The sequence below is a fragment of the Myotis nattereri genome (genome assembly GCF_964212035.1).
Source record: "Myotis nattereri genome assembly, chromosome: 6".
Taxonomy (NCBI): Eukaryota; Metazoa; Chordata; class Mammalia; order Chiroptera; family Vespertilionidae; genus Myotis; species Myotis nattereri.
In genome coordinates this window covers 25768901-26042897 of record NC_138081.1, presented here as the reverse complement: position 1 = coordinate 26042897, position 273997 = coordinate 25768901, and the positions used below count along the sequence as shown (strand labels likewise).

Sequence of the window (273997 nt, the reverse complement as noted above, 5' to 3'; positions counted from 1 at the left end):
ATTACTTCAACTTGGATCCTAAAATGCCAACACATTTTAAAAGGGAGATACGCCATTAAAAAGTTACACAAATTTAAATTCTATTTAAAAAATTCAATGCTGTGGGATCATAAAGAAAAGCAATGTTAATACTTCCTATTTTCTCTTTTATCCCCTCAGATTTTAAAACGATCATCTTAAAGTGAATGAACATTGAGGTTGACTTTGAAGAATAGTAGACCCACTTCACATTTTACAGGTAACTCATTAAAACACCTCGTGTCACACAATTGCCTGTATTTGTCTCATGTTTCAACCTCCTTCTACTTTCACCCAAAATAGAGGTGTGTAAATAGCTTGTAGCAGGGTCTTTGGCTCATGTCTGGCTGGAAGTTCTTTAGCATTTCGAGTTATAATTATGTGTATACACATGCCAGCTCCTAGTCCAGATTATAAACTCTGCCTATTTCTAATTGCATCTGCAACAGGGTCCAGTATAGTTGCTTATAGAGACAGGTGCTCAGCAGTTATGGCATGCATAAATGATCTGCTACCAATCCAGGAAACAAACTACTGGAATTTACATTTTCCTCACTGACAAGCTTTGATTTAGAGAATGTTTCTTTTAAATCCTTGGGAAAAGTTAATCAGAATCTAAATCTACCATGTCACTTCCTTTATACAGTCCAGTGAAACTATTCTTCTGGGTCCATAAAAGTGTCTGGGACATTTGCCAGGATATATTACTTTAAAACTTAGTTTCAGCACTTCAGAAATTGTTTTCCTTTTTTAATACTTTCTCAATAATTATGATTTCCTGCCATCAGGTAGCACCAATAATTATAGTGCCTTAAAAAAAGTGTTCTTTGTGATGCAGACTTTTGTTGTAAAAATAATTTAAAATAATCAAATAAAACTAAATAACAATAAAAAGATATGTAATTAAAGATATTTGAAGAGACAGTGGAATAATTTTGGATTGTTCACTTTCCATATTTCATCAAGTCTAAGATATCTTTGATTTTAATTGGCATAATTCTTTTATGTACCAATAAGAAGGAAAAGACATTGAAAATTACCCTTCTAGTTAAGTATCACATTCATTACTTCTATTTTTCTTTATTTGAGTATTTAAGATATAACATAGTGACTATAGTTGATAACATAACACTATTTATTATATGATTCAATTTGCTGAGTACAGAACTTGTCGTCTCACCAATTTTTAAAAAATGTATAATTTTTAAAAAGTTCTTTTATAATTATTAGACACACATATTTATAATATATTACTCTTCTCTGTTTCCATGCCTTTGTGGGTGTATAGTATCTTTTTATTCAATGCTGAATCATACCACAATCTTTCTGAGGACATTTTGTGGCAATTAGACTTAATATGAGTATTTGAAATCCTAAAAATTATTAAAATTATGACAAAATAAATAGCTATTACTAAGTTTGTACATACTTAAGCTTATTACATTGAGTATCAGAATAACCTCAATTTTAAGATGATTGATGCTGATTTCAGAGGTCATTTACCATGTGTGAACAAATTTGAACTTAGGATCAATGAAATGCAGTATCTTTAACTTTGCCTGTGGTAATTCTTCAACTTGAATTTTTAGTTGATAATCAAAAGCCCTTCTCTGAATTTTGGGTTCCCTTTCCCTCAGCACTGTCTATTTTTATAGTCCTTTTGGGATTTCTTATTTCCAACTCAATCAAAAGAGGTGTTTAATTTTCTCTCCCAGTACTGCTGAGCAACTTGAAAGAAAATTACAATACAGCCTCTACTCCTAAATATTTCTTCCAGTTCATGAGACTATAGAAGAGATAAAGAGACAGAACACTGAGCTTTGAAGTTCTATGACTAGATTCTTTCCAATCAGAGGAAGTAATTTCAATTTTGTTCTTTAAAAGAGTAAAACATGTACCCCAGCCCCCAGATCATCCTCTGTTGTAATTACATGTTACCTTTCATGTCTTAGCAGAGTTCTGAAATGAACTTGACCTCTGGGGCTTTTCTTCCTCAGCAGGTGGGGAACATGGCCACCATCTTTCTCATTTGTTTGAAGGTTTATTGGAATCTCAAAATAATTCCCATAGGAGATTCCACTTTCTTTAATCATGGATCAAATGATTCCAGTTTTAGCATCAACATCGAGCTTGGAGAAAGGTTACATATTGTTGAAAGCTCTTTCTGGGAAAGGCATTAAAAATTCAACTGAATAGCCTAAGCTGAATATCTTACACTGAAATAACTATTTTTATTCTAGTCTCCTAATGTGCTGTGTGCTCGCTCTTAGAATTTGATAGCAATTACCATTCATTCAGTTGTTTAAGGCAGAAATCAGAAACATTCAAAGACTTGCCTCATCAAAGCCTCCATTCTGTCTTTAATTATTTGCCTGTCTTTCTTTGTTATGGACTGAATATTTATGTCCCCTCAAAATTCATAAGTTGAAATTCTAACCTCCCAATGTGATGGCATCCCAAGGTGGGGCCACTGGGAGGAGATTAAGTCATGAGAGTGAAGCCCTCATGAATGGGATAAGTGCTCTTACAAAAGAGACCCCAGAGAGCTCTCCTTCCCTTTGCCACATGTGGATACAATGAGGAAACGGCCACCTGAAATGCAGAAGAGGGGCCTCACCAGACCTGATGATGCTGTCATGCTGATCTTGGACATCTACCCTCCATAACTGTAAGGGAAAAAATTTATGTTGTGTATATACCATCCAACCTATATAATTTTGTTATAGCAGCTTGAATGGACGAAGACACCTGCTCTAGACCTTAAACTATGATGCGATAGAAACTATAATTATTCCATTTATATTTGCAACTCCAGTTATGGGTGTATAGTTAATATATTAAATTAAAATGCAAATGAGAATCAACTTACTCTGTGTCTTGAGAGAGTGAACTGACTTATTAGTAGTTAAGGACTAATATTGGAGGGAAACTTGGACTTTAAGCTCCTTGATTTTAACTAGATTTTATTTTGTGCTTATTTTGTACCTTAATAGGGCAAACCCATGAGGATTCCTGGTAAGTGCTTAAGCTACTCATAGATAGAGAGGATTTTAGAATTAAAAGGAAACTCAGAGATCCGTTCAGTCTCATACCAACCCAAAGAAGGCAACTATTTTCTGAAAATTTAAAAGCCAAGAACATTGAGGCAATTGGTTCAGCACTAGAGCTGACTTAGGTTTCCTTTGTGTCTCCCCAGTTGGTGGGAAAGAGTCAAGTGTTGCTAACAGAATGTCTTTATAAATAAATTAAAAATTGTTGGACAGAACTTGCTCTCTGATAGAAAGCTAACAAAAAATATTGGCTTAAACTTTGTCTGGCAAAGTTAATATATTATGAACATTTTGACATTGAAATTCAAAGATTTTCTAAGACTAGGTTTCTTTGGAGCATAAAACGCACTTTTGAGGATATCAAAAGCTATAATAGATGAAGTGGGAGGGAAAAGTTATGGGAAGTTAAGTCTTCCATTTGTTACTTTTGACAAGCTAAACCCAAGTAATAAGAGGCAAGGCAGTATTCTAGTAAAGCATGCCTCACTGCGTATAATTGAGTTAATCTGTTCTCATCTCTAGCACATCAAGCTGCCAAGAATTTTAATAATCACGGTGCACAGGAGGATTAGGGAAGCTCTATACTCTTAAGTTGGTTAATGAAGTAAAGTGTTATGAGATATGTTTTCTCAGATGGGGAAAAAAACTAGCAGAACTGACTTTGGTTTGGATATGGTATCCATTTGCTTCTTATTTAAAAATAAATATTCTAGGAAGACTTCTTGCATTCCTCTAGACCCCCCCCCCCTTTTTTTTTCTTTGCTGGCATCAATAGTTCACTGAAAATTTCCTTATTAGTAAAAATATATGTTGGAGCAAAAGGGAGTGAGGAGTATTCTAAAATTGATGGATTCCTTTGTGTCAGATAGAAGTACTACAACAACCCGGTTAGATAGGTGATATTATTTCCATGTTAGAGATGAAGAGTCCGAAGCTCGCAAATGGTAGTATTTTGCCCGAAGTCAATTGGAAACCAGGGGACTATGTGAAAGAAGTCTGTCTCAACTTCAAGTTGACTTTCTATTCTCTTTTGTCACTTCTTACTCTGCCCCATAAAGAAAAAGTGTCCTAATTCAGATTTTGGTTTGGTGTATAGAAAATAGTATCTATAGGATATAATAACATAAAGTAAGCCTTTCTTACTATTACAAATATCATTTTCTATCACAGCAATAATTAGAAACAATATTGATCACATGAAAATTATTCTTACTATTTGCCCCAGAACTGCAAGTGTAACTGTATCCAAACTAATAGACACAATTTAAAAAGTGGTTAACCTAAGAAATAATAACATACTATTATTAAATATTTTTCAAAGATTAAATCCAGAGAAACTATATGTCAATAAATGTGAATAACTGGAAATCCCAAAGGAATACCAGTTGGATTTTAATATACTTTCTTAAGTGCTTGTACTTTACCATTACTCTATTTTGAAAAAAAAAAAGAAGAAAAGAAAAGAAAGAAAATAATTAAAAAGTGAAGAAGAAAAGTAATCTACTTTCCTTCTACCTCACCCCTACTTCTTTTTTAATCCATTGGAATAGTCATTCCACCAGCAAAAACTTCTCTCATCTTTGACGCATCAATCAGTTTCATACCTAGAGAACATATTATGTAGTTCATGTATTCATTTCATTATATAGCTCACTATCACTTGATCAGAATGGAATTTATTCTTCCTCATCTAGAACATCAAATGGTTATACTACTATGATTTAAATCCAGAGAAAGTTAATAAAAAAGTCACCAGAAAACTGACAATAAAGGTCTATAATACTTAGTGATAAATTTAAAACCATCTTTCTAAGACTGGGGACCTATTAATAATATATGCTAATCCATAATTTGCACACTTTATTCAAAATAAATACTTAGATTAAACACTTATGGAGGCTGTCCATTCTAATTGCTTTCTATTTTTAAAGTAATGTTTAAAATTATGTCCAATATAGTAGATAGTTAAGCAATTTATACAATTTGGATTTTATTCTAGTTTTAAGAGAACTCCTAAATTAAAAGTGACATATTTTCAGCCGGCATTTCTTCAGGTCAACATTCTTATCTAAATTGTAGGAAATCCTATTTTAAGGCAACAAAAAGAAATCAACCATAATAATGGCTCATGCTTAAATAATACTCATATGAATTGACATGAATATATGATAAATATTCATTTTCTCAAGACAATTGTTAACATATGGTCCCTTAATTTTTTATTTAGCAAAATAAGTTAGAAAATACCATTACACTAAGAAAAGGGATCAGAGCATAGTTTTTTTATAATTTAATTAAATATCACTCATCATTTTTAGTCTTTCACTTACACAATATAAACCTCTACACACTTCACCATAATCAATTTTAGAAAGCAGTTTAAAAAAATCTCTCCAGTATTCTAAAACTTTAGGGCTGATGCTTAAAATTATCTTCTAGATTCCATAAAAATTATTTTTTTGGTTTGTTCTTTTTATTAAACATAGCCACCAGTAAAGAGGCTTTATATTAGCTACAAATAACCACAAAAAAAGGTGAATAAAATTGCTTGTGGCTCAATAGAGATGTTATATTGTATCCTTGAAGATTTGAAAATTTGCATATGTTAAATAGAACAAAGCTGGAAATGTGTCTCCTTATAGAACTGGTTTAAATTCTAGGGTTATAGAATTCTCTCACAAAGTCTGTTTCAAATGCCCTAATTTTGTGTGGCACATAAGAATCTAAAAGTAAAAGTAGTTTGGGAAAGTTTCCAGATCACTAGCTGTAAGGAAAATAAAACCTCTGCTTTGGGCATAATCATGTCCTTTTAATCAGTACAGTAATGTAGGTATTAGAAGGGGTTAACGGTGATTACATTCTCAGCTCCAAATTTGGAACCAATTCAGAGATAGGCACAAGAGTCAGACAGAGGAGGCTAAAGTATTAGCTTTAGCCCTGGCCAGTTTGGTTCAGTTGGTTGGGTGTCATCCCACTCACCAAAGGGTTGCTGGTTCAATTCCTAGTCAGGGCTCATGCCCAGGTTGTGGGCTCCATCCCTGGTGGGGAGGCAGCCGATTGATGTTCCACTTTCACATCGATGTATCTCTCCCTCTCCCTTCTTCTTCCTCTCAAAATTGATTTAAAAATCACCTTTAGAGAAGATTAAACTGGATGAGAAGATATGGTACAGGAGTGTGGCCAACCCAAAAGAAAACATAAATCGAATGCAAATGCCTATGATGGTATTTTCAGAAATGTATCTTCCTGATGAGTTCAGCTATTTTAACCTGGTGTTTTGCCTCTAATGAATCCAGTTAGATTGTACATGAATAGCTTTCCTTCCTATAGAATGTATCTTTACATAAACAGATTTTCCTTTTTCTCTCAGAACGTATGATCACTTGTATCACTTTTTACTTTTTTTTTTTACTTTTCCTTTCCACCCTTTTTCTCTCTTAAGAAAAATAATTATTCACTTGGGACTATAAAATAAAACGCAGACAGGAAAGAAACATTCCATGAAGCCTAAACAAACATGGAAATTCGAAACCAGAGTGGCCTCTATTCAAGAAAAGAAAGAGCACCCATCCCTAGTGAGGGTGTCAGGACAGAAGTGGCTTTGTGGGGAATTTTGGAACAGATGGCAGGGAAGACTATGTGCTCACCTGACAATAGTGGCTCCTCATTTCTGGAGCGCGATCCACTCTGATCTGTTATGGAGCGGGTATCACCCTACTGTGACTATTCCTTGAGTCCCCCACCACCCATGGAAAATCAGAACAAGATTAAAATCTAGTTCTAATATTTTTTTTTTCTTTTAAGTATGATCTTCCAAATGCTACATAAACTGTGTTTCAAAAATACTGAACGGAAACAAAATACGATAACAGAAATTGTAGGTGATTTAAATTTATTGTGTAGAAAATTATTTTAAATATTTAAATAAAAATGGAAATAACATTCATTGCCTTAAAAACTATAAAAAGGCATATTCAACACAATTCAAGCATGCAATTGTATCTTTCCTATTGTCTGAGGAGAGCTCAGGGTATTTGTGCTATTGTCTGAACCCTGTCTTGCTATTGTAATAATATCAAGAATTAAAATAGGTTTCTATCCTCAGATATTTATAGAGGAGTTTTCTAACATTTCCAAATCTGCTTCTGTGTTTTGTTTTGTTTGTAATTTTTATTGGAAAAATGTGTTAAAATTGGTATTGCCTCAACATTTTACAACCCAGTGGTGTTTTTAGCATTTACTTTATTTTTTACTTTATTTTTATTGTTGATGCTATTATAGACATCCCCAATTCCTCCCTTTTGCCCGCCTCCACCCAACCCTGTTCCCCCTTCCCTCTGACCATCGCCACACTGTTGTCTGTGTCTATCAGTTATGTATATATGTTCCTTGGCTAATCCCTTTATCTTCTTTCATCCAGTCTCCCTCTCCCCCCTCTCCCATCTGATAGCTGTCAGTCTGTTCCATGTATCCATGCCTCTGTTTTTGTTTTGTTCATCAGTTTATTTTGTTCATTAGATTCCACATAAAAGTGAGATCATATGCTATTTGTCTTTCTCTGACTGGCTTATTTCACTTAGCATAATACTCTCCAAATCTATCCATGCTGTCCCAAAAGGTAAGATTTCCTTATGGCCGCATAATATTCCATAGTGTAAATGTACCACAGCTTTTTTATCCACCCATCTACTGATGGACACTTGGGCTGTTTCTGATTGTAAGTGATACTGCTATGAACATGGGATTACATATATTTTTTCAAGTTGGTATTTTGTATGTATATTCCCAGAAGTGAGATCACTGGATCAAAAGGTAGTTCCAGTTTTAATTTTTTAAGGAAAATTCATACTGTTTTCCACATGGGCTGCAGCAGTCTGCATTCCCATCAACAGTATACTAGCATTTCCTTTTCTCCACTTTCTCACCAGCACTAGTTTGTTGATTTATTGGTGGTAGCCATTCTGGATCAAATTAATCCGGAGTCCTCTGAAGTCAATGGATTTCAAGATTAAGAAGTTAATTGATTAAAGAGAATAGCTTAATTTTATATGTATTTTTAAAATAAAGCTGTTTTATTGAAATCTTAAATAATTTGTTACTTAGCTAAACTTTATGAACTGAAACAAAACACAAGTAAGTGTTTTTGTGTTGCACAGTGCAAGTACTGTAGGTGGTTATTTAAATGGTGGTCTAACAGGTGATCATTGTTGAATTACTTGCTTAAAGAATGTACAATGCCAGGGTAGTAAATATAAGTTCTGTTCAAGTGGGCAAGCATAGTAATCAGGGCAAAATTAGCTCAGAGTAAATTTCATTAGAAAGGTCCAACAGGGAGATATGTCAGGGCACAGGTAAGATGCACACATTTATTCAAATAATTAATGTGGTTACCTACATCATAAGTATTCTCATAATAATCTTAGGGTACATGTCATTTAGACTCAGAAGAAAAAATAGAATTGCTAAAATGACTTTTTTATTCTCAGGGGGCAAATTTTTATAATTTTAGAGTTTTCAGAAGAAAATCATAACAAGAGCCTCTCTGGATTTGGGCCCAGAACGGTGTACTTGTGTCCTATTCATGCCTTTATGTCCCTGCACCTGTGGGGACCTTCATTCACAGTCTCATGTTCAGAGAAGATACATCTGTCTTAAATATCTAGAGTGCCCAACTTCCTCAGTTTGTCTTGGAGTTTCCTGGGATGTTAGACTTTTAGTGCTAAAATCTAGGCAGTCTGAGCAAATCAGAGAAGTTGGTCTTTCTACTCCATTTTCAGCAGGAGATTAGCCATTTTGTCATTCACACAGAATGGACAAATAAACACTTTAGCCACTGTGCAGCCATGAAGTAGCCCTAGTGTCCAGATGGGAGACAGATATTTTTCTTTAACTCTCAGCCAGTCCCTCGGTACCAGAGGGAGGTAGGTCTGAAATCTTCAGACAACTTCTTGACACATCTCTTTGATCAAGAGGTAATTAGATCTTTCTCCACTCACAGGGAAAGGGAAAAATAAGTCATCTTGGTCACATCTCAATAATGATTTGCACTGGAGCTCAGATCAAAGACAGATATGCTGCGAGAACATAGCTGCCATGTTAGAACCAGGTGGGTGATTATCAGAAGAACAAGTTTATTTCGGGCATTTCTCCTTGGTAAAGTTTAGAAGACAAAGCTGTTGGATTATGACAGGCATAGGTAATGTAATCCACCAGTTTGGGCAACAGAGCCAATTTGTCTTTTGGACATCTTTCTGTGGAGGGATTTGTAAACCAGATATTTTTGGAATTAGTTTTACATTTGTGAATCTTTGGAGCATTGCATTTAGTTCTGTTTCAGGAAGGTAGCCTGTGTATTCTCTATGTCAAAGCTCTTTCTTCAGCAGAAATATTGAGCCAGTTGTCATGGACTTTCTGATTAATAATAACTTGGTATGTTATAGCATCTCCTTCTATTCTGACATTTGCAGTTCATTTGTTGAATGTTGGATTTGCCTGCACTCCTTCACATCTGTCAACTTCTGCTTGTTTCCCTTTAGCTCACGATTTTCCTGGGTAAACTTCTGTTGTAGGATTATATGTTGACTGATGGAGCTCCTTAAGGTCTCTACTTTGAGCTGAGGGTTTTTCCTTGACTATCCATTGGAATTTTGGCCAGTTTCAGTGAAGAGGGGGTCATAGATCACTGTCTTTATTTGTTTTTCCTATTTTCAACTAATTTTTCAGTTTGGATTGGAATAGTGTCTGTATTATCTTCAACTTTTGTTAATGTGTTTTCCAGAGAGAAGGGAGAAAGGAAGGGAAGAAGAATAGAAGAGAGGGGAGAGAGGGAAGGGGAGAAGAATGGAGAAGGGAGAGAAGTGGGAGAGGGAGAGAAGAAAAAGAACGAAGAAGGAAGGCAGTGAACGAAGATAGAAAAGTAAAACAGGAAAAAAAGAAGGAAGGGAGGGAGGAAAACAGTGTTATTATCAAATCTAGTTCCTTCTTCAAAGAATGTGAAAGCCCCTAAAGAAAGTTTGCTGGACTTTATAATTTTGGTGAAGAAATGGATATATCCAGGATGCTCTTTGGACTTCATGGACTGACTATTAATGAATTCCCATAGCATCTATGTTATGGCCTGGGTAGCTTAAAATTTACATTTTATCATATTTCTCAAGTATGACCAGGTTGCTAGTGAACTCAATTAACATACTAATTAAATAACATGTTGGCTGTTGAGCCATCTAGTTATGAAAATTACAAAACAAGGTAATTTGAAAAACAGTTTTACAATCTAATTAAAATAGATCAAGTGCCACTGTACCTCAGGTACTGTGCTAATTATAGTTGGGGAAAGAGCAATTTGAGTAAGATGTTTCAATAGGAGATATAAATGTTAAATACAACTAATTAACTATTAGGTAATATTATTCTGGAAAGGTCTTTAGGAAGATGAGTATATATAAATTATATATTCTAATTAGCATCTTGCCTAAAAATGTAATGTTTTCTTTCTCCTAGAAAGTTTAATTTGGTCTATAATTACATGCTTTTAATTATTAATTTTCTTACTATTGGCAAATTTTACTAAACTTGCTTGTATTATTCATGATTATTATTAAGGTTCACGATCTTTAAGAATAAAAATTTGAAAATGTTTAAAAATAAAACAGTTTTTAAAGTATGTAAAGCATCCTAAATATAAAAATACAGTTATTATTTTCTATCAATTTCACAATTTCAATGAGTTGAAAATAAAACTGTATTAACTTATATTTTAGCTCTTACTACAAAAAATATTTAGAAGCCTACAAGAAGTTATAAAACCTGTAAAAATGTGAATTACAGCAGAGAGGAAAAAATAATCTGTTCTATTTATCATATAAAATTGATTATTTCATTTTCATAAATCTGTATGCTTTCTTCTTCTTTGTCTTCTATCAGATACAACTTCACAGTAACGCTGTAAATCTAAAACTTGATGAAACCTAACATCTAGTTAATTATTATGTTGCACAGTTAACAAGGACAGTCACTTAAAATCTTCGGCATTTTTTCTTTAAAATGAAAGATAAAACCCCTCCAGCGTATGGAATCCTTGGATGAAATGTGATTTAAAATAAAATGGTTTCTTTGTTTACTTAATTTGACACTACTCAGCCTTAGAATAAGACTATCAACTTCTGCTTATTATAAAAGGCTTTATGGAATGAAGAATCTCTCTTCTTAGAGTGCAATTCCTGTCTGTACCTAGAGCCCTGCTTACTGAGCACAGGGATTTATCATGAGAAGCACATGATGTAGATTTCTATTTACCCTGTTCTGAGATATTTGCAAAAGGAATGATTAAGTCATCTCTTGTGGAAGATTTCTACCTTAAACATCTTTCTCTTCCTAATCAAAGATTGAAGAATCTGTGAAACTGAAATTAATGACAGTTACTAATGTGATTTGTCCAAATCCTTGGCTTCTGATGGTTGTGCTTTTGTTTTCCTGTCACTGGTTAAACTTTGAGACCTATTCCTTCTGGGTGCAAATCAGGTGTGATTAATGTGCTTGGTGAGAGTCATTTAGTAAATATATAAATCAAGTCACGTTGTTAAAAAATATATATCCATCATTTACAGGGATCAAGCTGTGGTTTCCTTTGCAATTGACCTGTGGAAATGATACAGCCCAATTGTTTCAGAGTTCCCCTCCAAACTGTTAAGGGGGCAGAGCTGACTCTTCCTTGGCACAGTGGAACTTGGAGAAATTAGGAGGGTTGGCAGTGGTTGCTATGCGGCAGTTTGGATGCTGAACTGGAGGATGACCAACAGGTGTGAACTAGTCTGCGTCTGGCATTGAATAGTTCATAACTTTAAAAGGGCAACCTTATTTTGGTGAGACTACTGAGAACTACGAATGAGAAAAACCATAAAAAATTCTTAATAAAATTCAACAATCTTAACAACATAGGACTAGTAGTCACTTTGAATATGCTAATAAAATTTATGTTTCAAATGAAACATCAGCATCCTTCTTTTCAGGTGGAATGGTTGGTGTGCGAGCCGCATTATCATCACTGTCAGGGCTATTCAGGAGTATTTGTTCATGCAATTAGACAGGTGCACAAAATGAATGACAGGAATGCAAATCTTCAGCCTTTGCCTATGTTATCATTGCATATCTGGGAAACATGAGAACATGTTTTCTAAACTGAAAAAATATTAAAAATTATTAGATAATTGAGTAAATTATTTAGAAAACAAAATATAAGAACATCCTTCATACAAATAGTAACTAGATAGAAAATATAATGGAGTAAATGATTGTCAGAATAAAAACATAATTTTCTTACAAATAAATTTAACAGTAATTATGCATTACTAATATAACGATGACTGTAAAACTCTAAGGAAGGGAATACAAAAGACTCAAATGAAAGCCAAGATAAAGAAATACTGCCTTGTTCCTTGACAAGAATATTTAGTAGTATAAAGTTAGTAAGACTCTCTTAATATATGCTCACTTAATCTTTATAATGAAGTACAAATAAAAATGAAAGGAATTATTTATTTATAAATAATAGTAAAATTTATTTGAAAATAAATTTACATATAAAAATACATAGGACAATTTCTAAGAGGGTTATAAATAAAGGTACACTAGCCCCTACCTGCTGTTAGCATTCTATATAATAAAAGCCTAAGCGACTGTTATGGTGGAATGAGCAGAATGACTGGTCTCTATGATGTGCACTGACCACTAGGGGTCAGGCACTCAATGCAGGAGGAGCGCCACTCAGCCAGAAGCCGGGCTTACTGCTGGTAGTGCAGTGGTGGTGATGGAAGTCTCTCCTGCCTCTGCAGCAGCACTAAGGAGCAGTGAGCCGAGAGGTAAGGAGAAGCGAGCAGGCGGGCAGTAAGGAGCAAGGGGTCCCAGACTGCGAGAGGGATGTCCCTGCCTGGAGGGAGCAGGCCTAGGCTGGCAGGCGGACATCCCCCAGGGGTCCTGGACTGCAAGAGGGCGCAGGCCTGGCTGAAGGAACCCCCCCTCAATGCATGAATTTCATGTACTGGGCCTCTAGTATTTTATAATGTAACAGAAGCTAAAGCTCTGTTATACTGGAATATGATTACACAGATGGATTAAGGGAAATGACCAGAGTTCAGAAATATTCAGGAGCTTGTTTCCAGATCAGAATGGATTAATGATAAGAATTAGAATGGATTCTATCACTCACTTGGTACTACTTACTATAATTCATTTTTTAAAGGTTTCATTATATTTTAATTTTCCAAATATGCTATCCTATATTATAAAAACTAATATGGAAATCCACTGAATGGCAGAATGACCAGTTGCTATACACGCACTGACCACCAGGTTGCAGATGCTCAATGCAGGAGCTGTCCCCTGGTGGTCAGTGTGCTCCCACTGGGGGAGTGACGCTCAGCCAGAAGCCAGGCTCACAGCTGGGGAGCACAGTGACAGTGGTGGGACCCTCTCCCACCTCCACGGCAGCGCTAAGGATGTCTGACTACCGGACATCCCCTGAGGGCTCCCGGACTGCGAGAGGCCTCAGGCCAGACTGAGGGATCTCCCCGCCCCCCCCCCCCCCCAGTGCACAAATCTCGTACACTGGGCCTCTAGTATTTAAATGAGCTGCAGAGTGCTTAAATGACAAATTGACTTTGAAACAATCCTGTATGACAGCAACTGGGATGGTTACTCATCATTCCACTCTTTTGGGGTGACTCTGCTAACAGGGGGCAGGTTCCATTCTATTCCAGTCTGGGTGGTTGTAAATATCCATGCAGTGACACAGAAAGTGGTTCCACTCTAGTACAGCATTATCCTATTTGTCATGAAAATCTGGGGACTGTTTTCTGTGGTTCTGTCTTGCCTTAATTTGCTGAACGCTTCTCTAGAGACTGAATATATTTCTAGTCAAGGGAGACAACATGAAAATGTAGTGAAATTGCAGTTGATTGTAGCTGCTGGTCTATTTCCTTGAGAGACCTGGTAGGAACTCTGAAGCTCAGATGCTCTCCTCCAAAAGTTCAAGATTCAGATTCAGTTCTGGAGGCCTGAAGTCCAAGATCAGGGTGGTAGCCTAGTTGGGTGAGGGATGTCTTCCAGATTGCAGACTTCTTATTGTACCCACACATGCTGGAAGGAGTTACTATCCTTATTGCAGCAGAATAAGCTGGTTCCAGGTCTGCCAAAATAGTAACATGCAAGAAGAAGCAACAACTACCATCTAGGGGAACCTGCAAGATATGTCGCTGCTACCACATACATGAAAGCACAGCATGGTCCCAATATGGTTAGTCTTAGAAAGGTATTGGTAGGAAAGATGCCAAAAAGCAAAAGGACTGGTTATGTAGCATAATAGGGATACAAATGAGTTAATCATTTCCACAGTACCTTATTATCCTTTTCCCCCCCAAAGTTTATTTAAAAATTTCCAATATTCTGTCCAAGTAGAGCTGTATCTTGCACTGTGTCCATTGGTGGGAAGGGAAGGTCTAGTTGTCTCATCAGGGTTCTGTCCTTTAGATTAGGTGATAAAGGGAAGAGCTACTACCCAGACTTCTCTTATTCTTTTATATAGATACTTTCTTCCTTTTACCAAGTCTAAATGTTTCCCTTGCTCCTTCTGTCCCTTTCACTCCTTTTTATCCTATTTAGGGCTTTTCTCTCATCATCATCAAATTTTCATGTATTTTTTAAGGAATCATAATAATTTGTCTCTTGTCTTGAGGACCAACTATTTACTTTAAAATATATCAAATTTATCTACAGGATGTATCTCTAAACCGGTGTCCTTAGTATGAGTTATATAACATCTAGGCAAAAAATGTACAGGCATAATTCTTGGTGTTTAAAATTAATTGAAAAGCACAGTATTTTTATGTCACTCGGTTTTACATCATTTGTCAATTAATCAGATTATGTGAACTGGAGCAAAGTCAGGTTCCCTGTGCTACACAAGAGCTCTGAGAAGCAGTGAGCCATGGGCATCCTGTCTACAGAGGATGAGCGATATGCTTTCAGTAGGATTTCTCCATCTTCTGCAATCACCCCCATTTCTTAAATTCTAAGTTTTAAGTTTGCTCTACTCAGTATCTTAGAGCCTTCCTCCCTCCTCTTCCAGCTAATGTATGCTCTTCTTGATTCATTTTATTTCACAGCATCGTGTCTATTTGCTCATGGATTTCCTAAGGATCTCCACTTTCTGTGGCTAGGTTTTGTACTTATTATTATTATTTTTATCAAACTTGGGTCAACTTCGAGGGAAAAGTTTCATTTGCCAAATTATTTATCTGTTTTTCAGTTCATCCCTAGATGGCAGCTCATCATTCATTCCTGGGTTTCAACAGCCTCTATCTTCAACTCTTGTTACTACAGTTTTTATCTGTGAGACCTTCATTTTCAGTTTTCTCACACCAGTGGTCTGCTAGTTGGCTGAGCTTATTTCATCTCCATCAATTTTCTTTCTCATTAGATATGTCCTCAGATTCAGAATCAGTAGCAAGCCCTGTCATCAGTAAAGTGCAATTGCTCAGACTTTAATTTCATTCATTTGGTGTGCGAGAAGTTGGATGTCAGAAACTTCTGATTTAATTAGGTTTGCTCACTGAACTCAGTATGTTGCTCAGTCCAACTGTCCACTTCCTGTTCTATGTCCTTAAGTCTGACATGTTCTTCTCAAGCATAAGGAGTTTGTACTTGATTTTCTCTTCATTTAGTTTGGCTTCATTAGGGGAACTTCCTGCCTTTGAAAATTTTACCAACTTTCTTACAAAAGTAGATGGCAGAAATAATAAATATCATAATACAATAGAACACAATATAATACTGGTTTTATTATTACCTTGTTAGAATACATTTAAAAGATCTTTAAAATATTCTAGCTTAAAAACACACACCATTTAAGTCATTATAAATAATGTTTTCAATTCGCATCTGTAATTTATATGAAATGTATTAGGTATTACCATATCACCATATATGGTTTTTACTTTAGATTCCCAACATTGTTTATTATTTAAAGTGTAAATGAGATTGTTAAAAAAAATGGCTTGGGGTTAATCTGTTATTTTTTAAAACATATTTTCATTGATTTCAGAGAGGAATGGAGAGGGAGAAAGAGAAACATCAATGATGAGAGAGTCATTGATCGACTGCCTCCTGTACACCTCACACTAGGGATCCAGTTGCAACCTGGGCATGTGTCCTCCTGGTTCATAGATCGAAGCTCAACCCCTGAACCACACAGGCTGGGCTGTTATTTCTTTATATTTTATGCCACTGATTCTCAAACTTCAGTGTTTATCAGAATCACCTGGAGGGCTTATCCCACCACAGACTGCTGCCCCTCCCCCCAGTTTCTAATCCAATAGGTCTGGTGTGAGGCCGAAGAATTTGCATTTTTAACAGCCTCCCAGGTGCCACTGATGCTGCAGGATTAAGAATCATACTGATCTCTTCTAATGTAAGGATTTTGTAAAACTTTGTATTCTTGTTTCACTTAATTTTAAATTTTTATCAATGTTCTCCATTTCTTGTTATATAAAGTCAAGAGCTATATATAAAAGCTCATTGCAACACACTCATGCACAAATAGATTCCTGACCTTCCTCATATATCCCAGTTCCTTTTCCAAAAGCAAACAGTTTCAGCTCTGAGGACTCATTACCAAAATCAGATCAGGCTGATGTTGATTAGCCAGGGCAGCCAATCGGAAGAACTTCACTACTGAAGATTCTAAGATGGTGGGTCTTCTCTGTAGCTGTCGCTCCGAGCCTTTAGGAGTTTCTTTGTCTGTAAGTGTATTATGGTCAAACCTTCCTCAGTACTTCTCAGTCCCTGGGTATCTTTCTATATTTCTGGAAGGAAGAAAACTCGATGTTTCTGATCTCAAAATTAAAATGGCCAGCTTCTTCACACGTGTCATTATCCTCTTTAGGCATTTTCATTCGAATGCCTACTTTTGTATTTATCCTCTGTTGGACTCTTTTAATTCCACAGTGGGAAATTATTCTCACTTTCTTATGCTACTGGTTCGGTTTCCTGACATCCTTTCGGTTTGTTTTATAGTCTTAAATGGGTCTCATACAGCATTCTTCTACAGCTCAGCTGTGGCCAATGAGAATTATGGGAATTGAGGAAAAAATGTGTCGGGGTTTAAACAACATCCAAAGACTTACACAGAGCTCCTTAATTCTCAGGTTTTGATTCCCAGCCACTCTGGCATCTAGCATTTTCTCCATTAACTCTACAAAATGTGGCTTGTAAGAGAAAAAGACCTTTCTGGGCTCACCTACTGGATCAGTATCAAGTGTGATTCTAAGGCGTGCACGCAGATGTTTTCCCCCTGGAGAACACTTGGATATCAGAGGTATTCTTTATACTGGTCTACAAGCTTGTTTTCATCCAGGAAGCCTTGAGGCAACAGCTTAACTCTTCCATTTCTTCTGGAGTCTAAACTGCCTGGTATACTTTAGTGTCCTTAGAATGTGTTGATTTTTCAACTCCATAAATTCCTCTGTGTTCTCATGGTCCTCTCCAAAGAATTATTTTAATCCAGGTTTTCCTGAAAGAGAAAGCTCTTTTTAATGTGTCCACTCTCACAGTAACGTAAATTTCTTTACCTCAGTATTAGTATGATACTTTTTAAAAGCTACTTTTAATTATTTTTATATAATTATTTAAAACGTTCTGTTTTTATAAAAATAAAAACCCTCTGTGAGTCTTCTTATTTTTCTATTATATGCTGATTGGTTCTGTTTGCAACTTTTCAAGCTTTTTTTTATTGATGATTATAACAGAAGGCATGTATTTCACAGGTTATGTACCCCATGGTAATTATGAATAAAAGTCAGGTTATTAGCAAAAGTTGAACAAAGGCCCTGGCTGGTTTGCCTCAGTGGATAGTGTCCCGGATTTTATTCCAGTCAAGGGCACATGCCCGGGTTTGTGGGCTTGATCCTCAGTGTAGGGCATGCAGGAGGCAGCCAATCAAATGGTTCTCTCTCATCGTTGATGTTTCTATCTCTCGCTCCCTCTCCCTTCCTCTCTGAAATCAATAAAATTATATATATTTTTAAAAAGTTGAACAAAGAAAGCATAATTAGCAATATATGTTGGCATCTGGGTGCTTACTAATAAATCACACTACTTCTCTACCACCAAAGTTCAGAATTAATTAAAAACTAAGACACAATATCCAGCAAATTCCTATCAACGTATCAGCTTATTAAAGATAAATGTAATAGGAATTAGCCCTGGCTGGTGAGGTCCAGTTGGTTGGAGCATCATCATCCAGTGCACCGAAAGGTTATAGGTTTGCTTCCTGGTCAGGGCACATACCTAGGTTGTGGGTTCAGTCCCAGGACAGGCAAGTGTGGGAGGCAACTGATGGATGTTTCTCCCTCACATTAATGTTTCTCTCTCTTTTTTTTTCTTCCCCTCTCTCCAAAATCAACAAGTCTGTCCTCAGGTTAGAATAAAAATAGTTTAATAGGAATTATGGCTAGGATCTGGGACCAAATGGATTTTCCTAATCTTTTGTTCTAAATTTAAATTACGCTCCAGAGCCAGAGTTGGATGGCTGCAGCTCCATTCCCCATGTGCCACTATAAACTTGCAGCTTGATGTAGAAAATATGTGTTTCTTGGGGGGGGGGGGGGGGAAAGCCTTATAAAAGAGGAAAAGGCCGCAGAAGGGGGAAAGTAGAGTATGCTTATTTTCTTCTCCTGAGTTCACCTGTCAAGATAAGCTGATGGGACTCCACCTGAACAGGAAAATTACTTCTATCGTCTCTAAATTTTCTGAGGCACACAGCTGTCCAATAGGCAGTAATTATGGAAAATGTATATCATAGAGGTTAGCCAGGGGTGGGCAAACTTTTTGACTCGAGGGCCACAGTGGGTTCTTAAACTGGACCAGAGGGCCGGAACAAAAGCATGGATGGAGTGTTTGTGTGAACTAATATAAATTCAAAGTAAACATCATAACATAAAAGGGTATGGTCTTTTTTTTCAATAGTTTTATTCATTTCAAACGGGCTGGATCCGGCTCGCGGGGCCGTAATTTGCCCACGGCTGGGTTAGACATAAATTCTAAAATAGACCATTTCTTAAGCATATGTTTCCCACAGCTTCAATACAATAATGTAGATGGGGATAATGCTCTGTGAAATACACATATATGATTAATAATTTAAAAAATGGTGCTCAGGTTTGTTTTTTAAAAGCAGAGGTGCTAAAGTGAAAAGAAAAATGAAAACAGCTGCCCAAAGGAACATAATTTGTTAACAGTACTTTTAAAAACCCACAAAGAAGATGGGGTCCTTATCTGAATTCTTTAGAATTAGCTTGGATATGGTAAAGCCAAAGAGGTCAGACATGTAGATGGATTAAGAGGCCCTGCAACCAATGTATTCAACTAATAACAGTTGAACTCAGGACTAATTGCACGGTTTTGAGGTTTCATCCATAATCATTATCTATAAGGCAATGAAATACTCTCATGTGAACTACTGAGTTGACAATCTGAAATAGCTCAGGTTTATAATCACACAGAATAAAGATATCCATAAGGCAGGCTCATTTTGAGGGCATTGTAGCCTTCAAGTTGGACAGATGGAGCACAGAGATCTGCCAAGAGAAAGAAGTTGACAAGCTTGGGAATATTGCCATTACCTATGAGGACAAATTTTAAAGGAGGCATTTTGGGTGTGTCTATTTCCAATAATTCTAATGAGCATACATCTATATTTTAGGGCCCTGTGGGTATTTAGGCAATATGTTCATTCACATCTTGTCTAGGTTTAATGAAGGAAGCTGAGTGCAATGGTTGCTTATTTTAAATTATATATTAATTTAATTTGAATTAAAATTAATGAATGTGGATGGATGTGGATGGATACTATGCCATGCTTGCAGGGCCTGAATAGCCCCTCCCTTCACTTGACCTGTCTGGGCAGCTTGCACACAGGCCAAGTGTGAAAAAAGAATTTTCAAGCTGGTGTTAAACACAGTCGTTATCAAGACTTAAATTATGTAATCTAACAACTAAATGTACTATATTATAAACAAAGGTAAAAAATTAATGAAACTTCAAACATTTGCCATCAATTCAATTATTTTAAATCATTTGTTAACATTTATTGAAGACTAATAGGTACTATACTTCATAAAAGTTATAGTAGATATAAAACTGAACATGGGATTGTCTCTTCAACACTTTGGGGAAACAGGCTTACAAACAAATAATTAGAATATGTATCTGTATAAAGGGTGATAACTAATACTGGGCATTAGCAACACAAAAATGCATTAGCTGCACAGGGGAAGTAATCAACTCAAGAGAACGTAGGGAAGGTTTCATAGAAATATAGAGAAAATAACTTTTTATAATACACTTCAACATGCAAATACAACCTCTAATGTGTCATGTAGGATAATTTTCAGATGATAAATTTTTGATAATGTTACTAAGCATAACATTGAATGGACAAAGACTGTTACTTAAAGACACTTTATTTCAGAGAAAAAAATAGCTGATGAGTAAAGATTTTGTTTTTATGTTTTCATTGATGTTTTTAATGATCGAAGAAGATGGCATAATGTGAAGGAAACTCACAAGAACTTGCTCCATGACATTAATGGCATGAATGTGCAAGGTCACCTCAAGGTCAAATTGGAGGATTAAGCCGATTAAATCTGTTTTCATTCTGTTCTCTATGTTTAATATTCAATAATTACACAATTATCTTATGCCAAAAAAGTGAGGCATTGGCAGGTAAATTTTCTATGTTGTGGAAACTGAAAAGATACATGAGGAGAAGGTATAAAATTCAGGTTTCTTTGTTCTAATTTATAGGCCAAGTTGCACAAATGATTGTTACTCACTAGATGGCAGAATACTAAAAGAATACTCTGGCATAGTACAGCTGGTTTCATAAATATGCTGGGTAATTTGACTTAAGGGCCTTCATGTTGCTGCAAATGTCAATGATTTATTGTTAAGTGACATTAAATATAACTGAATATTCTGAAATAGCCTCTGCCACACATGAAGGTAGTTCCTATAAATAAGTAATAGGATTTCATATTTGTAAGAGTCTTTTTTTATCATCAGTTTCCTCTGGGAGGTCCCCAAATCTTTGCCTTCTTCTGTGTTTCTTAGGATGGCTATTTCAGTATAATCTTCCTGGCTTCCTAACACATAAACCTAGGAGATATTCTTGAATTCTTCCTCTGCCTCGACCCTCTTTACTGCAATATTAAATATCACAAACAAAGGTCTGTTGATCTACTTCGACAGCTGGCCTTTCTGATATGTCCTCCCCTCTCAATAACCCCTCCTAATACATGCAAGGCCCTGCTCTAAATAAACCATCCTCATTTCTTACACCGTCTGTTATTGGTGTCTCCTGCTTGTCCTTTCTGTCCTGACTCGCGGTGTGACCAAGTGAACCTTCATTCAGCCTCAGCAGGGATTTTCCAAACATATAGTTCATCACAGCAGGGTATTTAAAAAATATTGTAGGCATTACTTTTTACTTATTGGATGAGCAAACATTTAATACAAAATTTGACAAAAACTCACCATTGTCAGGAATGTGGGGCAACAAGTACTCTTCTACATCTGTATTTATGACAGGAAATGGTGCAATAGTTTTAATATAAAAAATAAATATTTCCTTTGAACAATTCCTCTGCCATTAATTTTGTTGCAGCATTATTTGTAAGAACCAAACCTGTAATGAACCTTAATAGCAACCAATATAGAAATGGCTATGTATAGTTTGGAATGTTTATATGATAAATTACTATGCAGTTATTAATTTTTTTTTAAAATCTTTATTGTTGAGAGTATTACATATGTCCCCTTTTTCCCCCAAATGACCTCTTCTAGCCTGCCCTGCCCCTGTCCTCTCCCCAGGCCTTCACCACCCTATTGTCTGTGTCCATGGGTTATGCATAAATGCACACAAGTTCTTTTGTTGATCTCTTCCCACCCATCCACCCACCCCCACCTTCCCTCTGAGACTATGCAGTTCTTAGGAATAAAGGTGGATCAAAATAGAACTATCTTCAAGGTATATTATTAATTGAATGAATAAGGCACAGAGTAAAATGTGGCGTATGAGTCATTTGTGTTAGAATATTTATTTCATGGTTTTTTTTGCAAACATCCATACAAATGCATGTAACCGTAATAGTCTCTGTATCATAGTGGTTAGCAGCATCGATTATGGAGCCATCCATACTTGCTGTGTTCAAATTCTGACTCCACCACTTAGTAGCAGTGTGACCCTGGGCAAGTTGGTTAGTCTTTTTTAACCTCAAGTTCCTCTTTGTTAAGTGGAAATGATAATAGTAACTACTTAATAGATCTGTTTTAAGGATTAAATAGGTTAATAAATATAACTTTGGCATTTAATAAGATCTATATTAGTGTTTACTATGAATTTATACATTGGTCCAAATGTATAAATATGCATATTTTTCTGGAAATAATATGCAAGAAACATTTCTGGAAGGTGGATCTAGGGGCTGAAGGATGTCTTTGTTTTTTAATATGCTGAATAAGTAATGTTAAAAAGGAAATACCTTCTGAAATTTTTTAGTGGATTTCCATTGCTTTAGGGTTAAAATTAGTGTGTCATTCAAGATCTTTGATGATTATTGGCTCCCTGTTTGACTTCAATTTGTGACCCTTTCCTATCCTCTGTACAGAGTTTATTGGGCATTCTTTGAATCTGTTAAGTTCTTTTAGAAATTCTTTCCTCTGACAAGATGTCCTTCTCTCCTTGAGAGTTCTACGTGACCAGCCATGCTCCAATGTCACCCTTCCGGGAAGCCCTCTCTCGCACCTTTGTGCCTCTTCACCTGCGCTCTTAGCACCGTGAGTGTTCTTCTGTTACAGAGCTTATCTGCTTGGTGATCAAATACTTACCTCACCCACTTAAAGGCTGGAACTATGACTTTTTCATCTTTATATATCACGGTGACTAATTATTTGCGCAATAAATATTAAATTAATGAATAAATGAACTGTAAACAGCATTCCCTTCCCGCAACCTAGAAATTCTTCCCCAAACAGTCTGCCAGATACTGGAAAGCAAAGTCCATAGTGGGCATGTCAAATTGAGAAGATTAGACATTCATTACACGGGTGTAGGAAGGCTTAAGGAGTGAAAGGGGCATACTGAGGTATCTAAACGTCAAGAAGTTAGAGAAACAGCAGGGAATAGGTGGGTTCTGGAACCTAGGAGTTTGAGGGAAGGGCTCAACAGTGCTGATTCTTTGGAACTCTGAGGAAAGCTCTGTGCAGTTTGTAGTGGGATTCTGAAGAGGGGCATGGTCTGGTGGGTGTCTGTCAGAACTCTAAAGGTTGTGTGGCCTGGTGGGTGCTCAGACTGCTGAGGTGGAGGTGACAGGTAGGTGCTTAGGTGGTCCTGGACTATGACACAGTTGCTTAGCCGGTTCTTATACTACCAGGTTCATGCTGTGGAGCCTTGAGGGGGAGCTGGTGCTGGGAGTGCTGGAGGAAGCCGGGTGAGACAACAGTCTGAATAGTGAGAGGAAGTGGAAAACAGGAAGGCAGTTCTTTTACTCTTCAAATTCTCCTCCACTGCAGTTGTCTTCATTTTTTCCTCCACTGCAGTATTTCTTCATTGGCTGATTTTAACAGGAGGTGAGCTGGCAAAGGAGTCTGGGAAAAGTAGTTTGCAGAGTTTCAGCTCCAACATAGAGGTTGGAATTGTTGCCGAAAGACAGTAAGTAACTGGCTCCATGGTGTGATGGATTAAAGATTTTTCTACCTTTTCCAAAGTTGGATTTGTTCAAACACACTCATCATTTCCATTTTACATGTTATTCAATGTCAGCTTAGATCACCCTGTACTTCTTAGAATTTTTATTGTTATTTTCTTTTCAATTTTTATTTTAAAATGTATTTAGACTTATAGAACATTTGCAAAAATAGTACATAGATATATTACTGCCAGTAATGTATGAGTGTCCCTATTTATCCCACAGCCTTGCCAACAGGCTATGTTCTCATATTTTCAAAACTTTTCCATTATGAAATGGTGTCTCAGTGTTATTTAAATTTATATTTCTCTAATTATGAGGGAGTTTGAACATTTTTAATGTATTGAGGGTTCTCATTTTCCTAACATATTTTTAGATCTTTGTCCTTCAATTTTTCAGTTATTATAAATAGCTTGAGGTTTTTAGCCCTTTGATGCTATATATGTTGGAAATGTTTTCTACCAGTTTTTCATTTGCTTTTTGATTTTATAATGTCCTTTGCTATGAAAAGATGCTTTTCTCTTTTATGAATTTTATGTAGTCAAATTTATATTTTTTTCTCTTATTGTTTCTGGGTTAGGAGTCAACATCAGAAAACCTTTCCCTACTAGTTAAAAAGGAATTTTTTTCATGTTGTCTTCTAGTGCTTGTAAGTTCTCAGATTTAATGTTTAGATTCCTAATCTACTTGAAGCTTATTTTTTAAAAAAATATTTATTGATTTTGAGAGAGGAACATCCATTGCTGTTCCACTTATTTATGCATTCATTCATGGATTCTTGCATGTGCCCTGACCAGGGATCGAACCCACAACCTTGGAGTATTGGGACAATCCTCTAAAGCCCAGCTGAGCTATCTAGCCAGAGCTGAAGCTTATTCTTATGTGTCATCCAAGATAATGGATATAATTTTCTTTTTCCCCAAATTACTATAAGGTTGTCTCAGCACAATTTATTAACGTATCCATCTTTTCTCTGATTAAGATGCCACCTTTTTTATGTAGTGAACTTACATGCATATATTTGGATCGAATTCTGTGTTTTCTCTTTATTCCACTGGCTATTCATGTCTTCATAATCCAGGACCAAGCTGTTGTAATTACAGATGTTTTAGTGTTTGATTGGGATAGTCCATCCCCATAGTTTTTGTTTTTTCAGTGTTTCCTGAGTATTTCTGCATGTTTGTTTTTCCATATGAATTTTAGTATCAAGTTAATTCCTAAGTATGTAATCTTCCCTGTTGTTGTTATAAATAAGGGTTTCTCTATCATATATCACTATTTGGTTAGTATTTGCATATTTGAAGGCCATTAATTTTTAATGTCAATTTTATATTCTACCTTACTGAATTATTTTTGAGTTAGTTTTATGATTGATTCATAGATTATCTAAACATACTATTATATCATCTGCAAATAGAAATGATTTTACTTTTCTTTTTTAAACCATTCTTAGGCCTTTAGTTAATTTATTTTAGCTAATACCTCTAGTATGATGTAGAATAGTGTGGAGATATGAGCATACTTGTTTTAGTCCTGATCTTAGGGAAATGTCTCCACTACATTAGACACTAACAACTATAAGACTAAAATATGCATAGTATTTTACAATGTTAGAACGTTTTATATTTAGATTCTTAATCTGTTTGAAGTATCCCTCAGTTTCTATTTTTTGAGTATTTTTTTCATGAATGGGTATTGAATTTTATGAAAGGCTTTCTCAGCATCTATGGCACCAATCATTTGAATTTTACCTTAGATTTGTTAATGTGCTGTATAACATTAATGGATTTTCTAATATTGAACCACTTTTCATTCTTCGAATAAATCTACTTAGTCGTTGTGTATGATCTTAACTTCTTAGTGTGTGTTGGATTTGTTTGCTAGTATTTTACTTAGTGCTTTTGCATAAGAGATAATTTTCTAATTTTTTTACTATCTATTAGGTTTAAGTATCACTGTAATATTTGTTTCACAAAAGAAATTTGAAATTTTCCTTCCCCTTCTCTAGAATAATTTACAGACCATTGGGTTGATCTGGTCTTTGAAGCTTTGGTAGAATTCGTCTCTGAAACCATTTGAGGTCAGTCATTTTTGTGGAGTACTTCCTGGAGAAGGTTGAATAGTGGCCCCCAATGATATGTTCAATTTGTAATCCCCAGACCTTACTTGGAAAAGGACTTTTTGACTCTTCGCAGATATAATTGAAGTAAGATTTTGAGATTAGATTAGGCTCTAACTCCACTGGTGGGTGTCCTTACAAGAGTCAGAAAAGGAGAGAACACACAGACATCGGAGAAGGCCATGTGAAGATAGAGGTGAAGATAGGAGTTACACTGTCACAAGCCAGGGAATGTCAGGAGCCACCGAAGTTGGGAGAGGTGGGAAAGGATCCTTCCCTAGAACTGACATTTTGCTGACACTTTGATTTCAGATATCTGCCCTTCAGACTGTGAGAGAATAAATATAGGAGCCCTAGCAAACAAATATGGTTCCTGAATCACTTTGTTACTTTTTTAAAGAGTAGTTTTCTAAAGTATTCTAATTCCAATTGGGTCAAATTTGGTAGTCTGTATTTTTCTAGGAAATTATCCTTCTTATATAATTTTTAAAATATATTTGCACAGATGTCTGTAAGTTATTCTCTAATGATTTAAAAACTTTTTTCTTTTGTTTCAATGTGTATTTTCCCATTGACATTTCTTTTTTATCTATACTAATAAAAGGGTAATATGCTAATTAGACCAGATGTCTTCTGGACATCCTACTGGACGTCCTTACAGACAAAGCCATGGTGGCAAGGCCGAGGCAGAGGTGGTTAGGGGCAATCAGGCCGGCAGGGGAGAGCAGTTAGGGGGATCAGGCCGGCAGGCAGAGTGGTTAGGGGTGATCAGGCAGGCAGGCAGGTGAGCGGTTAGGAGTCAGTGGTACTGGATTGGGAGAGGGATGCCCGATTGCCAGTTTAGGCCCATTCCCGGTGGGATCAGGCCTAAATCAGCAGCCAGACATCCCCCAAAGGTCCCAGATTAGAGAGGGTGCAGGCCGGGCTGAGTGACTCTAGTTTATTTATATTTTTCCTTTTTTGTTCATCATCTTAGCTTGTGGTGGCTATATTTTTGTTTTCAAAAAATAGAATTTCCAATTACAAATTATGTGTACTGTTTTTCTATACCCTGACTTGTTATTTTATGCTTTTTCTTTATTATTCACTTTTTAAAAATATTTTATTTGGCTTCCTTTGTTGTTCTGTGCTTTTTTTTCTAGTTTTAAAAATGGGACATAAATTTATTTATTTTATTTTCATCTTAAAAGTGTTTAGTGCTATAAGTTTTCTCAGATCAGAGAAAAACTTATAGCACTAAACACTTTTAAGTGCTATCCCATGGGATATCACTTAATTGTAGCCCATGAATTCTGATATGTAGTGTTTTCATTGTCATTAGCATTCTTTGCATCCAAGTGTTGTTGAGGAGAAGCTTGTTACTGTTTTTGTTTTCAATTTCTGGGTGAAAAGAGCTTTGTTTGGAAATAAAATTGGCCCAAGCCCTCAGCCCTTATTCTATCAACTGTGTAATAATTTTCCTATGAGTTCTGCAGATTCTCGGAGTCCTAGAAAAGTTCTGGTCTAAGCTAAGTCAGATACATTCGGTCTGAGAAGCAATACAGATATTTGGGGAATTTCTTCTTTTGTGCCTAGAAGTAAAATATTAAGGATGAGACAACTGATTCCATTTCCCCCTTTATTTTCCACTGAATCCAAATAAGTGGACTTTTTCCATGCCCTTCTTTTCACAATCTCCCATGGTAAGATTGTTCATTTTATTTAAACCTCAAATTGACTGTGGAAAACTGTAATAGGCTAGATTTACATTACAAAAACTATCTCAGAAGCCAATTCTACACCTGTTTATTAAAACAATAAAAGTATTATTTTAGTGTTTAGAAATGAGTTGTTCAAGAACCTAAAGAATTGAAAAAAGAGTAAGAATTTTCAAAACACTTGTATGAAATTGTGTGCATTAAATTTCCTACTTGAGTAATTAAATTGTATGACTTTATGAATTAGTGAGCTTTATAAACTAGTGAGCATATTTAAATGAAACCTAAAACCATAACAGATAATCCAAGGACATGGTATGTACCCTAGGAAATTTAATTTAAACATAAATTTAAAAGGTTTAATTAAGTTATTTGAGAATATCATTTGCCTTTTCTTTGTTATGCTGATAACAGATAGTGCTGGTCTCCTTAAATAATACCTTTCCTGAGTCCCAATATACAATATAAATATTTGAATGTTGTTATAATTTATTTGAGCTTAGTTCTAAATGAAGTGAAAAACCAGAAGCTTAAATTATTAAGGTATTTATATTCAAATAACTCAAATAAATCAACATGCACTGAATTCTGATGATACCATCAGAGAACAAAGCAAGTAAAGACAGGAGCCTAGGCTTATTAAATTATCAGTATAATATTGTGGACATTGAATGGACATGGTGAATGAAATGAAAATAGTTTAAAAATCACTTTTGAAGAAGAATAAATTAGCAACACGCTGAAAGAATGCAAAATTAAAACGAGTAATTAGTATTGTCCGTTAAAAGCTCAGAGTTTAAGCTGTTAATAGTAGCCACATCTTTGACTCAGAATGGAAATTTAACAGCTTAGTAGCATTCTTAGTGCAATTTGACAATATAATTTAAACATAAAATCCGTGAAAAATGTTGAATTAATGCCCTGCTTCATAAGGCAAATTAACTATTGGATAAATATGCCAGGTTTATAATTTAAGCCATTTACTTGGGCATTAATTAAGTATAACATAGCACGTTAGTTCTTGTGTATTTTAAATAAATACTCTGAAAGAGAACGTTTAAACAAATCATCTCAAGTTTATTTGGATGGTTCATGGGATTTGGAAAATGAGAACTAAGATTTATTATACAGGATCTTTAAACCCAATTCCTGCTTTGAGTTATGTTAGTAGAACCATGTAAGTTATAGTCAGAGAAGGGTGATTTTATTTACACTTTTCCAGATGAACTAGAGAAATGAAATGGGATGAAATCTATCTCTACATAAAGAAATCATGCCCCACATTAAAATGCTTCATTTATAAAGGGTAAACTAGTAGGACTTGTAATACCTCAACCCTATTATTCACTACAAACAGGAAAGTGCAAGTCATAATCCAGGATTTTGCTTGAATAAATGGAGATTATTTTGTTAAAGGGACCATTGTGTGGCAGATGAGGAAGAAAAATGGGAAGTCCACAAGAAAGGTGCTTAAGTACATTTTTCACCTTACCACATTCAATTCTAGGAAAACAGGAAAAACGGGGGACTGAATACCAAGCAATGGGACTTTTCTTGTCAACCTTGTGGACATCTCACTTACATTTCATTAGAATGCGTTAGTGTGTTGGTGTTTGGAAAATTTTCAGTGGTTATTTTATAACTATATAACATAGTTCATGTGTGTGTGTGCGTGCGTGCGCGTGCGCTCTTATACAAATTCTTGGAGAATTATACATATTGAGATTCTTGGAGATTTTAAAAAACTGAACTATTTTCTGAACTCATGATGATTTAGTCTGCTAATACAATTCTATGGCTTGAACATTTACTAGTTCTAGGTGATTTACAGGAACATTAGGGAGTCACTCGGTTGTCCTAGAATAATTTAAGTCTAATAGATCTCAATTCTATGAAGTCAATGCTTTTCTGGACACCTATTTTTATCTAAAGTGTGGACTAAATATCTACCATACAATCATTTAGAATTTTAATATAGAATTCCATGCCTTCTGAGATCATATAACATCTCTCATTTTCTGCTCTATATAATTCATTATTCATCATCTTTTTTTTTTTCTACCTCAAAAATTATTGGAACTTCCCTAAGTTTACCCCCCAGAGAATTGGGAAAATAAGCAGAGGAGATTCATGTCTTCAACTAATATTTGAGAACCTCCTATACTGAGAAGCTACAGAATGATGCTGAAATATTGTTTTACATTCAGAAAACCTCTAGAAGGCATGTCTCAAATATTTGTGACAGAGGGAGGAATCCTATGCAAAAAAATGTTAAATTCATATCCAATCTGGCTATTTCTGCATGGGAGAAAAACAGTAATAGCGCGTTTGAAACTAAGATAAACTTACCAGATGTTCAACAAAAGACTTCTGCTCTGTTCTCCAATATTCCAATACTATAGTCTAACCAGTTCACATTAAAATATATATATATTGAAATCAATATATATATTGATTTCAGAGAGAGAGATAGAGATAGAAACATTAATGATGAGAAGAAATCATTGATTGGCTGTCTCCTATACACTCTCCACTGAGGTTCAAGCCTGCAACCTGGGCATGTGGCTTGATCCGGAATCCAACCGTGACATCTGGGTTCATAGGTCAAAGCTCAACCCCTGAGCCACACCAGCCAGGCTCATTCCATCTACACTAATAAAAGACAAACATGCAAATTGACCATACCTTTGCTATGCCTTAAGCCACGCCCACCAGCCAATCAGAGCGACTATATGCAAATTAACTCAACCAAGATGGTGGCTGGCAGCCACAGAGCTGGAGCAAGCAGAAGGCTTGGTTGCCCCAATGATGGAGGAAGCCAAGCTTCCCCGCCTGCTGCAGCAGCTCTGAGCTCCACTCATAGCAACAAAGTTTCAATTGTAGAAGGTAAATAAACCCCAGATACCTGCTTTTAGTTGGCCGTGGCCATGGAGCTGGAGCGAGCAGGAGGCTTCCCTCCCGCCCGCCCTGGCTGGCTCTGAGCTCCACTCAAAGCAACAAAGTTTCAATTATAGAAGGTAAATAAATCCCCCCCCCCCAAAAAAAAGGAGAGGCTTGGAGCTTCTGGCACTGGGGGCGGGGGGGCTTGGCCAGCCTGAAAACGGCCCTCAGCCCCTCACCCAGACTGGCCAGGCACCCTAGTGGGGACCCCACACCCTAAAGGGGGTGTGGCCAGCATGAAAACAGCCATCAGCCCCTCACCCAGGCTGGCCAAACCTCCATGGGGTGAGGGTCCCCACTGGGGGGGGAGAGCTTGACCAGCCTGAAAACACCCATCAGCCCCTCACCCAGTCTGGCCAGGCACCCCAGTGGGGACCCGCCCTGAAGTGGGTGTGACCAGCCTACAAACACCCATCTGCCCCTCACCCAGGCTGGCCAGGCACTGCAGCTTAGGTCTGCTCCCTGCTGGTAAGTGGACATCCCCTGAGGGCTGCCAGGTTGCCAGAGGGATGTCTGACTGCCAGCTTGGGCTGATCCCTCAGGGAGTGGGCCTAAGCCAGCAGGTGGACATCCTCTGAGGGGTCCCAGACTGCAAGAGGGCATAGGCTGGGCTGAAACCCCCCGAGTGCACAAATTTTTGTGCATCAGGCCTCTAGTATTTTAAATAAATATCTGTCAGCTTTTTTTGGAAAGAAAAGGAATGCTCACATTTTAATTTTTTTAGCGAAATTCAGTTTCACCATAAAATAGTTGTTTATGAATGGAATTATAGTTTATTTAATATTTCTGGCATTGTCATTGCTAACAAATTCCCCACTATATTGATAATATATCACTTGCCAAATTAATTACATATATAACCCTTCACAGCCATCTGACATAGCGAATCAGTAAGGTAACATAATAAGTTAATCCTTTTATATGCTCTTGTATTCTTAAGCTATTTTAATATTCTGGTGCCTGACAACATTTATTTGTTCATTCATCACTCACTCACTTATTCATTCATTGATTCTTTTACAGAACAGACTCCAGTGAGAATGCTTGCTCATTGTTTTCCTCTAAAATATTGTTTTATTGTAGCCTTCTGCACTTAATTTCCACCAGAGGATCTGGACTGGAGATCAATGAAAGCCAGCTTTCTACACATAGTGACAAACTGCAACATTAAAATTTTGTTTATGCTAGTATTCCTGTTTCTTTTGTATGGACTAGAGAAATGAATGAGAGGGAAGAAATGAAAGAGACTAACAGAGAGGAACCAAGAAAAGAGATGAACAAAGAGCCCTGACTGCATTCACATCCTAGGTTCCAGTTGTATCTGAGACCCAACTCTAGTCCTATTCTTAGAATTGTGAGAGATTCCCGAGCCACAATCAGGGAGCCTCTTCCTTGTAAACAATTCACTTCTAGCCAATATAATTCAATATTACCAAATGGATATTATTAGATTGCTAGTAGTTTGGGCTCAGGGGTAAGCACTGGGAAATAAAGACAAAGAAAACATGGCCAGGATCTCAAATATCTTCGATTTAACAAATGCCCCTCAAGCACAGGGAAATGCAGACAAACTTTTGCCTAAAGTAGTGATGGGTTACTTCTAATACCCAAAAAGGTCAATAGGGGTCTCTCATGATTCACTGAATCATTTTTCCCAATGACTTACTGAAGCACTAAGCTTTTATGGACCTACATATTTTATTACACTCCCCTTTCATGATCTTAGTAAGAGGTTATATTAGGCAATTGTATATGAGTAAATGGGATGGATTTGACTTTACAGTGCTGACATAGCTTTTACAATCCCTTTAGATTCTGAAGTACTTTCTTAGTAATTTAAGACATGGAGTTTCCATTTCAAATACAGGATTATCATTAGAGCACTTGTCTTAGTTGTTACCCATGGAATTGCAGTATACTTATGTTCTAGAAGCACTGTCAGACAAGAGACTCTCCCACACAAAGTACTTATTTATCAAGACTAAAGGATAAATAATTTGTAAGAAATAGAAAACAAAGATGAAAATGTTGCCTGAATTCTGTTGACAATACTGTCACTGTAAATAGGATGAATAATTTTCCTTTTTGTGTGTGTGTGGATTTCAACTAGAGCTATGTGAAATTCTTAACCACCGAAGAGTTTAGCTCTTGATCTTCACAAATATTTTGCTGATTCCTTTTTCTCAGTTAGTTCCTGTTGTCTGAAGTTGCAAGTATGCTATGGGTTCAAGGCCAGCTTAACTATATTGCCGTTCACAGATGATCAAGTGGGCAGGTGATTAAAGGAAATAAGCTATTGAGACTGGTCATGGGATGTGTCCTGGGAGAGGAGTCGGGTGAAAGAGACCTATATCTGCATTAGTCTGCTCAGACTGTCATAGTACAATGCCCAGATTGGATGGCTTATGCAACAGAAACTTATTTTCTCACAGTTCTGAGGCTAGAAGTCTGAGATCAAGGTGTTGGCAGGGTTGGTTTCTTCCGAGGCCTCTCTCCTTGGCTTTTAGATGGCCATCTTCTCTCCGTGCCTTGACATGGTCTTGCCTCTGTGCATGTCTGATGTCTATATCCTCTTCTTAAAAGGACCCTAGTCATATTGAATTAAGGCTCACCCATATAGCTTCTTTTATCTTAATTACTTCAAAATCCAGTCACATTCTGAAGTCCTGGGGTTAGAACTTCAATATATAAATGTTGGAGGAGGGTGGGGCACAAATAAGTCCATAACAGGCACTTAACTATGTTGCCATATGCAGATGATTAGCAGTTGGTGATTAAAGAAAACAGGCGAATGAGACCAGTCATGTGATGTGCTCTGGGCTAGGAATCCTGTGAACCAGACTTGCCCCGATGCTATGTTAAAAACAGAGTCGGACAACTGGACCCGTGGTTCCCCAGGCCTGGACTCAGGCTTTGAAGCTGTTTGGGAATGTTGGTTTTCTAAAATCTGTCCCTGTTTTAACTCATATTTAAAAGTTGTTTCTCAATTCTTCCACATGTAAAGAATTATTGACAAATCTAATTAATGTCATGGATTAATGTGTGTGAATTCCTCTTATTCAGTTAGTTCCCGTTGTCTGAAGCTGCATGTGTGTGTAGTTCTTAAAGTATTTCTTGGATGTTCATTAACAGGCACAGTTCAGACTTTAGCTTTAGAGAGTTTGCTATTAAAATACATGTAGGTAGCGATTGTGTTTCTTTAAGCATGGCTCCTTGGAGAATCATATTCCCTGTTAAACACCAAAAACAGCCACTTGGTAGAGGGACTGCTAACCAGCTATTATGTGATATTGCCTCGAAAAAACAAACCAACCAGGAAAACAAAATAAGAGGGCCATTTGGGATACAAGGAAATGTTTTTATGGGTCTCCACAGCATCCATGCTAGTGTGAATGCAGTGAGAGAGAAGCCCAAATCTTTGGAAAACCAACAGGTATTTTAGAAAAAAGAAAAATATTTTCTGATAGGAAGGCTGAAAAATAATTTCATACTTCTCATATGATAGACATGTTAAAGTTAAAATCAGTTTTGTTGTTAATCTACTTGTGCATATAATGTTTATTTAAATATGCATTTTTATAAAAGATTTATTTTCAGCTTTTCAATGCTTTCTAAAAAATTACTATATGCAGTATGCCATCTACATTACTATTAAAATTGTTAATGGGTGAGGCAGTTGTTGGAGTTTATGCTGCCTGAGCTACCAGTCTGTGTAAGGTGACCCTGGAAAGTTATAAAAAGTGCTTTATAATTTCCAAAATCTTTAATATTTTTGCCTGTAAAACTGTAGTTCATCAACAAGCATTTGAGGAATATAGTATTTTTGATTAACTATAGAAATTAGAGTTAAAGGCAACTTATTAATGCAATACAGATCTTACAAATTTGCTGTAAATTTGGAACATCTTCCATTTAATTAGCCATTAAGTATGGGCCTGGGAAAATTGGGTGAGACTTCTTATATTTAGAGGGAAAAATTGGTCAAGTGCCATTTCTTTTAAATAGTACCTCTTAATCATTTGTAGCAGCACAGAAAGAGACTTGAATTAAAGAGAAATTAATATGGAATTGTAGAAGTTGGACGAGCTGTTTGGAAAGACTGTCTACACTTGTTGGCTTTCTAAGAGTAATGTCTTATACCCTGACTCATATTAGGGAGGAGTGAGGGATAAGCATTCATCTGAGCACAGCTCTTGGGTAGCTCTAAATAATCACACATATACACTTAGTATATTACCTGATAGGATAATAAGAGGCCCAACCCCAGTTGCCAATTGAATACTTCATCCGTATTTCTTTGACACTCCTGACTTTAACTCCTGCCTGCTCTAAGCATAAAAAATGCTTTCATTGCTATTGCAGTTCTGTTTCCCGATTTTATGCCTGTGTGTGATTTTTTTTTATTTGGCTCATCTTATAGAATAAATATGAAATAAATACAATTTCCACTAAGAGTTGTGGAAATCAGTAATGAATAGCAATTCCACTAGTTAATTAAAAGGCATCTAGACAGTGCTGTGTAGTGGTTAGGAGTAGGGGCTGCAGAGTCAGGCTACCTAGGAGTTGGGGCTACAGAGTCAAATCGTTGCCCTACCTGTGTGATCCTGAGGAGGTTATGTCATCTCTCCTTTTCTCAGGTTTCTCCTTTGCAAAATGAATATAATAATAGTATGGCTGCCTTGTCTGGTTGTAAGAATTGAACTGATTAATACATGTAAGAAAGTTGGAGTAATTAACATATAGTTGGCGCACAATACTATAGTTTCATGTGTACAACATAGTGCTTCAACATTTATATACCTCATGATGTAATCATTGTACTAAGTCTAGCAGCCATTTGTCACCATACAGAGTTATTACAATATTATTGATTATGTTTCTGTGCTGTATATTACATCTCTGTGGCTAACTGCAGGTCTGTACTTCTTATTCACCTTGACCTTTTTCACCCATTCCACAGCCTTCTTCCTTTGGCAACCATTAGTCCTCTGTTTCTATGCGTCTTTTTTGTTTTGTTTGTCCATTTTTTTTAATTTTTATTTTTTAGATTTCACATATTCTGGTAAGGGAAATCATATGGTCTTTCTCTGTCTGACTTATTTCACTTGGTGTAGTACTCTCTAGGTCCATCCATGTTGTCGCAAATGGCAAGATTTCATTCTTTTTTATTTTTATTTTTTTGCTGAGTAATATTCCATTGTATTTATGTGTCACATTTTCTTTATCCAATTGACTATTGATTGACACCTAGCTTGCTTCCATATCTTGGCTATTGTAAATAATGCTGCAGTGAATATAGGGGTGCATATATCTTTTTAAATTAAAGTGGTTTTTTTGAAGAGGAATTGCTGAAACTTACAGTAATGTTTATCATATTGTGAGCAAGAGAAAAGCCATGGCATATAATATGCTATAATTTTTTAAAGTATTTATCTAGTTTGCCAAATAAAATGCTTATAATTAGCTATCCTAGCAGACTATTTTGTTCATATTGTAAATGTTTATGGTGTTTTTAATCTTTTCTGATGATTTGGATAAGGGCTCGCTCATGCCTGTCTCATGTTTGCAGGGACCTCTGGAAAATATTTCCAGATCTCAGTTGCTCCAGAGAAAATCCTCTATGTTCCTGGAACTTTGAATTATTCATTTTATCTTATTTCACAAATAAGGAAACAGAATCATCAGGTATATTTTTTTTCAGTAGCTGTTCTAGGTCATGTATCCAGATATAATCACAATAATATTGGCAATATTTATTACAAATATCTTTTATGGAAAAACTCAGAATTAGGCATTGTGAAAAGTACTTTACATGTTTTAACTCCTTGAATGCTCTTGGCTATCATATGAAGTAGGTACCATGATAATTCCTGTTTTTGTATTACATTGGTACTCAATATTTTTAATTGTTTGTATTTTCTACAATAAGCATATATGTTAACTTTATAAATAGAAAAAAATAAGCAAGAGGTAAATCAGTCACTCAGTAAATGACATTGGATTGAATGAAATACATGAGATCAAGTTTTTCTCTCAACCTTAAAGGAAGGAGACACGTAAGAAGTGGTGGCGAGCCTGCTTTTCCACCAGGTGTGTTTCATCACATAATTGGCACTGCAGTAAGCCCATCAAATCCCTTGTTGTAGTTCCTAACAAAAGGACAGGTACTTGTTATAAATACAATCCTAGGACAAAATATTTACTATTATCTTACCTCATTCTTTGAGCCTGTATTTCTAAGAAATGAGTTGACTTTGGGGTTTCTTGGCTTTATGATACCATAATAAATTTTATGGCTGTTAGTTAAATATTATGGGAAGAGGCCAGTGTGTTCAAAAGATAGGAAAACTGGAGAAAGAAAAATATTTACCTAAATGTAAAATAAGAAGTGTTAAGTTGATATGAAGCTGCAGAAAATTTTAGAAAAGTTAATCAAGTTTAGGGGTTGCTTTCCCCCTGGGGAGTCACATATGAAGTAGAGTGAGGTGTTCTGTCACTCTAATGTATTGTCATAGTGATAATTTAGTCTATTTTTTTTTCAATTCACTGTAGGTTAATATAAATGCTAATAAATTGAACACTACTTTGTTATTAATCATAAAGGTGGCTCTTCCTTCTTTTAAATATGCAATCTAAAAAGATTGCTTATGTCCTGCAATATGGTAGGTCATAGCTCTAGCTGGATTGGCTCAGTGGATACAGCATTGGACTGCAGACTAAAAGGTCCTGGGTTCGATTCCAGTCAAGGGCAAGTACCTAAGTTGCAGGTCCCATCCTCAGTAGGGGGTGTGCAGGTCAATGATTCTCTCTCATCATTGATGTTTCTATCTATCTTCCTTCTTCTCTGAAATCAATAAAAATAAATTAAAAAATAAATACATTTAGAGGTCATATTTAGTAGAATATATTTAGTAGAATATGGTTTGCCTTTACATATAAGACATATTTTTATGAAAATAATTGAAGACTATATAATCTATAAAATAGTTTTAAAATCTATTTGACATATTGAGAAGCAGAAAGAAAACTGGAAAATGTTAATGAAAGGTATATCCTCACAAGTTAAAAAAAGTTAATCTAATAAATACAGAAAGATAATATGGACTATTCAGGGATCCTCAAGCCTGCTAGTATCCTGTATTATTATTAGCTGATAGTTATCTTAACAATTTACTTTTACCATATATCCTTAACCTAAATAATATTCCCATATATTTTAATGCTCCCAAGTATTCAATCATATGTGTAGGTACTATGTAGAATTTACATGTATTCATCAAGTATTTCTTATGGGCTAGGAATAAAGAAGAACAAAGACAGATCATGTTTCTACTTTCATGGAGCTTGCATTCTAGTAGGTAAAATAGTATGCAGATACATACATATTTATTCTGTTAGGTAACAGGCACATTGAAGAGAAATAAAGGAGACAAGAGGGTATAGGCTGAAGGGAGGTTCATTCTATTTTATAAAGTATGGTCAGAAAATGCTTCTCTGATGGCCTACCATTTGAACAGAAACCTGAGTGAAGGGAGATGTAAACTCTGTGATATGGGGAGGAGGGCATGAAGGGCATTTCAGGCAGAGGGAACAGCATGTACGAAAACCCCAAAACGTGTCTTAAAATTAAGAAGACCCAAATGGTTGGAGAGGACTGTAGGTTAAGACAACATTGCTAGGAAGGGCTATTTATCTGGTTTTGCTGCTGCTGGCCATTAGAATCTTAACTCTACTTGTCAGATGTATTTACCCAATTCAAGTATTTGTACATAAAAATATCTAAAGAAGAGATTTACCTTAGATTTTTCAAAGACTTTTTGATATGTTTGAGAATGACTGAAGCCATATCAATATATATACATTACTAAATCATCCAAAATAATAAAAGGGTATATAGTGTGTTCTTTTTCTTCACAAGGGATTTATTATCCTTAAATATCTATATCTATATCTATATCTATATCTATATCTATATCTATATCTATATCTATATATATCTATATCTATATCTATATCTTTATCTATCTATATATCTATATCTATATTTATATCTATATCTATCTATCTATCTATCTATCCTATCTAATAAAAGAATAATATTCAAATTGACCCATGGAGATGCCACTTCCTACAATGAGTGAGCAGAAGCCCTAATTTCATCTGCTGTGCCTCAAACTGTTTGCTATTCTGAGACGAAGGTTCACTTTCATTTAAGAACATATACCAGCAGGGAAATTCCCATATTATAGGCAGAGCAAAAGGAAATCCTTGCCCCTGCTGGGAGGTGAAACTGAGGATAAAGAAAGGAAGAGTCAGGGATTGGGTCCTCAAGAATTGAGGATCCCTGTTTCCTCCTCTAGGGGGGTGGAGACTGGTGCAGGAGAATCTTGGAAAAGCACATTTGGATATACCTTGAGAAAATTCTGAAGACTATGTCTAGTATGGTTTGAGAATGTAAGGCAGGGCAGTAACTTAGAATTGGTTGAGGGTAAAACCTATGTAAATGAGATTGAGACTTAGTCTTACATCCTCATAGCCTGAGGATGGTGTTTAGGAAACCCAGAAGTTTTCTGTGTTCTGATGGCTGATGTAGAGGTGCTTAAAAGGACCATATTGGAGGAGGTGGCTGTGGAGAATGTGTGTTGGTGCTCTGGAGGAGCACTGGACTTCAGCATCTGGTACTAGCTCAGAGACCAAATGAACCAGGTAGGTTGCATATTGGCAGAGGATTCTCAGTGACTAATTGGGTTAAACTTGATTGTAGGAAAAGATAGCTTAACCCCCTATGGCCATAGGTTCTCTTGGGAGGAAAGCAGGAAGAATAAAGAAGGGAATAATTTAAAATTCAGAACTTATATAATGAAAAATGTGAGTTACTAACAACCCAAAGAGAAATTGACCCTAAAAGACCAAACTCCCTTGAAAGTATTTAAAATATTTTTTTAAAAATCTATTGAGTAGAAATGGAAACTTGAGACAGATGACATCATGTTTGGGTTTTTAAAGTATATATTTTTTGTACTTCTGAGTTATAGTGTACAAATTTCAACTCTGGGTGTAGTAGTATATTTGGCATATTATACTGTTAAAGAGGCATACAAGCTGCCATGAGCCCAAACTGATAAATGTGTTGCTTTAAAAAACCACAAAATATCCTCAAGCAAGGAGACTTACAAAGTTTCCACAACTCTAATTTTATGTCTCTGAAAATTTCCACTCCTACCCCAGTGTGGTCAAATTATGGTTCAGATTCCTCCCAGGAGCACCCCTAATGCATCTTTGCAAATCCTTGTTTCCAAAATTTAGCAGGTTCTACCTTAGCTGCCTTGCTTCTCTAGTGCCTCCCACAACTCACTTGTCCTGAATGTTGAGGTGGCCCCCTACATGTCTAGAGCCTGCCCCAACCAGTATCAATATGTCACCCACGGGCCTGCCTTTCTTTTCAAAGTATGACCTAACTTTACAAAAAGTCTACATCTAAAGACATGAGCTCATATTCCATGGTCAGTCTGGGACATCCACACTCATGTTATACATGACTACCTCCCACATTCCCCACCTTGCTTCCGAAGGCTGATAAATCATTTTCCTTAAACAGTTCTCGGGATCTCTAGGAGCATGCTCTACGTGTACATTGCTTCTGTTCCATTCTCCTTTGCCCCGCACAAACATTCTTCTGAAAGTATAGTGTCTATGGTAGCTTATACTTCTTTGGTTCAGTTATAGGGTACAGCTTGGATTGGGAGTGGTTAAGTAATCTGCTTTGTATTATTCAGAGTAAATAACATTAGCTGCTGGGACAAATCTTTGAGTTCATTTCTCATTGCAGTCTAAAGCAGGTTGAGTGACTCCCAAAAGCAATCACTCAGGAATTCCACCTCCTTCCATCAATGTGACTACACCATCTCAGAATCCTTTGGTCCTAGCTACATAGATAAGGGGAAGTGTGTTCAAGAGACATATTTGGGGTTAGGTATAAAAAGAGCATACACTGATTCCATCCACATGTGCATGGACCTTCCTTCCTTCTAAGACGTGATATAACTTTAAAGAAAGTCCATGTCTAAAGAGAGACTGGGAAATACATGGCACACAGGTGTATCTGCTAGCACTTGCCTGCTATTGTCTGTTCTCTACACACCAAAGATCAGGTGGCTTTCACCTCTGTACATACAAAGAACACGGTAATCCCATCCTCAAGAGAGACCATGTGAATTCCAGGCAGTCACTGCATCTAGCTCACAGTTTAAGACCTCAGAGCTCTGTAATGCTTTCCATCAAACCCAAATATGCTTCCTCTTGATCTTTTAATCTGCAGACTAAAATGACAAGCCATCCCTCCTTTCCCTCAATTCCTATTCCTCATATACAATAATGATCAAGGCAAGATCAACTTGGTAAACATCTTGTTGGGCAAAAGGAAGAAGACCCTGATAAGTCATTGGTCTATAGCAGCGATTTTCAACCCATGTGCTGCAAGAATTTTAAAAGCGTGTAATACCTGACTGTTTAGTTAGAGGCACTGACCTATTTTCCCTTAGATTCTCAAATAGAAAATTACAACATCCAATACAACAATAGCCTTCCAGTGTGAATGAGTCAAAATTATACTTTTTGGGGTCATATTGGCAAAAAATATAAAACATTTTTTTGCTTTGATGCAGAAATTTAGTAATTTATGTGTGCCATGACACAAAAAAGGCTGAAAATCACTGGCCTGCAGCAGAGCTGGAATCCTGTGCAGCAAGCTGTGTGAAGTCTGGCTATTTGGGGTGGTGGGGAAATACTCAGGGGGTCTCCAATTCTGTCATCTAGGTAAAAAATTTAGCTGCTATTTTTGTGCCTCTTTGCCCTCTGAAAGAATTTTTCTTAACCATTGTTCTCCTTGGCCATATCTGAAATGGTGTTGCTATCTCTATAGCCTTTAAAATCTGCCCCTTACTCTTGAAAGTTTGGAGGTTCATAGGAACTTTTAAGTCTCAATCAAGTATATCCTATCTAATAAAAGAGAAACATGGTAATTAGCATATGTCCGCTACCCTTCCCATTGGCTAATCAGCAAGATATGCAAATTAACTGACAGCCAAGATGGCGGCCAGTAGCCAGGCAGTTTGAAACTAACATGAGGCTTGCTTGCTTCAGTGACAGAAGAAACCAACGTTCCCCGCCTGCCTTGCCGGCCTCTGAGCTTGCAGTTTGAAACATTGTTACAAATATAGAAGCTAAACAAAACCCCAGAAACCTGCTTTCAGCCTGCCGGGATCTCAGAGCTGGAGTTGATACAGAGCTTCGATTATAGAACCCAAACAAACCAGATACCTGCTTTCAGCAGCAGAGGCCTCAGAGCTGGAGCCAGAGCTAAAGCTGGCCCAGAATAAAAAAGAAAAAAAAAAAAAAAGGAGCAGTTGGGAGCTTCAGTCACCTGCCAGCCTAAAAACAGCCCTCAGCCCCTCACCCAGACTGGCCAGGCACCCCAGTGGGGACCCCCACTCTGAAGGGTGTGTGACCAACTGCAAAAAGCCATCATTACTTTACCCAGGCTGGCCAGGCACCCCAGTGGGGACCCCCACCCAGATCCAGGACACCCTTCAGGGCAAACCAGCCAGCCCCCACCCATGCACCAGGCCTCTATCCTAAATAGTAAAAGCATAATATGCCTCCCAGCACCGGGATCAGCGGAGCAGCGAGGCCTCCCAGCACCAGGAACAGCGGAGCTGAGAGGCCTCCCGGCACCGGGATCAGTGTGACAGAGGGCAGCGCCCAAACCCCCTGATCACTCTAAGGCTCTGTGTGTGACAGGGGGCGGGGCCATAACCTCCCTATCCCCCTGCTCTGTTCGTGACAGTGGCAAGCGCCCCCACCCCCTGATCAGCCCTGCTCTGTACCTGATAGGGGGGAGCTTCCCAACCCCTTGATCGCCCTGCGGCTCTGTGTGTGTGACAGGGTGTGGCGCCCCAACCCCCACCCCCCCCATGGGCCCTGCTCTGTGTGTGACAGGGTAGAGCCATAACCTCCCCATCGGCCCTGCCCTGAGTGTGAGAGTGGCGGCACCCCAACCCCCCCGATCAGCCCTGCTCTGTGGGTGACAGGGGGGAGCTCCCCAACCCCCTGATGGGCCCTGCTCTGTGCGTGACAGGGGGCAGCGCCCCAACCCCCCTGATGGGCCCTGCTCTGTGAGTGACAGGGGGCAGCGCCCCAACCCCCTGATTGGCCCTGCTCTGTGCATGACAGGGGGTGGTGCCGCAAACTCCCCATCAACCCTGCCTTGAGTGTGACAGGAGGCAGTGTCCCAACCCCCCAATCAGCCCTACCCTGAGCATGACTGAGGGTGGCATCGCAACCTCCCGATCCGCCCTGCTCTGTGCATGACAGGGGCGGTGCCCCAAATCCCCAATCGGCCCTGCTCTGAGCCCGACCAGGGGCTGCACCTAGGGATTGGGCCTGCCCTCTGCCACCCGGGAGCAGGCCTAAGCCAGCAGGGCGTTATCTCCCGAGGGGTCCCAGACTGCGAGAGGGCACAGGCCGGGCTGAGGGACCCCCCCCCCCCCCCCCCCCCGCTGAGTGCACAAATTTTTCTGCACCGGGCCTCTAGTATATATATATTTCAGTCAGGACTCTTGTTTTTTTACATAATACATTTTTTTCCAAAAACTTAGTGGGCTTCTGAACTCTGCTTCTAGCCATTTCCAACCCCAAATTCCCAATTATTTTCTATACATGCTAGTAATTCCCAAGCTGATTTATTTCTTTGTTTCCTTACTCCTTTATATCTCTCAACTAAACTCACTTGAGATGATCTCAAATACTGTATGTGAGTGGGGAAGTCACACTTTTCATAGGACTGCTGCCAGATTTTATTAAAGATTAATTGGTTAAGAGTCAAAGCCTCTTTCAGTCTTCTCTCTTACTGCCTGAAGTCCAAACGCCATGGTTTTCCGGCCCTTACAGCCCCAATTCAGAGTCAGGTAGAACATTTGGAGGCATGAACCCTGAATTCATATGATTTGTTTATAGACTCAAGAAATATACGAATACAATTATTGCAGGTTGGTATGCGGGCATTTCCTTTGCTCTGAGGAAACATGCCTGAGCCATTTACAGAATTTGAAAGTGGAGGGAACACAGTGTCTTGAGGAGCACATGGCAACAATTAAAGCTCATTAGTCCCCTGAGGCACAGACTGTGGTACCAGCATCACCAGGAACTGCAGTTCACATATCTGCTGAGGGTGACTCTTCAGTTGAAACGAAGGTAAGGCCATGAGCATCTTCTCTAATAGGTTCCTTAGGCCTACGAGAATTCTTAGCAAAGAGCAGTGACATTATTCTTATGATATTTTACAAAATGGCCATCATCCTTCTCTACTTTCCAAAGTCCAAGCTCTTTGCCATGTGACTTTGTAACTCTTCTAATCAAGAGAAGATCACATTTAAAAGTCACCAAATAAAAAATGAAACAAAAAGTAATTTAGATTCTTAAGAACCTAATAATCTAAAAGTATATCTAAATTATTCGCAGACATAAATAACAAAATAGAAAATCATGAAGGGGAAAAAGGATTATAAAATAACCAGCAGACATGAAAAGAATCAGAATACCTAGAAATCAAAAATAAAAATTTCAAGTTGAAAACTTCATGAATGGGTTAAATAGCATATAAGACAGAGCTAAGGAAAGAAATGAATGAATTTGCAACTTTATTAACAGTAGATGATGCTAGCACTGAATATTATCACTATTAAAAATATTCATTACTAGAGGCCGAATGCACAAAATACGTGCAAGAGTAGGCCTTCTTTCCCCTGGCTGCCGGCACCAGCTTCCTTCTGGCAGCCGGGACCTGGGCTTCCCTCCAGCCACTGGCAGGCACCCAGGACCTGGGCTTCCCTCGCAGCCCTGGCTTTGTCCGAAAGAACGTCCGAAGGACATCTGTTCTAATTAGCATATTATGCTTTTATTATTATAGAAGATAGTAGACAAAAATATCAATCAATTTAGAAATGAAAAACATACAGGACCATTAAAGAATGCTTTTTTAAAAATTACAATTTCACTAGTATTTAGAGAAATGCAAATTAAGTAATAGCATATTTTGTTTATTAGCTTGGCAAGGATTAAAGTATGATGCTAAGGATTGGCAAGGGTGTAGGAAAATAAACTATACACACTGCTCTTAGGAGCAAAAATTGGCACAACCTTTCTTGACACTTGTTTCAAAGGGTTTAATAGGCAAACTTTTTGACTCAAAAATTTCACTTAAAATTTTTTCCCTTAGGAAAATAATTATACAGATGCACCAAGATGTTTAGTAGAAAAATGTTCATTGAAGAACTTTTTGTAATAGAAACACATTGTACCAAATATAAACAATAAAAATATAAAAAAAGATGTTTCATTAAGTAATTTTTATTGGGATGATAAATAGCAATTAATAATGATTGTGTTGATATTTATCAATGTGAAAAATGTATGTAGTATATTAAGTGAAAGAAGCAAGTTTTAGAAAAATATATGTGATGCATCTAAGAATTTCTAAATGGGAGCACAAATTTATGTGTATAGGAAAAAATCTGAAAGCAGATATATAAAAATTTAAATAGTGAATATCTATGCATGTTTGAATTCCAAGTGATTTTAAATGATTCTTTTTGGGAATCATTCTATTTTTGTAGTTTTTCTTTTATGAGAGGAACATGTTTTACCCATGTGATAATTTTTATAGAAAAAAATACAACTTGCTAATTTGAAAAGCAGAAGTAGTGACATTGTTAACTTATATTTGTTGATTCCTGACACAGTTGAAGAATTGCCTTCAGTATTTTTTTCTTTTATAATTTTACAGTCATAGGTTTCATAATTTATTATTTAATTTGTTCCTTTCTTGTAGAATTTAGGGGTTTTCATGTATTTAAATTAATAAACTTGGTTTCTCATTACAATTGCATTTAAATTACATATGACCACATATAATATATTGAGAATCTAAGTTTGTGCAAGCCTGTAGAAATTACTTTTATATACTTATCTCAAACTGCCTATCTCCCCCAACAGCTACTTTAAACCATCACAGCTCTACTCAAATCAGACTGTACCATGTCCTCTACTTACACTCAGAAGTTAATCTAACTACTTACTTCATAGATTGAAACTGTTTCAAATTCCTTCCTATCTCCTCCACTTTTCCCATTCACAGTTCCAAGGACATTTATCTGCATCTACATATAACCTTATCTCCATTGAATCATCCCTACAGTGGAAAGATTTGTCCTTCTGTCACCTCCTTGGTAATCTTTAGTCCATCAGTAATTCTCATATTCTTCTCTCTGTTGCTTCATATTTCTTTGTGTATAAGCAAGGTAAATTTCCATCTGCCTAAAATTAAAACAAAACAAATAAAACCCCTATGAAAATCCCAAACCTTTCCTTGAGCTTTTCTTAGCATAGTGACCTCAAGGATCTATGATCACATTGAGCTCTAAACATTTACTGAACCCTCAAAAAGAGTCTGCAACTATAATAGTCTCCACAGCTACATAATGAATAAGTCACATGCCTTTGAGGAGCTTACTATTGGCCTTTATGTATTTAGAACTCTGGATGTGATTGACACAATTGTCTAATTAATTAAGTAAAGATCCCAGGTCCTCTTTGAATATTCAGAAAAGATCTATGGATGTCAGTTAGCTAGGAGATGCCATTCTTCCTCTTTCCTTCACTGTCAAGATTCTGGAAAGAATAGTGTGTGATTGTCACATCTACTGTGATCAAGCTTCTACTCTCTTTCCTGAACTAAAACGACAACGGGCAGTGTTTTGTAGTCTTGTCTTTCTTGACTTCTCTGAGACAGTTGGTGCTTGGCCCCCTCTTTCCCTCCTGATAACCCCTTCCCTCCTCTACTTCAGCGTTGCTTCCCCCATCTCTCCATCTACTTTCCCCAGAGATCATTTATAGACTACCTTTCCTTTGTTTATCCTCTACTCTGTTCTCTCTTCATTCTTTCCCTGGCCTATTTTGTCTTCCTCTGCATATTCCCACATATATTTCAAAAGTATTGAAGAAAGAATGGATTAAATATTAATTTAATCCACAAACAAACCTTAAGAAAACTGAGAAAAAGAGAACTAAAGTGTCAGTTCTAAGTCCTCTTGCCCAATAAGAACTAGAAAGATGCTGAACTCACCTGGTTTTCCTAACTCCAAATCCCATGTATGTGTTCCTGTGCAATCCTTCTGAAAATAATTTTGGAACCATTCTATCCACTGTGTCCTAGGTCACAGTGGTCGGCAAACTCATTAGTCAACAGAGCCAAATATCAACAGTACAACGATTGAAATTTCTTTTGAGAGCCAAATTTTTTAAACGTAAACTATTTAGGTAGGTACATTGTTATTAACTTAATTAGGGTACTCCTAAGGCTTAGGAAGAGCCACACTCAAGGGGCCAAAAAGCCGCATGTGGATTGTGAGCCGCAGTTAGCTGACCAGGGTACCTAGGACATCGAGAATATTTAGTAGGTACTTTCATCTTCCTCTAGTAGCTCTCTATATTTTTTAAATGTGAGGTTCATTATCACCGGTAGGAATAAAATTCACCCCTGTTATGTTGACCCAAGGATAAAATTCTTTTATTATTATTAATTTTTAGAATAGTTTATTAATTTTTTTTAGAGAGAGAGGAAGGGAGAGAGAAACATCAGTGTCATAACACATCAATTGGCTGCTTCCTGCATACCCTACACCAGGGGTTGGAGCCTGCAACCCAGAAATGTGCCCTTAACCAGGAATTGAACCAGCAACCTCCTGGTGCATGGGACGATGTCCAACAAACTGAGCCATGCTGTCCAGAGTGAAGATAAAATTATTAAGACAAGGAAGAATTAGGGCACAAAACAAGTCAATAAATGTAAGAGGATTGAAATCATATTAAGCATCTTTTCCAACCACAATGGTATAAAATTAGAAATTAATAACACGAAGAAAATTTAAAAAAAATCACATATGTGATGATTAAACAATGTGCTACTGAACAACCAATGGGTCAAAGAAAGAATCAAAAGAGAAATAATGTCTATTGAGACACTCAAAAATGTAAAGATAATTTACTAACATTTTTAGGATGTAGCAAAAGCAATTCTAAGAGAAAAGTTCATGATGATAAATTCCTACCTCAAGAAACAAAAGTCTCAAATAATCTAACTTTACACACTTAGGAGCTAGCAAAAGAATAAAGAAAGCCCAGAGTTAGTAGACAGAAGGAAATAATAAAGATTAGAGCAGAAACAAATGAAATAGAGGCCAATAGTCAATAGTGACGATCAATAAAACTGAGAGTTGGTTCTTTGAAAAGATAAACAAAATTTATAAGCCCTTAGGTAGACTCACCAAGAACAAGAGAGAGAAGACTCAAATGAAATCAGAAGTAAAAGTGAAAATGTTACATCTGATACTGCAGGAATACAAAGGATCATAATAGACTACTATGAACAATTATGCACCAACAAATTGGACAACCTAGAAGAAATGGATAAATTCTTAGAAACACACACCCTACCAAAACTGAGTCATAATGAAATAGAAAATCTGGCAGACTAATTACTAGTAAGGAGATTAAATCAATAATCAAAACCCTCCCAACAAACAAGAGTCCGGGACCAGATGGCTTCACTGGTGAATTCTACAAAAATTCAAAGAATAATTAATGCCAATCCTTCTCAAACTCTTCCAAAAAATAGAAGAGGAGGAACTCTTCCAAACTCATTTTATGAAGCCAGAATTATCATCATACCAAGACCAGACAAGGATGCTGCAAGAAAAGAAAATTACAGGCCAATATGCCTGATAAACATAGATGCAATAATTATCAACAAAATGCAAAAATACATTGATCATTATACACCATGATCAAGTGGGATTCATTCCAGGAATGCAAGTTAGTTAACAACTGGAAATCAGTCAATGTTATACACCACATTAACAAAATGAAGGATAAAAAGTATATGGTAATCTCAATAGATGCAGAAAAAATCATTTGACAAAATCCAACATTCTTTTATGATGAAAACTCTCAGGAAAGTGGAATGGAGGGAAAGTACCTCAACATAATAAAGGTCCTATATGACAAGTCCGCAGCTAACATCATACTCAATGGTGAAAAACTGAAAGCCTTTTTTTCTAAGATCAGGAATAAGACAAGGATGCCTATTCTCACCATTTATATTCATCATAGAATTGGAAGTACCATCCAGAATAATTAGGCAAGATAAAGAAAGAAAAGTCATCTATATTGGAAAAGAAGAAGTAAAACTGTCACTGTTCCAGATGACACAATGTTACATATAGAAAACTCTAAAGACTCCATCAAGTATTCATTAAAACTAATACATTTAGTAAGTTGTAGAATACAAAATCAATCACAAACATCTGTTGTGTTTCTATACACTAATAATGAAGTATCAGAAAGAGAAATAAAAAGTCCACTTAAACTACATCTCAAAGAGAATAAAATATTAGAAATAAATTTAAGGAGGTTGAAACATGTTTATTGAAAACTGCAAGGCCTTACTGAAAGAAATGGAGGAAGGCACAAATAAATGAAAAGATATTCCATGCTCATGGATTAAGAGAATTAATATTGTTAATATGTCCATATTACCCAAAGCAATCTACAGATCCAATTCAATCCCTATCTGAATACAGATGTGAATGTATAAAATCTTTATATCAATACTAGAGGCCTGGTGCACGAAATTCATGCATGGGTAGGGTCCCTAGGCCTGGCTGGTGATCAGGGCCAATTGGGGCCTTCAAACTGCCTGCCAAGGCCTTCCTTCGTTCCGTGCTGCCCCCTGGTGGTCAGTGCACACCATAGCGAGCAATCGAACTCCTGGTCTCCCGGTTGAACTCCCGAGGGGACACTTTGCATATTAGCCTTTTATATATAGAGATTAAAACCTATTATATAACATTTCTACAACTTGTACATTTATATGGTTAATTTGCATGTATAGTTTTGTATGAGTTGATCTTTTGCAGCATGCTTTTGAGGCCTTAAATGGTAGGGCAGATTGCCACAGCCTTGACTGTATTTCAGCCAGTCTGTGGTGCTGCTGGTACCATGCCTCACAAAAAAAAACCCCTTTATCTAGTCTGACAGCCTGCTCTGTTCTTCTGATGCTCATGTTTGTTTTGCTGATGGACCTCCATGAAGCCCATGACTAATTAGGCCCCATAACCATCTGAATGGGCGATTCAAGCTTTGCTTCTAGTGTACTTCCTGCATGGTGGATCCAGGGTGGCCCATGTGAGGGTGAAGAGGGGGGACTACATTGAGTGTTAGATGACACTGGATTTTTTGTGTACAGGCAGGCAAGTTGGGACCGTCAGGTTGGTGATTACAGTACACAGGGCTGATTAAGACCCGTTAGGTTGGAGTGTGTGCAAGGGAAGTATAGCCCTTCCTCCCCACTCCCATCCAAGGCACTCAGCTTATTCAGGCTAGAGGGGCTGAGGGGCTTCTGCTTCTGCCCCCTGTAGAAGGGTTGAGGGAGGGAGGAGGCCTGTTCTGGTCAAGAGTGGATGGCCAGTAGGGTCCCAGTTGGGTCTTCTTATTGCCAGTTTCTGTGTGCCTGGAGATGCTCATCTGCCAGACAGATAAGCCTGGGCCCATTTGAACTCCAGTAAGTAGGCTTTGTAATATGTGTGTGGTGTGCACGTGGACACATATAAAATTTTGGGAATATAACCTGATCTATTTATATGTAATATGTAAGAAATTGGTTATTTTTCACTCTGATTTTGCAATACATTTCCAGGAAATCAAACATATGTAAATAGAGGACTTCCTAGACAAGCATAGAAAAATAAGATACCTGAAAGGATAGATAGTAAAACTGCAATAGTTTGTTTCTGAGCATGATGAGTGCTTTTTTTGCTTGATTGTTTTACTCTTTCTGGTTTTCCAAATAGAAAACAAGTCATCTTTAAGTATTCTTTTTATAGTAAGGAAACATTTCATGAATATGAAATTTTAGTCTATTTGTGCTAGGATCTGTGGCCTCTGTCTGCAATACCTAGTAATTAATTGATTTTGTAGTAGTGATCATAATTACTTAGGAAAATTAGGTCTTTAACCATTACTAAGATTTTGTTTTTGCTGATCTTCTTTAACTAGTCACTTGCTGAATTTTTGCAGGATTTGTCTTTAAAATAAAAATTTTATAGGCAAATACTTTGAGTATTGCTCAGTAAGAACACTTTACTCTATCAAACACTCAAGCTGTTGACCAAAGAATGAAATCATGATGAGATCATTCATAAAGGCAATTTGGCACTTTATAAACCATTCCACACACTATTTAAAAAACACTCTTATCGATGCCAGTGGGATAACAATGACTAATCATTTCAACATTGATATTATTATGATGCATTAAAGTCCCTATCTAATTATAATATGTCAACATTTGAGTATGATTTACAAATTCTATCTTGTCAGAGACTTTGTTGTCTTCATTTACTAGTATAAGAAAAATAAAGTTGAATGATTTACCCAAAGCCCGCATAATCATTTTAAACATCTGCAATGGAACGTTGTGCTCTATTTATTAGAGAGAATTTCCCATCAACTATGCAATTTTCAGAAAATAATCCTTATAGAATCAATTTATTTAAAAACATGCTTTGTGGTTAGTAACCATAATTTGGTTTGATTTGCACACTTCAGTTTGAATTTTGAAAATTACCAAATATTGTTCTGAAGGGTTCAGAAAAGAAAGTCAGGGTGCAGTCACATATCATATAATAGTGAGAAATAAATTTAAAACTGTTTGGAATAAAATTTCATTATAAGATATTTTTTCTCTGATTTCAATTCCACCTAAATCCGATTTCTCAAATTTTGTAGCAAGTGAGGCAGATACAGAGGAGCTTCCTCCTAGGCCTCTAACATTTGCTTCTGATTTGAGCTGTCAGTTTTGCAAACTTTCTTCTTTACAATATTTTTGTTTCTTTTGTTTTAGTCCTCTTGAAATCATGAGGGAAGGAAAACAGTGGAATATTATAATATTTTAAAATTTCGGCGTAAAGTTTGGGATACATGGAGGTCTCATTTTATTTTTGGTTTGAGTTACTTTGTGCCCTTTTAGTTTTAATAAAATGTGAATCAAGACAAAACTCTCTAGTGTATAAGCTTGTTTATTTTATTGTGCTCTGTTTAGTTATTCAAGAAAAAAGCTACAAAAGTGTAATTGTTGCCATCTGTTGTATTTGAAGTAGAATCTAGCCCAAAAGTCAAAAAAGTCATAGCAACAACTTATAAAAACAACTGCAATAATATCAACTCACTATGGTTACTGGTGAAACTTATTTTTCTCCCAAATGAAGTAAGTTTCCTTAGAGGATTATTTTAACATTTGATTTATATCATTATTAAATTTGCCTCCAAAATCATCAAAGTCTCTAATAACAATGTTATTTAACTCTGCCTGAAAGGAGATTAGCAGATTTTTTTTTTTTTTTTTTTTGGTCACTGTGGGTCAAGTCTCACCAGAATTCCCTCTTTGGAGGCTATTATTTTTAAGAACTGATTAGAATATGATTTAAAGAAAAAAAAATATGTATATATATTCCCATAGTATTAAATAGTTACTAGCAAATATAAAAAGCATGCAAATTTGGTCAAGTGTAGGATTTTCATGGCCGAGGATATTTATTCATATTATGGTAGGCCATGTTTTTTGTCTTTTTTATTTTTAAAGAAATTGTAGTTGTAAAACATTATGTGGTCTTTAAAGTAAACATGTCTTATACATGCAAGATTGCTATCTCTTGAGAGAATAAAGGCATAATATGGCATCAATTGACTTCTTTTGAAGTCTGCAGAGCTAATATTTAAAGATATTCATTGGATTTGCCAATGTACTTACTTGCTATTTTATTTTTTCAAAAGGGAACTCTAATCATTCTACCAAAGGAAAAAATGACCTTCTGTTACATGTATACACACACCTCTTGCGACCATAGATTTAATACCTCTAAATATTTTTCAAAGCAAAAGTTATCAAAATTATTGTGTACATTTAAGAACATAGCATATTTTACAGAAATTAGCATAAAACAGAGTCAAGTTATTCAATTTTTTTTTCTCTACCTCTATTTCAGGGGTGAAATAACTATCACATAAATTGAAAAAATAATTGCAATTACCAATGCTAAATTTTCATTTGTAACATAAAATTTACAATCACTATACTATACTTTTACTACCTAAGAAACATATTAATGATTTATACGTATGAAAATAAATTTAAAAGTCCTTTGAGTTTTCTCAGGATAAAATTTCATAAAACCCTATTGTTACAATTCCTACAAAAGTAAAATTTGAATGAACGTGATTTATGGTGTTGGCAGTGTTTATGTATGATGTGTGTGAGTGTTTGGTGGAGAAGAAAATGAATAGAAGAAAATGGTATCCATTTATTTAATATGTACATTGCTTACCTATTATGTATTAGGTATTGTGTGGGCTTCATAACTGAGCTTTGAGTTTATAGTTGATTACATGGGGAAAATCACATGCATTCATATCGCTGCCTGCCACCCATTACTTGTATAATCTTGATGCCAGGCCACATGAGCCTGGAAATAAATGTAGATCATATTTTTCATAACAAACATTATTTCTTTGGCTGTATTCCCCTTCACTAAAACTATTTTCCCTCGCTATTTCTGGGATTCCCTAGATGGTACGCATATGTGTTTAGAGCAGAGTGTTTTGGCTACAGTAACCACATGCCATTTTTTCTCTTCTCTTCTGAATAGATTTGGCTACACATGCTCAGAAATGTTGGTAGGCGACTTACAGGAGATACTGCATGCCATCTGAAGCTTTATTTTGTTTGTGTGTATGTGCGCACACTATTGCCCCTTTTCATGTTTGAAGGCACCAGTCTCAATTCTGCACCCTACACAGCGTTTTCCTGGGTTTGCCAAACTTGCTGTTTAACCACCCACTGAAAATTTAGCATCAAAGAGATGTCACAGCTGTAGCTGCTCGGTAAGCTGTGTGAATGCCCCTCACTGCTGGGAGAGTTGATGGTCCTCAAGCTCTGTAGCTGTGGTATGTAAAGAAAATAGGGGAAATGCTTTCTCTTTCCCTTTATGGTGTGTACATCAATGATATTCAGAATTTTAGTGAAGCAATGATTTATTTTTTTCTTGCTGATAGCTCCTTCTCTCTCTGGGGTTGAGACAAATTTGTAGGTTTAGGGAAAGAAGGCTGTACCCCAAACCCTCAATCCTCTGATAAAGAGGGGGATGTTATTGGACCAATGCTTGTTTCTCTTAAAGTTTCCCCCATAGTTTATTGCTTCTATGCAAATATGTGACTTGGATCTACCTCATCTGTCCTGAACTTGTGTAAATCCTGAAATGAGAACAATTTATATGCATAGCCAGGATTCCTGTAACTTGAGAATGAACAAACAAGGGTTTATAGGACTTCTGAGAAGGAAAAGGAAATCTTTGTCTAAGAAGATTTCATAAATTAATATTTGAGTTGATATTCTCACAGTTGAGGAGAGGAAATGGCCAGGAATGCAGAGTTAAGAAATTTCAAGTTGTACATGGGAACCAACAAAACACCCAGTCATGTGGCAAATTTTTAGCATAAAGGATTTAACATAAGGAAAGTAAAGGTTTCTGAGTGTGTATGGACTAAGCTAGTCCTCTAGGAAAACCTCCTGGGGCTTTGCAGAACTGACTCACCAGAATCTGCTCATGCTTCTTCTACACTGCTATGGGCTCTGTCAAGTTTAAGAATGCCCCAACGGCGCTGCTGTTCGGTAGATGCTGGGTACCCAGCCACCTGGAGAGGGAACAGTGAAATGATTTGTAGGAACATCTCACATTCTTACAACTTTGTTTTCCATCAGAGAAGATTAGCCTCTGATTCAGTTTTTCCATTCTAAATATTGTGCAAGGACCTCTCATCGGTGGCATCGAATTTGTTTCCAGAACTCTAGCTGAAAGATAGATGAAAAAATGTACACCATAGAATTTGGGCAAGCAATACACATCAGGGCTCTCCCCTCCCCTGCCTCAGAGCATATCGTTGGCATGTTGACTCAATCCACAGTCTCTTCCATGTTTTACTCAAGATAGGTAATATATCAATCCAAGTGTAAAATAAGATTAGACTTTAATAAGGTAAGATTAGAATTTTCATGAAAGAGTTTGTTGACAAAGCTATTTCTTTTGTTATTTTTTGTAAAGATTCTCACAAATGAAAGCACAAGACTTTATAATACTACTCTGACATTGTGTATTAAGGAAATAGAGGAAAAGTAAAGTAATAGCCAGTACTGTGAGCCTACCACATTTATTAAAACATTATTTCTCTTGTCTCTGTCCTGACCCAATTTTACAGTTTGAAACTGTCTAGATATGAAGATACCTTGTAGGTATAATATGATACAATGACTCATTTTTTTCTACCATCCAAACATCGTAGATATGATCATGTCCAGTTGAAATTAAAACTATCACTAACATATGGACCTGGAAAATATTATGCTAAATGAGATAAACCAAACTGAGAAAGACAAATATCACATGATCTCACTTATTTGGGGGAATTTAATGAACAAAATGGATTGACCAGCAAAATAAGACACGAAGCATGGAGGCATGGAACAGACTGGCAAACCTCAATGTGGAGTTGGGCAGGGGTGGGGGGTGAGAAGAGATAAACCAAAGAGCTTATATCCTTATATGCATAGCCCATGGACACAAGATAATAGGGTAGTGAAGACCTGGTGGGGAGAGGGGGGGTGGATAGGGGAGGTGGGGGTGAAAATGTAATCACATTCATTTTGATTCAAGCCCAAGTAATCCTTTTTTATTTCTTTAAAATTTCTAAATGTTTCTAAGTGCCATATGGGTATAAACAGAAGAGTTTTCTTAGCTGTTGTACAATCAAGGTTAGACCTTGTATAGGAAGACATTCTACTCTCTCTTGAACTGCATGGAAAGACATAAAGGAGAGAGAACTTTCACGAAGAATGTAATTAACAAGATCGTATGAGCTTTAATCACAGGAAGTGATTGTGATTATGTGGGATCTCTCTATTTACTGAGCACTGTAAGGGGCCTGACATTATACTAGACTAGAGGCCTGATGCACGAAATTCGTGCGAGAGCAGGCCCTTGCAGCCCTGGCTGCTTCATGGCCCTGCCCCCGCCCACTGGTCATTCTAGAAGGTCATGCTGCCGTCCGGTCCAATTAGCACATTAGCTCTTTATCATATATAGGATTCTCCAGCTCCACGGGGGACGTCACCGTTTGGAGGCGGTTCCTGTCGCCCTCTGTATTCTTTGGGTCTGAAGGTGACGGATGCAACCGCTGAAAATCGAGCTTCCCTCAGGTCGGGGCATTTTCTTATGGGTTATGTTGAGAAAGGTTTGAATAAAAGGGAAAATGGCTAATTTGTCAAGTAAAGATCTGAGGTTGTTTTAAGTCTACAGGAGAGAACTCCAACGTCAGTTGCAGGATCAGCCTAAATGACAGGCGTGCAAGCAGCCTGTGGATAGAGTCCTCCTGCTGGGCACAGCGGTGAGCAGACCCTTGTGAGGAGGGAATTTCCTCTGAAAAGCTTTATAACCAGAGATGAAGTGAGCCCCACGGGGGAAGAATCTGTAGCCAAAGGCTGTACGTGACTTTGAGGGGGCTTACTTCCCTTCTCAGCAGTGGAAGCAGGGAGGCTTTGCCTGTCAACTGCTAATATTTATTTGTTTGGCTCACTCTTGTCACCATCGTGCCAGATGGGAGAGATGGAGCTTGTTTAGATGGGCTGATTTCCCACGTTTTCCAAGTGAGAACTTTAGCCAAGAGAGGACTGATACCTCTAAAATTAACAAATTCTTGGTGACATTGGCCTTTTTTGATGCTAGTGTTATAAGAATAAGTAAAACAGACCCATTGTCAGTGCCATGAACCCCCTATAAAGTTGATTTTACTTTTCCCTGCTTTGGAAACATTTCATTAAAAAGTCTATTTGAGGAACTTTCAGATAAAAGGATTACCTGAACACTAACTTTTAGCTTCCCCTCTTACATTCTAATTGTAATGACAAAATAACTAATGACAAATTTTACAGTGATATTTTCCTAGTTGCCAGCATTAACCCTGGGTTCTCCATGATTTTGTCCATTTTACCACTGCAGGTAGTTGATTACATTAAGTCTCTGCTTTACAAATAATCTTCACTCCTCACTCCTGGCAGATTAAACATTCTTGCATGGAGCTCAAGATTATCTACATTTCGGCCCCACCCCCTTTTCCTGCCTTCCTTTTCTTCTGCACTTCAAAACAGGCCCATCTGTTTAGCTACCCAAAGTTTCTAGGGGCGCAAAGTGAATTCTCTCTTCTTCTACTTTTGTGCAAGTGCTAGGGACTCCTTTCCATACCCGCTTTCCCTTTGTGAACTCTTACTGAATATTTTTGATGGGCAGGAAAACTAGGCTACAAAACCTGTTGTGGCAACTCCTTTATCTCAGCGATTTTCAACTGCTGGACCGAGAGAATTTTTAAAACATGCAATACCTGACTATGTAGTCAGGGAGCTGATCTTTCCCCCCTTAGATTGTCAAATAAAAAAATGACAATAGCTGTCTGGTGTGAATGAATCAAAATTACACCTATTTTTCTCAGATCTGCAAAAAATCTATATTTTGTGTGCCACAGAATTTCAGTACTTAGTTTATGTGTGCCATGAGATAAAAAAGGTTGGAAATCGCTGCTTTATCTAATGGGTAAGATGATTGGTTCTCCCTATTCCAGTTCTAGCTGAAGTGCAAGGCTGAAATGAGTGACCGTTTCTGCTAAAGGAAGACCATCTATACTAATGAAAGGGTAATATGCTAATTAGACTGGACATCTTCTGGACGTCCTTCCGGACAAAGCCATGATGGCAGCAGCCAAGGCAGAGGTGGTTAGGGGCGACCAGGCCAGCAAGGGAGAGCAGTTAGTGGGCGACCAAGCCGGCAGGGGGGATCATTTAGGGGGCGATCAGGCCGGCAGGAGGGAGCAGTTAGGGCAGTGATGGCGAATTTGAGCTCGGCGTGTCAGCATTTTGAAAAACCCTAACTTAACTCTGGTGCCATGTCACATATAGAAATTTTTTGATATTTGCAACCATAGTAAAACAAAGACTTATATTTTTGATATTTATTTTATATATTTAAATGCCATTTAACAAAGAAAAATCAACCAAAAAAATGAGTTCGCATGTCATCTCTGACACATGTGTCATAAGTTTGCCATCACTGAGTTAGGGGGTGATCAGGCCGGCAGGGGAGGGCAGTTAGGGGCGATCAGGCCAGCAGGCAGAGGCAGTTCAGGGTGATCAGGCTGGCAGAGGAGCAGTTAGGGGCATTAGGCTGGCAGGCAGAGGTGGTTAGGGGTGATCAGGCAGGCAGGCAGGCGGGTGGTTAGGAGCCAGCGGTCCTGGATTGCAAGAGGGATGTCTGACTACCAGTTTATCCCCAATCCCTGCAGGATACCGGCAGTTGGACATCCCCCAAGGGGTCCTGAATTAGAGAGGGTGCAGGCTGGGCTGAAGGACCCCTCCCCCCATGCACAAATTTCGTGCACTGGGCCTCTAGTTCTGTAATAAAGAATAAGGTTTTCGTTGAAGATTCAGATCAAATGTCACCATCTCTGAAATTGTCACAAGTTCACCCTTCCATCCCGTGGCCCCAGGCGCACTCTGTCCCTACCCGTGTATTTTCCTCCCACTCATGTCAATGCCAAGGGTGAAGAGGTGACATAATCTGATTGTACCGCTCACAAATTCCATCCCGACCCTTTGGTCTGATGAAGATTCCTTCTGTGCATTTTAGTGATGCTTAAAATGATGGAAATAATTTCTAAAGTGTAACTAATGAGGAAAAACATAGACTTGAGTTCCTGAAAGAGGCAGAGACAAAAGTGAGGAAACATAAGTAGCATCATTCCCTGCTTTTTACGCTTCATATAACCAGACACGAGGAAAAATTGTTAATGATATGCTTGAGTTCCAAAAATTATTGGTGTGGCATTGGCCTCCTTTTTAGCACATGAACACACCACCACTAAGAAAGTGTTCTCTTCCAAATTTCACCCCCCTCCAAAAAAATTACAGAACAGAAAAAAAAAAAGTCTAAAGAATAGTTTAAAAGTACCCACGTTCTCATCTTGGTCATGACCTTATAGGCCTGGGTTGCACTCAGGGTCATTGACCTTCACTAGTTCATAGAGATTAATTGAGCCCAGGACTGGAAGTTTTCTAAGTGAGAAAAAAATGAATAGGTGTTTTGCATTTATAAGATGCTTAAATTTGTATTTACTTTTTACTTTTTTGTTGTTAATCTTCACTGGATAATATTTTTACATTGATTTTTAGAGATAGTGGTGGGAGGGAGGAAGGGGGAGAGTGAAAAACATCGATGTGAAAGAGACATATAGATTGGTTGCCTCCTGCGCACGCCCCAACCGGGTCAGGGATGGAACCTGAAATCTTTCTGTGCAAGGGTTGGCACTCTAACCACTGAACGCACTGGCCAGGGCTGTTTAAATTTTTTGAAATAAATTCTAAGATGTGGGAAATGATTTGTTTCAAATTTCAGTTGACACATGACTAGCTAAAGAAGAAATCATCATCCTTAGATTCCTGAATAAATTGCTTTAAAAATGTAACACTCTGAGTAAAACACTTTAATTTTATTTATCCCTCTTCCTTTTGAATTAGACATTACTAAAGTAACTTTTCCTAAAGTCAGAGGTGTTGGCATCATCCCTTCATTAATTATATTTATTTTCTCCTTCTCATTTGCTTGCTCTTCTGCTGACACATTTTTTTAACTTTTTTTGTTGACACTATTACAAATGTTCCCATTTTCCCTTCCTTCACTGAGCTCCAACCCTGCCCCCTTCCCTCTGGCCGTCGCCACACTGGAGTCTGTGTCTGTTGGTTATGCATGTATGTTCTTTGGCTAATCCCTTCACCTTTCTTCATCCAGTCTCCCCTCACTCCTCCCCTCTGACAGCTGTCAGTATGTAGTGTAGAGATACAGCTTTGTTTTGTCCTTTGGTTTTCCTTTTTATTTTTTGACATCACCTAATAAGGCCACAGATATTTTATCTTAAATACTGTTTATTTTGATTTGTGTACTTTTAAAACCTTAATATCTTTTTACAGAAAGTTGAATGCTCAAGTTTGGCTTCTATCTATTTGGGAAATAAGACTGTGTCATTCTCTGCTATCATAGGCTTTCTGAATTACTACTGATTTATTAGCAATAAATTTGAATTATTACTTGGTTTATAAGTTCCCTCTGCCATCAAAATCTCTGCTTGGCCTTTCTGGTCTAATAGACACTTGCTTGCATGTCTCTTCAAAACCCTGACCCAGCCTCCTGGGCCCCTGCTTCACTGGCCTCTTCTCAAGGATCCTCCTTTCCCATTATCTCTTTGGAACTGGACCTCTTTATCTGAACAAAGGAGTCACGTTTGTCTAAACTTTCTCTCTCTCTCTCTCTCTCTCTCTCTCTCTCTCTCTCTCTCTCTCTCTCATGTTTGGGGCCTTTGGAAATCTGAGCCTGGGGAAAAGATAAATACTCTGAACTTTCCCTTCCTCAGAATGCCTTGGCTCTACCCTTCCATAACCATTTCCCATGGATCCTTCTCCCTAGAGCTCTTTTATTCTCAAGTCCAAAGAAGAATTTATAGTCATCTGGTGAATTCCAACACAGTAATTCAATTTTTTAAATAGAAACTTTTTTACTGCTTGATATTTTGGTGAGGCTTATCTTGTTAATCAATAATATGAATTGTATTAGTAATAATGACCAGTATCAACTGATTGTTTTATGTGCCTAGTACTGAGCTAAGAAATTTATAGGCATAGCTATATTATAAATCTAGATAACAATGATCCCTTCATTTTGTCAATATTGTGTTTTATGAACCATGCTGTAGACAGTCAATAAAACATGTTTAGGACCATGGTCCTTGGATCAGAGATCTGGGTTCAATTTTGTGTCTGCCAACTAGTGCATGTATGACTTTGTATAAGTTATTAAACCTTGTTTTCTCCAACAAATATTTCTGAAAACATGTCATTTATTTTTAAGTTAATTTTCTGTTGAATTTATTGAGGTGACATTGGTTAATAAAACCATATAGGTTTCAAGTGTACAACTCTATAACACATCATCCGCACACTGCATCATGCACTCACCGCCCAAAGTAAATTTTTAAATTAATTTTAAAATTCAAAACTATTTGTTGAATGTATATACTTCAGAAACAAAGCCATATCATTAATAAAAAAGAAAAAGTTATATAGCTCATAGAGTTATTGTGAGGAATAAACTAGGTGTATACCCCCAAAACTTAGCTTAGTGCTTGGCACAATCTAATAGTCAGTAAATTATATCTCTCTCCCTTCACTCCAACACTTATTAAATTGCTAACATGTGACTTCCTTGGGCCAGAAGTAGGCCATGATCTCATTTTTAATGAATGACAACATTTTATAACGATTTCTAGGATTAAACTGGCTAGGATAAAAATAATGTAAAGTTATAATAAAATGCAATCTATCTATATCTATATCTATATATCTATATCTATATCTATGTCTATGTCTATGTCTATATCTATCTATCTCTATCTATCTATCTATCTATCTATCTATCTATCTATCTATCTATAAAAAAGGCTAATATGCAAAGTGTCCCTTTGGGAGTTCGACCAGGAGACTGGGAGTTTTATCACTCGCTATGACATATGCTGATCACCAGAGGGCGGTGAGGAACAAAGGAAGACCCTGGCCAGCAGCTGGGGAAGGGAGGCCCAGGCTGGCAGCCAGAAGGCCCTGATGAGTCCTAATTAGCTGGCCAGGCCTAGGAACCCTACCCATGCATGAATTTCGTGCACTGGGCCTCTAGTCAATTTTAAAACAACTCCTAAATTTTTATACTTTACCATTTCATTTCCCAGATAAAATCAATATTTCCCCTAGGAAATAAGTGGTTAATAATAGACCTGGTTCTGTCCTTTCAGATAAAATGTAAAGGATAAAGGCACTGAGGATGAAGTATAGCTATTGGTTAGTCCCGCTGTTTACATTTTCAGAACACAATAGAAGAGTATAATACATGCTGATTCAGAAAGATATAAGGCATCCCTAATCCATCAAGGAACAAAGATAAGGAAGCATTGCTATTTTAATTTTTTTTACTTCCTACATATAATTATCTAAGTGAGATTCAAACACTTAAGCAATTTGCTTTTCATATTTTTCTATATTTGCCCATCCAGGCTGGACCACTTGCTCCTCTGTGAATATATTTTACAAGTTGATGTTTTTGAAACTTTGCCCCTATAATACACTGTATGAGGATTTCCCCTGCCCCACCCCACCCCAGTTCTCTGCTGTCAACATTCCACCCATCTTTCAGATTTTAGGTCAAGGCCTGCAACCTCTTCTTTTCCATTTCTCCTCGGCAATCTTGATCTTGGTATTCCCACAGCAGTTAGAGCTGCATCTCTAGTATGACATTTATTTGAGTCTGTCTTTTCTTATGAGTTTTAAAAAATAGAAAATCTAAATGGTGTGTAACATTTATAGAAATCGATTTCCCCGTTGTGGTGAGTATCTTTTCCTACCTCAGTCTCTCTATGGACAGCAAAAGTCTACAGCTGTGCTTGGTTATATGATAGCAACTATGTACGTATAGCTATTCAGCACTTAAAATGTGGCTACTCTGTATTGAAATGTACTGTATGCATAAAATACAATACTGTATTTCAAAGATTTGATATAAAACATTCAAAATGTCTTAATTTTTGATGACATTGAAATGCTAATATGTTGTTCTTTAGATTCCACATGTAATTGAGATCAAGTGATATGTGTCTATCTCTGACTGGCTAATTTCGCTTAGCATAATACTCTCTAGGTCCTTGCATGTTGTCTCCAAGGGTAAGCATTCCTTCTTTTTTACAGCCACATAGTATTCCATTGTATAAATGTACCGCAGCTTTTTTCTCCACTCATCTACTGATGGGCATTTGGGCTCTTTCCAGATCTTGGCTATTTTAAATAATGCTGCTATGAACATAGGGATGCATATATTCTTGGACCAGAGGCAGATTTTAGAGAGGAGGATGGGAAGAGAGCAACCAAATAATATATATGCATAGCCCATGGACACAGACATTTATGAGGTGGAGGCATGGTGGAGGCAGGAAATAGAGGACGTCTGTAATAGAGTCAACAACAAAAAAATAGTAAAAACAGGAAAATGCTAATATATTGACTATATTGGGTTAAGTGAGTATATTATTAAAATAAATTTTACTAGGTTCATTATACATTTTTAAAGTGTGGCTACTAGAAAATTTAAAATTTCATATGTGGCTCACTGAGCTGCATTCTATTTCTACTGGAGAGTTCTGGTCTAAATTAAATGCAAGTTGAAGGCTGTTTGTCAAAAATGGGAGGGGGAAGAGAGAGCACCAATGCCGGCAGCATGGAAGCAGCTGGGCTCTTCCTTTGTGATGGCTGTGACCCTCATGCCTGAGTTCTACAGGGTGAAAAGCCAGAGCTGAAGACATTGGAGTTGTCCAATCAGAGATTTCTGGGTTGTGTGTGGAGGCTGGGGTCCTGTCACCATGGCTGCCTCAGATGGTAGCCAGATGAGGACTGTCACCGGGGCCATGGCTGTGATCCCTGGTGACTGCTATGGACGTCTTAAGTTTGGCACTGGGCCTTGGGAGGCTGGAGCAGTAATCTCATACTGTTAACACCTCTCTGTCACTCTCATTAGACTATATGATTCTTGAGAAGGTCCTGTATCTTACCATCTTCTCTTTCACACTATGTTAACCCATAATGTTTAGTACATAAAAGATACTTCAAACTATTGGCTAAATCAAATTAGAATTCATAGTTCAAAACTTTTCATGGGACTGTATTCATAGTGTTCTGTACTCACTACTACACTTTCCAGGATAATAAGCAAGCAGGACCCTTTCTTTAGCTCCCCAGTGTTTTGCAAAAGGCCTAGAATTCTATCAAAATGCACAGCTCCATGGTGTGTGTAATGTATGCTGGTGGCTCTACTATTGGTATCACTAGAGGCCCGGTGCACAAAAATTTGTGCACTCGGGTGGGTGGGGGGAGGGGAGGGGGTCCCTCAGCCTGGCCTGTGCCCTCTCACAGTCTAGGATCCCTCAGGAGATAACAATCTGCTGGCTTAGGCCTGCTCCCAGGTGACAGAGGGCAGGCCCAATCCCTAGGTGTAGCCCCTGGTCAGGCTCAGAGCAGGGCCGATTGGGGAGTTGGGAACCTTCCCCTGTCATGCACAGAGCAGGGCAGATTGGTAGGTTGTGATGCCACCCTCAGTCATGCTCAGAGTAGGGCCGATTGGGGGGTTGGGGCACCACCCCCTGTCACACTCAAGGCAGGGTCGATGGGGAGGTTGCGGTGCCACCCCCTGCCACGCACAGAGCAGGGTCAATCAGGGGGTTGGGGAGCTCCCCCCTTTCACTCACAGAGTAGGGCCGATAGGGGAGTTGGGGCACCGCCCCCTGTCACACACAGAGCAGGGCGGATCAGGGGGTTGAGGCACCGCCCTCTATCACCCACAGAGCAGGGCCGATCAGGGGGTTGGGGCACCGCCACTGTCACACTCAGGGCAGGGCCGATGGGGAGGTTATGGCTCTACCCCGTCACATACAGAGCAGGACCTGTGGGGTGGGGGGGTTGGGGCGCCGCAACCTGTAACACACAGAGCAGGGCCCGGGGGGGGCGGGGGGAGGCGGGAGTTGGGGCACTGCAGCCTGTCACACACAGAACCGCAGGGCGATCAGGGGGTTGGGGAGCTCCCCCCATCAGGCACAGAGCAGGGCTGATCAGGGGGTTGGGGCACCTTCCCCTGTCACGAACAGAGCAGGGTAGATAGGGAGGTTGTAGCCCCGCCCCCTGTAACACACAGAGCCACGGGGCGATCAGGGGGTTGGGGAGCTCCCCCCTATCAGGCACAGAGCAGGGCTGATCAGGGGGCTGGGGAGCCGCCCACTGTCACACACAGAGCAGGGCCCGTGGGGGGGGGGGTTGGGTGCCACACCCTGTCACACACAGAGAGGGCCGATCAGGGGGTTGGGGCGCTGCACCCTGTCACACACAGAGCCGCAGGGCGATCAGGGGGTTGGGGATCTCCCCCCATCAGGCACAGAGCAGGGCTGATCAGGAAGTTGGGGCGCCTCCCCCTGTCAGGAACAGAGCAGGGCCAATAGGGAGGTTGTGGCCCCGCCCCCTGTCACACACAGAGCCACAGGGCGATCAGGGGGTTTTGGCGCTGCCCCCTGTCACACTGATCCCAGTGGCAGGAGGCCTCGCGGCTCTGCTGATCCTGGTGCTGGGAGGCATATTACCCTTTTACTATATAGGATAGAGACTGGTGCATGGGTGGGGGCTGGCTGGTTTTCCCTGAAGGGTGTCCTGGATCAGGGTGGGGGTCCCCACTGGGGTACCTGGCCAGCCTGGGTGAGGGGATAATGGCTGTTTGCAGCTGGTCACACACCCTTCAGGGTGGGGGTCCCCACTGGGGTGCCTGGCCAGTCTGGGTGAGGGGCTGAGGGCTGTTTTCAGGCTGGCGGGTGATGAAAGCTCCCAACTGCTCCTTTTTTTCTTTCTTTTTTTTTAATTCTGGGCCAGCTTTAGCTCTGACTCCAGCTCTGAGGCCTCTGCTGCTGAAAGCAGGTATCTGGTTTGTTTGTGTTCTATAATTGAAACACTGTATCAACTCCAGCTCTGAGATCCAGGCTCGCTGAAAGCAGGTTTCTGGGGTTTTGTTTAGCTTCTATATTTGTAACTATGTTTCAAACTGCAGGCTCAGAGGCCGGCAAGGCAGGCGGGGAATGTTGGAGTCCTCCGTCACTGAAGCAAACAAGCCTCATGTTAGTTTCAAGCTGCCTGGCTACTGGCCGCCATCTTGGCTGGCAGTTAATTTGCATATCGCCCTGATTAGCCAATGGGAAGGGTAGCGGATGTACGCTAATTACCATGTTTCTCTTTTATTAGATAGGATTATTATTTGTGTGTACTGAATTCATTTTTAAACCTATTTTTCACAACCCTAATTAAGAAGTCTTTGTGCATGTCATGATTGACAATAATAATAACAGAGGTATTTGAATGTCTTAGTTACTGAACAGTAAATCATTTTGTCTCTGTCTTTTGTGCCTGTTCTTTTTCTGGATTCTTCTTGCACTAACACTGCTGCATTCAGAAATTTACTCGTGTTATTGAAGATCTACTGTATAAGGCTCTGTGAGAGCTAGGAGATACATAAGATATATTCTCCATCTTCAAGCTGTTTGCCATCTCATAGGGGAGTTAAACACATAACTTTAGTTCACAGTGTGTAAAAAGTGTGATAGGAGCTGTCAAAATTGACTGTCAGATTGCCCAGGAAAGAGTGATCTCTGCTACTTGAGATCAAAGCAAATAGCATTGTTGAGATGACATCTGAACTGAGTCTGAGATGGTAAGTGGAATTTGGATAAGTGGAGAAAGTGAAGAGGATATCTGTTGGCAGACACAAGGACATGAAAAATGGTATACTTATAGGAAAATGGAGTTGATTTGAACTGAGCAACAATTTAGAGGGTTTTGTTTCTCTTTGTAAAAGTAGTGTTTGCTTTATTTGTTAGGAAGTAAATGCTGAAAAAGTGTTTTGAAGGCATGTGACATGATCAAAGCAATGTTTCAGTAAGATAATGTAAATTGTTGTAGGTGACTTAAGGGAGTTTAAGTTTATTTTGGAGAGATGGTGATAGGAGAATGAAATAAACAGTTGGGGCAAACATGAAAACTGCTACTGAGAAAGAATTCACATCATTTACATAACGATTTTGATACTGGTGAAGTAGAGAATCAAGAGAAGATTATAGCCGAAACCGGTTTGGCTCAGTGGATAGAGCGTCGGCCTGTGGACTGAAGGGTCCCAGGTTCGATTCCGGTCAGGGGCATGTACCTGGGTTGCGGGCATACCCCCAGTGGGAGATGTGCAGGAGGCAGCTGATCGATGTTTCTCTCTCATCGATGTTTCTAACTCTCTATCTCTCTCTCCCTTCCTCTCTGTAAAGAATCAATAAAATATATATTTTTAAAAAAGAGAAGATTATAACCAGAGATCTGAGATTAATAAACTAACCAATGAAAAAATTATTTTTCAATTCTAAATGCAACCAACTTCCCAAACCTTTTTTTAAATTTTAATTTTACCTTTAGTAGTAAACCTCTCTCTCCTTTTCCTGTTCAGATTTTTTTGTAAAATAGTTGTCTTCATTTATTATTTCCACTAGAGGCCCGGTGCACAAAATTCATGCATGGGTAGGGCCCCTAGGCCTGGCAGGTGATCAGGGCCAATCAGGTTCCCCACCTCCCGGCTTCCCGCCTTCTCACTCCCTCAGTTCCCTGCTGCTGACGCTGGTTGCCCACCATGTTCCACACTACCCCCTGGTGGTCAGCACACATCATAATGAGCGGTCATACTCCCAGTCTCCTGGTCTAACTCCCAAGGGGACAAGTTGCATATTAGTCTTTTATTATATAGGATTATTTCACTTTCCATACACTTCAAATTCTGGTTTCTATCAAGACTACACCACCAAAATTTTTTAGGTAAAAGTCTTTGATGATCTCTCTGTGGCTTAATATTGCAGACAATTCATATTTCTTATCTTCCTTGACCTCACTGAACTATTTGAGAATGATAATTAATCCACCTTTTTTTTTTCTAGAGAAATTCATTATTTTATTTATTTTTTTTAATTAAATCTTTATTGTTCAGATTATTACATTTGTTCCTCTTTTTTCCCCCCATAACTCCCCTCCTCCCAGTTCCCGCCCCACCCTCCACCCTCACTCCCCACCCACTGTCCTCATCCATAGGTGCACGATTTTTGTCCAGTCTCTTCCTGCATCTCCCACACCCCTTTCCCCCCCAAGAATAGTCAGTCCATTCCCTTTCTATGTCCCTGATTCTATTATGATCACCAGATTATTTATTCACTTGATTCTTAGATTCACTTGTTGATAGATGCATATTTGTTGTTCATAATATGTATCTTTACCTTTTTCTTCTTCTTCCTCTTCTTAAAGGATACCTTTCAGCATTTCATATAATACTGGTTTGGTGGTGATGAACTCCTTTAGCTTTTCCTTATCTGTGAAGCTCTTTATCTGACCTTCAATTCTGAATGATAGCTTTGCTGGATAAAGTAATCTTGGTTGTAGGTTCTTGGTATTCATCACTTTGAATATTTCTTGCCACTCCCTCCTGGCCTGCAAAGTTTCTGTTGAGAAATCAGCTGACAGTCATATGGGTATTCCCTTGTAGGTAACGTGGGTTTCTTTCTCTTGCTGCTTTTAAGATTCTCTCTTTGTCTTTTGCTGTTGGCATTTTAATGATGATGTGCCTTGGTGTGGTCCTCTTTGGATTCCTTTTATTTGGGGTTCTCTGCGCTTCCTGGATCTGTAAGTCTATTTCTTTCACCAGGTGGGGGAAGTTTTCTGTCATTATTTCTTCAAATAGGTTTTCAATATCTTGCTCTCTCTCTTCTTCTGGCACCCCTATAATTCTAATGTTGGTACGCTTGAAGTTATCCCAGAGGCTCCTTACACTATCTTCGTATTTTCGGATTCTTTTTTCATTTTGGTTTTCCGGTTGGGTGTTTTTTGCTTCTTTGCATTTCAAATCTTTGACTTGATTCTTGCGCTCCTCTGGTCTGCTGTTGGGTGTCTGTATAATATTCTTTATTTCAGTCAGTGTATGCTTAATTTCTAGTTGGTTCTTTATCACAACATCGAGGGTCTCATTAGATTTCTTGAGGATCTCACTACATTTATCGGCGGTCTCACCAGTCTTTTCAAGGGCCTTACTGAGTTTATCGGCAGCTTCTAGACAGTTCTTGAGAGACCTTAAAAGTGTGCTTTTGAGCTCTATATCTTCCATTTCTGACATTTGCGTCCTGTTTCTTTGTTTCCGCATTTTTTTATCTTTTCTTGGTGCACCCCCTAGTGGTCTTTGTGGGCAGTCTTGTTGTAGTTAAGCCTTGATTGTCGGCAATACCGGGGGTGATTTGACCTCCAGGCTAACTGGCTATGAGAGTCAGCTGTGTCTTCAGTGGGAGAGCTTCTGTGCTGGATCTCTAGGGCGGTGCTAATCTAGCCTTTGCCTGAGGCTATCTGGCAAATGGCTCTGGGCAGGGCTTGGGCGGGGCGGGTCCCTGGGGATCTACAAGGCGGGCAGAACAAGCAGTTATGGCTGCTCTCAGTCCAGCCTGCAGAGGCTATGCCTCTCAGAGTCCCAGCAACCGCTGCAAACCTCGGAGAGAAAGCTGCCTTCGAGTTCCGACCGAAGCCAGACAGTCCCGCTTCTCCCGTTTGAGTCTGGGTCCCTAAAGACTGGCCCAGATCTGGAGCTCAGAGTCTGAAACTCCCTCCTGATTGAAAACAACAACCTCGCCCTCTGCCGCCAGCCCGCTCCGCGCGCGCACTTCGCACCTGAGTATTTCACTTCAGTACTGCGCCTCCTCTGAGTCTGGGTATGATATTCTCTTTCCTCCTAGTTGTAGAATTTCCACTCAGCCAGCCTTCCTGTGGTTCTGAATGATGTCCGTTCTGTCTTTTAGTTGTTTTTTTGAAGTGGTTGTTCGAGGCAGCAATCTCCAGCGTTAACCTATGCCGCCATCTTGGTTTCTCCAATCCACCTTTTTTGATTCATTCAAATATTTATTGAGCAGCTAGGGAGATAACATAGGTCTTTAAAACGTGGTCAAAGAGGTGAGATAAATGATCAAGTAGAAAGAAATGTTCACTGAATCAGTAGTCATGTAAAAGTGCTTTAGGAGATTAAGAGTGATATAGCTTCCAGCCTAGAATGGGGCATGCGTTGGTGGTTAATCAGGAAAGGGGACTGAGAAGACTTCAATCTGGATTCTTGATGATAGTCAGTAGGGATTATATTTGTCTCTCATTTTCCTCTTTCCCCATTTCTGGGGCTTAATTTACTAGTAGTGCCTTTTCTATATAATATTTGCTTGCATTTTTTGCTTTAATGTCTTTTAAAAAACTGGGTCTTTTTGGTGTTTAGGAGTTTTTTCCTGTGTCACTCTCTCTCTCTTTTTTTAAGGATTCTTTACCTTTTGATCTTGATGTTGATGGTTTTGAGTCTTTTCCATTCTGGTTTGATTTTGTGCATTTTCGGCGGGAAATGTCATATAGATTTCTTTACTGGAGCTTTTTCTTCAGTTTCCTCAACCTCAAAATCATCATCATCATTATCATCATCATCATCATCATCATCATCATCATCATATTCATTAACAGCAAGTTTTCCTTTTATCTATGGAACTTGCTACCACTTCCAGGGGCAGAACGCTTTCCAGACATACTTATGATTTTTACATCCTCCTCCACTTCATCTACGGACTCTGTGTCTTCCTCCACAACTGCTAAGTGCTGCCCACTCATATGCACAGGTTCGGAACCACATTTTAACCTTCAGACCACAAGTGGTGTTATTTCAAAGCCACAAAGGGAAATTATTGGCTGTATAGACATTTTCAAAGTTGCCTGTGTTACTTTAATTGGACTGCCTTCATAATTCATTGCCTCTACTTCAACAATGTGTAGTGCATCTTTTGCACCAGTCCTTAAACTGATCATCTGTAAAGATAATTGGTGCTTCCTGGCCTGTGTGGCTCAGTGGTTGAGCTTTGACCTATGAACCAGGAAGTCACAGTTGGGTTCCTATTGCAGGCTCAATCTCCAGTGTAGGGTGTGCAGGAGGCAGCTGATCAACGATTCTCTGTCATCATTGATGTTTCTATCTTTCTCTCCCTCTCTCTGCCTCTCTGAAATAATAATAATAATAATAATAATAATAATAATAATTAATAAAGATAATTGGTGTTCATTTTCATCATTATCCACTTTAAAGTGATAATCTGTCGGCCTGTAGTTCACAACTGAGAAGATAGTTCTGGGGCCTCAGGGGCTCATGTCCATGTCCATAGACTATTTCATGGGGTGGAGCACACACTTAGGTGAGAGAGAAGGTGGGCAGAGATAAATAACTTCTGTTTGGTGAAACAGATGCCTAGGTTGGAATTGCACTAGGGTTGATCCACCCTTTTGAACTCTCTGCTATCTTGGTTTTCTGCAACATTACTATATCGTGTGTGTGAGTGTGTGTGTGTGTGTGTGTGTGTGTGTGTGTGTTTTCTCGTACACTGTCTCTTTAAAGAACAAAGTTTCCTTAACTTGTTTCATACATATTCACATTTCTTAACCTTCTGTTTTCAGCCATTATATGTTATTATTCTATACTTGCATTTCCATAGCTTCAACCATCGTTTCTAATGGTGTGCTGTGGTTGTTTATTTGACAAGTCTTTAGTGAGCATCTATCTTTGCCAGGTATGTATTGATGCCCTAAATCACCATCTCAAGCTCACCTGTTTCTTGTGAGTGCCCAATCCCAGATACCCATCTGCCTGCTTGAGTTAATCTCATGATTGTCTCCCACACCCTGCCAAGATAGCATTCTCCATTCTGAACCCTGCTCCTATTCCTTTATTGTTTTTCTTAGTGAATGGTAATATCATTCATCCAGTTGATCCAATTAGAATCTCAGCAGCCCTGCTTGACTCTGCATTTAAATAGATGGTAGCATGAACTAATACCAATGGCCATAGACCAGATGCCTTCCTTTCATGACATGAAATTAAATAACCCCTGAGGATAAAGGGGAGAGGAAGGAAAGGAATTTTAAGCAGAAAGCATTTAAATTATAAAGAACTATTTTCTATATAATTGACTAAAGTATAATGATGGAGATTAAAAACCGAGATTAAAATAACTGTATTACAGAAGAAGAATATTACATTTCTGCTTATTTGAATTTACGGTTTAAAGTTATAACTTAATTTTGTTCAATTACAATATACTGTTCTCATTACATTTATTGGGGTGACATTGGTTACTAAAATTATATAGGTTTCATGTGTACAATTCTATGATACATCATCTGTATATTGCATTGTGTGCCCACAATCCAGAGTCAAATCTTTTACCATCACTATATATTTGTCCCCTTTATTCTTACTATCCTCCCAATGCCCCTTCTCTCTGGTATCCACCATACTGTTGTTTGTGTCTGTGAATTTTTTTTTAAATCTTTATGTTCAGATTATTACAGTTGTTCCTCTTTTTCCCCTCATAGCTCCCCTCCACCCAGTTCCCACCCAACCCTCTGCCCTTACCACCCCTCCACTGTCCTCATCCATAGGTGTACGATTTTTGTCCAGTCTCTTCCCACATCCCCACACCCCTTTTCCCTGAGAATTGTCAGTCCACTCCCTTTCTATGCCCCTGATTCTATTATACTCACCAGTTTATTCTGTTCATCAGATTTTTTATTCACTTGATTTTTAGATTCACTTGTTGATAGATATGTATATGTTGTTCATAATTTTTATCTTTACCTTTTTCTTCTTCTTCCTCTTCTAAAGAAAACCTTTCAGCATTTCATATAATACTGGTTTGGTGGTGATGAACTCCTTTAGCTTTTTCTTATCTGTGAAGCTCTTTATCTGACCTTCAATTCTGAATGATAGCTTTGCTGGGTAGACTAATCTTGGTTGTAGGTTCTTGCTATTGATCACTTTGAATATTTCTTGCCACTCCCTTCTGGCCTGCATCGTTTCTGTTGAGAAATCAGCTGAAAATCGTATGGGTACTCCCTTGTAGGTAACTAGCTGTTTTTCTCTTGCTGCTTTTAAGATTCTCTCTTTGTCTTTTGCTCTTGGCATTTTAATTATGATGTGTCTTGGTGTGGTCCTCTTTGGATTCCTTTTGTTTGGGGTTCTCTGCGCTTCCTGGATCTGTAAGTCTATTTCTTGCACCAGGTGGGGGAAGTTTTCTGTCATTATTTCTCCAAATAGGTTTTCAATATCTTGCTCTCTCTCTTCTTCTGGCACCCCCATAATTCGGATGTTGGTACCCTTGAAGTTATCCCAGAGGCTCCTTACACTATCTTCATATTTTTGAATTCTTTTTTCTTTTTCTGGTTGGGTGTTCTTTACTTCTTCGTACTTCAAATCTTTGACTTGATTCTTGCGATCCTCTAGTCTGCTGTTGGAGCTCTGTATAATATTCTTTATTTTAGTCAGTGTATGCTTAATTTATAGTTGGTTCTTTTTCATATCCTCGATGGTCTCACTAGACTTATTGAGGGTCTTACTAAATTTATCGGTGGTCTCACTAGACTTATTGAGAGTCTTACTAAATTTATCGGCGGTTTCTAGAAAATTCTTGAAAAACCTTAAAACCGTGGTTTTGAACTCGATATCCAGTAGTTTGCTTTCCTCCATTTCTGTCATTTGTGACCTATCTCTTTGTCTCCACATTTTGGTTGCTTTCCTGTGTTGATAGAGTGGTTTTCTGTGCTAGGTTTCCTATAGGGCCCAGTGGTTCAGCCTCCCCAATTACCTGAGGTGGACACTCTTGGTGCACCCCTTTGTGGGCTGTGTGCACAGTCTTGTTGTAGTTAAGCCTTGATTGTTGTAGGTAACACTGGGAGGAATTGACCTCCAGGCCAATTGGCTGTGAGATTCAGCTGTGTCTACGGTGGGAGAACTTCTGTGCTGGAGACACCCTTATGGGGCAAGACTTGCTTCAGTGGGGCTTTGGTGCTCACTGAGTCTGTCCCTTGAGTGTGTCCCTTATGGACCTGAGGAGTTGTAATCTGGATGATCCCACTCTGACCACTGGGTACACTGGCTCTTGGATCTAAGGAGGTGCTAATTTAGTCTCTGCCTGAGTCTACCTAGCAGGAGGTATGGAGAGATCTGCAGATTCCTCTTCTTTGTTTGGGATTTGGAGGTGCCCAGATGAGGCCCAGCTGTGAAGCAATGCAGTCTGCTGTGGGGCCTTGGGCCTTCTTTTGGATGATCTGGGTCTCTCTCACCCCACTGCAGTTTGTTAGGTAATTTTAGATTGCAAAGGGCCAGGTCATTCATATGCAAAAGCCTCTGCGCACAGCTTGGGTAGGGCGGGGTCTCAGGGAATCAACAGGGTGGAGCAAACAGGTGTGGCTGATCCTCAGGCCTGCCCTAAGAGGTCCAGGGTCTTAGTGGTCCACAGTAATTGCTGCAAGCACCTCTGAGAGAAAGCCGCCCTCAAGTTCTGCCTGCAGGCAGACAGTCCAGTTTCTCCCCGTATGAGTCTGGGTCCCCAGAGACTCGCCCGGAACTGGAGTCAGGGCCGTCAGGAGCTTGTGTCTTCCTCCCGATTGAAAAAGACAACTGCGTCCTCAGTTGCCAGCCCTTTCCACGCGCGCCTCTGTACCTCTGCACTTTACTTCCGTACCTCCTCTGAGTCTCAGTGTGCTTTTCTCTTTCCTTCTAGTTGTTGAATTTCCACTCAGCCAGCCTTCCTGTGGTTCTGGATGCTGTCCATTTTGTCTTTTAGTTGTATTTTTGAAGTGTTTGTGCAAGGCAGCAATTTCAGGTCTTTACCTATGCTGCCATCTTGGTTTTCTCCTGTGTCTGTGAATTTTTGTTTGTTTATTTGTCTTGTTTGTTCATTTATTCCTTTCAGTTTTATATCCCACATATAAGTGAAATCGTATGGTTCTTGACTTTTTCTGTCTGATTTATTTTGCTTAGCATGATATTCTCAAGATCCATCCAAGTTTTGCAAATGGCAATATTTTATCTTTTCCTATGGCTGAATAGTATTCCATTGTATATGTGCACCACATCTTCTTTATCTAATCATCTATCAAAAGACACATGGGTTGTTTCTGTATCTTGGCTCCTGTGAAAAATGCTACAGTGAACATAGGAGTGCATGTCTTTGCAAATAAGTGTTTTAAATTTTTCAATTAGATACCCAGAAGAGGGATTGCTGGGTCATATGGTAAATCTATTCTTAAGTTTTTTGAGGAACCTCCATACTATTTTCCATAGTGGCTGTACCAGTTTACATTCCCACCAGCAGTGAATGAGGGTTCCTTTTTCTCCACAACCTCTCCTTCATTTGTTATTACTTGTCTTGTTGATAATAGCCATTCTAAAAGGTGTGAGGTGGTATCTAATACATTTCTAAACATTTTTTAGAGATTTCTTCTAACATTTAGGAAAGGGTCTCAAAACCTATAACATGAGATACAAAACTCTTTATGCTTGCCTCTTCAGCTTTATCCCTGTATTCAATCATTCTTTCAGTCTGCCCTTAAATACACATGCTTTTTCTGAAGTCTAGGACTCTATATTTGCTCTTACATTTTCCTAGAATATTCATTACCTAGTGTCATTTGGTTAATTTCCATTAATGAGTTCATAATCATTTACAGAATATCTAACTAAGTGCCTAGCATTATCTAGCACTGAACTCCCACAGATTAAAAAGCAAAACTACCTACTTTCAAAGAGCACATTATTTTTGGAGGTTCAGCAGAAGAGATAAGTGTATTGACAGAGAAGACAATGACAGAGACACATAAATTGGTGGTGTTCCTGGAAATGAGGGGAAGGCCTTGGTAGACTTATTTGAAGAGTGCACATATGAGAGCAGCCTATGGTATTTTTCCAAGTTTTAATGACTAGGAAGTTTTTCCTGCATACCCAGAGGGAAGGAGAATCAGTGCCATGTATTCAAGAGAAGAAAAAGTTTCAGAGTGAAATAATGGGTTGACATTTTTAAATATTGAAACTGCAGTGTCAACTGCTATTGGAATACATCAGTAACATCAAGAATGGGAAAATTTATTTAATCATATAATTAGGATATCAGACTTGTAAGAAAACAATTTCAGCTAAAATGGTAAGGACAAAATCTTAATAGTAGTAATTGACAAATGCATAGTGATAAAATGATGGTAGTTTGAATAGGAGAGGTAATAATAATAATAATTTGCCAGTGATTGGCAGGTAAAACAGAGAATTTGTGTGATATTCAGACCAATGTATATTTTGAAAAACGCATATTTGTCTGATGATTGACAGTAACACTTGGTAGAAAATATCAACAAAGGAGAGTGCTGGAGGCTGATCTTGGGCAACGTAGAGTGGTATGGAATCCTTGCAAGTGTAAGGGACTGGAGAGATTTGAGGCATTTTTTTCACATGGCATAGAGGAGAAAAAGAAAATAAAAGAGGATCCAGAATCATTAATATGTAGAAAAGGAATTAATTTAAAATTCATTAAATGATCTCAATGCATTATAGAATGAACTAAACATGGGTTAGTGAGTATAGAATTGGAGTGGGAGATTGAAGTGACTAGGCTAGCTTGGAGGAGCCACTGTAAAAATATTAAATACAGAGCCAACAAGGGAGTAATAGTAATAAATGACTGGGGTATAGTGATGAGGGCCCTGCTGGTACAGCATGACTCTGGGAACCACAGCAAAGAATACAGTCAATGGAAAGGACCTGAGGAAACAGCTTGGTTAAATGGGAATGTTAAAAAGTTAAGTAGATGTGGAATTCAGCGGTCTTATGAAGGGAGGCACTGAATTAAGCAATAATGATGGGTAAGTCAGCAGTGAGTAATGGATTGAGAAATATAGTATAGGGACCAATAGTAAATATTGGAATAAAAATAAGTTTAGTAGCTGTGAGAGTAATAATAAAAAACACAGGATGAAGGCAATCATAGTTAGTGAAAAGAGAGTATCTTTGTTATTTCGAGTGTTTTTCCACACTTTCATTTCTCTAGTGGGCCATATGAAAGTCTTACCATTAGAGTCTCAGTGATTCCCAGGCTTCTAGATTTCATAAGCCCATAAAATTTCAATTTTTTTCTGACATAAAGTTGTCAGCTTTATAGTTTTTTATTTATCTTTGACAATTAAGGACAATAAAAGAAGGAACTGCTACCTTCTATCACTATGATAGGCTAACATAAAATGCATTTAAATATAAAAAAGCAGGAAAGGCAAAATCTCAGAATAATAAAAAGAAAACATTTCCCAAGAAAGCACAGCCTGCAATTATATTAATGTTCAAACTGAAATTTATATACACATGCATATGCATTGATCTATCCATCTATTTGATTGTATCATTATTACTATAACTTATTTTTAGCTCATTTTGTTATAAAAGCTTTGCCTTGGACTGAAAACTAGCAATTGGGTCCTGACAAAGTGAGTTTTCATCTGAATTTTGAAGAAATAGGTAGAACTCAAGTGTGTAGGTATATTCCAGAAGAGCATTCCAGGTGAGAAAAGCAGCAGTGTAAAAGCCAAATAGCAAGAGTGAGTATGGCCAGGCTGAGGAACTAAAAGAAGGTGAATGTGACTGAAAGGCAGAGCCTGGCATAAGTTGAAGATGCAGAATCAAGACAAAAAGGGGTTGGAGAGAGGCAGAGACAGAAGGCAAAACAGTCTGCTCATTAGCTACCTCCACCATTAGTTACTTTTTCTGACCACCCTCAGGATTTGAATGGCTAGGAGGTAGGGGGTGTGTACGTGTTTGAATAGTGTCCTCAAAAATTAATGTTTACCCAGAACCTAAGAATGCCTCTTTATTTGGAAACTAGAGGCCTGGTGCACGAAATTTGTGCACTGGGGGGTGGGATCCCTCAGCCCAGCCTGCCCCTCAGCCCAGGAGCCCTCAGTGGTTGTCCTACTGACGGCCACAGTCTGGCAGCAGAGGCTCGGAGCAGGCGTCCTGTGTGTATGTGCGTGTGTGTGTGTCTGTTGGGGGTCTTCCCCCAGCCACATTGGAGGCTCAGAGTAGGCGTTGTGTATGTGTGTGTCTGCTGGGGGCCTGCCCCCAGCCACACCATGGAGGCTTGGAGCAGGCACCCCTCTCTGTTGATCTCTCAGGCTCCTGGCCTCCACTGCATGTTGTACTCTCCCTTGAGCTGTGGCCAGGGTGGGGTGCTGCCTGCAGGCCAGGGTGGGGTGCTGCCTGCAGACCGCGCTATCCTGATCGCTGCGGAGATCCAGCAGCAGGCGCACATGGGGGCTGCCTGCAGGCCGCCCTTTCCTGCTCACCAATCGCCATGGGGTCCTGGCTGGGGGCAGGGCTTAGGTGGTGCAGGGCTTAGGCAGCACACAGGGGTCCTGGCTGGGGGCGGGGCTGCACACAGGGCCCAGATGGTGGCTCACGCTGTCCTGCCCTGCCTACAGTATGCAAATTAGCCACCATCTTTGTTGGCTAATTTGCATATTTTGCTGATTAGCCAATGGGAGGTGTAGCGAAGGTATAGTCAATTAACATCTTTGTCTATTATTAGATAGGATAAGGTCCTTGTACATGCAATTAGTTAAGGTGGAGTGTTATTGAATTAGGGTAGGCCAGAAGTCCAATATGACTGGTGTCCTTCTTAGAAGAGGAGGTAGAGACAGACACAGAGGGGCTAAGGCCTTAAGAAGAGTGAGGCACATATTAGAGTTAAACACTTACAGCCAAGGTACACCAAGGATGGCTGGCAAGTGCCAGAAAATAGAAGGGACACAAGAATCCTGCTCCCAGAGCCTGCAAAGAGAGCATGGCCCTGCTGACACCTTAATTTCAAACTGACCTCTAGTACCCCGAGCTGTGTTGAGTGTGTTGTTACTTGTTAATGGTAATTTGTTAATGGCAGCCTTAGGGAACTAAAGCTGAGAGGTAAAAGCAGCAGATGATTTCTAATGTGCACATTTTCATGTGCTTGCTTTGTATTCCCTTGGCCTACAGATGTTCAACACTGACCCCTTTCTCTTGTAAAGTACTTGTGTGGACTCTTCAGATGCATTTCCATCACCAGGGAGTTCTCATGTACTATCTTGATGTAGGTGATACTTTTTCTTGTCGTTTATTGCTCTAGGAATCCAGGGGATGCTTTTAACTTCTCTCTACTGCAGCCAGTTCACTCTTTAGATAGCTTTTGTGGACAAGGCCGTAACATGACTTAATGTACTGACTCTCCCGCATCTGTGGTCCAAATCTGGTCTATGGAAAACCCTGAGGTGCCTTTTGCTTTAATGAATTCTGGAACTACAAGCCCATCTCAACTTGGCCATCTCCCTTGACCCACCATCAGAGCCATTAGCCCAAGGTTTTTTGCCTTTAACATTTTCTAAGTGGGACTAGAACACCATCCATTGCAACTTCCAATGTTGAGGTGCACATGTCAGGTTCTCCGAGGAGACGCATCAAAACCCTTGCCATTAGGTTTGATGTTAGAGGCAGACAAAAACAAGTAGGGACTCACAACACATCAGCAGTATTCTCTACTTTTGAACCCTTTCTACTCTTAAGGTAAAGGACTTATGGGTTGCTTAATTGGTTTTTATAAATCTCCTTTGAAAATTTTTATGTTTGTCTAGCACTTCTCTTTGACATCTGCCATTTCAGGGTGTTGGTTAAAGCTTTTACCTTATCATCTTTCTACTTGGGATCAGTTGTTTAGTATTTGCTTGTTCCTTACATGTTACTTCTATGCAAGCTGAGACACTTTTCCCCCTAATATATTCCCAGTATCATCTTAAATGCCTAATTTAAGATAAAGCAATAAATATTTATTGAATGAATGAATGAAATTATAGAAGAAACATATTTCCCTGGAATTGAATTTTAAAATAAAAATTTCATGTGATACTTTAAAAGGGATATATTTAGAGATGGACAATAGTGTCAACATCAGTATTTAGAAAAGCTAATACAGTATAGTTTATTTTACACCTCGTCCTTAGATCAAGTTTTTTAAGCAGTGCATGGATGGTATGTCCATTAAAATATCTTTTCTGCATAGTTTCTCAGCCATGTTTTTTAAAATCAGAAACAGATTTTGATATTTATTTTCTTTGGTGACTAAAAAATGTTGATATCTATGAAGTTGATTGATGGCAGGTCCATATTTAGCAACTGAACTATTTGGTAATATTCTTTAGCATTCCATTATGAATGTTGAGATACTGATACCAATAATTATCCGAGATTTAAGGACATCTTACTCATGTAAGAAACTAGCCATTGATGAATGACAAATAACCACCAAACTTAGAAGCTTAAAACAACAAACATTTATTATTTCATACACTCTGTGGATCAAGAATCTGGCCCCAGCCTAAATAGATGCGTGTGGCTCAAGGTATCTCTAGAAACTGCAGTTAAGCCATTGTTTGTGGCCGTGGTATCATCTGATGGTGTGATAGGGGTGGATGGAGGGAGAGAGTTGCTTACAAACTCACTCGTGTGGCTGTTGACAGGTCTCAGAAGATCTGCTTCCAAGTTCACTTAAGTGGCTGCTAGTAGGCCTTGGGTCCTCACCTTGTGGGCCTGTCCATAGGCTGCCTGAATGTCCTCACAGGGGGACAGCTGGTGACTCAAAAGTGAGAGCCAGAGAATGAAAAAGAGAAAACACTTGAGATGAGGTGAAAGTTACCAAGTTACCACCTTTTTATAACCTAAATTATAATTAATATCCCATCATTACTGCTGTGTTTTCCCCTCTGTTGTTATACTGTGGGCCATAGGTTGTTGAAGCGATGCTGTGTTTAATTAGTTTGTGATTAATTTTTCATTTCTAGGCTTGGAGATTCTACTGCTATCCTGAAAGACAATATAGTACCACACAGGCTTTTAACTTTTAAAAGAGAATTTTATGTTTTCCACTTGGATTCTCAGGCCACATCAACTATTCTTGTTACTTCCCCAGACTTCCCCAGGTAGAGTGATTTTATCCCTCTCCTCTGTCACTCAGGAGTCACCTCATTTTTCTAGCTCTCTACATGCATCTCAGGTTTTACACATAAACTCATGTATGCCCAAGGTCATGTTCATGTTACAAATGGACACTTAATCTGCAGCCCCTAGAAAGAGGGCTCGACCTGAGTTTGATAAGCCCCTGAACAGCTAGGGAGTCACTTGACAAATCTCTGAATTTTAGATTTCTTCTTGGTTGCTGGCACCTAGGAATTTCTCTCTCTTTTCTTTATGTCCATCTATATATTTGTTTTTATTTCACTTTGATTACATATTATTTACTGTTTCTTTACTTTTATAGCTAAAGGGGCTCTTTATTAGGTTGCAGGAACTGAACTGAAAAAAAAACAGTATAATTTGTTGTACAACTATTTCTTTTATTTATCTTATTTATTAATGCTTATCTACTCTCCCACTCTTGCTTTGCTTTATTTAGTCTTGTCCCTATGCTTAGACAACCTCATAGTTTCAGGTCCTACTCTAAATGAAATATCTGTCTATATTTAGCCCTTTATTTCTCCTCCGACTCCAATTAGTCCCTATATGTGCTTAGGCACCTACTGTATCATTTCTTTGGCCCTATAATTTAAAATAGTATACATAAAACACCTAGGAGTGAGGAGGCATAAATCCTTCCAGCTGACAGAAATGCAGTTAGTACTTTGGGGAATTTGAGTGTGTCCTGCAAAATACTGTTCTGTAGGGTAGTGTTGTGGTTAGGTATAAAGAGAAGTCAGAAATGCTCGTGACAGGCCCAGGATATAAAAGTCCTTTGTGTTGTTCATTACTAGGCCATTACTTGCCATTCTTTACAAAATAAACAGGAAGAACTGTTTCCAGGTTCTAAAGTTCAAGAGTTTGGGGGCGAGCTTGCAAAATGGAAACTGAAATACTTAAAAATTAAGGATTACAACTGAGAAAAAAAATTACGATAGTTATTTTCATACCAACAGAGATAGGATCCCTATTTCTAAAATCTGAAAGTCTGTCTAAACATTTTCATTCAAAAAGGCTACGGTAAACGTCTGCAACTTTACCATTTGTGTCACCAAAAGGTGGCAGTGTTCCATTGGATTTCCTTTGGAACCCACTTTTCCAGAGCTATAATTTTCAGATGTATTCTGCCTCTCATTTACTTTTAAAACAAATACTAAGTAATATTACTATTGTCACATGTGCCAATAGATAATTATGATTGAAAAGAAAAACATTTTGGGCAATAGGAGCTTTAAAGGGTTTATTATATAGAATCCTTTGATCTGAACAGCATATATATATATATATATATATATATATATATATATATATAGATAGATAATTTTTTTTTCAAAATGAGCATATGAGTGTTTCACATCTAAGATGTTTTGTGTGTTATTAGATGATCTCTATGGGGTTCAACTCTGTCTTGAATATTGATAGAGTTATTTTATAGCACTGCAAACTGATTTATTTTCAGGTCTAACTAGTTAAGTGAAGAAAACAGTTTGGCTTTTGTGTTCATAGCAAACAATATATTTTCATCGGTATGATTAAAAATTTTCTTCAAGAAGCAAATAATGAATATTCATCGCCATTGATGAGTAGATTGAAAACATACACAAATATATCAAGCTATTAGTATTATAATGAAAGCAACTAAAATAAATAATTGAAAAGGATTCCATCCCCAATCCTAAATCTTTTCCAAAATCTTAAATGAAAGCTTACTTGAGGCAAAAATTCTCTTTTACAAGTATATCCTGGCAAGAATTGACCTAACAGCCAATTATTATAAACAAAGTCCAGGTTTCTTAATTAAAATACAAAATATTGGCTCTCCTACTTCGCCTGAAATAAGTTATGTCTTCAGGAGACTGCAATTATGGTGGCGCCTCCTAATGCCACTGATGGTCAGAGCCTGTCAGTGTTTGTATAAAACCCCATTTTTTTAAGAGCTTTGCAACAGTGCAGCGGATTGTTACTTTGTTAGCTAAGGCTTGGCATCGAAATTCTAAAACAGAAGTTCAGGAATTTTGTTTTGAGTTTGGTCTGAACACCAAAAGACTTTCATTTTCATTCTCATAAATGTGGGAAAAAGTAAACTCTTCCACTTATTATGGTTACTAGTACATATTTGGACTTGGGAATTTTATCTCTGTCCATCTCTATATGTAAATGTTATGATTGGCTATATTTGGCAAGTAATACCAAATGCAAATTAATTAACCATTCATAGCACTTTTAAAACAACTTCTAAAGAAAGCCTTTATGTATTTGAATGATAGCTATTTTCACTCGGTGAAACAAACTTTGTTTTGTAACTGATTTTATCAAAATGAATAAACATTTATTTTTCAGTTATCTGTGTTAGTGACAACGTTTTAAAATGCTTTTGGGGACTTCTTTACCACTTAACCTAAGAAAAACTTCTAGGACAGAACAGGTTTGACTAGTTTTAATTTAATCTCTCTTCTCCTTCCTTGCCACCCTATTGAAAGAACACAAATGACAGTGAAATCGTCTACCTTCGGTGAGTGAAAGGACATAAAAAGTAAAAGTCATGAACTGATTTTTATTCCTTGCACTAACACTATGCTTGCTTCTATGTAGTATTTCTCAAGTATTTCTATCATTTGAAAAAGTGAAACTGTATCTATTCAGTTCAAGAAAGCTACTGTGAAAAGCACTTTTAAAAAGATTTTTTATTGACTTTTAGAGAGAGAGGAAGGAAGAGGGAGAGAGAGAGAAACATTGATCAGGCTGCCTCCTGCCTGCCCCCAAGCAGGGATCAAGCCCACAACCACAGCATGTGCCCTGACTAGGAATCGAACTAGCAACCTCCTGGTACACAGAACAACGCTCAACCAACTGAGCCACACCAGCCAGGGAAAAAGCACATTTTTTAAAAAAAGTTCTTATTCGTAATAGTTCTTGGAAATTATAGGTTACATTGTTGTACTTGGAAATTATAGGTCACATTGGCATAAGAAAACATTTTTAGGGGATAAACATTTTGACCTTTTGTGTATTAAATTGCAGGATTCGTTTTGTTGAGCTGTGGTATCAATGCGATTGCAGTTTATAGGGCCCAATCAGTCATGACCTACATTTCTTAGACTTGGATGCTATGTTGGTAAAGTAATTTAAGACATGTCAGTACTTATTAATGTTTGTTTTATAGTTGCTATTGTTTAGCTACAGGTAGATGCTTAGTAGATATTTTTAGGTAAATTCATTCTATTGGTTAACTGAAGCAGAGCATGCTTGCACAGCTAAGCAATAGTGGAGGCAGGATTCAAATTCAGTCTGGTTCATGAACGTAGACTTATTTTTTCTATTTTCTTAATTGATTAAGGTATTACATATGTGTCCTTATCTCCCCCCTCCCTGTCCCCTCACTCATGCCCTCACCCCCCTGGTGTCTGTATCCATTGGTTAGGCTTATATGTATGCATACAAGTCCTTTGGTTGATCTCTCCCCTTTACCCCCACCCTCCCCTACCTTCCCTCTGAGGTTTGACAGTCTGATCAATGCTTCTCTCTCTCTGGATCTGTTTTTGTTCATCAGTTTCTGTTGTTCATTATATCCCACAAATGAGTGAGATCATGTGATATTTATCTTTCTCTGACTGGCTTATTTTGCTTAGCATAATGCTCCCCAGGTCCATCCATGCTTTTGCAAATGGTAAGAGTTCCTTCTTTTTTTATAGTAGCATAGTATTCCATTGTGTAGATATACCACAGTTTTTAATCCACTCATCTGCTGATGGGCACTTGGCTGTTTCCAGATCTTAACTATGGTAAATTGTGCCTATATGAACATAGGGGTACATATATCCTTTCTGATTGGTGTTTCTGTTTTCTTGGGATATATTCCTAGAAGTGGGATCACTGGGTCAAATGGGAGTTTCATTTTTAGTTTTTTGAGGAAAAGCCATACTGTTCTCCACAGTGGCTGCACCAGTCTGCATTCCCACCAGCAGTGCAGGAGGGTTCCTTTTTCTCCACATCCTCTCCAGCACTTGTCATTTGTTGATTTGTTGATGATAGCCATTCTGACAGGTGTGATATGGTACCTCATTGTCATTTTGTTTTGCATCGCTCGGATGATTAGTGATTTTGAGCATGTTTTCATATGTCTCTTGACTTTTAATCACTGTTTCATCTGGCCTCTCCAATCATAACAAGACACAGATTCATTCTTTCCCAAAATGTGCTGGTTGAAGACCAGTCCTAGGGTGTGTTGTGCAAAACAGCCATCAGCTAAGCCAACAGTTTCTTAATGACTTTATCGACAATTTGTTTGACAAATTCTGCATATTATAACCTCCCTTCATCACCACCATTTTTGTTTATTCTAAACGTACACTCACATGCTAAATGCTTTGGGCAATCTCTCTGTAAAGGTATGAAAATTGTTCAGTAAGCCTCTCAATGAACGTGTGCTGCATAATAAATGTGTCAAATGCTGTCGTAATGATTGCTTTACACTTATGAAAGAATGTTCATATATTGTGTCATTTAAGAATAACAATCCTCTAAAATAAATATTATTAATATCCCATTTTAAGGTGAAGAATTGAGGCAAAGGTGTTAAATAATCTTTCTCATGTGTAACAAAGTAGGCAGTACCGGAACCACTACTTGAATCAATTGTTCTAATACAAAACCAGTGCTGTAAATTGTGTAGTATACATGTCTCTATTTTGGAATACCACACCTTTACAGGCATGCTTATATGTTTTGGTCAATTGTTGTTCACAGTCCTTGGTCATATGTGGCTTACTTGAATCAAAGCTGAGCAAGCCATCACTTCCTCTCTTCTCACTCAGAAGCAGACTGTCTTCTTAACACTAATGGAAACCCTTGGGCTAGATACGCATGTTACATTTTCCTCATTGTGCGGTAGAGGAGCAGTTAGTTACTCAAACCTATTTTTTGCCACTGCACTGGGATAAAAATAGGAGCAGAGTTGAGATGGACTGATAAAGCAGGGAGGGGATATTACCAAGGAGAGTGATGCTTTATGTCCTTCAAGACATTAGGAGATTGTGCATAAAGATAACAGCATAAAATTCCTGGCTTTGTCTAACTTTGTCTATCTGTAGACATAACAACCTTCTTTTGAAGGATGATCTTTTCATAGTAACTTTCAAATGTTTTTCTCTCCATCAAGTGGTTAAATAGGAATACAAACATTGGGTCTCAGTTTATCATTGTGCACCAAACAATGGAAAGGCTTACAATAATCTAAATTCGATTGCGCCACGTGCCCATGACAGTAAGTTATGAAACACATTGACTATTATTAAATATTTTCTCATATATTCTCTCATTTTAATGGGTTCAGCAAACCATGGTGAGTGGTTGTTCCCCCCACACATCCCTTCCCCCCCCCCGCCCCCTCCCCCCCCCCCCCCCACACACACACTTCCCAGATAAAGAAACTTAGATTCAGAAGGGTGACCCCTTCCTGGTACTCTCAGGGGTGGGGAATGTCCCGGTCTATGGGCCATATAAGGGTCTCAAAATCATTTGGTCTAGCTCTGCCAAGGCATTAGGGGTGAGTTAATTACATGTTTGACTAAATATAGCAGACTAATTTTTAAGTTGATAATTTTTATGGCCCTTGACTGATGTTATAAATAGCCAAATGGCCCTTGGCAGAAAAAAAGGTTCCTCACCCCTGAATTCCAAAGTGACTTTTCCAAGGTCATTCGGACAGTAAGTGGCAAAGCGAGATATAAATCTAGCTTCCTGGGATCTCTGAACACATCTTAAGTGATAAGATGTAGTGAGTTCCTATTAGAAGATTTAAGCATCCAGATGGCGTTTGGATACTTCCAAAGGAAATAGCATACATATTCTAAGGCAATGGATTTTAAGCTCATGCCCTATAGTTATTAATTTTATCCTTATATATTCTGACTTGGTGCATATGAATGATTCACTGCTTCTGTTTGGTAGAGGTATAACGCCAGAATATTCTTGGCCTTATAATTGTAGAACTAACTACCCATTAGCATCTGTAGATTTAGAACAGCAAAAGCTCAGAATAATTGAACTGCTTCAGAGTTTCACAGAAATAACTTTTGCCACCTAGAGAGAGCTTGAAAGCTTGACCAGTTGTAAATGTTGGCATTTAAACCACTCTAGGAGACATTATCAAGTGGTCTTTGTATAATACTAATGAATCTTTCTCACGGATTTATATATCAACGTATGAGAAATTCCTGGATTACATTAGAAATTGCAGGCATTTTGGCTTAACTTTATTCTTTAAAAATGGTTGGAAGACAACATGCAATTAATAAGCATTATATCCAGGGAATTTTCTAGGAAAAGTCTTAAAGGACAATTTAGAAGACAGTATTGAATGATATTGCATAGTGGATAAGAGCCTCCTTATAAGAGAAATGTCTGATGCCAGGATAACATATTGAGAGTAAGTCATTATTCTAGGTGTGAACTATCATCAGGAGTTAATTTCAGTAGCTATTTAAATCATTTTCTTGTATTTGCACTGTAGTCTGTATATCTCATTAAAATACAGCTATTGTTGTTATTATTAAAAGTTGTGAATGTTTCAAAAGGATTTATGTCTGCCTTTGAAAACACTGACCTAGAGCTGGGTTGATCAGCTCCAAAATTCACATCCCTTTTTACAGAAGCAGCTTCAGAGTAAAATGCATTTATCAGATGGGGAGAATGTTATTATACTGCAATTTGATGCTATCACTGCCTTGCTAATGAACATGCAGTTATAGAAAATACAACACTTCTAGGAGGAAGAAAAAAGAACTAGAGATTAGGAGGAAGAAGGGTAGGATTACCCTGCAGGAAGAGAGGGGTGGTGAAAGGTGAGAGATAAAGAAAACAGTTACACACTTGAAAGAGAGTTCTAGATAAGAACACTAGGAGGGATAAGGCTTTTAAAAATGGAGACAGCTAGATAAAGAGTTTATTGTAAAATGGAGGAACAGGAGATACCAGGAGAATGCAAGGCTTAAGAAGAGAAAACCAATAGCTTTTAAATATAGAAAGTAACTGGGAAAGGAAGATGGAAAGGAGATCCACTTAAGAGGGAGCTTCAGAAACACATGCATGTCTGAGAAATGTGTGTGTGCACCATCCCCCCAACACACACATTCACACACATACACACATACACACAGGTCTAAAAACCAGAAAGTTAGGAAAAGTTCAGAACTGAACACATCTAGTTAGGCATGAAAGGAACCTGTAGTGTGAGTTTAGGTAACTATTTTTAAATTGAATTTTAGAGTTGTAATGGATCAGGCCTTGTGATTCACATTATAATTCAAGAAAACTACAAACAAAAGCCAAGAGGACTATGTGATAAACAGATGCCATTTTGAGTAATATATTCTTATTCATCCTGTGATACAATATCATTTTGGTTATTTAAAACAAAACCCGGCATTTTAACCTCTGCATTCAAATATTAATAGGTATTAATAGGTAGTGAAATTGTCCTAGAAACAACTGACCTCTAAAATTGGAAAGAGCTGGAACTATCTGCTTTATTTATTGCTTCAGTGCAGAATAAGCTGTATTTAGTATATAAATGAGTGCAAAAGGTTTTCTGGATGCAAGCATTGTGTATCTGTTTAAATAACAATTTGTTGCATACCAAAGAGGATCTTGTAATTTGAAAACTCTATTATGATACTCAGACAAACTCTTATTGTGTGTGTAGTGGTTAAGATATTGTCAAGAATATTGTTAGGGGCTCTCAACTTTGGTTACGTATTAGTTAGTATTTAAAAAGACTGGTGCCTAAGCTCCTTCTTAAGAGATGATTTAATTGGTCTTTGGTGTGGCCCAATCATTAGTATTTCTTTAAAATTCTCCCTGTTCCTCATTTGTGATTGTAATGTGCAACCCGACTTAAGAACCTTTGTGTTAGTGCAATATTATATGCTTACAGCTTGAATATTAGTGATTATTGTCCATAATCTTCATTGCTAGTTATATTTCCCCAGGGTTATTATGTCTTAGGACACAGAGTTCATATCATCCACCTCACGTTGCAGGGTATTAGTGGATCTTGGGTGTCAGGTACACATATTTTTCTTCTGTTGCTGAATGGACAATTTTTGTGATATAATTGGTGCTAATCTGTTAGGCTCTAAATTTATCCTAAAGCTTTTGATGATGATTCTATGAAATATTGTATGTTTCCCAAGGGCAAAAAGATGCTATGGAAAACTAGGGCCATTTAATTAAAGCATTACAGATAATAGTATATAAGCTATTCAGGCAATTTTGCATTAGGTAATTTTTAAATTTCCTTCAAATTATCTCATTATGAGCATAAGATGATTAATATTGTAAATATATTTTATCTTCCATTGAGGATTAACCTGCTCTCTATGGGAATTTGGTATACATTGGCAGTTGTGTTTTTCATATAACATTTCTATAGATTTTGAATGGGTTAATGTGCTGGTAGGATAACTTTTATAAAGTATGAAAAGTGAGGGTTTAAAGACTTTTACTTTGGTTCTCTCCAACCTGCCTTATCAGGTACCTTTTCCCCACTCTAGGCATTTTCTGACCTCACCTCATCCAAGAGTCTACTCAACTCTGTATACAGTAGTCCCCCTTTATCTGTGGTTTCACTTTCCACATTTTGAATTACACGCAGTCAACCATGATTGAAAAATGGAAAATTACAGAAATAATCAATTCATGAATTTTAAATTGTGCACTGTTTTGATTAGCATTATTAGATATCATGTTTTCCCTTTCCACCATGCCTGGGACATGAATCATCCATTTGTCCAGCATATCCACACTATATATGCTATCTGCCTATAGGTAAATTAGTAGTTGTCTCCATTATCAAATTGGCTGATGAGGCATCATTGTCCTTGAGTTCAAATAATCCTTATTCTTCTTATAATGGTCCCAAAGTACAAGAGTAGTGAGGCTGGCAATTCAGATATGCCAAGGAGAAATTGTAAAGAACTTCTTTCAAGTGAAAAGATGAGTACAGTATAAGATATTTTGAGAGAGACCACATTCACATAACCTTTACTATAGTACATTTTTATGATTACTCTATTTTAATATTTTCATCTTACTGTGCCTAATTTATAAATTAAGCTTTATCATAGGTATGTATGTATAAGAGAAAAATCATATATATTTCATTACTATCCATGGTTTCAGGTATCCACTGGGGATCTTGGAACATAGCCCCACAGAGAAAGGGGGACTATTGCCTACCTCTACGGTCTTAGCAGCATGGTGTTAATTGCTAATGCTTGTTAAAAAGTAGGCACTCTCAGGGTTTCTTGCATTGTAATATGGGCCATAAAAAGAGCACCAAAAACCTAAAACAAAACCTGTAAGCCATTACAACTCAAAAAAGTGAGGTATTAATTGATAGGAACAGAAACTGCTCTTTTGAGTCAAGGGCCACTTTAATTCAACAGGCAACCACCTATTCAGCTCTCTGTCATGATAGACCAAGGTATTTTGCAAGTGGTAATATGATTCATTACATGATACTTTTCCTTCTAGGTCATTATACATTATAATTACCTAGTATTGACCAAAGTTAGCACTTGGATTCATAACTGTGGGATTAGGCATGCAATCTGCAAGTTTCCTTATAAAAAGTAGGGCGAGCCCACCTAACAAGGGTTACAGTAATTCGTTAAGAAGGGTGCCTAATGAATCTTTACAGCTATGTTTTCAAAGAATACTGACCTGAAAAGAAAAATCTATGGAATATTGTTCATAATTGTTAAGAAAATTGATTGTTCAACAAATATTAATTGAGCTGCTAATATGTACTGTTTGACACTGGTTAACAAAATAAACTCACCCCCCACTTTTATACAGTTTACATTCTAGCGAATCTCTCAAGAAAAAAAAAGTAGACGTGTCTCAATTGTAATAACAATTAAATAATTTTATGCCCTTAAATCAAGTGAAATGATAATGTCATATGATTAAAAACTCTGGAAGGACAAGAACCTGGTTTGAATTTTTGTGTATCTAAAGCATATAAACATAGTAGTTACACAGCAGGCATTCAATAAATATCTGTTAAGTGAATAATATTTTCAAGTTGTGAATTGTTGTGAATGAGCATTCAAATTTATCAACGGCTCTACAAATGAAGAGATTTCTTTTAGGTTAACTATACAATGGCTCAATGGTCAACCTACTTATTTAAAATATTCTGTCAATTTGGATGATGGATAAAGCATCTGCTCCAATATTTTCTCTGACCAAATGTTCTGAGGTCAGGTAACAGGAGTCTCTTTTTCAAATACAACCTTTAGATGGGCATTTTATTAACAATGTTTGATTTCTAGTGATTAAATGTTGGTTGATTCTTCCTTAAGTAACTATTACTATTAAGTAACTACCCACTCTCTTGAAATAATATACAACAATCTTAGAAACATACAATAATACAAAACATATTGAAAAATGCTCTATTCCCTTAAAAATATTCAATAATGTCATCATCCATTAAAAATAGTACCAAACATTTCAAAACAGTTTTAGTGACTGTATTTTGTTATTCATTTCTAAGTTTTCCTTAGCAAGTATTAATTAGGTAGACAAACAGTGTGGACTGTGCATGATTGCAACCCTTTCAGGTATGACAGGAGAATTTAAGTCAGATGGTGGTGTTATAGCACCACTGTGCTTTCCTTGGGACCTCTCCTATGTGCGCCACATTCTCTATGCTATGTTTTTGGCTCAAAAAAAAGAGTGAAGTGAAGGCAATTTAATATCACAGATACTGCTCTGTTCTGCACTTGTGCAGGTACTCACCAAAAAGATTCTAGAGGGGGATGTCTTCCCTGCCTTTTCCCTGTACCACCAACCTCTCCTAACTTCCCACCCTTTTCCCTTACTCCCTCCAATACAGTCTCAGATAGCTTTTGCCTAAGAATTTTATGATGATAGTCAAATGATTTTGGATTATTTTCCAAGCCTGAGAGATGATTTAGGAATGTAGGTGCCATTTATATTGGACATCTGTCTTTCACTGCAGTGATATGTTTCCATGAGAAATTTTGTTTCATGGAGAAACCAACATTACAAGGAAATATGACACACTTAGAAATGAAATAGGAAGACCTTTCCAGAACAAAATAGATTTACAAACGCTGCAACTTTCTGTTGAGCAAGTTTTAAAAGAATCTTTTGCAGCCTTGAAAGTCAGGAAAAAAATTAAGTCTGTCTATTGGGCATAGTAGGTTTACATTCTTATGGGATAAGTGTGTCAAATTTGAGGGAAGAAAAGACAAAATGAACAGAAAAAAATGACAGCCGAGAAATATTTCAACATGGATTCAATTGTCTCTTTTCCCCTCTGAAAGGTCACTTATATTAGTATAGACCCCAGTCAAATAGTACATTCTGCGAGGTGAGTTTTTATTGAAATGTACTTCTATTTAGAAACAATTCTTATGCTGCCCTGGATGTTTTCCTGTCTCAACTTCTTCCTCAGCAGATATTTATTCAGTAATTTCATTGATTTCTACACCTTTTAAATACATGCTCTGAAATTTAAAATATTTATGCCATATACTTGCAGAATACTTCATCTTTCAATTTGCTCCCGTAGACTTAGATATAAATCAACCTGGGAAACTAAATGATGTGGTAAAGTACATTTACTTTTCATTGAAAATGAATCGGACTTTTTGTTTGGTGGTTAGCATTTCCTCTTTGTTCCTGGCAGGTTTTTGTCGTCTTTATTTTCTTTCTTTCATTGCACATGTTGATCCTTTTGAAAAAGGAATGTTTGCCAAGTCTAGTCTGAGTTGAAAGAGAAGGTAGGGGGTGGGTGGATACTAAAAATTCTGACCAAGATTATTAACAATTGATTTCCAATATAGAGGTAGGCCCTATGTGCCTGGTTAAGCAATTAAATTGCAATTACAGTAGTTGATATTATAAATCATGCTTTGGGAAAATGAGTTTTTGAGACTTGTGATGCCTAGGCTCATTTTTACTTTTCACTTGTATCTTAAGGAAAAAAGAAGCACACGTGGAAGATTTTAGTTGTCCCTTCCTCTGGTGGCCAGTTTCCACTTGTAGCTCTATGCTGTGTTCTAGAAACAGGAAGCAAATTCATTACCTGGATAGCTCGTTATAGAATGTAGAAGAAAACTGTCATATACTTTGTTTGGGGTGTGTTTTTATAAATGCCGAGGGAAACTTTTTGTCTCAAAGTGCTTGCTTTGAATTTGCACCAGTGACCAAAAAAAATTCTTCATTTGGTTTGGATATGGAATATACAATTTCAAGAATTTTAGTGGTTTAAGCCATTTCTTATTGAAATGGTACTTCTTCCTTTACTTCCAAAATGCCCTGCTATTCATGTGATCTCTCCGTTTTGCAGTGGTGTTCTATGTATGCCAACCCTGGGCGCTACTACTGCACATGGCTATTAACAAAGAATTTTCAGTAAGGCAAATATTAAATAGCATCATCAAATTTTAGTGCCGTGAGTTTGTGTAAGAAAAAAAATGACACATACAACCAGATCCTGCAAACCTTTTCAGTAGCTTGCCTTTACCAATAAAATGAGGACTTGTGAGAAATATGGCTTTGATTTAGACACTCACGGGAAATATTTTAAAATACATTAAACAAGAAAGCGGTGCTTCTAGGCAGAGTAAAGGAAAAACATTAAAATTTCATAATCATTCTAGAATTTGCTAGATAAATCAACACTGCTATCAGAATACTACTCCAGACAATGAACGTACTGTGAGACTAAAGTTAAGGGAGAGCTTGTAAGGAAAATTATAGCTGCACAAAAACATTGAGACTTCCAATTTTTAAAGGCATTAAACATTAAGGATAAACACGTACTTTGCTCATTTCCTCGGATTAAGCATGGTATTTTAGAAAAGTGTGCACTTTCCCCATTATACCCATCAACTTTTAAACAGGCAAATTTCAATCTGCATGTGGTCATGAACAATATTTGACTTGTGTCTATTTGCATGGGTTAAAACCAATCAAAGTGCTGAGCACAATTAATGGGAAGTACCTAATTTGTAAGTCTGTTTACATTTCAACTAAAAGGACTTAAAAGTTAAGAATCATGAACTACATCTTTAGGGTGTTTGTATTTCAACCACACTTACTTAATGAGAGAAATATGAATATGCTTTTCTGTTTAGAATTTTGGTATTTAAATACCACTAAAGCTGGGCTACCTAATTACCATTATTGAATTATTGTAGCTACGACTTTGATATCTAAAATATAATTACCAGTGATTAATTCTCTACTGTAAAAGATCTGGCTGTAATTAAGAAACAACAAATTAACCTCAATTGACAACTCCTCCTCTTATTTTGTAAGAGGTGAACTTTCATAATTTGTAAAAACCAGAAATAAACTCAAATACAGAGCTGAAACATATCATGTTAATTTAGCCACAACCTGAGACTTCACGTAGAAGTGCATTAAATGTGTACTATTAAAAGAAAGATCTAAAAGAGTACTACATAAAATTGGTGGCAAAATTTTCAGTCTGCTGCTTGAAAATTGGCTTTTTTCCCCCCTCGAATTTATATGCCCCATTCACCACTGTTCTGTGTCAGATACATGGCTATAAAATTGCGAAAATGGAGACTTTTCTGGTAGCAAAAGGGTTAAGTTCTTTTTGCTTTACCAGTTTCAAATTACAATGAGAAGCCTCTTCTCTCCCAGCAGGGTTGTGCTTACACTACTCTTTAGATCTCCCTTGAAGAGGGCTGGTATATTTGTGCCTGCTGGAGGTGGAATTAACTGTAAGAAGGAGAAAGGGAGTGAATGGACGTAGAGGAAGGTTTTCAAGTAAATACAGGGAAACACATTTACTTGAACAGTACAACCTTGAGTCGTATTTTACACTAAGACGACACAAAAGATGTTAAAGTTATCACCAAGCTGCCGGACAAATAGATATTCCAACACCAAGGTGCAGATCAGCATAGATCTGTGATGCAGAAATCAGGATTTGTCTTGGAAAGAGCTTCAGGGTTGAGAAGAACTCAAGAGCAAGTGAAGATAACTTTGGGAGCTACAGTTTATCAGAAGATCAACTTTCGTTAATTCAAATACCAAAGGCCTGATTATCATAAATTCATATAGGAATGCCTAGGTCATCTGATCAAATAATATTAGCCGTCTTCTGCTACATCAATGCAGCAAAAACTCTTAACAACTGTGGATAATTGGAAACTTGAGTTTCAGCTTTCTTAGAAATAACTACTCTTGACATATTCCAAAATATTTAAAATAGGGCAGGAAAATCAGTGAGGATGTTGGGTACAGAAATGTCACTGTCATGAAGAATAGGTAAATTTGTTTTTTCTGCTACTGGGGAATTGTACCTCCTTGAAACTTAGATTTTTTTTTAAGAGGACAAGAAGGACTAAAAACATCAACTTTGCTTTTGGACAAAAATGCATCTGAGTGTATTTTTATTTAGGGGTATTGTGGGTTTCCTCTGGAGCTGCTGGGTTTTACTGGGTTATGCAAAAGGAGGTTTGGGAGACAATCATGTTCACTCCAGTTTTATTTATAGAAGACTGCGGAACCATGAAAGACGGGAAATACAGAGGGAAATTCTCTCTATCTTGGGTTTGCCTCACAGACCCAGACCATTTTCACCTGGAAAGCAAGCTTCCTCTGCACCTCTCTTCATGCTGGACCTATACAATGCGATGGCCAATGAAGAAAATCCTGAGGAGTCGGAATACTCAGTGAGGGCATCCCTGGCAGGAGAGGGCAGAGGAGCAAGGAAGGGATACCCAGCCTCTCCCAATGGGTATCCTCGTCGCATTCAGTTATCTCGAACGACTCCCCTGACCACCCAGAGTCCTCCTCTAGCCAGCCTACATGATACCAACTTTCTGAATGATGCTGACATGGTCATGAGCTTTGTCAACTTAGGTATGTTGTTCGTTTATTTGTTAATCTATGTTATTACAAAGTGGAAGTTTTTCTGATGGTAAAGTAGCTGCCTGGTAGGTGGTCATGTTTACATAAAGTCATTTTCTATAACTCTCCTCTCCAGCTTCTGTTTCCTTTCTTTCATTGATGCAAGGTAAGGTTTTGCCTTAGGCAATGAAGTCATATATGTATTTTGTTTTTAATATAAAAAGCTAAAATTAAACAAATATAGTTGGGGTAGATTTAGGTCTTTTCAGAGCTTGTTAAAATATCAACCTTACTTAATGTATAAATGTATGAGTAAACAGGCAGTAGTCTAAAGAAAGGAGATTTACGAGGATAGTTATAATACATAATAGCTATATGAGCAAAAAATAATAATGAACATATTTTTCAAAAGCATGTACAGACAGAAAAGTAAAAGTGACATTTTGAGCTATATTTTCGTGAGTAATTTAGAAAACAGATAAGTGTATATTTATATGCTACTCAAAATCTCTCATTCAGGGGAGGCAACTACTGCGAAAATATTGATATGAAAGTAACCAAGATCAAATAATATTGTAAAAGAAGACTATCAAATAGCTTCAGAAATTGATACTGAAGTTCTCTGAAAAATATTTTAGAAACAAAGTTTCAATCTAACATTTTTAACTGGAATGATTAAAATATGTAATAACTATTTGATTATTTTCAGAAGCAAGGGAAATGTAAATCATGCCAGCATGGTCTTTTCCTATACAGAATTTCTTTTTATTTGAGATAAAAATTAATTGAAATTCTTTAATTAGTAACATTATTATAGAATATTTTTTAAAATTATGTTTCACTCAATGTTGATACTTTCAAGGCAGTTTTAAAAGATTGGCACTATCAAATCGTACATTAATGCCTTATAGTTCATCTTGCAATAATATTAAAGTTGCCCAATTTAAAAGGATTTTACAAGTGCTATAATTTTAATAGATACTGAAGGTGAAAATTTATTATCTTCAGACAGTCAAGATAAAAAAAGATAGAATATGTTTATTTTTGAAGGCTAAAAATTGCATTAACAAGTTTAATCAATTTGAAAGAATTGAGAACATTTTAATGTAAGAACTTTTAAAACTGTTTTAAATATGCAATCTGCTTTGACTTAAAATTGACATATTGATTATACACTTAATTAAAAACTTCCTCATATATCTCAAAAATATTCTTTGAAAAGTCAGATAGCAGCAGCTCCTAATAGCACATGATACTTTTATAATATATGTTGCTTAATGTGCTCTGCTCATTTGCTCTCAGCAGTGCTAGCATGAAGGATAAGGTGCATAATAAATCATATGTTTCATGTTACCAGAGACAAAGCTCTCATTATTAAGTTTTAGTAAGTCATCATTGGTTGCTCTAATCAGGTGTCCTGGACACCTTTGCTTTGACATATAATTAACAGGTTTCATTTGAAACTTTCAAGCCATTAAAATATAGCTTAGTTCTAAATTTATTTGATTGCTTTTCCTTCTTTAAGTGGCATGCAAATGTGGCTCATGATATCTTTTTACTTTGTAGCAATTTCTAAAGCATTATTCAATAATTTAAATTAATTTTACTATTTTAATAGAAAAATGTCAATCTAGCATGATTTACATATTCACAAAATAAATCACTGAAAATATCAGTTCAGGTCATCTAAAGTCTGTTACGGTAGAGTGTGTTATATTATATACTTTAAAAAGCAATAGCCCAGTCATAAATCTGTTCTAATAAAATATTTTATTATACTTGAATATTTTGGTCATTCACAAAAGAAGCGTATCTGTGTTTTAGAAAGGAATTAAGTATGATTTTGAACCTATATGCCATTACTTTTCATAAATCTACGTAGAATAAGACAACCAAAACCAATAATGAATAGTTTCATTCAATGACTTCTAGAACCATTTTGATCATTTAAGAATGGTTATATTTTTAAATCAATGAAATTTTGGTTATATTGTTTGGATTGTAATAACTAGTTCATTAAATACACCATGAAAAATAATGATTCATTTTACCCTAGAGAAATAATTGGATATAAACGTCAGAAAATTTTTATTTATTTTTTTATCATGCTTGAACTGCTGAGTAATGATTTATCTTCAATAGTAAACCATATTGATCTTTTTAAATTTAATATTCCAAACTAAAATTCGCACACTAAATTACTGATAAATTAACTCTGATACTAAATTTTCCTACTAGTCTCTGAGGAAAACTGAACCACAAGTTCATTTTATTATCCCCAGCCCATGCCTTCTAATATATCCAAAAGTTGCAACCTATCATTACTTAGTAAAAAGGCTTTCTGTATTTCTTTCATGATCACATAGGTCAGAGTGTACTTAGAAAAGGAGGCCCTGTAGTATCATTGTTAAGGGCACTGAGAATCTGAGTGTCCTATGTATCATTCATTAGCAGATATCTGCAACTTGTTTCATGTTCTTATAAGACTCAAGAGAATTTTATTTTATATTTTAGTATCTTAAAATATATGTATATTGTAGGGGCTAAGGGCAAATGACCAAATTAACCATAGGCAAGGGATTTGTCTTGAGGAAGTCACCTGGATATTTAAATATGTGAAAAGAATCTGTTGACATTTCCCATAATAAGATAAATTATATAAAAAGGATCTAGTAACATCCTTTTTATGAATGCTTGCCTGTGTCATTTCAAGTCAAATAATAGGATTTTCTACAATTATCTTGTCATTCAGGAAGACATTTTTTTTCCAACATAAGTTTTGCTCATCAAGAACAATTAAACTTATTTCAAACTCTGAATCATATTTAACAAAATGTCTATTTAAAAAAATGTCAGATGAGAATAATTTTTTGTCCATAAGTGAAAAATAATTTAGAGTTTACCAAATGAAAAAAATAAAATGTGAAGAAATTGTGTGAAGATCAATATAAACAACTAACTATGAAACTCAACACATTATTTTGACCTTTCAATTATTGTAGCGATTTGTTTATTTTTAAGAAACAAATGTTATATAGTAATTGTGTGAAGAGAAGCTTTCCACTCTAGTCTATGCATTATTCCTAGGCCAACTTCAGTCAGTCTCACAGTATCTAGCTTTTACAGGTAGACTTCTCTGATTTGTCCTGGAAACTATTGAATATCAGTGAATTTTTTTTTTCTTAGTCAATGCTACAGTACTTTGTTAGAAACAAAAATGTGTTTATGGTAAATTTGTTCTTTTTTAGCCATCTCTTTATCAAAAATGTTAAGGGTTATATATCAAATACCTATGCAGATAAAAGGAGTTACTTGGTAATTTTCTTGTAATATTTAAGTGTATCTTCTGTTTATATAAACATAAACGTGTAGAGCATTTCTAAGATCTTTTAGTTAGAAATTGATATTGGATTACATGGTGATAGTATAATAAACATGACAATGTTTTAGATGTTTTAGAGGAATTACAAAAAACAGTAAATACAGGAAATTTACATTTATATCATTCCTAGGCTCCGTGTGTTTTTCTGATAAAGAAGAACTTTGGGTTTATTAATGGTTTTCGACTGACTTGATCAGTTGGCTTAGAGTCAAATACTTAGATACATTTTAAAACAATATTTTAATTCTCAAGCAGAAAAATATATAAATGCTTGCATGTATTTATGTTATAACAATATATTTATCATGCTAAGATATGAAATTTAAAAAATATTCTTTCATGCCCTGACCGATTTGCTCAGTGGATAGAGCTTTGGCCTGCGGACTCAAGGGTCCCATGTTCGATTCTGGTCAAGGGCATGTACCTTGGTTGTGGGTACATACCCGGTAGGGAGAGTGCAGGAGGCAGCTGATCGATGTTTCTCTCTCATTGATGTTTCTAACTCTCTGTCCCTCTCCATTCCTCTCTGTAAAAAATCAATAAAATATATTTAAAAGAATATTCTTTCAAAACTTTAACCCTTCTCCTCTTGCTTCCTCAAATCATTAAACTCTTCTGGCACTAGAAGAAAACAAAACAAAACAATGCTATGTACTCTGTTGAAAGATTTGAAAGACATCATTGATATTTATTGTTGTTTTTGGCTGACTCAAGTGCCCAGTGGAGAGGAATTTATATACAGATCTACCTAAAGATGCCTATCTATGCTGTGTCTCCAGCAGGGTTATTAACACTTGTATAACATAAACATGTCCATAAACACATGCAAGATTTTTTTTTTTGTTTTGAGGGTGAAGGAATGGGATGGGAGGAAAGATAATCTAAATCCATTATAGTACATATTCCTGGGTTATATCTGGAATCACAAATGCTAATATTGGCAAAAATATCATTCTTTAAAACTCTTAACTTCTGAAGAGAGAAAAAGTTGCTATGGGTGGAGAGCTCTCTCCTTCAACAACCTGTTGAATTCATCAATGTGACCAAAGGGACTCTTGTTTTCCTTGAAATGCATTTTATTGTCCAATGATGGGCATGGCGGCAGAGATAGCTACCATCACAGTTTAAGTAAAAGCTTTTTGCAAGTTTTAATGGACACTCACAAATAACCAGTGTAAACGTTTAATAAAAAGTAACAGCAGGAAGTAGGAAGATATGATAACATCCTCTAGAAAGGCTTAGGTATACTTCACCCACCACCTCCCCAATGCCTTCCCTTTTATTCTTTCATTTTTAAAAATATCACCTCCCTCTCTCCTCTTCCTCCCACTCCTCCCCCTTCCCCCTCCCCCCCTTTTTTTTTCTCTTTAGTTCTGTGGTCTCTCTAGCCCCAGGCTCTCTTGGCACCCTTCTCCTTACTGCCCCCACCCTTCCTGGGATCTGCCTTTGGTCCTAGTTTCTTCATAGCTGGAAGCTTAGATTAGCTGAAAATCAATTAGTTACAGAGTGATCATTTAGGTACAGTCTCCTGTTTTCCCTTTAGCTGAGAAGGAAAGGTTATGATGTGCCAATTACAGCCTCCGCCCTTCAGGAGCAAAGCTCCCCAGGGCATGAGAATTGCTCTGTTGCCATCCCTTGTAATTGTTGCTTCCACCATCCCATTCTTCTTTGCCTCCTCACCTCTGCCCCGGGGATCCCACTGACAGAATTTGATAGAACATCAATTAAAATTTAAAAGGGGAAGTTTAAGGGAAAGTTTTTTTTAAAAAAGGGTAAACATGCAACATTAAACAAAAACTCTAATCAAAAATGTGATTCTCTTTTAGTTTATATGACACTTTTGCTTATATTATTTTTATTTAATATTCCTGCCACTTCTGTGAAGAAATTTCCTTTTCTTAAGTAGAGAATATCTGATGAGAGAGAAGAAAGAGATCAGGAGTACCAGAGGCACAGCATAATGAGAATGAAAAAGAGGGATAAATAGAATATTTTTGAAAAAGCCCTCGAAAGAAAGACATGGGTGCAGTGAGTCATTAGAGGCTGGTGTCTGGGGCCAGAGGCAGGTGGAGGATGTGTTGGGAAATCCTCAGTCTACCTCATACTGACACAGCAGCTAATTCAACATCCCCAGCCACATCAGCTCCAGGGGAAAACCCTTTCATCCTTACCCACAAAAATACCAAAGTGGGGAAAAGGGAGGGGGGACTCTCAGTGTCTGTGTACCAGGAGCGTACAGACTGGCTACTCACATTTACAGTCATAAATAATGTAGTAGCTCAGCTTGAAAAAAAACCACAGGTTAAAGGAAGAAGCTCTCCTGACGCACAGAGAGGGGCTGAGATCAGACGAGCCACTGCAAGGGTTGGCTTGAAACAATGAAGCCCTTGTTCTAAGCAATGTTTATGAGTGCCTCTTTGCACCTTAAGTTCATATTTTATTGGCTCAGCTCTGGGGTTTCCCCATTTGCTCATCTCTTAAAATAATACCCTTGGCCAAGATATCCTTTAAAACACACCAGTCAGCCCTGACAACCGGCTCATGTATTTGGGAGGAAAAGGGATCTGTTGTGATTTTGATGTCAGATTGGGATGTTTAAGGTTCAGTTATGGATCTTAATGTTATGACAGTACAATAAAAATAACAGTGGGAGTCTTCACCTGCCCTTTTAGAAATGTTTACAAGAATCCCTACGACCAAATGGTGACCCCTGATTTGTATGTCTTGTCTAAATGGTAAATCATAATCTACAAAGGTAGAAACATAATTAATTAAAGTGTAGAATGTTTAAAAAGAGAAAAAAAATCATTTGTAGATTAGGAAGAAGGATCCTTAGTGGTTTGAGGAGAAAAGAAAACAGCAACAAACCTTCATAACTAAAGAAAGTGTGTTTTCTCTACTTGGAAGACAGTGAATTACATAAATATTACATAAAACTTAGCAACCAAGATCTTGCATGATGTTAAATAGTTTGGTGTAAAAATTAAACTAGGGTGTGTGTCATTTTATGATGTCTAAGACGGTGAAGATATCTATCTTTACAATGGTGTGCCCTTTCTTTTTTCTTTTCATAAAAAATGGAGTATAGTGCTTGTATTTAAAAAAACAACTGTGCATTTTAAAAATGAATACTATAATTAGATTATCTCTTAGAAATTGTTTATTTATCTTCTTCCTGGAGGCAAATAACAAATATTTTTGTTCTTGCTATTGAACAGCTTTCCTGGAGTTGTTAGGAACAAAGAAAAATAGTTTTTTAAATGTTGGGATTAGCAGATGTAAATCCCATTTAGATTCAACACTATGAGACATGTCAAAATCAAAAGATTTATTAATATTTTCAAATGCTAGTCTTATGCTGTCATGATATGAAAAATTCAATATTATTTGTTTTGCACAGATTTTCTGTCCTTGCTGGAACTGTGGTAATCTTTCTAAATAGGACACACAGGATATTTTCCGAATCTTAAGTTCATGCCATAATACTGCTCAAATGGCTTTTCTTTTTGTGCTTCCGTCACAGAAGCAGAGTAGCATAGAAGAAGCCAGAAAGTCTGAATTGGAATCCCACATTCTATACTTTCTAGTAGTGTGACTTCTGGCAAGTAACCTAAATTTTCTCTGTGCCTCTGGTTCCTTATCTAAAAAGAGCCCATAATTATAGTTGGTTTTTTTTCCACTGGGTGTTGAGAGGATTAAATCAGTTAATATGCACACAATTTTAAGAACAGTATTTGGAACAGAGTGAGACCTCACTAAATGGCCGTTATTGTTATCAGAGTTGCATTGTGTCCAACATCTGTACCATATTTGCAGAAGTGGCTACATAATTTGTGAGGCCCAGTGCAAAATGAAAATGGGGGGCCCCTGGTTCAAAAATTATCAAGAATTCCGAGGTGATGGCAGCAGAGCATTAGACCAAGTATGGGGCCCTTCGGGGTGCAGGGCTCTGTGGAACCGCACAGGTCATGTGCCAGGGGAGCCAGCCTGCATATTTGATTACATGTTTTGGGGGCTGGAACATGACCTATTCATTCTTTTTAATCCCCAGGGGTGGGTCAGAGTCCCAGAAGCAAACAGACAGCATGTGTGAAATGAATCATTTGAGGAGGGTTTAACAAATGTAATCTTTAAAATGTTGTGGGCAGGGCTTTTTGGCAAAACTGGATGATGCAGCACCTGGAACAGCAGGGGAGCTTCCCTCCACTCCAGGGTAGGGAGCAGAAGACTATGAGGAGAGCTTTAGGAAGAAGGTATCTTCACAGGAACTGTGGCCTTTTTGAGAGAGATGCCATGTAGCCACCCCCTAGATACTCAGCAGGGTGGGAGACTGAGGAATAAATACCTACACATACTTTTCTGTCATGCTTCTCATTGGAGAGTGGGTCCTAAGACACACACTGAAGATATCTGGCACAAATCCATAAATGAATATTGGCCATCTAGTCAACAAGAGTTCTAGAATCATTTCAATTTCATTGCAAGTTACTAATCTGTGTGCGAACGTTTGTTCTAGTTCATTTATAAAATTCCAGAGATAATCATAAATTAATGTGAGAGTGAATTCACAAGTTGGTGAAATAAAGCGGCAACAGCACACATGGCTTGCTGATAAAAAAAAAAAAAGTTAATTTGTATATGAATCAGTAAGTTCATGGGATATATTAAAACTATTTTAGAGCAAACTGAACTTTAAAACAAAAACAAAAGCCTGAAGAAGTAGCACTCTCAGATTACAATACAAACAGTAGACTGCAATTGCCAATCAAAAAACTCAGTATGGAAAGCACTAGAGTGTATGCAAATGTGTAGGGTAAATACAAAGAGCAATATATTTTCTTTAATCTATAGGCCTGTTTATCCTCAATCCTATGTCATTGTTCCTGAAATGACCCATAACTGTGTGTTAAAGGTTTTGGAATTCTGAGTGGAATCATCTGATATTCTCCCACAGTTCATGTTGCAGGCAGAAATGTTAGGATGAGGTAAATTGAGATCATTATCTTTGTTCTTGTTACTTTTCCTCTCCTCTGGCAGAGTTCCTGTGACTTACAGAGGCAGAATTTAGTGGAGCAGGTATGTCTGCTATTTAGTTCTCATAAATAACCAACCACTAAGCCTTGAGGCCAGAGCCATACCTCGGCCCTTTAATCACGGACAGCATTGGCTACAACAGCCCCTTTCCAGCATAGTCTATGTTCCCTTCCAAAGCCACTAAGGACAGTAATTTTACACTGATTTTACTTCTATAATTATCAAAAGCTGAGGGAGAATTCAACTGGGAAACTGTATAGGCACTTGTACAAATAAATAACCTTGATGCAGGCACCAAAGACTTATTTAGTGGAGAAGTGAAGGTTATCAATTAAACAACTTTTATGGTTAATGTGTTTTTTAGTAGTAAATATATTTTTATATATTTTTATTTTTAAATAACAGTTTGGCATACAATATTATATTAGCTTCAGATGTGCAACTAAGTGATTAAACATTTATATAACTTCTGGAGTGATCACCCCAATGCATCTAGTACCCATTTGACACCACACATAGTTACTACACTGATTATATTTCCTATACTGTACGTATATCCCTGTGACTATTCTGTAACTCCCAATTTGTATTTTTAAATCCCTTCACCCATCCTCCCATTTGGCAACCGTCCAAATATTTTCTGTATCTATGAGTCTGTTTCTGTTCTGCTTCTTCTATTATTTTGTTTTTTAGATTTCACATATAAGTGAAATCATCTGGTATTTGTCTTTCTCTGTCAGACTTATTTCACTTAGCATAAACCCTCTAGGTCCATTCATGTTTTTGCAGTTGGCAAGATTTCATTCTTTTTTATGGCTGAATCTTATTCCATTGTATATATGCACTGCTTCTTCCTGATCTATTGGTAGACACTTATCTTGGCTGTTGTAAATAATGCTTCAATAAACATATGAATGTATGTGTCTTTTCAATTTAGTATTTCATTTTCTTCAGATAAATGCCCAGAACTGGAGTTGCTAGGCCCTTCTTTACCTCTTGTTACAGCCTTTGTTTTAAAGTCTATTTTGTCTGGTATAAGTATTATTAACCCAGCTTTGTTTGTTTGTTACCATTCTCATAAAATATCATTTTCCATCCCTTTTGTTTCATTCTCTCTGTGTCTTTTGACATGAAATGAGTTTCTTGTAGACAGCATATGTGAGGGTCTTGTTTTATTATCCATTCAGTCACCATGTTTTTTAATTGAAACATTTAATTCATTTTCATTTAAAGTATTGATAAATACATAGTTATTATTCATATTTTGTAATCTGTTTTTTTTTTCTTCTTAGAAAAGACCCTTTAACATTTTTTTTGTAATACTGGTTCAGTGGTAATAAACTCCTTTAGCTTTTTCTTGCCTGGGAAACCCTTTATCTATCCTTCAATTCTAAATGATAACTGTGCTGGTTAGAGTAGTCTTCGTTGTAGGTTCTTGCTTTTCATCACTTTAAATAATTTCATGCCAATCCCTTCTGGTCTGCAAAGTTTCTGTTTAGAAATCAGCTGATAGTCTTATGGGTGCTCTCTTTTAGATGAATAACTGATTTCCTCTTGCTGGTTCTAAGATTCTCTTTTTGTCTTTAACCTTTGGCATTTTGATTATGATGTGTCTTGTTGTGGACTATTTTGGAATTATCTTGTTTGGGACTCTGTGCTTTCTGGACTTTTATGTCTATTTCCTTCACCAAGTTAGGGAAGTTTTCTGTCATTTTCTCAGATAGGTTTTCAATTTCTTGCTCTCTCTCTTCTCCTTCTGATACTCCCAGGATTCAAATATTGGTCTGGTTGATGTTGTTCCAGAGGCCCCTTGATCTATTCTCATTAAAAATTTTTTTTTTTTGCTGTTCTGATTGGGTATTTTCTGCTTCCTTACTTCCAAATTGCTGATTTGATTCTCTGCTTCATCTACTCTACTATTGATTTCTGTTATTGTATTCTTCATTTCTGACTTTTTAAAAATAATTCCCATGTCTTTTTTTATGCTGTTGAAGGTCTCACAAAGTTCCTTGAGCATCCTTATGACCATATTTTTGAATTCTGAGTCTGGTAGTTACCTTACCTCCATTTCATTTAATTCTTCTGGAGAGTTCTTTTGTTCTTTCATTTGGGACTTTTTTCTTTGTCTCCTCATTTTGGCTATATTAGGTAGAGCTGCTATTTCTCCAGGTCTTGGTGTAGTGGCCTTATGGACCTTATGTAGTAGGTGTTCTATAGTGCCCAGTGGCTCAGCTACCCCAGTCACCTGAGCTGGGCACTCTAGGCGCACATTTGTGTGGGCTGTGTGCACCTGACTGTTATAGTTGAGCCTTGATTACTGTTAGTTTGTCATTGGGAGGGATTGATCCCAGGCCAATCAGATGGGAGGATTGGCTGTGACTACAGTGGAAGAGCTGCTGTGCAGGGGCTAACTCCATGAGCAAGACTTACTTCAGTGGGGCTTTGGTGCCTGCTATTCACCTCTTGAGTATGTCGTTTATGGGGGTACATTGGTGTGGTCTGAAGCTGTCCACTAGCAGTACTGGCTTTGGTGCTTCCTGGGAAGTGCAGACCAACGTCAGCCACGAGGGCCACTGAGCATGATTTACAGAGTGGTCTGCAGATGGCTGCTACTTGTGCTGGGTTTGGAGGTGTCCGGGAGAGGACAAGCTGTGAACCAAGGCCGGATCTTGCTAATACCTGGCCTGGGGACACTTAGCAAGATGCTGCTTGTTGGAGAGATTTTAGGAAAGTCTGAAGCATGAGCCAAGAGAGGCTGTTTGTATGGAGAAGCCACTGGAAAAGGCTTGGGTAGGCCAGCAAGTAGGGTAGGGCAGTGTCTCAGGGAATCACCAGGGTGGGACAAAAAATGTTAGCCAGGTTGACAGTCTCATATATGGTGCCCACCAGCCAGCTCTGTGGAGGAGGACTCAGCAAAGGAACAATAGCCTTTGCCAGCATTTTTTTTTTTTAATAGAAAGCTGCCTCTGCAGTCTTTTTCTGAATTGTCTGAAGTCGACAATTCAGTTTGTCCCCATATGACCCTTGCATCTTTTGAGCTCCTGCCCAGAGCTGGAGTTCAGAGTGAGTGAATCTGAGTAAGTCATGGTGAGCCCTTTAAGAGGAACCCCTGGACCTCTAGAAGCCCTTTATCTCACTCAGCCATAATCTCTGTTGATTTTCACAGCCAAAAGTTATGGGGACTTCTCTTTCTGGCACTAGAACCCAGGGTGGGTGGTTCTGGTGTGGGGTTGAGGGTCCTGGCTCCTCAGGGGGATCTCCATAGCAAAGCTATCACTCTGATTTTTTAATCACCATATGTAGGTATGGGACCAGCCCCTTCCATGTCTTTGCCCCTCCTACAGATCTCATTGTGGCTTCTTCTTTATATCCTTCGTTATAGGACTTTTGTTCTGCTAGATTTCAGGAAGTTTTGAATGATGCTTTTTCTGTAGTTTAATTGTAATTTTGATGTGGCTGTGTGAGGTTTTGAGTACCATGCTCACCTACAGTGTCTTCTTGAATGGAAATTCCTATGGTTAATATTCTGTGGGTAATTTCTTTGCTTAGAATGTGAAGTTGTTTTTTTTTTTTAATTTAATTATAGTTGAACTACGATACTATTTTAGTTTCAGGTATATAGCATAGTGATTCAATATTTTTATACCTTATGAAGTGATCACCACAATAAGTTTTGTTATTATTTGCTATCACACAATTATTATAATACTAGAGGCCTGGTGCACAAAAATTTGTGCACTCGGGGGGGGGGGGGGAGGGGGTCCCTCAGCCCGGCCTGTGCCCTCTCACAGTCTGGTACCCCTCAGGGGATGACCACCTGCTGGCTTAGGCCTGTTCCCCAGGGGATTGGGCCTAAGATGGCAATCAGACATCCCTCTGGCAGCCCAGCAGCCCTCGGGGGATGTCCACTTGCCAGCGGGGAGCAGGCCTAAACTGCAGTCGGACATCCTTAGCGCTGCTGAGGAGGCAGGAGAGGCTTCCACCACCACTGCTGTACTGGCAGCCATCAGCCTGGCTTGTGGCTGAGCAGAGCTCCTCCCATGTGAGAGCTCACTGACCACCAGAGGGCAGCTCCTGCATTGAGTGTCTGCCCCCTGGTGGTCAGTGTGTGTCATAGTGACCAGTCATTCCAAGTCCTTCTGCTGTTAGGGTCAGTTTGCATATTACCCTTTACTATATAGGATAGAGGCCTGGTGCACGGGTGGGGGCCGGCTGGTTTGCCCTGAAGGGTGTCCCGGATTAGGGTGGGGGTCCCCACTGGTATGCCTGGCCAGCCTGGATGAGGGGCTGATGGCTGTTTGCAGCTGGTCACACCCCCTTCAGGGTGGAGGTCCCCACTGGGGTGCCTGGTCAGTCTGGGTGAGGGGCTGAGGGCCGTTTTCAGGCTGGCAGGTGACTGAAGCTCCCAACCTCTCCTTTTTTTTTTTTTTAATTCTGGGATTTATTTACCTTCTATGGCTGTTACTGGAGCTGAGAGCTGGCTTTAGCTCTGAGACTCGGCTCCAGCTCTGAGACCTCGGCTACTGAAAGCAGGTATCTGGGTTTGTTTGGCTTCTATAATTGAAACACTGTTGCAGCTCCAGCTCTGAGGCCCGGCTGGCTGAAAGCAGGTTTCTGGGGTTTGTTTAGCTTCAATAATTGCAACATTGTTTCTTAGAGTGCAGCTAAGAGGCCGGCAGCAGCAGGTGGGGAACCTTGGCTTCCTCCATCACTGGAGCAAGCAAGCCTCCTGTTCGCTTCTGCTGCATGGCTGCCGGCTGTCATCTTGGTTGGCAGTTAATTTGCATATCAGCCTGATTAGCCAATTGGAAGTGTGTCAGAGGTATGGTTAATTACCATGTTTGTCTATTATTAGATAGGATTATTCACTATATTTCCTTTTCTGTACATTACATCTTCATGACTCATTTTTTTAAAACTGAAAGTTTGTAACTCTTAATGCCTTTATCTATTTCATAAATCCCCCCACCTCATCCCCTCTGGTTACCATCAGTTTGTTCTTTGTATCTATTAGTCTGTTTTTGTTTTGTTTTGTTTTAGACTCCACATATAAGTGTATTATGCTCTAGTCATCTTTCTCTGTCTGACTTATTTCTCTTAGCAGAATATCCTCTAGGTCCTTCATTTGTTATTGCAAAAGGTAAGATTTCATTCTTTTTTTTTATGACTAATATTCATTGTATATATGTACCAGATCTTTATCCATTCACTCACCAATTGCCATTTAGGTTGCTTCCATATCATGGCCACTGTAAATAATGCTGCAATGAACATTGAGGTGCAGATATTTTTTTGAATTAGTGTTTTTGCTTTCTTTAGATAAATACCCAGAAGTGGAATTGCTTGATCAGATCATAGTTTCAGTTTTAATTTAGGAGGGATTTTCTTACTATTTTTTATAGTGACTCCACCACCTATATTTTCAACAATGCACTAGGGTTCCATTTTTCCATATTCTCACTAACACTTGTTATTTGTTATCTTTTTTATATTAGCCACTCTGACAGGTGTGAGGTGGTATCTCCTTGTGGTTTTGATTTGCATTTTCCTGATGATTAGTGATGTTGAGCATCTTTTCTTATGCCTGTTTTTCATCTTTATATCTTTAAAAAATGTCTTTTCAGGGTTTCTGCTTATTTTTTAATCAGACTGTTTTTGAATCAGTTTTTTAAGCTCTTTATATACTTTGGACATCTACACCTTATTTAATATATTGTTTGCAAATATCTTCTCCCATTCAGTAGATTGCATTTTCATTTTGTTGATGGATTCCTTCAGTGTGCAAAATCTTTTTAATTTGACTTATTATTATTTGCTTATTTTTACTTTGAATGACCTTGCCTTAGGAGACATATTCATACAAAAACATATATGACCGATGTTCAAGACTTTACTAACCTTTTCTTCTAGGAGTTTATGGTTTTGGGTCTGATATTTAAATCTTTAATCCAGTATGAGTTTATTTTTGTACATGGTATAAGAATGTGGTTCATTTTTTATTTTTTTTTTTCATGGAGCTATCTGGTCTTCTCAGCACCATTTATTTGAGTGTCTTTCCCCATTGTGTATTTTGCTGCCTTTGTCATAGGTTAATTGGCCACATAAGCATGGGTTTATTTCCAGCTCTCTATTTTTTTCTCCATTGATCTTGTTTTGTGCCAGTGCCATAGTTTTGATTACTATAGCTTTCTAATATATTTTGAAATCAGGTAGTGTGATACCTCAAGCTTTGTTCTTCTTTCTCGATATCACTATTTGTGGGTGTTTTTTTTTGGTTTTCATACAAATTTTAGGATTATTTGTTCTAATTCTGTGAAAAATACCATTGGGATTTTTTCAGGATTGCATTCAATCTGTAGATTGCTTGGGGGTAGTGTGGACAGGCTATCATACTCAACAGTGAAAAGCTGAAAGCTTTTTCTCTAAGATCATGAATAAAACAAGGATGCCCACTCTTGCCAGTTTTATTCAACATAGCATCAGAAGTCCTAGACAGAAAATTGGGCAATAAAAAGTAAAATAAAAAGCATTCAAAGTGGAAAGAAAGAAGTAAAACTGTGTTTGCCAATGATATGACACTATATATAGGAAACCCTAAAGGCTCCACCAAAAACATCTATTAGAACGAATAAATGAATTCAGTAAAGTTCCAGGATATAAAATTAATATACAGAAATCTGTTGCATTTCTATACACTATTAATGAACAATCAGAATGAGAAATTAAGAAAACAATTACATTTCCAAATGCATAGAAAAAAGTATAAAATTTAGGAATAAGTTTAACTAAGCAGGTAAAAGATCTTTACACTAGAAACTATATGAGGAGGAATTACTTGATTCTTTATCTCAGTAAGGTTTAAGTGTAAGGGCTTTGGACTCATACTGGCTTGAATACCAGCTTTGCATTAACTGCTACTTATTCTTCAGCAAATTATTTCACTTCATTGAAACTGTTTTCTTATATGTAAGGTGGAGATCATAATATAGTTAGAACTTAACAAGGTAATTTTATAGGCCTTTAAATCTACAGGAGAAAGTACTCACTTAAGAGTTGCCATGGCTACTATACCTGTTTCTATGAGAGTAGAATGTGGCATTCTAATGTTAGAGGAGAGCCACATCCAGTCCACCAGACTCTGTCAAATCAATGCCTTTGCTAACATTGTGGACCATTAATCACACAACTTTTTTTTTACCCAAAAGAAAAATGAACCCTTGGATTTCATTGCCTCTGTCTTCAAGCTGGCTTGTTGATGGACTGTATTTCCTCATCAGGGTGTCCTGGAAAAGGTCAGTGTACAACAGAGCCTTCAGGAGACTGTGGGGCTTCCATCTGAGCACCCAAAGGCAACATTTTCTGTGATTGCTGCTGAAAGGTGCTATTCTATTACATTTGGTCAGATTCCTAGAATGAACCCCTGGTTTCACTTTAGCTCCAGATATTACCAATTCCATTTCCTTGCTTGTTATGGAGAGGGAAACTGATTACAGGCCAAAGTAATAATATACAATTAGAAAGTATTTGGTTGTGGGCACTCTCTAAAAGACCCTTTGAATTAAGGGGGAAATGTGGAAGGGTTTTAATGCTTATTTCCAAAGCCAACTAGTTTTAATTTTTTAAAAAAGTTGGTTCATGATGAAAATCTTGGTGAATAAACTCCTGAATTCTAAATACTAGGACAGCCACTCTGTTCAAATAATCATTCAATCAGGAGCTTTTCATATTGCATGTAACTCAAATCATGTTTAAATTTATGATTTTTTAATTTGTAGCTATTCTCATTTCTATTGATATGGTTACTATAGCTCTATTTCTATTTAATGCCATTCAATTTCAAGTATTTTTACTTTCCTAGACTATTTATTTGGGCTGATTTTTTTTCAGATGACAGATCTTTCTACTATTTTTCTTGAATTGCTTTCTGCTATAATATTTTGAAGCAGGATGAGAATGATAGGTTTGATTCAAAAAGTCACACAAAAGGCCATATAGAATGTGGATATCTTCTACTTACAGTATATCCATATTGTAAAATATTGGCTTTTGATATTTTATAATATAATGAGTGGGAAAACATGGATTTATTGGTTTTTAATTATTTGATAACATGCTGAAAGATGTCATTGAGATGAACTTTGCTAAATTTTTTTTTTTTTTAACAAACAAACACACACACACACACACACATTTTTTTTAAATATATTTTATTGATTTTTTACAGAGAGAAAGGGAGAGAGATAGAGAGTTAGAAACATCGATGAGAGAGAAACATCAATCAGCTGCCTCCTGCACATCTCCCACTGGGGATATGCCCGCAACCCAGGTACATGCCCTTGCCCGGAATCGAACCTGGGACCCTTCAGTCCGCAGGCCGACGCTCTATCCACTGAGCCAAACCGGTTTCGGCGAACTTTGCTAAATTTTTAATTTTGATGACTAAAGTTTGTAAAATATGGATTCCAACTACATTTATTGACATTCAAATCAACATTTAAGATTTTTCTCTTTCATACTGCTATATCAAATAGTTATTATTTTACAGTTTAAATTTACTTTGAGAAAATTTTTTTTTCAGGATTAAATGAAATATTTTTCTCTGGGTATGTGATACATTTAAAGTATATGACGTCGCCCAAACTGGTTTGGCTCAGCAAATAGAGCATCGGCCTGCGGACTGAAGGGTCCCAGGTTCGATTCCGGTCAAAGGCATGTACCTTGGTGGCAGGCACATTCTCAGTTGGGGGTGTGCAGGAGGCAGCTGATCGATGTTTCTCTCTCATCGATGTTTCTGATTCTCTATCTCTCTCCCTTCCTCTCTGTAAAAATCAATAAAATATATTAAAAAAATAAAGTATATGACGTTGTCAGGAATATATAATTTTAAATTATAGTGTACTTATAGTTGTAGTAATCCAAGCAACAATAAAAACAATACATATAATCCATGTGCCAAAAACTGGACTAAGTAATGTGAATGCAGTATTTCAATTAATTTATATCTAAATTGTATGGGTAAATATTTTCCAATTCCCATTTTATTGATGTGAAAATTGAGGCTTATCAGATGTTAAATAGCTTACAAAATCACCCTACTGGTCAATGGAAGATTCAGTCCTGGATCCATGGTCTGTCTGGCTACAGATTGTTTTGTTCTTTGCCACTACTCTTTAACTTGATAATCCATTTTTGAAAAATAGATAAAAATGTACAAGTATTAACAATAATAATGATTAATACTTTTTGAAAGGATCTTTACATGTATTGCATGCTTTAATCTATATTATTGCAGTATATTGCACTCACGGCAGTAGATATGATTCCACAATATACATCTGTGGATACTGGAAGTCTGAAAGGTCATTTATTCAGCCATTTGACAAATACAAGTTGATTACCTACTGTTGGTCCAGGCACTGTGCAAAAGAGCGTGCCTGTTTTACTGCCAAAATTACAGGGCAAGAAGAGCCAGGTCTAGGCCCAGAATCCCTGATTCTTATGCCAGGATTTTTTTTGCTCAATATCACATATTTTACAGAAATCACACAAAATTCCAAATAAAATTAAAAGTACTAATAAACATTATATAAAAGAATGTGTTCCTTTGTTATTTAAATTACCAGGTAGAATTAACCTCCTGTGTAGAGACAAAATAGTTTTTCAAACCTCAATCCCTTTAAAGCAAAAAGGAAATCATGTTACGAGTAAATAGTACCTAAGGAAGCCTTTTAGTCCAAAAGACATAAAGCAAAAGTAGAATCCAGCTTTAGCAAATCTTAGGGGCTCTTTGGAAACCTGCTTGTGTAGCTGGAGGGCCCTCCTACTGTGGAGGCTCCAGCGATTTTAAAGGAAATATCTAAAAAGAAGGTTTCCCTTGTACACTGGATGCTTACTGCACATTCCAGAGCATCAGTGTGGCTTAAACACTCATTATTTATTTGTGTTGTACTCAGGAAATAAGGGTAAAAGGTCATACAATTTTTCAAAATTAAGTTGTTTGATCTGTCTAAATATTGACCCCTGACCCTGCCTTCCTTCTTCAATTGTGTGCTAACAAGTTGGTCAGGGTTTGCTTTGTTGCTGTGCACACTGAACATGATGTGGACACAGGTTATAATAAGCAGCAATAGAGACACATTTTACAACATGGAAAATAACAGAGAACGCCAAGAAATGGTATAAAGAGCCCTTTGATACATTGCTTTGAATCTACTCAGGATATTAGGCACTAAGCAATTATTACTTCAAGTTGATTGTTGAGGAAAAATGACCAATATATTACAACTGCTTTACTTTTTACCAACAATCTGCTGTGATTGTGAAATGAATAATTGCAGCAAAATGTAGGTCTAAGTTTCCTGGTCCACCACCTCATTTATTAGTGTTTACCTATCAATTCATAGCAACACAACACCAGGTCATCAAAGTGAATTTAAGACTTTTATTAAAAGTAGAATAAGATTTGTAATGATTGCTCTGCAGGAAAATCACTATCTTCCACAGTTAGTGTGTATTCAGTACTCATAAAATACAAGATAGTGTGCTAACAGCATTTCAAGTGCTAACTTATTTAATTCTCACAGTTACCCTATTTTAGAGATGAGCAAAGTGAGACTCAGAGATGTTAGATTATTTCATATTGTAAGAGGAGGAACTGGATTCGGAAGAGGAACTGGATTCAGAGTCCAACTATTCACTGCTGTGCTGTGGAGTCTTTGTAAACACTATTGGGAAGGTTGTCATTGGACATTGTTTGAACATTTTGTTCTATATATTTTCCCAACATTTCATGAATTGGATTTAGAATATATTCACTTCATCAGTAATGCTTTGTGTTTGAGGGAATTATCTCTACTAATGGGTTTACCAATTGTCATATCCCTGGAGCTGGGCTCTTCCAGGCCTTCTTCTCAATTGGGATTCTGTGGCTTTTGGGAGGAGGCAAATTAATACAAGCCAGAAGGAATGAAGTACTTTGCAGACACTAAAGGTACTGAGCTTTGTGCCATGCAATCTTACAGGTCATTTATGAGGAAAGTAAAGGTGATCTGTGTTTTTTTTTTTTGTCTAAGAACCCTTGACATGAACAGGAGTAACATTTGGCAAAATAGAAAAGAGGAAGAATATCTAAGTTGCAAACAGTAAAGGGCCTCCAAAGCAATGATTGGGGATTGGAACAAACTAATAGTGAGTCCTTTTAGATACTGGAAAACTACCAACCTGCTGGCTAGTATAGAAGGCCACACAAGCAGGCAGGGCTGCCCGGCCATTCAATATGAGTCCTTGCCCTAGCTTTTTTGACCCAGCACTGGATTGATCAGTGAATCTCATGAGAAATCTACTAAAATGGGAGTTTGGGCTGCAGGACCATCTACAACCAACAAGTTAGAGAATCCCTGCTGCTGCAGAGAGAAAGTCTGGCAGGTAGCCTCTGCTCCATCCCGCTAGTCATGGTTGAAATCTCTTCTGTGTTCCATATAACATTGAACACTCCACATTTAATACACATCTCTTGATTTGTAGCAGCTCCAGCCCTAATCTCTTGCATGTGTAAAGTGAGTTCCTTTCGCATAGCTCACTCTTTGCCCCTATACCACACACGTTACATATATTATTTCTGCTCCTTCGGTATCTTATGAATTGAAGGCTAAGGCCTTTGGAAAATTCACCCCCCCCCCCAAAGAAAATATTTCTGAGATGACAATATTTCTTAAAGCAAAGTGCCAATGTACAGGAAGACAATTTAGTTTCAGCTTTTAAATGCTCTCAAAACCAAGCAAGGGGAAACAAAAGAGGTGTTGTAAAAAGTAGGTATTATTGTTATATCAACTTTTTGCTATTCACCTGACGACTAATCTCTGCTTTGAAAAGCAAACCAAGAGGTAGCTGCAGAATAAAAATAAGCATTGAGGATGTCACCTACAGCCTTTTAAAGATTATATTTTCTTTATCTCTCCCTTCTTCCCTTTATCTAACTCCCTCCTACACAGCCTACTTATAGGCCAACTATAATCTAAATCATTGATGGCGAACCTTTTGAGCTCGGTGTGTCAGCATTTTGAAAAACCCTAACTTAACTCTGGTGCCGTGTCGCATATAGAAATTTTTTGATCTTTGCAACCATAGTAAAACAAAGACTTATATTTTTGATATTTATTTTATATATTTAAATGCCATTTAACGAAGAAAAATCAACCAAAAAATGAGTTCGCGTGTCACCTCTGACACGCGTATCATAGGTTCGCCATCACTGATCTAAAGAGAAGCGTAAACAATTTCAACAAACGATTTCTAATTATTTAGACTGAAATCTACTTGGGAAGTCAGATGATAAAATTATTATTTACAAATAGGTCAAAAATTGTACTTAATTTTAATTCCACCAACTACATTGGCATATAGTAACTAAAGCACATGCTGAATCATAATTATTTAAATCTCTCTCAGGTACAGTCAATCATTTACTTTTTTTTACTCAAAGTTTTCTGTCAGTATTTCCTAAAGTGTGTTTTATTGAAAGCATTTCTATGTCCTTTTAAGAGGTGTTATCTGAAATTTTGTAGTCAAATAAATCTGAGCACCACAGTGGAGCAGTAATGAAATAGGTTTTAATATTTCCAAGACGAGACTTCTCAGTATCTTTATTATGCAGATGGGCCTTGTGAATCTCTGCAAGGAGGAATATTTCATATGGTTTCCCATGCACTTGGACTCGGGAACTCTCCTGACAGAGCACCGCAGGTACCTAGTGTTACAGGAAACTCACTCTGAGAATCACTCTTCCATGTGGACATACTGTTTTATAAACACCATGTTGGAAATATTACAAGCAGCATAACCTAATCTGTTGACACTGTGATCTCTTCATATCCAAAATTAAAAAGAAAGAAGGAAAAAGTATTAATACCATTATTTAGAACCAACCATTGTTGATATTTCTAGTATTCTCTTCCATTCTTTCAAAACATACTTTTTCATAGTTTAGCAATGTTTAGGCAATGTTGTATCCTTATATTATTTTTGATTTTTTAGTATATGACTTTTTTCATGTGTTCATTTGCTCTTTGTTAGAACATTTTTAATGACAATAATATATCAGCTGAATAATTAATCATTTAGTTAAACATTCTTTTATTGTTGGGCATGCATTTTTTCCAGTTTTTATTATCATATACTCTGTTTTAAGGGATATCTTTATATATAAGTATTTATACAAATTTCTTTAGAATCTGTTCTTAGAAAATAAATTATTAGAGCAAAAGGTATGATTGTTTTTAAATCTGGAAAATATTGCTAAATTGCTTTTCACTAAAGTAGTTTTAATTTTTATTTGCAGCAACAGTAAATGCTAGTACTATTTTATCAGACTCAACTATAAATTAAATATAAGTATTTACATTATTGAGAATCTACAATTTATCTTTTTTTTAGATTTGAATTTCTTCTGAAATTGATTTTTTTAAATGTATTTATTGGCTACTTATATTTTCTCTTTGGCAAGCTTTTATATTTTCTCTTTTGTCAAGTTGATGTCTTTTTTTCTTTTTGTCTGTTTGCCTTATTTCATTGTTGCTTATGCTTATAAATTCCTCTTGGGACTATATATTTAATAATTATGCACTTTTATCCTTTTACATTTTTACTTTTTATAATAGTCATGAGAAAACACTTTAAAATATTTTAAAGTTTGGAAAACATACCACCCATATTCCATTTTAGAAAGAAATGCTCAAAGGTGTGCGATAGCTGGGTTAAAAATTAAGAAAAATGAAGAATTCATAGTCTTCAAGGAGCCACAGTTTTAGAATTCAAATCAACTGAATGAATGAATTTGGTCTAAATAGTCTTGCATTCAGGTGATCTTCTGTAACTTGATTATAAAACACAAATATACATATGACCTAAGAACAATTGTAATGGGATAGGTGTAATAAGTATCTCAATTATTATACTGGTTAAAGGTGGTGTTTTCCCATTGGAGGGAGAAAATACTAAGTAAATAAGCACATTATTTTTTAATTAACTAGCAATTGTTAACATTTACCCACAGGTTACTTTCTAGTTTAATATCAAGTTTGATTTTTGAGTCTAAGCCTTTTTCACAGAATCCCAAGATATTTTGGAATCACTCTTTGTCATCAGCAGTTATTTAAATGACCACTGTGATGTGGAATATTAACAACTCACTTTCATCACCGTGATCTCTAGGCACCTCCTGGGTTGATAGTGACATCTGAGCTACGGAAGAGTACCAGGATATGTCTGCATTTTTGTTTTGGCTAAATGTAGTCTCTAAGTCTTGGTTTTTCCTTGTACATGTTTATCATTGTCACAACCTCTCTTAGCTTTGAAAAGTTTTGGATCATGCATAATAATTTTTTGGAAGTCAATACTATGTCATAGTGTAGTTTTATGAAAAGACAATTAAGTAAAAGTTAGAAATCCAAATTTTAGTAAAATAGTGTGCTAACTGCCAAAATAACTCAAGTGAAGTAACAGTCAAATAATTAGATAAATTCTGAATTGAGTAGAAAGGTATTTCAGAACAATAGAAGCAGAAGAAAGCAGGGATCAGAGTTTTATATAATTAAGTCTAGGATTTGAGGGAAAATAAATGACATGAGACAGAACAAGTCGCTATGACCATGAACTATTTAAAACTCAGAAAAGCCCCAACATTGCCAACTTTCTGTATGGAAAGTAATAACTCAAAATGCATGAAACAAAAATTGTTAGCGGTGCGAATAAAAATTGGTAGATACAAAATTATAGAATGAAATCTTCAATCAATACTGCATAATAGAGCCCCTGAAACGTAATGTACTTAGATAATACAATTAATAAAGTTGAATTATTTGATACATCCAAGGATTATACTTTGAATATACTGATATGTATCAAATTGTGTAGAGAATATGTATACTTTTTTGAGATTTCATGGGACATTTAAATACTAATCAGATGATACATAAATTTTAAAATCTTATAAAAGATATAGATACCCAACAAGCACTTAAAACCATGTTTAACATCATCAGTCATTAGGGAAATGCTAATAAGAACCACAAAAAGATACCATTATACAACATAAAAATGGGAAATATAAAAAACTTATAATACCAATGTTAATGAGGATACGGAGCTCTCATAAATTGCTGATTAGAATGCAAAATGATATAGCCACTTCGAAAAAATCTTGGCAGTTTCTTATAACATTACACATACATTTGTCATTGTGACCCAGAAATCTCCTTCTAGGTATTTACCCCAGAGAAATGAAATCTTAGGTTTTTGCACAAACCTGTGTGAATGGTTAAACAAACAGTGGTATATCCATTCAATGGAAATCTTAATAATAAAAAGGCAAGAACTACTGATTGATGCTTAAATATAGGTAAACCTAAAATACATTTTCCTAAGGAAAATGTATTAAACCCAAAAGGCTACATATTGTATAATTTTATTCATATGAAATTCTATGAAAAGCAAACTGTAGTGATGGGGAACAGCTGAGCATTTGCCAGGGACTCAAGGGAAGCAAGGTGTTGACTACAAAGTAGCTGCAGACTAGTGATGGAACTATTCTGTATGTTGATTGTTGTGGTGGTCACAGACCTCTTCACTTGTCACAGCCATAGAACTAACCCCAAGTTTTATTTGTAAAAGCATACTACAAAGAGGCAGAACTTTTATATGCTATATTTATAATTAAATATTTATAAAATATAGAATAACTATATTTTCTAAAATAAATCCCTTGACTTAAAAAATTCAATGTTTATGAAATAATATTTAGAAAATAACAGATGTGAAAATTTATCAAATTGTGAGTGGCTGCCAACACTATTCTCTATGTGAAATTCATGCCTTTAGTTTTTGTTAAAAGAAAAAAAATGGATATGAATATACATTAATAAATCATGCATTCTATCCAATATGCCCCATTAAATCCTGAAATGATGACATATAGAAATGAAAAGAAAATTTACTGAATTAGAAAATAAACTGTGAAATTAATTAATATAAGAGTCATTAATCAATAAATTTTGGGCAAACAGTATCCAAAAAATAAATAAATAAATGAAAAGAGAAATGATATCTACACTAATAATAGACAAATATGTAAATTGACCATACATCTGTGATGCCCCACAGCCAATCATGAGGGAATATGCAAATTAGCAGGACAAAGATGGCGGCAGCTACAGAGCCAGCCAGAACAGGTGGGAGGCTTGGGTCGCGCCGCCAGCCATGGAGGAAGCCAAGTTTCCCGCCCACCTGGGCCAGCTGCCAAAGGAGGGGCCTTTGCAGTGGCAACAGAGCAGGCTGGAGCAAGTGGGAGGCATGGGTCGCCTGGTCTGGCCACCGAGGGAGGGGCCTGAAAACGGCCCTTAGCCCCTCACCCAGGCTGGCCACGCACCCATAAAGTGAGGGTCCCTGCTAGGGGGCATGGCCAGCTTGCAAACAGCCATCAGCCCCTCTCCCAGGCTGGCCAGACACCCCAGCGGGGACCCCCGCCCTGAAGGGGATGTGGTCAGCCTGAAAACAGCTCTCAGCCCCTCACCCAGGCTGGCCATGACCCCCAGGGGGGACCCTCACCCCATGCGGGTGTGACTGGCCTGCAAACCGCCCCAGCCCCTCGCCCAGGCCGGCACTGTCCCCAGTGGGGACTCCCACCCCAATGGGGTCATGGCTGGCTTGCAAACCACCACAGGTTCCTCCCACAGGCTGCTCCTCCACCAAAAGGAATCCCCACCCTGATCCAGGACACCCTTCAGGGCAAACCAGCTGGCCCCTACCTGTGCACCAGGCCTCTATCTATACTAATAAAAGGGTAATATGCTATTTAGACTGGGAGACCTTTCAGGAGACCTTCTGGATGTTCTTCTGGACAAAGCCATGATGGTAGGACCAAGGTAGAGGTGGTTAGGGGCCAAGAGGGGAGGGCAGTTGTGGGTGATCAGGACAGGATGTGACAGCAATTGTGGGTGATCAGGCTGATGTGTGTGTGGGGGGTGCATTGGGGGTGATCAGGCCAGCAGGGAGGGAAGGTGGGGGCCAGCAGGGGAGGCAGTTGGGGGTGAGAAGGCCAGCAGGTAGAGTGGTTAGGGGCAATCAGACAGACAGGCAAGTGAGTGGTTAGGAGCCAGCAGTCCCGGATTGCGAGAGGGATGTCCAACTGCAGGTTTAGGCATGATCCCTGTGGGGATCCCTGTCAGACATCCCCCGAGAGGTCCCAGATTGGAGAGGGTACAGGCCGGGCTGAGGGACAGCCCCCCCTCCATGCATGAATTCGTGCACTGGGCCACTAGTATAATTATAAATATACACGTAACCCTTTATAGGTTACATTAACTCTATGCTAATAAGTTAAAAATATTAATGAGATACTAGATAAACAAGTATAGTTATTGAAAATTTGATCAAAACATTGTTTTAAAGATTTGGAGATATGTTATTTTTGGGGTAGGCAGTTAAAAAATTTTAATAAGAAATGCTTGGTACACGCAAAAATGTTTATCTTTAAATATTTTTTGGTAATGGAAAGCATGTCATTTTGGGTAAATGCCCTTTTTTCATGAATTTATTGGAAGATTAATAGAATCTTCAATTCCTTTTTAGACTTATACACTCAATATAGTTTTGCAATGAAAATATTTCTTTAATGCTAACAAACCAAATTTAAAAGTACGCTTTTTATACTTTTTTAAGATTTTTTTTTTAAAAGAAACAGGGATTTCTTTTTATATGCTTTCTATGACATCTAATCTAAGTAATAACACAATAGTCATGACAAGTACTAAATTCTTTTACATTGACTTTTATCAAAATTATGCATGTACTTGCTAATAAAAGTAAGCTTTATTTTCCAAATTCACAGATTCCTTTAAAGTCCAGTGAACTCTGCTGCCCATCCACCTCTCCAGAAATATTCCAATAATATTCCCTAGGATTGGAAGCTCGCTTTCCTACCCCTTCTAGAGGTACTACCATTCTCAGTCTCCATGAAGAAACTGGTTCTGGACCCCTCCATAGCCTTGAAATCTTTCTGTTCTGTCCTGCTACTCCTCCCTCCTATTTCCCCTCCAAGGCATTAGCCTCTCTCTCTCAACTCTGGCGTCCCCAGCATAATCCCTGCAACGGCATTAAGTTATAGACCTAAAAAGAACCAGGAAGAGAGGTTGCCTGCAGGCAACCTCTGGTTTCTGTCATAAAATATAATCATCCCCAGAAGGAAAAGGTAGCACAAAGACCTGTCTAGTTGCTTGAAATGGGAAAAGGAAAATTCTTTAAGAGAAGAAAATTATAAACAGCTTTCCTTTTCCTTATTCTATTACATTAGTCAAAGATGCAAACAAAACACAACACTAACAGTTTATGCCACTAGAAATAAGAAAGTATGGGACACAAAACCTGTAGGTTTATAATCTGTTAGAAAGACCCAAATAATAACTTTGGTAATAACCACTTTTTTTTTTACCATGTACCTGCTTTGCAATCCACAAATACTAGATGCTGTACATATTTTTATCATTAAACCACTCTATATATTGCAAATGTGTTACATATATAATTTAAAATTTTTAAATTATATATATGTGTGTATGTATGCATTTATGAATGTGTGTATGTGTGTACTTACATAAGATGGCAGTTACCATCTGGTGTTATTTATCTATTTATCAATTCTTAGTCATTGTTACTATAGTTTTCCCAGTAGAATATAAGCCCCATAAGTACAGGAGCTTTGTCAATTTTGTTCATTGCTGTTCACCCAATCCTCAGAACTTTGACACATAGTAGGTTCACAATAAATATTAATAGCCTGGAGAAGGGAAAGATGCAGTGAGGCTATTATCTTCAAATATTTGAATTGCTTTTACATAGAGGTGTGATTAGACATAATCTGGCATAGCACTACATTATGGGTAATCACATCTGAGCTCAGGATGAGGAAGGATTTTCTGACAGTCCTGGCTGTCCAAAATGAAGTGAACTGTCACGGTAGTGTTCATTCCCTATTACCAAATATATTCAAGCAGCACCCACATAATTTCTTAGTCACGATTTAGAGGGGATCATGCTCAGACTAGGTTAACTTTAAGAGCTGATTTAACTCTGTACTCTTTTATGACTAAAAAAAAGAAAAAAATAATTCCTGCAGCATTTTTTGTCACATATGTTACATGGCTCACATTTAGAATCATAACACTTTGGAGCTAAGAAATAAGAGATCTTAGAGATGATGAAGTTGAAAACCAAGAAATAAGATTATCCCCTGCAATGAAGACAGGGGACATCCACATAGCACAGCATAAAATCACAGCTCTTTGGTTATCAACAAATATTTATTAAGCTCCAGTGATGTACCAGGCACTGGGGTTACATCAGGACATGAGATAAACAAGTACTTTCTTCTCACTGTGATTCCATTCATTATCTGGGAGCTGGACTTTCCTATATGCATATATATATTGACTTTATGAATAGTATGAATATATTGAATTATGAGCAGTATACCAATCAGCAAAGCTTTGTGTGTTATTTCTAAATGACAAAGATAGAGAATAAAATGTAGTGACAGGGATGCAGTGTTTTCTTTGTTTAAAAATTTGCATTCTTTTGGCTTTTGAATGATTACCGCAAAGTGCCAGCAACTGGTCAACCAGAACCAGGACTCAGCTGATATTTTGCAGGATATTTATTCCTACATTAGGGTGGTCTTCCAGGAAACAGAACCACAAACAGAACATTTTACAAGCAGTGTTGTAGAAATATACACAAAGACCTATTCCGGTTGAAAGTAGAAATTTTTGGCCGCACACAGGGAAGTCTACATGTAACTTAGGCTGCACCAACAGTTTTGACAAAGAAAAGTAAATTAGCATCTTTAAAAACTGCCTATGTTAGAGTCATTTATCCTTCTAAGGAAAAGCAACTATAATAGAAAGCACTCTTCACTGAGATTATTAGTGATTTCTATGAAAAATCTACAGGACTGATGTGATTTGATCTAAAAGCCCTTTTTGAAAATTTGGCGTGCAGTCTTTATTTTCACAATATTGAGATATATCACTGATATTTTGTAAGTGGGGTGCTTGAACCCTGTGACAATGGACATCCTATGCAAAGAAGAATTTTCTGCGTCTAGAACAAATTGCTAATCACCTACTGAACCTTTCCATAGGTGAAAAACAAAAATCTAGATTATAAACCCATTTAACCTAAAAATACAAAATATTTTTACATATGTTGATTTCTCCATTAACATATCTATCTTGTAAGTTAAAGGATGATTGTACTTTTGTATTTTTCTGGGATTTTAAGAAGTACCAAATGTAGGATGATGGTAATACAAATGTTTCAGCCTACATTTGAGGCTGTTGTATTCCTGGTGATGCAAAATTCTGACTGTTTCAACTGTACCTATAAATTACTTTGCAATAATGATTTTATATTGATGTTTAGAAATTATGAGGGTGGGCAAGATACATTATCTAGAAGGCTTAGTTCATGATAGAAAAGGGTGCATTACAAAATATTCAGCAAGACAGGAAGTGTTGGGTCTGCCTGGGCTGAGAATGAAAGGATGAGATGAGAATTCAGGTTTTATCTTGGGTATGGCATAGATAACTAGGAACTCTAATTCCCACTCCATGAGATAATGGAATTGTGGGTATACAATGCTTGGGGCAGGTCTGATCGACAGTTAGCCCTCTGTGGTTACTGCCCTCCCCCTGACTTACAGCAGGGATTTCATATTGAAATTACCATTTAACTAAAATATTTACTTCCTGAAATGAAAGTCCTGAAAAATCTAACCTATGTATTCATAATTATAAAATACTAGAGGCCTGGTGCATGAAATTTGTACACTGGGGGGGGGGGGGGCTCCCCAGCCTGGCCTGTGTCTTCTCACAGTGCAGGAGCCCCGCAATCGGTCGCCCCAAAGAGGTAGGCCCCACCCACCCATCTGGGGCTTCTCTATGGATTGCCCCAAAGAGGTAGGCTGGAGCCGGGGGTCCTGCCTCTGCGCCGCAGAGTTGCGGGACCCCCAGGCCTCGCCACACGCAGAGGCGACAGGCTCCTGCCTCTGGACCACGCGTGCAGCGTCAAGTCCCCGCCCACCCATCTGTGCCTCGCCATGCATGCAGCCCCACCCACCCACATGCGCCCAGTATATACGCAGTCTCCTGGTGATGGATTGTGATGGCATGAGGGCATCACTGCATGATGGCATGAGGGCGTGATGACCATTTGCATATTAGCTCTTTATTATATAGGATGAGTTAATGCTTAAATGTAATATAAAGGAAGAATAAAAATACTGTAATTTATTTCTAAACATTACCTATTTAAATATGTAAATACTTATTAAATAGATGAAACAAGATTGTTGCTCATACCTACTAGAAATGAAAATATTTGAATTTAAGAAACATGATGTAGGAAGCCATGCCATTCAAAAAAACACATTGAAATGAAAGAGCAGACATTCAGGGAAATATGTAAATTAGTGTTAGGATAAGAAATAAGGAGCTGGGCCATTTACACATGACAAGTCAAAGAGGAGAGTAATATGTATGTGGATAAAAGTACAAGTTTAATTGAAGACAGGACGCATGCCAGAAATTGATCAACTATTGAAGTGGAGAAACTGAGGGACTCTTATAGTTTCTCAAATGAGGGTGTAAATAATGCTATCATGACCCCTTCAGGTTGCCATCTTTTAAAACTGCTTTGGGCACCATTTCTAATATGGAAAGAGGATCGTCCCAAGCAACTACCATGTGTTTTCAGTAATAATAAGTAAAATATTAACAGAATGAAAATTATCCAGTCAGTAGTGGTATTTCTCTTTCCATTTTACTACTATTGGCACATGACATTTCTCACAAATATGCAGAATCTAATGAACAATATAAACTGACAAGCAAAATAGATCCAGGAACATGGAAGACTGCAACAGACTGATGAATTTCAGAGGGAATTAACCAAATAACTTAGATCCATATATGCATAACCCATGGGCACAGACAATAGTGCACTGAAAGCCTGGGTCGGGGGAGCAGGGTGGAGAGGTCGATGCAGGGGGGACATCTGTCATACTTTCAACAATAAAGATAAATAAAATATACATTGACTCTAGTATAGAGTAGCAAGTAGATCAAATTATTCAATGATTTCAAGACAATATCTTTATTCCACTTACATTTCCCTCTCCCTGTTGATTTTTGTTGAATTACTTGTATTTTATGTAAGTTCTTGTAAAAACACTTCAATATTATTATGCACTAAAGAATGTCCAGTTTAGCCCACCCGGCATGGCTCAGTAGTTGAGCATTGACCTATGAACCACAAAGTCATGGTTTGATTCCTGGCCAGGGAATATGCTCTGATTGCATGCTTCATTCCCTGGTGTGGGAGTGCAGAAGGTAGCCAATCAATGATTCTCTCTCATCGTTGGTGTTTCTTTTGCTCCCTTCCTCTCCCTTCCTCTCTAAAATAAAAAAAAAAAAGAAGAAAAAAGAAAGAATGACCAATTTACGTTTATGGAGATTTAATCTGGTGGCTGGCTATTCAAAGGCAGTGTCGGGCCTGAGACAATTCTTCCCTGTGAGGGATTCTTGTGTTGCTCTTCCTGCTTAAGGTCAGGGTTCTGTGAATTTCCAAAACTCTCTCTAGGGAGAGCATGGCTTCCTCTGAGATTTTCTGTGACTTAGAACATTGGGGGTGCAGGGAGGGTGTGGTCCAGGAGAAGAGAAAATTAGATTTGGTGTCCTTCTTCCCAAATACTTTGTTCTCTGAAAGTATGACAACGAGGAGCTAAAATAGCTGCCTAAAGGTATAATATCTGTTTTCCGAGAAGATGAGATGGGGAAATCTGATAGAGCCCAGTGATCACACCATACCCTCCAAACACCGAGGGAACAGAGCCCCACAGCCTGTCTCCTGTGTGAGAGGAAACCAATGCCCACTTCCCTGTGCTTCTCTGAAGGGCTTCTTGCTGTGGTTTTATGATAGTTCCACCTCATATTTTAATCCAGGTAAGTATATTGACTATTTAAGTAATTTAAAGTTACAATAGAGCCATCGTCTTTATTGAGGTGTAGGAGGATTAGTTTCAGGACCCACTCCCACCCCCACAATACCAAAAGTCACACAAGCAGATAGGTGCTGAAATATCTGCATATAACTGGTGCGTGTCCTCCCTTATAGTTCAAATCATTTCTAAATTACTTATCAAACCTAAAACAATGTCAGTGCTCTGGGGCCAGGGAGAAGACGAAATTGGATTTGGTGTCTTTCTTCCCAAATACTTTATACTGTATTGTTTAAGGAATAATGATAAGAAAAGTCTACATGTGTTCAGTACAGACACTGCCATCCTAGCTTTAACTACATAGCACACATCGGCAACAAAGTAACATTTAAAAAATATTTTCAATCCATAGGTGAATACGGAGGGCCCACTGTACATTATTGCTATTACCCATAGATCTTTATAATAAGCAAAAAAAAAAAAAAAAAAATCTTAAAGCTAGTAGGAGACACTCATCGTTATCCCGGCCCCTTCTGATTGAATCACTACCACAAATCATCCAGACATAATTTGTTTCAAGAGTTACCCACAAATCTATTTTAGTTTTCAGGTGAATTTGCTGCAGTGATTTAGTTACTTGCAGATGTCAAGTAATTTGGATGGTAAAATCATATTTTGGAATAATTCATAAAGTTCAATGTTTAGTTTTCATTGTCTCAGCATATCTGATTTGTAGTGAAATGTGAATTTCTGGGCAAAAATATAAATCTCATCATAAACGTCAAATGAAGTAAATATGACAGCTCTGTTTCCTATTATGTGCATGTGCAGTGAAAAGATATAAGCCATGAAATTGGGTGAATGTCCTCTAAGGGATTTCAAATTTTAGTATGTTTCAAATAACTTGTAGAATAGCATTTGTTTATGATTTTTCATGTGTATAGGAAATAATAAATACAACTGACAGTCATGTATATGGTGAATTAAACTGAAGCTATATGATATATACAAGTTGTCATTTTTTTGCTTTTGAAATGAACTTAAAATGAATTGAACATGTCAAAGTCAATATTTCAAAATGTACATTTTTAGCTACACATCTAAAAATATTTGGATGGTTTTTAGAAAATATTTTGGTAGGTGCTATACAGAATTATTACTTTTTCTTGGGTAAGTTTTATGTCTTGAATACCTTATTTAGTATGAAAGCATAAGCGTTCCTCTGTAGAATTTCAAAATTACTTACAGGAAGAACTAATCTGTACATTTACTAGATTTTAAAGGGTAAGAATCAAATTGTTGGTAGATTATGTAATTTATAAAATTATTCATAAAAGTATTGTATTCCTTTATTGAATACCCATTGAATTTTAAAGACCTGCTGTGAGTCTGAAGTTTTGGAAACAATGTGACATGCTAACTTGTAGAATACAAAAAAAAATAACTCAAGGAAAAAAGTGTATATCAAAAGGATATTGTAGTTTAAATACATAACACTAAAAATGAGTTCACAATATATATAAACCATTGTAGCTATAAAGTTGGGTAAACATGAAAATATATCTTCCCTCTGCTGATAGCTTTTATTTATTTATTTTAAAAATGTTTGCTCTCTTTAGATTGATGTTGAAGAAAAGAAAATCTGACAGTATTTTTATTCAGTTATCACAATCAAAATTGGATTAATGAGGCATGACGACAAGATGACAGCAGTGCAGTTAAAAAGTTGATAAATTATAAGTGGACCATCTCCAAACTCAGTGCTCCTCTTTGGAATACAATATCTTAGTGGGAAAATGGCTTAATGAGAAGGTTGAGCAATCAGCTCCTAGGCTCCTGCTGTGTTCTCATAAATAATATGAAGCTTTATCCAAAGGATGGTGGGTGAAGACATCATAATCTCTATTTTAAAGTAATTTTAAAAAATGTGTTTCTTTGCAGAATATTAAGAGTATTACTCAGCGTAGGATATTAAAAGTACCGATTTTGAATCTTGACTTCAGGCAGTATTGGAAAGCTTGTTTATTTACTCAACATCCATTTATTAAATGAATTCTATGCTTGGAAATTGCATTTGATTTTATAGTATGCTATAGAAGTTTTAGTTTTTTCAGATTAGTTATTTCTCTCTCTCTGAATATCAAGTTACTGCACTGTACAGCATGAAAAATAATTCCTTCATTTTATTAAGTAAATAATTATATAAAGTCTCGCCTCAAAACTGACACCCCATTTTTGTTATTATTTGAATTTTAAAAATTCCACAAAGGTACAAACTGGTCTATTATTTATTTCTGTTTTTCAGTTGTTAAAATTGAAATAATAAAACCTGGAAGATAAAAAATATATAATGAGTTTATCAGTGTGCTCAAATTATCTTTCAATAGCAACTTGATTGTACAAACCCTTTTATCTGAGCACATTTGCAATTGGTTTGGCTTTCACTGTACCTGCGCTTGCAGGAGAACCTTATAGTTCTTTGTGGAGATAAAGGCAGCCCAATCAATGTGAAATTCAGGACCTCTATGTTAGAATAATGCCAAAAGAAAAAAAAATGCTGACTTTGGGAAACTAACATTAAGCATGATCAAACGTTTAAGACAGAATGCAAGTTTTTGCTCCAAATGTTATTACAGAGATATATGTTCACACTTTAGTTGGTGATATTTCTTGACTTCAGCAATATATTAATTTGTATAGTTTAGAAAATGCTTGGATATTTAAAGTAACTTTAAAATTTGATACATGTACTAAACAATGTAATGAACCGGCCAGTCTGCTTTAAAAGCTAATCATTTATCAGGAAGTCTTAAAGTTATATATCCTAATGGGTGATTCTTAGATAATAAAAAGGTGTTTTTACATGGTGGAATATAACCATGCAAATTATATTTTTATTTAATAAGCCAATGGAAAAAGAAAATTTAGAAAAGTCTTATTTTTTTGGCTTTACAGTTTTCATAAGAATCAGTATCAATGGCCAGGAATATGATGCTTATTCTTAGGAGATTGCATCTGGTACAGGCAAGCAATTAATCTATTTTTATTTTTTAAAATGTGTTTTAATTGACTTCTGAGAGAGGAAGGAAGAAGGAGGAGAGATATAGAAACATCAATGGTGAGAATCATCAATTGGATGCCTCTTGCTGGGTATTGAGCCTACAACCCAGGCATGTACCCAGACCTCGAATTGAACCATGACCTCCTGGTTCACAGGTTGATGCTCAGCCACTAAGCCACACTGGCTGTGCCAATTCGTGTCTTTTTAGTCTCATAGCAAAGAAGAGGTAGGTAGATGAGTGAGGGAAAATATTTCTTTAAAGTTGATATACCTTATTGTATCTCAAACATTTAAAAATATATAAATAGTATTTTTCTCCTATTGTGGCAGACTAACTGACCTTAAACTTGTATATTTGATTTTAAAAAATGAAATAGAATCAAACAAAAATAGCCTATGTGAATATGGAAAATATATATGAAGCAACCTTTTTAGGCATTGAATATCAGACAGTGGTAGTTTATAATCTTCAATGGAAGGCGAGACCCATACTTGCCCAGATTTTCTGTGTGGAGGCATTTCTGTGTGTGGTGCAAGAAGGTGGGACCTAAGCTGAGAGCACTAGCTGCTTGTGAGGCTGTTGGAATTTTCAGGGAACTATACTATAGATGAGAACTTGGTCAAAGTTTGGGCTCTATATGTGCAGGCTGAAACTCTGTGAGGCCTAGCAAAGAGCAGGTACCACTGGGATGACTATTGAACCAAGGGCCAAATCATGGGAACCGTGGGAAATGTAGTCCCCCCAGAGTGCAGAGACCTTGCTGACTTCTTGGACATCCAGAAAGACCATAACTTAGGAGTAAGGATACCTAGGTTAGGGCTGATAATTTAGAACTGAAGATAACCTAAAATAGATCTATGCTAAGAAATCATTATAATAAAGCCGGGCAGGGTTAAAAGGATTCATCAGAAATTTAATTGCCTATCAAAATAAAACCCAACAGCTTTTAAAGAATGAAAATGTACAGACTCTCTACAAGATATCATTCACAACAGTGGCTAAAATAATGATGTATTTTACATAAAAGAAAGGAGCTATTTTAAAGGAAGGCAACCTGCATTCTAAGAAATGCTAGAAGAAAATCTTCAGTGTCAGACAAATAACATCGGTACTGGTTAGGACACCTGCCTAAACTCTACAGTTAACATTGTACTGGAAGGTGAAAATTCTAGTAGATATCTTATTATTCTAAGATAAGAAATAATGTAAAAAATATATATGATAACCATGTCTATTCAACATTTTATTGAATTTCTTAGCCAGTAAATAAGTGAGGAGAAATAAAAGGCATGAAGATTAAAAAAAATAATAGAAGACTATCATAAACAGAAAAATTTGTGGCTTTAGCAATGTCACTGATACAATGTCAATATAAAACATTAGTTATAGTAATTGTATTTTATAACTTGGCATCAAACAATAGAAAATACAATTTTTAAAACACTATTTACTATAGCATCAAAATACATTTAAGAAAGGATATTTAAGACCTCTATACTAAAAATTGTAAAACATAACTGGAATAAATTAAAAAGATTTAAACAAATAGAGGAATAGATTGACTTCATGGGTTGGAAAGCTTAATATTGTTAAGATGACAATATTCTCTAACTTTATTTATACATCAACTAGAGGCATGGTGCACAAAATTTATGCATGGTAGGGTACCTAGGCCTGGCTGGCCATCAGGGCTGATTGAGGCCTTCCAGCTGCCGGCCGGGGCCTTCCTTTGTTCCACACCACCCTCTGGTGGTCAGCGCATGTCATAGCGATCGAACTCCCTGTCTTCCGGTCAAACTCCCAAGGGGACACTTTGCATATTAGCCTTTTATATGTAGAGAAGATGTTATGACAATTAAAATACCAATGGTTTTTTAAAAAATCTAAATTGTCGAACTACTTTTAAAATGTATATGAAATTGTAAGAGACCTTGAAAAGCCAAAATTTTGAAAAAAAGAAGAACAAAATAGGAATGTCACGCACCAGGCCTCTAGTATAATTAATATAAAATAAATAGTCCAATAGTATATGGACAAAAAGATTGAACAGACATAAAGAATGAATGGTAAAAAGATGAAAATGTTTATAAATATACTATATATAAAATTTAAAAAGATAGCCAGTACTCAATGATGGTGAAGATGCAGAACAACTAGAACTCTCATGCACCACTTTTGGGAGTACAAACTGATACAACTACCTTGAAACACACTTTAGCTGCTTTTAAAAAAGTAAAAAAAAAAGTATGTGTATCCTATGACCTGGCACTAGGTATTCTAGAGACTTTAAAAATCTGTGTTTGCACCTGGCTGGTGTTGCTCAGTTTTTGAGCATCAACCTATGAAGCAGGAGGTCATGGTTCAATTCCAGGTCAGGGCATATGCCCAGGTTGTGGGCGTAAGCCCCAGTGTGGGGTGTGCAGGAAGCAGCCAATTAGTGATTCTCTCTCATCTTTGATATTTCTCTCCCTCACTTCCTCTCTAAAATCGATAAAAATATATTTAAAGAAATACGTGTTCACAAAAAGACTTTTACTAAAATATTTATAGAAGCTTTATTCACAATATCTCCAAATTTGAAATGACCCAACAATCCATCAATAGATTTATCTATTTTAGATATTTTATGGTATATTTACAAAATAGACTAATACATAGCATACTTAGAGAAAGAACATTGATAGACACAGAAACATAAATGACTCTCCAAAAACATTTATTGTTGAGTGAAAGAAGCCAGAAATTCAAGTACAAGAAAAATTAAGCTTTTAAGATAAAAATAACAATAGTTATTAGTTATTTATGGTGGTTGGGATTGACTAGAGAGACACATGCGGGAACTTTCTGAGACGGTGCAAATTATATCTCAATTTGGATATTGGTTATACGAGTGCATTCATTTGTCCAAATTCATCAAATTTTGTAATTACATATTTAAAACCTCTGCATCTCATGTATATCGACTTTATCTCATTTAAGAAAAAGCCCCATTAAAAAACCAAAGTATATGAATTTGAGCAATTAACTCCATATTTTTTAAGTGAATGTGAAAATAACCCTCTAATTGTAAAATGCTTTGGTATAGGTACAGTATGGCAGAACATATGTTTGTTCTGTGGCAACTGAGACCACAACAGAATAGTACACAGTGAGGACACAGCTCCAATATGTACACATTACAGTTAACATGGTAACATGTAAAGTGAGTCTGCCTGACTCGTGTGTGTGTGTGTGTGTGTGTTAGATGTAGTGAGAGAGAGGGAGAGAGTTGTTTTGTTTAATGTGGATGGTCTATAGTAGCTTCTATTAGGTTGTCATTTTTCTATATTCTGAAGTGGCTGGCACATCAGAAACCTTTACCCAATATCACTTTTAGTCCCCTGCCCATTTTTTGGCCTCTGTTAACATTTCAATTGATTATGAAGCTTCAGGAAGATACTTATGAGACTGCCACGAGAAATAAAAAAGTGAAAGCACCTCTTACACAATATGGGATACTCAACATGCCCTAAAGATCATCTAGGACCCAGGTCAGTGGTTGAGCATCAATCCATACATCAAGAGGTCCCCAGTTGATTCCTAGTCAGGGCACATGCCTGGGTTGCAGGCTTGATCCCCAATAGGGGGCGTGCATAAGGCAACCGATGGGTGTCGATACATAGATGTTTTTACTTCTTCCTTACTTTCTCTCTAAAATCAATAATATTGATATGTATATACTAGAGGCCTGGTGCATGAAATTTGTGCACGAGAGGAGGGGTGTCCCTCATCCCAGCCTGCACCCTCTATAATCTGGGAACCCTTGGGGGATGTGTGACTGCCGGCAGTCGGGCATCCCTCTCGCAATAGGGGACCGCTGGCTCCTAACTGCTTGCCTGCCTGCCAGCCTGATCCCCCTAACTGCTCTCCCCTGCAGCCTGATCTCCCTAACTGCTCTCCCCTGCCTGCTTGATCACCCCCAACTGTCTCTGCCTTGGCCCACCACCATGGCTTTGTCCAGATGGATGTCTGCTCTAATTAGCATATTACCCTTTTATTAGTATAGATAGAGGCCAGGTGCATCGGTGGGGGCCAGCTGGTCTGCCCTGAAGGGCATCCTGGATCAGGGTGCGGGTCCTCTTGGGGGGGTGAGGCTGGTCTGGGCAAGGAGCCTGGGGCAGTTTGCCGGCTGGCCACGCCCCACATTGGCCATGCCCCATTGGGGTGGAGGGTCTCTGCTGGGAGCAGAGCCAGCCTGAGCTAGGGGTGGCTGAGGGCTGTTTGCAGGCTGGCCATGGCTCCATTGGGGTGGAGGTCCCTGCTGGGGGGTGTGGCCAGCCTGGGTGAGGGGCTGAGGGCTGTTTGCAGGCTGGCCACACCCCCATCAGGGTGAGAATCCATGCTGGGAGGCGTGGTCGGCCTGGGTAAGGCACTAATGACTGTTTGCAGGTGGGCCATACCCCCATCAGGGTGGGGGTCTCTGCTGGGGGCAGGCTGGCGTGGGTGGGGGCTGAAGGCTGTTTGTAGGCCATCTATGCCCCCATCGTGTGGGGGTCCCTGCTGGGGTGTGGGCAGCCTTGGCGAGGGGCCTGGGGCGGTTTGCAGGCTGGCCAGCCCCCTGATGGGGTGGGGGTCCCTGCTGGGGGCAGGGGGGCCTGGGCCGGGGGGCAGGGCAGCCTGGTCGAGGGCCTGGGGGCGGTTTGCAGGCCAGCCAAGCCCCCAGCTTTGTCCAGAAGGACGTCCAGAAGGTCTCTGGAAGGTCTCCCAGTCTAATTAGCGTATTACTCTTTTATTAGTATAGATTTGTCATCTAGGAGTTGGAATAGACAGAAAATATAAAATGTTTCAGAGATCAAGTATAAAAACATAATATTATTCTCTCCAAGGTTTAACATTTTCCATATTTTTTTGTTTTAAAAATGTTTAAAACAGTCTAATTTAGAAAATATGTTAAAATGAAATTATTATTATTGAAGGATCTCTAGTTAATAGATTACCCTGGAAAAATTATCATATTTTATTCTCATAAACACCATGGTATTAATATCTACTAAAAATATTAATAACACTTTATATATTAATGAATTTTTTTAAAACAATTCAATAGAATAGGACTCTAAGATTTGCTGTTTCTGTGGTTTCTACAGACAGGGTGTCCCCAAAATATGTATACACACTTTAACAGCTGATAGCTTAATTGATGTTACTTTCTTTTCAGTTAGACTAAGCTTTGAATAAAGGAAATTCATCCTAAAATGCTACTGGAAGTTTGAAAATGCAGTTGAAGTACAAACACTGCCTTTAAAAGTATTCAAAGTCTGTATACATTTTTTTGGGACAAAGGGTGTCCACCCAAAAATGTATACACACTTTAATAACTGATAACTTACTTAATTTTCACTTCTTTTCAGGTTTAATTAATTTGAAATAATAGGTGAAGCCAGACTAAGCTTTTTAAAAAATATATATATTTTATTGATTTTTTACAGAGAGGAAGGGAGAGGGATAGAGAGTTAGAAACATCGATCAGCTGCCTCCTGCACACCACCCACTGGGGATGTGCCCACAACCAAGGTACATGCCCTTGACCAGAACTGAACTTGGTACCCTTCCGTCCACAGGCTGACGATCTATCCACTGAGCCAAACCAGTTAGGGCCTAAGCTTTGAACAAAGAAAATTTATCCACAAAAATGTTTTATGGGGATACATAAAAGATAAAGTTTACGGTACCAAACTGGCAACAGTTGATGAATTAAGGGCTCACAAATACCAAACAAAATGATTCTTGATGTTTGGGATTCTTTTGCTTCACATTATCAGCAGTGCCTGGACCAAAACAGTCATCAGTTTGAAAACAGACATTGACCAAAAAAATTATTCATTTCTGTAGATTCTTTTAAATTTTGAAAATGAACTGTATGTTAATAAACACTGACTTTATAATCATTCAAAGTGTGTATGTATACTATTTGGAACACCCTATATATATACCTATTTGTTAAAGCTTTATTTTTCATTTTTTGAGTTGTGTGAAATTACAAAGTGCAATTAAGGACAAGAGGTGCTGAACATATTTTTCTTGCTAATTTATAAATTTCCACAGAGGCCTGGCAGCAAAAACATTATGAAAATGTGTGATTCTATAGATGTTTCTGTGGGGTAATAATAGGTTAGATAAATGTTTTTTAAAATACAGAAATAACTTGGAGAAGGTCCAGATCTGAAAACACCCCTAGGAGTTTTTAAAGTGGTATTTAATGAGACAGCTTAAAAAGACTGGAATGACTTAGCCCAGAGTAAACTACCGCGTATCATCTCTCTCTCTCTCTCTCTCTCTCTCTCTCTCTCTCTCTCTCTCTCTCTCTATCTATATATCTATCTAAATTAGTTATAGAAGATATAAACAAATCTTTTGAAACTTGCCCTACTTATACAATTTTCAGCTGTTCTTACCATACTTTCAATACCAAAACAAGCAAAGTATTATGTCTTATAAACTTAAAGAACTTATAATTCATTTACAATGTTATTATTTTCTACAATATTTCTTCTAGTTTTAATTTATATATCCTTCAAGTGCAATATAAGAAATATTTTTAATTATAGTGTAAAATAGTGTTTAAATAGACTTAGAACTTTCTAACATTGCTGTTTCACACAGCAACCAGAAATTACAAAAGTCCAGCTGTGTGTGTTTGGAATTGATGGTGTTCTCTGGAGTATGTTAGTTGGCACCATCTGGAGAGAAAGCAGGCAAACTAGATAATCTAGAAGGTTCCCAGTGATACCTGCTTATGTGTGTGGGTGTGGGGTTTAAGGTCTCTACAATCTAGAGCAGTGGTTCTCAACCTCGGCTGCACATTAGAATCACCTGGGAATCTTTTTAAAATCCTGATTTCTGGGCCTCGTCCTCTGGAAATTCTGTTTGCTATGGGGTGGGGCCACAACATTAGTAACAAAGAAACAGAATTTCTGGAGGATGAGGCCCAGAAATCAGGATTTTAAAACGATTCCCAGGTGATTCTAATGTGCAGCTAAGGTTGAGAACCACTGATCTAGAGCATGTCAACTGGGAACCAGTAGACAAAAATCTCATTCTTACTACCATTCGTCGCATAATTTGGTTCATCAAGACATATCAAGTTAGGTTTTTATGCTGGACAATGGAACTATTACTTCTAGACATAAAGCCCTTTAGAGTGATGAAGGGAGGTTTTTGTTTTTGCTTTTAAAATCAGCTCTCTAGTCTTTGCAAAATGGTTCTATGTCTGTACATATTCTAGGAATTGGTTAAAGTTTACTACTTAATGCTAACAATGTTCTTTCAATAATTCAATAACAACCACTTTTAAGGTTATTTTAAATTTTAGTTATATATTTTTATGTAGAATTTAATAAAACATGCATCTTAATTCATGGCATGGCATACTTTAAATGCTCAGTGAACACCAAGTGTAATTCCAATCATTGTTTATCCTCTGATATTTTTATGAGCATATTTTAATCAAGTTCACGAGTGTGTTAATTTGTTTAGTTGTGTTTTTTTTGTTGTTGTTGTTGTTGAGGACATCGAGCAGCCTACACACTTAATGATGAGGTGGTGTTATGATTCCATCTAATATTTCAGAAAGAAAACAAATTTAGTATTTTATTTGTTAAATCAAAGGTATTAAGTACATATCAACAGTGGTCTATATTTTATTCCTATTCTTTAGTTCTAAACTAGTACTGTTTGATTTTAAATTTATCTCTCACTTTGGTTTTAAGTTTAAATTGAAACCTTTGTAACACTTTCCCCTAAATATTTTCTGACAGAAAGTTCCTTTCTTAGTCCCTTGCCACTGAAGTGCTTTTCATGTATTGCAAATCTGCTCTATCTATTGCCTTTCTCTTAAACACAATGGAGACTATAGTTAGAATTCTAGAAAGGAAAAAAAATAAATGGGTTAATGGAATTTGGACAGAATCCAAGCCTCAGACAGAAGGAGATGGAAAATAGAACTATATATCCCTGAGCTCTAAGTAATGTCGTTTAGTCTTAAGTACAAAAGTAGTGTCTGTAGTCTGTCTTCTGCTCCCGCCCCATCTCCCCCAACTTCAAATGAAGTGCCTGTACAAAATAGGTAATCACTACCTCAGAGAGTAGACCCTTGCCTGCAGGAAGATAGGATTTGGCTCTCTATCTCCCCTCTTCTTTCTGTTCTCCATCTTCTATGCCTAAAATAATGGCTAAATAATAAGCACTCAGTAAATCTAGCTAAATGTGTTTTTCTTCTCTCACTAAATACACATTGTATTAGGTAAATGCTGTGCATTTTTAGCATAATGCCATGAACGTTAGTAGGTATAATTTTATAGTAATAGTTATTACTATTATTATTATTACTGAGTCTCTGAACATTATAAGACTTGTAAATCGTATCTAAACTTCATAAATTCATTAGGGTTCCATGATCAAATGTGGAATATCTTATATGATTTTGAATAAGAAGGGAGACACTATAGCTTCTAATTTCTTTTTTTAAAGGACTTACAATTTTTGAAAAATTATACCTAAAGCTAAAGATAAAAATAAATTCACAATCAACTCAATATAAAACGTAAAGAAAGTGTGGGCAGACACTTAAACAAATAAGACATACAGATGGCCAACAAGCCCGTGAGAAAATTATAGCTTCTAATCCCTGTTCCATTATTACTATAACTAATGAAATAGATTTTGCTCAATTCTTCTGAGGTTGCTGTCCTGTCTACATATGCTGCGATATCCCTTGCTTAAAGTTGTGAGGTAATGGATATTAATGAGCTTTATTAACCCCTTACTCTCTCAGATATATTGTTTCCCTTCCAAAAAAGTTCCCTGTCCATTTCCATTAACATTGTCAGCGTTCTTCTGTTCAGTAATGATTTACTTGGCTATTTTCAGCTTTAGTTGGTTTCCTTCAAAGGCAAAAAAAGAAAACGAGTTATAACTGGAAATATGCTTGGAGATGACTTTTGTTTTCACTGTGTGTTAAGTACAATGTGCAATAGACTGGTCAGTGGTGTTCACATGCTTTCAAGCTTATGCTTGTTGCCCTTGTAGCACAAATCAAGGGGGAAAATAAAATGGAGCTTCAAGCGTCATTCTCTGTTTGTATACAAGAGCAATGCACTGTGATCCATGAGGATTACTAAAATGCTCCCTGGCCCTGGCCATTGTGGCTCAGTCCTGTACACTGAAAGGCAGCAGGTTTGATTCCCAGTCAGGGCACATTTCTAGGTTGCGGGTTCAATCCCTGGTACAGGAGGCAGTGGATAAATATTTTTCTCACAGAGATGTTTTGTTTTTCTCTTTCTCCTTCCATCCCTTCTCCTCTCTCTAAAATCAGTGAAAACATATCCTCTGGTGAGGATTAAAAATAAAAATAAATAAAAATAATAATAAATGCTCCACAGTGGAAGATTATTTCAAAACACTCTATAATTATTTGTGAAGGAAAGATGTCCAGATAAAAATTGAGAAACAGTAAAATTTTTTAATTAGTATATGCACTGAGGCGAAGCATAAGATAAAAATTTAGAAAGAAATTTAGTAGGCTCTTGGAACTTTTCTTAAGAGGCAGTGAAGCAGTTAGAGCTAGATTTTAAACCATGCTTCATGAATGACTACCTATATCAACTTGGATAAGGAATTTTTCTCTGCCTCAATTACATTTTTATATTTTGTCAGATATATTTCACATATAAGTAAATATAAAACCAACAGGAAGCACAAAACTGGATATTTAAGTAAAAGTGTTTAGGTGTATGCTTCTAGAAGATGAGCTAATCATAGCTACTAAATAAAATTCTGATTTAGTTTGCTTGGCGGTTTTCAAGGCTCCTTCCTGGAATATGCTGGGGAATTGGGTCAGCGGGGCCTCTAGTGTGGTGGGGCCAAGTATGGTCCAGGCACCTGAAACATGGTGAGAGGGCTTTTCTCTGATGGCAGTTTCTAGGCTCACCATAGTCAGCAGCCAGCTCTGAGGAGGATGACAAAAGAGAAGAAGAAGAACAATAAAAACATTTCTGTGGGAAGAAGTGAGTATACTCAGATGACCCAGACATCAGGGCTTTGAGGAGAGAGCAGGGACTTCATAAATATGTCAGGAAAGCTACTTAGAGCTGCGAGTCTGGTTCAGGCTCACCTAGACTTTGTCAGGGTCTAAGGATCGCTGTGATGTTAGCCTAACACAGCCCACTCCAATATGGACTGTTTGCCTGCTACGCCTGGAGCTTAGCTGTCACCCTGAGATTTCCCTTATAATCATTCTGGGAATTATCTTTGTTTTCTCTTGTGTTAAACTTTCTCTTTCCTATACCCATGACTTTGTCTTCTTTCTGGCTTCCTTGTTTTAGTAGAGTAAATTCTTCAGGAAATTCCTAAGAAAATATTTTGGAGATACATTTTTTTTAAAAAAAAAAATGTTTTTATTGATTTCAGAGCGGGAGAAAGAGATAGAAACATCAATGATGTCCTAACCGGTTTGGCTCAGTGGATAGAGTATCGGCCTGCGGACTGAAGGGTCCCAGGTTTTATTCCAGTCAAGGGCATGTACCTACTGGGGATGTGCAGGAGGCAGCTGATCGATGTTTCTAACTCTCTTTCCCTCTCCCTTCCTCTCTGTAAAAAATCAATAAAATGTATTAAAAAAAAAAAGAAACATCAATGATAAGAGAGAATCATTGATTGGCTGCCTCCTGCAAGCCCCCTACTTGGGAATGAGCCCACAACTTGGGCATGTGCCCTGACTGGGAATTGTGACTTCCTGGTTCATAGATAGACACTCAACCATTGAGCCACACTGGCTGGGTGGGAATCAATTTTTTGATTCCTTCCATGTTTGAAAGTATCCTTATTATACCTTCATATTTTTTCCCTTGTTCAAAGTACTCCTGTATTTACATCATATTGACAAAGTATTATGTGTCTGTGTATACCTTCATATTTGATGGATATTTTAGTTGAATATGAAATTACAGTAGAAATAACTTTTCCTCGTGATTTTGAAAGGCATATAGCCTTGTCTTCTGAATTTCAGGGTTATCTAAATCCATTTTGATTCTTGATTCCTCCTATATATGTGATTTGTGGTTTTATCTCCTGAAACCTTATTAAATCTTCTGTTTGTACACAAAGCAGACATTTTCAACCTAGAAACTTCTGCACTTTGGATCAGTGAATTGAATTATTTATTTGATGATCCCCCTTTCCCCCTAATCTCTCTTTATAGAATAACTATTATTAGGGCTTCCTTCCCTCCCCTCCCCTCCCCTCGCCCCTCCCTTCCTCTCCTTCCCTCTCTCCCTTCCTTCCTTCCTTCCTTCCTTCCTTCCTTCCTTCCTTCCTTCCTTCCTTCCTTCCTTCCATCTTTGTCTCTTATTTTCCACTCCTTTAAGTAATTGCTCTCTTTTTGAAAATTTCTTCAAATTAATATTTCAAACTGAGGTTGATTTTCAGCTTTATTTCCAAGATATGTTTTAGCATTGAGTTTTTTTTGTTTTTTTTTTAACATCTTCATGTTTCATAGGTGCAAAAGCTCTTAGTTCTCAGAGGGCATTAAGATGTGTGTGTGTGTTTTTTAAGTTCTTTCTAGTTTTTTTTACTTTAAAAAATCCACTTTTATCTCTATAGTTCCAAATAGAGTTTTCCCTGATATCTGGTGATCTTTGCTTGTCTTCTCTTATTTAATACTGAGAAATTGAAAATCTAATTAGAAGCTTTTGCATATGCATAGGACTTATCAATACATTTTCTCTATTTTGCCATTTTGTGGAACTCAGCATTTAGTCAATATAGGTTTGTCTAGTTTCTCCCCCCCGCGCCCCCCCGGAATACTACCACACTCTCAACAGTGCCTCATGATGCCACCATTCTCCCCTGTGCAGAAAACTTCCAAATTGCTCAGGTGGGAAGAGCAGTCAGCAGCACAGATGTGGAGCGTGACCTAAGTATTCGCCTGCTCCTTAAACATCCAGTAATCACACATCCTTTTTTAACCCTGTACTCATACCTGCTCTTTATACTCACATCTAGATATCACATAGACTTCACCAGTTCCTGCCCATTTTGAGATGGCTTAAATAAGGTGAATACTCAGCTTTTCCTATTGCTGAATCTAGCTCTTATGTAATAGTACATCTGGATTAATTGGATGGATTATTAAATGTCATTAAGAACAAGTCAAACTTTTAGCAACAAAAGTGTCAGAAAACAGTCCATCTGATAATTAATATACAATTAAATTGGCTGCTTGGGAAGTTACTAAGTTTGAATCTAAAATGAGATTGTCTGACTCAGATCTCAGAAGACTTACTGTTCCAAGTGTGTATCTTAAGAAATCTGGAGGATTCGTGTAGCTTCAACTCGAAACCAGATGCAGCTCAGTGATTCTTAGCTAAATTTTGCTCTGAGTTTTGTGGTTGACATAAAATCCCAATACAAAGGAAAAGCCCGGGAGTGTGAAACCAGATCAACCCAAAGAGGAGACTGTTCATATGAATATTCTCCTTCCTGAAACCACTAAGGATCCCTTGACTCTAATTACAGTGTGGTCTCATTCACTAAATGTGGGATGATCGTGTGACTTTTTTTATTGATTCTGGCAACGGTTACATATTTATTAAACCCAGCATATGTTTCAATTATAGAAAACATCTTTTAATACAAAGCATTGATTCGTCTAACTCACAGTTTTAATAAAGTGCCGTAAAGAAATGTTAAGCAAGTCATGTATTATGCAGACACGTCTCTAACTGTAAACATGCAGAGGATAAAATAAACTTTCACTTTCAAGGATGATATTAAAAAAATACCAAATACAAGCGGTTATAATAATTTTTTAAACAGAAAAGAAACTAACAAAAACATATTTTCAAAGAGAACAACTATTCTCAATGTTTTAGGAAGAAAATTAAAAATTATGACCATGCTACCAAAGATATTGTTATATTACATATATTTATTGTAGGGGAATACAATTCTTAAGTGTTTTGTATAAATAGAGAAAAGTCAATGAGAATATAGGAATTTTTATGTTATATTTTAAAAATACATAGATATTATCTTCCTTAACGTATGATTTATCCTGAACATTGTTTTAAGTACAATTCTATTAATAATTATAAAATAAGAGTAATGTTATTTAATTTTTCTAGTACTTTTTTACCTTTCACCAAGAGTAATATGTCCTTTTAAGAATCATAAAGAGTCTATTAGTCTAACATATGTTTTTACGTACCAAGATAGCTAATAGAAACTAAAAATAAATGTATGACATTAGGATTCCATCGAAGTTATCAAGTTATCGTTATTTATTTGAATTATTCTCAAAAAAGAAAAAAATCCAGATCAGTAGGAATAGTAGTATTTTGTTACATGAGCAGTATTCATTTAAGAATAAATGGTTGAGGGGTTCTGCTTTTGGCTAAGTTGGATTAACAGGGTCTGCATTTACTCTTTCTTCTGAAACAACCCAAACTAAACAAAACAACCAGAACCAGACATATATTTTTATATTAATTTTTTCCATATACATACCTACTGTGTGTCAGAGATTAAGTTAGGAGCTGAGTCTACGTAATAAGCCAAGTAAACATGCTGCTGCTGTCAAGCTTGAAGTCTTGTGGGGAGACAGAAAGCAAATGGTCACCTCTTAGGAAAACACATAGGCCACCAATAGCCACTTGTGCTTCTTGCCCAAGCAGAACAGGTAAACCAGCTACCCTTTTATTGCTAGAGAGTATATATGTAATGTATTCTTATACGTCATTTTATTCCCCTTCTTAAAAATCTGTACAACCAAGTAATTGCATCTCTAATAATGTCACACATCGCTAAGCGTAATCACATTTCTCTATGACCTCCTTCCATGTACCAAATGTCACTCACTGATGCAGCCCATTTGGTGGAAAAATGACAGATTGAAACCCAGATTGAACTTGAGTGAACTCTATAAAAGTTATACTGATTTAAAATATAAACCAGTAAACTTGAGAAAGACATTTATTTGCTCAGCTACAAAAATCTCATATCTTTTGTGCTATGCAAACTGTGATCTCCTTTATTTTTCCCACATAGAGAAATTCCAAACAAATTTAACGTCATGTAAAATTTTCTAGTTTTTCTTGCTTCCCATTAAGCAACATTTTTTTTGGTATAAAATGTTCCTAAACTCTCCAAAATGAGCATTGAATACACTGAAAATGTGCTATGAAAGAAATCTTTCTTTAGTGTATAATAAAAATATGCAAACCCTAATTACTTAGGGTAAGTGGCTTCACTTTCACATCATGTATATAAGGACATACAGATTATCTCTAAATTATAACCAGAGGAAGCAAGAATGGATTTCAGGCTTGGGGAACAGCTATTAAGGGGATAATGGACTTTAGATGTCTGCCTTTTCACAGTAGCACAATAGCTAATTCCTGTGACTCCTGACCTTTCAGTGTCTCCTGACCAAGTATTGGCATTAATCTGCTTATCTGTCACCCACACATTTGATAGTCCCAGTCTCTGTTTTCAATTATCAGTCATTAGAGAAGGCACTGAGCACTCTCAGAAGAGAACTCACAAAACCTTTGACCTGTTTTTGTCAGACAACCGCAAATATTCATTGCAGATAAAGTATCACTCATTGTATTCAAGTTGTAAAAGAAGGTATTTTGCTGTATATCGATTTACTGAAACCTCTGTCACCTTCAGGTGGTTAAAATTGACTTTATTTTTTAACTTATGGAGCAGAAGTATTCACCAGGTCATTCGGTGAAATCTGGTGAGATTAGTTGACCTCCAGTTGCCAGGCAATCTTTAAAACACAAGAAATAAATATTTACCAAAAGGTGATTATCAGACAGTTGTGACTTTACATTGGTTTGTTATAGGCAAACACACTTTTCTCAAATATTTGTACACAGTGTGATTAAAATCCATTATTTATAAACTAAATATATTTACTCATCATTAAGTAAGCATTTTTAATTATACAAAATGAATTAATCATGTATCATCTGTATTCTAAATTAATTATTGGAATTTAATATTCACATTCAACACACAAACGTTTAATATTTGTTTTAAATTTTAGTGAATAGTTTCCTATACGAAATGCCTATAACAAAAATGATAAAACTTTTTTTCTTTTACTTCAGTATTCATTACTATCTTCAGGGATAAAAATAACTAAGTGACTTCACACTTGATTAAAGAAGAGTTGTCAGAATTAACAAACTCCATTGAACTGATGGGGAATATATAAATGTCAAAATATATGCTACTATATTCTCTACCTTATAGATGTGAAATTTCTATCTCTCTACTATAGTAGAAATCTAAGCTGAAAATTTTTTTTACTTCACTATAAAAATTATTTTTTTTAAAGCAGCAACATTAATCCCCTTTTATAAACATATATTACAGATAAAGAAATTGACATTTTGGTAATCAAAATGGCTGTGTTTTAGGACAGGTAGCGATTTTATATAATTAACTTTTATTGACCATTACTATACAAAAAGCCCTGTTTGAAGTATGTCCAGAAATACAAAGATAAAAACAACAACAAAAAACATGGACATTTCTCTGACTTATCTTACTAATGGGGTAAATATAAGGTGACATAATAATTATAATGCAAGTGGAAAGTGATTAATATGGTAGATTCTACTTTTGAAGAATTTACTATGTTCCAGACTCTATGCTAAGATTCTTTCTTAAGACATATATCATTTAACCTTTATAGCACACTGTGGAGTAAGACTTTTATCATCATTTTAAAGATGGGAAAATAAAGACATAGGGATAATGAGTAGATTTCCTTATATCACACTCTTTATTAAGTTAGGGATTAAGATTAAATTCAAGTCTTTCTCATTTGAAATCTGGGACTCTTAACTATGGTACAAGCCATCTTCATTATCAAAAGGAGTGACCCAGAAAAAATGCTGCTTGGTTCCCAGCAGGAAAATTAATTTGGATAGGAATTGTCAAAATTATCTTTGTGGGATTAGAATGGGAAATTTTAAGTAGAGGTAGAATTTGGATCACTGAAAATGAGGTAAACATTTTAATTACAGGAAAAGATGAGCAAAACTATCAAGTTGGGAAAAGGAGATAATTATTGAAGAATCATTATTTTCCTTGACTTTCAATACTCCTTGTTGACTATATGCTTGCCTGTGCTAGATGATACTGATTTAAAAAATAGGTTCCTGCCCTAGCTGGTTTGGCTTAGTGGATGGAGTGTCAGCTTGTGGACTGAAGGGTCCCAGGTTGGATTCCAGTCAAGGGCAGATGCCCAGGTTGTGGGCTTGATCCCCACTGTGGGGCGTGCAGGAGGCAGCCAATCAATGATTCTCTCTCATCATTGATATTTCTCTCTCTCTCTCCTTCACCCTTCCTCTCTGAAATTATATATATATATATATATATATATATATATATATATATATATATAAAAATTTAAAAAATATGTTCCTGTTACTGATTACTATAGAATGCATCAATGGGATGGGAATACTAAAAAATATTGATCAAATCCCAGAAAGGTCTTACTATTCCTCATATTCCACCATTGATCTCCTAGATCCCATAATGTGCATTAACAATGACCATTTATTATTTACTACTTTGGCCATAAGCTATCACCTCTATTTCTATATGAACTATTTTCTATACCTGGGATAATTCTTTAAGACCTAACTCAAAATGATCTTTTGATGCCTCCTGCATAATGTCTTGTTCCATTTTAATCTGCCTTACATTACACATATCCCTCATAAGCCTCATCACAATCTATATATATAAAAAACTAATATGCAAAGTGTCTCTTCAGGAGTTTGACCAGGACACTGGGAGTTCCACTGAGACTGGGAGTTCGATGGAGACCAGGAGTTCGATTGCTTGCTATGACGTGTGCTGACCACCAGGGGGTGGCGCAGAATGAGGAAGGCCCCTGCTGGCAGCCAAATGGCCCTGATCGGCCCTGATCACTGGCCAGGCCTAGGCCCCCTACCCGAGCACTAATTTCGTGCCCAGGCCTCTAGTTATATCATAATTGTATTTTTCCATGCCTGAGCTCCTATCCTTTTGCTTCTTATATGTTCTTTACTGTTAGGGTTTGGACCAGTTAGCCAATAAGTATTTGGAGATGGAATAAATGTAGAAGTTGCAGAGTAGCTATCTATCTTTAGGGCAGCAGTTCTCAACCTGTGGGTCGCGACCCCTTTGGCAGTCAAAGGACCCTTTCACAGGGGTCGGTCACCTAAGACCATCCTGCATATCAGATATTTACATTACAATTCATAACAGTAGCAACATTACAGTTATGAAGTAGCAACGAAAATAATTTTATGGTTGGGCCACAACATGAGGAACTGTATTTAAAGGGCCAGAAGGTTGAGAACCACTGCTTTAGGGTATCAAGATTAGCATATGTGGAAGGAGAGAACAAGAAAAGATCCTCCTGAAAGGAGGCAGATTGAACCTATCAGCTAGAACTTGCAGTTGCTAGGAGATGGCTCAGCATTCACAGTCCTCCTGTGGAACATACTGGACAAGACTGCTCTATGGCCATAAGGGGGAGGAGGAGAAGTATCATATCTGAGCACACATTAAAAACCAGAACTTTGTTCAAATCTTGAAAATGACCCTTTCTTGGATAATATTAGTGACTGCTGCTGCTTTGCCAATTCTACTTCTCTTCTTTCCAAATTCTGGAAAAACTTATTAAAATACCAATCATTACCTATGCTTCCTGAGAGCACCTAGTTCCAGAGCAAAACCCTGCCTCTTTGAACCTTTTCCCAAATCGCTCTAATAATCCCAATGCATTCTTATTTCCCTCACCAAGGGTCTCTATGGAATCTGTCCAGGACATATGTTGAAACAAGTCAATAAACCCAGTATGTTCATCTATGGTGGGTTTCCAGTATTCTGTTATCCAGAGCACTGACAGAGTAAGAGAGCAATTGAACACACAGGAGAAAAATTGCTAAGAATGAGCACAGGAAATTGAGGGCAAGACTCAAGTGGAAACACTGACCTTGGAATGAAAGAGGAAGACTTATGCCATGAGACAGAAATAGCAGTCATTGATAGTTGAAATTCTGGTGCACAGAACATTACATTTGGAGTCATAGACCTAGATACTATTCCTGGCTTTGTAGTTAATTCCCTTTGTGACATTGAGGTAGTTAATGTGTTGGTTTTTTAAAATCTGTACTATGGAAAAGATAATGGAGAATCTACCTTATTGCATCAAATAAGAGAGAAGAAATAAAAATTTAAAATGTATTAATTTTTATGAAATCAGAAATTAATTTATGTTTATTATTTATTAACTTAAATATATCCATTTCATACTAATGTTTGATATGTATAGCTCTTACCAGTATAGTTTTCTGAATAACTATTGAGGGCTGAGGGCTGAGACAATCCAATCTAAGGAGGTAGACCATGAAGCATCTTCATACCAATTCCAAAGCTCTCTTCATATAATACCTCACTTATTGTGTCACTAAATAAGTTTTATTTATTTATATTTTAATCCTCACCCCAGGATATATTTTTAATGTTTTAAGAGAGAGAGGGGGAAGGGACAAGGGGAAAGAGAGAGAGAGAGAGAGAGAGAGAGAGAGAGAGAGAGAGAGAGAGAGAGAGAAAGAGAGAAAGAGAAACATCTATGTGAGAGAGAAACAATGACGAGTTGCCTCCTGTATGTGCCCTGATCAGGGACTGAACCTGCAACCCGATTATGTGCCCTGACCATGAATCAAACCTGTGACCATTTGGTGCATGGGATGATGCTCCAACCAATTGAGCCATAATGCCAGGGTGAAATTAGTTATATTTTTTAAGCAAAATAATAAAACATATTTGATAATTAAATTTTGTACATTTCAAATTATATGCACTGTATTTTAAATTGATTAAAAAAATTAATGCTTATCCTGTTGCAATATTTAAATTATTTAACCATCTCACCTTTCTTTTGAGATTTTCCTTCCCTATAAAACTGTATTCATGAACTATTTATGACCATAAGTAAGACTATTTTAACATATGAAAGTCCACTGAAATTGTTCTTTGAGAAAAAACAGGGAGACAATTTTCTCTATTCCAGGTCTTATTTTGCGATGGTGTTAAGAGGCTGTTAGGGTTTCTGGAATCTGGAGTTTACCACACTCTCTGGAATGGTTTTCCATTCAAAGAAACATGTAATGTGCATTTGCTGACCAATGAATAGGCCTTTATAGGACCAAGTTTGTTTCTCAGTGGACTAGTAGGTGAGGATGTCTTGTGAAGTGACATATTTTGGTAGACACATGATATATTTGCTTTTTTTCTTTTACTTTAAAATGCAACAGAGATAAGTAATAATTCTATGATTAATCTCTTAATGACTTTTTGCACTCAGCTGCAAACAATGATGTGTATTCTTTCAACAGCTGGCTAGGCTCCTTGGAGAATGCTATCTTTGCCTTGCAGCTACTGGTTCTATTTGTGTCTTCCAAGTTACAGCCCTGTGTGGGAGATTAAGATTGATTGCCCATGAATGCATCTCCTTAAAAATGCAGATAAATCACTAAAGAGATAAAATGGCAAGCCCCTGTTAATTACTTTCACTCTTCAGATATTGTGGACATGAAAATATTTAGTCTTGACATTTCTATCCCATTTCTATTAATGATAAAGTCATTCAGAGAGGTGTTTGTTTAGAAAAAGGAGAGAGTGCAATCAGTCATTAACTTCTGTTAAGTTATATCGCAACAATAAAAGGTTTCAGTGTATGTCTTTAACCACAAGAAGCTTAATCTTCACAGAACTTTGGCAATTTAGAGCACTTAGAATGTAGTTTGATGCTTATATAAAGGGAATCCTGTTTCTTTTCACTATCAGCCCATTAATCATGGAATGCGAATCTTTTGATTCATATTTTATCTCTTATGCTTTGATGTTGCCACTTTTTAAAGCCAAAATATAATAATAAATTCATTTTCTGGTTCTATCAGGGTAGGTGAGCTTTCTGTTGTTTTAGGTAGTTCACATAGATGGAAAAGTTTGAAACACAAAAACAAGCTTCCTAGAAGTAAAAGGAAATATATTCACCCCCATCATTATGACTGTGTGTGATTGTTAAGTTGAATCAATATTGCTCAATTTCTGATGGTTTATTTTTAGTGAGGTTGGGTGTATGTATATGCAGTAAAGCAACTCTTTTTGATTTTTGTAGAAAGCACTCTTGGCAATCAAATAAATAAGCAACCCCATGTTAATGAACTTATTTTAATGGTGATATTCATTGGTTTATACATAATTTTTTAAATAATCATGTCTCATAAATGACAATGGGAGAAGAGCATGTGGCATTAAGTATGATGTATATGTTACTGGCAAAATGCAGCTTGTTGATCTTGTTAGTAGTGTAAGCAGATAGGAAGATGGCAGTCTGGGCAGGTCATTGTGTACTCTTTAAAGACAATTTTCATAGGTGAATTGATTGACACAGGATGTGTGTTCTAAATCTAGTTATGTTTGCTCCTGAACTCTCTTGTCCACTTTACATGAAGGAAATGGTGGCTATGGAATGCGATAAACAAGTGGTCTCCACTTGCAGAGAAAAGGGTTACCCTTCTATCTCAGTATGTTTTAACACTTTTGTCATTCTATCTCCTTGGCAAGTCTGGGTTCTGACTTGAAGGAGCTAACCCCCTTGCTATTTTCTTTTGTTTTATTTGTTTCTCATTGTTTTGTCCAGTAATTAAGAGTGTATTTTCTACCATGAAACAGTAACTTAATTATGATTTCTATGGGATCATGAATATTTCAATCTAGCATTTTAATAGAAATTATAGTAAATATTTATTTTAGGAACCTCATGGTATTTAGCTGATATAACATGTAAATTACAGAGTGAATTGAAAGGACCTAATATTTAATGCAATAGGAATTTTAAAAAAACCACAAAAATAGTATACATTTAATTTTTTTTCTTCTTGTTTGTCTTTTAAGCTTCCCAAGCCATTTACAATGGGTTATAGCACATTGTAATATACATAGAAACAGAATACTTAATATTGACCAAAATCATTATTATATAAACAAGGCATGACTATCTTATGTAAAAAGTTTACATTTAGAATATAAAATGTGTGTGTACATTTTTTTCCATCTGCTTTAGGAGTGTTGTTTTTGGTAGTGGGTATTGTAGGAAAAAGGTTCCAGTATGAAGGGATCCAGATGGTGAATCACAATTATTTTAAAATATGGTTGTAGTAAAAGAATGACCTTATACATGCATATAAATATTAGATAACACTAATTCAAGTTATGAATACAACCATTTTTTATTCATAAACATTTTCTTAGATAAGATATAGAATCAATGTTGAATAAGTGAATATAACACAGCATTTGCTAAGACTGATTGGAAGGTGTGAGTTCTAGAAGAATGAGCAGAGTTCAGAAATGAGCAGAGCTCCTATAGAGAATGAAAGTATTGGAAGAAGATCAGCTCTCCTGAGTGAGAATTAGATCAAACAAACAAACAAAACTAATCCGGAATAACAAGCAAGCAAAGTGCTGTGATGTTGAGGACTTGGGAATTAAAATCTTGACCCTGGGTTCTAATCTGTTTTCAGATCAAATTATACATAGTGGTTTCTTGGGCATGTTATAGAAACTTTTGGACATAAGTAAGGTTGTACGGATTAAACAAAGTATGTGCCAAATAAGTGAGAGTTAAATAAGTTATTATGCCTTTAGACAATTGGGAATGCAGCAAAGATTGTGCTGCCTAAAAAGATAAAACCTGCCCAGCTTGTGTGGTTAAGTGGTTAAACATAAACCCAGGAACCAAGAGATGGAGGTTCAATTCCTGGTAAAGGTACATGCCTGGGTTGCCCCCAGAAGGGGACATGCAGGAGGCAGCCAATCGACGATGTATCTCTCCTCAATGTTTATTTTATCTATTCCTCTCCCTTCCTCTCTCTCTAAAACTCAATTAAAAAGATAGAACCTGATTTTGATCCATTTATAGTTTTTCATTCAACCAGCATTTATTACAAGGCATCTTTGAATTAGGCAATGTATTGTGTTGGGTGTTAATTTCATATTGATGCTCAAACCCCTGATTTTCCATACTATTTGCCACTTTTTTTGGTCTACTACTGAGAAACCTTGCTTAAATATGCTAACAATGAACTAGTTTCTAAGTACCAAACAGCAGCATGTCATTATGTAGGTGGTATGGACATTGAACAAAGATTTATAATGAGCATTAGAAGACAGACATCTGTTACCGCCTAGCTGTCATCATCCAACTTCTCATCCTTAAATCAGGGATGTTAATATTTGATCCTCCCTAGCATGACTCTTTGAGGTAACTGAGATTACCTTGTGAATATTTGTGAGCATCATTAGGAGTGCAATGCTATAGAAAAACAACTTTCATTCCATTACTCACTCCAACATGTCCCATGAAATTTAAGAGTGAAATTACAATTCAAAGCAGTAGGATGTAGGATTTTGAGTCAGTGGACAAATCTGCACGGCAACTGTATTCTGTGTGGTATACTTAATATAAATTTTTACGAAACTCTTTGAATATTTGCCCCTCCCTGCCTTAAGGGGTTAGGTTAAATGGCCTGGATTATAAAACTGAAATTTTATAATAACAGCTGAAATTCTAGCTTTCCACTTTATTACACTAACATCTCACAGGGGATTCCAGAACAGTAGATGACTTTACATAACATGAATTCAAAACTCATCTGCATTATCCAGGTGCGTGCTGTAGATTAGATCCTAGCGAACTCACGCCGCAGCCCTTATTTCTAGGACTATAGTTATTTTGGTCCTAATTTCAAATGTAGAATGGTTGCTAGTGAAAAATTGGATGATGATTGTTGCACCTTGGAATGTTGAATATTGACTTTCCGAATAGAGAAGACACATTTTTGAATGGCTGGTTGGTGTATGGATCACAAAGTATGGGACTCCTAAAGTAGAGCTGGGGTAGTGCCACCTCGTCGAACAAATGAACATTTCTGCGGCAAAGCAATAAATATTCATATTAAAGTGGAATAAATAGAAACTTTAAATGACCTCAAATCAGTTAATTTCCAGCTCTTCTGCCAAATGAACTTGAAGCCAAACTTTTTTGTTTTCAGAGCATTTTGGATTTTGAACTTGTGAATGTGAGGTTTTAGATTTTTATTAAAGCATAAATACTTCATAAATTAGGACAAAGTAATAAATAGTTTATACGCAGAAGCAGTATATTTGGCATTTAAGAACCATACCCAGGTGGCATCAAATGCTTAGGTTCAAGCTTTTTGGTGAGGAATTTATTCCCTATGCCTCAAATGAGGATAATGATGGAACCCACCTCATAGATTGTCATGAAGTATGATAAAATTTAAAAATAATTAGAGCAGTGCTATTTAAAGCTGTTTCATGTAAGACAGAACTGTTTCATAATGTCTCCCACTTTGTTTAAATTAACATCAGAGAAGAACAGGTTTACAAAGAATTAAATTCAATTTACATAGAATTAAATTAAAATTCTCTGAAAACAAAAGTTGTGGCTAGTTTTAATATTCATGCATGCACTTTCAGTGACTAGATATCAAGTTTCTAGGTATTTTCTACCCTTACACTTCCCCTCTCAAATGGCTCAATCAGGAGAATGGACAAATGGAAACGAAGAAGCCAAGTTCATGGCAATCTCCACTATCGCCACCGAAAAGAGGTTTAAATTATGGATCAAAATAGGATTCTAAAAGTGAGGGTATCTTCCTTATTTAAGGAAAAGTTGATAAATAATCTCCCTGGCAATGGATCTCTCTTAGGACCAAGATAACGATATTTTTAAAAAACAAAACTTCATGAGTCATGTGAGGTTGTGTTAGTGCGGTCCGACAGCCCAAGAGCACCATCCTTGCCAGACTCCATAGGACAAAAATGCCTCCAGGTATAGTCTATAGTCTTCTCTTTGCTGGCATTGGTGTCTGTGGTGGGGCTGGGGATGAGCTCTGCATTCTCCTAAACCACTGCCTGCACTTCTGGGGAAAGTAAACCGGAGATTATTTTGGATGATGAAGCTGAGGAATTGTGGGTGCCTTTGTCATAAACTTCCTCTCAGATGTGGAACCCATCTGGCCCTAGAACACAGGTCTAGCAGCCTCCTCTCCCACAGTCATTCCTGGATGGTCATGACCCTCTTCTCTCTTCCTTAATCTTAACCCTTTTCTCATTTCGGACCCCAAGTTTTTTATATATATAGCAGTGTTGACATAATCTCAATTAAACCCCTAAATATATTTTTGTATCTTACTCTAAGAACTTGGTGAATTTATTTATACAACTTAGACATTTTTTTTTAATTTTCTTGAAACAAAAGTTAGCAATGAAACATATCACTGGAAAGCGGTAAAAGTGAGACACCTCGCATACAGTGTTTTTCAGTGATCCTGTTGTAAATTAGCCTACGTAACTGAGTTTTTGAGAAACTTAGTAATTCCGAGAAACCATCAAATGATATTGCATCGCAAAAAATGAACCCTTCGAATAGGTATTTTGTAAGAAAGTTTTTGGTACCCAGTACATATAGAGTGTATCAAGTAATAAAGTATTTTACAAAGCCAAATTAATAATATGCTGGACACCTGCTCTGCTAAATTCTTCAACATCCCTTAATATGCCCAAGAGGTAACGTTCTCTAACTTTATTTATTGGAAGATTGCTGAAGGGGGAAATATATTCCCCTCTCAATTCTGAGGAAGAGCAGAAAGAGGTCTTTGAGAGCTTGTATGCTGTACCCCAGGTACGGAGATTGTATTAAACAATCTATAAGAACTAATGAAAGTATATTAAAAAAACAACAAAACATTTCTTTTGCTGAAAGGAGAATAAAAACTCTTTCGGGGGAGACATTTTAGAAATAATCTTTATTCTGAAAATGAATTTGCTGTATGTATTTGACCTCTAAAATGTCATAAACACTGTCCTTATGTGCCTGCAATTTCTCAGTCTTTCTTCTTCTTCTCCTCCCTTGGCTGTGCTAAATCTCACCAACGACTTCACCTGGAACTCTGGAAAGTTCTATAACGTATTCCTAATTCCTGTATGAACCCTCTGTGTTCTGGTACTGGATACATACGAGGAATAATTTTTCAACCTTCACTTTTAAGAAACATTTTGGGATAGCCTTTCCATTTAAGATCCAGGAATCTGTAATAAAACCACAGAGGTTATATTGCTTTTGAACCGAAGGTTGTTGTTGGTTTGTGGAGTTTCCTTCAACTGGAAACACGTATGAGTCTGTGGTTTTAGTGTTTTCCCAGTTTTAGAATATCCTGCTTGTTTGTCTTAATTGCAAAGCTGGAGAATTTATCATTGATTTTCATATTTTATAAAAAGCTCATTTTCTCTCTTCTTTTTTTCTTTTCTAGTTGAAAGAGACAAGGATTTTTCTCACCAGCGAAGGCATTACAAAGAATTCCGGTTTGATCTGACTCAAATTCCTCACGGAGAAGCAGTTACAGCAGCTGAGTTTCGAATATACAAGGACCGGAGCAACAATCGATTTGAAAATGAAACAATTAAGATTAGCATATATCAGATCATCAAGGAATATGCAAATAGGTATGGGCTTTATATTTAACTTGTTTTAGCAAACAAATGTGAATTGTAGTAAAATCCATTGATAACGCATGTGATCTATCAAAATCATGTTTTCTTTGGGTGTAATGGCTTTGAACACGAGGCCCAGACATATCAAGAGTAATTGATCTGAAATGTGTCTTCTACCTTCCACAGCTTTTCCCTACTCCTGGCACCAATCTCTGTGTGTCACATGGTCTTGTGCATCCCCACATGTGTTTTTGAGGCCTCTTGTGTCATTTTATAAATGAGAAAACTTCCATTTTATTCTGCACATGAATTCGTAATATAATGATCTAAATCACTTGGTGTGTTTTTTAAATTAAAGAAGAGTGATGTTGGTTTTCTTTGGCAATAAGTGTAAATTGTATGTGTCCTTATGTGTATTTTTAAATTAAATTTATTGGGGTGTCATTAGTCAATAACATTATGAAAGTGTCAAGTATACAATTCTATAATACATTATCTGCATATTGCATTGTGTGGTTACCACCCAAAGTCAAATCTCTGACTGTCATCATATATTTGACCCTTTTGATCCTTTGCTACCTTCTCCACAGCCCCCTTTCCCTATAGTAATACCATATTGTTGTCTGTGTTTCTGAGTTTTTGTTTGTTCATCTTATTTTCTCTCTTTTTTAAAAACATTTTACTTTTTACTTTTTTATTTTATTGATTTCAGAGAGTAAGGGAGAGGGAGAAAAAGATAGAAACATCAATGATGAGAGAGAATCATTGATCAGCTGCCTCCTACGCACCCCTCACTGGGAACTAAGCCCACAACAGGCATGTGCCCTCACCAAGAGTCAAACTGTGACCTCCTTGTTCATAGGTCAATGCTCAAGCACTGAGCAATGCCGGCTGGGCATGTCTTTTTTTTTTTTTTTTAAATTAATTGCTTTGGGTCAAAGAAGAAATAAAAGAAGAGATCAAAAGATACATAGAGACAAATAAGGATGACAATACAATATACCAAACTTTTGGGATGCAGCAGAAGCAGTAATAAGAAGAAAGCTTATATTATTATAGGCCTTTCTCAAGTAGAGCAAATGCAGCCCAACTTCAGTAGAAGGAAGAAGATAATAAGAATTAGAACAGAATTAAATAAAACAGAGAACAAAAAGACAATACAAAAAATAATATAACAAAGAGCTGGTTCTTTGAAAAAATTAATAAAATTGACAAAGTTCTCCCTAGACTCACCAATGAAAAAAAGAGTAAAGACTCAAACAAACAAAATCAAAATAAAAGCAGAAAAGTTATGACTGACACCACAGAAATACAAAGGATCATACAAGAGTACAATGAAAGACTATATGCCACCATATTTAATAACCTAGAAGAAATGAACAAATGCTTAGAAAGATAAAACCTTCCTAGATTGAATAACAAAGAACTGGAAAATCTGTAGAACGTTATTTGCATTTTGATGTAAGACATCATATTTACAATAGGTCTGACAGTTTTCCTATGGCTTCTGTTTCTAAAATGTTTAATTCAAAATGGTACAAAAATGTGAATAGAAAATCTGAAATACTAAATGTATGGACATCTCAGTTGATAATTACTGCAAATGAACCATCAAATTAAAGAGTAAAAAACTGCTTATCAGTTTTCAAACCTTTCACACGAAATTGCTTAGGAACACCTTTTACAGGTGATTTGCCACCTTTGTTGGGCAGCTTTTACATTTTCTTTTAACTTATTGAAATGTTATATTGAGGTGAAATCTATTTCTGGTAGCTTCTATTCATTAGATATAGATCTTTCCTTTGGTGAAATACTATGTACTTTTTTTTTAATAAGACAAAGATTTAAAGACAGGTATCATGTCTCCTTTAAGGCCCCTTTGTACTAGAGGACTGGTGCACAGATTTGTGCACTGGTGGGGTCCCTTGGCCTGGCCTGTGGGGATCATGCTGAAATTGGCTCTCCGACATCACTGGAGGGTACAGGCCAGGCTGAGGGATCCCACCCGTGCATGATCAGAGCCAGGGAGGGACCACAGGAGGGTTCCAGGTCATGTCCGGCCTGACTTGCTGAGTCCGATTGGCCAGACCCCAGCAGCAAGCTAACCTACCGGTCGAAGCATCAGCCCCTGGTGGTCAGTCCTCATCATAGCGACTGGTCGAATGGTTGAAGGGATGGTTGGATGCTTAGCATATTAGGTTTTTATTACATAGGATTTCCAATTCCTGACATTGAGATTTTTCTTGGTCTTCTGGAGTGCCAGAGTTTCCCAATGGCTGTTTCATGGAACACAAGCCCCTCACAAAAATCAGTGAATAAAAATAAAGAGTCTGAGATCAAATGCATTTGAGAAAAATCTGTTAGACCACCCTCTAGGAGTCACAATGCATATCAGAATTTTAAAGTCTTGGAAAGGCTTTATAATAAAGAAACCTAGTCTTGCTCAAAATTATTTGGCTGCAGAATCTTTTTCTTTGGGTGTGAAATACTTAATATCCTATGAAATATTGATTCAGCAGGGTACACTGTAATAAAAATGTGAAAAATATATTATGCAAAAAAATAACAAATACTGATCGATATGCAATGTTATTTTAAGAGCAATAATTCCAAGGCAGAAAGTTCTATGCTCCTTTATCTGTTTTAACACTTTCTTGATATTTTTCTGTGAGGTTTTTGTTGCTGTTTTTCTGTTTGTTTGTTTTTTAGACCTCAATCTAGTGGTTCCATTTATGAAATGAGGATACTAATTTGGTTTTCTCAGAGACAGGACCTGGCATATTATAATACATTATTTTTAATGCTAAATAATTAAAAATGCATCTTCCAAAATAAAGTGACAAGCGTTGAAAACAGTACTCCAAATATATTCCTTTGTCTGTTTCCCCACTTCAACTGTGAACTCCTAAAAAAGAGATAGTGTCATAGGTAATTTTGTTTTATTTATTTATTTTTATCCCCGGCGCTATATATTTACTTGGTGTGATTTAAAGTTTTGAAATAATTATTACCCATGACTGGAGTAGTACTTCCATTAACATTATTATAAAATTCTTGAATTATCTTTATTTTTGGTCATTCACATTATATTTTTATGCATGTTGAATTTGTACATGGTTAACATACAAAGTATTATTGTTTTTTTTATAAGAACTATTGATACATCAGGTGTCTATCTACTATGGATTATATTTACTGACTTTTTAAATCTATATACAGGCTTTTACATTGATCACAATTAAAGGTCCTCCCTTTTATTTAGGTCCATTGTTCTATCTTTTCAGGATATTTTTTAATATTATCCATTGAACTAGCTAACCCGTTGAGCTTTTCTAAGTATGTAATTGTATAATTTAAGACATGATAACAATGATGAAAATAAGGACTAATAGAAGAATCTATTCACAGTTGTTTATAGATTTATTTCTGAATGAATCCATGCAGATTTTCATCAATAATACATTTTGGAATATTTACGGGTATTGATGCTTAGCTTATCAGACTTTTAGTTTTGGGAAATTAAGTTTCCCTTAAAAATGGGACAACTGTGTATCTTGAAACTTTGGTATTTCCCAATTATACCAATAAAAAATATTATTCTCATTTTTCGACAACTACACTGACATGCTTTTGTTTGCTTGTTTTATTTTGGTTTTGGTTCATCCTCACCTGAGGATACTTCCCCATTCATTTTGAGAGAAAGTGGAAGGGAAGGGGAGAGGCAGTGAGAGAGAAACATCAATGTGAGAGAGACACAGGAACTGGTTGCCTCCTACATGAGCCCCAATAGGGGGCAGGGATCCCGCAACCGAGGTATGTATCCTTGTCTGTAATTGAACCCAGGACCCTTCTGTCCACGGGTCAAAGTTCTATCCACTGAGCCAAACCATCTAAAGCTCAATATGCTTTTTTAGTATTGTGGGTATAATTTGGCTAAGTCTTGACATATTTTTTAAAGAAAATTTAAGTTAAATTTATTGGGGTGAAATTGGTTAGTAAGATCATATGGGTCTCAAATGTATATACAATGCAATATACAGATCATGTCTCATAGAAATGCACTCACATATTTTAGCATGTTTAAATCTACTCTAAGATCTAAGATTTTAATGATATTTTTTCTAAAATTTTTTTCTACATTTTTGAAAAATGACTTCTAAAGTACATGTATATCTTCATCTGGTGTTCTCTTGCTTTGCCATTCCAAATTCTAGGAGGCATAGATTGAATAGATTCTTTCCAATGTACAGAATATTATTTTGAAAAATTCCCAATATTACTGTTTACAATTACATAACTTGAGAACACATTTCAAACAGAAGATGAAAAAGTTACACTCAATTTCCTGGAAAATGAAAATGCTATACTTTATAAAGCAAGTAGAACTTACGTTTTAAAAATATTTAGTAATCTTGCCCTAACTGGTTTGGCTCAGTGGATAGAGCGTTGGCCTGCGGACTGAAGGGTCCTGGGTTCAATTCCAGTCAAGAGCACATGCCTGGGTTGTGGGTTCAATCCCTAGTGTGGGGCGTGCAGGAAGCAGCCGATCAATGATTCTCTCATCATTGATGTTTCTGTCTCTCTCTCTCTCCCTCTCCCTTCTCTCTGAAATCAATAAAAATATATATTAAAAATAAATAAATAAAATAAAAATATTTAATAATCTTGGAAAAATGCTCAGACTGTAATGTTAATTGACCAAAAGCAAGAAACCTAATTATATACATTATTATATTAATTTTAAATAAATTAATGTAGAAAACAGATTGGAAGGAAAAATCAAGTGCTTTGCAGGCTTGTGGGTAACTTTAAAATTTATTTTCCCCCCTTTTCTGTACTTTCTAAATTTTTACAATGAACATTATTTTTATAATCAGAAATATGCATAATTATAGTTCAGAGAAGAGGTAATGAAACAACTTTATACCACACATTACTTTATAAATTAACATTCCCAGGAAGAGAGGCTTAAAAATAAAAACAAAACAAACATCAGGATTTAAAAATAAATTACTCTTAGTTTTTCATAAGCTATGAAAGGCATTTTTCCCCCCACAGAAAATGAAGAGAAATAAATACTGTTTTTCCTTTCTTTATTCTATGGAAAAACATTTCTACCAGTTGGGAACCTTGACTTCAATTTTCTGAAAGTGAGGAGAAATAGATGAAAAATACTTCATTTTTATATCATGTGATGACAGTTAAAACTGAAATGTTTTATTTTTTAATCCTTCCTTTTGGTACACAGGATGATGCTCAACCAACGAAGCCACTCCAACTGGGCAAAACCGAAAGAATTTTAATTTATAAAAGTAATATTAAAATCTGATTGTTATTATTATTTGTGCAGTATGGATTATCTGTGCTTTCATATATTTCTTAAATAAAGAAGTAAAATAGCCCTGGCCAGTTTGACTCATTGGGCCTGTGGACCTAAGGGTCACCGGTTGGATTCCAGCTTGTTGGATTTCAGCTATGTAGCTTGGTTGCAGGTTCAATGTCCTGCATGGGTTGGGACTAGAGCAGGAGACAACCAGTCAATGTGTTTCATGTTGATGTTTCTCTCTCTTTGTGTCACTCTCTCCTCTTCCCCCCTCCCTTCCACTCTCTCTAAAAATCAATGGAAAAATATTCTCACTCCTTGGATGAGGATTGAGAAAAAAAAAAAAGAATTAAAATTGAGGTAAGAAGAAGAAACTAGTACCTCTGGCAATTTTTAAAGCTAGGGTCACCTGTTAAAACATCTGTCTTCAAACTCGTGGATCTTATCTATTTAGTGTTTTGTATTAAAATCAGAAACAATTGAAAGGTCAGTGCAGACTGTACTCTTTAATGCAATATGCTTGACAATCCGTGTGTGTGTGTGTGTGTGTGTGTGTATTTTGAATCCTTGCAGTAATTTAAACTGATGTTTTTTAGGTATATTTTATAGTAAAGACATGGATCTATTAACCATGAATTCCTTGACAGTGTTATGTAATCAAATAAGAAAACACACACACCATAACGTCATCTCTTTTCACACTTATTTATCTCAGTGAGGCTTAATTCTCTTAAAATTATATATTTTATTTTACCATCTCCCACCTCCCCCATTTATCCTTACTCATATTTAAACGTGTGCAATTTAAAGGAGTGTTCTGATATTTATCCAAATCTTTATTTTTCTTGGTCAAAAGTTAACACACTTTGCATCATTTCACTTATTTAATCTTTTCATAAAGGCTGACAGCCCCAAATTCTATATAGAAGGCATTGCTCTTCAGTCACACCTCATATATCTGGCATTATTGGGAAATGAGGTTTCCACATGATTGAATTTTCCAGATAATTCAGCTGAGTTCGGCATGCTTTGCTGAATGCCTACCATGTGGCAAGCACAGGGGCATAAGGCCTAGTAAATAAGATCTCAAAAGCTCATAGCCCGAGGGCTGGAACTGTGGTGGGCCTGCTCAACACAGACTTTAATAACTATAATACAAAGTGCTAAGCACTATGATGTAAGTATGCACTAAGTGTTGTGGAAACACAAATGAAGGGGAAATTAATTCTTCGTGTGGGAGGGTCAGGGACTTAGGGGTAGCCACTGAGAGTTCACTCTTGAGTTGGGTCTTTTGAGATAAGTAAGAACTGGAGAGAGAGAGAGAGAGAGAGAGAGAGAGAGAGAGAGAGAGAGAGAGAAGAGTTCTATCCTAGAAGAAATATTTCTAAGTGTTAAAATGTTTAAATGTATGAAAAAATTAAGTAATGCAAATAAAATGATCAATGCCTGTAATACTACTACAAAGTATAGCAGCCAGCACTTATCCATTTAGCGGGCACTCACCATGTGTCTGGCACTGTGCTAAGTGCTTTACTTGAATTAATTTTTTCACAAATATATGTATTTATATATTCCCCAATGAAAATCTGCTATGCATAACTCAACCTTTTCCTAATGCTCTGCTATGAATATAAATGTCTGTACTCCATTGTAAAAACATTTTAAGCTAGCTTGCTCGATGTCATTAGCCACCCTTACTACTTGGATATATTTAGTTAAGCTGTCATCATTCCAGTTCACAGTCAGCTTCATATTTACATCATCTCCCCCCTCCTGCTGCTCTAAGATTTGTGATTCTTCTGTGGACATACTTCAGAACGTACATTGACAATTTCTACTCAGCAAAATTCCACGGGCTCTGGAGAGCAGTGCCGCAGAGCAGGACACTCAGATGGTCCATGACGTTTGCTCTAAGTATACAGGACTGTACACAAGCACAGCTTGCATTTCTTCAATTGTGCTGGGATCATGCTCAATTTCAGCGGTTCTCAACTGGGGTGACTTGGCCCCCACAAGACATTTAGCAATGTCTGGAGACATTTTTGGTTGTCACAATTGCTGATTGCTACACTTTTAAGCTAAAGTGGCTCAAGAGAGCAACTTTTGACATTATAAACTCCAGAGAATATCCTTTATTAATTTATATTCCCTTGTTAATGTATTTTGCGATAGAGCTCTAATCGAGTTCCTTAAATGGTGTGGTGATATTTATGTCAAAGACACACAGAAAGATGGATGGTTTCTCCTTGGGTGGTCATCAGTACATTTTTACTAGACTTAATAAGCTCTTAGAAGACAAAAGGGGATGGAAGGAGGTGAAGTAGTTACAATAGAAATTGGGGAATAATGGCGATGTCACTGTGGACTGAAAGGCTCATTTCTAATGAAAATGGAGGAGTACAACTTTTCCTCTAAAATGTATCCATGTATCTTCCACACAATTTCTCAAAGTTTTTCTTGGCTATGTTTACATAATGTTTTTACTCATGGTGAACTGTTTTCTTTCTCTCTCTCTCTCTCTCTCTCTCTCTCTCTCTCCCTCTCTCTCTCTATATATATATATGTATTTGTGTGTATAAACATATGTAGTGTACATATAATTGAAATCTATAACAATCCAAAGAATATTTCTCTTTATCTTTTATTATTTATTATATAAATAATTTGACTTATTTTTTATTTTTTAAATTAAGTTTTTCTTCTATTGAATTTAGAGACAAAAATTTTTTTTTAAATATATCTATTGATTGATTAATTGATTGATTTTAGAGAGGAAGGGAGAGGGAGAGAGAGAGAGAAACATCAATGATGAAAGAGAACCATTGATTGGCTGACTCCAGCATGCCCCCCACTGGGAATTCAGCCCCCAACCCAGGCATGTACCCTGACTGGGAATCAAACCATGACCTCCTGGTTCATAGGTTGATGCTCAACCACTGAGGCACACTGCTGAGCAGAGACAAAGTTTTATTATGTCATATGTATCAATAAATGTTGGTTAAAGGAAATAAATGAATTCCTATATCCAAAATTTATAACTATGGGTCATTAATGACTTTTAGCAATAATAATTGTGTAATCGTTTCTTTTGTTTTGTTTAATTGATTTTTAGAGAAAGAGAGAAAGGGAGAAGGATATAGAGATAGAAACATTGATAGGCTGCCTCCTGCACATCCACTGTTGGGGATTGAGCCTGCAACCCAGGCATGTGCCCTGACCAGGAATTAAACCAGCGACCTCTTGATTTATGGTTCAACACTCAACCTCTGATCCACACTGACTGGGTGCATATATCATTTCTGGCCCTAATTTTCCATTAAGCATAATGCATACAATGTGCATACACACTTAAATGCCATAAATGTGTTTTGGTAAGAAAATTGCAGTTATAGTAATTTATATAGCATTTTTATATTTGTATCCTCTTCTACTTGCCATAGACTGATGAGGTAGATGATGATGATGATTAGCAACTTGAAAGGTTTTATTTCCTAACTACAGACAACTTTAACAGGCTGAATATCTGCTGCTCTGACCACCTGAGAGAGTAGCCCACCCAGGCTGGGAGGCAGCAGGCTGGGCAGGCAAGGAGAGGGGACTTTGTGGCCCACTTCACTGGCCATTCTTGTGGGCTTTCTTTGTATTTGTTTTTGTTTTTCTATAATGGCATTTTGAACAGCGTCATGAGCGTCTGCTCTTCTAGGTGGTCATGATGTTGCCTTAGTGCTTGTCCTTGGGCGGGCTGCCCTGACTGCCCTTGTTCTTCTTCAGTGTGGCTCAGCCTCGGCCTCTGCCACCAGGCTCTACTCCAGGTGGGCTGCCCTCCCTGCCTCCCTCAGCCAGGCCTTGGGGGCTGAGGCCAGCTGGCCACTCCCCAGCCTGCTCCCTCTTGAACTTGAGGGGAAAGCCTGGGGCCCTTCACTGGGCACAGATTCTTGTCCTCCAGCTTGTCCCAGCCAAAGTGCTCCATGTAGTGCTTGCCCTCAAGTGGGCCAGCTGGGGGCCATCACCTTGGAGCCTAAGGCCACCGCCTCCACCTTGCCTTCTCAATATTATCTTAATATTCATTTAAAGAGGAAGAAACAGAAACTCAGGAAAGTAACTTATTTTTTTCTCCTATCAAGCAAGGCCCAAGTATAGCAAGTCTTTGTTAAAATTAAACAGATACCAACTCCAACTCGGTGATTCTTTGCTTTATAAAGATAAACTTAAATGAAGCTCTTTAAGGGTCCATGAGTCTTATACCTTCTGCGTAAGCAAGAAAATATCAATGAGAAATGTTTGCTAATCATATTTAGAAACAAGCAAGATAATACATTTCCACAAGTCTGCGATACAGTACCCTTGATAAAACGGATTTCAGCAAAAGATGAATGGGTTTCCATCCTTCCAATGCATGTTAGTTTATCCAATTCCCTTGCCAAGAAGTGATTTAATTTATAAAGAACTTTTACATGTGAAATACAAAAACAGTGTCATAGAGAGATGACAAAGCAGATACTTATTTTGGTACATCCAGTGTTATCCACGCATATTTCTTCTTGTGTTAAAATAATGCAAAATGTTCTATTTTATAAATATGAATTTAAGTGTGTCCTGTAAATATCCTCATATTTCTTGCATTAATTAAAAATCCCTTTACTTATTTCTATTTTCTCCCACGGCCCCAAATTCCACAGTATTTCACTTCTTCATATCTTAGCCAAGCTCAGTGTCTGGAGGCTTGAAGTCCCAAATTAAGATGTTTGTAGGGCCATAATCCCTCCAAAACCTATAAGCAAGAATTCTTTTTTGCTTCTTCCATTTTCTGGTAGCCATAGAAGTTCCTTGGCTTGTGTCAACATAATTTTCATCTCTGTTTCCATATAACTGTCTCCATGGTGTGTTTTTATTTCTGTGTCTTTTTCTGCTGCTTTTTTCTCTAATCTTCACACAAGGATATTTTTTCCATTGATTTATTTTTTTAGAGAGTGGAGAGGGAGGGAGGGACATCAATGTGAGAGAAACACATTGATTGGTTGCCTGCAACTGAGGTACATGCCCTTTATTGCAACTGAGGTAAGTACCCTTTGGTCCCAGAGCCCTGCACTAACCACTGAGCAACCAGCCAAGGATCTGTTCCTTCTTATAAGGACAGTAGCCATATTAGAATAGAACCCACCCTAACACCTGGTTTTAACTTGATTATAACTGTAAAGATCCTATTTCCAAATAAGACCACATTTACAAGAATTAGGACTTCCACATATATTTTGGGAGGACATAATACAATTCATACCAGGGAGCTTATCAGTTAGTGTTTGATGAGAAAAATCAAGCCATGCCATCTAATTAAGAGGGAATATGCTAATTGATTCTCACGCCATTGCAAAGATGGCAGCTCCCACAGCCAATAATGAGGAAATATGCTAATTGACTGCCACACCTTCAAAGGTGGCTGTGCCCACAACCACAAGATGACAGTGCCAAGTTCCCTCAGCCCCGCAGGGGTGGCAGGCGCGTGGCAAGGCCGGGCCCACCCCCAGGCGGGCCCAGCTGCTCTGTGAGCCTGCCTCTGGAGTCCCCCAGTCCCTTCAGCCCCCCAGCCGCCCAGGGCCAGCCTGAGGTACAGGCAAGTCTCAGATGGCGGCTGCCTGAGGCTCAGGTACCCAGGGCCGGCTGAGGCTTACACTGCCAGCAGTGGCAGTAGCAGACGTGTGATGGGGCGTCACCTTCCACTGATCACCGGGTCACCTCCCGCCCCTGAGGGCTCCCAGACTGTAGAGGGGGCAGGCCAGGCTGAGGGACTCCCCTCCAGTGCATGAATTTTCATGCACCGGACCTCTAGTTATGAATGAAAAGGAATAAGGAATTTACCACAGTGACTTGACTCTGCAATTATGGGACCCAACTAAACAGTTTATGTAAGGCTGCTGCTTTTGCATGATGGTTTGGAGAACTAACTTGTTTCCCTTACAAAAGGGGAAAATTTGGACATAGGCACACATGTAGAGGGTAGATGGTAGGAAGACACAGGGAGAAGATGACTATAAGCCAAGGAGAGAGGCCTGGAATAAATTATTCCCCCGTGGTCCTCAAACCAACCAACCATGACAACACCTTGACTTTTGTCTTCTATCCTCCAGAACTGAGACAATAAATTTCTGTTGCTTAAGCCAACTAACCTGTGGTACTTTGTTAAGGCAGCCTTAGGAAACTAATGAAATATGGACTTTTTATTGGCTAGAATGCAGACTTTAATTTCATTCTTATGATAGCACAAAATATAAAGAAATTGTATTATGTATTTACTTCTGCTATAAATGAATATATTATACATCTATACTTTCTCTCTACTGCATAATTTTTAAATACATTAATATTTTTTCTTTTTGCCCTAATTTTATTTTTAAATTATTATTAGTTTTGTCTTTTATCATTTTTTATTTTCAGTTTCAGTTGGCATGCATTATTATATTCATTTCAGGTGTATACCCTAGTAATTAGACATTATATAACTAAGTGGTCATCTCGATAAATCTCACATCCATCTGTGAGATAGTTATTGGAATATTATTGATTATAGTCCTATGCTGTACTTTACATCCCCATGACTATTCTGTAACAACCAATTTGTACTTCTTAATCCCTTCATTATTTTGCCCTCCCCTCTCTTTAAAAACATTCAGGTAAAAATGGTAAGACAGGGCAACTTTAACAAGTTTACTTTATATTGTTTATAGTACATATTTAGTATAGTCTACTGTTTGTAGTGAGATGAGTGCTATTCCTTAGTGAAGTAATTTTATACTTCAAAAGAAAAAACTTGTGAGATTTATTTTTAAGATTCTGTGTGAAAATTGCTACATAAGAGAAAATTATAGAATTATTAACATTGTGCTTATTAATAATAGACTTGATTCTCTCAAAGCATAGTGTCTTGTCTGTAGGTAATTTAGAAGGACTTCTTATACAAGAGAGGAGAAATTAAAGAATACATGTGGTCAAACTAAAATTTAAAAAAAGTAAAAAATAAAGTAGCTTTGGTCAAGAATAGGAAACCATGAAGCTTATGAAAGCAGTCGAACCTTTAAAACCTTCCAGAGGTGAACTACAAATATATGAATTTTTCAAAGCATACTATTTACTTAGATTTACCTTCCAATGAATTTGGATTTGCATCACTGAAATTCAGATATTTAGAGCTTGCTTGAATTCTTTGATTGGTGCTTTTTCTAGATATATCTATTAAAACTGGAACTATTTTCCCCATAGACATGCTTGACAGTTTTGAGACATGAACATAGATAGTTTGGGGATTACTTTTTCTAGAAAAGTAGAACAATTTAAAAATAATAGAAAATACCACCTTAATGATTATCTAATGACTAGAGGCCCAGTGCATGAAATTCATGCACGGGATGGGGTGTGTCCCTTAGCCCAGCCTGCACCTTCTCCAATCTGGGACCCTTCAAAGGATGTCCAACTGCCCATTTAGGCCCGACTGCTGGCTCCCAACTGCTTGCCTGCCTTCCTGCCTGATTGCCCCTAACCACTTCTGCCTGCCAGCCTGATTACCCCCTAACCACTCCCTGATCAATGCCTAACTGCTCCCCTCCCGGCCTGATTGCCCTTAACTGTCCTCCCCTGCTGGCCTAGTCACCCCAAATTGCCCTCCCTTGCCAGCCTGATTGCTTCCAACTGCCCTCCCCTGCTGGCCTGGTCCCCCCCAACTGCCCTCCCTTGCTGGCCTGATCACCCACAACTGCCCTTCCCTGCTGGCCATCTTGTGGTGGCCATCTTGTGTCCACATGGGAGTGGCCATCTTTTGTGTTGGAGTGATGGTCAATTGGTATATTACTCTTTTATTAGATAGGATATTTTTAACTAGTTGAAATTATTGTCAAAATTTATCCCTTAGTTTTTCAAGGGTTTACTTATATCCAAGGAATGTTGTTATAAGCTTTGCAGTATTTATTAGAATATTATTACCATGTTTCAAATGAAAGCAGACTTGACACAGGTAGCACTTTGATATTCCCAAGATACAGCATGACTCCTTCTTTTGTTTAAAACTTTCATTATTAACTTAATAAGATTAAGTAAATATCCTACTATTATAGTCTCAAAGATACTAAATATTTCAATATTATAAAGATAAGCTTTTCTTCAAGCTTGTTTATTTGGTGGGTTTTCTAAGTTAGGAGGAAGAGGGAGAATTTGGCATTCTATTATGGTTCTTAAAATTCAAGTGGGGAACTGTTTGAAACTTTTTATTGTTTTGTGGTACATGCTTGTCCTGTGTCTGTGGTATCTTCAACGGAGTCACATTTGGGATATAAAAAAAAGTGTCTGCAACCCTCTTTGTTAAACACTATTATTAAAATTGTGAAAGAGAATGGAAGTTCCATAGTATCTTCTCCAGGTTAATGGGAGAATGGCATAAATCAAGTTGAAATAAAGAAATGAAGATGAAGCTTCTAAAATATTGACTGAGATTCTTCACTTCTATTAAAATTGGTTCATTTTTAACTATAGAGCATTTTATCTAAAGATTTACCATTTGCATCATTTGATTTTATTCAAAATTTTCTTTGTACATATTGTAAGTCATCTTTGAAATGACTTCTATGATGCACATAGATTGCAAATGCAGTAAACAGTATTTAACATAGCTTATTATTCCATAGTTCTGATTTTTCCTCACATAAATAATAAGCTCTTTAACAGATTCATCACAGTATAAAAGGTCATAAAAATGCACAATAGAATTATTTCTATTTTGCTTTGAAGGAGTGCCAATATTTTACCATTAACCTATCTGAGCCTCAATCTTTACATCAGAGCAACTGTAAAGATTAAATGTCAGAAATATGTGACATTTAGCTTAGAGGCTGCCTATAGTAAGAAAAGAATAAATAAAATAATTCATCATAATTAAACCAATATTCATTTATAAATTTAATGCTGAAGTTAAGATTGGTAAATGCTAATAAAAGCAACATTGTGGAGATTTTTCTAAAATATACAAGTTCATATTTATAGCTATTACTATCCTCATGGGACTTACACATGCTGAATATATTAAAGCAACTCAGGGTAAACTTTTTGCTCAATCCATGGAATTTACCCCTTTATTCAATAGTGCATTCTCTGACCCACTCTTAGACCTTGGATATCCATAACATAATTTATATAAAATGGAAAATGAAGTAAAAATATGTATAACAAAATGGGAAAATTTATAATGAAAATAGAAACAAATGGAAAACTATCTCTGTGCTCGATTCCTTTAGGAATCCACATTCATCCAAACCAGTGGAGCTACTTTCACTTCTGTCTCTACTCAGTTTAATCCTTGCCTGTGAACTTGCCAGTGAGAGCTACTTACACATAGTGGTTTTGGGGAACACTGATTATCAGGGACCAAATCAAGCTCACTAAGTCAATTTGTAAAGGCCAGTGAGGAGCAGGAAAATGAAAATTACTTTCAGATATTACTAATCTGCACCAGGTTTGGGTTAGGAGTCTAGCAGTAAAAAAGGTTCTGTATCTTATTACTCATCACTTGAGTTGCTTGTTTCCCTTGTTCTTTAATTAACTCCTGTTATTTTAAAAAGTGCTTTGGTAATGTTTTCACTTAAGTATAGGAAATGCTGGTCTTCGTTCCAACCTATAACTTTTTTTTATTGTTGTTCTTTTTCTCCTCAGGGATGCAGATCTGTTTTTGTTAGACACAAGAAAGGCCCAGGCTTTAGATGTGGGTTGGCTTGTCTTTGATATCACTGTGACCAGCAATCATTGGGTGATTAATCCACAGAACAATTTGGGCTTACAACTCTGTGCAGAAACAGGAGATGGTAAGCACTGAATTTCATGTATTTTTTTGTGGTGCTGGTTTTGACACATTATAGCTTTTTGTTCAATTTAACCAATATGTTCTTTATAATTACGATGTGCAAGGTAGTGTATTTCATAGGATAGTGCAGTATAGTAATTAGTTAATCCATTTATGAACACATTTACTCAATATGCATTTATTGTCAAGGGTGAAGAGGTAAAGAAGTAGGTACTGTTCCTGCTCTCACGGAGTTTGTAATCTTGTATTGAAAATGTGTATGCAAGCAGAAATAATGTGATATAATAAGACCAAAAGAAACTGTATACAAGGTGCTATGGATCTATATCTTGATATGGTGGTGGTTACAAAACTATATAATTTGTAAATATGAATAGAACTATATATTAAGTCCGAATGAGTAATACCATGTGTAAATTGTATTTCAAAACCTGACTAAAAATAACAAAGAATATATATTTTAAAAGGTGCCAAGTAAGCAAACAAAAGAACTAGTAATAATTATTAGTAGTTATAATAATAACTACTAATAGGGGAAGAGAGGCTGGGGATGGAACAAAAGAGTCACACACACACACAAAGAAAATAATATTGAGTTAGGTCTTAACATCCTATATAATAAAGAGGTAATTTGAAAATTGACCCTCATGCCCTTGCATCATCAGAAGATTGCCACCCCCCACATCATCACAAGATGGCCACCCCCACATAATTACAAAATGGCTGCCCCCACATTGTCACAAGATGGCCTGCAGGGGAGGGCAGTTGGGGGCGACCAGGCCTGCAGGGAAGGGCAGTTGGGGGTGATCGGGCCGGCAGGAGAGGGCAGTTGGGGGCAATTGGGTCAGCAGGGGAGGGCAGTTGGGGGCTATCAGGCCAGCAGGGGAGCACTTAGGTGTTAATCAGGCCAGCAGGGGAGCAGTTAGGGGATGATCAGGCTGGCAGGCAGGTGAGTGGTTAGGAGCCAGCAGTCCCGGATTGTGAGAGAGATGTCCGACTGCCAGTTTAGACCCATCCTGCAGGGATCGGGCCTAAACCAGCAGTCGTACATCCCCCAAGGTGTCCCAGATTGGAGAGGGTGCAGGCTGGGCTGAGGGACACCCCCACCAGTGCACAAATTTCATGCACCAGACTTCTAGTATTATAATATTTGGTCAAAAACAACAGTTCCAGAATCACTTACAGGAGGGGTCAGTAAGAAATCTTCATTTTTAAGACACTCCAGAAGTTATTCTTATGCTCACAAGAATTTATTGAGCAACCATGTGCTGGGTGCTTGGCTAGATGCTAGAGATGAAATGGTTAGATAATGCAGAGATAGTTTCATGAGGCTTGATGAGGCACGCGGTAGTAACTACATAAGAATTTTGATGAATGTTTGTCACTACACACTAAGAAGAGCCTGAATGACTTGAGTATTGAACAGCGAGAGAATTCAAGCTACAATCCTAAAGATTAGGAAGATCTAATTAGGGAAAGAAGTTGTGGAAGGGTAGTCATTTCAGATGAATAGAAAAGAATTTACAGACTGTGGTGAGAGGGGGCTGGGCACACTTGATCCAAAGTTCAGGGGAGCCAAGGCCAATTTAATCAGAGTGTTGCTGGCCTTTGATCACTCAAAGGGTTGAAAAAAATTTTATGTTCAAATCTGACCTTATTTAAAATTCTATTTGTCATAGTAGCAGGAAAAACATAATTTCTGTAATGATATTTTAGCTTGATTAGTCATTTTTAAATGTTTAGAAATCTACCATGTGGGACTACATTGTGATCTTGCCCCACACCCTGAAAATATTAGGGTCAGCCCTAGGGAGGGTAGTTTTCAAAGGGATGATAATTAGAGAACGTGCCTTATTAAGTTTTACTGCTTTTAGTTTTTTGCAGGATCAGGAAATAGAAACATGAGTTGTAAAATCCCTCACTCATTTCTCCTTGCTTTGTTTACTGAACTACAGTTAAGCATAAGATGGGTCTGTATTGGGTCTCTTGCAAGGGAGTCTATTACTGTAAGCCACAGGGCTTTACATTGTTATACCTATAGGCAAATTCACAGCCCAAGAATCCTATCTAATAAAGAGGAAATATACTAATTGACCCTCATGCTGTCGCAAAGATGGTGGTGCCCACAGCCAAAAAGGAGGGAATATGCTAATTGATGGCCCTGCCCTCAAATGTGGCAGTGCCCACAGCCAATAAGGAGGGAATATGCCAATTGACTGCCACACCCTCAAAAATGGCAGCGACCACAGCCACAAGATGGCAGCACCCAGTCCCTCAGCCCTGCTGGGGTGGCAGCTGTGTGGCAAGGCCAGGCCTGCCCCTAGGGGGGCCTGGCTGGTCTGTGGGCCTGCCTCCAGAGTCTCCCAGCCCCCCAGCCATCCAGGGCCAGCCTGAGGCACAGGCAGCCTCGGATGGTGGCTGCCCAGCTGCCCAGGGCCGCCTGAGGCTCAGGTAACCAGGTCTGGCTGAGGCTTGCGCTGCTGGCAGTGGCAGCAGCAGAGGTGTGATGGTGCATCTCCTTCTCCTGATTGCTGGGTTGCATCCCGCTCCTGAGGGCTCCTGGAGTGTGAGAGGGGGCAGGTCAGCCTGAGGGACACCCCCTCCAGTGCATGAATGTTCATGCACTGGGCCTCTAGTAATACTATAACCAATGTTGTCATTCCAAAGTTTTGTATATGGAATGAGGTTGTCTGTCATAAATTAAGTATATTTTGGAGTTAGTATAGTGAAGGTTTCATGCACCTCAGATCTTGATTGAGAAACACAATATTTTTGCTGGAAGTGTTATAGACAAGTTTTAGACCCCCCCCCCCACCCATACATTCCATAGATTTTAATTATAATGCTGATTTTTTAAATAAACAATTTAAAGATTTTGAATTATGAGTTATTTTTCAATTATGATTTTGGGATTAGTGTTATGGATTCTCAGTATTCAAGCATTATAAATGTAAACTGAGGAAAGCAGATATTTATATAATATTCCAAAAATTCTTACAATGTTTAACTTCTGTACATTTATGATCAGAAATATGACTTGGAAATGGGTAGTGTGGGAGTGAGCCAGTCGTTTCTTTCCCATTATTGGTCCAAATGAAAAAAATAAATTAATGATATGTGCTTCTCCCAGCCTTTTCCTTGGGGTTATGCTTGAAATGTCTAACTAAACAACTCAAGAGATCTGTGAAATATGATCAGCCTGTTTCCTTTTAATCCCCTCCCCCACCCCCTTGAAAATTCTGAAATTTCTCTTTTGTATTTTCACTCCTGTTATATTGGTTCTCTTTCCTTTACTATCTATGTAATTTAGTTTCTATATGCTTTCAATGTATCTTTTTCTCTGCCAGAACTACATTACATTTTGAGTTTCCCCTCTTTCCTTAATTTATTTTTCTTATATTTTAAGGGTAAATTTACTTTAAATTACTGTTGTATTATTTATGGGTTTATTAAGCATTTCACTTTTTTCAAAGGTTCCAAAATTCTTTATTTAAAAGTAAGGTTTGATATATACAGCATTTTGTTCATATTCTTTGTCTCTCTAATATTGTCTAATGTGAAAATATTAAAATGGCTCAGTGTGCTAGGCAATCTGGCTTTTCTCATTTAAGCAATGCTTAAAACAGATTTTAACCAGAGGTAGAGCATGTATAGCCCTAGGAATGCAAGTGACCCTCCCAGTACCTTAATTTTATTAACTGCAACCTCATGCAGAATATACAACTGACATTTCTCTATAAATATGGATTACCAGATGCTTCCACTTATTACTGCTCCATTCATTACTACTGCTGATGTTCTCAACATGATATTGGGATATTGCTTCAAAAAGGGCAGACAGATCATCTTTTATTTGCAATAGTGGACTCTAAATATGTTTATTTCTTAGCAAAAGTAACTAGAAGTTATAAAAGAATGATACTCAGAAAAGCATGCTTTCAGATTCGTTCATTGACTATTATTCGTTTATTTATTTGTTCAACATAGAATTATTGAGTGTTTATACATGTAAGACAAAATGTTGAAGGACAATATAACTTGGGAGACAGACATTTGTAGTTAATTGTAGAAAGAATAAGACATCATAAATGCTAAAAATAGTGGTACAATCAAGACACTATAAGAAAACAGAAAAGAGATGGTTGAGTCCAAATGGTTCAGATGACTTTTAAGCTAGGTCAGCTGGGTAAGATTGCAAGGAATGGAGATGAGGTGGAAAGGAGTTGTGGAGGTATATGTAGTGGTTGTGAGACCCGGAGGAGAGAATTCATTCCTGAATGAGGAAACAATGTGAGTAAATACATCAACTGGGGAAATGGCATGGTATGGTCTGGGAAAAGTCAATAGTCCAGAGTTGGCTTGAACAACTTTCATGCATAAATATGATTGCAGATGCTATTAGGAAAGTGATTTGGAGACAAATCATGGAAGGAACATGAAATGTAACTTACGTATAATATATTCTGTAGCTTGCTCACACTTCATAAAAGAACTAGACTTGCTGCTTTAATCAATCACAGCAACACCATCGTGATTACATGTTGGAATGAATATCAGTTTCATGCGGTCATGGGATGTGTATTTCTCGTTCACAATCACACCCTTGGTGCTTGGTACAATGCAGGGTGTAGGTATTAAAAACATGTCTTGAATGATCATTGAATGAGTTTGTGATTTAAAAGGCTCTTTTAGACACCTGACACTGAACATGTTACTCTTCAAAGGACATTCCACACTGTAAATTTTGGGTGATTATTAACCAAACCAGTTTGGTATAACACAGGAGGAGGATTTTGTACCGCAAGCCACAGTGCAGTAGTTAAAAGTTTCAATCATAAGGTGAGGAGAAAGTCAGTGATGAATATTATTCAATGTTGTTTATCCTGCTCCTGCAAAGAAAAAATTGCAGAGGCCTAAATATATTTTGGAAATCAAAAGGCTGTTGAAATTAAAAGTAGCATTATGATTTCTCAGAGGACCTGTGGAAAATACGTCAGTCTGTGAAATATTCTTTTTAGAAATCTGACAAATGGACTGCCATGGATTTGGCATGAGAGTTTAAAACTATTCTATTGGTGTTTTGTTTTGTTTTGTTTTTAATGTAGAATAGATGATTCTGAGTTTCATAGACTTGTTTCGTCAAAATAAAGCAAACATATGTGCAAGTAAACAAACAAGATGTTGCTTTTTAATGGACAAATATAGAGCTTCCAGATAAGTAGTGGTATCCAATTGTGCAAAATCAGTTTCCAAGTGCTCAAGAACTTTCTCATAGTGATTAATAAACCTACATGATAGAATATGTACTCTCTTTTAATAGCAAATAAGTAGGCTTACGTCTGTCTTATAATTTATTGTTAGATTTTCAATTCTCTAAATTATATGACTTATTAGGACTTTATTAAAATGGTTATTAAATCTATAATTATTATCATTTAGACATATATGCACATAGGGTTTATTAAACAGCAGTATAATCTAGCATTTAAGAGGGGTTTATATTCTAAACACTATAATTTTCCATTGTTTGATGTTTTATATAGTGTAAACCTAAGTAAATTAATTATTTTTCAAACTTGAGTTCATAGAATAATGTAGAGATGGAAAAACTAATATGGTATTTTTGAGATCATTAGAATGTCTTTTTACAATCGTATGTTTTCAGACATTTTAGGTTTGGCAATACTCAGAGTAAATTTTGCCAATGACTATTTTTTCTCTCTATTCAAACCCAGTTATACGTCAAGGAAAATTCAATCCGTATGTTTCTGATTCATTTGTATTCAAGTCATCAAAATGTTGTTTTGTAAAGGTATTGTTTAATGTCCAAAAAACATTATAAAGTTCTTTTTAAAATAAGACTCCAAAATCCATTTTTTCTTCAAAGTTGTGGCATAATTTCCAAACATATCAAGTTAAAAATTAAGATTTAAAGTTAGAAATATCAAAGTTTTACTAAATTTTGTAGCCAAATCAAGAAAAAAAAATATTTCAGACATATAACTGTCCAATATAAATCCCATTATATTTAATTTAAATAATTTTTTGGTCATTGTTACAGGTAACTTAGAATTTTTGGTACCTAATTTAAATAAGAAGTATAGTAAATAGAATAGATAGCTCCATTCTGGAAATATAATTATAAGAAGATATCATTAAGAAAGTTAGATTCAAATGTTGACTCATTCGAAATACTTCGTATTTAGCTACAGCACCTATAAAATGAGTGCCATAGTAATGATTTTGTAAGGACAGTGTGAGGCTGTATTAGATGATAGGGTCTGGAGTATAATAAGACAGGAATGCTGGTCTTCATGCTCAGCTGTTTAGAGAGTAGTTCACAGAGGCTTTTTTATTTACTCTTGATGGCACTCCTTTAATTTAGGATCAACTATCTTATTGTGGAGGTTTTATAGATGTCTTAGGGAAGTTTTAGATAAATTCACAAATGATCATCCACCAAAGAAAAGTAAGATTATTAACATATGTTCTTACACTTTGAGTTGGCAGCAGAGTATATAGACAGCGCTGTTATTAGGCTCATGTCTAATAACTTTGGTTAATAAAATGATTATGGATAGGAAACTTTTAAATAAATTCTGATCTAGGGTATGAAGGCAATAGAAATGAACACCCAGAGATATGTGTGATGATAAATTGCTTGCTTATATTAGTTAGATATTCATAGACATCAGCAAATATCACATTACTAGTACTTAATATGGTACTTTTTTTGAGTCCCAACCATTTTATCCTTAGAAAAAAAATAGTTATTTTGTGGATAACTAATTGCATCAATAATATAAGGGAAACAAGGTTTTTTTTGGTCACTAGATAGTATTATATACAGTGACAAATAATTAAAGACTTCCCTATGTTAATTACCATTAGAAAAAATTTTACAACACAAAGATGTCTCAATGTGAATTACTGGTATTTGACTAGTAAACCTATTAGCAAGCCTCACACATCAACATGACTTCTTACAAAGATTGTAGAATTACACTCAGTATTTTGTTGCTCATAGAACACATGGCTGGAGAAATATTAACAGTCTTTGCTAAAGAGTTGGGGACCTGGTAGTTCCTAATATAGCATGTTGTACTGATATTTGTAGAAATTTGTATAAAATTCCCACTGTATAAATATTTCCCATAAAACAATCAGAAAACTGAAGATACCTTATGAAATACGCGGAAGAACATCAGAGAAGACCTCCTTGAAAGTCAAGGAAACAAACCATTGTAATGGTTGTCTTCTTAGATTGTAACCCATGTTGATCCTCAGCTATATTTCTCAGACATTGTAAAGGGGTAAAGGTACAGCTTTTGTTCTGCTTGTTGGTACACAAGAGTTTTCTCTATTCTTATTTTTTAGAAATTATATTCAGAGTTTTCCTAAAAGCTCCAATGATTTAATCTCCTTTCCGCCAAAATAATTATTGTGCAAACTTAAAAAAAAAGTCTTCACTTTAGTTATCAACACAATGAAATTAAAAGTGAATATTTTAAAACTTTTATTACCCAAGGTTTTTTCATGTTCTCTACTCTTTGACTTGTGGATTTTTTGTTATTGTTGTTCATTCCTGGAAATTGACAACTGCTACATCTACATTAATAATAACGAATGGGATTAGTTATTTTTCTACAACCTTGAGGTGTTTTTCATTCCTATTGTTCTTTATTATATAAAGAACAATTTAACATACTGATAAAAGTTTTCTTCACAATGACAGTGTCCTGTGATATCTCCTAAATGTGCTATTTTTAAATGAAAGTATTTGATTAAATACGTTTGTTGTGTTATCCTTAGGATCTCTAAGACAGTCTATTTTTTACCTCAGGGGAACATTTCTAAATTAAGCCCCTCTGTTGTCAGATGACTATTTATCTGTGTCCAGGGTCAGATGATCTATGTGGCTGGTTAATCTGAATATCAGCTGACATAGTGCTAATAAGTAGCAAAAGAAACTCAGAGATCAAGGGTGATATTTTTCTTTTGGTCCTGCTGTTTTGAGTATAGTTTCTCATGATTATTTATCTACGTTCAGAAAGTTGAATTATGTCTACTTATCAGAGGATCTTTTAAACATTTTGAGATTTGATAATATTCTCTTTCCTTATCTGAACTTTGTCTTATAAAGCAATTAAGTCATTTTTGTTCATAAAAGCATATGGCTCCCTTCTGCTGAATTTATGGTGATGACAATTGGTTTCAAGTAAATAAATGAGAGAGTCTACATCAGTGAAACTGCAAGAATCACATATCTTTCTAAAATTTCTGGAAGTATAAAGGAACATATACTCCTACAATTTTCCTAGGTAAATATTAGTATAAAAGAAGAAGTTCTTTATGTAGTGTTTAATGTTAAGGATAATTAGAGCATACTTGCTTGGCTTTTGGATGAATATTTAAGAATAAATTAGAAGAATAGATGAGGAATATTTATCTTCAAATATTTAACTAAGTAAAATAAATAAATAAAATTGGATTTTTTCACGTAGTCCAGAAATTAAATCAATGTGCAACAACAACAACAAAAAAGCAGATTTAAGACACAAGGAAAAAATGCTTAAGAAATGGAAATTAATGGCTGTGGAATCGTTTGTACTGTGAAGGCATGAGTTACATTTCTGGAAGAATTCACTATTTATATGACCTTTTGTCTAGGGATTATTATATTGCATGAGATAATTTGTTAGGTAATTGTAATTTAGAAGCATATGTGATAGTTTAAGCATTATACATATATATTATATTCAGAGAGGGCACAATCAATAGATATTTCTATGGTAAAGGAGCCTGATATTACGTATTTACAGTGAAACTCAAACTCAAGATATGTAAAACCAGAAATGGAGAAACTGGTAAAGGAAATCAACAAGTTCCAAGCACTTTCTTTTGGGAAATATTGTGGCAGAAACTTATACACAAGTTATCATGTGAGGTATCAGATATAAGTTCATCGGTGAAAATCTATCATTATTAAGGTTTCTAGAGAGCTCTTATTACAGCATTTAGTAGGATTATATTCCCTTTAAGTGCCACAGAAAGTTTTTCAGCATTATAACAAAACAAAATCTAAAATTTTTCAGAGCATATTAAAATGGCTTCTGATTCATATTTCTATAAAATTTCAAAAACATTAAGACATAAATTAATTTATGACAATGTATTTCTAATTTTTTTAAAGGACAAATACCATATGATTTCACTTATATATGGAATCTAATAAACAAAATTATTTAATAAAAAAAATAGAAACAGGTCAGGTCAGTGTACTCAGTGGTTGAGTGGTGACTTATGAACCAGGTCACGGTTCTATTCCAGTCAGGGCACAGTAATTTTCTTTCATCATCGCTGTTTCTATCTCTTTCACCTTCTTCCCTCCTCTCTGAAATAAATAAAAATATATTTAAAAAAATAGAAACAGAAGCATACATAGAACAGACTGACAGATATCAGAAAATAGGGGCATTGGGGGCTGGGTGGAAAAAAAGGTGAAGGAATTAACCCAAAACATATAGATCTAACAATTGACATGGTGATTGACAGAGAGAAAGGGTGGTGGTGGGAGATGGAAGTAGGCAAAGGGGTAATAAATGGGGATGGAGAAACTTGACTTTGGATGCAGTGTGCACATGATGTTTTACTGAGTTGCACACTTGAAACCTATATGGTTTTATTAACTAAGTAGAGACCCAGTGCACAAAAATTCGTGCACTGGAGGTGGGTCCCTCAGCCCGGCCTGCCCCCTCTCACAGTCCGGAAGCCCTCAGGGGAGCAGGCCTAAGCCACAGTCTGGCCTCCCTCTGTGGGAGATGACCAGGCTTATCAGGGGAAGGCACCACCCCCATCACCACGCTGTTGCTGCCACTGCCTGTCACAGTGGATGCGAGGCCTGAGCCCCAGGGCCTTGCAGCTGCTGTGGCTTTTGTCCAGATGGACATCTGGAAGACGTCCACCCTGATTAGCATATTACCCTTTTATTAGTATATATGTCACCTGAATAAATTCAATAAATAAATAAATAAATACATACATACATAAATAAATCTTGTGGTAAATAAATAGCATAGCTAAATAGCCATCCATGTAGTCATTTTATGTGGATGATTCAGAAAACTTGAGAATTCCTTTATTTTTATGGTAAAAATGATTAGATTTCTACTGAAAATAGATATTAGATTTCCCTTAGTGTTTAAGATCAGCATTTGTTTATTTCTCAAACCCATGTAAGCTGTAACATAGGGGTCTTCTAACTTATGTAATGTCTTAAAGCACATCAAAAAACATAAATCTTCCTGTATGCTATTTCCCACTGAATAAAAATGAGCTAGGGTAACTAAACATAAATATTGGAGTGCTGTTAAATTTCTACTTTGTTCAACCCACGAACTTATTAATCATATAATATTTTAATAAACTATACTTTATTTTCAAACTTGCTCTATCAAAACCTATTTTCTGTCTAGTTGAAAATCTGCTGTTTTTATACCCTGATTTTTGTAGTACTTCTTTTTATCAACATCAATTATTCTTCCATGCTAATATTTCACATTTTTCTTTTTCATGATTACTAGTAATTCCAGGTTTTACTTCGTAGGTATATCTTTAGATCATTTGAAGTAAATAGTCAAACTATGTGTTTGCTGTGATGTTCAGTCAAGATAATTTTAATAACTAAAGAAAACTAACATTTTCTGAAAGCTTACTAAATACTAGGCATTTTCTAAGCTCTTTAAATGGAATGTCTACTTGATCTTCATGATTATCCCATTTTGTGCATGAATAAATAGCCTTCCATAGTTTAAGAATCTTGCCCATGAATCTAAACATGCGTTGTTTTCAGAGCCAGATATTACATACCATGACTCTGACAAATTACATGAAGTTTGTATAAATTATAACCTGGATAAAAGGTATTTTTATAATTTCCAAATAAAACAATGCTATTAATAATGATTGTTATGGAACAACAATGAATTTTCTCTTGGATATGTTTGGAATTACCTTTTGGTTTTTATACTTTCTGTCTGGAATTTAAATGTGATCTGGCCCAAAGAAGGTAATAGCAGTTTTACCATATTTTTTTGTTTTCTCAATCTAACTACACTACTTCAATAGTTCTTTTAGCCCTTACACAATTAAAGTTAATTTGATAAATTCATAAAATAAAAAGAAGAAAAAGTAACTTTTCTTTTGCCAGCAATTCACTTCAATGTGTAATTAAATTTAGCCAAATTTAATTTCTTTATTTTTAATTTGATAACTAAATTCACCCTTCCTTTGTGCCCTGTGTCACTCACTAACATATTTTGATAGGTTCTCCTCCCCTTGCTTTCTTGCCTTCTCTGCTTTACGGTCCCTTAATCCATACTCCCTACCATGGAACCCTCCGATCTACCTCTCCCCCCACTCTCTTCAAGTCTGAACTGGTGCTCAAGTTTCTAATTTAAACCAGGGTGTAGCAAACTCATCCTCAGGCTAGTCAAGAATGCTAGTCAAGTTTCAAAAAAAAAATTATTGGTTTATTATTTTGCAAAAAGCCAGTCTGAAATCAGTCCTTTTCTCTCATCACATTATCCCTTTCCCCAGCATCAAAGCTGATGGTGAGTTGGTATAGTTCTAACTTTTAAAAAGGTTTTGAACTACCTGAATTGTGTTTTGGGGGAGTAACACATTGGGGTATTTTTTTTTCCAAAAAAAGAAAAAAAGGAAGATCTCTGGCATTGAAACACATTTTAAAAAATTGACAGTGTACTTAGCTTTTTTTTTTTTCTTACCCATATAAGCAGAGCTTCATCAGACTGCTTTTCTAAAAACCTCATATTTTGAACAAAAAGGTTTGAATTTTCTAATTTACAGATAGTTTAGTCCTGTTGATAATGAAAAACCATGATTCTGATTTCTTTTTGAATATCTATATCTATTTTTGATATCTATATTATATTTTTCTTCAGGTAGAACTCTGAAATGGGCATCTAATGGCCTAGTTTAGTCTTGTGTAACAATTTGTAGTGAGAAAATAACTTTCATTTATAAACAGATGTTGATGATAGAAAATATTCAGTAATAAATTGTAAAACTTGCCTTTGCTATTTTACCATGTCCATTTTATACACAACATTTCAGAACGAGGTTTTAAAGGCAATTTCCTTTGTTTTAATTTATAGTATGTTTATATTTGAATGAGATCCACATGGTAAACATAATTTGCTTATCCAAATTTTAGCATCACAACTCAAAAACATACATAAAAGAGAGTTTTGAAATCAATGATTTATAAAGTAAGCAGAGACAAACAGGAGTTAGTCTTGCTTCATTATCTGGTGAAAGATGTACTTTACCATCACTTAGCTTTCCCTAATGAAAATGGATATGGAAGTGTTTGGCTACATCTGTATTTCTGTTTTTGATTTTCCCTAATTCAGAACAGTAATCATGGAGCACCAGTCTTGCCCAACAAAGCCAATGTTAGGAACATAGTCCAGTTTTTGTTGTTTGCTATATTCCTTATTCTAGACTCTAACCCTGGTTTCAGTCATGATCTGAGGGGTAAATGTTTTCATGGTTATATTGATTTAATGCCATGAAGAATATGAAATTCTCCTTATTTTTGTCATACCCAAACATTAACTCTGTCTTTCCTGTTGCTCTTTCCACTGTAATTTTATCTTCTTGCTGGTACATGGTTGTTAAAGACATATTGCAAAAATAGCAGTGCTGGTTTTGCATCACAATCGGGGAGCACAATGGGAAGAAGAGAGAACCTCTAGTCAGTGTAAGGTATGAGGAGTCACTGCAGTTCTGTGCCGCTGAGAGTTGAACTTGGGCACACATGGAGTAAGCTCACAGAGGATGAAGGAAAACCAAAACAGAAACAAAAGCATCTAACAAGCAAACCAACCGTATAGAGTGCAAGTGATGATCAAAATTTGAAATTAGAGGGGAATTTTTTTGATAAGGAAATTATATGTCCCAGGTCCTTAAAAATGCACACCAATTTCACTGCAGTGTGAAAATTTCCATCTGAATGGAATCGAAACCGGGGAGACCACCTGCCCTTTCATGGCTGGCAAGGAGTGTTCAGTGCCTATCTTCCCACTTCCTGAGGAAAATCCGATTTTGAACTTAACAAAACAAGCAGCTCCAACACTGTTCTTGACAGACAGTTTGTGGGTCACTGACGGACCTATGAGATGGATGGTTTTCCTCCCGTCTTCTCAAGGTCAAAAGCAGAGACCTAAGATGAAAGCATCAGCCCTAAATAATCCCTGACAAAGGGAACATTGTGTACTTAAAGGAATAGCACGCTACTTTAGGGTTGACAGGGTGGAGTTAAACAAACATCTGACACTTTTTAAGCCTTATTGTATTCATTACTGAAATGTAGTCATTGTTTTGTTATGAGGCGTAAATAAGATCACGCATGTAAATCAAGGTGAAATACCTAGCTTCAGTGAATGGCAGCTGCTGCTCCTCTCTGAACTTGAGAAGTATTGAATTAGCTAACCTCCGCAATTCTCAGTTTCTCCGATCCTTTTGAAAGGCATGCTCTTTATTACTTTTGGATACCAGCTATATCTACATGTGCATCTAGTCACACCATTTCTCTTTGAAGTAATACAACTGATCCTATATAATAAAAGGCTAATATGCAAATAGACCAAATGGCAGAATGACTGGTCGCTATGACGCTGGGCTCATGGCTGGCAAGCACAGTGTCGGTGGTGGGGGCCTCTTCTGCCTCCATGGCAGCACTAAGGAGCCCTCAGGGGATGTCTGTCTGATGGCTTAAGCCTGCTCCCCACAGACATCTCTCGAGGGGTCCTGGACTGCAAGAGGGTGCAGGCTGGGCTGCAGGACCTCCCCCCGCCCCCACAGTGCACGAATGTTGTGCACCAAGCCTCTAGTCCAGTGATGGCAAACCTTTTGAGCTCGGCGTGTCAGCATTTTGAAAAACCCTAACTTAACTCTGGTGCTGTGTCACATATAGAAATTTTTTGATCTTTGCAACCATAGTAAAACAAAGACTTATATTTTTGATATTTATTTTATATATTTAAATGCCATTTAACAAAGAAAAATCAACCAAAAAAATGAGTTTGCGTGTCACCTCTGACACGCGTGTCATAGATTTGCCATCACTGCTCTAGCCTATAATAATAAAAGTGTAATATGCTAATTAGACCGGACGTCCTCCTGGATGACCGTCTGGATGAAGCCAGGGCTGTGAGGGAATCCCAGGTCCCAGGTGCCAGAGGGAAGCTGGTGCCAGCAGCCATGGGAAGGAAGGCCTACCCTTGCACGAATTTCGTGCATCAGGCCTCTAGTAGATATATAAAAGTTCTAGTTATGCTACAAGATCAGATGATGCTGATGACCCCCAACGTAACACTCTGGAAATCCAACTATTATTTTGCATATTATTTCCTATTTTTATAGCTCAGAAGGACGCTTTTGATCTGGGGACCACCATGGAATCAATGTGGCATGAGATCTCCCCTTGGGAATGGTACTTATGTGTGGTAGGCCAATTTACATTCTCGCCACAGCCAAGGACATGAGAAATTGAAGAAAAGGTCTGCTTCTCTTTACTCAGATGAATATTTTTTGGTCCAATCTTCATATGTATAAGAAATAAGTCAGAAATGTCTAAACTCCATTTTATTTTTTTTTGCAGAGTAGACACTTTATAATGGCATATGCATTCGATATCTCAGTATCAGCTCTTTACTGCATATTTGGAAAAACATCTTTTACTCTTGTCACTCTTTCTCTTAGATGTCAAAATAATGTATTTCTCTTCCGTTTTGGTAATATTGGCCTATTGCAAGGATCCTACAAGCAGCTTGTGGTCATTTTACAGGTTCATGTATCAAATTGAAAGGGAAGGTCAAACATTTAGGGAACCACGCTTTTCTGTATGATAAAAAAATACTTTGAATAATATATCATATAAGCTGGTATAAAAGAATGTTTTCTTTAGAAACTCATAAATTTCCCAAACAACTGCAGTAAGTTCATTTTGAGGACCACTTCCCCCACTATCAATAAAAGGCAGAGTATGAAATTAATTTCACTGCTATGAAACAAACTAAAAAGCTTTTCTTCATTGATATACTAAGACATAATCATAGTTTTTAAAGACCCTGTTGGTTGATTTCTGCTAAAATATGCATCATTAGAATTTTATTTAAATCTTTTATGATTTTAAGGAAAGAAATATCTGTGTGTGTACACTTTTTTTTTTAAAAAAAAAAACTCACATAATAACTGGAAAAAAGTCTAAAAAATAATTCACTTTTCCCATGGTTTTGTGAAAAGAATGTTTGTGCCTTCTTAAAATAAATGAGGGCTATGAGATCAACTAACCAGTCTTTTGGGGCATGTGACAGATGATGTCTGTAAAACTCATAGGGCCTCAGGGGAAAGGCACTATATACAGAATGGGGCCAAAGTAGGTTTACAGTTTTTCATATGAAAAACAGTACAATGAATAATAATAGAAGAATAAACTCTGTCTCACCTACTTACAACTGTAAACCTACTTTTACCCCACCCTGTATATGGAGAAGAGCTATTGAAAAGTGCTTGTGTGAAGGTAAGTTGGAATTCTTAGTTTGACATGCATATTCCACTGCCTGAAATAGGGCCCAAGTTAGCATTTGTTGGGCTTGTCATCCCTGAGACAGTACACTTCTCATCGCAGACTGATGTCCCATGGGAAGAGACTGATCATTTCTGTCATCTCAGTCCCACCCTCGGTGCAATAAAACTTCTGCGTGTCTGGACAGCTTCCACAACTGGGCAAACACCTCTCGCTGTGATTCTTGATGTTTAGCCTTTCTTTTCTCAGGTCCTCCCTCCTGGAGTCCCATGAACTTCAGTCCTCAACTGTTTGTATTTTTCCCCCTCACGCCTCTAGTCAGCATGCTGTTGTTTCTAGCCAAATATCCACTTTTCTAATCCCCACCATGCTTTCAAACTGGAGGGCATTACAGTCCTTTCTGCAAAAGTTGTAGAAAGAATTTCAACTTTAAAAAAAAAAATCTTCCTCCTTTGAACTTATCTCTCCTTCTCACACCGCAATCATAGAGGAAAATGGATTCCTCCTACTGTCATATTACCAGGAATTATAACCACATTTACTTTTTTCTTTTTTTAAATATATTTTTATTTATTTCAGAGAGGAAGGAAGAGGGAGAGAGAGATAGAAACATCAATGATGAGAGAGAATCATTGATTGGCTGCCTCCTGCACGCTCCCCACTGGTGATCGAGCCTGCAACTCGGGCATGTGCCCTTGACCAGAATTGAACCTGGGACTCTTTAGTCTGCAGGCCGACGCTCTATCCACTGAGCCAAACCGGCTAGGGCATAACCACATTTCTTATCTTTAGGTAATTCTTAACTCACACTTCATGTCAGTGTCAGCATATTGTTCCCAATTACCCTCTGTGACTGCATACCTCCAATATGTCTTTTCTCCTTTAATATCAGCCACAGAAGCCTATTCTTATTCTTATATTATTACATTTGTTCCTTTGGTTTTTGAATCTTTTTCATTACTGAGTGTACTAGAATTGTACATATGTAATATTCAATATATAATATTTAATATGTAATTAAGTGGTTATTTTTAATTTACTCTTTTAAATAGCAGTATAAAGAAGAGAGTGGGAAGTTCTAGCAAAGGCACTGCATGAAGAGCCTGTTTTTTTTTTCAGACAAAACCCCAGAATTACTATAAAGAATCACTCAAAAACCTTACTATCTTACACTCTGTTATCCCAATAAATTAAAATTTTCCCGTGTCACTGAGATCGCCTAATATCCAGCCTTTCTTGGTGCTTGAGTTTATAAGACAATGTAAAACATTTTAAAAACAAGAAAGTTCTCAGCCCAAATGTAAAATTCTGCTTGTGATATATCAAATCCATGTGCTTGTATCTGGCCATAAATCTATGCTTGTACTATAAAACTAGAAGCTATGTAAATTTTTCATCAAATTATAACAGAGTTGAAATTGAGAGCTAGATTGCAGTGTGCTTACTTTAAGGTCACACTGAGTTAAAATGTATATGCAATTTAAGTAGACAAAATTGTATCTTCTCCACATTCCTTAAAATCTGATGTAAAATGATTTGGTCTATATGCTGGGTAGAGAATTCTGCACATTTTAAATCATCTGCTTCTAGAGGGGTTAAATTCCAGTATAATTTAGAATTACAGAAACTATAATTTATGAGCCCCAGAATCAAATTTAATCACAGATTGCAAATAAGCAAAGATCAGGAGGATATGTGAATGAGAAACAATGCATTGACTTGTTTTCTATGAAATCATTCATAAAGGATACTGCAAGAATCTTTTCTGAAATGAAGGAAAGACAATTTGTGCACAAGTTCCATCACAGGTGTTTTGGGTTAAGCAGTCAATTACTGTGAGTTTATGGAGGGAAAAACAAACTGGAATTTATGCTAACATCTTAGAGCGATATGAACGTTTAGACTCTGATAAATGCTCAAATGAATGTTTTTCAAACTGTATATTCTGGAGGGAAACTAAATGCTCCTATTTGGAACCACTTATCCTTGTAACATCAACATGTCTCTAAAGAGCTGTTTTATGTCAGAGTCTCCTTTAATAACCCTGATTTTAAAGAAATAAACACTTTGAAAGTCACATTTTCCAAAAAGAATGGCCTGAAATACAAAACCAGTGAGTTTGAGATGGATCTTCGGTTTGCCGGCTCACCTTCTCTCTGACGCTGACCGTGAAACAGTGTGCTCCCAGACAGATGTGAATACAATGCCCTGACCCCAGTGCTACCCAAAGTCTTAAGGGTCCGAGTAGTGTATTTAGAAGTCTTGACTCTCCAGCTTCAATTATGATAAAATTTAGTAGGCATGAATCCTGGACTCACATTCGTCCCTCTTGATTGCCGTGTGAAGAGAATAATTGTTTCTTTTTAGATGTCATCCTAGCCCCAGTCTTTATTCACTGTGTGGTTAATACAACTGAGAAATTATATGACCAGATATGTTTTGCTGCTCACATTGTTTCTCTTCCCTTGGTACTTGTATGATCATTTTTAGGGGCAATATGGCAGCCAACATATGAATAGTTCTAAAAGTTTTTACAAGCAAAGATCTAATGGGTATTCTTTTTACAAACATAAAAGGCAAATACCTCTGCCAATTCCAAACCCCTGACTTCCATTTTTGTTCTCATGATCTCTTTCATTTTATAATCCAAGAATTCTATGATACACAAGCCTAGGATAATTGGGCACAAACATTGTTTCTTTGGGTGTAGCTGCCATCAGTGAAATCACTGGAATGCTGGTAAGCTCTTCAGGGGCCTTTGCTATCTCCTATCTTCTCCCATTTGTGTAGGAGACCCCAAAGCTATTTAAGCTTAAACAACCAAATTATTCTCTTTCTCTTGTTATCAATCTACCCATTTAACAGGTCACATTTCTTCCATCTGCCCAGTGTACAACATTAGGGCCTGGATATAATGCAAGTGTCCTAAGTAGAAGCCAAGAAAGGATCTGGGGTGTTTATCTAAGGTCCCTTGACATAAACTTTAACCATGCAGGTGTGAGACATTCAAGCAGTTGCTAGCCAAGAGGCTACTCTACCCAAGCAGGACCAAGGGCAGGCCTAGGACCAAAAAGACCAGAAACCTTAATTTCAGTTTTAAGCGTATGCAAAATAATTAAATTAACTGCCGAAGGAATTACACCACAGGAAACATATGCAGTTGCAAATCACACAGCACTTTATTATTCAATAAAAGTTCCTGATGCTGCAGGTACAGGCATAATGGGATCCCAGTGGTGCTGTCCTCTGGGGTCCAGCAGCGGGGCTGGTCCAGTCCAGATGCAAGGGGCCAGCGTTCCTCACCCAAGAGCTTGGTTGCATCTAGATTGGGAGGTACTAGCCATTCTTCTGTCCTCTGGCAGAGAGAGGAGCCTGGAGCAGCGTCGCTTGCAGCACTGACAAGAGGACGTGCCTTTGTGGCTGTCTCGACAGGCAAGCACCATTGGCTGGCCAGGACCCATTTTTAAAACCTGTTTCGTACCCTCAGCAGTTCAGGTGGCTATCAATGAATTACGTCAATGCACACATGTTAATTTCAAATAGGGCAAGGGGCTACATGCGGTTATCTAGGGAGAGTACATCACTCACTCAAATGGTTATCTTGTCAAGTCACTCTGAGTCAGTAACTGAAGTTCAAATCCTTATATGTGAGGTACACAAGCTTCAGGGCAGTGGGGAATGTGTCTTTAATATCACACTTTAAGTTTCAAGGAAACATTTCAAAACCTTCCTAATATTTTTAGATATTCTTTAAGCATTTTTATTTTATTTTTAAAAAAATATATTTTATTGATTTTTTACAGAGAGGAAGGGAGAGAGATAGAGAGCCAGAAACATCCATGAGAGAGAAACATCAATCAGCTGCCTCACGCACACCCCCTACTGGGGATGTGCCCGCAACCAAGGTACATGCCCTTGACCGGAATCGAACCCGGGACCCTTGAGTCTGCAGCCTGACGCTCTATCCACTGAGCCAAACCAGTTAGGGCTTTAAGCATTTTTAAACATTTCTATATTTTACTACAACAGCAAGGGAGGTGACCTCTTGATCTAACAGTCACTTCATGCATCATTGGCACTGTCTCTCTCTTTGGTACACTTGTTGGTGCACCTTAAAGTCCTAATGCTCTGCTCACCTTTGAACAGTGACCACTCTCAGAAGCTCATGCTGATGCTGGTACAGGAGATAATCTTGGATCCACAGTCTGTCATCCTGTCCCAGTGAGGAGATGCTCCAAGGCCACTCTTCTGATTTAGGGAGACCCTTTTCTCACCACCTGTGTCACATTACTAACCAAGCTCCAAAGTAGTGATGCCTTGACTTCCTAGTATTTTGTAGGGACTTTAGGTAAAAACAGTTCTATGACATTTTCTTGAATTCTCTTTGTTCTTTAGAAGTTAGTCATGCAACCTAATTGGAGCTGCACAGACTTGAAATCACTGTTTCCTTATACTCACTAGGACATTGTTCTGAATCTATGAGTTAGGGATTCACCTTTTCCTTAGAATGACTTTCCCATGAAGTTGCTCCATCCTCATTCAAAAACATGTGCAGTGAATTACTCCTACCAATATTCTAGCTATGCCTAGACATGTCTGAATCCCAAGGTGACTAAGCTTGGGCTCAAGCTGATGTCCTTACCATCCTTTTAACTTAATACTCTTTTTATTATCCCACCCCATTTTTATGGTATATTAATGCTTAATCTTTATATATCATCTATCTGTAATACTATACCTTTTAAACTAGAAGTAAAAAATAAGGATCAATTTTGAAAATTAAATCCATACTAATACACATCTACATATAGGTTTCCTAAATCAAAAGGTTTTGGGTAGACTTCTTTATTTTTATATTTGCAATATCTAAAACATACTGTATGCTTAATAATAAAATTGACCATGTTCAAATAAATTTTATAAAAGATTCAATATTTTCAATACATGTAATATAGTCTGGGTTCCCATTAGCACTTCTAATAGAAACAACTGTTCAGCCATTCAAAAGGTTTAGTCTACATAATCAATGTAGGTGTATTGTGTCTGAAGGAGTAGGTCAAATAGTTAAGCTATGGTGTAGCTCAAGACCAAAAGTAACTGAGCAAGCATTAACTTATGGAATCTTAATAGTCACCTCATTGCTGAAGTAAAAAGGAAACCAAGAGGAAACTTAATAATATCAAAAGTTATTTTAAAGGGAGTTCACATTGGTTTGAAGGGTACTTTACTTCACACACAATATCCACCTTTGTAAAGCCCAAGAAACCCATATTTGTAACATACGCACATCTTTACGGTTTTCAGAACATAAATCTTTAGAGAAGTATTTTTTCTCTACAGATAAAAATTAAAATATTGAAAGTCTTTAGGAAAATAATAAAAGAAACCCTCCTGCAAACCAAAGGAAACTTGGAACTTTGCGTTAAGTGCCTATTTAACTATAAAAGGGTCTGTGTGTGTTGTAATGAATGGAAAACCGATTTTACTGTATTCCATTTGTGAACATCTTGCAGCAACCTATTTCAGTATTAGAAAGATCATATATTAAAAATAATTTCTGCAGTCATCAATCTATACAAGTAAAAATCTAGTTTCTGTTAAATTAACACTTCATTAAAAAATCAAAATAAAAGCTCAACAAATACTTTTTATGTTGTACTCCAAGACGGGGGAAAAAATCAAAAATTTGAAGAACAGATTGCCAGTTATTCTATTCCATAACAGTTCAGTTTCTCAGTTCTTTTTTTTTCTGTTGCTGAGCTCTCTGTCACTGGAAACATCTTAAACCAATTTCAACTGCTACACCTGAATAAACATGTTGTAAAAGTGTTTATGTATTGAAGTGGGTCAGTTCAAGGTATGGTATTTGGCTGGAACTTCTAATTTCTCTTTTTACAGCAAAAGGGCTGCCAGAAGGAGGAAGTCTGAGCTGAATTAATACATTTGTTACAGTGGAAGTAGAATGGAAACTGCTCTGACCACAAATCAAACTGCCTCTTTCATTTATGCCAGTGATAGAGTTTTTCTAAGAAATATAGACTCTGGCATAAAGCCACTGTAAGTTTGCATTTAAAAGAGAAACCTATATGCTTATTTGTTTAAGGTTTACTGCTTTGATTATTTGTAAGCTCTTTCTTGGGTAGGACTGAGCATAGTGTCATCGGTGGGGTGGAATGCCATTTTAATACTTCTAGGGACTGAACAGGTTTTGCCACTATGCTGTAGAACAATTGTTGAGCATCCTGATGCTGCCTGGACTGGAGCACACTTTTTTATTTAACCAATACCTCCACATTTAAAGGACCTCTGTGTCTGTCCCAACAGCTGCACAGCCTCACATGACACAGTCTCATTTTCTGACGGTGGAAGGTCTCCTCACAATACAGTATACACAAAAGTGTTTATGCTGCCAAAATAAATTTTGTTAAGAGCGTGGGTTTATTTGCTAAAAAGCCATTGATGCTGTTTCAGGGACTTGTTTTCCTTTTCCTTCTTCTAAGGTGGGTCAGGCTATAGAGTGGACTGAGGTTGCTCCACAGTCTTCACTGAATAAATATTTTAAGAAAACATGCACATCTCCCATGGGGCAAAGCAGAGTCAGTCATGCACATATTTCAAACCACATTATATATTACTCTTCAAAGATGGGAAATTTCTCTATGTCAAGTAGATAATTTGCATGAGTTTTTAGTAATTCTCAACTAAATTTACAACATTAAGATTACATAGTTCATTCTCTTTGTGTGATTTTCATGGACCAATATCAGCCAATGGTTTGCTTCATATATATTATAGTATTAAAGTATATGATTAGATATTTATGTTATATTTAATATTTTCAGTGATTGTTTTAAACTAGAGAGGATAATAAGAGTGAATTGTAAAAAGGGGAAATAGTAATATGTAACTCCTAGATTATTTGCGGAATCAAATAACACAAGGAAAACAGTAAAATGACTAGCATATCCATAGCAAGGGCTCCAAAACATTTGGCATGATTATAATTATAAGTGTTATCATTGTTACCCCAATGGGAGAGGCACTTTATTAACCTCCACTGCTAGGCCCTAGGACACCTTGACTTCTAACTCACTCCTCTACCGGCCCTTCTTCTCTGATGCACAGCCATAGCGAGTGGCTCAGAAAGGTCAGAGATGAAGGTCAGTCTTCATGCTCATCGGGCATTTTTCTCCTTTCTGAAAGACTCCAGGCTTGGTTTGTGTCTTCTGAGATCTTTTCAGTAAACATTCAGTTGTGTCAAAACTCAGAAGGAGGGGAATTATGAAATCTTCATGTTTCCCTCCAGTTGAGAAAAAGCTGGCACTTGAAGCAAGTCCCCATCCCCAGCGGGGCTGGAATGACCTTTGAATGACCTTTGAAGAGCTTTCAGTAGAGCCCAGCTCTGTAAAGTCTGCTGGGCACAGGCCAGAGGGCAAGGGGGAGGCGATCAGCACTAGTTAATGCTTGGAGGGCTCGAAAGGAGCTGGGGAAAGTAGCAACATCCAGCCAGCCATTCGGCTTTTACCACTTAGAGGAAAATTATAGGGAACTTAATACAGAAGAGCCCATAGCTCATATTTTTGAAATTGTTACTCAATGTGGACATTTCCAGGCTGACGGTAGTCAACCTTCCCATGTATAGTATTGCTGACTTCCAGGTCTGAGAGCTCTGTCAGTGGAGGCAGCCCGAGGGTGTTCTGTGGTGGAAGAATGATGCAAAATGCAAAACCAAGCATGGATAATTGTCTGTAATCGTAAACTCGCAATGTTTATAAAGATATTTGGCCTGAAAAGAAAAGATTCTGATAATGTTTTAAAACTCTCCCCGCCCCCACCAAAGTACTCTCAGAATTCATTCATATCAGGTAAAGTTGATCTTGTTTTTCATAAACCGAGTGATTGTGCATTGTGTTCTAGGACGCAGTATCAACGTCAAATCTGCTGGTCTGGTGGGGAGACATGGGCCTCAGTCAAAACAACCGTTCATGGTGGCTTTCTTCAAGGCGAGCGAGGTACTCCTGCGATCCGTGAGAGCAGCCAACAAACGGAAAAACCAAAACCGCAGTAAATCCAGCTCTCACCAGGACTCCTCCAGAATGCCCAGTGTCGGAGGTAAGGTAACACCGGAGCAGCAATGCACAGAGTTATGGGGTCACATGTTGCAAATCAAGTAGCCACCATAAATTTACTCTCTGGATATACCTTTATTTGGTTTATTAAATCACCCAGCAATATTTCTAGCATCCCCAGAATGTTTCATCAGTGAATCACTTGGTAATTCATTTTAAAATAAGTATGGCTGGCCTTGCTATGTTGAAAGATTCAGTTCAAATTAAAATCAAGCTGGCAGTAATAAAATTATGAAATGGCTACGTCAACAAAGTCTAGCCAAAAGTGAATTGCACAGCTTGCTGAGCTGACCTCCCCAGGACCTCTCAAATATGGATGGGTAGCCAGGTAAATTCAACATAAAAATGTTTCTTTAGTACTTAAAACAATACATGTGAATCAGGCAGTTTAATTTTTTTTCTGACAATAGAAGCAGGAATTAAGATCATTAAGATATTTGTATTTCCATTAATTTTTTGGAGGGCTATTATCTCGATAATCTGCCTTGTGTGTGTGTGTGTGTGTGTGTGTGTGTGTGCGCGTGAGCGCGCATGTGCGCTCACACACATACACACGTATATAAAAATCTTACAGTGAAATATTATAAGCACACAATGGATCCCAATGAGCCTGCAATTTAATCTATTGATTGGTAGAAGGGATATAAAAGTAAATTTGATCTAAATGCCTCTAACTGCCAAAATCTGAAGTGATTTCATCATATTATTTATGCCAATAAGTGCCTTGTTTAGTCCAGGCCACAGGCAGATTTTTATAAGCTCTTTTTAGATAAAAATGATGGCTATTTTATGCCAAGAAATTATCTTTATCTCTAAACAATAAGTCTATTTGGAGGGGAAAAGTTACCGTAGCACATCTCAACTTAGTCTAACATGTTGGTTCATTCGTGAAATATGTGTTCTTCCATGTTAATGGTCACCACATGCGAGGCACAATAGATGAGCTGGCAGATAAAACAGATGTAATCCCTGCATATGGCTTTTCAGCAAATTAGAATGCTTAACTCTTGCGAAAAGACACATCCAGACAGTGTTTGCCATTGTACCTGAACTCTTCATCCCCACCCCCCCAATCACTTAAAACTGATAAATCATATAAAAACACATGCTTGTGTTTGTCTGTCTGTCTGTTTGTTTATTTTTGCATCTGGGACTGTCAACAAAAAGAATAAGTGGAATTCATTGGAAACCTCCTAAAGTATGGGCTCTAGGAGAGTACTGTTAGAAAGAAATCTATTTGGTGTATTTAACAACAGAAGCAAGAGGGAGGATTTCTTTATGAAAAAACATTATACTGAATTACATGCTATGTATAGAGTGATGTGGTTTTTTGGTTTGTTTGTTTAATCTTCACCCAAGGACATGCTTATTGATTTTAGAAAGAAGGAAGTTGGTGGGGGTGGGGGGGGGAACATTGGTTGGTTGCCTTCCAGTCCATACCCCAACCAGGGATCAAACCCACAACCTAGGCATGTGCCCTCACAAAGAATCAAATCTGAAACCTTTTGGTGTATGGATGACACTCCAACCAACTGAGCCACACCAGCCAGGGCTAGAGCGATGTTTTAAAATAATTATCTAACAAATAAGTTTAACCTTCTTTTTCACTTGAAAATAAAACATGATAGTAGTGCCTCGTTACCAATCTATTTTATAAAGATCTTCAGAAGATATTTAGTTTGGCAAAAATTGTAATTGGTTAATATGAAAGCTGGGGAAAAACAACTTTCCAAGACCTTCCCTTCCTTGTAAATACTCGCCTGTCAAAGTTGTATATTTTTCTTTTCATGTAGAATGGTCTGAAATTGGTTGAAATGTTTTTAATTTAATGTAGCAGACTGCATTAAGAAAAAGGTTTGTTAAAACTTGAATAGAATAGTAAATACTTTTTGAGGAAACTACAAAGGGAAAAGCCCAAGTCCAGTACTTATTATTGAGCTCATAACATCTCTGGCAGAGGCGGTCTAGAGAGCAAAATCATCAAAGTCCTTTTCCCCATTGGTGAACTCTGTTTATCTTCTCTTTCTGACCACAAGTAACAAATGTACTGCTATAACAAGAGATGAATAAAACATATGGGGCAGAAATCGCGTAAGTTTTCACCAGTTTCCTAACACCATTTAGAGCACAAAGTTATTCTAATATAGACCAATATTTTCTCTTTTAAAAGTTTGTCATTGGCAACCATTTCTGTGAAATATGTGGTAGATGGTTTTGGAGCAAGTTCATATTTTGATAATAAAAAAAGGAAGAAAGTAGCTGGTTTGTGTCTATGAGACTTAACCTTTCAATAGGTACTAATCAAGCAGACAGGAAAAAAGTCTTATGGAATTTGACCTAAAAGACAGGGCTTTAAGGAAAGGGAATGCTAATATAAACACAAAATTTGATGCTTAGGAGACTTGAAATGCCAGTGAAATTTTAAAATTATCCAAATATAAATAATAAATGTTGTAATAGTACTAGGCTTTTACAATAAAATACTGTGCAAAGACTCCATGGCTAAGAAAGGAGGGAGGAGTGTTTTAGTAGATGTTTGCCTGATTGCGTTTATTTATTTATTTATTTTTTCAAGTCAAATCATCAAATGTTGACAGTTTCAGTTAGTGCAAGAGAATTAAAACTCAGGTTTTTATTGCTGTGTTTACCCCCACTTCTTTCCTATTTCAATGATTCTTGCCTTCTGATTTCTTAATACCCCTTTATTCCTGCATACTCCTATGGGAGAGCCTAGGACAGCCGTGGGCAAACTATGGCCCGCTGGCCGGATCCGGCCCGTTTGAAATGAATAAAACTAAAAAAAAAAAAAGACCGTACTCTTTCATGTAATGATGTTTACTTTGAATTTATATTAGTTCACACAAACACTCCATCCATGCTTTTGTTCCGGCCCTCCGGTTCAGTTTAAGAACCCATTGTGGCCCTCGAGTCAAAAAGTTTGCCCACCCGTGGCTAGGACCATGTCTAGCATATAACAGAAACCATCAAAATACTTGGTGTTTAAGTTAATGTGTTGACTGTATGGGAAAACCTAACCCCCTCTTCAGGTTAAAATACACTGAACCACAGCTCCCATGTTTTCTGCAGAAACTACACCTCTTTAGTTTTTTGGCAAGAAGATTGAGCAAACATGTTATGGGAGAGGTAGCCTGTTTCATGATGAGGCAGTACAGTGGATGTTTGAATTTGGGTGTTGGGGGAAGACAATGGAGGCAATAGCTAGCTTTTAGGTGAGCCACTCTTTAAAATATAAAGGCACAGGGTTGGTAAAAAAAATGTTAAAGAACCTACTGAGGGCTAGATGCTGTCCTATATCAGTGTCAATAGGAATAGAGCATTAAGAATTTGGAAAAAACTAAAATGCCAAAGGCAAGTCCTGGTTCACTGCAGAACTGCTTGATAAAATTACTTATTGTGTGCTCCATGCCAGAGATCTTTGAAGGCAAATCCAGTTATTGGTGGCCCTGCCCTACACCATGGTGATTTCTTAGGACACTTTCTTTCAAAAAGTGATTATAATGAAAACATTGTGCACTTAATCTCAACCCTGACAGGCACTATCTCTTGCCTAGTGGATGGAATGTAAAGTAATACCTCTTGGACAAACATATTAATCAAAACCAGAAAGAACAATTAATTGAAATCAATTGTTTAGAATATTTTATATAATTAATATATGCTTTCATTACTTAAAAATAATCAAGTCATAAATAAGGCTAGAATTCTCCTTTGATCAATTAATCCTTTTGAGATAGGTTACCCCGATATCAACAGGGTATGTGCACTTCAAAACCTTTTCTTCCATAGATAGTCTCTTTTGGAGAATATATTTTTGTTATGTGTTCTTAACTACATGATTGATGTATTTTATGTATTTTTAACGACTGTTTTTTTTTTTAAGAGCAGTTTTAGTTAGGTTCATAACAAAATAGGGAGGAAGGTACAGATTTCCCGTGTACTCCTTCATCCCATTCATGGATAGCCTCCCCCATTATCAATATCACTTACCAAAATGGCATATGTGTAACCAAAGATGATCCCACATTTACACTCCATAATCACCCAAAATCTAGTTTACCTTAGGGTTGTCTCCTGGTGTTGTACATTCTGTAAGTTGGGACAAATGTAAAATGATGTATATCCTTTGCTATAATATCACATAGAGTATTTTCACTGCCCTTAGAATCCTCTGTCCTCTGCTTATTCATACCCCACTCTTCCTTAGCAACCACCTATCTTTTTATTGTCTCCATAATTTTCCCTCTTTAGGAATGCTATATCCTTGTTTTATCTATTTTTTTTTAACAATATGTCTCCACCATCTTTAAAATTGGTGATCTCATTCTTGGTGACCTCTACCGCATATAGTCAATAGTGCTTGTGAGAGTTTATTTAATCATATCGCTCTTAAAAGGGACATTTGGTTCTTTCTAAATCGGGGCTTTCAAAATCAATGAAAATCCTGCAAGACTGCACATATAAGAATACATCTAATCCACAGGATTTCTATAGTAATTAACACTAAAAGCCTGTGTCTATACCCTGAGTCCCGAAAAACTTTGGAAATCCCTCCTAAAACAACAATTATTTTGGTGCATATAATATCTAGCTCACTGTATCTATCTACCTACCTATCTATACCCTTATCTATCATCTACATATCACTTAATCCTGGGCCACTACTTACTAGTTGTATAATCTTGAACAATATATATGACCTCTATTTGCCTCTGTTGCTTCATAGGTAAATTGAAAATTTTAACAGTACCTACCCCATACGGCAGTGATGGCGAACCTTTTGAGCTCAGAGTGTCAGCATTTTGAAAAACCCTAACTTAACTCTGGTGCCGTGTCACATATAGAAATTTTTTGATATTTGCAACCATAGTAAAACAAAGATTTATATTTTTGATATTTATTTTTATATATTTAAATGCCATTTAACAAAGAAAAATCAACCAAAAAAATGAGTTCATGTGTCACCTCTGACACACGTGTCATAGGTTCGCCATCACTACCATAGGGTGAGGTTACTTGGGTTGTGAGGATTAAATGAATTAATGTATATAAAGAACTGATAACCATGGTACATGCTTATTATAATTAGATTAATTAGATTAATCTAATTAAAGATTAACACTATAAGAACCTAAGCTAGTACCTAGTATACTCCAGAAGACTTCATGAGGCACTTATATGAGACTAGACATTTTCCAGAAATGGAGGGAGAGATGAAGCCTTTTCAGACTGATATGCACAGTTATAGGCCAAGTAACAGTGTCAAATGGCTGAGTGTGCAAGTATTCCTGTGTGAGAGGAGTGTTATGTCAGTGAGAAAATGATGATGAAACCAAGTCATAGAGAGTAGGTATGTGATGATAAGGAGCTATGGTGTCTTCATATAGACATTCAAAAAAGGAGAGTCATACTCAGATATGCATGTTTGAAAGTTAAATTTGGTACCAGAGTGAAGAGTGGAATGCCAAGGGAGGAAACTGAAATCCCAAATATGATTAGGGGCCTAGTCCAACACCTCATGCAATAAAAATTATAGATTGGAGAGAGTGGAAGTGGAAATCAAAACATGTGGAATGAGGCCAACTTGGACAGAGTCAAACGGGACTCTAGAGATGGGAGTGTAAAGAATAAGTGGAAGGCAGAGGAAAAGATGTAGATATGAGCCAAAAATGTTAGATGTGGCCTATGACTTGACAGTACCATAGAAACAAAGGAAGAGAAAAACATCATGGAGAGAGACTCCAGTGGGAACATCAACACTTCAAGTATAGAATCAGGAGAAAAAGCAATTCTATGAAAGAGACCAAAGACTGATAGAGATATAGGAGAGCAGGGATAAAGTGTTACCCAGATTAAGTTACCAGAAGAAGATGCTGTAGTAGGAGGTAACCAGATGTGCAAAGGGCTTCCAAGCAGTGAACTAGTCCAGAAATCGGTCAATTTAGTGAGGCTTTGTGGGCTGATTTAATGAAGGTTATGAGGGAGAAAGAGAAAATCAAGAAAGTTATGAAATTTTCTGGCTTGGGCCACTAGGTTACTGGTGATCCTGTTAATCGAAATAGTAAACATCAAAGAAGTAAAGTCAGGAATGAACATAGGGAGTAGGAGGCATCTGGGAAACTTGCATTTAGAGATGCCTGGAAGGCAGTTTGAAAGTCAGGTTTGTGGACAGGCTTTTAAGTCAATGAGCTCTAAGGTGAGAAGGTTGGATCGTAGGTGCTTTGCTGAGCACAGTGAAGCAAACACTCTAGAATCAGTGGTTCTCAACCTTCTGGCCCTTTAAATACAGCTCCTCATGTTGTGACCCAACCATAAAATTACTTTCGTTGCTACTTCATAGCTGTAATGTTGCTACTGTTATGAATCGTAATGTAAATATCTGATATGCAGGATGGTCTTAGGCGACCCCTGTGCAAGGGTCGTTCAACCGCCAAAGGGGTCGCGACCCACAGGTTGAGAACCGCTGCTCTAGGTAGTTACTGTTTTGAGATGTCTGGTTTGCATCATACATTCAAACAGAGAAAAACACAGTTATCCCTACACAAGTAAATAACACTAATTCCTACTGAGTTGTGCAGACATTCAAGTGAGGTGTTCACTGGATTTTGAAATTCCTCATCTTTGGGGGGAATTGGGATTGTTTTGGGTTTGTCGTGAATTTCTCTATTCCCAAGGCCAAATAAAAAATTTACCATTTCTTCTTCTTTACCTCTTCTTGTATCCTCCTTCATTTGTCATTTCCATTTCCTATAAATTAATTAAAATCCTGATGCTGTAGATTCTGACTTCCTTTTCCTTTGGGGAACTAAGTGTGGGAATGATAACGTCTTGGCTTTTACTTTGAAACACAATATCTTATCATATTTGGTTTAAGCAATTGATGTGCTTAAATGTTAAACTCTATTTTGGATTTTTTTCTGTTTTTTTTTGTGTGTGTTTTTTGTTTGTTTGTTTGTTTGTTTTAGATTTATCTATATTTCATCCCTTAAAGAAGCTACTACTAAATTTAAAGAAAAAGAAACCCATATAAGTAACTAGATTTTTTTGGACTTGATTTTCTTTTGTACCCTTCAGAGATAGGCTAGCCTATATTTATTTATTTATTAAGATAGGCTAGCCTATATTTATTTATTTATTGTTGCTTTTTTCAGGAATGAGTGGACAGACTAATGAAGCACTCTGTAGACCTCAGAACTTTTTTTAACTACTTTTAATCACCATGTATTTTATTTTGATTTTTTGCAATGTCTTTTTCCTAGAAAAAATAATTTTAAAAAATCAAACTAAGAAAAATAGTTGAATTCTTACTCTTTTCAGAAATTGACCACAAAGAAATTGGCATAAAATATTTAACAATGCTTTAAATATTTTGGCACTGATTTCCCAATATTATTACCGTAAAGACACAAAACAATGAAATGCTATATTTATGATATCTGCATTGTGATTGAGGAATGTTAGCAAATTGTTCTAGTGTGTGCTGTGGCACCAAAACATTTTTGTAATTTCTGGCACAACTTTTCATGTGTTGGCAGGTTCATCAACAGTAGCATTATGTTCATTTTATTTTAATATTTGAAAGGCTGCCAATCAGTATTTTTTAAAGATATAAATCTAACTTCCCTGCCCTTCCTCCCTCAGTTATTCAGCCAACCATTTATAGAACACCTAACTACAGACTTTGCTGGTTTGGGTACAACATTTACTTCACTCAGTATCCATTAATTTTTATTTCTGACAGAATAAGCATATGGTCCTAACGCTCTATGAAATCAGACTCTTGGAACCAGATTCTGTTATAAATTTCATTGCTCGTTACCTTTATGCGATGTTACATTATATACATCACTTAGCTTGCATGAAAAGCTGCATAGATGGAACAGATATATTTTGACATTTACGTTTTACTTTATTTCTTTTATAAACATGGAATTCAAATAACCACATACATAGTTTATGGCTTTTTACACGTACTTGTATGTGTTATTGGCGACAGTGTCGTTATTCATATCCAGCGTTTTTAATGAAGACAAGGATAAAAGAATAAATGTTTCCCTTATTGTCTAATGCAGGAGTTGGTGAAGTAAGAGCCAAATTCAGCCCATTGCCTGTTTTGTATGGACCAATTGCTAAGAATGTTTTTTACATTTTTTGATGTTTGACAAAAGATTCCAAAGAATACTTTGTTTCATGTAGAATTCATATAAAATTCAAATTTCAGAATCCATAAGTCAAGTTTTACCCATTCATTTATATATTGTCTATGAGTGCTTTCATGTTATAGCAGCAGCGTTGAGTGTTGCAAGGGATATCCCATAGCCTAAAATATTGACTGTCTGTCTTTTTAAAGAAAATGTTTGCTGACCCCTGGTCTAATGCATAGCTGGCTTTTTTAAAAATCCTAAATATAAAGAAGTTTATGCAATCAAACTAATACTATAATTGTTGTTTTTTTTTCTCTAAAAATGATACAGGGAGTTTATCTATTTCATCTTGTTTTATGTTGAGTTACAGGAGGCTTGTCTATTCTGTGTTCTTCTGATTAAGGGAGAAGTTTACCCAGAGAATGAGTGGTGGGTTTCAAATAAGTTCTCTTTCCTCCATCTCCCATCATTATAAACATATTTAATTTGTTTTAATGAAAGTAATTGCACAGTAGGAATAACTCTGAACTAGAAGGCAAAATGTCTCTAGGTTTAAAATGTAATCATTATCTTGTTTTCTAGACTGACATTAAATAAATAAGGAGTTGAAGTAACTGTGAAAGGAGATGACAGGGCCCACTAAGACGGGCTCCTTGGGTCTTTGATGTGCCTACATTTTCTTTAGAGGTGGAGGATAATTACACTGAAAGGTGATATTTTATGACAGACTGCTGTGCATAGTAAACTGCTACATCGGTTTACCAGAGATGACTGTCAGAGTGAATGTAGCATTTATTTCTAGGAGAAAAACTTAGCTGCCTTCTTTGAAAATAAATTCTTTTGCTGGCTCCCTTACCCTAAATTTTCCCCTCTTTCATGTTTTGTGTTGGAAAAAAAATCAAAATTGGTTGACTTTTAAAATACATTTGGTGCAAGGTGTGAACAAACTTTAAGACAATATTGAAAGATTTTCTGTAAAGTTATGTTTCTTCGGTATTTTATTTTTTTCCAGAAACAAGATTAGGGTTCTCTGTTTATCCTTAAATCTTTTAAACAATTTTTAAAAGTTATGGGTTTTTCAGGTTATATTCCAAAATATGTAATGGAAATAATGTATTTCATTTGCTTCAAATAATTTGTGAAAGACGCTGAGAAATTCATTCATTAATGCCTCCAAGAATTATTCAGTACCTACGGTATGCCAGGCACTGTTCCTGACACTGAGATATACCAGTGAACCAAACAGAACCAAATGGGATTTTTTACCCTTGAGGAGTTGACATTCTAACAGGAGGGAATAGATAAGAACCAATGCACATAATAAATGAGTAAATGGCATAGCACACTAAAGGGGATCAGTGAAATGGAAACAATTCAGAGGAGAGGGAGGGAGACCGGGAATATTAGGGTGTTGGTTTAAGAAAGCCAGTGAAGGCCTCATTGACAAGATGATGCTTAAGTGAAGAGCTGAGCAACTAGAGGCATTATGTATATAGATATGCAAGGGAAGAGCATTTTAGGAAGAAGGGATAGTGAGAGTGAGGACCCTAAGGTGAAAGGAAGCTGACCTGTGCATGAAACAGCAAGGAGGTGTCATGGTCATACTGGAGTGAAGGAGAGGAGGAGGAGTGGAAAAGGCATCAGGGAAGTAATGGGGCCTTATAAGGCACGTGAGGATATTTCATTCTTATGGGTATGGAGAACCATCCTGGGACATTTTGCTGGGAAGTGATATGATTCAATTGACTTATTAAAAGGTCTACTTGGCTGCTTTGTTGTAGGGGAGCCAGGCAGGACAGGGAAAATATTATTGAGGATATTACAGTAATTCAGGTGAAAGATGATTGTGCCTTGGACAAGGAACAGTCATGAAGGTGGTTAGAGTGGGTGTATTTTGGTCGTATTTGAAGGCAAAATGTGTAGGATTTAGTTGCTTTAGGTTTAAGATTCAAACTCATATTTTACAACTTCAAATATAGCCTCTTTTTTTATTAGTGACCTCACCATAGAAATAGTAGTGGCATACACAATAAGCTGCCATCTGTTTAAAATCTGATTTTTGTCTTCAGATTATAATACAAGTGAACAAAAACAAGCCTGTAAGAAGCATGAGCTCTATGTGAGTTTCCGGGATCTGGGATGGCAGGTAAGAATGATCAATCAATTCAAGTGTTCTTTTCTGCTTTATGATAAATCCTGAGTTCCTTGTAACCTTTGTCAATAATTTTTCCAATACAGCAATCAATTATTTTAACCAGACTATTCAGTAAATGGATTATTCACATTATTTTTTATCCATTATTCTTTCAGCATAAAAACATAATTATTAGGTTTTATAGTAAAAATAAAAAAAAAACTATGTTGAAGAAATTATATTTGTAATATTTAGAAAGTGAATAAGGGTGTTATTCATTAAGTATTTCAAACTTTTGATTTTAATACTATTTTTTTCAGATTAACTCAAGCAATTCTCTTTGTCCCCAATAGTCCCAAACTATCAGTCTAAGAAACAGAATTCTTGACTTTATTGTCTCTGTCATTTAAAAAAAATTTTTCGGATAAAGTTGTTTTTCTGCACTTCAAACTTATTGCTGTCTTTCACATATGCTTCATAAACATATAATTAACTTCATCAACAGGGCGAGGAGGAGAATTTAACCAATACAGTTTTTAATAATTCTATGTAGTAATCATTTAAATTGAAGTTTTTTAGATTATATTATCCTATTACAATGATTCTCAGAATATGAGCTATCTTATTGAGAATTAATATTAGAGTGTAAACATTTTCAAATTTTATATTTGGGCCAATTTTTACCTCTCTGGGAAAAAAATAGAGCAATTATAACATATGCCAATTTTTTAGTTTCCTAGAAATTTTCATGTGCAGTTTTTGGAAGTTGCTTCAATTCATTTCTTCTAAAGAGTCTATAAAGTTAATGTACAATTGAAAATAAAAACAGTACAAGAAACAAATATTAAAGTTTTTGGAGGTTGTCAAGTTTCAAAACCAAGAATTAGTTATTAAGAAGTAATGAGAATTATCTCAGGTTTATTTATTTATTTTTTTGGTCTGGTTCACTTGAACTTTCCAGAGTTCATCATTTCCTGTTTAAAGGATATTTAGAATACTATTTCATGATTATGGTTTTATTCATGAATGCATAGATTTATTTATATATACTATGAATATTGTACATAGCAACCTCTTGGGAGAAATTACAGAGGACATTTTCTTGTGAAAATATTTATATATATTTTTTGTGAACTTCAACTTAAAAATAAATCAAGGGCTTGGGGGAGGCTATCCTATTAGACTAATTGTTGGACCAAGAAGAGAAACAAACCTATCCAGATTTATATATATTTGAGTATTTTTAAGAATTATATTTTTACATTACTTTTTTCTCCTTATTTTTGTGCATTTTAGGACTGGATTATAGCACCAGAAGGATATGCTGCATTTTATTGTGATGGAGAATGTTCTTTTCCACTCAATGCCCATATGAATGCTACCAACCATGCCATAGTTCAAACTCTGGTATGCTTTGTTTTTGTAGGATTGAAACTGGTTTAAGATGAAAACTTCATATAAAGTTATTTTAAAAGAAAGCATCCATTGGTAGTTACCAATGCATTATCTTCTCTTCTCAAACTCGGTTGGCACTTTTTAGAGCCAAAGTAACAAATTGGGATATTCAGGCTGGTTTAGAGATTAATCCTGGTTCCATATTGGGGAAGGATTCAGATAGGAGAATTGTCGTAATTATATGATATGTTCATTCTGCGATTGCTTCACTATGCAACATGACTTACCACACATGTTCCCAGTGACTTATTTCTAACCTTGCAATTCATTAGTAATCATTGCAAAAACATTGAATAATAGCTGTAGTGAATTTCATGTAAGGGCTTTTACTCTAATTATTTAAGGATGCTCCATAACACACTGTGACAATATGGAAGTTTTTTAATATAGAATATAAGTAGAAGATACATTTCTATTTCCTAATACCTTTTTTTTTACCTTTAAGGTGAAAAATAATCTTCATTTTTTTCCCCCTTCCAGACTCAGGAAATCAAATAGTGACTTAATCTGTAAAAGCCTAGGCTTATTTTTGTGAAAAAGATAGTGAGTTGTTGATTTCATGGTCTTTCAATGGTTGTACTGTATTAAATGAGCTCATGAAACTTCTTAAGAGTCTGACGTACCGGCATTATGGCAGAGGGTCAAACTCCGGAAGACTAAATGACAGGCTCCTAGAAGGTACAATAGATTATGTGATATTATTCCAAATTAATGTGTGGTGGTTAATATGAAAATTGGAAAGAAGAAAGGAAAAAAAGTATTTTAGACTCCAGATTTACTGATGGGAATGAGGTTACTTGGTGAATAGCAGTAAGAGAGCAGTAGCTATTGGTCAAAAAAAAAAAAAAAAACAAGTAAATAATCTTTCTTAGTGGATGAGGTTTGTTTATGACGAAAAAAAGAATAACTATTAGAATTTTTGAGGAGTTGACTCTTCAGGAGGTTACCTTTTTTTTTTCTTTAAAATTAATGGAAAATTGAAAGCTGATGAAAAGAGTATCTTAGCTTCCTTCTGAATAAGGAATGGGGTATATAGATTGATGGATTAAATTATTGAATGCCCATTATGCTGCTGTCTTCATTGACTTCCGATGTACTACCAAATAGCTAGACACCAAAGACACATCTATGACAACTAGAGCTTGGGTATTGGCAAAATTTTGGGGGGAAGAAATGTGATGTAAGAGAAGCAGAGAGATAAAACAAATATGTATTTTGAAAGGTAGTCATTTATACATTTTCTTCTTTTTCTGAGTCTTGACCAATGAGATTGCCTACTTCCATACCATATACAAAGTATAGAGAAAATTCCTGGAGTAATTTTAAGGTTTGATATGCCTTCATCTTTGCTCTCTGTACAGATAAGTAGTTCATGATACAGGGCAACTTTTCTGGGGGGTCTGGAGCAGGTATGCTCTGCAAAGGATGAATGTTTATATTCAAACTTCCACTGGTAAAAAAAAAAATGCTATGAAGTCTAGCCTTTTAGCCATGTCTATGAGAATTCACGTTGACTGAGAGCTGGCCATACAGAGAACAGTGCTGCTGGGTCATGCCTTGAAGCGATAGCCATGATCACTGTCTTTCTGTAATGTCACAGAGGGCAGCCACTATCAGCTTATAAAACATGCCGCTTAATTTCTCAGAAACTTCTTTGCCTCTTTTTACTCTCATTCCAATGACTCAGAAAGTAGACACTTGCTTCCTGAGCTATGTATCTAACGTATCAACATTTCCCTCTAGTGAAGCAATGCTTAATAATTGAAAAAACTGTCAAATACAACCCTTTCTTTCCTTTCCCTTTTTCTTCTTATAAATATACTAGAGACCCAATGAATGAAATTCGTGCAAGAGTAGGCCTTCACAGCCCCTGCTGCCTCAGCCTCCCTCGCAGCCCCGGCTTTGTCCATAAGGTCGTCCAGGTGGTCGTTCTGCTTTTCGGTCATTCGGTCGATTTGCGTATTATGCTTTTATTATTATAGATATTTACATATTGTCAGCTTTTGGGGCAATAGTGTAGAAGGCAGTGTTGAAAGCCAAACATTAAAAAAAAAATCTGATGTGCACTTGGAACAAGACCCCGGCTCTGCACCAACTGTCCTGGGATATGGGACATAAGTCATCACAAAACTTGAAGCGTCCATGGGAAGTTTGATTTTTTTTCCCCCTGGCATTGTGCACTCTCTCTGTTTGCTCTGTGAAGGACATGAAACAAGAAGACAGGCATGTTTGTTGTTAAAGGAGAGCATGTTTGTGACTAACATGTTTGAGAAACCATTCAAGAACAATCCTTTTTTTTTTTTTTTTTTTTTTAAGCAAATGCTTCGTGAGGCTGCCAAGCTCCATTGAAACAGGGTGATCAATCACGTATGTGCGTGTTACGGAAGATAAAACTGATGAGGGACACAAGCTGCATCTGAAATATGTAGAAACTATCCAACTTTTAGTTTTGTGAGGTCTTAGGAAATTTCAAGTTCGTGTCAGATCACCTCATTTTTTCTGCTGTTTCTGTCCATACGTGGGGCTCTTATATCATTTCAGCCAGGACATTGTACAGCCAAACTCTAGGAGGCTATATTTGCTTTTTGTAGATCCCTCAGGACTCATCAGTGAGACTTCCCATAAACCCCTCTAGGGAAGGACTAGGGTAGACGGGTGGGAACAGGGGGACCAGGTCCTGGCTCCTTGCTCAGACCATAGGCAGACTGCCAGTCTGATCAAAATGAGAATAAACCCTTTATTTAAGCATTTCACTTTCCATGTTCAGCCACCTTTTTTAGGCTTTTGGGGGGGATGGAGATTCAATTCGTAAAATATCTAGGCTCTTTACTTCTGATTTAGCTTAGCCTGCTTTTTAGAGGTTGTCTAAGGGAGTAAGAAAATAAAAGGATATTAAACTCTACCCAATCTGCTAAAAAATTATGTGAAGAGTTGAAATCATTGCTGTAAACTTTAAATCAAATATTGGATTATACCTGGAGTTTATTTTGCTGTTATATTTAAGTTTCCTTTACAATGGAAAATGAAGAGTTGGCATAATTTTTGATGACTTATTGTTTAATTATCCTTTTGAAATAATTCTTAGATCTGAATCTTCCTACAGTCCAATTGTGTGGCTTTACTGATTGGCATTTATAACTTCTGTCTGTCTCAGGGAGTAAATAGAAGTCGTTTTAACCAAAAGCAACTAAGTACTAGTTGCCATGCTCTTCCCCCCCCCCACCCCCCCACCCCACCCCCCCCACCCCCCCCCACCCCCCCCCCCCCCCCCCGGAACATTTTCACTGGTTTCTCCATATAAGGTATTTTCCTTAGCTGTTTGAACTTTTTTCAAGATCCCAACACATAATTAGAACTACTGGGTTGATTCTAGGTGTTAATGCTTAAGAACACATCCTTTATTGCCAGCCACCCCAGCTACTGAACACAAAGAGAATAGTGGAGGGTGTGCTTGATGGTGAGTGATAAGACAAGCATACCATTTTAAAGCTGCAGACAAAATATTTACCTTATTTCTTAAAGAAACAAAACATTTTTTTCTTTCCCAGGTTCATCTGATGTTTCCTGACCACGTACCAAAGCCTTGCTGTGCTCCAACCAAATTAAACGCCATCTCTGTGCTATACTTTGACGACAGCTCCAATGTCATTTTGAAAAAATACAGAAACATGGTAGTGCGCTCCTGTGGCTGCCACTAATATTAAATAACAATGGAAATAAGAAAAAGATCTGTATTAAGGTTTATGGCTACAATAAAAAGTATACTTTCAGACAAAAGGAGAATTCTGTAAAATTAGTCTGGCTCATTTCATCTCTACCTATGTACAATATCATGTATATAGTCACTTTTATTTATTTAAAGGTATATATTCTCCTTTATGGATGCCTTATCAATAAAATCTATTTTATAGGTCACTACATTAAACAATAGATTGCCCAGTCTAACTTTCAATGAGGTATGTTAAGTCCAATTCAATTCCATGTCAACATTTTTTCCTAATACAATTTTTAATATATTTTTTGAAATAAGAACTCCTTTTACTGTTAAATATTGATGAAAGAAATCGAATGCATATGATTATGTTGCTCCAATAAAAACTATGCCAGGATATTTATTTAGAAGTAAAACTTAAAAAAATAACAACCCAAACAAAAATGCTTAGATAAACACAATTTTTCTTTTAGAGTTTCTACTGCATCCAATAAAGTGAAATGTTGAACTGGATTTGAATAAATAAATGGTAGGCAGCATATAGAATCTGAAAGATTGCACATAATTGTTGTAATTGTTTGCTTTCACAGAATTGGTGTAACTGTAGGAGCATGTTCCTTGTTGGCTTGTGAATTGCAGATTTTGCAAAGAGCTCAAAGCTTCAGGAACTCTGTGGAGACAGGCTTGAGCCTGTGTCCATGACTTTCCAAGTTAACACTAAAAAATGGCAGTACAACCTTCTTACCTCAAATAAATCATGTCTGCCTATTATCTAGAACACTACTGCTGCAGATTTTTTTTCTGGTTTAAAAGGAGTCCAAAATAAAGAAAACTTTACATGTGCTCCACTTCCCTCCCCACAGACAAGAGTCACTACATGCATAAAATATACTGGAGCAAGATGCCGACAGAGCCATTTTCTTTAGCACTCCTTCATAACTGAGTCCGTTGATTGATGTGATACAAGGGATTTTATTTAGGGTAAAAGCACTGAAACTAAACTGGAGGAAATTACCCAAAATCCCAGAATGGCTTTGACAGAATTGCCATTTCGAAAGAACAGCTGAAATCCATTTTTCATATCTTTGAGAATGAGCTCAATGAAAACCTTATTTTGTAAAGGGATTTTGTAAACCCTCCTCCAAGCACAAATAATTCCAAACGGGAAGGTTCTGTTGTGTGTATGTGCATGTGTGTTCTTCCCTCTGAAATTAATTTATTTTCTCTCTCTGTTCCTCTCCCTGCATTCTAAGGCCTTTCTTTAACACACACTGATTTCTTAAAGAATGACATTTAGATGGATAACTTGCCATTTATGGTGGCTCCACAGCTAGGCCTATTTATAGTTCATCTAGAATATTCATAAAGCACCATTTATTAATCACTCTTTTGGATCTTTCAAATAAAAATAGTAATAGCTTAAAAATGTTATGGGTTTGTTTGTAATTCAGGTATGTTGTAATGTTGTTTTAAAATACAGTTTATCTTAAAGATTTGATAATAACTATATTGGAGGTACATTAAATAATATATTTTTGAATTAATGGCATACCATTGTAAGAATAAGAAATGGAAGTCTATTATATTATTCTTTAAATGTGCTGTTTAAATATATTTCTATATTTTAAAATATATTAAACTTGTTATGCTAGTTTCTATTGTGCTTCTTGGTTTGACTCTTTATTTGAAGGATGCAACAAGTAAGTATGTCACAAACTGAGACTATAAGAATATCAGATATAAAAGGTATGTGGATTACATGATTCTTTATTTTTTTTAATTGCCAAAACTAGTTTTTGTGTTAATAAATAACTCACTGCTAAATAAAGCAAAATTCGATAAATATTTTCTTAATTTGTTTAAACAACAAAGAAATGTTTTTAAATAGCAAAAATGATTAGAATAGGAAAATATCTCACTTATTCTCTTTCATTTAAGAAGGGAGATTATTGGTATCAGTATTTTCATATTTTTTTCAAATGATATCTATACATGTGTGTACATATCCTATATAATAAAAGGCTAACATGCAAATTGTCCCTATGGGTGAGAGTTTCGACCCACCAGGAGTTAGATGTGCGCTGACCACCAGGGGGCGGCATGGAGCATGGCAGGCGTCAGCCGCACAGCACTGGCTGCGGGCAGCAGTGGAGGCACTGCCGGCCCCTATGGGTCCCAACAAGAGTGACACCGTGACGGGATGGTGGAGTAGGTGAGCAGGTAGCACCAGGCCAAGGCAGGTGCAAAGGGAGGCCCCAGCTGGCAGCTGGAGGAAGGGAGGCCCCAGCCAGCAGCCAGCAGCCACTAGGGACCTTACCCGTGAACGAATTTCATGCACTGGGCCTCTAGTATACACATGTTCAGTCACATAATCTCAAATAACTGTTATAACTTCTTAATATTACTTCAGTTGTATTCTGATTACTGAAAGTCAAAATAGTTTGGCTTAGTTTATTAGGATCCAATCTACTCAAGTCTTTTTAGCTAGTTACATATTGACTTGTTTGTTGTGTATTTGTTTTTAATTTTTCTGCTTTATATACTTTTGCTTTATGTGTCCCTAATCCTTTTTGAAAATAGAAGAGTATAAATCACAAATATTCAAATTCTTTAAAACTAAGGCAAAAAGAAATGTTTACATAAAACAAAATTATAAGAAAAACACAAGAAAGATAATTCTAAAGTATTTTTTATCTCATTTTATAATCCCTGTATCACTATCATCGAATCTGAGCCAAAGTCTACTGGCTACTAACCAGTCTGGCAAATATCATCTCCCAAGACATTCACAATGAATAATTAGCTCATGCTGCAGCTCCATTCAAGGCAGACTAAATCCTCATTCTCAAACACAAGTTGCCGTCTTATAACCATTCAGTCAAGTGCTCAATTTATCATCCAATTTCCCGCTCAGATTACCTCCTCTTCTCTGTTTTCTCTTTGCATATTTTTGGCTTCAAACTTTTTAAAGTTACAAGTGAAGAAGGCTTTGCCGATAAAGAGTATACATTGCTAAGTATATATCTATACATCTGTATTTTATCAAGTTTGGTTAAGATCATAATTGAAGAGAAAGCAGGAAAAGGAATAGATGCCAGTATTTATTCTTATTTAGGCAGGAAAATGACACTATATCCGAGTTAGTAATATCAAAAGAGCAAAGGTTTTGTAAAAATTACTTCAGTCAGTTGTGATATTTGTTAAAGACTTTTTGAAAGATGGGAATTTCAAGGACAGGAGAAACCAGATTAGATATAGCCATTAGAAATGACAAAGAAATTTTAGAAATTTAAAAACTTGCACTTTCACCTTTGCATCTTAGTTTCAATTTGACAGAGCTAGGTAACCCAGCTAGCCTCAAGGTCAATGTATGTACACCAAGCATGTCAAACTCAAAGGCTAACATGAGCCAAATAAACAAGGTTTAATTTTTTTTTTTTGGGGGGGGGGGGGCCAAAAAAACAAAAGGTTCAATTTTCATAGAAACATAGGTTTATTTCGATATAGACATGCTGAATAAAAAGGGCTGAAATAAATGAGTCATCATTAACATAAAAGAATAGAACATTTTAATAAAAATTAATATTTTTGCTTGAACATTAACTTACCAGTCACTGCATAACTGCACAAGTTAATTAGCGTAATGCAAATAAACCCATTTTTCTTGTTCTCCGAAAGCAAAATATTTCCTGTTGTGCACACTAAACAAGTCAGTCCAAGACTAATGACGTGGCAATCAGCTGCTAGAATATTCGCTGCTATTATTAGTGGAGAGAAATGGTGCGCCTGCGCATAAGGCGCATAAGGCGCATAAGGGAAATGAATGCAACACAATTATAGTAATCAGTCATTAGCAAATGTTGTAGCTTGTTATTAATAATTATGTATAACATAATATTGTAAAAATTAAGTTATGAAATTTCTATTAAAATGTTTCTTACATATCGTTATATTGGCTGGGCTGCAAAAATATTCATTGTGGTCCACATGCAGCCTTTGACATGCTTGATGTACACAATGAGGATAGGACAGGTAGATGTACTACAGCTCAGATTTTGCAATCTATAGATAAGAAGATAAGAGAGGTAATACTGCATAAACAGCCTTAAGACTTACCAGTGTCAAAACTGGACCTAAACTGATGGTGTAGTAGGGTGTGGCTACTACTACCTGATGAAATATAATAGAACCTACTGAAAAAGCTGGGCTGTGTTTATTGTCCTGCAGGTACCTATAGTAAAAAGCCCAAACAGGAAAATAATTCTCTACCTTGAACCACAAGGCAATTAAGATGTCTTGGATTATATATCTTTACTCTCTCTTTAATGAAACACTCTCCCCCACCCCCAACACACACACACACATATATAGGGTGTTCCCACAAAGTATATATGCACTTTAACAGCTGATAGCTGTAGATTCTATTACATTTTGAAAATGAAATGCATTTTAATAAACACTACCTTTATAGTCCTGATGTGGTATCGAACCATGACCTCCTCATTCATAGTTCCACGCTCAACCACTGAGCCATGCCAGCCGGGCCAGGAAGCAGCATTTAATGACTGCAAATATATACTGTCCTCTGGACCTCAAGCCTAAAAGCCCTACGGGCCAGAAGACCAGGCAATGTGGTGGTGTCCTCTGACAGCAGCCGCAAAAATCAGGGCATCAGGCAAAACTATAAGCTCCTTTCTGGAAGATACCAGAGATGGAAAAGAGGCAGGAGAGCTCATAGATCAGGCTCCCACACGTGTGCTACACCCGAAGGCTGCTCCTCAGGCCAAAGCTCCTTGGACAAGATAGAGGCCTTTTTCTCAGAATAAGGGTTTGTTTTGGTCTGTGATCTGTGCAGTGCTGGGGGAATGGGGAGGGGGAGGAGGGAGAGGTGACAGTCTGCCAAAGAACAGTTTCTCCAACTGTTACAGTCCCATGGGACCCAAGAATGCAGGTTCCCCTGGCCGCCAGAGGCAGGTGATCTAGGGGTGTCGGCTGGGAGGCACCACCAGGAATCCAGGTCTCCTGCCATGAACACGGGGGCAGCACCCCTGCATGGAAGTTCCCCTCTGGGCGATGGGGCCTCTGGAGAAGCAAGTGACAGCGCCCGTGGCTGGAGCAAAGCGGAGGAGGAGTGCAAAAGGTGCACTTGCTGAAAACGAGAAAAAGAAATTTTTAAAAGGAAAAGAAAAATGAATAAGTACAGGTGCCCCCTATCTGGCTTTAGGAAGGCAGAGGAAGAGCAGGAAGAGGGCCCCTACCAGCCACCGTAGAAAATCCCAGCCGGTCTCTGCCCTCAGACCAACCCTTCAAAAGGAGCAAGTGAGTGTCTTTCAAGCCAGGGTGCTTTTCCAAGGGCTGCGTCTGCGCTGGGCCCCGCAGGTAAGTCTGTGCGCGGCTTACATGGTTCCTCATTTGGCCAGAGCCCCATTGATAGCCAAAGCCAGATGTTTGGGGGCGCTCAGCTCTCAGGTGTCCAGTGCTGGGGGGTTTGAGTCCCCTCCCAGTCGGTCACTCACTGGGTTGGGTGTGGGGCTGCTGGCGAGATTGTGTGTCAGCCCTCCGGGGGCTTCGATGATGTGGTTTCCTTCTCATCTGCGAATGTGAAGGTGTCCTCCAGTTTTCTGGACGTTTGTTTGTTTTGGTTCTCCCCAGAAGGAACTGCTCCATACAGCCCTGGAGCTTCTGGGAGGAGCGGGGTCAGGATCACCTGGAAGGGACACACCTGTGGGGCATGTGAATCTGAGAAAACGGGGAGCGCTACCCGCAGCCCACGGGTGACAGCGCTTCTAAATTCCAAGAGGGAAAGGGCCCCTGAAGCCTGGAAAGCACCGCCTCATCTGTGCGGTGGTGACACAGAAGCGAACACAGAAACCAGGCCAGCAGTGACTTCGGTCCCTTCCTGCGGGAAGAGCGTTCCTGGCAGAGGTAGCAGCCATTGCCCCGGGCGGCTGGCCTGTCTGAGACAGCCAGGAGGCAGGGGCGGCCAGGCAGAGCCGGGGGTGTCTCCAAGGAGAGGGAGGGACAGGCGCTCAGGCTGGCAGCAGGGGGGCGGATTATGTAGGATCTTAAAGGCCACTGTGAGGACTTTAAGTTTTACCCAGGTAGGCAAAGCCAGGAGGTTTTGAGTGGAAGAGGTAGGTCATGGCTGGGGTTTTTCAAGGGAACATTGGCAATTGTGAGGAGAGCCTTGGGCAGGAGAGCCAAAGCAGGAGGACAGTGAGGGGGATATGGGGAACATCCAGCCCCAGGGGGCTTGGCACCGCGGGCTAGTGAGGTCATTGTAGAAGTGGTGAGAATTAAGGAAAATGAAAGGCAGAGTTGACAGGATTTGCTCATGTGAGAGGAATGAGCTAAGGCTGATTCCCATTAGTAGGACCTGAAGAAATGGGAGGACGGAGGAAACATTCAAGGAGCTCCAGCCGGGGACAGGGAGGGATTGCCTCAAGAAGTTGAGAGTTTGACTTGGGGCATCGTAACTTCTGAGTAAGATGTCCAGAGAGTGGCAAGAAATACAAATCCTAAGATTAATGGAGAGGTCTGACCAGACACATCTGTGAAAGATCAGCATATGGTGGTATTTAAAGCCAAGTCATCAGTGGGATCGTCACTGCAGACACAAGGTACTAACCACAAATGAGAGCCTTCCTCCAGGTTTTATTACCAACAGCTTAATGGTGCCCAATCATGTGAAACAGGTGTTTACCTGAAGACAGCCAGCTTATTTCTGCTCCTGTCTGCCATAGGACTATATGAAACAAGTTATTTCTGATTACTGAGAAAGGTCAGTTGGAACTCTCAATAAGTTTTGTAGGGGAAAAAAAGTAGGTATAAGTTTAATAAACATTGTGATATAATTTTCTAAATAATGTTTGCTGTGTAAATAGTCCAGGGAGCTTTGGTAAAGTGAATATGGTAATGAGAAAAAAAGATGGGTGATGCTAAATATCTGGGAGCACCAATAAAATGTCACCGGCACAGATGTTCCGTTCATAGGAGTCCTTTAAAACAAAAAACAAAAGAGTAATACATTATTTTCTATCAATTCTGTATATGTAATGAGGGAGGAGCTTTAAAGGTTTAGGAGATACATAATGATTTAAAATGCTACTTAACATTAAAATGGCTCTCTAAGAAAATACTTTGAAAACCCTCCATAGAAGTGCTGTTGATTTTTTATCATCCCTATCAGCATTGACAGGGTACAATTTTGCCTTTACCCTCTTGACTATAAGTTCCTTTGTATATTATTAAAATTTCTTTTGTTTACACAGCTTTATATTGGGGTAAAATTACACCTATTTTTTTCTTGTAAAACTGATTTTTTTTTTTTGCATTAAAATGTAGCTAGTATGAAAGTTTGTTTTCCAGAGAACAGTATATACTACAAAAAGTTTACATCTCAAGGAAACAATTTGAAAATGAGTCCAAAATTTTCTCGACGGTGTAGTGTAACTATACTGTAGGTAGACATTATTATTCGTTACTATTCTTGGGCTAAGATATTTTATTTATCATTAGACATAATCACGTGTCATGTGTTAATACTAATTACAAAAATAGAATGTATGGATTATTTTTTTCTGATACCTTTCTTTAATCTGTGCTGGTTGCTTTATTTCAATCTTACCAGTTTAAACAATCAGTGCCTCAAATTGTGTCTCTGGTCTAGAGCCTGAAGAAGTCTTTTAAGTATGCTCTGTATTTTATCTGTTTTGTTATTCAAGGTTTCTAACAGCCCTCTTAGGGAGTGCTGCATCCTAGATGATGTTGTGGGAGTTGATTTAGAAGGTCTTAGCCAAGTCTGTTGTATGTTTAACTAGAATGAACAACTAGAAGAAGCCTGTTTTCTTACTTTTTCTTTCAAACATCTTTTCACAAGGATGTGGAGCGTGACAATCGAACCAGAAAGACAAATGGTTAATCTGTGTTGAAATAAGTGTTTCAAACCAGTTTACTATAATATTATCTGTGAAAAGGCTGTGTAAATGCGCATGTGCCATTCTCTATTATTTAAAACAAAGTTTCCTTGATGAAGAGTTTGAGTTCCTATCCTATATAATAAAGAGCTAATATGCTAATTAGACCAAACAGCCAAACGACCTTCTGGATGTCCTTCCAGATGACCTTCCAGACACTGTGGCTGCAAGGGCCGGCCGAGGCTGCAAGGGGCTGTGAGAGCTAAGCCCCTTGCATGAATTATGTGCAGCACGCCTCTAGTTTATTAACTAATTTTATATGAGACCCATTCTAAGGATAAGAAGACAGAAAAAAAGTAAAACAATGGCTAAAAAAGGAATAGGAACCATCCAATGGAAAAATGAGTAACAATTTGAACAGGTATTTCCCAAAAAAGGAAAGAGTTATGGCCAATTAAATATAAAACAATGCCTGATCTCACTAACATTTATGAAAGCTCAAGTAAAGACCACAGTGAGATAACATTTTCCACCAGATTGGTAAATAGATTTTAAAGACTGTTTCAACATTGGCTGTTGAAGAGAATATGGGTCATTGTGCTGCTAATGGGAGTATAAATTGGTAAAATAATTTTGAAAACAATTATAAAGAACACTCCCTGCCACCTAATGATTCCTCTGCCACCCAATGATTCCTCTTCTGAACATTCCCCACGGAAACATTTGTGGAGATCTGAACAAGGAAATTATACAAGAAGGTTTATGACAAAAGTGTTCATTTTAGCAACCAATAACAAACAAACAAATATATGTATGTTACAACTAAAAACCCAGGCATATCACTGATGTGGGTCAATGGGAAATGGACAAAGATATATTATATAGCAGTGAAAACATATAAGTCATAACTCTATGGTTAAATATCACAACGTGATGTTGAAAAAATAAAGTACATCATAGAAGATTACATATGGCATGATGCAGTTTTTTTATAAATTGCAAAATAAAGCAATACTAAATAATATATCCTTATATATACATTAAACAACAGCAAGATAATGATTTTAAAAATGTATAATTCAAGATATTGGCTATCCCAAAGGAATGGGAAAGTAATTTTAATTGAGAAGGGGACCATTTACAATGCTTTTATTTAGTATGACTGGTAATAAAAATGGTTTATTAATATTTTTAAAAATCTACCTATATAAATTGTCTCAGCTTTTGCTGTAGAAAAGAATACCTTTATGGCTTAGTGGGCCACAAGGATTTATTAGCTCACAATCCTGTGGATTAGTAATTTGGACTTGGCTCAGCTACGATTATTCTAGAGATCTTACCTGGACTCACTCCTGCAGCTGCAGTTGGTTTCTGCCTGTGATGGGCTGGGATGGTTTAAGATCGCCTCATTCACATCTCTGGTAGTTGGTGCAGGGTATGTATGGCTTGTGCCAGCAGTCAGTCAGGAGGGAAAGTGGTGGTTAGACCCTATGTCTTCAAGTAGGCTCACTCAGGCTTATTTACATGCTAGTGGTCACAGGATTCCTAGAGAAGTTAGAAAGCACAGCTTTATGTGCAACTATTTTTTAGGATATTATATCACATTTGCTATTGTTCCGCAAGCCCAGAGATCATGTGAAGGGGAAATACATAAGAAAAATAAATACAAATAGGCATGAATAAATTGGGGTTATTACTGCAACAATCTATCCCATCCATCTTATATAATAAAAGCCTAATATACTAAGTGGTCATCTGGTCGGCCATTCAACCAATCAAAGTGTAATATGCTAATGATATGCTAAGGCCGCTCAACCACTCGCTGTGACGTGCAATGACCACCAAAAGGCAGACAGTCGACTGGTCAACCGTTACTATGATGTGCACTGACCACTAAGGGGCAGACGCTCCAACTGGTAGGTTAGCTTGCTGCTGGGGTCTGGCTAATTGGGACTGAGCAAGACAGGCTGGACACGCCCTGGAGCTCTCCTGAGGTCCCTCCCTGGCTGGCCAACTTCCCATGTCCCTCCTTGGCCCTGATTATGCACCAGTGGGGTCCCTCGGTCTGGCCTGCACCCTCTCACAATCCGGGACCCTTCGGGGGATGTCAGAGAGCTGGTTTCAGCCTGATCCCGCAGGCCAGGCCAAGGGACCCCACTGGTACATGAATTCATGCACTGGGCCACTAGTTTTTATATAAGTACTAGAGGCCCGGTGCACAAAATTGTGCATGGGGGGGTGTTCTTCAGCCCAGACTGTGCCCTCTTGCAGTCTAGAACCCCTTGGGGGATGTAAACCTGCTTGCTTAGGCCCGATCCTGGCAGGTGGACATCCTTCTGCAGTTCGGAATCTCTCTCACAGTCTGAGACCCTTCGCTTCTTACTGCCTGCCTGCTCGCTGCTCCTTAGCCCTGCTGCATGCTTCCTGCCTGAGTGGCGCTCCCCCTGTGGGAGCACACTGACCACCAGGGGACAGCTCCTGCATTGAGCATCTGCCCCATGGTGGTCAGTGCACATCATAGTGACTGGTCATTCCACCAGTCATTCTGCCATTCAATCTATTTGCATATTAGGGTTTTATTATATAGGATTACTTTGCATTTATAAAATGCTCCAGAATAACAGCCATTTAAAAAAAATAATAATTAGCACCTCACCCTAACCCTAACTCTAGGTAAATATTATCAGGATGATAATATAGGAATGGTTATTTTGTTTAAAGTGATCAAATCTGGCTCTATAGAAGAGGAAGCATTTGATATTGAATTTGATGCTATACAGAGTTAGAGCATTGGGAGGTGAGAATGCATTACAGTCTAGCAGAATAAATGAGCTTGAAGCAAGAAAGGGAAAGGCTGAAGAGGAATTTTTATTGTTTAATTTTATTGCGACAATAACCTTAAATGACAGCATTTGGAAATAGTGCCCTTTATGTAGGCAGGTGTCAGATAGCATGGAGACTTGAATGAGAGCAGAAAGTGCATGCAACTTATTTTAGGATTAATTAAAATAATTGAAAAAAATATTTAAGCTAATTATATAATAAAAAAACTTAAGGAAGAATTTTGTGTCTCCCCCAAATCCCTTTTCTTCATCTTGGACATGTAGCTACCCAGCTTGAAACCATAATTCCAAGCCCACCTTGCAGCTAGTTCTGACCCCATAACTTAGTTCTCACCAACGAATGTGAGTGAAGTGATGTGTGAAACATGTTTCTAATTTGAATCAAGGAAGTTCACTGCTCTGGACTCCTTCTCTTTCCCTATCCTTCAAGTGGAATGTTGGATTGTGAGTTTTTTCAGTCAGATGGGAGGGAGGCAGAGAGAGAAAGGGAGGGAGGAAAGACTTCCTTTATTTTCATTTTGGCTTCTCTTCATTATAGCATTAGCCATTCTTGTAACTATATTGTGATATCTATCTATCTATATATATAAAAGTCCAGTGACTATTATGGCAGAGCGACCAGATGACTAGAATGACTGGTGGCTATGACACACACTACAGCAGCCAACCAGCCTGATCTGGGCTCCAATCAGCCCTCTCAACTCCCTGGCTGGCCTGGCCCCTGATCAGCCCCCAACACCCCTAAATCACTGCCTGGCTCCCTGGTGCATGTACATTTAGTGAAAGCACAAGAAAATAATTGTCAGTCCCTTCTGTCCCTGACCAGAGTCTCAGAGGGCTCTGCTAATACTGCAGCCAAGGTGTGGAATTCTCCCTCCATGGCCTGCAGCCCCAGGAGACCTTCCAAGTTAACCAAAAAGGCGACCTATGCATTAACAGGATAGCAGCCCTTTGCTGAGGAATGTAGAGAGACTGGGTGGGGATTTTGTGAAATTGTGATCCCTTGCAGATTAGGTGAGCTTTCAATCTCTCTTTAAAAGGGGCAGCAAAGAAGACCCAAAGGCTGCCAGAGCAACAGCGAAAGGTAGGCACATTCAAATACAGAAAAACTTTTAAACAGACATGAAAATCATATTGGGAAACTGAGGGCAGAGTCCTGCGAAGAATGCAAAACTCATTAAGGGGCCATCATCCATCTTGATATTTGTTTGCAAACAACACATAAACAACTTCATCTCATGGCATGTGAAATGCAAAACAGTTGAGTTCTGTTGTGGGTTTTCTTTTGGCCATCCTTAAAGTATAATTAGATCCAGCTCGGGGAAAGCTATAGCTTCCAGCATTAGACCCCCCAGCCAGCCCTGCCTGATGGGCCCTCATCGGGGCAGGTTGGCCGGACCCCACTCATGCACGAATTCGTGCACCAAGCCTCTAGTGTAATAATGTAAGCTATCTGGCAATAGGGTGAAAGTAAGTATGGTAGCAAACCCATCTAGAAGGCTAATACAAAATCATGGAAAGAAAGGACAGCAAAAAGTATTTATATGCCTGTTAATTCTCATATGTTAGTGAGGGCTGCCTGTAAGCTTATTTGTTGAGAAAATCTTATGGTGAGTTTACATGTGGTTAAAAAAAGTAAGGTCAGGCTAAAATTCATTAACAACACTACTGCCTTAGTATTATTACTCTCCCCTCCTACTATGATTACCTTTTAACAAGTCTCTAACTCTGTTCTTATCTGTGTCAAATCAGCAAAAGGTTAGGGAAATTCTGACATCAGAATAATTTATCGAAAATGTAATTCTGATCACTTTCTTACCTTGCTTAAAACTTTCAATTACTCTCTGTGTCCCAGAGAATAATATCCTAAGTCCTTAACATGCATATGAGATTCTTAATGTCCTAGAGTCTGTTTCCTCATTTTTATTTGGGAATAATAATTATTATTATTTAATTATTATTGTGACTATTGGTAATAGTGTTTTATTATTTTTAATTTAAATTCTTTATTGCTTAATGTATTACATAAGTCTCCTTTTTCCCCATTGACCTCTCCCTGGCCATCCCCAACCCCCAGCACATGCCCTCACCTCCCCCGCCCCCCGCCATCTGTGTCCATTGGTTATGCTCACATGCATGCATATAAGACCTTTGGTTGATCTCTTACTCCCTCACCCCCCACCTTCCCTCAAAGGTTGGGCAGTCTATTTGATGCTTCTATGACTCTGGTTCTATTTTTGTTCATCAATATATGTTGTTCATTATATTCTACAAATGAGTGAGGTCATGTGATACTTACCTTTCTCTGACTGGCTTATTTCGCTTAGCATAATGCTCTCCAACTCCATCCATGCTGTTGCAAATGGGAAGAATTCCTTCTTCTTTTTTTTTTTTTTTTTTAACCGCAGTGTGGTATTCCATTGTGTAGATGTACCACAGTTTTCTAATCCGCTTATCTGCTGATGGGCACTTAGGCTGCTTCCAAATCTTAGCTATTGTACTAGTAAATTGTGCTACTATGAACATAAGGGTGCATATATCCTTTCTGGTTAGTGTTTCTGTTTTCTTGGTAATAGTAAAATAATATATTTCTTGGTAATTTTAAAATAATATAGTATAGTGCTTGGTGCAAAGAAAGAAATTAGTAAGTGGTAGTTTTATTTCTTGTGGCAAAAGAATGCTAAGAAAACTACACCAAAATTAATATGGGGTATGACTGTAGGAAGCAAGAAGTTATAAAGGGAAACAGATTAGCTAACAGTATATAAACTTGCATATAAACTGGCCTTATAGAAAGCAATTTTAATCATGGACAATAAAATAAAAGCTATTTAAAAAACACAATGATTGCCGAAACCAGTTTGGCTCAGTGGATAGAGCGTCGGCCTGTGGACTGAAAGGTCCCAGGTTCGATTCCGGTCAAGGGCATGTACCTGGGTTGCGGGCATATCTCCAGTAGGAGATGTGCAGGAGGCAGCTGATCGATGTTTCTCTCTCATCGATGTTTCTGACTATCTCTCTCCCTTCCTCTCTGTAAAAAATCAATAAAATATATATAAAAAACAAACAAACAACAAAAAAAAAACACAATGATTTTTGAATCCAGAATCTCAATAAGTTTCCAGAGTTTCAGCATGTATCAGGATATATGGTATTAAGATAAGTCTTTCTACTGTATTTTGAACATGTTTTTAGAACTCTCCTCCTGCATCCCTATGAACCTAAGTTTATGTTCAACAGGCCAGTGAAAAGAATGTGAAGATGATTCTTTATTTTCTTCAAATGAACCTACCTGATTCTTAAGAAGTAAAGATTATTTAAAGAGACAGGACTTGTGCTTTGTCAAGCATTGCACACATGAGCAGGAAAATGTAGGAAGTCAGAAAAATCTACTGTAATTTTATTCATGTTTATTATTATTCTAAGGATCTTGTAAAAGTTATTAGTTGATTACAGAAACTCTGAAATTGGAATCTAAAATGTTTCAGGGAGAAGAGTTTATTATTTAGGTAATTGTGGGTATCTAAATTTGTTCAAGCCAAAAGTAATTTCTGAAACTATTGAGATTTGTTTAGCTTCATTGTTTACCTTATCATAATAGCTGTATATGGCTCATAGCAAAGAATTTAAGACAAATGGGGGTAATGCAATAAGGAGAACAATTTAGAAAGAAAATATTAAGAAAAGATTAGCCTAGTTGTAATTTAAAGAATGGAGTGGAAGCATGAAGCACAGATGGAGGAGCGTACATCCCCCCATTCCTTGTTATCCTTTGCCACCTCATTACCGCATATGTGTGCATCAGTGTCTAAGAGGGCTCCTCATTAATAAAAGATGATCAAGTGTTGGCCTGTGGTGTCAGCCTTTCCCCAAAGAATAAACCTCAAATAATATAATCCTCTACATCACTTCCCCAAATAGGCAGTTTGGAAGAGGTGTTATCTGTTGGGTTTGATGAAGCAATTGAATCGATACCCCTCCCCCAGGAGCTGGCCTTTCAGGCCATGTCACTGTGGACATTCCCTTTGCTGAGACCACATTTCACTTGTGGTGACCACATCCCATTATCTCCCTTCCGGGTATGCACAAAGCAGTCTCCGCCCAGAACCACCCCCCCCACCTCCCCCCACCCCCCGCCCCCAGAAGTCCTTTAAAAGCCACTGACTCCTGTCACTGGGCACTGGAGCCATCCAGGCTCAGCCACCTGGTGTGTGGATGATCAAATAAATTCGTAATCCCTCACCATTCCTGCCTCCTGCATTTCTCCTTTGATGACCTAACATTATCTAAGTTATGTCTTTATGGATAAAGAAAAGTTTGAGTATATTTAAATTAATTGTGAATGGTTTGTGTAAGATGATTAAGTGATAAATATGTGTTTAAAAGCAAATGAAAATCACCAATAAAAAATGGGATGGCTCTTGGGGCCCATAAAATAGAGATGAAAACCATAGAAGTTGGGGCCAACTCCTCTGTAGCTATACAGTAGGGGTTACGGTAGACTGTATTAATAGTCAGTCACCCTTTCTTGTAGCTACATCCTTTGTCATTGATCTTTGAAGTTTTCTATCAGTAAAAAGCTGGAATATATTTCTCCTTACCTTTGAATTTGACCAAATAATTTGCTTAGTCTAATGAAAATTTTGTGGGTGTGATATGAAGAAAGCATTGAAAAGAATTTGTATTTCTGAGCTCTCTCTGTTGCACCTCTGCCAGTACCATAGGGTTATCTTTAGGTTAGCTTGCTGTTCTAGGAGAAGAATGGGACACTCTTGGAGCTAAGGACCCACAGACATATGAAAGAGCTTAGTCAAATCAACAGAGCTGCCGAGTCTTGGCCAACTTAGATGAGCTAAAGACTTGTGAGTAAATAAATGCTTATTTCTATATGCTGTTGAGATTTCTGTGGTTTGTTGTTACACAACATCATTGTGGATTTAACTTACTGATACAGAACTATAAACATAAGGTGCAATTTTTGTTCCAAGTACTCTTTTTTTTTTTTTTTTTCCTTTTTAGTGGTGGAAAACACAAAACCCTGAGTGTGGATATCATCATGCTCTTGTTTCTCAGAAATGTTAGTTTGGGGCAACTGTAAAGATCTGTATTCTACAGCTTATTTCTAGAATGACTGTACTGGTAGATAGATACACAGAATCTCTCATATGTTTATTTTCCCATGGGAATTAAACTCAGGATCTACTTTTAAGATCATGTCCCGCATTAAATTATGATGGAAAAGAAAAAAAGCCAAATTTATTTTTTGCTGTACATACCAAATAATATTAATGGGGTTATTAAATCACAAAGGTAATTATTATGTTCTTCAAACAAGTAGCATTGACTTACCATTGGAATTATTTTCACAATATGTTTTTCTTTAATTTTGCAGACAGTAAATACATTGTACTGTATCAGGTACTTTCTTTCCCCTTAGTCCTCTTGGCATTTAAGAACAACTGGTCCATTTCTGTTGCAAGCTCCCTCCCACATTGTCAATCTGGGACAATGTTTTTCCTAAGAATAATAAAAGAAAAAATCCACTTATTTTGTGTCAAGGGAAAAATTGCTTAGTGACAAAGAAAAAGAGTAGTTTCTAGTTTAATTACGTAGTAGAAGGATTTTGACACTTAGATATTGTCTCCTACCACTGATATATTTTGTTTTCTGAGTATTTGTGAAGCTGTTAGCCATTGTTGCTTATACATTCTAATTAACATAAGGTTATTTTTTTTATAAAACTGGTTAATTCTTCTCTGGTGGGAGACACTTGATTAATCAATCATTTAACAAATTCTTATAACTGGACATATTTCCAAAGGATTATGTTATGATGAATAAAATATATTAGAAAATATTTGTGTATTTTATCCTTCAAGGGCTGATCTTGAGAAATATGGGGGAATAGAAAGACTACATTGCTTTTCATCTGTACCCATCACTCTTTTAGAATATTTTTTTCTTAGGATATTATACCAATCCAATCACTTCTCTCCCAGGTATCTGGAAGATTCATCTACCTCGAAAGTCCAGTTTAAATATGCCTGCATGGGTTCCTGATATGAAAACTCATTTTATTTCTTTTTTGCTCTACTTAAGCAACCCAATACCATTTTTGTTTTGTTCTGCTCTTATTAAATTTATGTCCAGGAAGTCATAAGGGTGATGTCAGTAGTTTAGTGTCTCATATGAGTGCAAGATATATATTTAAGTTTCGACAGGTTAAAAATTCAATTTGTAGATATAAACTGTAACTACAATTTGAAAGAGATTAATTTGACAGCAGGAATTACAGAAACTATTCAGTGAAGAAGATACTTTTGTATTGGTATTATATGGAGCTACTTCCCTTGTCCAGGGATCAACTGTGAAGGACTTATTCTCTGTAACACTGGCCTTGGACACCTGACTGAATGCTTTCTTACAGAGACCTAAGAAATTACATTTCATCTGATATTGTCTATAACAAAAACAACATCAGCAGGAACAATAGCAATAAATCTCTAAAAAAGTCAACAGTGATGACAAACAATTGAGACTTGGTTAAAAATGTTGTACCCGGTATAAACCAATGACAAGGGGGTACAATAAAAGCAAATGCCTTAGCAGTCTTTATATTAGCTGGAAAAAAAAAACTGCATAAGTTGAAGAGTATAACAAGTAACAGAAGAAGAGCAATAAGATATTGATAATTGGGCCATATGATTAAAGTTTTACAATTTGGACTGGAGTAGTTCTGGATCAACAAAAACTGAACCATTTAACTTAAATATAATTTTCCTCACCTGGATTTCAGCATATCTGATTGAATTGACAAACCAGAGCTCTAGACCTGATTTGTATACATTTGTTAGGACACTAAAACCTTAATTGTACTCTGAAATCTTTGGATATGATTCTAACTTCAGGAAAATCAAGTATAAATTCTTTGGATTTAAGCTTAAATTTTGAATATTTGAAAAGAAAATCCTTATAAATCAAATAAATGTAACTTTTAAGGTTTAGCAGCTGGTTAAATCTTTACACATTTTAAGTACCAAGTTGATTTGATGATGTAGACAATTACTTTTTCATATGGTGAAGATGATACATAATATACTTTTTCTATAAAGGCTGATGGAAATTTCTTTTTAGTATCAGGAAGAGTGTGTTGGTGGGAAGGAATATGTTACCTAGATTAGATATTTCACTATCCCATATTTTCAAGGTAATTATTTAACCAAACATGGTATCTCTTGAGCCAGTTTATCTTTAATGATCTAACTACAGAATTGTGTTTTTATCAGCTTTAGCCTAATGAGGGTTAATGTATTTGATATATTTAATGTATTAAATATATTTTATATTTATGAAATATATGTGTATCTTATATTTAGGATATCTGTCTTATAGTATGAGACTGAAAGTTTTATTAAACCTAAGATTGTATATATGTGTAGTATTATACCTGTTATTTCACATAACTACCAAGGTGCCAGTGTATGTATTTAGACATCACTCAAATGAGTAGAGGAAATAAAAGATAAATGAAACAATTCTCTCTTTTTTTTTTCATTTAGTAGGTTAAGGGCAGAGATTTAGACTTCAGGATGGGCATTATTGGAATGGTTCAGGTTTTGTTGGGCCAGAATAGCTTATTATTTAGTGTTTACATTTGTTGAGCAAGGTGATGGTAGTGATTCTGTAAACACTAGAGGCCCAGTGCACAACATTCGTGTGTGTGTTGGGGGGTCCCTCAGCTCGACCTGCACACTCTCAAAATCCCGGACCCCTCGGGGGATGTATGACTGCCAGTTGAGGCCTAAACCGGCAGTCAGACATCCCTCTCGCAATCTGGGACTGCTGGATCCTAACCACTTGCCTGCCTGCTTGCCTGATCACCCCTAACCACTCGCCTGCCTGCCTGCCTGATTACACCAACCACTCTACCTGCCTACCTACTCAGTGTGTGTCAGAGTGACCAGTCGTTCCACCATTCAGTCGATTTGCATATTACCCTTTTATAATATAGGATTCCAAATTCAGAATTAATTACTAACCTCACAGCCTTTGATCTCTTTATACCATTAATACTGTTCCCGACCATGAGACTCACAGTATCCCAGATCTTTGCCTCCAATTGGCCTTTGATTACTGATTACCTTAGATAATACTTTTAATCCAGTGCCTTCATTTTATGTTAAGAGCTATTTGATGTCCATTTTGGAATATTAATGAGAATTTTGCTGCTTTCTAACATAGTTCAGTCAGATGACCAATACCCAATTCCTTACATTTTTCTGGAGGTTTTTTTCTTCCCTGTAATTCCTTTGCTATGTTGTTCTAAACTTATGTTACAATAAATAGAAAATGACTATGTCTTAGTCAAAAAAGGACTTTTCTAGATAAAAACTATAAATTAGATTCATAGAGAATCAACTGTGCTGAAGATATTGACTTGGCAAGTGGAGATTAGAGATGTATTTACCTCTGTAAAATCTGGATCACATAATGGCAGAAGAAGATCAGGTGAAGAGGGGTATAGTGAATGATGTCAGTGCTTATCCAGGAACCCTGTGTACACTTTGGGGTTTCCTCAACTCAGACTGAAAGCCAAAAAATCCTGGGTATTTAACTATCAGTAACAATCAACAGGGCAGGTATGCAGTATCCAGGTGATGGGCCCCTTGCTCAGGTGTCCCCACCTGGGGCAGTCCTGGCACCCCAGAGTGCTCCTATGGGGTCAGGCCAAGATGCTTTCTGATGGATTTTGCCTGAGATTTTGCCCTTGCTTGATGTATTCATTTCCTATTGCAATTATAGCAAATTACCACAAACTCAGTGGCTTAAAACTGTACAAACTGAAAACCAGATGTCCAGAATTGATCACTTTGAGCTAATAAAATGTTGGTAGTGCTGTGGTTTTTCTGGAGGTTCTAAGAGAGAATTATTTCCTTCTCTTTTCTACGTTCTAGAAGCTCTATTTCTTGGCTTGTGGGCCTTTCCTTTATCTTCAAAGCTAGCAAGGCAGTATTTTCAAATCTTATTCCTTGACACTCCTGCCTCCCTCTTTCACTTTAAGGGTTCTTGTGAATATATTTGGCCCAGTTGGATAATCCAGTATAATCTATCTCAAGATCCTTAACTTAATCACCATGGTAGGACTCTTTCTGCCACGATTAGAATGTGACATTTTTCTGGAGGGAGGGTGCTATTCTTCCTATCACACTTGGTATCTTCCTTCCCTGCCTCCCTACACTCATACTAGTGTCCCCTAGCAGAATTTCCTCAATAAATAATTTGCACAGGAATCATTGTCTAAGGATATGTTTCTGGGGAACATGACCAAATACATGATGTTTGACAATAAACATAACAAATATCTAGTAAAGCTAAGGTCTATCATTGATTCAGGGAGCTTCTGGTTTACATGTTTACCTCTCCCCCTACCCATGGATTCCAGAAATGTTTAGGACAGACATTTAAAATAATCAAAACACAACAGTGTTGGAAAACAGGAAATAGAGCTACCAGTAGACCTGAAAGTTTAAACAAACCCTGGAGCTAAAACACAGGTGGGTGGAGTTAATGGAGAAAACAGAGCTGAAGAATCCAAGCCAAGATTCCAGAAGTGAGAGCAATCAATCCTAATGGAGCCCATGAGAAACTCTAAGTTCAGTGACAATACAAAAAGTAGGAGAGGGACCTGGGAATCATCAGGGAAATTAATTAATTAAATCACTGCTTTAGTAATAGCTGGCCTGAAAGACCTGGTCCCTTTTCCTCCTCTGCCATGGATGCAGATAATGTGATTGACCGCAGTAGTATTTGCCTCCAAGCTAGAACCTAAAACCTGTCTGGGAAGGTATTCTAGAATGAGTTTGGGTCTCAAAGAGAAGCAGAGAAGGATTTAGAGTAACTCCATACCTTTAAATCAGACACTGGGAAAATGTTTTAAAAGAAAGAGAAGAAAAATAGGTTCCAACTGGTAGTAAAGTACAGTAAATTACTTTATCCTAAGAGTAAGTCTTTTTCATTTGATAATTGAAGAGATCCCTAGCCTGCCTGCTCCATACCCAAGCACACCACAGTGGTATTGACCAGTTGACATTACCCCTGTCTAACAGAAACCAATAGTTGACTTTCTCATTTAAGGAAGAAACTCTGTGAACAAAAAAAAAAAAAGAAAAAAAGACAAACACAACCAGAGAGAAAAATCCATGAATCAACTTTGTATTTTTTAATTTTTTTTGGTGTAAATATGAACTAAGATCAACATGTATTTAGAGAACACCCACAAACCAGAAAGAAGAAAATATATCTAATAACTCCAGAGGAATCAAAAGTGATATATGGAACAAGTAAAATTTTAAATTTCTAACAGGTATGTTCCAAAGTTTTCCAGTTTTGGCACTGTTGACCTTTCATGACAGATCATTTTTTCCTTTAGAGAGATTTCCTGTGAATTGTAGGATATTTAGCAATATTCCTGACCTATACTTACTGTCAGTAGCAACCCTCTATACTGTAACAAGGAAAAGTATCTCCACATTCTATATAATAAAAGGCTAATATGCAAATTGTCCCCTCAACTGGGAGTTCGACCAGGATTCGACCAGGAGTTTGGGGCCGGACCACCACCGCCTGCGACCCCTTCCCCCAGCCACCCCTGTACCTGATCAGCCCCTTTTGCCCACCCCCCCCCCCCCCCGCACACCAATAGTGGGCGGGGCCAGCCCACCAACCTCCCATGGCTCCTCCCCCAGCTGGCATGGGCCAATTAGCCCCCATTAAATAGGGCTGGATCCCACCCATGCACGAATTTGTGCACCTGGCCTCTTGTGCTGTTATATGTTCTCTGGGGGAATAATTCACTTGCGAAACAATGGGAATATTCAGAGAGATTTGAGAGAGTATTCTATAGAGAATAGATTGTTACTAAAGAAGAACAGTTATAAATTAAGACATAAATTATATGAAATAAATATTTTTAATTGAAATAAATCTAATGAAAGACCAAAAATAAAATGGGTTAGGTTAAAAACCCAAACTGGTGGTCTGTAACATAAAAACAAGGACCTTTCCCATAATGCGGTGCTAAAGACAAATATGAAAACCACATGAGAAAAAATATGGGTGTCATTATTTCTTCCAATAGATTTTCAATCTTTTGCTTTCTCTTATCTCCTTCCAGTACCCCTGTTATGCAAATGTTATATTTGATGTTGTCCTGCAAGTCACCTGAACTGTCCTAATTTTTAAAAAATAGTTTTATTGATTTCAGAGAGGAAGGGAGAGGGAGAGAGAGAAAGAAACATCAATGATGAGAGAGAATCATTGATCAGCTGCCTCCTGCTCTTCCCCTACTGGGGGTTGAGGCCACAACCTGGACATGTGCTCTTGACTGGAATCGATTCCAGGTCCCTTCAGTCGACAGGCCGATGCTCTATCCACTGAGCAAAACTGTCTAGGGCCTCATACATTTTTTTTATTTGTTTTCTTTTTGCTGATTGGGTGTTTTTTGCTACCTTTCCCCCAAATTTCTGATTGGGTTCTCTGATTTATCTAATTTGCTATTGATTCCTTCTAGTGTATTCTTTACTTTAGTTATTATATTTTCACTACTGACTGGTTATTTTTTAATGGTTTTCATCACTGTGTAAGTTCATCTATTCTTCCCCTAAGTTCATTGAGCATTTTTATAAACAGAGTTTTGAATTTTGTATCTGGTAGATTTTTTGCCTCCATTTTGTTTATTTGCTTTTCTGGAGTTTTGTTCTTTGATTTGGGACATTTCTTTGTTTTCTCATTTTGGCTGCCGTCCTGTGTTTCTTTCTATGTACGAGGTAGATCTGCTATGTCTCCTGTTCTTGGTAGAGTGGCCTTATGTAGTACTTGTCTTATGTAGCCCAGCGCACAGTCTCCCTGGTCATGTGAGCCAGGTGCTCCAGAGGTGTCCCTTGTGTGTGTCCTCTTCTTATAATTGAGTCTTTATTGCTGTTGGCATGCCAGTGAGTGGGATTGACCCTCAAGCTGACTGCTGATGAGGACTGGTCATGACTAAAGCAGACGAAATTTTATGCCTAGTCTGTCCCCCAGAGTGGGATCTGTTGTAGCAAGGCTCTGGTGAGTCCACCTTTTGGGTGTGTCATTTTTAGGGCTAATTAAATGGTTCTCTGCAGTATGTATTCTGAAGCTGTTCACCAGGTGTGTTGGTTCTGGACCCTCTTGGGAGGGGCTTTAGTGCAGGCCAAGATCAGCCACTGCCTGTGCCTAACCTGTGGACACTGGATAAGAGCTACAAAGTGACCTGCAGTTGGTAGATACCTACGCTGGACTTGGAGGCCCCTGGGAGAGGCTATGCTGGGAATGGAGGCCAGCTGTCACTAGTGCCAGGGCCATTTATCAAGAAGTATAGGGTATGCTGAGTTGCTGGTTTTGGGTTAGTGTACCTTTGAGAGATTTGGGGAAAGTCCACAGCATGGGTTGAAGCTGTCAGCTTATGAGGAATATCTACTGAATGAGTTTTGGGCTGGTGTGAGGGTTGGATGAAGTGGGGTCTCAGAGAATCATCTCAGGGTGAGGTGAGTGGTGTTAGCTATGTCAGTGGGTATGATGCACACCTGCCAGGGCTCAACAAAGGAAAAAGGTGCCTGCTAGCATTTCTGTCCCAGATACAGCTCCCCTCCAGCTCTCACCTTGAAACCAGACAATTCAGTTCCTCCCTGTATGATCCCAGTGCTTTTAAAGCTGCTATTCCTTTGCTGGAGCTCAGAGCAAGTATTTGTGGTCCAGTGAGTTTTTGGCTAGGTCCCTGAAAAGGATGCCTCAGTCTACAGGAGCCCTCTGTCTTACCAGGATGGAATCCCCACTGCTTTTCACAGTCAGATGTTGTGAGGGCTTCTCTTCCCAACACTGGTGCTGTGGGATCAGGAGCTCAGCGTGGGAATGGGATCTTTTGCTCCTCAGGGGGAACCAGATATTCCTCCCAGTTCTTATCTTCTACACGTGGGTGTTGCACCAGTTTATTTTGAGTCTCCGCCCTTCCTACCCATCTCAACATGGCTTCTTTATATTCTTAGTTATAAGAGTTCTATTCAGCTAATCTTTAGGTGGTTCTCAAGGGTGGTTGTTTTATGATTCATTTGTAAGTTTGATGTGGTTGTGGGATGAGATAAGTACAGCATTTACCTACTCTGGCATCTTAACCAGAAGTGTCACTATTTGTAAAATTTTTATATAGTAAAGCAAACCATTCATCAAATCAAATAAAACTATAATTGAATTTCTGACCAAAATGCCGAGACAATAAAATTTAATATACAATATGTATAGAACTGTTTCAGTTATCTATTGCCAGCCCCAAATCTAGTAGCTTAAAACAACAGTAATCATGCTATTATTATCCCTCATGGTTCTGAGGAATGATCTGGCTCAACTCCTCTCTGGTGTCTCATGTGGCTACAGTCAGATGGTGGCTGGGTCTAGAGTCTTCTTTAAGGCTTCTTCACATATCTGGTGGTTGATCCTGGCTGTCAGCTAGGTCCTCAGTGGGGCCTGTTGGCTGGAAACACCTACACATGGCCTCTCCTTGTGATCTGGGTTTCTTTAGAGCACAGTGGCTGGGTTCCAAGAATGAACATCCCAAGAGAACGATGAGAAAGCTATATTGTTTTTTTACGACTTACCCTTGAAAGTCAAATAACATCACTTCTGCTGTTTTACAAGAGTATGAGATTCAAGCAGGGGGAACAAGCATTCCACATCTTGATGAGAGGAGAGATCAACATCACATTGTAAGATGAGGGATGGGAGATCTTATCTTAGAAATTATAATTTGCCACAGTCACCAATGCACTTGGGATGTAAGTGAAGAAGGGTAATGGAGTGTAATTTTGGTATATTCCTCATCTTTTATTGTGACCAAGCAATAGGTATGTTCTACATCAAAATAGAGGAGTATAAGTATATTATTTAAAGTCAGAGCTGCAGCATTGGACAATGTAAACAGCAGGATTTGCCAATTCTGTAAGATAGTCCCAGGGTAGAGAATGTGTCACTGGAGTTTTTATTTCTAGGCCTGTTAAAATGTTATATAAGTTTTTATTTACATATAATAAAATATAAGAAGTTATATACGCTCTTATTAATATAATATAGTTTTTAAAAGCAAACAAAAAATGAGACAAGGTCAGTATTCAACAAGGAGAGCTATTTATTTAATCTCAAATATTAATTTGACACTAACTGAATGCTTGTCACTGTGCTAAGGTCAGGAGATTTTAGGTATAAACACAGAGCTGGAAAGAACGTTAAAATTTAGTTGGCCCAATTGTTTAATATCGCAGTGGGAAACTACATCTTAGGGGAGATGCCTTCTCTGTCTGGGATCACACAATTTTTTGGTAGTAAAACTTATAGGCGGAATTATAAAGGTACCCCCACCCCGAACTAAGCTTCCCTTCCCTGGTTATTTAATCAAACACTAATCGAGGCACTATTTAGGGAATTTGCAGATGAAATTAAGATTGCTGCCCTGGCCAGTTTGGCTAAGTGGATAGAGCGTCGACCTGTAGACGCAAGGGTCCTAGGTTCGATTCCGGTCAAGAGCATGTACCTTGGTTTCAGGCACATCCCCAGTGGGGAGTGTGCAGGAGGCAGCTGATCGATGTTTCTCTCTCATCGATGTTTCTAACTCTCTATCCCTCTCCCTTCCTCTCTGTAAAAAAATCAATAAAATATATTTTTTTTAAAAAAAGAAATTAAGATTGCTAGTAAGGTGACTTTAAACTAGGGAGGATAGTTTGGACTACCTGGGTGGGCCCAGTGCAATCACCTGAACTCCAGCCAGAGAATAGGGATGGCCTCTGGAAGCTGAGAACAATCACCAGTAGACAACCAGCAAGGAAATGGGAAACTCAGTCCTACAACAGCAAGGAACACCCTGAATAGCCTGCCAACAGCCTGAATGACCCTCGCACACTCTCCCCTAGAGCTTCTTGTTAAGAGTCTGTCATGCTCACACTTTGATGATAGCATGAAACACATGGAATATGGAGACTTTGACTTACAGAACTGGGAGATAACAAATTTGTGTTGTGGTAAGCTGTGAAATTTGTTATGGCAACCATGGAAAATGAATACAAACACTAAGTCTGGAGCCAAGTTCTTCTGATACCTTGTTTTATTCTTTAAATGGATAAGAACTAGAAGAGACAATCTCATTACTCAAATTGTTTAAATTTAGTTTGCTGGAAAAACACACACATGTAAATCTGAAAAGAAAATGGCAAATGAGGTAGTCAGAACTGACAGTCATTTATATGCCAGACTATGCATAGGTCACCCCCGAATAAGCTCTTTAAAGCCAACCTTGGGCAATGCCCAGATTGGATGAACCTGCACAGCCCCTTTCTACTTTGTTTCTATATACTTTTCCAACTCAGGTTTCTATGCTTCTGCATTCTAATATGTCTCCTAGTTACCTGACTTTGACTCACTTCTGGAACTTACTAAACTCTGTTTCCAACTCAATTATTGACTCCTTAAACTTCTCTTATTTCAGTATCCCCACAGCTTCTGGTAAACACTTGCTCTCTCTGGTCCTCCTTTGGGATCCAATGCACTACTCATTCCCTTCCCAGGTGTGAATATTTGGTCCATTTACCAAGTTTGATTTAAGCTTCATTTTTGCAATTATGCCTGACACTCTTAAAAACAGAAAAGGCTAGATAATAGAATGAGATTTTAAGTCAACAGAATATTTCTCAGATCGGTTAACATTTTTCCTTTGTGCAACTAGCGTTTTTTAAACAGGGTCATGCTACAAAGATCATAGACAATGCAATATATGCCATAGGGCATTCTATTTTGGCATGATTTATATAGTCATCTGTACATTTTACTAGTGTAACTGTGTGTAAATGTGTATAAATGAATATATAGTATGATTGAGCTCATCAGTCTTTTAAATTTAAAAATGTGAAACTAATTTGTTTGACTTAAGTCAAACTCTCTAAATTGTTGAAATTTTCACCATGATAATAAATATTGTGTATATAGAAATAGGAAGTAGCCATGGATTTTATTTAAAAAATTAGTAAACACCATTTATAAATAATTCAAAAAAAGCTAACAATCTAAGGATTAAAATAAATGTATGGGGCTCCACTATGTTTGAAAAGAACTTTGCATTTCCCAGCATTTATAAATAACTTCATCCTCCTTTTCTTCACTCATCAGCTTCCCTTTGTTAAATACCCTACTGTAGTCCCAATCTATATTCGTATTAATAATATAAATGTATTATTAATGACATTTGCACAAGGGAAGAAAGCTATGTGGAAAGTAGTTTTCAAAAAGCTAAAGTGTGTGGTCCAAAAGTCTGTACAAAATTAGAGTTATTTTTCTCTTTCTTGTCCTGTGGCTTCACCCTTCCTCCCCACACCCCCCCCCCCCCCGCACACACACACACACACACACACACACACACACACTTTCTCCTTCTGTTACCGATTTCCTTAGGGATAGTTCAAAGATAAAAGAGTGCCTGGTACTTCCTCCTAACTTTTAATGATTTCATAATCAGTCTTATGTGACCCCTGTATTGCTATCAGGTAATCTAATCATTAAGAAGGGCAGAATAATGTAATTCTTCCCTTATTCTTAGAAATGTCCTCCCTGGTTCTGATGCCTCTTTGTAAGTAGATTTCTTCCCTTTGACCTCTTCTCCTAAGGAACAGAGTAAGATATACAGAAAATTAAAAATTACTTTCTCTCTTTGTAGTGTTGAAGGTTTCTATGGGAGCAGAGAGTTAAGAATCTGCAGAATCTATTTTAACACATTTGGAATGAGTCCCAATCTGTAGCATAAAGAGTCCCAAAGCATTATGGGTCAGATTCTTAAGTTTTTGTGTTTATTTCTGCCTCCCTCAGTCCACTCCCTGTAAATCACGTGCTTGAGATTGGATGAAATAACATTGTTTTTCTGTGTAAAAAAAATCCATCAAATAATATTTTTTGTGCTAAAAGAAGTCATTCTTTAAATTGGTTCACTATCCACAAATATACTGTAAGAATTACTATCACTTGATATTCATTTTACTTAGTTATATACATAACTAATACTTTTTGAAGGAATAAGTAAAGGTAACCCTTTATTTGTAATTTATTTCAGTATTTTATTCTTTTAAAATGAATTTTTTAAAATAATTTCTTTGAGTTAACAAAATATGTAATTTTTGGAGTAATACAAATAATTAACATATTTATTAATAAATTCATTTGAATCCTACTATGTATATTATATGAAGGAATGATACTGATTTTTAAATTATAAATTATATTTCAAGATGAATATTAACAATTAAAAACTATTTTCATTTACCTAAGAAGTCCTTTTCAGTAACTTTGGCAGTATAATTTTATACCCTTTAAGAGCAGATTGTCTTCAGAAAAATACAATGAGAGAATTGAAATTGAAATTTGAAGAATGAAATTGGTGGTCAAGTTTGTAATGCTTTTTGAAGTCAAAAATAAAAAGATGAGAATGAGCTTCTTTTGTGATTGGTGTATTATCCCTAGAGATATTTAACAACATACTTTTAAATATGAAGATTCTCAAAGCTGACACGGCTAACACATACAATTATTGTGCTTAGTTTATAAGTTCTGTTGATTTAATTAATTTAAAAACAGCATATTTTAGTTTTTATATTATGGTCATTTTCAGACAAGTGAAACTACAAAATTTCCCCCCTCTACAAATGTACATGAAATAAAATTTACCTCTCAATTTAGAACATATGTTTTTAATATAAACATATGACATAGTTCTACATGGGTAAATAATTTAACTATTTAGAATTCATTTCCTTCACTTTAGCTGCAGACAGCCCACTAAATTACTTAAGAATAATTACAGCTCTTCCCCTTGATTGCTTTCTCTGCATGCACATTTAACAACAGAAATGTTATAACATAGCATTTCTTAAAGTATTATTGCATACAAAACCACTTCCACAGGACATTAATAAGTGTTCCAAGGAAAAAAGGAAGGGTTGAATTCAACTTATATATTAGGAAAAGACTGTGTTAAAAAATTTTAAATAGGTTTATTTACTGTAAAAATTATCAGAGCCTTTTAACAGCCTGATGTGCATTTTGAAATTCTAGTAAGGAAATATAGTAATATACATCACACAAGAACATTTGGCAATGGAACTCTTTTTTTATTAGAGACACTTTTATGGAAGTACTATTCTTTTGAACACTTTTTGTGAAACACTGATGTAAGGAATAATGAGTATATGACTAATTTATTCATTCAAAAATAATTCTTGGATTATCTCTTCCAAGTTTAGATAATAAGACACAATGTCTGTCCTCAAGGATTTAGAATTTACTGATTGAAACAAACACATAAACCCTTAAAAATATTGTAATAAAAATAATATTTTAAAATATAATGAAACTTACACTATAAGGAGAGAAAGACCAGAAGAAAGATAGCCTAAGTCTGAGGAAGATGAGGGATATTTCATACAACAGTTGTCTGCTGACTCTCAAAGCATTTGCCAGAGAAAATGAAAGCTGTTTCATGTACACAGATATAAAGTATTTTTGCAAGGTTTGAGACTACAAAGGGCCTAAAACCATAGTTGTACAGTTCATATATTAGAAAGTCGTCATTCTTCTAAATTCATTTCCTTTCTGCTTAGAAATTGAATCACTTATACAGTCTGTATAATATACTATTTAATGATTGATAAGTTGAATATTGAAAAATCAGAAAGCATTTGGACATTCTATGCAAATGATTAGAAACTCAGGTTAAAGAAAGAATCAAATTATATGAACCTTCAAAACAATTACCTCAAAAAGATGATATAAGAACACTGATTTGTATGACAAAGCATATGGAACTTTATATATATATAAAAGGTTAAGTGAGTGTTACGACTGGTCGACCGAACGACCAGTCGACTGGTCACTATGATGTATACTGACCACCAGGGGACAGACGCTCAATGCAGGAGCTGTCTCCCGGGCGGTCAATGCACTTCCACAGCCAACCTCCTGTGGTCCCTCCCCCCCGGCTGGCCAACCTCCCACAGTGCCTCCCCCGGACTGGGCGAGACTGCCCTGATTGGCCCCGATCGACAGCCAGGCTGAGGGACCCCACCTGTGTATGAATTTGTGCACTAGCCCTCTAGTACTTATATAATTAACCTGATGACTAATATTGGCCCTCTTGTCACATGTTTCTGGTCAAGGGCAAGAAACCAAAAGTTAATATTTCATGTGATATTAGAAAGAATTTTAGACCATCAGTCTCAAAACTTTTAAAAATTATGCACTTATCATTATAATTCTGTAGCATGAACACAATATATTTTATATTTATTTACATAAAAATGACATCTTTAAGCCACTGGAATTGGAGAAAATAAACCTTACACAGTGCACACAATATACATTTCTAATGTGACAAACTGATAAGTTCAAAATAAATAAGTTTTTGAATAAGTTGATAAATTTGAAATAAATTAATATATTTTAAGTAAATATTTTAATGAATTTTAATTTATCTTTATTAGTGGTAGAAACTGATGTATGAATTTTAATATTGCAGTGAGTGCAATGTCATTTAATTTTTAAGTTTTTAAATTTTTGTTTAATAATGTGTGTGATCCAACAATTTGAAAAATCTGTTCTGATTTCAAGGTTATTTTTTCAAGCTTGGTTTTGAAGTTGTCAGGTAGAAAAGATAACTCAAAATGATACATAGATCCAAAATTTTCATTTTTATGATGTCAATCACTTTTCTTGTAAACTATTTTGAAGTTTTATCATTTTAACAATTTTAGCAAATTGGTTTAAGTAGTCACCCATGTTTTTCAAAGTACTTAAATTTTTTCACAAGTTTTTTTAAAAAAATCTTTACATAAATAATTTTTATAGGTAATGCAAATTATTTTTTACTACAAAATCATGCAACAAAATGAATATTTTCTAAAATACATTTTCAAAATTCTCTCATGTTCTTTTTCAAAACATTTTTATCTTGAGAGTCCCATAAAATGTGTTCCCCACCACCCACTCCACACATGTCTTTGGCAATGTATAAATGTTGGCCAGTTATCAGTACAGAAAAGGTATAGCAAATTTGAAACACTTGTCTTTTTTTTTTTTTTTTTTTTGTAAATCAAAAAGAAAAAAAAATAGAATTCATTCTCATATTCTCTCTCTCCCTCTCTCCTTTCATTTGTTTGGGAAGTAATATTTTTTAATATATATATATAGTGAATGAAAATGTACATATAATTTAAAAACAAAAAGTATATATTCATATAGCCACAACAAAAGTGAAAGAGTAGAACTTCATCTTCTAGCAGTTCCTTATATACTTACTATATTATTAACGCTCTTTCAAAATCATTCCTCATCTTGACCTGTTAATAACCATTATGCTAAGTTCACTTGCTTTCCCCCATCTTGTGTGTGTGTATGTGTATGTGTGTGTATGTATGTATCTTAATAAATTATAGTGTTTGGTTTTTGCCTCTTTAAATTTTGTATAAATAGAATATTATATATTTCATTTGTGACTTCTTTTGTTCAACAGTATATTTTTGAGAGTCTAATCTATTGCTGCTTGTGATTGTAATTAATATATTTAACTGCTATAACTACTATAGAGTATTCCATTGCATAAATACACTATCACTTATTTATCCATTTCATTAATCAATTTATCTTGCCTTCATTTCTATTCCATCCCACACAACCCTATACTTCCCTAGAAAAAAAGTAACTAAGAGTTTTCCCCAGTGCTTTTTAGGGGAAAATGCTGATAAGGTCTCCATTAATCAAAACCTTTGCAACAATTGTTTTTCACTATCCTATATAATAAAAGCCCAGCGACCAGAATGACTGGTCGACCAGTCGCTATGACATGCACTGACCACCAGGGAGCAGACACTCAGTGTAGGAGCTGCCCCCTGGTGGTCAGTGCACTCCCACAGTGGGAGCACTGTTCAGCTAACTGGAATGAGTGGAGCTCCCACAGTGGGCAATCCCCGCAGGCCACACCTCCCAGCAGTGCACGAATCCTGTGCATCCGGCCTCTAGTACTTTCATAATTTCTCTAGAATGTCTAAGCTTTTCTTGGATAAACTGACAAATAAAGTTTTGTATTGGCATATATTTAAATTATTTTTGTATCTATTTTCTTATTGCTCACTAGTCTGACAGTTATGAATTATACTGAACACATTATTTCATCTCTTCACTCATCCATCCCCAAATATCCTGGGAAATGTAACTCCCAAACCTGATTTCATCTTTATTATATATGACTTCCTCAAATCAGACATTTTTATAACCTGTGTTGTTTCCCTGACTACTATTAGTACCAAGGAGGAACCCAAGATAAGCTACTCAGATATTAACCTCAATTGACTGTTTTAAAGATGAGCCTTGCCAAAGTGTAACTAATCAGAGCTCTTTGTCTCAGCATTTGGGTCCCAGAGAGTCAAGCCATTCTTCAGTGAGTGAATCTGTAAGCAGTTAAGCTCCAGACCTATTGGCAACCATCGTTCCCTCCAGATGGATCAGAGCAGATGAAGCCTTTGGTTTCCAGAGAGAATTAGAAAAATGAAGCACTGAAGCAATAAAGATAAAAGGAACAAAGTTATGATACATGCTCCAACATGGATGAACCTGGAAGCCAGATACAAAAAGCAATATAGTATATGATTCCATTTATATCCAGAATAGGCAAAGCCATAAAGACAGAAAATCCTCCAGTGACTAGGGCTGGAGGAAGGGAGAATGGGAAATTACATCTAATAGATACGAGGTTCATTTTGGGGTATTAAAAATGTTCTGGGAATTAGATAGTGGAGATGGTTAAACAACCTTGTGAATTATACACTCTAAAATATTGAATTTAATGGTATAGAAATTATATGTCAAGAAAACTTATTTAAAAATGAATGAAGCAAAGATTTTGGAGAAGGATAAAAACAGGTCTGTCTCATAGCAAACAAGTGGGAGGTTTTAGATGTATTTAAGATTTAAGGACTTTTTTAATAAACAATTTATACCACAAATTGTTTATAAAATAGAACTGGTTTTCTTTAATTTCAAGTAAAAGGTTCTCATATTGTTTTATTACTCTTGTTTTGCATATGAGAAAATTGGGCTTAGACAATTTATGTAAAATAAATGGGAACATACTTTACTCCAAATCCTTATTTAAATTTACTTATCTTGTTCTCTTTAAAAATATAAGCTTATCGTGAAGACATTTTCTTCACATTTATTATTTACTGATAATTTTTCTTCCCACTTCCCAATGTAGATTGTTTTATTCCTAGGGTTTTCTTTCTTGAATTTTTTCCTACTTGTGTGAAAAACAACTTCTTAAAGCCCATAGGAAGATTGAATAGCAGATACTGACTGTAGCTACTTTAAGTAGGAATTACTCTAAGGATACTATGCAATACCTCATATAGCCAGAGATGGGAGAAATGTAGCCATTCATTCAAGGTACAAAGACCAAGGACTAGGAAGCCATTAGCTTTTCTGTGTGTACTTCTTTTGAGAAACTTCTTCTTTCTTCTTTTTCTCTGTAGACCAACTACTCCTAACCTGCAGACCACAGAGAACAGATCTCATTCTGATTCCAAATATTATACATTTCTTAAGCTATGTTCTGAGTCTTGGTGCTATCAACATTTTTGACCAGATAATCTTTTTATTTTTTGAGATATAGTTGACTTATAACAGTATATTAGTTTCAGGTGTACAGCATAATGATTGGATATTTGTATACATAGCAAAATGATCACTACAATATGTGTAGTTAACATCCATCACCACATGTAGTTACTTTTTTGTCTTGTGCTGAGAACTTTGAAAATTTATTCTCTTAGCAACATTCAAATATACAGTACAGTATTATTAACTACAGTTACCAGGCTGCACATTACACGTCCAGGACTTATTTATTTTATAATTAGTAGATTTTAGTTTTTGACTCCCTTACCCATTTTTTTCCACCCTTCACCATCACTCCTTGCCTCTGGGAACCACCAGTTCTCTATATCTATGAGTTGTTTTATTTTGTTCACACATTCTGTGTATCAGTGAAATCATATGGTGTTTGCCCTTCTCTGACTTATATCACTAAGCAAAATCCCTCATAGTCCTCCATGTTGTTGAAAATTCAAGATGTCCTTTTTTAATGGCTGAATAATATTTCATTAGCTCTACATCACATTTTCTTTAATCCATTCATCCATCAGTGTCCACCTAGGTTGTTTCCATATCTTGGCTATATTGTAAATAGCGCTACAATAGACTGCTGATTGTGCAGATACCTTCTTGAGTCAGTGTTTTCATTCCCTTTGGATAACTATTCAAAATGGATTGCTGGATCATATGGTAGTTCTATTTTTAATTTTTTGAGTAAACTTCATATTTTTTTTTCCATAGTGGCTGTACCAATTTTCATTTTCACCAACAGTGCACAAAGGTCCCCTTTGTTCCACATCCCTGGCCAGTACTTGTTATTGCTTGTCTTTTAGATAATAGCCATTTCAGCAAGTGGGAGGTGATATCTCATGTTCTTTAAATTAATTTCTCTTCCAATTACACTTGACATACAATATTATATTAGTTTCAGGTGTACTACATAATGATCTGACATTCTTATACCTTATGAAGTGATTACTGCAGTAAGTCTAGCACACATCTGACACCAAACGTAGTTATTACAATACTATTGACTGTATTCCCTATGCTTTGCTCTATATAACCATGACTATGTTTATAACTAGCAATTTGTATTTTATAATCCCTTTCACGTTTTCCACCTTCTACCCAACCCCCCTTCCATCTGGCCAGCATCAATCTGTTCTTTGTGTTTATTTGTTTCTTGTGTTCATGTATTTTATCACATCTTCTTGATCCATTTGTCTATCGATGGACACTTAGCTTGCTTCTGTATCTTAGATGTTCTAAAGAATGCTGCAATAAAGTGCTTTTGATTTGCATCTCCCTGATGATTAGTGATGTTGAACACATATTTATGTACCTGTTGGCCATCTGTATGTCCTCTTTGGAAAAATGCTTATTCAGTTCCTTTTCCCATTTTTAATCAGATTGGTGGGTTTTGTGTTTTGTTTGTTTGTTTGTTTGTTTGTTTGTTTTGCTACTGAGTTGTATGAGCTTTCTTTATATATTAACCTTTTGTCATGCCTAACGTTTCAGCCCATTCCATAGGTTGCCTTTTCATTTTGTTGATGGTTTCCTTTGCTGTGCAAAAGCTTTTTAGTTTGATTTCCTACTTACTTATTTTGCTTTTGCTGCCTTTGCTCTTTGTCAAATCCAAAACAATCATTGCCAAGATCAATGTTAAGAAACTTACTGCCTATGTTTTCCTCTAGAAGTTTTATGGCTTCAGAATACTTTTTTTTTTAATAAAAGGAAATATTTAGAACCATTTAAAGGTCTGGCAGTATGATATTGGTTATGTATTTGTGATTCATCAATTATCATTAATAATTACGTGCTTTAGAAGAATATGAAACCCCAAAATTAAGTTAAATATGAAAAATAGGTACTAAAAGAATAGGGGGACTTAAAAAGGCTTAATATTTGGAAGGTGAACCCCGAAATATTAACTGTGGCTAACTCTGGATAGTGGAATTGCACATGAGGTTTATTTTGTATTTTTCTAGTTGTTTTTACAAGACATGAATTGGATTTTAACCAGTATAAATTTATTAGCTTTGGGAAGCTAAATTGAAATAATATTCATTTAATTAATTCTTTAGTAAAATGTTATTAATTTCTTCAGAAATATATTGCTTAGGTTCAAAAGATATGTCAATCATGAGCTAGCTTCATGTGAGGTGTGACCTCTGAATGCTCATTTCTCAAGTGAGCAAGAAGGGAGCTAAGCTCCAGTGACAACTGGAATAAAAACAAGAGAGTTCCTGAAATACTGCAAATTTATTTAGTCTGTGTCTGTGTGATACCCGAGTAATGTCAGTTCTGTCAAATCAGATCATCCAGGAGCCAAACTCAATAAAATGTAAAAATCAGCCCCAAGAGGTTTTTGACAGTTGTGAAATCCAACCTGAAATTTCCCGATTGCCCTGTGTTTGACAATAGCCTAAGGAGATAGGGAACATACATTGGCTGGATGACATATTTCTTTTTCAAAACAAGAAGAGTCTGCTAAATTCATTTTTAAATGTTAGTATAGTTCTCTATCCTATTTTTATTCCTTACTCATTAATTTTTGAAAAAGAGAAAGTTCTAGCTTTTCCATGTTACCAGTGCTCCTTTGGGGAAAAGATTCAAATATGCTTAGGAAAAACTCAAAATATATATAAGATAAAATCAGTTCTCCTTATCAAAGCTTCCACGACCCAGTGGAAATGGGTGTCTGCCAAGTGCCCTGAGCTCCTCTGCTTCAGTTATGCTGGCTTTCTCTGTGCCCCTACATACATCAAGCTCCTTCCTACTTAGGACCCTTGCACTTGCTGCTCATTCTACCTAGACAGCTCTTAGTCCCGGGTTTCCCCATCATTAATTCTTTCTCATCCTTAATTCTTACATCAGGGGGACATCAATTTCAGGGAGGTCTTCCTTGTCTAGGTAGCTCATCTAAAGCAGGCTGCTGCCCACACACCCAGTCACTCTCAGTGGTCATATCACTCGGTTTTGTTGTTATCCTAGCATCAATCGCTACTTGAAATTAACCTTATTTACTTGTTTATTGCCTGTCTCTTTTCAGTAGAATTTATAATTCCACATGAAGCTGGAGAGTTACATTCTGTCTTGTTCACATTTGTATTCCCAATGCCTAGGATCATTGCCTAGCATTTAATACACTAAATAATATTTGTTGAATAAATGAATGAATACAGTACTCATCTCTGAGCAAATGACATTTAAAGATACCAATATAAAGTATAATTTTTTTTAATCCTCACCTAAGGATTTGTTTTTATTGATTTTTAGAGAGAGAGAAAGGGGGGCTCGAGAGAAACATCAATCAATTGCCTCTTGGATGTGCCCCGACTAAAGATTGAGCCTGCAACCTTTTGGTGCACGGGGCGATGCTCCAACCAACTGAGCAACTGGGCCAGAACTAAGTATAAATTTTTCATAGGATATTGTATTTATATAGGTAGTTTTCCCTAAAAAATAATATTAATAATATTGATGCATAAAAGGGAAAGAAGAAAAACAAATTTAACAGTAAAAATTAACTTCATATGTTAATGCATTTTTAAAAAATTGAATTTAGAGAAAGGGAAGGGGGGGGGGGAGAGAGAGAGAGAGAGAGAGAGAGAGAGAGAGAGAGAGACCCAGAGAGAGAAAGATATCAATCAATGCGAGAGAGAAACATTGATCCGTGGCCTTTTGCACATGCCCTGACAGGGGATCGAACCTGCAATCTGGGTATTATGCCCTGACTGAGAATGGAACCCTCCACCTTCTGGTGTACAGGATGACAGCCTAACCAACTGAGCAACACTGGCCAAGGCTGTTAACACATTTTAAGAAGTATTTTCACAATTAAATTTTTTTCCATTGCAATTTCCTTCTTGCTTAAACTTTTGGCATTGCCCCGTATAGTATCTCTCCTTGGAAAAACTATTGAAAGTCTATATTAAAATAATTGTGTATGTGTATGTGCGTTGTTTTTAGCCTTAATTTTCTGATAACACAACTATTTGATTTGGACAGATGGGAGATTTCCTTTTTGCATTTTGGCCACATTCAGCCCTGATTTGTTATTGTTTGAAATTCTGAGAATGTTTTACACACGTTTACAAAAGAGAAACATTTTGGCCTCTGATAAACGAATGACAAGCATGATATAAACTCTTGGGGAAGATCCTTTAGGATCGGTGCAGGAGACCTGCACATCTGTTTCCAGCTGTGCAGCTACTCAGAACCAAAATGACTAATCCTGGTTTGGCCAAAGTCAGTAATTATTTTACTGTTGATCTGAAGATCAAAGGTTATTCTCAGGAAGTAAGGCTAGGGCAATGGACTTTGCTATCTAACAACAGTGGGGATTTATGCAAGCAATCATTTGGTTCATAGCTTGAACATTAACCTGGTGCTAATGCATATGGATGACAGCAGAAATGTAAACAGTGATGTGATATTAATTATAATTGGCTAAAAGTAAATTAATTTACTGGTTTTGAATCATCCTTGCCCTTTTGCCTGGCCTCACATTCTGACCCCAAATGTTGGGAAAATCTACAGCTACTATGTCACACTTTTAAAACAAAGCATGAAACTATAAATCCTAGCTATCATTCAAAACTTTTCTTGACCCTCTCTTCGTTAAAATAAATTCATATTGAAACCATTTACTTTAAAAGACTTCCTAAGGTGAGGACAGTCTAATTCTACTTGTATATTCATGAGGAGGCTTAAAAATGTAAGTGTTCAATATTATTTTTTCATCAGAGAGCATATTATTCTTTGCAGTCTGTTTGTGACATGTACTCTACATTTTCATTGTTCTCTGATATCAAGCCAGACCATCATGAAGGGGAATGATTAAATGAGAAATAATTAAATTTAAGAGTGCATACTTTATGTGTGTATATCAAATTCCTGTCAAATTTGATGGGAATTTTCGAGCCTATGTAAACATTGAACAAGACTTGAGGATTTGGGTACATACCATACTTAATAGGGATTTTTTCACTTTAATAAATTGTATTAATGCATTCATATTTTTGTCATGCCTGAGAAAACAGATGATTTGTTTTTCCAAAAGTTTTATTCTGTATTATTCACACATTTCTTTTACAAAGTAGTGAATATACTCTTAAGTGTGTATTTAAAAAAAAAAAAATATATATATATATATATATATATATTTAACCATCCTCGAAATAATTCCAATAGTATTTTATTTCTCATAAAAGTTATATCTCTTGCCGAAACCGGTTTGGCTCAGTGGATAGAGCGTTGGCCTGCGGACTGAAGGGTCCCAGGTTCGATTCCGGTCGAGGGCATGTGCCTGGGTTGCGGGCACATCCCCAGTGGGAGATGTGCAGGAGGCAGCTGATCGATGTATCTCTCTCATCGATGTTTCTAACTCTCTATCTCTCTCCCTTTCTCTCTGTAAAAAATCAATAAAATATATTTTTTAAAAAAAGTTATATCTCTTATTGTAGATTCTCTTGAAATAAAATATTCCCACTATCAGCATTAATCTTGGTGTATCTAATATGTTCAAAGCAGCAATATATAAGTGGGTATTTCTCAGAATTATTACTGTCTAGATTTTTACTTAATATTATTAGAATTGCACAGCTAATTTAAAGTCCTCTCCTCTCTTACTAGTTTTTCAATATTGCTAGATTTATTATTTAAACTAAAATATCATTTGGTGATGAATAGGTAGGGAGCAAAGAAAGATGGCCACACAGTTAATTCTCTATCTAGGCTCACCATTTCAACCATTTCTTCTCCAAGAAGGGCTGACATTTAGTGTCAAAAGGATTTCTAGCTACTTTCAGGCATTTTTGGCTCTTGTTTTACAAAGTGCTACCAGGTAAATGGGCAGTTAAATATTATTTTTTAGGCATTAACAACATTTAGATATATTTGATATTTACTGTGTTTTCATTTTAAGCAGTAAATGTTGGAAATTATTTTAATGTACTTGCTAACATTATGGGCTTTCAGTCATTGTAAAAGCTTGTATGGTCCTGGGAGTACTTTCTCATTTTGCCTATTGGCGGCAGAGTTATTGAAGGGGCAGATTTAAAACCTGTGGTTTAAATGTCAGTGGATAGCATTTATTTAAATACTAGAGACCCAGTGCACAAAATTCATGCACAGGGGTGTGTGTCCCTCAGCCCAGCCTGCATCCTCTCCACTCTGGGATCCCTTGATGGATGTCCAACTGCCCCTTTAGGCCTGATCCCGGACATCCCTCTCACAATCCAGGACTGCTGGCTCCCAACTGCTCACTTGCCTGCCTGCCTGATTGCCCCTAGCTGCTTCTGCCTGCCAGCCTGATCACCCCCTAACCACTCCCCTGCCACCCTGATCAACACTTAACTGTTCCCCTGCCAGCCCAAATGCCCCTAACTGCCCTCCCCTGCCAGCCTGGTCACCCCCAACTGCCCTCCCCTGCCAGCCTGGTCACCCCCAACTGCCCGCCCCTGCCAGCCATCTTGTGTCCACATGGGGGCAGCCATATTGTGTGTTGGAGTGATGGTCAATTTGCATATAACCTCTTTATTATATAGGATTAGCATGCAGTCATGGAAACACCTTCTTTGAATGGACAATTTCAAATATATCTCGGTGGCCATTAACCCTTCACTATTTCTCTTGGTGTGACTTATTATAGGTGATTTGAAATATACTGGTCCTTTTCCAGACAGAGAGGCTTAGTAGCAGTTTTTAACTAAATATAACATATATTTTGCAATGCAGAATTTAGTTATTAAACCTGCATTTGAAATCCTAAGTAAACATGTTAGCCTCAAACAAATATTTCACTTTGATTTTAACATTTCTGTTGATTACATATAAGGGTGACTATGTCTTGACTCCAGCTGCTCTTCAATATTTGGAGTTCTTGCTCCATGTTCTCAGAAATATTATTGTAAGTGTTATCGAGTAGTACTCTATGACAATAAACAGAGGACTATTCTCTTTTACATTTGTCTCTTTAATTTTTCAGGTAAAAGGTGTTAAGGAGACAGAGATGTGATGGAGCTCACAGGGCTCAGCTATACTTTCCTGAGTGTTATATTGATCACCACATACCCAATGAAATCAGACACTGATTATGGGCGCAGTGGTCCAAACTTTTTCCAAAACACCTATAATTTATTTCAAGTCTCACAGAGCAAATCCATATTAGTTGGCTTATGCAGTAATCAGTCTATCAATACTTGGTCTTGATATATGTTGATATAGTCTAATACAGCAATTTTCAACTATTTTTATCTCATGGCAACATCAACTAATTACCTAAATTGGGCTGCACACCAGAAAATATATTTTTGGCCAATCTGACAAAAAAAAGGTATAATTTTGATTGATTTAAAAAAATAATAATAATAATGGTATAGTAATTACCTACCCTTTTTGCTTCAAAGTGGCTTTAAAAAAAATCAGGTGTTTATACTTGCATCTATGGATTTCTGGTATCAATTATTAACCAATCAGATGCAACCTTATTGTGCAATGTGGCCAATAAGATTCAACTCTATTATATGATCTATATATTTATGGTTCAAGACAGGGCATTATTGCCATATGGCTATTGTGTTGGCTGTTGTCATTTTTTTGACAATATAAAGGAAAAGAGATCAGTGCCCCTGATTAAATAGTTAGGTACTGTGTATTTTAAAATTTCTTGCAGCACACCAGTTGAATATGGCTGGTCTAATACGTACTACACTCAATATTTTTTGCTTCATTGAGAATACCATCTCCTTCCTCATGCTCCCTCCAACCCACGAAAGAAGTCTCAGGTGAGGAACCACATATAAAAATGCATCTCACTTTCATCCCCACCCTCCCAGCTCCTGTTTCTGTATTATTTCTGGCATATTTTCCTGAAATTCAACATTTCTTACTCTGAAGGCTCCAAAGCTAAACTCTCAAAGACAGCTTCAGTTTGGGATCTGCCTGTCAACCTGTTAGTTATGGCCAGCTGCTATTGTATGTTAGGTACTATGCTAGACATTTAATATACATTATTTCCTTCGATTCTTACTACTCAAGGTGGGCATTATTGTTCTCAATTATAGGTAAGTAAATTGAGATCCCTCAATGATAATTAAAGGATGAGGTTAGAACATACATTTGCTACAATTCAAAGTAAGGCTTTTATAAATTATGCAATATGGTTTCTAGCAAAGATAAAATGATGATTTTAGTACTTAATTCTACTGTTATATTGGATCAGAAAATGTGGCCTGCCCTTCAGGGAATTTTAGTTTCTTTTTTGTTTATTTGTTTGGATGTAATTAATGCTTTGTGACTGGGAACATTCCATGAAGGATGTGACTTCGATGGGTGGCTGTATTTTTTCTCAAGTCATTAGAATATGGGATTTATTTATACAGGCTTACATGCAAATTTCATCTACTTGGAAGGGACATCATTTTATTTTAAATAACATTTTTATTTTTATAGTCCTCATAGTGTCACTCATAAAAATTTGCATGGAAAAGGCACTCAATAAATTCAACAAATGTTGATACTACAAATTACAATTCCCGTTGACTTTGGAAACAAGTCAAGTAGTAAGAAAACTATATGACTTTTTTAATGTAATATTTCTGGTCATTTATATAGAATGAGTATATAATGGCACAGGTTTCTTTCTATTGTTCATTCTATAACTCATAATTTTAAATCACTCTTCCAAGGACTTTTCTCCACTAATTTTTTTTAATGTTATGAAGTCCAATGAAATGTAGAATCTTTTGTGAAAGTGTGGAAATATTTTGCTTGAGGAAAGGGTCTGTGGGTGTGATGAGAACAGGGGATGATTGATTTAGATAGAAGGGAGACTGTGTGAGACAAAAACAGTGCTTGCCATGGAGCTGTAGGATTTATTATATTTAAGTAGTGTGAGGTGACTTCCTGAAGAAGGAAGGATGTCTCATCTCCCATCCTCCTGCCACAAGCATGCACACCCACACACCACAAATCTCCTTACCCAAACGCATATATGCCACAGATTTTCCCAGGTACACATTTACTTGAACTGATGATCTACTCTTGTGGAATGCAGCTACACTCTCCTTTTCCATTCAAAATCCACTATACAGTTGGGCACTGCATCAAATCCTGGGGATTCCACCACCAATGGCACAGAGCTCTCAAAGAGCTTGTGGTTCCACAGAGGGGACAGAACAGAAAAATATTATTACAAGATACTATTTTTTTATGATGTTATATGAGACTGAGGCCTGGTGCATGAAAATTCATGCATTGAAGCAGGGTGTCCCTCAGCCCAGCCTGCCCCCTCTTCAGGAGGTGACTTGGCGATCAGGGGAAGGCAACGCCCCCATCACACCTCTACTGCTGCCACTGCCGATAGCGCCAGCCTTGGCTGGCCGTGGTTACCCGAGCCTCGGGCAGCCTTGGGCGGCTGGGCAGCCGCCATCCGAGGCTTGCCTACACCTTGGGCTGGCCCTGGGCAGCTGGGCAGCCACCATCCGAGGCTTGCCTGTGCCTCAGCATATTCCCTCCTTATTGGCTGTGGGCACCGCCATCTTAGAGGGTGGGGCAGGCAATGAGCATACTCCCTCCTTACTAGATAGGATGGTAATTGGAGCATTTAGCAGAGGCATCTAACCTAGAATCCTTGCTGAAGGAAAACTTCTTGGAGAAAGCAGCTCTTATGCTGAACTTAGTGTTCAGTTGCTTTAAGTGGCCTCAGCAGATAATGGCAATGTTGGTTGGAAGAAAGCGTATGAAATACCTCCCTGAAGCATCTCTTTATCTTCCAAACAACCTTCCTAGACTCAGATAACATCTGCTGCTTAGGCACTATAAACACCTCCTAACTGGTTGTTTGATACCCACTTTACCTCTTGATATATTTTCCTCACTTGAGTCAAGTAATAATCAGGCATATCTGTTCATGTACTTTCCTGTTAAAAACAAACAACAAAAAAACATAAACAAAATCTCTCAGTGACTTCCCAGAGTCCTTAGGGTAAAAAGAAAACTGCAAATGATTAATAAGCCCCTGTGATGTGCTCCCTTCCCACCTTTCCAGACTCATCTGGTACCATGCTCCAGTCACTTACTGCAGTTGTCATACTTGCCCTTTCAATCCATTGGATTTATCATCTCAGCAGATTGCATCCTCTGCCCTCTACCAGCTGTTTGTCCTCTGGCAAGTTGCCTAACTTCTCTGTGCTTCAGTTTTTTATCTGTAATATGGGGGTAATGCTATCCCCATTTACCTCTTAGTGTAAAGATTATACATGTAAATATGTAGAGAGGCACATAATAGAAACTGTTTTAAATTATTTTAATTTATTGAGAGCCTGTGATATACAGGGAACTATATTAGACATTTTGCATATTCTATACATATTATGTATCTTTTATAATAATAAAGAGGTAATACGCAAATTAACCCTCACGCCCTCACAAGATGGCTGCCTACGACCAGGCTGGCAGCAGGGTTAGTGAGGGATGACCAAAAACTGAACAAGTCGCCGAAACCGGTTTGGCTCAGTGGATAGAGCGTCGGCCTGCGGACTGAAAGGTCCCAGGTTCGATTTCGGTCAAGGGCATGTACCTGGGTTGCGGGCATATCCCCAGTGGGAGATGTGCAGGAGGCAGCTGATCGATGTTTCTCTCTCATCGATGTTTCTAACTCTCTATCTCTCTCCTTTCCTCTCTGTAAAAAATCAATAAAATATATTTAAAAAACAAAACAAAAAAAACTGAACAAGTAGGCTGCGTGGGGCGACCAGGCCAGCAGGGGGGCTATGAAGGGTGACCAGGCTGGAGGGGGAGGGGGGGCAGTTGGGGGCAACCAGGCCAGCAGGGGGGGCAGTTAGGGGTGACCAGGCTGGCAGAGGGGGGTAGTTGGGGGCAACCAGGCCAGCAGGGGGGCAGTAAGAAGCAACTAGGCCAGCGGGGGTGGGGCCAGTTAGGGGTGACCAGGCCAGCGGGGGTTGCAGTTGGGGATGACCAGGCCGACGGGGGGGGGGGGGGGCATTTGGTCGTGATTAGGCTGGTGGGGGGGGCAGTGATGGGCGACTAGGCCAGCAGGGGGGGCAGTTGGGGGCAACCAGGCCGGCAGAGGGGGCCAGTTGGGGGCTACCAGACCAGCAGTGGGGGCAGTAAGGGGTGATCAGACCAGCATGCAGAAGCTGTGAGGGGCAATCAGGCCAGCAGGGGGGTCAGTTAGGGGCAACCAGGCAGGCAGGCAGGTGAGCAATTAGGAGCCAGTGGTCCAGGATTGTGAGAGGGATGTCCGACTGCCAGTTTAGGCCCAATCCCAAGGCAGTTGGAAATCCCCCAAGGGGTCTCAGATTGGAGTGGGTGCAGGCTGGGCTTAGGGGACTCCCCTCTCATGCACGAATTTTGTGCACTGGGCCTCTAGTGTATCTTTTCAAATCAAATGGATTCCCAGGCATTAGACAAAAAATACTTAACATATTTTCACTATTTTATTTTTAAAATCACATGTATAATTTAAAGGTAGGTAAAATGAAAGATTTTTTAATACCATAGTCTTCTGAATCCAAAAGAATCATCAGATAAAAATTGGCAATGGTTCCAGGCAAATTTAGAAAATGCTCTCAAATAATTGTCAGCATTTCCTTCCAGAAATGCAAATACTTTTCAAATGGATAGTTCACTGTTATCCCCAAACTTCATGCTACACAATTTATTCAAACTTTCCCCTGACCCATGTTTATCTACATTTCTGAAATATAAGCATAGTTCTCTAATTAAGCATCAGAAAATATGAAAGATACTGTCTCAATTCTTAATTTAAAAGAAAAAATCTATTCACAAACGAATCTACCTGCTAAAATGTATCCTGAGGCTTATGTGCACTTATGAGTTTAAGTGGAATACTTGTTAGAGAAATACATTTATACTTGGGATAAAGCATCAAGGCAAAGTTCAAACAAGCAGAGCATCCTAAGAATCGGCCATAAAAAGAAGAAAAGAAAGCTTCCATAATTTAAGCTATGTCAAAAGAGAGTAAACCCATCTTTAAGAAGACTTACTAATCAGCATGTAATATGCTTCTCTGTGTTACTTACACTGTAATAAGCCATAAATCCTGCGAGCACTTTCTCTTTTCTCCCATTTCCATCACGTTCCCCAACCTCCCTCCCCCCACTCCTACTCCCCTTCCTTGCTTGCCTTTACCTCATTCCTTTGATTGGTCTTACTAAAATACCTCTTGCTGACTTAATGGGTAGAAGGCATTGATCAAACTCTTTAAAAACACAGAACTTTCAAAATAAGAAGCATGAATTTGGCCCTGTCGTTGCTGTTGAACAGAACAGTAGTGTATGAGGTTCGACATTAAGGCAACGCTGTGGGAATATGGAATGGCCCAGTGGAACAAGTTATGAATGTGAACCTATATCTAAATGTCAGAAAGGTCTTCCCGCAAGCCCTTTAATCATGGCACTTTTCAAAAGAATCAATGTATGTTTCGTCTCTTTAAAAAGAAGATGGGTAATCCACACATGTTATGTTTTCCAACTCTTTTGAACATGCTAGTGAATAGCTTTTCTAATGCTATTGATTTTGTGGTGGGAGTACATAACTTCTACATCAAACACAGTAAATAGACCTTTAAAATTTGGGAAAAAGTGTGAAGAAAGTTCCGTTCAATAACTACTTTTATAACCTAAAAAGGCTTGTCTCCTTTTCCATGAGCTTTTTAGTACCATCTTGCTCAGGTAAATATTTCAAAGGTCTAAGGCTTAGACTCTAAGCCTATACTAGCACTTCTTTTTCTTGTCTTTCCTTTTCTTTATTTTAAAAATCTAGACTGCATCCCTGTTTTCAAGCATATTGAAGATATTTAAAATAATAACAAACAAAATAATACTGTGTTAAATTGAATTTTATTTGCTTATGTGGAAATGAATTATGTGGGAGTGTATTACAAAAATATGTAAAAAATGTTAAGTTTAAAAAGATAACTGATTATCTCTTTAATAGATCAAGAACCTTAGTAAACAGAAATAAAATTCTGTTTAAATTGATAGAAAATGTTAGGTCACTATGAGAGAGACTTCTAATTTATTTTTAAACCAATTCAAGGCTATAATAAAAAATAGCCTGAGAACTGTGGATGCGTTGTTTATGGTAGCTTCTAAAAATAAGTAACTGATAGATCCTCCCTTCCCCCAACTGGTGGGTGGAGTATGATGTAATCTGCAGCCCGGAAATACCTGAGTGACTAACCATGTACCTTATATGGACTATACATTGGACCACCAATCCACACCTGCCAAATACCCCAAGCCCTTGTCCTATATGGACAATGCAGTAAGCCACCAATCAGTGTGCGCCGAGTACACTAAGCCCCCACCTCTTCCCATTCGGCCCCTCAAAAGGCGTGCCCACCCCTGCACATGCTGCTGTCCTCCCCTTGTGAGACAGCCCAGCAGGTCCTTCTCTAATAAAGCCTGTAGTCCTGGTTTTCGGCCTCTGTCTGATCTTTCAGTAACCTTTGCTATTCTCATTTTATAAATGAGGACTATTTTCTTATAACATAATTTCATAAGATTTTTTATATTTATGAAAACTACAAAAATAACTTAGAAAAGTACAGATTTGGTTAAGTGTTAGTACCAGAATGGGATTATAGAAAGGAATATGTCAAGGGCAAGGGAGACAGATAATAGATAGACTAGTTGAAGAAATCATTGGTATGTTCTAGCTTTAGAAAGAAGGCTTCCATCAAGAATGAATGCCATCCACCAAAAGATAGCATTTCTATGTTATATAAATATTTTGGGGTTAAAATGATCAGTATTTTTAAATCAAATTAGTTTCATGGTTGTGGAGGAGATAACAATTTATAATCATCATTGCATAGAGACAGGAACAGCTTAACATGGAAGCTGAACAAGCAATGTGGAATACTTGAAATACCACTAATATAATTTATATCCTTTTATTAAGCATTGCCCTCTTTGGAAACTGTCCTAAAAGTCATAAATAATCCTGAGAAGTTCTGGTAAGGAGAGCATCCTGGTGCAACACACGGGATTCTGAAGTGGTGAAGTGCCCTGAAGGAGACTGACCAGGTTCCAAGGAGGCAGTTCATTTGCACCCAGGAGCCCCTCTGCTGGTAGATGTGGATAATCAGGAAGTCACGAGGCTGACTAGGTGTTACATTTTATAATGTCTATGACCACTGAGTAGGAGAAAATGGTACATTTATGTATCCCTTGAATTATAACAATAAAGCCAATGTCGGCTAAACAGAATGCTTATTAATTTATTGTTTCCAAATTGAAAATATTTAATTAGAGAGTTGAGAATTCATTTATGGATTAGACAGTATTTTGTAAATCTCTAAGCTAAGGAAACTTTTAGTACTATTAGGAAGAAACTTAGTTTTATGATGGAAATGTTCAAAGCTTCATAGCTTTTAACCTGCGTAATAATAAACACACAGTTGTGATGGTTTGGTACTTGTTCAATAGTTGAAATGAAAAACAGAAAAAAAATAGCTCACATTCCAGAGTTTGGGTGTTTCAGTCTGTAAATGTCCTAAAACCATGTAGGTATGAAAACCAGTATCTCATTATGACTTACCTGGAAATGAAGGTTCATAGTGGGCTAATTTTACTTTGTAAGAGAGCACAATTTTCCAGTAATTATTATCAACTGATCATCCATTTTGTTTCCTTCACCACCTGAGATGTACAGATAGCAGGTATAATCGCACTACTTTGTTTTCTGGAAGGTCCATTGTCCTTCGATCTTCTAACATTATAGCAGTTTGGTTTTTTTTCCTTTTAAAACCCGTGAGCTGTCTCTGTTGTGCCCTCCAAGAAAGAGGTGAAGTCTAATGTTGATTTAATTCCTTTGTGTAGTTTAAATTTTTGCAGTGCTTCCTCTTTGCCATAAAATCAGTTTCAAATAATTTTGGTGCTGCTTTATGTAGATTTTGATTCAAAAAATAGAGATCAAATGCTTGTTTTATATTTCACACATTTGAAGATTCAACTGTAAGCATATTTTTAACTAGACTTTCTCCATCCTTAGTCTTATGCTTAAGGAAATGGAAAAGAAACTAGCGTTGGCATTCTCCATGGTTTAATTTGGATCTTTGATTTTTCTGGCTTCTGTTCACATGCTAAGGGTTTGGCATCATGAGGCCAAGACCATTATAAATAGACCCCTTGCTTCTGAAATACTGGGAGCATTATGTTCACAATGCAAGAAAGCTTAAAACATTGCTTTCATTATAATTGGAGCTGCTATAACAATCCTGTAGACGTACTGTTTATATCTGGATTTATTTTTCCCGATATTTCTTTGTAAGAGCCTTGCATTTTTATTTTGTAGATGGCTGAAAAAAATTGGTTAAATGAAATCAAGATGTGCTGATGCCAGAAAGATGTGTAAGCAATGAAATATGATGACTAAAAAGTGGGTTTTGTTCCTACATCATCCAGGCTTACCACTTACACTATTCACATACATTGGATACCTGCCACATTTCTACTTTGCAGTAGGAAGAACTGGCTCAGAAGCTTCCTCTTTGTATATTTATGTGGGTGGGAAAGGAAATCCTCTGGAAAAGTTACTTTGGTAAAAGTTATTGTAATTTTTGTGCAACTAGATCTCAATATTCAGAAAAAATTAATTTATTTTATAAATTGATTTATTTTCATTGAATTGAGCTGATAATTGAATATCAAATGGACAGACTCGATAACAAATTTGGTCACCCCTTAGGTGTTTCATTTAAGCATACTATTTCCCCATTATTGCTGACATATATTATTCTATACTGATCATTATTTTCCTGTTCTACTGTGACATCAACTAGGAGTCCTTTAATTCAATTTAATTCGGACCCTGAGTTAGTGCCAACCCCACAGGTTAAAGGCAAAGTTCTTCACGAAACTGCCCTCAGCCTCCACTTCAGATGCTATCTGCAAGTCTTGGAGCCACCTGCATTTGTTATCAACCTGCTAAGAAGTCAGAGGTTCCCACAACTCCCACTGAGGCTTGATAATTGGCTAGAATGACTAACAGAACTCACCCAAAGCACTATATTTATTATTACAATTTTATGATAAAGGTATAGCTCAGGGACACATAGGTAATATCTGGGTGAGGTTAAGGGGTCCAAAGCTTCCATGTTCTCTGTGGAATCTAGGCATGTCACCCTACCTGCACATGAATGTATTCAACAACCCATAAGCACCACTGAGTTTGTTGTCAGATTTTTATTGAGGTTCCATTATGTGGGCATGGTTGATTAAATCATTAACTGCTCGATTAGTTCACACTCCAGCTCCCTTTTCCTTGCAACAGTTTGGGGTGGCCCAAAGTTCCCATTTAGAATTTGTCTTCATTCTCAGGCCCTGATGCTATCTAAGGGCCCACCATGAGTCACCTAATTAGCATAACAAAGACACTCCTACTTGGAAAATTTCCACTCAGGAAAATGCAAGTTTCTTTGAAACTCTAAGCCAGGAATCAGGGACAAAACTAGAAATTCTTTACTACACCACACATACATAAGTTTAACTGAATGTTATTTACTGTTAAGTCACTGAAGGAGAAGCACACGAGGCCAGAGTGGTGAGGGATTACAAATTTATTAGATCATCCACACACCAGGTGGCTGAGCCTGGATGGCTCCAGTACCCAGTGACCGGGATTCAGCGGCTTTTAAAGGACTTTTGGTGGGCTTTTTTTCTGGGTGGAGACTTCTTTGTGCATACCGGGAGGGGAGATAATGGGATGTGGTCACCACAAGTGAAATGTGGTCTCAGAAAAGGGAATGTTCTTAGTGAAATAGCCTGAAAATACAGTTCCTGGGGAAAGGGTATCAATTCAATTGTTTGATCAATCCTAATATTTACCTTGTACTTTTCAAGACGATTATTTTTCAAGTGGTAATTTATTACCAAGAGAAAAATAGTTTCCTAATAGGTCTTCTAGAATTATTATAACTGATTGAATTGTTATGATAATAAAATAGAAAATAATATGACCTTGAGGACTAACATTTTATGTCATATAGTATAATTGAAAAATGGCTGTTGCTAGAATATTTTTAGTGTATTTAACATCTCTTGTCTTTTAAAAATGTAAATGAGTTACTGAAAAAATAATTTTCCTTTTCTATGTTATTACTCTTCAGTTTTTCAATTATTTTTCTCTTATGTGGCAGATAGTAAATATAAATACCTCAGTAAGGAAATTTGAAATAATGCAATTTTTTTTTTTTTACTATTTTCAGGGAAAAACTATTATTCACAGTACCTCTGGGTAATCTGATTCTAAACCTGTGAGTGCTTTGTGCCTTTACCTGAATTTGAGTATTTCACACTTCTATACATTGTAACTAGCAGTGATGCAAAATAATTCTAGTCTTTAGACATGCAAATAAACTGTCTGTTAGAGGTTCAAGTGACTTCCCGACTCTACTATGGAAGAATTCAGTTTTGTGTCTATTTACAAATTCATTTCAGTATTATTCAACTTAATTCCTATGGAAGTGTGACTTGTAACAAGCAAAAGGGATCATTTGTATCTTGTTAAAATAAACCAAAACATAGTTTTTAGGGAAATTCCCTGAAAATCATTTATGTACTGATAACCCTAAAATTTATATCACTAGCCTAGCTTTCCAGTCCCAATTTTAGATTCCAAAGCTTTTATCCTAAGCAACTGGAAGAATGGAATTGAAGAACTGACTGACATGAAGAAGGCTGCAGATAGAGCAGGTCTGAGGTTGAACGTCACAGATAATTAGATATATGAGGTTTGACTTCAATAGCAACGTCTGGGAACTGTCAGCATTTGCATGGTATGTTATAGCCGGGGGACTGGGTGAGATCATCAAGGCTGTCCATGAGGTTGGAGAAGCAAAAAGGAGGAATGAGCCCTGGGATTCCGTACATTACATGCCTGGAGGTGCAAGTGAAAGCAGCAAAGAAAGCTGAGAAGGAACAGCCAGTAAGTTAGGAGGTAAACAGAGAGACTGTGATATCTTGAAAGCCACATGAAAAAGGATCAATCAATGGTCCTGAGAGGTCAGTTAAGATGAGGACCTAGAATCAATTACTGGGTTCATCTGTGTGGAGGTCATTATTACTGTTAATAGGAGAAAAAGGGTGAGGGCAAATACTTGACTGGACTGGGTTTAGAAAGTAATGGGAGGAAAGACAAATGTAGACAAGTCCATCTTTTAACTGATCTTGTTTATGCCAGTGTCTCCTGGCAGACTTTTCTCAAAGTAGAAGCTCTAGAGTATTTATCAGTGGAAGTGGAGTATCCACTGGTGGGAGTGGGAGATCCCTTTCCCTACCGAGTGCTGGGGGTCCAATCCTTATGATTTTCTGAGACTCACATGGGAGGATGAGTGACTTTTATTTGTGTAGAATCACATCCCTGGGTTGCAAAAGTCCCATTCACCTTAATCTAGTCCTGGCAGAGATGCAGCTGGGGATTCAGCAGAGCTAGAAGCAAAGCCAGTGTCCTGAGTTCCATGGTTTAGCATTAGGCTAGTTGCAGCCCATTAGTCCATTGTGTGTGGGGTCCACATGGCCCACAGCCATGAATGCAGGGGAGCCAGGAGAGAGCACACCCTGCAACAAGGGTCCCAAGAATGCAAGCGAACAAGAGAGTGAACTTCTTTGTTTGGGAGTTTATCTCAAATTTTTAAAAAATCTTTATTGTTGAAAGTATTACAGACATCCTCATTCCCCCCGCCCCCATTGACTCCCTCTATCCTGCTCCTGCCCCATCCTCAGACCTTCACCACACTATTGTCTGTGTCCATGGGTTATGCATATGTATACATACATGTAAGTTCTTTGGTTAATCTCTTTCTATTCCCCCCTCACCTACCCCCCCCACACACACACACACCGAGATTAATCAGTCTGTTGCATCTCAAATCCTTCTGTACTTGCAGTGGCCATGCCTACTCTGGCTGATGACCTGTTCCCAGATGTGACTGACAAGCAACTACCTTCCCTTTGCCACCCAGACCTTCCTGGGTATGCATCTATTCTTCCTTTGTCTAGTCCTCTTACCCCAAGATCTGTGGAGAACAGACCAGTGGCTTTGCAGCTTCCTGCCAAAGCTACACAAATGAATGACCATAATATTTGGCCTTCCTCTTGCCCCTTTCCTGTTATTTATAACCAGTTCATTACAATGGTATCAGAATGATCCCTGTGAAACCGAAGTCAGATGTAGTCACTCTACTACAAACTTCCCATCTTACTGAGAGTAAAGGCCCAATTCCAAAGCCGGCTCCTCCATTATCCTTCTCACCTTATCTCCTACTCCTCTCTCACTAGATCCTTTCTGTCCAGCCATCCAAACCTCATGGGTAAAGCCTCATGGTTCAGCAGCTTTGTTCTTGCTCTGCCTCTTCATTTGAATGTCCTCCTTCAATCTCTGAGAGTTATCTTGTTACCAACGGAAGCGGGGTTCTTGGGGTACCATTGGAATAAACATTTCCAAAGGCCCCCACAGGAAGATGGGATATGCTAGAAAGCTTTATTTCTGTGGAATTACATCCCTGGGTTTCCAAAGTCCCATTTCCCTTAGTCCAGTCATAGGAGAAGTATAGCTGGGGTTTCAGTAGAGCTAGAAGCAAAGCCAGCGTCCAGAGTTTCCTTTCCATGTTGCAGCCAGGTCTAGTTCAGCACCAGGCTAGGTATAGTCCATCAGTCCATTGTTTGTGGGTTCCACATGGCTATGGGTCTTGTGAGCGAATGTAGGGAAGCAAGAGCAAAAGATCTCCTCAAGCCCAGAGTTACAGGAGTCCCAAGAGAGCCAAGAGCACAAGAGAGCTAACGCCTTTGTTTAGGGAGTCAAGTGCCCCATATCTTCGAGGGCTTGCAGTGGCCATGCCCATTCTAGCCAATGACCTCTGTTCCCAGGTGTGATTGACAGCAAGTACCTACCCTATGTCACCCCAACTTTACTGGGCCTGCGTCTATCTTCCCTTTGTCCAGTCTCCTTCCCCCAATGTTTTGCAGGGAACATGCCTATGTCTGGCCTTCCCTTTGCTCTTTGCTTCTTTCCTGTTATTAATAACTAGTTAATTACAATGGTGTTAATTTCAGTGAGACTTTTTCTTTTTTACTATTTTATAAAAAATCATACTTCCATCCCTCACCTCCCACAGATACTCACTTTTTGGACTTAAATTTTGTCTTAGGCACTGACCCTAGCTAGCATATTTACATATTTGTCCCTCTATAATGTTAGCTCCATAAGGGCAGGAATTAAATTTATTTTGTATTCTACTGTATTCTCTCCACTTAGAATGCCTCTTGCTACCCAGTGGGAATGCAATAAATACTTGTTGAATAAGCAAATGAAATAGATGCCATTCAGCTCTGTAAAATAAATCTCAATTGTATTTTTCTCATTGTAAGGTGAATATTAGCAAATTACATCATGGTCTACTTATAAATCATTAGTGAAATGTTTATGAGCACTTTAAATGACATAAATATAAGTAAGAATTGATGAATTTATAGAAAATCTGGATTTTGAAGGAGATTAAACAGTAAAATGACAGATTAAGGTACCTTGAAATATATATATATATATACACACATATACACATATATAACTAGAAATAATACTATAATTTGAACTTTATTCAAAGTGAAAAAGACATTCAAACATAAGACACAGTGATGATCTCTGCTTCTATGAAGCTATTAAATATTAGTGTTATCATAATTAGCTAATTATTAACATTCATAATAGGAAGAGAATGAAGAGAAGGCCAGACATTATAAGCATGGTCATCTGGGAAGCTTCACCAGGAAGCTGCAAGCTTCACGCTCCCCAGGGAACCACCAGTCTATTTCCTGAAGATCACTGGGGAAAGCGATCAAATGACGGCCAAGGTGGACACATGCGCTATAAAGTCAGGGTGCCTGTAGGGAAGGTGCTTGCCTGCCATGTGGCCTGGGGAACCATCAGTTGGCTGGGAGGGTGGAGCCACTGCAATTACATCAAATCTTGAGGGTTAGTTGGTTCAGCTCCTGACTATAGTCCCCAGAGAAAGAGTGCTCTTGCTCTCGCTTTGCTCTTGCTCCTCTTGCTCTGTGCCTCTCAACAAGCGTACATAATTATTGGGAGAGAAAACTGTGCATGTATAGTTTTGTACATACATTTTTGTTATTTAGCACTTTTTAAATGAAAGTTTCCTTGTTATATATTTCATGTGAATGATGTTCAAATGTTGCCCAGTGTTTTATTCTATCGTTATATAACTATTTCTTGTCATGTGTTTCTAACATTTAAGATGATTTCAGTTTTTTGCTAAATAAATGCCAAAATAGAAATGATCAGAAATGCACATTTCTGATTGTGTCCTACTACAAATTCCTAGTTACAGAATTAGTGAGTCAAAGGATATGCACATTTTGAGGATCTTAAAAATAATTGCCAACATGAATTTGAGAAAGTTGCTCTGATTTAAATTTTCACCAGCATTCTATGAGAATGATTTTATTACTATAAATCTGCTAACATTGGGTGCTATAATTTACAAATATTTTTGCCAATTTGACAGATCCTTTCATTTGTTTGACTAGCTCTTTATGCATTTATTGTTAATTTGTACATTTTATTTTGAGAATTGACTAAGCCTGTGTTTGCTAATTTTATATTGGAATATTTCTCTTTCCCTTATTTACTTAAAGTAAATATTCATTTTAAAATGTATTAAGCTTTTATCATATATGGTGCAGACATTTTAGTGTCTTTTGCATTTTAATTTTGTGGTGTTTTTGATCTATAACTTTAGATTCACATGTAGTCAGATTGCCTTTTTTTTCCCTCTCCAGTGACCACAGTCACCAACACCCACTGTTACATGTAGGCATCATTATTGTATCTGCATAACTCTAATTCTAGACATGATCCCCTTTTCAGTTTTCTAGCCCACTCTAGAATACTAATACTCCAACCCTAGTAAGTCTCCTTTCCTCCAGTATATTAAATTTTCAGCACACAAGATAAAATATGAAGTTAAAAATGTAGTTGAGTGCTAACCTTCTTATTCTGTCTGAGCAGTATTAATATGAACTGGTAAATAAAATTATGTAGATTCCAACCTTCAGTGAATGGAAGTAAAGAAATCCCACCAGTACTTTCAATTAATTAGCTAGAAAATATTTGATTCCAAAGAGGAAATAGTGGATTCCAAAATACAAACTTTATTCTATAATATAAATTTGTGGATATTTATTGCCACACTTAAAACAGAATCTGTTATACATATTCTTTAATACCCTTAATGAATATCTTTTTTCAGAAGTACTCGACCTACCAATCATGGCTAATGTAGAAGTTAAACAGAATCATTTGTACCAGTAAATATGAAAGACTAGCAGAGATACATCAAAAATGGTTGTCTAGCATATAATATTATTGAATATAAATTTTTTAAAGCATACACATTTGAGCATTGGAACACACTTTTTATGAAACTATAAATTCATAAATGCCCATTCATTCTATAGCATTTTTTACTAACTTTCAAAAGTTTTCCTTTGTTATTTATTAGTAATCACATCAACATGTATGAAATTCTTCAGATTCTTAACAGACCAACATGTTCTAATTAAGCCCATTTGACTTTAGCCACTTGAATTTAAAATGTTAAACGTGATCCTAATCATTGCTAGATAGCACAAGAATAATCTAGCCCAGTGGGCGGCAAACTCATTAGTCAACAGAGCCAAATATCAACAGTACAACGATTGAAATTTCTTTTGAGAGTTAATTTTTTAAACTAAAACTATATAGGTAGGTACATTGTTATTAACTTAATTAGGGTACTCCTAGGGCTTAGGACGAGCCACACTCAAGGGGCCAAAATGCTGCATGTGGCTCGCCGCAATTTGCCTACCACGGATCTAGCCTGTGTACAGTGCCTGTGTTTTACTTTAATCGATCGTTTATACTCCCTGTTCTGATTTATTTCCTCCCCACATCGATCTATCAGCAAGGTATTATTATGTTTCTAATTAGGAAACAGATAGAAAAGGAAATTTTGCTTAAGGTAAATTAGAGTAATCAATCAGGTGCCACTCTCTCTTCCTTCTAAGGAGTATTTGGGAGGGATGGGGGCTGAGAGAGAGGGCTCACTCATCTCACTCCTGAGTCTCATAGGCCCATCCATGAGGCTTTCAATTGTATCATGAAAAAACTGCACTTTATTACTGGTCACTGCCTGGAGTTTTCGGACCCAGTTCCCTAAAAATATTCTACCCCAGGAAACCCAGCAGGGAATTTGTTGTGGGGAATAGTGCCCTCAGCTTGCTATCGGATCCCTGCACATCACTACTACTCAGCTTGTAATTTTATCAGACTTTTATCAAAATTTGGTAGTAACTACAGAGACTCAAAACATGGGAGGAGAATAAAATATAGGAGAATTTAACTTCATTGTTAAGTTACACTTCCCCACACACCAATGAGTATACTTTGGGGGGCACTGCCACCCAGTTTTGTTTTGTTTTTTGTTTTTTTTAAAAAATGTATTTTATTTATTTTTTACAGAGAAGAAGGGAGAGAGATAGAGAGTTTGAAACATCAATGAGAGAGAAACATCGATCAGCTGCCTCCTGCACATCTCCCACTGGGGATATGCCCGCAACCCAGGCACATGCCCTTGACTGGAATCGAACCTGGGACCCTCCAGGCCGCAGGCCGACGCTCTATCCACTGAGCCAAACCGGTTTTGGCAGCACCCAGTTTTTAAAGTCAGCTTTCTTCACTGCCAACCCCCTGCCCAACCCCACCCAATGTTGCTTTTCCTCTAACCTCTCTCCTGATAATATCTACTACTTTTCAGAACATCCCACTTTCTATCCACAGGATCTGTTTACCCCAGGATTTGTCATCATCCCACCACCAGACAATCAAGCTAGAGGTTAATGATTCCCCAGGTCCATGTGCTTGGTCAATCAAATCCCAAGCCCTCCAGAATGGTGCTGGGCATGCAGTCCTTTCTCCTCCTGCATCCCCCAGGAGACCTGGGCATAGTTCTGACGTCTCTGCCATTCTCACCACCAGTGGGATTTTTAGATACTATTTATTCTCCCCATAGGCAAGAAAATAATTGTAGGCACTTGCTTCTTTTAAAGACAAGTGTTAATTTTCAAAGCATAGTTTAATTCCATAGTGGAGGGGGGAAAGGGATCTTTTTAGCTGCTTCCTGATTTTTAAAGTACCTCCCTCACAGTAGTTTATGCACCTGAGGAGTAGGTGATGGTGAAGACATACATTTTTAATTTAAACGTTTGAAGAGTTATTTATTTTATTAAAGAAGTATTTATTACGCACTAATTACCTACAGGCACTGTGTTTGAAAGGTGAAAACTTCTTGATTAGATGCTATTTTCTTGTATACCCATAGCCTCTTGTACTTCTCCGTACAGCACTTAGAATGCCACATTGTAATTGCCAGTTTACTTCCGTGAATCTTACTCAGAATACCTGTTGCATGAGGGTCAGGATTGACAGGTTGCTTTTTCTCTCTTATCACCAGGATTTGGCACAGTGTACAGTGTTAGCGCACTTATGCAGTCACTTAATATGTATTTTTAAATCCATAATCTATCTCATAACGAGATCACTGACATTCTAGAGCAAGCATGTCAAACTCACGGCTCAGAGACTGCATGCGGCCCACAACAAATACTTTTGTGGCCCTGCCAGTATAACAGTATGTAAGAAAGTTTTAATAAAAATTTCATAAGTTGACTTTTACAATATCCTGTTATACATAATTATTAATAACAAACTACAGCGTTCTCTATTGACTGATTACTATAATCATGTTGCATTCATTTCTCTCCACTATTACTAGAAGCAAATATTTTAGCAGCCGATTGCCACATCATTAGTCTTGGACTGACTTGTCTGGTGTGCGCAACAGGAAATATTTTGCCTTCGGAGAATAAGAAAAATAGGTTTATTTGCGTTACGCTTACTAATGTGTGCAATTATTCAGTGTCTGGTAAGTTAATGTTCAAGAAAAAATATTAATTTTTATTAAAATGTTCTATTCTTTTATGTTAACGATGACTCATTTATTTCAGCCCTTTGTATTCAGCATGGCTCTATTGATATAAACCTACATTTCTGTGAAAATAGAAGCTTTTTTTTTTTTTTTTTTTTTTTTTTGCAGCCCACATAAACCTAAATCTTGTTTATTTGGGGCCCATGTTAGCCTTTGAGTTTGACATGCTTGTTTAGAGAGAAAAACTCTGTAACTGGTTAAAAATTCTGTGGTGGGATAATATATTGCGAGATTATTTTGTAGTTTGTTTTTGTTGCTATGGAAACAGAAAAGCTTGAGAGATACATTTGTCTCCTGGAAATAGCAAAAGTGTATATTCAAGGCTTCTTAGTAGTGGAATAGGGAGAAAAAACTTTGTGTTTCTTGAAACTTCTTAATAATAATTTCTAATCAGGTTGTATCTTGTAGTTTGAAGCCCATTGAAAAACTCATTCTAGGAATTGATTAGATGGAAGGTGCTTAATCGAGGAGGGCAAGACCTGGGTTCCTCCCTCTCTGGGTTTTGCGGGGAGAGCTGTGCACTGGTGGCTAAGGACTAGATAGTCAGTGATAGTTAGAGAGCCCAAGACTTCATCTTAGTGTGGAAGAATGGTCCTAAAGGACAGGATGGTCTCAGTGAAGACAACATGGCCCCTTTCTGCCCAGTCTAAATCCCTACAAATCCTTTATAACCGCAGCAGTTCTCTAGTAATGGTTTATATTGGGATCTCCTGGCAATTGAGGGCTTGGGACCAAATTTAATGTGCAGCAAAGTGTTCTGGAGCAACATAACCTCATTAAGTAGAAATGAAGTGATTTGGCAGAGGGCAGAGAACAATTAATTTTTTTCCAGGACTTTAATGTTGGAGAGAGAGAGAGATAAAACTTCTAAGGAATCATCAAGCTTTGATTTGAGATAAAGGGGAAAAGAGTAATTGAGGGAAAATGAAAGAGCATAAGCAAGTGTGTGGAGTTAAGAAAATGTATGTTGGAAGAAAGACATTTAGTTTGATATGACTAAAGCAATGCTTATCAATATTTGCTGTGCATGAGAAGATTCTGTAATATTTTCATATACGTACAGTATATATGCCAGGGCCCTAACTGGGATAATCTGAACCAGTAGGTGTGAAATGGGGCTTTTTTGTGAGGATTTTGAAGTTCTCCAGGTTTGTCTAATGCACTCGAAATTAAAAAAATAGGGATAGAGGGGTAAATTAGCCAGAAAGAGCAATGAGATTTTGGTCAAAATCTAGATAGAACTTGATTTTTAAGCATGTTGAACAACTTGCTCAAAAGTTTGAACTTTGAATGGAAGGAATTCCATCTTTCTTTGTGTATTGCTTTACATTTTATTATATGTATGTGCCATATTTGTATTATATAATGATTCAGGCTTATCATTTATCAAAAGTATTTCCATACCCTCATCCCCTTTTTTCTTCATTTACTTAACAAGCACATACTGAGCACCTATTATGTTTGAGATGCAGATATATGGATATGGATATGGATATAGAGATGGATATGGATATAGATATGGATATGGATATAGAAAATATAACCTGATTTCAAGTTCTTAGTAATGGTTCTCCTAATACTTTACCAAACTCATAGTAAAAATTTTACCATTGGTTAACAATTTAGAATTTATATTAACCAGTTACTTGTATGGAGACGCTTAACCTATTTCTAACAACAACAAAAAAACACATGTTTTCCCACAAAGTCATTGAGGATTTTCACCTCTGAAAGCAAAATGCTACTTATCAAAAATGTCTAAAGGAAGAAAATACTAACCCAGTTAAATAATAAGATCATTGTAGTGAAGTTTAAAAGGAACCTTCTGAAACCCTTACTATCCAGGTGGGCCTTTGTAATTTAGATATTTACTATACATGAGGAGTAGCTTTAAGAAATATCACTGTTAATGGGCTCTTAAAGAGTGGTGGTGGAAGCAGTTTTTGACAGTGACTTGCTCTACATAAGCTGATATATTCAATATGTGTGTGGGTGATGTGTGTGTAGTGCATATATACACTTTCAGGCAGAATTACAGTTACAAATGGTTTTGGCTTCAGAGTCAGACCTCAGAAAATGACTTAATTCCATACTCTGACACTTTCCACTGTTATAGGTTAATCTTCTATAAACTCATTTTGAAGAGATGTGTTATGGTTATTCTAAAACTCCTTAAAGTAGAAATATTTCAAAAGTATAACATGTTAATCATAAGAGAACTGAAAGAACACATTTCTTTCCTCATGAAAATTTTGGTTAGTCATGAAGAGGCCAAAAAAATAGATTCCATAAAACGCTGAAGTAATGTATGGAAAAGCTGTGAAACTAAAACCACCACACAATCTAAGTCAAATGCCCATATTTATTTATATAATGCAAGTGACCCTCAGTGCATAGAAGATTCCTCTTTTTTGGACTGTGGTTTTTTGTTTTGTTTTTTTGTCTGAAGGAACACTATGTAACCTATATTCTACTTAATGAAAAGCAATAGAGGGCCTTCCAAGATGTTCAAGGGGCCTGGACTGAACAATGTGTTGACATTAGATGAATGGGCACGGCCACCTGCTGGCTCCACTCTTGGCTGCGTGGATGATTTGCATTCCTGTGGCCTGTTGCTCGGCATGACCACTCTCAGCACTTCACAGCCCAATGGCCTGTTTAATATCATGGATGCCTTCCAGTCATGCAGTCTCCCTTCTGCATTAACATCAGCACACAATAGCAAGAGGCTTGTTCCATGATTTCTCTATTTAGAAGATGATGTTTTTACTTAATGTAGGCCACATAAAAGAAATGGAAATGCCTTCCTACAGGATGGATTAAAATTAAATAAATTTCTTCTTCCCTAAAATCTTTGCCAGATTGTTTGTTCTTTCATGAAGATAATATTCTGCATTTTAATTGGAAAATAGTGTTAGACCGAAAATATATATTTTGACATTATTAATATCCACAGAATGTTTCTATTCTGTTTCTTTATTTATTTTTTGTCAATAGAGTAAGTCAACTTGAGTGTGTTGAAATCAGACTGCAAAGGCTATGATGGTAGTAGTCTATAAACCAAAGAAATTTCTTGTTTCACAGGGGAGAAATCATAGATGGCAACAGAAGTGAAGGGAATGATTCATAACACTGAAATCAAGAATAAATTAAGTAAACAAAGAGAAAAATATTATCAAAAGAACTTGCCGAAGAGTTGATTTTAAATTATTTAAAGAACAGTAACAATAATAGGAATGTATGTAGGTAGATTTGGTACATTATCCATTAGAAATTGAAAAACAGCTTATACCTAGCACTAGCAGAGATATTGACATTATGCATAAACTGCATCTTTGTTGTTTTTCTGAAATAGTTAAGGCTTCATGTTAAAATGGATAATTTATATTTAATTCTGTACTTAATGTGATAAAATATGATTGATTAATAAAATACCTGCAGCATATATATGTCCATAGCTGAAATCACTTTTAGCCAAGATGGAATAACAGATCAGATTTATTCGCCAACCTAAAAGTGACAAAACCAATTAGACAACATTTTTCAAAACAGTGGACATCAGAGAAGCTGAGTAATCCCTGAGATATATGATACAAATGAGGTAAATCCTATGATTGCCCCAGTATACTGCCCTGAGAGTTATTCCAAATCACAATGCAGCGAGTAGGAACTAGACATTTATATCCAGCTAAAATATCTCTCAAGCACAGATGTGAAATGAAGACTTTTTTGGAATCCAAAATCAGAAAGAATTCATCATGAGCAGATTCATATTACAAGAAATGTCAAAGGACATTCTCCAGACAGAATAAAAATGACTGCAGGTGAAAATACATATGCATCCAATGGAATGAAAATAAGCAGATATGGTAACTACATGGGTAAATATACAAGATTAAATAAAAATTGAATTTCTTTAAAGAGAATTGACTGTATAAACAAAAGTAATAGCAATATAAAAGAGTTATAACATATGAATAAGTAAGATGTATGAAATAAAATAATCTTGGAGGAAGAAAATGAAAATATACCATTTTAAGGTGTTTATACTGTATGTAGAGTATAATATCACTTAAATGTAAATTTATAAGTACAACAATCTTAAAGCAACCACTGAAATAATAGAATAATAGAATACTGACTAAATATCAATAAAGGAGATACATTGGAATTATAAAAACTGTTCAACTAATCCAAAAAGAAGGCAGAAAAAAGAAGACAAAGAAAACAAAAAACAGAACAAAAAGAAAACAAATAGCTAGATGATAGACTCAAATCTAACCATATCAACAACCACAATTGAAAGATAGATTTTATCAGATTGGGAAAAAAGCAAGACCAAATTAACTACATGCTTCTACAAGAAATAATAATTATAAGGAGAGAAATGAGGAGAAAGTAAAAGATTGGGAAAAATGTACTAAATGTGTAAAAATAAACCTGGAATAGACATATTAAATAAAATAGATTATAGAACAGACAATATTACAGAAGTAAAGGGAGTCATAAAGATAAAGCAGTCAATTCAGAAAGAGAATATAACAATCCTAAAGTTTATACTAATAGAATGGTAACAAGTAAAAGATAAATTCGTAATCATTGTTAGATATTTTACTATTCCTCCTTAATAATTGATAGAATAAAAAGATAAAATCAGCAAGGATATAGAAAACTTGAATAACACCATAACCAACCTGACATTTGTAGAGCACTTTACCTAAGAACAACAGAATACACATAAGGTAGACCACATCTGGTCTGTTTGTACATCAATAAGTACAAAAGTATTAAGGTGATCAAAGTACATTTTTTCACTATAATGGAATTAAAATAAGTTAGAATAAATTGAATTAGAAAGACATCTTGAAAATCTCCAATAATGAGGAAATAAAATAATACACTTCTAAATAACTATGGCAAAGAAAAAGTGAAAAATAATAGAAATTATTATTTTTTAAAAATATATTTTATTGATTTTCTACAGAGAGGAAGGGAGAGAGATAGAGAGTTAGAAACATCGATGAAAGAGAAACATCGATCAGCTGCCTCCCGCACATCTCCCACTGGGGATGTGCCTGCAACCCAGGTACATGTCCTTGACCGGAATCAAACCTGGGACCCCTCAGTCCGCAGGCTGACGCTCTATCCACGGAGCCAAACCGGTTTCGGCAGAAATTATTTTTAACTAAATAATGAAAACACCAGATGTTAGCATTTGTGGAATTCTGATAAAAATGAAAAGTGAAACAAACAAGAAAATTTATAGATCTGCAGTTCTAAAAGTAATCACCTTGGTATTGACCAGAAGATACAAACAAACAAAGAAATAATAAAAACTACAGCCAGTATCAATGCAATAGAAAACAGAAAGAGTAAATCAATAATATCCAAAACTGGCTATATGCAAGTATCATTAAAAGTAGTAAATCTCTAGCCAGACAAATGAGGTGAGAGATAGAGAGAGAGTAAGTGAGGAAAAGAGGGAGGCAGAGAGAGAGAGGTGGGAAGGGGG

The 273997-nt window shown here is 37.1% G+C and overlaps 1 protein-coding gene and 1 pseudogene across 2 annotated transcripts; one reads left to right on the top strand and one right to left on the bottom strand.

The window, feature by feature from the left end:
• Positions 1-69824: 69824 nt before the first annotated feature.
• LOC308521600 (nucleophosmin-like) lies at positions 69825-70751 on the bottom strand (annotated as a pseudogene). Its single transcript has 2 exons — positions 70632-70751; positions 69825-70403 (listed from the first exon to the last, which is right to left on the bottom strand). The product of its transcript is annotated as a nucleophosmin-like (transcript).
• A 23455-nt stretch (positions 70752-94206) lies between these two features.
• Positions 94207-209951, top strand: BMP5 (bone morphogenetic protein 5). Its single transcript, XM_081094234.1, has 7 exons — positions 94207-95376; positions 155344-155536; positions 170538-170686; positions 194216-194410; positions 204659-204735; positions 206020-206130; positions 209727-209951. Exons 1-7 carry the CDS (start codon positions 94887-94889, stop codon positions 209874-209876), a joined length of 1365 nt encoding a protein of 454 aa, XP_080950360.1. The 5' UTR covers positions 94207-94886; the 3' UTR covers positions 209877-209951.
• The last annotated feature ends 64046 nt before the right edge of the window (positions 209952-273997 follow it).

Coding starts and splice junctions, on each gene's coding strand:
- BMP5 (XM_081094234.1), top strand. CDS start 94,887: ATGCATCTGAGTGTATTTTTATTTAGGGGTATTGTGGGTTTCCTCTGG. Junction 95,377..155,343: donor CATGAGCTTTGTCAACTTAG/GTATGTTGTTCG, acceptor TTTCTTTTCTAG/TTGAAAGAGACAAGGATTTT. Junction 155,537..170,537: donor ATCAAGGAATATGCAAATAG/GTATGGGCTTTA, acceptor TTTTCTCCTCAG/GGATGCAGATCTGTTTTTGT.